This window comes from Salvelinus fontinalis, chromosome 4 (assembly GCF_029448725.1).
Source record: "Salvelinus fontinalis isolate EN_2023a chromosome 4, ASM2944872v1, whole genome shotgun sequence".
Taxonomy (NCBI): domain Eukaryota; kingdom Metazoa; phylum Chordata; class Actinopteri; order Salmoniformes; family Salmonidae; genus Salvelinus; species Salvelinus fontinalis.
Window position 1 is genome coordinate 54,080,678 of NC_074668.1, and position 288,358 is coordinate 54,369,035.

The window sequence follows — 288,358 nt, forward strand, 5'->3', positions numbered from 1 at the left end:
TAGTATGTATATAGTTAGTATGCCGGATGTCGTACTAAATTCGGCAAAATATGAAGTATACATGCAGAGGACACTATTTCCGTACTTTAGGGCCCACAATGCAATGCTTCGGGAAATGGGCGTGGCATCACTCGTTTCGAGATTTGAAGAAAATGGTCGAACACATGCAGTCGAAGTACAACGACAGCGGATACAAATTCATTGCTTTAATTATGACGAATGTTAAGAACATTTTGAGCAATAGTACTGACTTTTCAAAGAAGTTACCTTACACGTTATATTTGCTGACAATTTGTTAGCTATGCTGTCCTTACGAAGCACATAGCATATCATTACACCAGTATGTACCAGTATGTTGTTAGGTAGCTACCTAACATTAGTTGGCTACTTATACACTGCTCCAAAAAATAAAGGGAACACTTAAACAACACAATGTAACTCCAAGTCAATCACACTTCTGTGAAATCAAACTGTCCACTTAAGAAGCAACACTGATTGACAATAAATTTCACATGCTGTTGTGCAAATGGAATAGACAAAAGGTGGAAATTATAGGCAATTAGCAAGACACCCCCAAAAAAGGAGTGATTCTGCAGGTGGTGACCACAGACCACTTCTCAGTTCCTATGCTTCCTGGCTGATGTTTTGGTCACTTTTGAATGCTGGCGGTGCTCTCACTCTAGTGGTAGCATGAGACGGAGTCTACAACCCACACAAGTGGCTCAGGTAGTGCAGTTCATCCAGGATGGCACATCAATGCGAGCTGTGGCAAAAAGGTTTGCTGTGTCTGTCAGCGTAGTGTCCAGAGCATGGAGGCGCTACCAGGAGACAGGCCAGTACATCAGGAGACGTGGAGGAGGCCGCAGGAGGGCAACAACCCAGCAGCAGGACCGCTACCTCCGCCTTTGTGCAAGGAGGTGCACTGCCAGAGCCCTGCAAAATGACCTCCAGCACGCCACAAATGTTGTGATTTAGTTTCAGTATCAGGCTAACTTTTCTTATGATTTTGTTTGCAGAGCATACAGGCTGGCAGTTTATCGTCAGTTCACCCTATAGGCAATAGGGAGAATTAGACGAGGTGTACTGCGTCTCATCCCTGCATGTGTGTTGTTTCTTCCATAAAGTGCACATACCCAGAAGCAAAGACATTTACATAGGGTTTGAGTTTGAATAAAACAAGTTAATTTTGTAAATCTAGCCTGCTGTTATACATAGACCTAATGCCTGCCCCTTACGTAAAAATAGTATTAGTTAGCTTGTCCACTATAACAACATGTTCAAGCGTAACCAGATAATCTTGCTTTGAAGATAAAACGACTTTCAACGCGCACATTGTGTTTCTATATTGTACTGTATCTGAAAGAGCAGATTCTGCAGGTAAAACATTGTGATTTCTATATAGTAATGTATCTGAAAGAGCAGATTCCTGTGTCCCTGTCGCTAGACCAGTGACTTCACCTAGCTTTGGCTGCCATCTATTGGAAGGAATGGTAATTACACTGGACAGCTAGTTGGCAGAGTCAAAGTAGACTTTAATAATAATTGCCATTTATCAGACACCTTTATCCAAAGCGAACTGGGTAAATGGTAGTGGAAACAGATCCTAGAAACAGGATTACAATTGTTATATCATGGATGGTCAGCCCTTACATCTATAGCCCAGTCTATGAATTTGAGAGTGGTCACATTTTTCCAGCCCCATCCCTCAGCTTTTTAACGAAAGAGGAGCAGGGAGACACTTTGTTATTGTTTCTACTGATGATTGCCACTTTAAGAAGTTAAGATGCAGATTAAATACACTATATAAATGTCCCATCACTCAGACAGTTATTGAATACACAGCATCCAGCACAGCAAACAATCAACTAATCAGTCAAATGTATTTTACAAAAGCCCTTTTTACATCAAAATAATAACCACAGTGGTTATAGGGGGTGCAACAGTTCAACACCTCAGGGGCAAATGTCAGTTGGCTTTTCATAGCTGAGCATTCATAGGTTGAGAGAGAGTTGAAAAAGCAGGACCGGGACAAGGTAGCACATCCGTTGAAACGGGTAAAAAAATCAGTGGAAATACAATTCCACTCTGATTCCCTTTATGGATGGGTGTATCTTTGAATTTGCTGTTGAATGGCCTGCTCCTTCTCCGTTTTCGGAACACAAGCCCGCGCCCCCAAAGTGATCGATAATATGTATATCTTGGCTCGCACTGTTCATACAGCGGGTTATGGTCATCCCTGATCTCACTCTCCATCAGCTCCATCTGTGGCGTATAGGGGCAGGACTCGGTTGTATACTGATGGTCGTGAGTGCTTTAGTGATGGACCTCTTTTCCACCACAGCACAGGAACACTGGCACCCAGGGGTCAGTTTGGCATGCTGTACTAACCGTTCTTTCCTATTGGTAAAAAAACACTTAAGATGCAATTAGCTAGTTCCCTTCAACTAGAGTTGTAACAACGTTGTCCAGTGTCTAATGCTACCCTAGTCAACAACAGTCATGACCGGTTAACGTTACTTCAGGCTCCATTGCATTGAATCATGTTGCCTCCTCCGTTCAGTCGCTTTGACTCCGAAGTCAGCGATGTTGATGATGGTCAATCGGTAACTCCTACACCATAACCCTCAACATTTTAAATGGAGGCGCAAGCAGAAAGAAGGCTTCAACGTAGGCCTATGCCTCCTTTCCTTTCGGAAACTCCCGGTTGCCACATCGAAGGTGCCCTTCATCGCGAAGTCTGCCTCTGCAAAGTGCTGTCTGCAGATCCTGCTAGCTCGAGCTGGCACGTTCTTCTTCTTCAGAACATGGAGCGACTTCCTCAAAAATTGTGGGTTCTCGGGCACCCGATGGTAGCTTCCCAAGGGATTTTTTGGGAGCCAATTCATACAGCCTGATGCAATACAGTTCATGTTTGAATTACTACTTGTTGTTGCCATCTTCGTCATCTTCACCTGACCTCACTTTCTTCAATTCGCTCTCATACTAACATACTGTATACTACATACTTAATGCTTAATGAGTATATACTATATACTATTAGTTCATTTTAGTATACTGTAAACGAATGGTATCCTTTCAGTTGAGTGTACTAGTGCTTTGCCTGTCTACCGGAAGTTGATGCTGTTGCTGTGTAACTTCTTGCTAGCTTGTTAGTATAGCATTACTAGCTAGACATCTTACGACTTCATTAACAATGTCCCTTGAGAACGCACAACGACCATATCACTTAGCTAAGCTAAGAATGACGTGAATAATCTAGTCTATAAATGTTGTGTAGTTAGATAGCATATAGTTCTTATACTGGCAAGTTCGATGTACTATTAGCCAACTAACATTAGGTAGCTAGCTAGCATACCAGTACATACAAGAAAATGCTGTAATGATATGCTATTTGGTTCATAAGGCTAGCGTAGCTATCAAATTGTCAGTCAACATAACGTGTAACGTAACTTATTTGAAAAGAAAATCACTTTATTACATTTTCTTAACATTAGTTAAAGCAATGAATTTGTATCCACTCTCGTCGGACTTATGCTGCATATTTTCCACCATTTTCTGACAATCTTCACAGGTCACTCACAGATGATATGTAGGCTGGTTGATGGAACCAGCAGGCCTGTTTGAGGGACAACTGGACAGAACATATCAATCAATCAAGTTTATTTTATATAGCCCTTCGTACATCAGCTAATATCTCGAAGTGCTGTACGGAAACCCAGCCTAAAACCCCGAACAGCAAGCAATGCAGGTGTAGAAGCACGGTGGCTAGGAAAAACTCCCTAGAAAGGCCAAAACCTAGGAAGAAACCTAGAGAGGAACCAGGCTATGAGGGGTGGCCAGTCCTCTTCTGGCTGTGCCGGGTGGAGAATATAACAGAACATGGCCAAGATGTTCAAAATGTTCATAAATGACAAGCATGGTCAAATAATAATCAGGAATAAAAGTCAGTTGGCTTTTCATAGCCGATCATTAAGAGTTGAAAACAGCAGGTCTGGGACAGGTAGGGGTTCCATAACTGCAGGCAGAACAGTTGAAACTGGAACAGCAGCAAGGCCAGGTGGACTGGGGACAGCAAGGAGTCATCATGGCCAGTAGTCCTGACGTATGGTCCTAGGGCTCAGGTCCTCCGAGAGAGAGAAAGAAAGAGAGAAGGAGAGAATTAGAGAGACCATACTTTCACACAGGACACTGGATAAGACAGGAGAAGTACTCCAGATATAACCAACTGGCCCTAGCCCCCCGTTACAAACTACTGCAGCAAAAATACTGGAGGCTGAGACAGGAGGGGTCAGGAGACACTGTGGCCCCATCCGATGATACCCTCGGACAGGGCCAAACAGGAAGGATATAACCCCACCCACTATGCCAAAGCACAGCCCCCGCACCACTAGAGGGATATCTTCAGACACCAACTTACAATCCTGAGACAAGGCCGAGTATAGCCCACAAAGATCTCCACCACAGCACAAACCAAGGGGGGGCGCCAACCCAGACAGGAAGATCACGTCAGTAACTCAACCCACTCAAGTGACGCACCCCTCCTAGGGACATATAAGGACTGAGACTTTAGCTACCACCCACCCACCCTTTTCACTTCCTGTTAGGCATGATGCTTTCAAAGTGTGTCTTTTAATTTTTCAAATTTTGTGTGGTATTATTGCTCTCTCTCTCTTTCTCTCCAGTATACATTAGGGGAAGTTGTTTTGCTGTTGCCACCAATCCCAAGCTGCCAAGTAAATTACTTTATCTCCCTCATACTAAACTTTGCTCGCTCTTCGTCAACTGCCCTTTGATTAAATCAGTTTAATTCAATGTCCAAAAAAAATTCAAGTGTGTTTTTCAACTGAAAGTTGACAGCTAGCACTTGTATGGAGGGATGTGGGTGTGGGGGGAGAGAATGGATAGATGGGTTTGGTTGAAGAAACTCCCTAACCCCTACTTCCCGTCCTTCTCTTGATAAGTAATACAAGTGTTGGTAATCGCTGCATTTTACCTGTGATCAAAAATCAAATCAATTTGAATAATTTTTTTATAAGTTACATAGCTGAGACAAAATTAGATTTCATGATATTACTTTGTCTTTACACATCTATTCACTACTGGCCAAATGCAGTCACCATTCACTTCATATAGCATTTACTATTTTTAGGCCTGTTTGAAAAATGTAAGATAAAAGGTGGCTGTATTATGCTTATGTATGTGTTGGTACTGTATTTACAATAAAGTATAGAATATTCTTAAATCTGACATGGGTTGAAGTTACCATTATTTATCCTATGTCAAGTATGGCCACTAGATGGCAGTAATATGCTACCACCTTCAAAGAGAATGGAGTTAGTAGGTTGCTTCTGGATGACTTGGTTCTTCCGATTCTTGACCCTACCAACCATCCATGGAGGCATGTCACTCGCCGTGGAAGTCGAAAGCAGCGGCCTTTGGCAATAGGAGCCTCATTGGAGATGGTAAGCCCGGACCGGATACAGACTTCAAACAGCTTTGCCGCACTGGATCCAGAGGTTCTGGTGCCTTCATCTTCTGTTCTGTCTCCATCTCCTTGTGTTCAGCTCTTCAGAGCTCCCCCCCATTGGAACATTAGCCACAATGGATTCTTCGACTGGCTCGGGTGCATCGGGCCTCACCTCCCATCGGTCCTCGAGGGGTCTTGTAAACCACTCAAGACGAAAGAACGGCCGCACCTCCTCAGCCATTTCATCAGCTGTCGTCATCGGCAGCTCTATGGTGGGAAACATCTTGGTTCCCAGAGGGTAAAACCCTGTGCTATTTTAAAACACAAGTACAGGACATTACAAGGCTGATTCCTACAATTCTACAACAGCTGCCAGGGGCTGATGCTGTCGTAGTCCATGTGGGGTGAAACGACATTAGGAGGGCTAGCTCAGAACTGCTGAAAATTGATTTTAAAAATCTGATTCTAGCTCTGAAAGATTCCAAAAAGCGGACAATTATCTCAGGTCTGCTACCATTGCTGAGCGGTGGCTGTGAAAGATTCAGTGACCCAAGCCCTGCTCAGATAATCTCTACCAATGTGTTGCTGAGTTGTCCTAGTGCTGCTGCAAATGTAAATTGTCCCAGGGGCATTGGCAGTCATAATGTAAGTAACCTATTTTATGTCCCTCTAAATCCCATGTAAAGCTTTGTCATTCCTACAGCTATTGTATGCAGTAACTATGCGCCTATGAACCTGAGTTATACTGTTAGCAATGAGGCGGTTTGCCCTCTCTGAAACTCACTTACATAATACAGTGGTAGGAATACATGGTTTCAACATCTTTAGAAGAGACAGGAATGCCAATGGTGGAGGTGTTGCCTAGTATGTTCAGTCATTTTCCTGTAAAGTTCAAAGAGGAGCTCATATCAAATGCTGTTGAAGTAATATGGCTACAGGTTAACCTGCCTCACATAAAGCCCATTCTTGTGGGAAGCTGCTATAGACCACCAAGTGCGAACAGTCAGTATCTGGATAATATGTGTGATATGTGCTTGATAATGTATGTGATATCAACAGAGAGGTATATTTTCTGGATGATCTAAATATTGACTGGCTTTCATCAAGCTGCACACTCAAGGAAAAGCTTAAACTGTAACCAGTACCTGCAACCTAGTTCAGGTTATCAGCCAACCTACCTGTTTACAAAAAGCACAGGAATGACATCATCAACATGTATTGATCTTATCTTTACTAATGCTGCAGAAATTTGTTTTGAAAGCAGTATCCAAATCCATCGGATGTAGTGATCACAATATAGTAGCCATATCTAGGAAAACCAAAGTTCCAAAGGCTGGGCCTAATATAGTGTATAAGAGGTCATAAAATACGTTTTGTAGTGATTCCTATGTTGTTGATGTAAAGAATATGTGTTGGTCCATGGTGTGTAATGATGAGCAATCAGATGATGCACTTGGCACATTCATGAAATTGCTTATCCCAGTTACTATTAGGCATGCACCCATTAAGAAAATGATTGAATGTATGGTTGAGAGGGATGAGTTGAGAGGGATGAGGCAAAAGAGATGGTAAGTAGGTCTGGCTATACAACCGATTGACAAACGTACTGCAACTTGAAAAACCATGTGACTAAACTGAATAAAAAGAAGAAACTACACTATGAAACAAAGATAAATGACATAAAGAATGATTGTAAAAAGCTTTGGAGCAACTTCAATTACATTTTGGGTAAAAAGGCAAACTCTGCTCCATCATTCATTGGATCAGATGGCTCATTCATCACAAAACGAACTGATATTGCCAACTACTTTATTATATTTTCATTGCCAGCAACAAACATTGACACTACACATCCAAGTATATTTGACAAAATTATGAAAGACAAGCATTGTAATTTTGAACTCCGTAAAGGAAGTGTGGAAGAGGTGAAAAAACTATTGTTGTCCATCATCAATGACAAGCCACCGGGGTCTGACAACTTGGATGGAAAATTACTGAGGATTGCCACATCATCAATTTAAGCCCACTAGAAAGTGTGTGCCCTCAGCCCTGGAGGGAAGCAAAAGTTATTCCCTTACCTAAGAATAGTAAAGTCCCCTTTACTGGCCTAAATAGCCGACCATTCAGCCTGTTATCAACCCTTAAAAAACTTTTGGAAAAAATGGTGTTTGACTATATACAATGCTATTTTACACTTCACAAATTGACAACAGACTTCAGTACGCTTATAGAGAAGGACATTCAACAAGCACAGCACTTACACAAATGACTGATGATTGGATGAGAGAAATTATAATAAAAATATTGTGGGGGTTATTTTGTTAGACCTCAGTGTGGCTTTTGACATTATCGATCATAGTCTGCTGCTGGAAAATGTATGTGTTATGGCTTTACACCCCCTGCTATATTATATTATATTATTACCTGTCTAACAGAACACAGAGGGTGTTCTTTAATGGAAGCCTCTCAAACATAATCCAGGTAGAAGCAGGAATTCCCCAGGGCAGCTGTCTAGGCCCCTTACTTTTTAAAATCTTTACTAACGATATGCCACTGGTTTTGAGTAAAGCCTGTGTGTCTATGTATGCGGATGACTCAACACTATACACGTCAGCTACCACAGCGACTGAAATGACAGCAACACTTAACAAAGAGCTGCAGTTAGTTTCAGAATGGGTGGCAAGGAATAAGTTAGTCCTAAATATTTCTAAAACTAAAAGCATTGTATTTGGGACAAATCATTTACTAAACCCTAAACCTCAACTAAATCTTGTAATGAATAATGTGGAAATTGAGCAAGTTGAGGAGATAAACTGCTTGGAGTAAACCTGGATTTTAAACTGTCATGATCAAAACATATTGATACAACAGTAGCTAGGATGGGGATAAGTCTGTCTGTAATAAAGCGCTGCTCTGCATTCTTAACAGCACTATCAACAAGGCAGGTTCAAGGCGGAGGAGAGATTGACTTCACTACTTGTGTTTGTGAGAGGTAATGACATGTTGAATTCACCGAGCTGTCTGTTTGAACTCCTGGCACATAGCTTTTACACCCATGCATACCTCACAAGACATGACACCAGAGGTCTCTTCACAGCCCCCTAGTCGAGAACAAACTATGGGAGGCACACAGTACTAAATAGAGCCATGACTACATGGAACTCCATTCCACACCAAGTAACTCATGCAAGCAGATAAAATTAGATTTAAAAAACAGATAAAAATAGACCTGATGGAACAACGGGGACTGTGAAGCAACACAAACATTAATTAATGAATTTTGCTGGACACCAGGAAGAGTAGCTTCTGCCTTTGCAGCAGCTATTGGGGATCTATAATAAATACAAATACAAATATTTAGTATCCATCAAAGCAACATTCACAATGCAATTTCAGGGAATTTCACTAATATTGGCATTTGCACAGTACTTGAATTGTAGTGGCCACTAGTGAATAGATTTGTAGAGACTAGATGTGTAAAGTAATCATGAAGTCTCATTTTGTCTTAGCTTGTAACTTATAAAATATTCAATTTGATTTATTTTGGATCACAGGTAAAATGCAGTAATTACAGGAATCATTTAAATTCTGTTGGAGAGATGCAGTATTTAAACACACAGGTAACAAGTATATAGCTTGATGATGTGGACAACCATTCACAGGCAAACAATTTGAAAATGTCTAGGAGTCATCTATAAGTAATACCACACGACGTGAGCAAAATGTAGAGACACACCTTGAGAGTGTCAAGCCTAACAGGAAGTGTAAAGAAGGGGCTTTCCTTGAAGGACGGGGAAGGAGAGGAGGGTGGTAGCTTAGTCTTAAAGTCTTAGAGTCCTTATATGTTATGTCCAGTTGTCCCTCAAACAGGCCTGCAGGTGCCATCAACCAGCCTACATACCATCTGTGAGTGAACTGTGAGGATTGTCAAGAGAGAGACAGACAGAGAGAGAGAAAGTTAACTATTGATTTGTGATTGTTTATTCCACTTGCCTTGGAAATGTTAATATATGTTTCCCATGCCAATAAGGCCCTTTGTGTGTGTAATTGTTTAACTATTCTTGTGGGGACCAGCAGTCCCCACAAGAATATTAAACAAAAAAAAAGTTGACCAACTGAGGACATTTTGTTTGTCCCCACAAGGTTAAATGCTATTTCTAGGGGGTTTAGGGTTAAGGTTAGAATTAGCGTTAGAATTAGGTTTATTGTTAGGAGCTAGGGTTAGGTTTAGTGTTAAGGTTAGGTTTTGGGGTTAGGTTTAGGGAAAATAGTATATTGCTGCTATTGGACCAGGTCTCTCTTGGAAAAGAGATGTTATCTCAATGAGAAAAAAACTGTATAAATGTGTGTGTGTGTGTGTGTGTGTTCATATAAGGATTTGTACATTGCTAGTGTACTGGCGATTCCCTATGGACTGCCACTGGCACAGAAGAGAGCTGTCCATAACACATCCCCAAATATCAGCTTTCCAAACGTTACTCTTTTGGGGTGAAGTTCCCATTCATAAAAAGCTCCAAAACTCATGTTCCGATACAAAAGGTGCAGAGAGATGCATTCTATAAGCTATATCTGTGATATGGTAAGAACTGTATGTGCTCTCCTCTCACCTGTGCTAACCCTTCCTGGTCACCTGTGCTACCTCTATACACACGTGACCAGTGACCCATGACCCCAACATATAGTGCCATCTAGTGTATAAAACAAGTAAAAATAACCCTTGACAGACAGCATGTACACAACTCATAAACAGGCCAAAATGGCTCATACAGCTAGACATGACCGCCTTGTTGACCTGATAGCCAACAACACTCATGCATAAACACATAAGGGGAATCTGGTTTGATATTGATGATGATGTGTTTTCCTGTGTGTCAAAATACGCCAGATGTTGTTGTGGGGGAGGCCAGGGGGGTGCTCATTTTGGAAGTGAGCTGCTCATTTGACAGCTACATGGAGCAGGCCTTTGCCGAGAAGCTGCTTAAATTCCAGCCCATCTTGGCACTCTTGGACAGCTTCGGGTGTAGGAAGCAAGCTGGTGTAGCTGATATTTGGCGGTCTCGGTGCACAGGCTTGCAGTGCGTGGCCTCCAGATTGCGGACAAAAACATTTGGCTAGGTAAGGCTGTTTCAGCTGTCGTGGGCAGGCTAGCTGTTTGAAGAAGGTGCTTTCTGTACCCTTGAGTTCCATACATACAGGGAGGGACCTTTGAAATGTTTGGATCCATTAAAAAATGGATTGGTTGATTCAAATAAAGTATTTAAAATGTGTGCATGTGAGAGAGAGCAAGAGAGGTAAGGGAGAGAGGAGAAAGAGAAAGTGTGTGTTTGTGTGGTGGAAAGAGGAAAATGCAGCAACAGGAAATGTGAATTATTGTGTGGATTACAATCGTTTTACATTTTTGTAAGGGTTGATACAGTTTTAGTTAGGGAAAATCAAGTCTGACATTTTAACACGTTTCAGGAAAAGACCCAGATGCAGACAGTGTCGAAGTAACAAAAGTTTATTACTAGAACAGGAGCAGAACTGAAAAAGCGTGTGCGAGCAAGGAGGCCTACAAACCTGACTCAGTTACACCAGCTCTGTCAGGAGTAATGTGCCAAAATTCACCCAACTTATTGTCGGAAGCTTGTGGAAGGCTACCCGAATTGTTTGACCCAAGTTAAACAATTTAAAGGCAATGCTACCAAATACCAATTGAGTGTATATAAGCTTCTGACCCACTGGTAATGTGGTTAAAGAAATAAAAGCTGAAATATATCATTCTCCCTAAAATTATTCTGACATTTCACATTCTTAAAATAAAGTGGTGATCCTAACTGACCTAAAACAGGGCATTTTTACTCAGATCAAATGTCAGGAATTGTGAAAAATGGAGCTTAAATGTATTTCGCTGAGATGTATGTAAACTTCAGATTTCAACTGTATATAGTCTTAATTCATTCCTACTTAGATTTGTGTGTATTCGATACATGTTGTGTAATTTGTTAGATATTACTGCACTGTCGGAGCTAGAAGCATTTCGCTACACCCGCAATAACATAGCTTATCACATGTATGTGACCAATTAAATTTGATTTGATTTGAAAGAGCAGGTGTTCCTAATGTTTTGTACACTCAGTGTACATACTACGTTGTGTGTAATGTACCGTGTTTATTTGTTACATAGGATACAGCAGTACTGTGTGTCTTTAGATAATTTCCTTCTCTGGGACATTAAAGCTTAAGCATATGATAAATGAAAGACAAAATGAAAGGTTAATGGAATGTATACACTGTAGGGTAGCACCATGGTGTAGCCGGAGGACAGCTAGCTTCCGTCCTCCTCTTGGTACATTGACTTCAATACAAAACCTAGGACGCTCTTGGTTCTCACACCCTTCCATAGACTTCCATAGTAATTATGACAACTTCCGGAGGATGTGCTCCAACCTATCAGAGCTCTTGCAGCATGAACTGACATGTTGTTCACCCAATCAAAGGATCAGAGAATTAATCTAGCACTGAAGTGCAGAAAATGTGGTGAGTAGTTGATTCAAAGAGAGAGGAAGACAATATTTGATCAGTTTTGATAAAATTAATTTATTCTAAAAATGAAGGAGAAGCAAGAGCGAGAGAGACTTAGCTAGTGAATGCAGCTAGCTAGTTTAGCCTACTCAAAACACCCAGCTCAAACAGAGGGATGCTATGTTAGCTAGCTGGCTATGACTATCCAACACAACACTGGAACTCTTTCAAGTCAAGGTAAGCTTTTGGTTTTAATAATTTATTTCCACCGGGGCCGCCGGTGTAACCGCTATACTGCTTAGTGACTAACATTACTGCATGATTGTAGGGGGTTTTCTAACACATTAGTTCTATTAGCTATGTTGACTAGGACGTTACTTTAGCTAATATGGTGACAACGATGTAGGCTGTGTGTAGCGTTTAGGATATGGTTTGGCTTGGAAAGTTTTTTTCGCCTCGTTACATACTGCTGATGCAAGTCCACAAATTAAGGGAAAACGAGTGAACTGTTTACGTGTCATCAGGGGTGTATTCATTCCGCCGACTCTGTTGAAAAACGTTTCTTAAGCGGAAGCAAACGTAAATGAAACGGGGATAAACATATCTGAATTTGTCCAATAGAAACTCTTGTTTGCAACTGTTGGACTAATGATTACACCGTAGATCAGCTAGATGCAGGCAAGAGTGTGCAAGGCGGTGTTAAATGTGTTGCTGTCTGTCCATGTGTCACTGTCTGTCACCTCAACATTCATAGGTGACAGACAATTCATAGGCTAGGTTGTAGCAACTTCATGATGGTGTCGTGACGTGACTATAATTAATGCGATGACTGTCATCTTATCAAATCAATGAACTATGTTTAATTGATTATGTGATTAAAATAATCATGTAATAATTAACTCAGTAACTTGGGACACCACGGGAAAACTTATTTAACGAGTTACTATCTCCCAAATGTAGCTCTTATAAGATATATTCATGTCTATAGATAACAGTCACTTATTAATGTATTTTTTTTACCTCATATCAGTCTCATTCTGAATGTCATAATATTCTATAAATCTGCACGAACCCTAGTCTACATGATGACTCAGCATACGCAATTTGGCTTAATTATTTACTAACTTATTAAATAATTACACAGAAATACATAAACACACACAGTATAGGTTAAATTGATTACGAACATAATGCAATGAAAAGTCCCTAGTGAACTAACCCGATATGACGGCTGGTTACACAATGAAAGGGGTGGGGAAGAAAGAGCAGGAGAAGGAGAGACAAAGGAATTCCACCAAATTTCACAGTGGGTGTGAGACCTGGAGAGGCCTACAAGCCACTGTGTCTCGCACACACTGTGAAATTTGGTGGAGGATCGGTGATGATCTGGGGGTGCTTCAGCAAGGCTGGAATCGGGAAGATTTGTTTTTGTGAAGGACACATGAATCAAGACACGTACACGGTTGTCCTGGAAGAAAACGTGCTTCCTTCTTCTCTGACAATGTTCCCCAACTCTGAGGATTGGTTTTTCCAGCAGGACAATGCTCCATGCCACACAGCCAGGTCAATCAACGTGTGGATGGGGGACCACCAGATCAAGACTCTGTCATGGCAGCCCAATCTCCAGACCTGAACCCCATTGAAAACTCTGTGAGTTTTGGTGGGCAGCCCTCTCTTGGCAGGTTTGTTGTGGTGCCATATTCTTTCCATTTTTAATAATGGATTTAATGGTTGTCTGTGAGATATACAAGGTTTCAGATATTTTTTTATCTCAACCGTGATCTGTACTTCTCCACAACTTTGTTCCTGATCTGTTTAGAGAGCTCCTTGGTCTTCATGGTACCACTTGCTTGGTGGTGCCACTTGCTTGGTGGTGTTGCAGACTCTGGGGCCTTTCAGAACAGGGGTATATATACTGAGATCATGTGACACTTAGATTGCACACAGGTGGACTTTATTTAACTAATTATGTGACTTCTGAAGGTAATTGGTTGCACCAGATCATATTTAGGGGCTTCATAGCAAAGGGGGTGAATACATATGCACGCACCACTTTTCAGTTTAAAATATATATATATATTTTTTGAAACAAGTAATTTTTTTCATTTCACTTCATCAATTTGGACTGTTTTGTCTATGTCCATTACATGAAATACAAATCCATTTAAATTACAGGTTGTAATGCAACAAAATAGGAAAAAGACCAAGGGGGATGAATACTTTTACAAGGCACTGTATCAGTACACTCATAACAACCTAATCAGTACGAAAATTATATTTGATCAAATAAGCCACAAGAAGCAAATAAGTCATTACATTTTGTTCTAACCAAATTTGACATTCTGTCGAAGACGCTTGGAGCTTTTTAAAAAATATTTTCAGTGGTATCATTGACAAATACACGGCCATAAAGAAAATTTGAATTAAAAACAGGTTCAGCCCCTGGTTCGACCGTGATCTGGCAGCGTTACTCCATCTCAAGAATTCATTTACATTTCCATTTGGCAAAGCGCTTGGCACACACATACTCAGGCTGAGTTCAGGCAAATTTGAAATAAGTGCACTCAAGCTATCTGGAAGGCCAAAGCTAGTTAATTTATGGAGCAGTTCTCTCTCTGTGGGCCTAACCCCAAGAAGATCTGGAAATGGATAAAGACCTGGAGAATAAACCCTCCTCACAGCTGCCCATGTCCCTTAATGCTGATGATGTGGTTGTTACTGACAACGAGCACATGGCTGAGCTCTTCGATCACCACTTCATTAAGTCAGGATTCCTATTTGACTCGGTCATGCCTCCTTACTCTCCCAACATTTCCTCATCTCCCACCCCTTCTAATGAGACTATCCCCGATACTCCTCCCTCTTTCCCCCTGCCCCGCTTTCCCCCTCCCTGCAGTCGGTCACCGAGTCCAAGGTGCTAAAGGAGATACTTAAACTTGACCCCAAAAAAACATCTGAGTCATATGGTTTAGACCCTTTCTATCTCTTACTTTTTTTACCTGTCTCTCCTCTCTGGGGAGGTTCCCATTTCTTGGAAGGCAACCACAGTGCATCCTTTATTTAAAGGGGGAGATCAAGCTGATCCTAACTGTTATAGGACCATTTATATTTTTGCCCTGTTTATCAAAAGTCTTGGGAAAACTTGTCAATAATCAACTGACTGGCTTTCTTGACGTGTCTAGTATTCTCTCGGGTACGCAATCTGGTTTGCGCTCAGGTTATGGATGTGTCACTGCAACCTTAAAGGTCCAAAATGATGTCATCATTGCCCTTGATTCTAAGCAATATTGTGCTGCTATTTTTATTGACTTGGTCAAAGCTTTTGATACGGTAGACCGTTCCATTCTTTTGGGCCGGCTAAGGAGTATTGGTGTCTCTGAGCAGTCTTTGGCCTGGTTTGCTAACTACTTCTCTCAAAGAGTGCAGTGTATAAAGTCAGAACATCTGCTGTCTAAGCCACTGCCTGTCACCAAGGGAGTACCCAAAGGCTCGATTCTAGGTCCCAAGCTCTTCTCAATTTACATCAACAACATAGCTCAAGCAGTAGGAATCTCTTTCATCCATTTATATGCATATGATATAGTCTTATTCTCAGCTGGCCCCTACCCGCATTTTCTGTTAAAGCTTTCTTCGTGTCCAACAAGCTTTCTCTGCCCTTAACCTTGTTCTGAACACCTCCAAAACAATGGTCATGTGGTTTGGTAAGAAGAATGCCCCTATCCCCACCGGTGTGATAACTACCTCTGAGGGTTTTATAGCTTGAGATAGTCACCTCATACAAGTACTTGGGAGTATGGCTAGATGGTACACTGTCCTTCTGTCAGCACATATCAAAGCTGCAGGCTAAGGTTACATCTAGACTTGGTTTCCTCTATCGTAATTACTCCTCTTTCACCCCAGCTCCCAAACTAACCCCGATTCAGATAACCATCCTACCCATGCTAGACTACGGAGACGTAATTTATTGATCGGCAGGTAAGGGTGGTCTCAAGCAGCTAGATGTTCTCTACCATTCGGCCATCAGATTTGCCTCCAATGCTCCTTATAGGTGTCACAGTCGTCTGTTGAAGAAGGTGTTGACCAAAGCGCAGCGTGGTAAGTGTTCATGCTTTTTAAATTAAAACTGAACACTGAGACAAAATAACAAAAATAGAATAACCCTCACTGGAGGCTTCGTGCCATGGATCATCACTGGAGGCTTCGTGCCATGGATCACCACTGGAGGCTTCGTGCCTTGGATCACCACTGGAGGCTTCGTGCCTTGGATCACCACTGGAGGCTTCGTGCCATGGATCACCACTGGAGGCTTCGTGCCATGGATCACCACTGGAGGCTTCGTGCCATGGATCACCACTGGAGGCTTCGTGCCATGGATCACCACTGGAGGCTTCGTGCCATGGATCACCACTGGAGGCTTCGTGCCATGGATCATCACTGGAGGCTTCTTGCCATGGATCATCACTGGAGTGGAGAGACACACAGGAGGCCTGGCTCTGGGAGCAGGCACAGGACTCACCAGGCTGGGGAGACATGCAGGAGGATTAGTTCTTAGCACAGGCACAGGACTCACCAGGCTGGGGAGACATGCAGGAGGCCTCTTCCTTGGCCGAGGCACCGGATACACTGGGCCGTGGAGGCGCACTGGCGGTCTCGAGCGCAGAGCTAGCACAACTCGTCCTGGCTGGATACCCCTTGTAGCCCGGCAAGTGTGGGGAGCTGGAACAGGCCGCACTGGGCTGTGCTGGCGAACCGGGGACACCGTGCGTAGGGCTGGCGCAGGATAACCCGAGCCGAGGAGACGCACTGGAGACCAGATGCGCTGAGCCGGCACCATCCCTCCTGGCTCGATGCTCACTCTAGCCCGGCCGATGCGAGGAGCTGCGATGTAGCATACCGGGCTGTGAACGTGCACCGGAGACACCGTGCGCTCCACCGCATAACACGGTACCAATACGACGCCCCACCCGGTAAGCATGGTGAGTTGGCTCAGGTCTACAATCTGACTGAGCCAATCTCCTCGTGTACCCCCCCTCCCCCAAACATTAATTTGGGGCTGTCTCTCGTGCCTGCTCCGCTGTGCCACCTCCTCAGAACGGCGATGTTCTCTCGTCTGTCCCCAGGGTCCCTTGCCTTCCAGGATTTCCTCCCATGTCCAACTCTCCAGGTAACCACGCTGCTTGGTCCTCTTTTGGTGGGTAGTTCTGTCACGGTCATCTGTTGAAGAAGGTGTGGACCAAAGCGCAGCGTGGTAAGTGTTCATGCTTTTTTTAATTAAAACTGAACACTGAGACAAAATAACAAAAATAGAACAACATGAAACAGTTCTGTCTGGTGCAGACACAAAACAGAAAACAACTACCCACAAAAACCAACCTAAGTATGGTTCTCAATCAGAGACAACGATAGACAGCTGCCTCTGATTGAGAACCACACCCGGCCAAACAACAAAGAAATACAAAACATAGAAAATGAACATAGAATGCCCACCCAAATCACACCCTGACCAAACCAAAATCGAGACATAAAAAGCTCTCTACGGTCAGGGTGTGACAATAGGGCACATCACTGGACTCTATACTACTCTGTAAACTGGTCATCTCTGTATACCCGTCGCAAGACGCACTGGTTGATGCTTCTTTATAAAACCCTCTTAGGTCTCACTACCCTATCTGAGAGACCTGGGTCAAAATCACAAAAATTCTACTTTTTTTCCCTCAAGGTAAATCATTCAAATTTGTGTGTATATATATATATTTATATATATATATATTTTTTTTACATTGGATCAAATTTCAAAAGGATCCTTATGTGTGTATGCCTTCATGATAATAAAAGCATAATGACATAGACTTCAAAGTTTAAAAAAATTGATTTTAGACTATTTTATTTCAGTGGAAGGAGGCAATTTTTCAATGTCCCAAGTGCTGCTCAATCAACTCCAACGAGAATAATTATTATTAAAATAATACATAAAAAAATATATTTCCTACTTTTCTTCATTAAATGTTATCTTATGTATAGTCTTTTTATGTTAAATGCTGCACTTTTTCTAAGAATATTGACTATTTTCTGTACATCCTCAAAGTCGTTGTCCACCCTGTTACATTGTGGTTACTGGCACTTTCAGAAAATATATGTTTTCTACAATGACATCACAAATAGGAAAGTATGTCACTTCCTTGGCGGGAAAACAACTGTGGTGAACCTGGTGAGTATCTAGATTTCATACTATTACATTTTCATCATTATTTGTTGGTGATATGATGTGGGAAAGCATAAGCAAAAGTACTAAAGACGCTAATCGAATTTCATAATTTCAAAATATTTTTGTCAAACAATGCAAATTCCTTTTCAAGTGGCAGCCATTATGCTAACTTCATCACGATCACTTTGGGCATAGTTGCTGATTTTAGCTCAAAATGTCCACCCTGTTATTGTCCACCCTGTTATCTATGTACATGTAACAGGGTGGACATGCACTCAACAGGGTGGACAAATGGATATCTTGTAGTAATGTGTTGCAAAATATGTGTTTTTATTCATAAATTGTATTACATAATTACAGTGTGTATATATAGCATGTATAGTATTTTAATAATAAATAAATATCAATTGAATCAGGTTTCTCTGAAGGAATGGCACCTCTTAGTGCAGCAGAAAGACAGCGGCAATACAGAGAACGACGTAATGCTGACCCAGAAAGAAGGAGAGAGTATCTGGATGAAAGATAAAGAGACAGGGAAGAAGAAGACAATAGCTGAACTCAGTGACAGAGTTTAGCGTGCAGAAAGGAAGCAATGGAGAGATTCCTTTCTAGGGAGTTTTTCCTAGCCACCGTGCTTCTACACCTGCATTGCTTGCTGTTTGGGGTTTTAGGTTGAGTTTCTGTACAGCACTTTGAGATATCAGCTGATGTAAGAAGGGCTTTATAAATACATTTGATTTGATTTGATGATTCAAAAAGGATACTCAGAGCCAGGGCCAAGGATAGTGCATTGTTGCAGTCCCAAACACCCCCTTCTACTCCTAAAAATCAGCCTGGGCCTTCAAGGTTAGAATACGTGAAACCTCTGAAACCTCCTGGGAATGTAGAAGTTCCTCTGACACAATGGACCTTGGGAGAAGATACAAAAAGATGAAGAGAAGTGCTCCATGATAACCGTGAAGAGGGAGGTCACAATAACAGAAACTGAACTGGTCAGTCAGTTTCAAGATAGGCTTGCCAAATTTAGGCATTTTTAATATCAAGTGGCAATACAGGGCCTATAGGGCGCTTAGTGAGAGTCTGAAGAACAATGAATGCTTGCTGCACATTGACTTCAGCGAGAACTATTCATGTAAATACAGTCAAGAGATCCAGTCTGTGCATTTTGGAGGATCTCACCAGCAAGCCACCATCCACACTGCAGTGCTCTACACTGCTGCAGACCAATCACCAATTGCTTTTTGCTCCATTTCACCATCACGCAGACATGATTCACCCGCCATTTGGGCCCACCTTGATCCCGTTCTTCCTATGTTGAAGCAGAAGTACCCTGAAGACTGAAGGCTTCATTTCTTTAGTGATGGACTGGCTACACAATACAAGCAAAAATGGAACTTCTACCTACTTGCCACAGACCCACACAAACAAGGCTTTCAAGAGGTCAACTGGAATTTCTTTGAGTCCAGCCACGGCAAGGCGACACACGATGGTGTTGGAGGGGCCCTCAAGAGATCTGCAGATAGAGCAGTGCACCATGGAAAAGATATCCCAGATGCACAGGCCCTGTACAATGTCCTAAAGGGTCTCCTCTGTGGAGATGTTCTTCATTACTGAGAGTGATGTTGAGGCAAGAGCAGAGGTAACCCTCCTTCCTCCCCATGCACACATACATACATTTTTATTGTACAGTAGCTGGTTGAGTATCGAAATGAATAAGGTGTTTGTTACTCTTTATATCTTATCATATGCTATCTCTTCTCACCTCAGATGCCTGCTTTAGATGCCATTAAAGGAACAATTAAGTTTCATCAGGTTATCAGTGTCTAACCAGGCCAGATAAAATACAGGGACATTATTTATCTGTGCAAGAAGAATAGTGGCATGTTGGACTGTCCTTGTATTCAGCTCAAAGAGGCAACTCTGGGTGACCCTGCAGCATCTAACCAGCTCCCTGCATCTCATGACAAGGCTGACACCACATGGGGACCTGGCACCATTGAACTTAATCACGCAGGGGAGCGGTGTGTTGTCAATTATGATCATGAAGGATACCCTGGCATCATCATGGATGTAGAGGAACATCACATTAAGGTGAAGTGCATGCACCGGAATGGCATCAACAAATTCTTCTGGCCAAGTCCAAAGGAAGATATTTGTTGGTACTCTGATGGACGGATAATTTGTCTGATGCCAGAGCCACAGGCTGTTAATAAACACTCTGTGCAGATGGAAAAATTCACCTGGAAGTATGTGGAAGAGCATTCGGGGTGAAAGGGGGGAGATATGGAAAGAGGGGGAGAGGGACAGGAATGTGTTTTAATGCTAATTCCAATGATTTTGTACCAGCAATGTATTTTTGTGTTGTTTTTTCACAGTGAATATGTAACTAAATAGCAGTTCCAGTGTTGTTACTACATGTATTACTATGTAGATGTCTAGTCAGTGTTCAGGGTTTAATTTATGTTCTGTCCCGTTATAGCTGTCCACTCTGTTATACCTTGGTCCACCCTGTTATCTTGGCATATTTTTCAAATTAATTCAGTTACATTGTCAAATATCAAGAATTTGTGTACTGTTTCTTAGAGTAAGACACGACCAACACCACACAATTATAAACTTGGATAAAAGAGAATTAATACCTGTTTTAATTTAGAAAGATAAGGTGCAAATTAGATGAAGTTCTGTATAAAACCACACATTGTATACACAATCTGTTATTTCTTTATAATTTGACCAGAACAAATGGACATGGTTGACAAGGGGACACAATGAAAATGTAAATATGATTAAAATAGTCCAATGAAAGTCATTAAAGACAGTTAAGTGCATGTCTGTAACAGGGTGGACATCATATTGCTGTTTATAATTATCTAACTCTAAGTGCTGGAGCTTCGCTGACATATTTTTCTACAAGCCTAATATTACCCTTTTATAGTACAACAAAAAAGGAATACAAATTCTGTTTTTTTTTTTTTTAAATGGTCCAAATGGTACTGTTTTGTGATATTGACCCACTTACTGCAGCGCTCATCCTCCACATACAACACCCGTTCTGCCAGTCACATTCTGTTATAGGTCCCCAAAGTACACACATCCCTGGGTCGCTCTTCTTTTCACTTCGCTGCAGTTAGCGACTGGAATGAGCTGAAAAAAACATTTAAACTGGACTGTTTTATCTCAATCTCTTAATTCAAAGACTCAATCATGGACACTCTTACTGACAGTTGTGGCTGCTTCGTGTGATGTATTGTTGTCTCTACCTTCTTGCCCTTTGTGCTATTGTCTGTGCCCAATAATGTTTGTGCCATGTTGTGTTGCTACCATGTTGTCATGTTGTGCTGCTACCATGCTGTGTTTTCACATGTTGCTGCCATGCTATGTTGTTGTTTTAGGTCTCTCTTTATGTAGTGTTGTGGGGTCTCTCTTGTCATGATGTGTGTTTTGTCCTATATATTTTTATTTTATTTTTAATCCCAACCCTGTCCCTGCAGTAGGCCCTTTGCCTTTTGTAGGCCATCATTGTAAATAATAATTTGTTCTTAACTGACTTGCCTAGTTAAATAAATAAAGGTTAAATAAATACAAGATAAATAAATTATCTCATTGACCTCCGAACAAAAACTCCTCGCTTGGTGAGAGAAATAAACGAATAAACGCCACCTGCTGGAAACCACCGATTTTGTGCTCAGTCCCTCCTGCTTTGTCTCTTCGTCTATGGCAACATACATTGCTGAGGACTGAGGAGGTGTCCGGTCGAGAGAGCAGGGACCAGAGGGCGTAGGGGAGAGGAGAGAGCTCAGGGGGTGGACAGTGGGTACTGTGCTTTACCGATCGACTGGACTTGTCAGGGGGCGTTTGGAGATCAAACAGCGAAAACAACGAAATAACATCTCTCCTGTTTTCATATACCCGACAATTGTTGGACGGACACATTTATCTCTGTCGAACTCTCTATGGCGCTTCCGGACGCCGCTTCAACACGGAGTAGTTTAGGTACTGGCAATGTGCATTAATCTCAAGTGAATGAATTATTTTCCTGCTATGTGTAGTTTCACACTGTTGTGAATGTGACAATGCAGTATTTGCCGTGGAATTTCTTTCGGATGAGCTACGGCGAAGAGGCAGAAACACGCCTATTATAGAGGGCAATCACCGCGCCAAACCAACAGAAACAACGTCCAGAATTTGGTCAGAGAACATTTTCCATCTGCTCACCTGCTGATTTGGTTGACCTACAATAACAATGGGGTAAGTTTGTGTAATAGCCTACAATCACATGAACGAGACTGGCTTTGATTGACTCAGCTATTTGGTATTCATCTGTCCAAATCAAATCAAATTGTATTAGTCACATACACATATTTAGCAGATGTTATTGCAGGTCTAGCGAAATGCTTGTGTTCCTAGCTCCAACAATGCAGTAGTATCTAACAGTTCACAACAATACACACTAATCTAGTAAGTAAAAGAAAGGTATTAAGAAATATTTACATATTAGATCGAGCAATGTCGGTGTGGCATTGACTAAAATACAATAGAATAGAATACACTATATACATATGAGATGAGTAAAGCAGTTAGAGTAAAGCAGTTAGTAAACATTATTTAAACATCATTCATTCTTCTGGATTTAATTTACCATGTAAAGGGATTGTTATTTATCCGAGACTTATATTACAAATCTGACTCGACAAGAAAAGCATCGCCATGCCTTTGACATGCAATGCAGCAACGATGGCCAAGATCATTCAAATTGTAGCCTACCATAATATTATACTGAGAATGTGTTCCAAATTGGTGGAATGCATTTCGTTATCGCTTGTCATGATTAATCTCGATCAGCAGCCAACCTGTTCTATGATAGATATTAGTCACTGTCATAAGTTGTTCCGTAACACACCAGTCAGTGGAGGCTGCTGAAGATGAGGATGGCTCATAATAATGTCTGAAACGGCGTTTATGGAATGGCATCAAACATATAGAAACCATGTGTTTGATATCACTCTACTTATTCTGCTCCAGCCATTACCACGAGCCCGTCCTCCCCAATTAAGTTGCCACTAACCTCCTGTGACACCAGTACATAGCAATACATATAGCAATATAATTATATGAGCTATTTGTTGTTATGTAGGGTGAGGGTTTATGAGAAGGATCATATCTATGGTTAGAAAGTGTCGTCTTCATCCAATAATGTCTATCAAACACATATCCACTTCTGGTCAGTGAGGACACCAAAAACGAATGTGCCAATCTATACCAACCAGGATTATAGTGTTAATGCTCTGTAAAGTAAATAGCTCTGTGGTTATTGGTTGGGATTGAGATATAATGATATGGTACAGGCATCAGCACAACTCTTGTATACACTATTCATATTGGTAAATGACTTGATCTTTCACATTCACACCCTATTCCTAGTCTCCTTCCTTCTCTCCTCATGTTGCCTCACCAGGCATGAGATGTGAATTGAAAGACTAGGGGGAAGCAGAAGGGATAGGGTTAGGCAAGAGAAGGGTAGGGCCTTGGGGTGAAATATCGAGAAATGGGAACGGAACCAGGCTACTCATCCCCCAAAGGAAAGTGAAAGGGGGATACCTAGTCAGTTGTACAACTGAATGCGTCTTCTGCATTTAACCCAACCCCTCTGAATCAGGGTCAGCCACAGTCTGTGACGAAGCACTCTTAATTACACAGAGCAGAAGGGTCCGTTGTGGTATTTAGCCCTACTATTGTTCACCTATGAGTACGGTTAAGACTAGTGTAGACTGAGTGAAGGAATTTGAATGCCAGTCCGTCCCCCCCTACGCACACACAGGACACACCAACTCTGCTGGTGACTATGTTTCCGTTACGCAACTGCATCAATGATTTAATTAATCCACAATGTTCTTGATAATGAGATCCAGTCCACGCACGCCCAGGCCCAAATCAATGACATTTTTCTTTATTTCTCAGGATATTTACATGAATTCACGACAGTCACAATGCACTGCACTTCTCAGGACTTGACTGTACTCCTATATCTGGAGTGTGCTGTATGTGTGTGCGTGTGCATACATGTGTGTGTGTGTGATCCTGCTCTGAACCACAGACCAGCTGTGGTACTTCTAATCTAATGATGCTGTAACTGTAACCACGCTCAGCTGTGTGTGTGTGTGTGTGTGTGTGCCTCTATTATCTGTGTTTGATTGTACCCATGCTCAGCTGTGAGGGTCATGGGAGCTAGAAGAATGTCAAACTCTCCTCTGTAAGTGCAGCAGAAAGAGCTGTCTCTGCCTCTGGCTGTCCTACAGTAATGTTATAATGTAAAGTTCTCTGACAAAGTCATATTTCACCCTAAACATTCTGGCACACAACCAAACAACTTGCAGCTATAATAGTAATGGGAGAGGGAGAGAAGATACATTACTGTTGGACAACAACTGAAAGTGAACATAGACACCTTTCCATAAAAAAAGTGAACATACACAAGTGAACATAAACACTTTTTTTTGTTTTTGTTAGACCCACCCAAACGTGATGAAAGACATGACTGAAACAGGAACCATTTTGCCATGATTTATGTGTACAGTGGATATATACCAATAAATGTGATATTGGAGAATTTCTCACTGATTGATTGCACAATGTGTACACACATAATATTATATTATGATTTCAGTGTGTGAGTGTGTAATATGGGGGTTAGATACATGTTTATTTTGTCGTTATAAAGAACATATTTTATTAACAATGGCGACACTGCCATGTTGGTCTGAGCCTTGCGGTTAGAAAAACACATTAGTGTCAGACTTTAGGCTGTCGCAAATGCAGCTGCCGCGACTTCGCTCCTTGACTTTCGTCTACAGTCAGTTGCTTTAGCATTACCACTCAAACAGGTCCAAGGTCCAATATCCGTGGTGCTGTTCATGGCAATGTCATCTTCCTGAGTCCACCTTTAAATTATAAAGTCAATCTCAATGTGACCCGCCTGAATTAGAAGCTTGAAAATTCAATTCAAATGTTTTTTTCAAAACGACACCCCCCCCCCCCCCCCCTCCGAAAAAAAGTACAACTGAATATAATTCATGATGTTACTATAATTGTTTGTTCGTTTTGGAATCAAAGTTTCTGTATAAGTTTAGTTTTTCAAATGGATTTGTTAATTATTTTATTTCAGTTTTTGTTTATTAAAATACCGTTGGTCATAACACATTACTCCCGACTGACACAAGCAAAAACTCTTACATAAATGTAGCAACCGACACCTACACATTAGCAATCTGACATGCTTTATTGCATGGAAACAAGACAATTTTTTCAGTCTGATTGACTGTAACCTACAAACAGTTGATCAGCCTACTATGCGCCTTGTCCCTCTGGCCAGTGTAAATTAAGCTGTAACATTGTGTATTTTTAGACCATTTGTTTGTGAGAATGTGAATGGGATCAAATTGGGTTTATATTCAAACTTGGGCTGACTAGGCTACCTAGACATTTTCAATCCAAAAGTATTAACTGGATAGTCTGCATAGACTGTGAGTACATTTTTTTATTAGGCCTATAGTTGCGTAGGGCAGGACTACACGATGCAAACCTGCATAAAGCAAACTCAGCTCTGTGAGATGTATTGTCCAATCATGTTGCTTTCTCTGTGTCTGTGTGTAGGAAACTCCCCTATTCCTCCTTTAAAATATAATTCATATCAACAAGTACAAGGTTGCTGCAGTTTGACAGAGTTTTTTCATCCTCCCAAAGGCCAGGAGTTTTTCCAGGATTTTTAAAAAAACCACGTGACCTGATTAGAAAAACTCTGGTTCCATCATAGCCCATATTAAACCTTTTTACAACAGATTAATCATGTCATAGCATATAAAGTCCGGATTTTTACCTGGTTAGATTACAAGATCAGGGAAAACTATGGGCACCAGAATTTTTTTTACACCAAATCACTCTGGTAACTGTGTGAGAGTTAATATTGCTGCAGTATGTTCAGGTCATACTCTGGGTGTTTCACTGTTTTCCCATATCACATATCGTGTCTCAGGTTAATCACCAGTGTAATTTGTCAGAGACAGACAGGCAGTTCACTGGGGGTCTGTGACAATGTTCCCTCTAAGCTGATAGTCGGTTTGGGATGAGTTGGACCGCAGAGTGAAGGAAAAGCAGCCAACAAGTGCTCAGCATATCTGGGAAATTCTTCAAAACTGTTGAAAAAACATTTCAAGTGAAGTTGGTTGAGAGAATGCCATCTTGAAGATGTCTGAAGTGTCTGAAGATACAAACTCTGCCTTCCCGGCGGACCCAGAGAGCAAATCAAGTGCACTATAGGTCTACCGCTGGCCAATCGGATGGCTCAGATTACCATGTCTGCAGTAACGTATCAGGCATAAATGAAAGCTACAGCAAAGTTTATACTGTGAGATTTCAAAATGTTTAAAATCATGACTAGAGAGAGACTGTCAACGAATACAGCAAAGAGCTGCTGTTTAAGTTCTTACTCAGCACTGTCAACACTTTGTATTCAACACTTTTATAAGCCAATCTAATGCGCGTTCTTCTTATTTCCACTCAACGCTATAACAAGCATTACAGCAGTAATGAATGAGTATGAAAGTGTGTCGATAGGCTTGAATTGTTGCTATTATTAGCGGCTTGGGTCATTTTTATTATCGAGGAATATTTCACTTTCTCTGTTCACAATCTGCCAACCTCAACACAATTGAGGTGGTTTGGGATGATTTGGAAGGAAAATCAGCCAAATAGTAATCAGCATATGTGGGAACTCCTTCAAAACTGTTGAAAAAGCATTCCAGGTGAAGTTGGTTGAGAGAATACCAAGAGTGTGTAAAGCTGTCATCAAGGCAAAGGGTGACTAATTTGAAGAATCTCAAATATAAAATTTGTTTAACACTTTTTTGGTTACGAAATGATTCCATATCTGTTATTTCATAGTTTTGATGTCTTCACTATTATCTACAATGTAGAAAATAGTAAAAATAAAGAAACATCTTTGAATTAGTAGGTGTTTCCAAACTTTTGGCTGGTACTGTATGGATCTGTGCCATTTACTTTGAACTGGAATGTGTTTACAGCATAATCGGTCAATAGATGCAGCTTATTTTGAGATCAAAGCGAGAGCTGCATGTAGCCACATGTGCACATTTTGTTAATTTCCTTTCCTAGTTAGTGAGTTATTAGCCCAGTTATAGATTATTTGTAGTCAGCAATAGGGGTGTGATTGCTTTCTACAGGAGCACAAAACATGTACATTTCTAGACATCTTTGAAAAGCGAGTCAGGTAAAGAGCTTTTTTTTGTCTTAAAGGGGCAGTGTTGTGTTTTGAGACAGGCATGAATAAGCTAAGTAGCCAATAGGCAGAGGGTAGCATAATTTGTCTGATTCTCTGTAATAATGTTATGGGAATAATAATGCATTTTATTTTGTAAAGTGTTTTCTTGCATTAAACAACACAGCAACATTTTCAGTCATCTCCTTGTCTGAAGAACAAGTGGATAAACAGGTTAATGTCAAGCCCTGCATGTTTTTTTTTATGTTGTTGACATTATCGATCATAGTCTGCTGGAAAAGCATATGTGTTATGGTTTTACACCCCTTGCTATACTGTGGATAAATAGTTACCTGTCTAACACAACACAGAGGGTGTTCTTTAATAGAAGCCTCTCAAACATAATCCAGGAAGAATCAGGAATTCCCCAGCGCAGCTGCCCCTTACTTTTTTCAATCTTCATTTAACTAGGCAAGTCAGTTAAGAACAAATTCTTATTTACAATGACAGCCTAGGAACAGGGGGTTAATTGCCTTGTTCACGGGCAGAACAACAGATTTTTTACCTTGTCAGCTCAGGGATTTGATCTAGCAACCTTTCAGTTACTGGCCCAACGCTCTAACCACTAGGCTACCTGCCTCACCTTTGACTAAAGCCAGTGTGTCTATGTATGCGGAGGACTCAACACTATACACATCAGCTACTACAGCGACTGAAATGACTGCAACACTTAACAAAGAGCTGCAGTTAGTTTCAGAGTGGTTGGCATGTAATAAGTTAGTCCTAAATATTTCTAAAACTAATAGCATTGTATTTGGGACAAATAGTTCACTAAATCCTAAACCTAAATCTTGTAATGAATACTATGGTAATTGAGTTGAGGTGGCTAAACAGCTTGGAGTAACCCTGGATTGTAAACTGTCATGGTCAAAACATATTGATATAACAGTAGCTAAGATGGGTTGAAGTCTGTCCAAAATAAATCGCTGCTCTGCATTCTTAACAGCACTATAAACAAGGCAGGTCCTACATTCCCTAGTTTTGTCGCACCTGGACTACTGTTCAGTTGTGTGGTCAGGTGCCACACAACGGGACTCAGGAAAATTGCAATTGGCTAAGAAAAGGGCAGCAAGGCTGGCCCTTGGATGTACACAGAGAGCTAACATTGATAATATGCATGTCAATCTCTCCTGGCTCAAAGTGAAGGAGAGAAAGTGAAGGAGAGATTGACTTCATCACTACTTTTATTTTTGAGAGGTATTGACATGTTGAACGAACCGAGCTGTCTGTTTGTACTACTGGCGCAGAGCTCGGACGCCCATGCATACCCCACAAGACATGCCACCAGAGGTCTTTTCACAGTCCCCAAGTCCAGAACAGACTATGGGAGGAGCACAGTACGACATAGAGCCATGCCTACATGGAACTCTATTCCAAATCAAGTAACTAATGCAAGATTTAAAAAACACATGGAATAGATGGAACAGTGGGGACTGTGACACAACACAAACATAGGCACAGACACATACATACACACAATAACATAGGCACTATACACACACATGGATTTTGATTGTAGATACAGTACCAGTCAAAAGTTTGGACACACCTAGTCATTCCAGGGTTTTTCTTTATTTTTACTATTTTCTACATTGTAGAATAATAGTGAAACATCAAAACTATGAAATAACACATATGGAATCATGTAATAACCAAAATAATGTATAACAAATCAAAATCTATTTTATATTTGAGATACTTCAAGTAGCCACTCTTTGCCTTGATGACAGCTTTGGATACTCTTGGCATTCTCTCAACTAGCTTCATGAGGTAGTCACCTGGAATGCATTTCAATTAACAGATGTGCCTTGTTAAAAGTTAATTTGTGGAATATCTTTCCTTCTAAATGTGTTTGAGACAATCAGTTATGTTGTGACAAGGTAGGGGTAGTATACAGAAGATAGGCATATTTGGGAAAAGACCAAGTCCATATTATGGCAAGAACAGCTCAAATAAGCAAAGACAATCCATCATTACTGTCTGACATGAAAGTCAGTCAATCAGGAAAATTTCAGGTGTGCAGTCGCAAAAAACATCAACCACTATGATGAAACTGGCTCTCATGAGGGTCGCCACAGGAAAGGAAGACCGAGAGTTACCTCTGCTGCAGAGGATGAGTTCATTAGAGTCAACTGCACCTCAGATTTCAGCCCAAATAAATGCCTCACAGAGTTCAAGTAACAGACACATCTCAACATCAACTGTTCAGATATGTGTGAATCAGGCCTTCATAGTCGAATTTCTGCAAAGAAACCACTACTAAGGACGCCAATAAGAAGAAGAGACTTGCTTGGGCCAATAAACCCGAGCAACGGACATTAGACCAGTGGAAATCTGTCCTTTGGTCTGATGAGTCCAAATTTGAGATTTTTGGATCAAACCGCCGTGTCTTTGTGAGACGCAGAGTATGTGAACGGATGATCTCCGCATGTGTAGTTTTCACTATGAAGCATGGAGGGGGAGGAGTGATGGTGTGGGGATGCTTTGCTGGTGACACGGTCCGTGATTTATTTAGAATTCATGGCACAATTAACCAGCATGGCTACCACTGCATTCTGCAGCGATATGCCATCCCATCTGGTTTGGGCTTAGTGGGACTATCATTTGTTTTTCAACAGTACATTGACCCAAAACACACATCCAGGCCATGTAAGGGCTATTTGACCAATAAGAAGAGTGATGGAGGGCTGCATCAGATGACTTGGCCTCCACAATCTGCCGACCTCAACCCAGTTGAGGTGGTTTGGGATGAGTTGGACCGCAGAGTGAAGGAAAAGCAGCCAACAAGTGCTCAGCATATTCGGGAACTCCTTCAAGACTTCGTGGTGGCAGGTAGCCTAGTGGTTAGAGTGTTGGGCCTGTAACTGAAAGGTTGCTGGATCGAATCCCCAAGCTGACAAGGTAAAATTATGTCGTTCTGCCCCTGAACAAGGCAGTTAACCCACTGTTCCTCAGGAAGGCCGTTGTTGTAAATAAGAATTTGTTCTTAAGAATAATTTAAGCTTTCTGCACATATCAAATATTTTTTTTTGTTTCTTACTACCTAAGGCTAATCACATTAGCCTACGTTAGCTCAACAGTCCCGCAGACGGGACACCGATCCCGAATAAGTTTTAAAAATAGCTGATTTTGGCACAAGATGGAAGGAATCTTGGAATATAACTAATGAAATTACAAGTAACAAAAATATACTCTTAGTCCAGTATAACCTAATGTACAGAATGTATTATAAAAGAAACCAAATTCACAAATTCTACAGCACAACAACATGAGTCATGTCTACTGTTGAGGCTGGGGGCGCTGTTGTCACTATTTATGGTAATCGTGTAATTTTTGAAACGGCTTCCTACAAAATTCTTGATCGTACAATATGCATATTATTATTATTATTGGATAGAAAACAGTCTATAGTTTCTATAGGAGTTGAAATTTTGTCTCTAAGTGGAACAGAACCCATTCTACAGCAATTTCCCTGACATGGAGTCAGATTTCAGAAATTTTGGCCACTGTTCTGGAGTCAGTTTTAAAGCCAATGTTATTCCTATGAGTATACGGACACTGCTTACGTCTTCCCCTGGATGCCTTTACGGGATGAAGATTTGAATGGGGTCGATTGCGCGTTCACAGACACTATAAATTAAAAAACCCTGTAGCTAGTCACTCTTTTGGAGCTGCGTCATGCGCCTGGAGGACACCGACCCGCACCTGTTCCAAGCATTAGTGTTGGGAGTAATCTTTCTCCGGTCATGTTAAGACTCGTTATAGGAGTTAAAAACATCATAAGGTAGTTAATTTAAAGCGTTTTATAGCAATTTATATCCGTTTAGTGCGATTTTGGGACATTTATTTCTGAAACGCTGTGAATCGCTGGGCACGCTTCCAGTTCATGCTGAACGCAGTTGGCATTTCCACATGGCAAGAGGACAGCTTTCCACCAAAAGACGATTAGACCCAAGAAAGGATCCTTTGCCCAAGATACTGATGGAAGAACAGCTCAAAGTAGGACATTTTTATTATGATAAATCGTGTTTCTGTCGAAAAATGTTAGTGGCTTAGGACGCCATGTTTTTTGACGTAGCTTCGCTTGGCGCAAACTGTATTGAAAAGTAAGGATAATTTAAAAAATTTAATTCCGCGATTGTATTAAGAATTAAATTGTCTATCAATCGCTGTCCACCCTATATTTTTTAGTCACGTTTATGAGTATTTATGTATACGAGTAGATCACTGTCTAATATGGCGCACGGACATTTTCTCACCAGCTGGGCTACTTTCCCCATTGTCTAACCATGATTTTGGTGGCTAAATGTGCACATTTTCGAACAAACTGTATATGCATGTTGTAATGTGATGTTACAGGGGTGTCATCTGAAGAATTCTGAGAAGGTTAGTGAAAAAAATAATATATTTTGGCGATGTTTACGTTATCGCTCACTTTGGCTAGAATTAATGCTGGGGTAATGTTTGCACATGTGCTATGCTAATATAACGATTTATTGTGTTTTCGCTGTAAGACACTTAGAAAATCTGAAATATTGTCTGTATTCACAGGATCTGTGTCTTTCGATTAGTGTATGCTGTGTATTTTTACGAAATGTTTGATGATTAGTAAGTAGGTAAACACGTTGCTCTATGTAGTTATTCTAGTCCATTTGTGACGGTGGGTGCAATTGTAACCTATGCCATCTACCTGAAATATGCACATTTTTCTAACAAAACCTATCCCATACCATAAATATGTTATCAGACTGTCATCTGATGAGTTTTTTTCTTGGTTAGGGGCTATAAATATCTTAGTTTAGCCGAATTGGTGATAGCTACTGGTGTTGGTGGACAAATAAAAGATGGTGGATTATGCTAATGTGTTTTTAGGTAATAGATTTACATCTTTACATATTGTGTCTTCCCTGTAAAACATTTTAAAAATCGGACATGTTGGCTGGATTCACAAGATCTGTGTCTTTCATTAGCTGTATTGGACTTTAATGTGTGAAAGTTAAATATTTAAAAAAATTTTTTTTTTTGAATTTCGCGGCTCTGCCTTTTCAGTGGGGGTGGGGGGGGAGTGCCGCTAGCGGCACGCTCATCCTAGACAGGTTAAGTGTAAAATTAACAATGACTCAATAATCCATGACTTCTGGGAATACTATAAAGTCCAGAAGTTATGGAAGGAGTTAGAAAGTTGTCTTTTAGAAGTATTACAATGGAAATGTACTTTTAATCCATCTGTCTGCATATTTCAAGTCATGGGATATGGGGAGGGGGGGGGGGGGGCAGTGAGATACCCAGTGGGTTGGACGATACCCTTTTTGTCAATTATCTTGAAAAAACATACTTTAAAAACTGGAAATCAACCAATCCTCCATCATTAAGACAATGGAAAAAACATATCCTTTATCATCTAAAATTGAGTGTTGGCGACGGAGAGAAACAAAATTGTGAAATTTGAGGACATGTGGCGGAGAGTAGTGCATAGGGGTTAGAACAGGTGGGTCTGGGCAGGAGTGATGTTGTTGACGTTTGTGTGAGTATGAATGTTGTATTTTGTATGTGTATGTTTTGTTTTAAAAATATATATAAGTAAAATATATTTTTTAATTATAAGCTCTTACATTGGCCACGGACAGCATGATCATACAGTCATCCAGAACAGCTGGTGCTCTCACGCATGGTTCAGTGTTGCTTGCCTCAAAGTGAGCATAGAAGACATTTAGCTTGTCTGGTAGGCTTACGTCACTGGGCAGCTCATGGCTCGGTTTCCCTTTATAATCTGTGATGGTTTGCAAGCCCTGTCACATCCGACAAGCATCAGAGCCGGTCTATTAGGATTCGATCTTAGTCCTGTATTGATGCTTTGACTGTTTGATGGTTAGTCGGAGGGACAGCTCTAGCCTTTAACTCAGGGTGGATGTTGCCTGTAATCTACAGCTTCTGGTTGGGATATGTAAGTATCTATGGTCACTGTGGGGACGACATCATCAATTAACTTTTTAATGAAGCTGGTGGCGGGTGTTGTAAACTCCTCAATGCCATCGGATGAGTCCCGGAACATCTTCCAGTCTGTGCTAGCAAAACAGTCCTGTAGCTTAGCATCCGCTTCATCAGACCACTTCTGTATTGAGCGCGCCACTGGTACTTCCTGTTTGTTTTGTTGTGAGCAGCAATCAAGATAGTTATGGTCAGATTTGTCATATGGGAGAGCTTTTTATGCGTTTCTGTACGTGGAGTAAAGGTGATAGAGTTTTTTCTCGCCCTTTAGTTGCACAGGAGACATGATGGTAGAAATTAGGTAAGACGGATTTCAGTTAAAATCACCGGCCACTAGGAGGACCACCTCTGGATGAGCATTTTCTTGTTTGGTTATGGACCTATACAGCTTGTTGTGTGAGGTCTTATTGCCAGCATAGGTTTGTGGTGGTAAATAGATAGCTACAAAAAATATAGATAAACTCTCTTGGTAAATAGTATGGTCTACAGCTTATCATGAGGTATTCTAAATCAGGTGAGCAGAACCTCCTTAATATTAGCAATCGCACAGCAGCTGTTGCTAACAAATACACACACCACCACCCTTGAGCTTACAAGGGTGGTGGTGTGCAATTCTGCAATTCTGTTCTGCCGATGCATAGAAAACCAGCCAAGTTCTGAAAAACATAAGATAAAACAGTTCTTCAGGTCCCGTTGATAAGATAGTCTTGAACGTCGCTAGCTCAGTTTTTTCTCCAGTGATTGTACACTGAACAAAAATATAAACGCAACATATGAAGTGTTGGTCCCATATTTCATGAGCTGAAATAAAAGATCCCAGAAATTTTACAGACCCGCAAAAAACGTATTTCTCAAATTTTGTGCAGAAATTAAGTTACATCCTTGTTAGTGAGCATTTCTCCTTTACCAATATAAATCAATCCACCTGACAGGTGTAGCATATAAAAAGCTGATTAAACAGCATAATCATAATTGCTGGGTACAATAAAAGGGTCACAGATGTCTCAAGTTGAGGGAGCGTGCAATTGGCATGTTGACTGCAGGAATGTTCACCAGAGCTGTTCCCAGAGAATTGAATGTTCATGTCTCTACCATAAGCCGCCTCCAACGTTATTTTAGAGAATATGGCAGTACATCAAACCGGCCTCATAACCTCAGACCATGTGTATGGTGTCGTGTGGGTGAGCGTTTTGCTGATGTCAACGTGCCCCATGGTGGCGGTGGGATTATGGTACGGGCAGGCATATGATACGGACAATGAACACAATTGCATTTTATCAATTGTAATTTGAATGCACAATTTTTTTTAAACAAAATTGTAGGGGATAGGGTCCCAAAGACCCTCCCCATTATTGATTATGGGAACTTTAAGATTCATATGTTTTGCTGCAGGCCTTATAGATACTGTTGCTATGTGTCTAAAACTCGGCCACTATACGTTGCACAAGCCATCTATATACATCTTTGTGGTTAAGCTACAAGAGTGTGCTTGCAGGTCTGAGTCAGATCAAAACTAGATAAAGAGTTGTAACCATTGTCTGGTTTTGACATTTTGATCTTGTGTGACAGTGGACAATGCTAATGAATTCAGAGAAGCTACTGTACTAGGTTACCTTATAAGGTAACCTCAGTTTATTGCTGTATACATACATTGACGTACTGTATGTATAAAATCACATGTATAAAATCAGCTGCGCCCTTAGCTGGGTTGAAGAACTTACTCTGAAACATACAAGCTGTGTTTCCATTGTCAGTGTCACGCCCTGGCCTTAGTTATCTTTGTTTTCTGTATTATTTTAGTTAGGTCAGGGTGTGACAGGGGGTGATGTTTGTGTGTATTTGTCTCGTCTTGGGTGGTTGTATTGTATAGGGGGTTTTGTTGAGTGTATGGGGTTGTGTTCAGTATAGATGTTTAGGAAAGTCTATGGTTGCCTGGTTTGGTTCTCAATCAGAGACAGCTGTTTATTGTTGTCTCTGATTGGGAGCCATATTTAAGGCAGCCATAGGCATTAGGCTATTGTGGGTAATTGTCTATGTGATGTTGCATGTTTGCACTCAGTATTATAGCGGTCACGTTCGTTTTGTTATTTTGTATTGTTTGTTAAGTGTTCTTCGTTATTAAAAAGGAAGAATGTATTTCTCTCACGCTGCGCCTTGGTCCACTCTTTCACCAGAAGACGATGGTGACAGTCAGCTTCTGTCTGCAATTGCATAAATAAAGGTTTAATTGATTTACTTAAAGAAGATAGTCTGACTGCTGATTTCACCAATAAGCCAATGATTGACAAGGAACAAGGAACAAGGAACCTACCCTGACAAAATCCTGAGGCCTATTGCGAGGCCCATTTTTTAAAGGTATTTGTGACCAACAGATGCATATCTGTATTCCCAGTCATGTGAAATCCATAGATTAGGGCCTAATTTATTTATTTCAATTGACTGATTTCCTCATATGAACTGTAACTCAGTAAAATCTTTGAAATTGTTGCATGTTGCATTTATATTTTGTTCAGTATACATTTGCCAATAGAACAGAGGGTAGAGGCGGATTATTTACTTGTCGCCGTAGTTTCATCAGGGTACAAGCCGGTCGGCCTCTACATTACCGTCTCTTTCTCTTCCGAGTGTCAGGGATTAGGGCCTGGTCCGGGGTGTCCTGTGCTGCCGACTAATTGAAGTAGAAATCTTCAGAGTGGATGAACTGCCTGCTACCGGACACCCCCACTCTTTGACTGGAAGGACAGCGAGTGCGCAAATTTGTTTGAGTGAATTGTTTGTCGTAGACAGTTAAGTTTAACAGGCTAGAGTCTATTTTGTTTAATATAAAAGGATTGGGTGTATTTACAGATATTTTCATTCTCCTCTACACCACAGGCTGGACGCCGCACCAATGTGTCACCGCCATGTCAACACTGCTTGACTTAATGGCCAATGCCTTCCAGGGACCCCTCCCCGAAGAAGTATCCCACTCCCCTGGAAAATAGAGCAAGACTGGGGCTTCTGGTGGATTTAACGTATTGTAGTGTAACCAAATCTGCTGCCCAACAATGGAAGCACGTCACCTGCTGTAGGCCAAATTAAGGGAAGCGGCCTGTGATGAGTTGGGCTTCTTTGGCGTTGTTCAGTTGTTTAACAGCTACGTCACCTATCCGGATTCCTTCCCAGGGGGATTCTGCCTCAGACTCGGATCCTCCACGTTCCCGGGAGGACTATGCCTCAGACTCGGATCTCTTACTGGACCTCGAGGGTGTCTGATGCACCGGCTCCTCCATCAGCCACAATGGGTTTTGTGGCTGGTTCAAGGAGCAAGAACTGCCAGACCTCCTCTGCCATTTCACCAGCCATTATCATCAGCAGCTCTATGGTGAGAATCTCGGTTCCAGGGGGAAAATCCCAGTGCTATCCTGGTGCACGAGTACAGGACATTACTAGGCTGTTTCCTATCGTTCTACTACAGCTGCTGTGGACTGACACTGTCGTCATCCATGTGGGGTCAAATTACATTAGGAGGGCTAGCTCTGACCTGCTGAAACTGGATTTTAAAGAACTGATTCAACCTCTAAAGACTCCAAAAAGCAGCCGATTATTTCAGGCCCTGTGCCATCACTCAGCTGCGGGAGCGAAAGAGTCAGCAGGCTACTGGCATTACACATCTTTCTAAAAGACTATTGTAGCTCTGTTGGCATAACTTAGAAAACATACTTCAACACGTTTTGGAAACTTTTATTGGTCAAACTTTTATTGTTCACATACACCTAATTAGAAGATGTTATTGCAGGTGTAGCGAAATGCTTGTGCTTCCACCCCCAACAGTGCAGTAATATCTAACAAGAAATATCTAAGAAATTACACAACATATACCCAATACACACAAATCTATGTAGAAATGAATAAAGACTGTATACATATATGGACGAGCGTTGTCAGAGCGGAACGGACTAAGATACAGTAGAATTGTATAGAACACAGTATGAAATATGAGATGAGTAATGCATGATATGTAAACATTATTAAAGTGACTAGTGTTCCATTTCTTAAAGTGGCCAGTGATTTCTAGTCTATGCCTATAGGCAGCAGCATCTAATGTGCTAGTGATGGCTGTTTAACAGTCTGATGGCCTTAAGATAGAAGCTGTTTTTCAGTCTCTCGGTCCCAGCTTTGATGAACCTGTACTGACCTCGCCTTCTGGATGATAGCGGGTGAACAGGCAGTGGCTCGGGTGGTTGTTGTCCTTGATGATCTTTTTGGCCTTCCTGTGACATCGGGTGCTGTAGGTGTCTTGGAGGGTGGGTAGTTCTTCCCCTGTAATGCGTTGGGCAGACCGCACCACCCTCTGGAGAGCCTTGCGGTTGCGGGTGGTGCAATTGCGTTACCAGGCAGTAATACAGCCCGACAGGATGCTTTCAATTGTGCATCTGTAAAAGTTTGTGAGGGTTTTAGATGACAAGCCAAATTCATTTAGCATCCTGAGTTTGAAGGGGCTCTGTTTCCGTCTTCTTCACGACACTGTCTGTGTGGGTGGTCCATTTCAGTTTGTCAGTGATGTGTACGCCAAGGAACTTGAAGCTTTCCACCTTCTCCACTGCAGTCCCGTCGATGTAGATATGGGGGTGCACCCTCTGCTGTTTCCTTCAGTCCATGATCATCTCCGTTGTTTTGTTGACGTTGAGTGAGAGGCTGGTTTCCAGGTACAACACTCCCAGAGCCCTCACCGCCTCCCTGTAGGCAGTCTCGTCAACGTTGGTAATCAAGCCTACTTCTGTTGTGTAGTCTGCAAATTTGGGTCATGGGTGAACAGGCAGTACAGGAGGGGGCTGAGCACGCACCCTTGTGGGGCCCCAGTGTTGAGGATCATCGGAGTGGAGGTGTTGTTTCCTACCTTCACCACCTGGGAGTGACTCATCAGGAAGTCCAGGGCCCAGTTGCACACCGTGGGGTTCAGTCCCAGGGCCTCGAGCTTAATGATGAGCTCGGAAGGCACTATGCTGTTGAATGCTGAGCTATAGTCAATAAACAGCATTCTTACATAGGTATTCCTCTTGTCCAGATGGGATAGAGCAGTGTGCAGAGTGATGGCGATTGCATCGTCTGTGGATCTATTGGGGTGGTAAGCAAATTGAAGTAGGTCTAGGGTGGCAGGTAAGGTAGAGGTGATATGATCCTTGACTAGTCTCTCAAAGCACTTCATGATGACAGAGGTGAGTGCTACGGGGCGATTAGTCATTTAGTTCAGTTACCTTTGTCTTCTTATTTACAATGATGGCCTACCCCGGACGACGCTAGGCTAATTGTGCGCCGCCCTATGGGACTCCCAATCACGGCTGGATTTGATACAGCCTGTATTCGAACCAGGGACTGTAACGACACCTTTTGCACTGAGATGCAGTGCCTTAGACCGCTGCATCCATGTGTGTATGTTAACTATACTAAACTCAGCAAAAAAAGAAACGTACCTTTTTCAGGACCCTGTCTTTCAAAGATATTTTGTAAAAACCAAATAACTTCACAGATCTTCATTGTAAAGGGTTTAAACACTTAATGAATATAGCTGCCTAAATATGGTTCCCAATCAGAGACAACGATTGAGAACCAATCTAGGCAACCATAGACATACATACACCTAGACTAGACTAGACACTGCCCCATAAACATACAAAACCCCTAGACAATACAAAACACATACATCCCCCATGTCACACCCTGACCTAACTAAAATAATAAAGAAAACAAAGTTAACTAAGGCCAGGGCTTGACAAAGAGATCGAGGACTCTATATGTTTTCCCTGTTAAAATAAAGGTTAAATTAAAATACACGGTGTTGCTATTGTTTATCTTATATCATGATGCCTAGTCACTTTACCTTAAAACTAGAAAGATGTCAATGACCAACGTTCCCTCTAATTATTTTCTGTACTGAGCAAATTTCAGGTCTGCTGAGTGCAAATGTTGTGAAAATTCTGTGTTTGTATTTGTATTATTTATGCTAAGGTAGCAGCTACTCTTCCTGGTGTCCTTCAAAATTAAGGCAGTTATACAATTTTAAAAACATTATAATACATTCACAGATTTCACAACACACTGTGGGCCCTCAGGCCCCTAACCCACCACTACCACATACAGTACCAGTCAAACGTTTGGACATAGTTGAAGTCGTAAGTTTACATACACCTTAGCCAAATACATTTAAACTCAGTTTTTCACAATTCCTGACATTTAATCCGAGTTATATTTCCCTGTTTTAGGTCAGTTAGGATCACCACTTTATTTTAAGAATGTGAAATGTCAGAATAATAGTAGAGATAATTATTTATTTCACTCCAATACCTTGACTTTGTTTTCTTTAAGCCGTTTTGCCACAACTTTGGAAGTATGCTTGGGGTCATTGTCCATTTGGAAGACCCATTTGCGACCAAGCTGTCACTTCCTGACTGATGTCTTGAGATGTTTCTTCAATATATCCACATCATTTTCTTTCCTCATGATGCCATCTATTTTGTGAAGTGCACCAGTCCCTCCTGCAGGAAAGCACCCCCACAACATGATGCTGCCACCCCTGTGCTTCACGGTTGGGATGTTGTTCTTCAGCTTGCAAGCATCCCCTTTTTCCCTCCAAACACGACAATGGTCATTATGGCCAAACAGTTCTATTTTTGTTTCATCAGACCAGAGGACATTTCTCCAAAAAGTACAATCTTTGTCCCCATTTGCAGTTGCAAACCGTAGTCTGGCTTTTTTATGGCGGTTTTGGATAATTGGCTTCTTCCTTGCTGAAATGCTTTTCAAGTTATGTCGATATAGGACTTGTTTTACTGTGGATATAGATACTTTTGTACCTGTTTCCTCCAGCATCTTCACGAGGTCCTTTGCTGTTGTTGTGGTGAAAGTACATTAATCCTGAGCGGTATGACAGACGCGTGGTCCCATGGTGTTTATACTTGCGAACCATTGTTTGTACAGATGGTTGTGGTACCTTCAGGCATTTGGAAATTGCTCCCAAGGAAGAACCAGACTTGTGGAGGTCTACAATTATTTTTCTGAGGTCTTGGCTGATTTCTTTTGATTTTCCCATGATGTCAAGCAAAGAGGCATTGAGTTTGAAGGTAGGCCTTGAAATACATCCACAGGTACACCTCCAATGGACTCAAATGATGTCAATTAGCCTATCAGAAGCTTCTAAAGCCATGACATAATTTTCTGGAATTGTCCAAGCTGTTTAATGGCACAGTCAACTTAGTGTATGTAAACTTCTGACCCACTGGAATTGTTATACAGTGAATTATAAGTGAAATAATCTGTCTGTAAACAACTGTTTGAAAAATGACTTGTGTCATGCACAAAGCAGATGTCCTAACCAACTTGCCAAAACTATAGTTTGTAACAAGACATTTGTGGAGTGGTTGAAAAAACTGTACCTTTTCATTCAAGAGTTTTCTTTGTTTTACAATTTTCTACATTAATAGTGAGACAACAAAACTATGAAATAAAACATGGAATCAAAAACGTGTTAAACAAATCAAAGTATATTTTATATTTGAGATTGTTCAAAGTAACCACCCTTGATGACGGCTTTGCACACTCTTGGAATTCTTTCAACCAGGAATGAGGAATGCTTTTCCAACAGTCTTTTAACATTTTTATTTAACCTTCACTAACTAGGCAAGTCAGTTAATCTAACTGCGCTGTCCAATTTACAATAGCTATTAGAGTGAAATAATACCACGCTATTGTTTGAGTAGAGTACACAATTATGAACTTGAAAATTAGGCATATTTGGTTTTGATACAACATTTTGTATAGATAAGCAATACTTCACTGGATCACTCTAAAATGTTACAATTTTTTTTCCTTTGTATCATCTTTTACCAGATCTAATGTGTTATATTCTCCTACATTCCTTTCACATTTCTACACATTTCAAAGTGTTTCCTTTCAAATGGTATCAATAATATAATTTGGGTGTCATTTTAGGCAAAAAGGGTCTGATCCTTATTAAGTCATGGCTCCAATAGTTTATATTATTTTCCAAGAGGTAGTCAATTGGATAGGCTCTCTGCAAGGTTTTGTATATTTTACCTATCATATGCATATCATTTTCTGACTCAAATAGGATTCCTTCAAGATTTCAAATCGAAATAACATGATATAAAATTTGAAAATATCTAAATTGGTCAGTCCAAAATTGCTTTTTAATTGTCATGGAAGTACATGTATTTCCTATTACCAAGTGATTTACGGTTTCTATGCCTTTAGTTTTCAATGTAGACCAATGGGGTTGTGTTTTTAGGGAGTGATATTGATTCTTGTAGAATCCGTTTCATTTTCTTCCATATTGTTATAGTGTTCTTAACTAGGGTTGCAAAGGGTTGGAAACTTTCTGATAAAATTCTGGCATTTTGCTAGAAATTTTCCATGGGAAGCACTACGGATCCCGTTCCCGGGATCATTTTCCTAAACAACCACTGAATTGCAGAGCGCCAAATTCAAAAATAATCCCAAAAATATTTATAATCATAGAATCACAAGTGAAATATACCAAAACACAGTTTAGCCTGTTGTTAATCCACCTATCGTGTCAGATTTTGAAAATATGCTTTACAGCGAAAGGAATCCAAGCGTTTGTCAGTGTATCAGTCAATGCTAGAACAGTTAGCCTTAAATTAACTTGGTCACGGAAGTCAGAAAAGCAATACAATTAATTGCTTACCTTTGATAATCTTCGGATGTTTGTACTCACGAGACTCCCAGTTACACAATAAATGTTATTTTTGTTCGATAAATATTAGTTTTATAACAAAAAAACGCCATTTGGGTTGCGCGTTATGTTCAGAAAACCACAGCCTCGTTCCGTTCCTGAAAGGCAGACAAATTCCAAAAAGTATCCGTAATGTTCGTAGAAACATGTCAAACGTTTTTTATAATCAGTCCTCAGGTTGTTTTTAACATACATAATCGATAATATTTCAACCGGACGATAACCTACTCAAAAGAGAGAAAGAAAATGTCGAGCTACCCCTCTCACGCGCAGGAACTAATTAAAAGACACCTGTCTCGTTTTGAAAAATCTCGCTCATTTTTCAAAATAAAAGCCTGCAACTATGTCTAAAGCCTGGTCACAGCCTGAAGAAGCCATTGGAAAAGGAATCTGGTTGATACTCCATTTAAATTGATATTTAAATGGAGGAGAGGCAGGCAACAGAACATGGATAATACAATTTAAAAAAAGCACTTCCGGGTTGGATTTCCTCAGGTTTTTGCCTGCAGAATCAGTTTCGTTATACTCACAGACAATATTTTGACAGTTTTGGAAACTTTGGAGTGTTTTCTATCATAATCTGTAAATTATATGCATATTCTACGATCTGGGCCTGAGAAATAGTCTGTTTACGTTGGGAACGTTATAAAAAAAAATAGCGTCAAGAAGTTAAGCCCCGGAATTTAGGGAATTTGGCTTAAATTCATCAAAAAAAAGTTAGCTTATAACAGTTAACCTTTTTTTGTGGGATACACATAAGGCAATCCTAGGTCTTGTGGCATATTTTGGTTACCTATATTCCAATTCAATGGAATTGCAACCCTCTGCATGCACAGTGCACTCTTCCATCACATGTACAGCTGATTCTCAAGATCTTGCACACCAATGACATGCTATTGAGCCCACACTACTACACTGTCTAAGCCAAGGACTACATGCTTTCTGGTAAGTTTTGATGACAATACGGGGTGGGGTGAATATATTTTATATGACATCCATCATTTTTTGTTAACTAGTAAATAGTAGCCTACAGCAAAGTGTGTTTAAAGCATTTCTAACTTGTTAACAATTTCTGCTAGTTAGTTTTTGATACCATGTACCATTTAGCTTGCTTGAGCCTGTTAACTGAGGTGTGTAAATTCACATGTTTCCTTACACGTTTCATTTTAAAACATGTATCTTACAAAGGAGATATTTCATCTAACTGCTTAACTATTTATCTGTACATGGAATTGTATTTGTTTTTTTTAAACAATTTTTCCCCCGTATTCTTTACAGGAAAATGCCACGGGCACTATCTGATGTGTGGAGACATTTCACTGCAGCTAATTTAGAAGGAAAAGCTTTGTACATTTGCAAATACTGTGCCAAATCATATGTGAAGAATGCAACAAAGATGCAGAATCATCTGGTCAAGTGCATAAAGTTCCCTCAGCGCTCACAACAAGCAACCTCTAACAAAAGTCCCTCTACTTCTATTCGAGGTAAAAAATTATGAATCAGTCACCTTATCGACAGCAACAGCTCATGGTCCTCCTGGAATCATACGTTTTTTTGACTCAATGGAGGAACGTAGTCAGAGAAATGCTGATGAATGTCTTGCTCGAGCTCTGTATGCAACTGGTTCACCTCTGATGCTCACAGGCAATGTGTATTGGAAGACATTTCTGAATGTTCTTCGCCCAGCATACACCCCTCCAACCAGACATGCTTTATCTACTCATTTGTTGGATGCAGAGTTCAACAGCGTTCAAGTGAAGGTCAAGCAAATCATAGAGACAGAAGACTGTATTGCAATCATCTCTGATGGGTGGTCGAATGATCGTAGGCAAGAAATAATTAACTACATCATCTCCACCCCTCAACCAGTATTCTACAAGAGCACAGTCACAAGGGACAACAGACACACTGGCCTCTACATTGCAGATGAGCTGAAGGCAGTCATCAGTGACCTTGAACCACAAGGGGTATTTGAATTGGTGACAGACAATGCTGTGAACATGAAGGCTGCTTGGCCTAAAGTGGAGGCGTCCTACCCTCACATCACACCCATTGGCTGTGCTGCTCATGCATTGAGTCTGCTCCTCAAGGACATCATGGCACTGAAGACAATGGATGCACTCTACAAGAGAGCAAAGGAAATGGTTAGGTATGTGAAGGGTCATCAAGTTATAGCAGCAATCTACCTCACCAAGCAAAGTGAGAAGAATACGAGGACCACATTGAAGCTGCCCAGCAACACCAGTTGGAGTGGTGTTGTCATCATGTTTGACAGTCTCCTGAAGGGGAAGGAGTCTCTCCAAGAAATGGCCATATCACAGTCTGCCGAAATGGACTGCCCCATCAAGAGGATCCTCCTGGATGATGTATTTTGGGAGAGCGTGGTAAGCAGCCTGAAACCCCTGAAACCTACAGCAGTAGCCATTGGACGGATTGAGGGAGGCAATGCCACCCTGTCTGATGTTCAGACTCTGCTTGCAGATGTAAGAGAAGAATGCCGTACTGGCCTGCCCACTTCACTGTTGCTCCAAGCAGAGGAAACTGCAGTTCTGAAATACATCAAAAAGCGTGAAGACTTCTGCCTGAAGCCCATACACGCCGCAGCATACATGTTGGACCCCAAGTATGCTGGAAAGAGCATCCTGTTTGGTGCAGAGATCAACAAGGCCTAGATGAGGGCAAGGTTATTGGCAGTCTGGCGAAGTACACTTGCAAGCAATAGCTTTGGGATGGAGATGCAATATGGCAGTCATGCCAACATATCTCATGGTATCTCACTCATGTCAGCATATCTCAACATACCTGGTGGAAGGGACTTTGTGTATCTGAGGCTCTTTCCCCTGTAGCCTCCATAATCCTCCAAATCCCACCAACATCAGCCGCCTCAGAGCGCAACTGGTCCTTGTTTGGGAACACACACACCAAAGCACACAACAGGCTGACCAACACAAGGGTTTACAAATTGGTGGCCATCCGGGCAAATTTGAAGCTTTTTAGGCCTGACAACGAGCCATCCTCATCATGTTTGGAAAATGACATTGAAGCTGAGGCCTCAGAGTTTGATGTTCAAGAGGTGGACATTGAGGAGGTCCAGGGAGAAGACATGTAAGCCTGAGAGGAAGACAACCAAAGCTTTAGTTTCTAAACTATCATTTTACAGATGTATGTTGAAAACGTTTTTGGGAGATGCGATGGATCATTGGGATCATTCAATATTCCCTTTCTTCTGTTATTCAGGGAAATCATCCCATGTGAAGAGTCAACTCATTTAAAACTTCTTATGGCTGCATCCCGCTACCGGGATCGATATGACAGCAGCCAGTGAAAGTGCAGGGTGCCAAATTCAAAAAGAAATCTCATAATTAAAATTGATCAGACATATATGTGTCTTATATCATTTTAAAGGTCATCTTGTTGTTAATCCCACCAATGTGTCCGATTTCAAATCTGCTTTTCAACGAAAGCACTACAAACGATTATGTTAGGTCACCACCAAACCACAATAAGCACAGCCATTTTTCCAGCGAAAGATAGCTTTCACAAAAAGCAGAAACAGAGATAAATTTAATCACTAACCTTTGATTATCTTCATCAGATGACACTCATAGGACTTCATACTACACAATACATGCATGTTTTGTTTGATAAAGTTCATATTTTTAACAAAAGATTTGAGTTTACATTGGCGCGTTACATTCACTAGTTCCAAAAACATCAAGTGATTTTGCATAGCCACATCGTTTCAACAGAAATACTCATCATAAATGTAGATGATAATACACATGGAATTATAGATATACCTCTCCTTAATGCAACCGCTGTGTCAGATTTCAAAAAAACCTTACGGAAAAAGCAAATCATGCAATAATCTGAGACGGAGCTCAGAACAATAGCCAAATTAGCCGCCATGTTGGGGTCAACAGAAACCAGAAAATACATGATAAATGTTTCCTTTCCTTTGATGAACTTCATCAGAATGCAGTCCTAGGAATCCCAGGTCCACAAAAATAGAACTGTTTGGCCATAATGACCATCGTTATGTTTGAAGGAAAAAGGGGGACGCTTGCAAGCCGAAGAACACCATCCCAACCTTGAAGCACGGGGCTGGCAGCATAATGTTGTGGGTGTGCTTTGCTGCAGTAGGGACTGGTGCACTTCACAAAATAGATGGCATCATGAGGCAGGACAATTATGTGGATATATTGAAGCAACATCTCAAGACATCAGTCAGGAAGTTAAAGCTTGGTCGGAAATGGGTCTTCCAAATGCGCAATGACCCCAAGAATTCTTCCAAAGTTGTGGCTAAATGGCTTTAGGACAACAAAGTCATGATATTGGAGTCACCATCACAAAGCCCTGACCTCAATCCTATCAAATTTGTGGGCAAAACTAAAAAAGCTTGTGTGAGCAAGGAGGCCTACAAACCTGACTCCGTTACACCAGCTCTGTCAGGAGTAAATGGCGCCGGAGGAGATGGCTGCCGTTTTACGGTCTCTTAATTAACCAATTATCTTTTTTTGTTGTTGATATTTGTAAATTATTTTGTACATAATGTTTCTGCAGAAAAGAGCTTCTGGATATCAGGACAGCGATCACTCACCTTGGATTAGATAAATAATTTTTCAACAACAACAAGAAGCAGGACTTACACGATATTCTCCAAACACCCCGCACAGCAGACATCCCAATTATTCGCATAAGGAAGCGATGCAGAGGAAGTAGAGCCGAATGCCTCGTCCGGATCCGCAGAAGGCGAGTAGGAAAGCTGCCGTTACTGTCAATATTACTCGCCAACGTGCAATCATTGGACAATAAACTAGACGAGGTACGATCACGAATATCCTACCAACGGGACATCAAAAACTGTAATATCCTATGTTTCACGGAATCGTGGCTGAATGACGACATGGATATTCAGCTAGCGGGATACAGTCTGCATCGGCAAGATAGAACAGCACACTCCGGTAAGATGAGGGGGGGGGGGGGGGTCTGTGCATATTTGTAAACAAAAGCTGGTGCACGAATCTAAGGAAGTCTCTAGATTTTGCTTGCCTGAAGTAGAGTATATTGTGATAAATTGCAGGCCACTCTACTTGCCTAGAGAGTTCTCAGCTATACTTTTTGTGGCTGTTTATTTACCACCATAATCAGATGCGGGCACTAAGACTGCACTCAGTCAGCTGTATAAGGAAATAAGCAAACATTAAACCACTCACCCAGAGGCGGCACTCCTAGTGGCAAGAGACTTTAATGCAGAGAAACTTAAATCAGTTCTACCAAATCTCTATCAACATGTGCAACCAGAGGGAAAAAAATTCTAGATCAACTGTACTCCATACACAGACGTGTACAAAGCTCTCCCTCGCCCTCCATTTGGTAAATCCGAACACAACTCTATCCTCCTGATTCCTGCTTACAAGCAAAAATTAAAGCAGGAAGCACCAGTGACTCGGTCTATATAAAAATGGTCAGATGAAGCAGATGCTAAACTACAGGACTGTTTTGCTGTCACAGACTGGAACATGTTCCGGGATTCTTCTGATGACATTGAGGGATACACCACATCAGTCACTGGCTTTATCAATAAGTGCATTGCGGACGTCGTCCCCACAGTGACTGTACGCACATACCCCAACCAGAAGCAATGGATTACAGGCAACATTCGTACTGAGCTAAAGAGTAGAGCTGCCACTTTCAAGGTGCGGGACTCTAACCCGGAAGCTTACAAGAAATCCCGCTATGCCCCGCTACGAACCATCAAACAGGCAAAGCGTCAAAACAGGACTAAGATTGAATTGTCCTAAAACCGTCTCTGACACTAATCGGATGTGGCTGTTCTCTCTGCTACCGCACGGCAAGTGGCAACGGAGCGCCAAGTCTAGGTCCAAGAGGCTTCTAAACAGCTTCTACCCCCAAGCCATAAGACTCCTGAACATCTAATCAAATGACTACCCAGACTATTTGCATTCCCTGCCCCCTCTTTTACACCACTCATACTTTCTGTCGTTATCATCTATGCATAGTCCCTTTAATAACTCTACCTACATGTACATATTACCTCAATTACCTCGACTAACCGGTGCCCCACATTGACTCTGTACCGGTACCCCCCTGTATATAGTCTCGATATTGTTATTTTACTGCTGCTCCTTAAATACTTGTTAATTTTATCTCTTATTCATATTTTTTTCCAACTGCATTGTTGGACCACTGCACCACCCGGGAGGCCCATGAACAGCATTCTCACATAGGTTTTCCTCTTATCTACGAGGGGGAGGGTAGTGTGGAGTGGCCACTCCTGGGAAGGTTCACCACTGTTCCAAATGTTCTCCATTTGTGGATAATGGCTCTCACCGCGGTTCGCTGGAGTCCCAAAGCTTTAGAAATGGCTTTGTAACTCTTTCCAGACTTATAGATGTCAATTACTTTGTTTCTCATCTGTTCCTGAATTTCTTTGGATTGTGTCATGATGTCTTGCTTTTTGAGTTATTTTGGCCCACTTCACTTTGTCAGGCAGGTTGTATTTAAGTGATTTCCTGATTCAACAGGTCTGGCAGTAATCAGGCCTGGGTGGAGCTAGTGAAATTGAACTCAGCTTTCCAAAAAATGTGATTTACCACAGTAAATTCATGATTTAACAAAGGGGGACAATTACTTTGTCACATAGGGCCATGAAGGTTCGGATAGCTTTTTAAATTTGTTTGATGATCTGAAACATTTAAGTGTGACAAATGAGCAAAAAAATAAGAAATCAGGAAGGGGCAAATACTTTTTCACAGCACTGTAGTTAAAGAGCAGCAGTAAAATAACAATAGCGAGGCTATATACAGGGGGTACCGGTACAGAGTCAATGTGCGGAGGCACCGGTTAGTTGAGGTAATATGTACATGTAGGTAGAATTATTAAAGTGACTATGCATCGATAATAACAGAGTAGCATGGGGGGAGGGGGTGCAAATAGTCTGGTATGTAAGTGAGGGCAATGCAAATAGTCTGGGTAGCCATTTGATTAGATGTCAGATTTTCGTTCGTAAATTCAGAGCCTTTCGCTCTTGGAGCATTCAGAGCGCACACTGGACGCTCTGGTTGATCCGAGTGTTCTGACCTCACAACAGCAGTCAAGCACCCAAACTAACTGGCTAGCTACTTCCAGACACAAATGAGAGAACAGCTCACTCTGACCGTTTTACTCGCCCTAGCAGAGCTGGTTAGGCTGATTTTCTGTTATCCAGAGCTTTGGTGACTGCAACTGTGCTGCTGGCAAAATTGATTTACGCTTTTTTGCCAACGTTTACTGACACTGGCCATATTCAACGGTGTTGAGGTTTTGTAAATTCATCAGTTATTCTGCGCTCTAGCACACTCAGACAAGACTGCTCTGAAATTGAAGTACATAGCCAGAGCGAATTTACCAGCTACGTCTATCGGCAGTTGTTGCAGTGACATCATGAACATTCTATTGAAATGTTTACTTGCATAGTGGAGTCTTTTGTTTAGACATGTAGCTAGCTAGCTAAACAATCCCAACTCACAGCATTACTACCCTGTGAGTAGGGATAGCTAACCAACCAGGTTCAATGTTAGTTAGCTAATAGTAGGCCATAACTAGCAATGCAAATAGATCTGAGATACAAATGATATTACTACACAGATCATACACATAACGTTAGCGAGCCAGCCAGCTAACGTTAGCTAGATACCTAACGGTAGGTACGCTTTAATTTGAAATGAAAACGACTTTCTGACTGTAGTTGAAATGTTTATTATCTGAAAATGTAGCTAGCTAGACTATCTTACCATATACATGGATGGACGCTTCTCCCTTTCTGTCACGGATGCCATGGTTCCCCTTAGCTTGAAGATATAATCCAGAGACAGGTGTTTTATACAATAGCCTTCTGTGTGTTCCTTTTTCTGACTCCTTCTTCATATTTGCAATCAAATGCCAAAATATTCTCCATCGCCCTGGCTATCATACTCTTAATTCCACTGGGCATTCCACTGATTTCAAAACTCAGTCCTCCAGAAAGTGGAGAGCAACACTTTTGCAGTTCTACAAAGTGATATCTTAAAAAAAAAATGCGTTAGAAAGGACTACCTACACTTACTGACCAGCTCATATTATAGACAGAAGCGGGCTACATGGCAGACCAATCCGATTTCTCAGTCAATCATAGCTAGCGGGAAGGTACCTGTCTTTTTCTGTGGCTAAATCAACTAGGCTCGAAATGTAACAATTTTATTCGTATTTACAGATGCAATCTACTTTTGTTATAAAGGCACATGAAAATTCATATGTTCCAGAAGGCATTTCCGCCAAAAAAATACATTTTGATGAAAAAAAGTTTACGTTCAAATGGCTCTCTTGTGAAGTAGTGATGCACGACATACGACTAGTTTCCTGAAACGAGTCACATTTCGTGCAAAAAGATATACCCACAAAATAGCAAAGTTGGGCCGGAGCTCGTAACACAGCAGCCATCTCCTCATCTCTCTCACTGTGTTTGTGTGCGTGTGTGTGTTTATTTACCTTAATTTTATTAAGGTATAAGAAAGTTTATTTACCTTCTAAGAAGTCTCTTTTATAACTTTTAGTTTACCATTATTGTAACGGCTTGTGCTCTCCTCATCCTCGGATGAGGTGAGGAGAGAAGGATCTTCAGACCAAAACGCAGCAGTTGGGAAATAAGCCATCTTTATTAAAAATACGATGGCCACACGAAACGAAACAAAACACTTTAACAAGCTTACAAAATAACAAAACGACGTTGACGCAACCTGAACATAAACTTACATAACTAAACATAAACTTACGTACAGGAAAACAGACGACATCGAAACGAAACAAACAAACAAACGCTACAGTCCTATGTGGTACGAACATACATACAGACACAGGAGACAATCACCCACAAACAAACAGTGAGAATGCCCTACCTAAATATGACTCTTAATTAGAGGCAAACGCAAACCACCTGCCTCTAATCAAGAGCCATACCAGGCAAACCAAAACCAACATAGAAACAGATAACATAGAATGCCCACCCAACCTCACGTCCTGACCAACTAACACACAAAAACTAACATAAATAGGTCAGGAACGTGACAGTACCCCCCCCACAAGGTGCGAACTCCGGACGCACCAGCACAAAGTCTAGGGGAGGGTCTGGGTGGGCATCTAACCACGGTGGTGGCTCAGGCTCCGGGCGCGGTTCCCACCCCACCATAATCCATCCTAGCCTCCTCCCTCCAAGAATGTCCACCCTCTTTCCTCCCCCACAAAATCCTCTTAATAACATATCTAAGAATAACAATACCGGGACAGAGAGATAAACCAAGACAGAGGGATAGATAAGAATATAGAGGTAGATGAAGATAGAGAGGGAGATCAGGATAGAGGGGCAACTCCGGACTGAAAGGCAGCTCCGGACAGAGAGACAGCTCTGGACTGATGGGCAGTTCTGGGTATCTAGCCTTTTCAGGCTGAAGGGCAGCTCATGGCTGACTGACGACTCTCGACGCTCATGGCAGGCTGACGGCTCTCGACGCTCATGGCAGGCTGACGGCTCTCGACGCTCATGGCAGGCTGACGGCTCTCGACGCTCATGGCAGGCTGACGGCTCTCGACGCTCATGGCAGGCTGACGGCTCTCGACGCTCATGGCGCTCTGACGGCTCTCGACGCTCATGGCGCTCTGACGGCTCTCGACGCTCATGGCGCTCTGACGGCTCTCGACGCTCATGGCGCTCTGACGGCTCTGGCTGCTCATGGCGCTCTGACGGCTCTGGCTGCTCATGGCGTTCTGACGGCTCTGGCTGCTCATGGCTCGCTGGCGGCTCTGGCAGATCCTGTCTGGTTTGCGGCTCTGGCAGATCCTGTCTGGTTGGCGGCTCTGGCAGATCCTGTCTGGTTGGCGGCTCTGGCAGATCCTGTCTGGTTGGCGGCTCTGGCAGATCCTGTCTGGTTGGCGGCTCTGGCAGATCCTGTCTGGTTGGCGGCTCTGGCAGATCCTGACTGGCTGACGGCTCTAGCGGCTCCTGTCTGGCTGACGGCTCTAGCGGCTCATGGCAGACGGGCGGCTTTGCAGGCTCATGGCAGACGGGCGGCTTTGCAGGCTCATGGCAGACGGGCGGCTTTGCAGGCTCCTGGCAGACGGATGGCTCAGATGGCGCTGGGGAGACGGATGGCTCAGATGGCGCTGGGGAGACGGATGGCTCAGATGGCGCTGGGGAGACGGATGGCTCAGATGGCGCTGGGGAGACGGATGGCTCAGATGGCGCTGGGGAGACGGATGGCTCTGGCCGGATACGGTGCACTGTAGACCTGGTGCGTGGTGCCGGAACTGGAGGCACCGTGCTAATGACAAGCACCTTCCTACTAGTGCGGAGAGCAGGGACAGGGCACACTGTATTCTCAAAGCCTACTCTATCCCTGATGCGTGGTACCGGCACTGGTGACGCCGGGCTGAGGACAAGCACATCAGGATTAGTAGGGGGAGAAGATACAGTGTGTTCAGGGCTCTGGAGACGCACAGGTGGCTTAGTGCGTGGTGCCGGAACTGGAGGCACCGGGCTAGATACACGCACTACAGGGAGAGTGCGTGGAGGAGGAACAGGGCTCAGGATACGCACTGGTAGCCTAGTGCGTAGTGTAGACACTGTAGGTACTAGGCTGGGGCGGGGAGGTGGTGCCGGAAATACCGGACCGTGGAGACGTACTGGCACTCTTGAGCATTGAGCCTGCCCAACCTTACCTGGTTGAATGCTCCCGGTTGCCCGACCAGTGCGGGGAGGTGGAATAACCCGCACCGGCCTATGTAGGCGAACCGGGGAAACCATGCGTAAGGCAGGTGCCATGTATGCCGGCCCGAGGAGACGCACTGGAGACCAGACGCGTTGAGCCGGCCTCATGACACCTGGCTCAATACTCAATCTAGCCCTACCAGTGCGGGTAGGTGGAATAACCCGCACTGGGCTATGCACTCGTACAGGAGACACCGTGCGCTCTACTGCGTAACACGGCGCCTGCCCGTACTCCCGCTCTCCACGGTAAGCCTGGGAAGTGGGCGCAGGTCTCCTACCTGCCCTTGGCCCACTACCTCTTAGCCCCCCCCCAAGAAATTTTTGGGAATTACTTACGGGCTTTTTCGGCTTCCGTGCCAGACGCGTTCCCTCATAGCTCCGGTTCCTCTCCCCGGTAGCCTCTGCTCTCCTCAGTGCCTCCACCTGTTCCCATGGGAGGCGATCCCTCCCAGCCAGGATCTCCTCCCAAGTGTAGCAACCCTTTCCGTCCAAAACATCATCCCATGTCCATTGCTCCTTTCTCTCCTGTCCCTTACTCCGTTTAATTTTCCCTTGCCGCTTGGTCTTAGCGTGGTGGGTGATTCTGTAACGGCTTGTGCTCTCCTCATCCTCGGATGAGGTGAGGAGAGAAGGATCTTCAGACCAAAACGCAGCAGTTGGGAAATAAGCCATCTTTATTAAAAATACGATGGCCACACGAAACGAAACAAAACACTTTAACAAGCTTACAAAATAACAAAACGACGTTGACGCAACCTGAACATAAACTTACATAACTAAACATAAACTTACGTACAGGAAAACAGACGACATCGAAACGAAACAAACAAACAAACGCTACAGTCCTATGTGGTACGAACATACATACAGACACAGGAGACAATCACCCACAAACAAACAGTGAGAATGCCCTACCTAAATATGACTCTTAATTAGAGGCAAACGCAAACCACCTGCCTCTAATCAAGAGCCATACCAGGCAAACCAAAACCAACATAGAAACAGATAACATAGAATGCCCACCCAACCTCACGTCCTGACCAACTAACACACAAAAACTAACATAAATAGGTCAGGAACGTGACAATTATTTAACTTGCCCTGCTCAATAAAAAAAACAAGCACAAACAACAGGCAAGTATAGATACACGTAAATATAGACAATATACACATTAAGATACAAAACACAGTTAATTAAAACAAACACATTCTTGATGTGATTGAGTGCTATAAAATCAGAGAGAGAGAGATGGATAGAGTTAGCTCCCTTAGCTCCACAAATCCCTAGCTCTGTATCTGGTGGTGGTCCCCTCATGAATACATATGAGCAAGCTTTGCTAGCTGCTACAGGGGTACAGGTATTCTCCGCTGTAACTACTGATGAGGGATGGAATGGAAACCTGTAGTACACTTAAACAGAGTTAACACTTCTACAAAGCCCACTTATCAGGAGTCCAGCACTGCTTGACTTTGAGCCTGCTCTGTCTATGTCCTCCCCATCTTACATTTGATTGATGGATTGATTGCTTGCTTGCTAGCTTGATTGTTATCATTAACAGTATCATTAAATGGATATGAATATGCAACCTTTTCCCCAAACCCTCTTCAGTCATCAAACACACTAGAGTGTCTCCACCAAAGATAAATACAGTGGGATTGTAACGGGAATGAAGTTCCAATCAATCAGTTGCAAATATAGGAACAACTGATTATGGGTTAATATGTATCAGGGATGTTAACCGTGTTGAAATCAACACATCCGGCAAGCTAGTTCCCTTTGCAGACATTGCCATTGGATGTTGAAACCACACCTGTCCTTAATATACAGTGTCATGATTATTATTTAACCCGTAGTGCAGTTTTCCTGTGAGTAATCCAATGATGTGATGGACTCCTGAGGACACTGTGTATTTGACAGTGTGTGTGTGTGTGTGTGTGTGTGTGAGGCGGACCCATCTCTCTTATTAATGACCCCTCTCTCTGGTTAAAATAAGAGCCTCTGAGCTCTAAGCTCTACTCTGTTAAATGAATAAACAGCTCAGGGGGGAGGAACAACTCCCATACAGGGATGAGTGAGGGAAGGAGGGAGATGGGGAAGGTGTACAGGGAGAAAGGGAGAGCTCTCTGGTGAATTGCCTTTTCACTAGCCCCATCTCTTTCTATGATAGAGTGAGTGTCAAAGAGTTATCACTTTAGATTGTGTGTAAAAAAAATAAGTGTATACAGGCAAAAGTGGAGTTTGCAGAGTACTGTAGAGCTGGGGACGGCTAATGTCACCACTAACTAAACACAACAGATAAGGGGAATATGTTAGACAGATCGTTTGTCACAAGAATAGTTTCCCAGACAGCAGATGACACTTCTCTATTTGCCTCTGATGCAAATGGCTGTTCAAATGTTTAATACATAATAATAGATCTTATTTGGCAGACACCATTCGGGGCTCTCAAGGTCATCTTACATCAAAAGTAGGCCTACATAAAATCAAGTGTATCAATTGAAATAAAATTGAAATTAAAGGAATGGATTGAACAGCACAGATAAAAGGAGGATGGAGGGGTTGGGTAGAGGATACACATGTGGTTTATGGTAAGGGGTTTAGGTTTAAGGGGTAGGGTTGGGAATAGGATACGGAGCCGGCTTAAGGTAAGGGTATGTGGTGCAGGGACACATAGGGATACTGGGAAGGAACAGAAGGGTGGTTTGGACAGAGTAAATCATGGACCATAGGCTATAGATTATAGGCATCCTTGAAGAAGTGTGTTTTTAGGAGTTTTTTGGGGGGGAGGGGGGCAAGGAGAACAGCAGAGGGAGCGGAGTAAGTGGGACAGGGTATAGACTGGGAGAAGGTCAGAGAGGGACTGTAAGTGGGTGACTGGTTGTAATTCAAATGAAGTGTGTGTGTATTTATGAAGGAAAGAGGCCCAAATAGGTGACACTTTTTTCCCCCACTGAAACATGCAAAAAAAATCCCTGCTAGGGGGAAATGCAGGTTTTAACTAATTAAACAACAAAGAATATGATCTACATGATCAGTCTCTGTGTGTCAGATAAATAGTGGTTAATGTGAACCTAACTCACAGCTAAAACAATTTAAGAAAGCAATCCAATGTTATTTGTTGCCTTGACTTTACTGCAAATGAGACAGAACAATACACTAAGATTAGGGATGCACCGATATTACATTTTTGACCGATAGCGATATGCAATATTTTCCTTGCCTAAAAAACGATACCGATACCAATAACGATATTTAAAATTGTAGCACCCTTTTAAGCATTCTGGTAGAGTTAAATAGTTAACACACACACACACATCTCAGTGCAAGAGGCGTCACTACGGTTCGAATGCAGGCTGTATCACATCCGGCCATGATTTGGAGTCCCATAGGGCGGCGCACAACTGGCTCACTGTCGCCCGGGTTTGGCCGGGGTAGGCAGTCATTGTAAATAAGAATTAGTTCTTAACTGACTTGCCTAGTTAAATACAGGATACACACACACCACGCTGACCAAAAAGTTATTTTTTTGGCATTTATGTATGTTCCCATTTACCAGTAAAACATAATCAAAACCTGTTTCTTTCACTTACTTGCTGTGATGTTTCATTCATTTGTTCAGTCGTTTCATTCTCAACTAGGATTTCATCATACATGTCAAGCCGAGAAGTTTCAGCTCTGTCCGTGGCCTCTTCTGTCGTGGGTCCTCTTCCTCTGTGCGCACTGTCACTGTGTGTCCGTTTTCATCTTGTCCAGCTGTGTATGTAACATTTCACGTAAACCCTGTTTCTTGTCTGCATCGAAGTAGCGGTCCTTGTACCTAGCATCGAGCATGGTGGCGATACAGTAAAGAGGCTCAGAGAGAATACCACCGAATCGCCTCGAGTACTTTTGTAAGTTAACCCCACGGTCTGTGTCGGCAGTTTTGTTGAGCAGGCGTTTCAATGCCATGACAGAGGGTATCACGTCTGCTGCAGATGCAGTTGATGAGCTTATTTCTCTGAGACAGTTGTTCGAATGGCGCTAGGAGTGTGTTCATGTTTCCACGTTTCAAACATGTTCTCAAATGTCATTGAAATGGCAGCAGTGATATGAGAACCAGCCCATTCTTGAGCATGCAATACAGCTTTCCTCAGTACGAAATTCTCGCCGACCCACTGTGCTGTCAGAATCAGCATGCTCATGTGGCCGACATCGCTGGTCCAAATGTCAGTCGTGACGCCCATAGCAAGCATAATGAATTCCATTATCTTGGCATTAATGGATTTCGCCTTTCAGTTGTTTCACTGAAATTTTCTTACACTTTCAAATGACTGCTCAATTTCAACTTGTTTGGAAGTGTGCGCTTAGTATTTTTCTGCTTTTGTTCTGTATAGCGCTGTATTTTTCGTGGTGTCACTCAGTCATCTCCTTACGTTAAATACAGTTGAAGTCGGAAGTTTACATACACCTTTGCTAAATACATTTAAGCTCAGTTTTCACAATCCCTTACATTTAATCATTGTAAAAAATACCTGTCTTAGATCAGTTAGGATCGCCACTTTATTATTATTATTTTTTTTAAATGTCAGAATAATAGTAGAGAGTGATTTATTTCAGCTTTTATTTCTTTCATCACATTCCCAGTGGGTCAGAAGTTTACATACACTCAATTAGTATTTGGTATCATTGCTTTTAAATTGTTTAACTTGGGTCAAACGTTTTGGGTAGCCTTCCACAAGCTTCCCACAATAAGTTGGGTGAGTTTTGGCCCATTTCTCCTGACAGAGCTGGTGTAACTGAGTTAGGTTTGTAGGCCTCCTTGCTCACACACGCTTTTTCAGTTCTGCCCACAAATTTTCGATAGGATTGAGGTCAGGGCTTTGTGATGGCCACTCCAATACCTTGACTTTGTTGTCCTTAAGACATTTTGCCACAACTTTGGAAGTATGCTTGGGGTCATTGTCCATTTGGAAGACCCATTTGCGACCAAGCTTCAACTTCCTGACAGATGTCTTGAGATGTTGCTTCAATATATCCACACCATTTTCTTTCCTCATGATGCCATCTATTTTGTGAAGTGCACCAGTCCATCCTGCAGCAAAGGACCCCGAAAACATGATGCTGCCACCCCTGTGCTTCACGGGGGTGTTCTTCGGCTTGCAAGCACCTTTTCCTCCAATCATAATGATGGCCATTATTGCTAAACAATTCTATTTTTGTTTCATCAGACCAGAGGACATTTCTCCAAAAAGTACGATCTTTGTCCCCATGTGCAGTTGCAAACCGTAGTGTGGCTTTTTTTATGGCGGTTTTGGAGTAGTGGTTCCTTCCTTGCTGAGCGGCCGTTCAGGTTATGTCGATATAGAACTTCCTGACAGATGTCTTGAGATGTTGCTTCAATATATCCACATAATTTTCTTGCCTCATGATGCCATCTATTTTGTGAAGTGCAGCAGTCCCTCCTGCAGCAAAGCACCCCCACAACATGCTGCTGCCACACCTGTGCTTCATGGTTGGGATGGTGTTCTTCAGCTTGCAAGCGTTCCCCTTTTTCCTCCAAACATAACGACGGTCATTATGGCCAAAAAGTTATATTTTGTTTCATCAGACCAGAGGACATTTCTCCAAAACGTTCAATCTTTGTCCCCATGTGCAGTTGCAAACCGTAGTCTGGATTTTTATGGCAGTTTTGGAGCAGTGGCTTCTTCCTTGCTGAGCAGCCTTTCAGGTTGTCGATATAGGACTCGTTTTACTGTGGATATAGATACTTTTGTACCTGTTTCCTCCAACATCTTCACATGGTCCTTTGCTGTTGTTTTGGGATTGATATGCTCTTTTCGCACCAAAGTATGTTCATCTCTAGGAGACAGAACGCGTCTCCTTCCTGAGCGGTATGACGGCTGCGTGGTCCCGTGGTGTTTATACTTGCGTGCTATTGTTTGTACAGATGAACGTTGTACCTTCAGGCATTTGGAAATTGCTCCCAAGGATAAACCAGACTTGAGGAGGTCTACAATTTTTAGGTCTTGGCTAATTTCTTTTGATTTTCCCATGTTTTCAAGCAAAGAGGCACTGAGTTTGAAGGTAGGTCTTGCAATACATCCACAGGTACACCTCCAATTGACTCAAATGATGTCAATTAGCCTATCAGAAGCTTCTAAATCCATGTCATACTTTTCTGGAATTTTCCAAGTTGTTTAAAGACACAGTCAACTTAGTGTATGTACACTTCTGACTCACTGGAATTGTGATACAGTGAATTATAAGTGAAATAATCTGTCTGTAAACAAGTGTTGGATAAATTACTTGTGTCATGCACTAAGTAGATGTCCTAACTGACTTGCAAAAACTATAGTTTGTTAACAAGACATTTGTGGAGTGGTTGAAAAACAAGTTTTAATGACTCCAACCTAAGTGTATGTAAACTTCCGACTTCAACTGTGCATATGCACATCAGCTTTGACATCGGTTTTACACATCAGCGTTAAACTAGACATTGGGCCGATGCGGATGTTGGCATTGTTTATCTAATATCGTCCGATTCCGATATGCTCACCGATGTATTGTGCATCCCTAACTAATATTGCAGTTAGCCATGACAGCCTTTATAATATAATGCTTGTGACCACACACATCTAAATATTGCACTTGGGAAAAAAACATCTTAAACCATGAAACAAACAGGCATTCTATTTTTGCTCTATTATAGTGGCCACTATAGACATCGATCAAGTGCACAAGGCTACGTGTGTGCAAAAATAACGTTCACCGAGTAAAAAATTGAATAATCCCACCTCACTCACACGCAGGTGTTACTGTCAAGTTCAACACAACAAAGCAATATCTTTGGGCTACTCTGCACATTATTACATTGTACACTATCTGCCTGTGGACATCTGTTCTACAATTTGCCAGCAGAGCATGATACCCTTTGTTGGCATAATTTATCTTTTTCAAGCAGAGAGTACACCTGGTATACACCTTTTTATCTACCGTACTGACAAAGTGAGAAAGGGGGAAAGTGTGTGGTGTTCCTTTCACCTCTATAGTGACATCCAGCTTAAGCCAGGCCCAGCTCCAGCTACACTTGTTTAACAAGCAACGCCTTATTTTCACCTAATTCTCTCATTCTGAAAATTAACCACATACTGTAGAGGGAAAACAATAGTTCACAGATAGTATTTGGTTCGTTAGCTAACTATAACTAGTTAACATTTCACACAGATTGCCAGGGTCCAGTAAGCAACTAACGCGTTATAAGTTGATGAACGGCAAGGAGTCGTAAAACGTTACCGGTTAATACTATAGCGAATTGGTTAGGTTACTAACATTAGCTCATCTGATGTTGTAACATTAGTTGTCTGACTTTATTAGCCAGCCAATTTTCACACCGTAAACTAAATTGTTTGATCAGTTAAGTTGGCTAATGCTCAACATTTCTCTGGCTAGCTAACAGATAATTTGATCCAGCTAGCAAGATACTTAACAATGCTAACAATACTTGGTCCACCACACTTTCTCCCTCAATCAATCAATCAAATGTATTTATAAAGCCCTTCTTACATCAGCTGATGTCACAAATTGCTGTACAGAAACCCAGCCTAAAACCCCATACAGCAAGCAATGCAGGTGTAGAAGCACGGTGGCTAGGAAAAACTCCCTAGAAAGGCCAAAACCCAGGAAGAAATCTAGAGACAGGGACAGGAAAATCACATCATTGACTCAACCCAGTCAAGTGACGCACCCCTCCTAGGGACGGCATGGAAGAGCACCAGTAAGACAGTGACTCAGCCCCTGTATTAGGGTTAGAGGCAGAGAATCCCAGTGGAAAGAGGGGAACCGGCCAGGCAGAGACAGCAAGGGCAGTTCGTTGCTCCAGTGCCTTTCCGTTCACCTTCACACTCCTGGGCCAGACTACACTCAATCATAGGACCTACTGAAGAGATGAGTCTTCAATAAAGACTTATAGGTCGAGACGAGTCTGGAGCTCTATAGGAGAATGCCCTGCCTCCAGCTGTTTGCTTAGAAATTCTAGGGACAGTAAGGAGGCCTGCGTCTTGTGACCGTAGCACAAGACGTAAAGGTTAAAGGTCCCTCACCTCAAACTTTCCAAATGCCAGTTGTTTTTCGGTTACAGCTCATGAAGTATGCTTCATCACCTTCTCACCCCCGTCTCCGTGGTAAGGCTTCTTACCTACCTCTTCGTTATCGTTCAGGGGACGCGCTGCTGCAAGTTAACTTACAAACTGCCTTTCAAATCTCCCGCTGTCTTTCCAGAGCGCACGCTGATGCTGTAACTAGCAAATTGGTTGTCTCTTCTCTCTTCAGTCGCGTGCTGCATTCTGTTATGTGAACGCTTTGGCTGAGCCTAGGCTGGCGCCAGTATTAATCCAAACGCGTCTCACTCATTCGCATACAGCCAGTAGTCATCCAAAGCCCCCCCCGCCCTCGCCCAAACGTTTTTCGTAGGATCTACACGAATCACGTAGGTCACCTTTTTTGGATTCAAAATGGTGAATTTCACTGAAAGGTGACTAGTTTGCATCCCTGAATAAAGACAGGAGGCAAGGTGCGTCTGTGCTCCAGTGTGTGTGCTTCAGTGCATGTGCTCCAGTGGGCCAGGCCTCTGAGCTGCACCTAATGTTTTAGTGTAGAGGATACCTACAATCAGCAGCTACACACACAAACATACACACACACCTGTACCAAACCTGGGCTCGACACACGCCAGGTTAAGCATGAAGGAGAGGTGCTAAAGCACATAAACACAAACATCAACATACATACTGTACATCCACACACACACACACACACACACACACACACACACACACACACACACACACACACACACACACACACACACACACACACACACACACACACACACACACACACACACACACACACACACACACACACATTTGGGAAAGATCACACTCCACAAGCGATTGGTAGTTTAACCCTGGTGTGTGTGTGTGTGTGTGTGTGTGTGTGTGTGTGTGTGTGTGTGTGTGTGTGTGTGTGTGTGTGTGTGTGTGTGTGTGTGTGTGTGTGTGTGTGTGTGCGTGTGTGTGTGTGTGTGCGCTCAGGGCCAGCTCTAGCCTTTTGGGGGCCCTCAGCAAGATTTAGTTTTGGGGCCCCTCACCTCAAACATTTTGTGGCCTCCATTCTGACAGCAGAGAGAAACATTTACATTTTAATGTTCATTTCCTGCAATCTACACATTTTTCCATGGGGCGGAGTGAAATGTTAGAAATGTTATTTAAAAAATTCTATAAAATCTGTCATGGGGGAAAGAGAAAGAATGTGCAGTTTTTCTTTCCTACAATTCTACCCATTTTGCCATGGGGTGGAGAGAACTGTTGGCCGTTTTAAACCGAATTTCCTACAATTCTATACATTTTGCCATACATTATGGCATGTTAATATGATATCTGAGTGAGATTGAGTAACAAAATGGATTCGCTCGGAATACCCGGTCGGTATTCGGCCATGATTACTACAAGTTTAGAAAGCTGGCTAGACTAACTACCAATCTAAAAATGACATGGCTAATTGAGTCACTGACATAACAAGAGTATGCACAACGCAGTTTCACTCGTATACTGATGTGTGTATACTCGTACACTTGTATACACTGATGTATACTGATGCACAACCACATTTTGAAATGTGGTGTATTCTACTATTCTTACTCTACTCAACTGAAGCGCATGCCTGTGTGACTGGCGCACCTTGTCTCTCTTTCCAGGCACAGGCTGCAGTGTGCATTGTGTTGCCCGGGGTGATGAAGCTACTATTTAATTACAGTAATTAACTAGTTTCTTACCTGTTGATCCTCTGACTGAAAAGTAATGTTACCGAATCACTCATTTGTTAATTGTCTCTTTCCTGTCATACTCTTTTCACATGACACATGCATGCACCTGTGACTGACCAATAGGGTAGGGTCTGAATGTATGTACAGTGGGATCCAGAATTATTGGCACCCCTGACTGGCAATGCACAAACAATACTTAAAAAATATAAACAATATAATTATAGAGACAAACTCAAAATACCAACATGTGAGAAATACTGTACTTGATAATGTTTCAATGGAACCCACCAAAATAATTTATTGATTTAATTAAAAATCAGTGTCTTTCAAATCAAGGTTTCACAATTATTGGCACCCTTAAATGTTATTGTAAATAACATCTACCAAAATTAAACAAGGAATTACATTCCACTTATTTAAGTTTATCTAAGTGTTAAGGAACTATATTGAGCCATTACATCACTTCCTTTTTCACTAGGGTATAAAAAAGAGGGAACACGCATGCAATATCCCTTTGTCATCCAACACCATGAAGAAAACAAAAGAACTGGCAGTTCAAAAGAGACAGATGGTCATAGACCTTCATAAATCTGGTCATGGCTACAAGAAGATCCACAAACACTGAGCACTGTCAGGGCAATTATTAAAAAATTCAAAAGATATGGAACAGTCAAAAACCTCACCGGTAGAGGACGCAAATGCATTTTGCCCCCCAGGATAGGGAGGAGGATCGTGAGAGAAGCAACAAAATCCCCAAGAATCACTGTGAAATAATTGCAGGCCTTGGTGGCGTCTTGTGGTCACCAGGTTTAAAAAAGCACCATCAGACGCCACCTCCACAACCACAGGCTCTTTGGAAGGGTTGTCAGAAGAAAGTCCTTAATGACCCCAAGACACAGACGCAAGCACTTGGAGTTTGCCAAACGTCATTTAAATTATAATTGGAAGAAGGTGCTCTGGTCAGATGAGACTAAAATTGCCCGTTTTGGTCAGATACAGCATCAGCATGTTTGGCGTCGAAACAGAGATGCATACAAGGAGAGGCACCTCATACCCACAGTGAAATATGGAAGGGGGTCAGTGATGTTTTGGGGCTGTTTTAATTCCAGAGTTCCAGGGGCACTGGTTAAGATTGATGGCATAATGAGTTCTACCAAGTATCAGGCAATTTTGGCTGACAATCTGGTTGCCTCTGCCAGAAGGCTGGGACTTGGCCGTATGTGGACTTTCCAACAAGACAATGACTCAAAACATACCTCAAGATCCACACAGAAATGGTTCTGTGACAACAAAATCAATGTTCTGCCATGGCCATCTCAGTCGCCAGACCTCAATCCAATCGAAAACCTGTGGGCTGAGTGGAAGAGGGCAGTTGATAAGCGCAAACCCAAGAATGTGAAGGATCTTGAAAGGATCTGCATGGAGGAATGGTCCAAAATTCATCCAAATGTGTTCCTTAACCTTGTCAAACATTATAGGAAAAGACTCCATGCTGTTATCCTTGCCAGAGGTGGTGGCACTAAGTACTAAATGAGGAGTGCCAATAATTATGAAACCTTGATTTTGGTGAAATGTATTTTGTATTAAATAATTGTATGATTTGGGTGGGTTCCATTAAAACATTATTCAAATACAGTATTTCTCACATCTTGGTATTTTGAGTTTATCTCCATAATTATATTGTTTATATTTTAAGTATTGTTTGCGCATTGCCAGTCAGGGGTGCCAGTAATTTTGGAGCCCACTGTACATCAATACATTGGTTACAGCATCACTGTTATACCGTTATAATTCACTGTTATACCGTTATAATGCGATGCCAAGGATATTAAAAAGAAATTGCCCAAGAGCTCGGGAGGGAAACGGAAAGTCAGATGGGTGGAAGTCATTTGACTTAGCTATTGAAACAACGGGAGAATCAACTGGCCATGCCAAGTGCAGAAGATGTGAGGCCTTTCTACGTTATGACAAGACATCAGGGACTTCTTCTCTGCAGTGCCATTTTGCACAATGCTGTGGCGTGACAGCCTCCTTCCCAGGCCAAGCATCTATGTCAGCTTTCATCAACATAACATGAACTGTCTCAAAGAAAACAAAACAGGCAGTGTCAGTTTATGTTGCAAAGACGTCAGGCCATTCTATACCGTCGAAGGCCCAGGCTTTGAGGAGATTGCCAGGAGCTTATATATATATATAAATACAGTATATAGGAGCCACTTATGGGAGGGTGGGTGACTCTCACAAAATTGGTATTACTCTTGGTACATTTAGATTTTTTCTTTTTTAAATGGATCAAATAGAATCTCACATTTTGGTGTATGTTAAATTAAACATCTTAACTGTCCAGATGTAATAATTTTTTGAAAAGAACTCCAAGACCATCTCATTACCGTAACACAATGTGAACATTTTGCTATTTTTATTACAACAATTTCTGATATGACATTCTGATTTTAAGTATATTTTAATTTAATCAGTTCTCATTACCATAGTATTACACAGTTTTGGCGATTATGATCTAAAATTAGTAAATGGGGTGTACGAGGACAATTATAATTTTTTTGTGTTTTTTTACCCCCTTTTTCCTGATATCCAGTTGGTAGTTGCAGTCTTGTCCCATCGCTGCAACTCCCCTACGGACTTGGGAGAGGAGCCATGTGTCCTCCGAAACATGACCCTGCCAAGCGACACTGCTTTTTGACACACTGCTCGCTTAACCCAAAGCCACCCGCACCAATGTGTCGGAAGGAAACACCATCCAGCTGGCAATTGAAGTCAGCCAGCCCGCCACAAGGAGTCGCTAGAGCGCGATGGGACAAAGAAATCCCAGCCAAATCCTTCCCTAACCCAGACGACACTGGGCCAATTGTGTGTCACCTCATGGGTCTCCTGGTCACAGCCGGGGTTTGTAGTGACGCCTCAATCACTGCGATGCAGTGCCTTAGACCGCTGCGCCATTCGGGAGACCCCGACAATTATCAAATTTAAACATAATAAAAGACAAAAGACTAGCTTGTCCTTTGTAGCCCTCTTTGATCTTCTTTTCTTAGTGATGCATTATGGGTTGAAAAATATATTTTAAAAACTGTACAAAGAACTTGAAGAAATGTTACAGTAATGAAAAACACGTGCTCGGACAAACGTTTTTTTATCTAAAATATGACTAGTTTGTAACATGAATACCCAGAAATGATAACTGTAATTGAATATATACCACTTTAAAACAATATTTAATTGGTTTATGCTAGTTGTTTTTTATAAATTAAATGCATATAAAGTCCTACAAAATTGACCCGGACACATTACAGTAACGAGAGTTTTTAAAATAAAATGTTTACTTACAAAAATAAGATTTAAGCCCCAACAAGTTAAAGAGCCAGAAACCAAGCATAATGAGATTTAATAAGATAGTATATTATGAAATGTTTTTAGAGGCTATTTAACTGAATTCATCACAGACATGGTCTCTTGGTTTCTTGAGCCAGCTCTGTTCTACTGTGCCACAACACCGTCTCTGCCAGGTACAAGAGCATTGCGGAGGACAAAAGAGGGCATAGTGGGGATGACTATCAGAAGCTTAGTTATCTGACAACAACATTTAATTCCTGAAGTTCCAGTTAATTGGAAGAAACTTGAGCATTTCTAAAGCTGAAGACTCAAAAACTGAGGAGAAAATAAAGTGAGTGTTGGTGAAGCTGCTCATGACAGAATTTGGCCTCGACGCTATGTCACTGAGCAGAATTGTTTGGGTGACTGACCAGGGCTCCAACATCTTTCTTGCCCTTCGGCCATATCAGAGGCTATCAGGATCACGTTTTCAACACGGTGCACATTCTAAACAAGGCCTTGACATTGCTAAAACCCTCACCGCAGCAAAGTCCCTGGTGAGGTAGGCGACGTGCTTTCGGAATGTATTCAGACCCCTTGACTTTTTCCACATTTTGTTACGTTACATCCTTAGTCTAAAATGTATTAAGTAATTTAATTCCCTCTTCAATCTACACACAATACCCCATAATGACAAAGAAAAATAGTTTTTGAGAAATGTTTGCAAATTTATAAAAAATTACAGCCTCGAGTCTTCTTGGGTATGACGCTACAAGCTTGGCACACTTGTATTTGGGGAGTTTCTCCCATTCTTCTCTGCAGATCCTCTCAAACTCTGGCAGGTTGGATGAGGAGCGTCGCTGCACAGCTATTTTCAGGTCTCTTCACAGATGTTCAATCTGGTTCAAGTCCTGGCTCTGGCTAGGCAACTCAAGGACATTCAGAGACTTATCCCGAAGCCACTCCTGTCTTGGCTGTGTGCTTAGGGTTGTTGTCATGTTGGAAGGTGAATGCTACAATGGCGCCGGATGAGATGGCTGACGTTTTACGGGCTCTAAAAACAATTCTACTATTGTGTGTGTTTTTTGCCTTATTTGTAACTTATTTTGTACATAATGTTTCTTCCACCGTCTCCTATGACCAAAAAGAGCTTCTGGATATCAGGACAGCGATTACTCACCTCGTACTGGACAAATAATTTTCTTTAAAGAGTCGAACGCAAAGGTTTTACTAAAGACACCAGACAAGGCCCAAATCCCCGTCATTCGCATGAAGAAGAGACAAAGATATCGGGGAAGTAGGTCTGGGTGCCTTGTAAGGATCCGGTGAGTGAGTGATCCGCATTTACCATCAGTCCTATTAGCCAATATGCAATCATTGCATAATAAAATGGATGAGCTCCGATCAAGAATATCCTACCAACGGGACATTAACCTCTAACGAGCCTCTACCCCGGATCCGGAAGCACCCCCCCCCCCCCCCCCCCCCCCCCCACACTGATTAGCATCGCTAGCATAGCGTCACAATTAAATAGTAGCATCTGAATATCATTAAATCACAAGTCCAAGACACCTAATGAAAGATACAGATCTTGTGAATAAAGCCACCATTTCAGATTTTTAAAATGTTTTACAGGGAAGACACAATATGTAAATCTATTAGCTAAACACGTTAGCAAAAATCACAATTTTTCTTTGTCCACCATTTTCTCTCAACACCAGTAGCTATCACCAATTCGGCTAAACTAAGATATTTATAGCCACTAACCAAGAAAAAACCTCATCAGATGACAGTCTGATAACATATTTATGGTATAGGATAGGTTTTGTTAGAAAAATGTGCATATTTCAGGTATAAATCATAGTTTGCCATTGCAGCCAGCATCACAAATCTCACCAAAGCTCCTAGAATTACTAGAGACAGCAACTTGTATTACCAATTTACTCATCATAAAACATTTCTTAAAAATACACAGCACATAGCAATGGACAGACACAGATCTTGTGAATTCAGACAACATTTCAGATTTTCTAAGTGTTTTACGGCGAAAACACAATAAATCGTTATATTAGCATACCACATACGCAAACGTTACCCGAGCACTGATTCTAGCCAAAGAGAGCGATATCGTATCATCGCCAAAATATATTACTTTTTTCACTAACCTTCTCAGAATTCTTCAGATGACACTCCTGTAACATCATATTACAACATACATATACAGTTTGTTCGAAAATGTGCATATTTAGCCACCAAAATCATGGTTAGACAATGACAAAAGTAGCTCAGCTGGTCAGAAAATGTCGTGCACCATATTAGACAGTGATCTAGTCTTATACATAAATACTCATAAACTTGACTAAAAAATACAGGGTGGACAGCGATTGATAGACAATTTAATTCTTAATACAATCGCGGAATTACATTTTTTAAATTATCCTTACTTTTCAATACAGGTTGCGCCAAGTAAAGCTATAGCAAACAAGATGGCGGCATAAACGTTTAACATTTATCGACAGAAACACGATTTATCATCATAAATTGTTCTTACTATGAGCTGTTCTCCCATCAGAATCTTGGACAATGAATCCTTTCTTGGGTCTAATCTTCTTTTGGTCGAAAGATGTCCACTTGTCCGTCGAAATGCCCACTAACGTACGACCGGGACCCCGAAACGTGCCCGGAGCTTCAAAGTCTATTACAAAGCAATGCCTCAAAATCGCACTAAACGGATATAAATTGCTATAAAACGGTTTAAATTAACTACATTATGATGTTTCTAACACCTATAACAAGTAAAAAGATGACCGACGCTATATTACTGGCTAAACCAATGCTTGGAAAAAGGCCAGTCAGATATCCTTCTCGCGTTGAGCGCAGTGTCCAAAGGAAGGCTTACTTCTGGTATTTTGTCATTTATAGAGCCAATGATTGCGCAATCGACTCCATTCAAATTGTCACCACTTACTGACATCTAGAGGAAGGCGTGGGCAGTGTTTGTATCTCATAGGATTAACAGAGACTTTAAAAACTGATCTGGAACCAGAGGCCAAGATGTCTAAATCTCACACACTGGGAGGAAAAGTGCTGTAGAATGAGTTCTGTTTCACTCAGAGACATAATTCAAACGACTATAGAAACTAGAGAGTGTTTTCTATCCAATAATAACAATAATATGCATATTGTACAAGCAAGAATTGAGTACTAGGCAGTTTAATCTGTAGAGACAATTATGCTAATTTGAAACAGCACCCCCTATAGTTGCAAGAAGTTAAAAACTGTAATATCTTATGTTTCGCCGAATCGTGGCTAAACGACGACATAGATAACATAAAGCTGGCTGGGTTTTCAGGCCATCGGCAAGATAGAACAGCTGCCTCCGGTAAGAAAAGGGGTGGCGGTCTGTGTCTATTTGTAAATAACATCTGGTGCACAAAATCTAATATTAAGGAAGTCTCGAGGTTTTGCTCGCCTGAGGTAGAGTATCTCATGGTAAGCTGTAGACCACACTATTTACCAAGAGAGTTTATCATCTATATTTTTCGTAGCACCACAAACAGATGCTGGCACTAAACAAGCTGTATAAGGCCATAAGCAAACAAGAAAATCATCCAGAGGCTTTAATGCAGGGACACTTACATCCATTTTACCTAATTTCTACCAGCATGTTACATGTGCAATTAAAGGGGGAAAAAACTCTATACCACCTTTACTCCACACACAGAGACACGTACAAAGCTCTCCCTCGACCTCCATTTGACAAATCTGAACATAACTCTATCCTCCTGACTCCTGATGCTTACAAGCAAAAACTAAAGCAGGAAGTACCAGCAACTCGCTCAGTAAGGAAGTGGTCAGATGACACAGATGCTAAACTACAGGACTGTTTTGCTAGCACAGATTGAAATATGTTTTGGGATTATTCTGATAGCATTGAGGAGTACACCACATCCGTCACTGCTTTCATCAGTAAGTGCATTGATGGCGTCGTCCCCACAGTGACCGTACGTACATACCCCAACCAGAAGCCATGGATTATAGGCAACATCCGCACTGAGTTAAAGGCTAGAGCTGCCGCTTTCAAGGAGAAGGACCCTAACCCGGACGCTTATAAGAAATCCTGCTACGCCCTCCGACAAACTATCAAACAAGCAAATCGTCAATACAGGACTAAGAATGAATCGTACTACTCCGGCTCCGACAGTCGTCGGATGTGGCAGGTCTTGCAAACTATTACGGACTACAAAGGGAAGCACAGCCGCGAGCTGCCCAGTGACACGAGCCAACCAGATGAGCTAAATAACTTCTATGTTCGCTTCGAGGCAAGCAACACTGAAGTATGCATGAAAGCATCAGCTGCTCCGGACGACTGTGATCATGCTCTCCGTAGTCAAATGTGTGTAAGATCTTTAAACAGGTCCACATTCACAAGGCCGCAGCGCCAGACAGATTACCAAGACGTGTACTGCGAGCATGCGCTGACCAACTGGCAAGTGTCTTCACTGACATTTTCAACCTGTCCCTGACCAAGTCTGTACCAACATGTTTCAAGCAGACCACCATAGTCCCTGTGCCCAAAAACACCATGGTAACCTGCCCAAATGACTACCGACCTGTAGCATTCACATCTGTAGCCATGAATTGCTTTGAAAGGCTGGTCATGGCTCACATCAACACCATTATCCCAGAAACCCTATACCCAGTCCAATTTGTATACCGCCCCAACAGATCCACAGATGATGCAATCTCTATTGCACTCCACACGACCTTTTCCCACCTGGACAAAAGGAACACCTACGTCAGAACGCTATTCATTGACTACAGCTCAGCGTTCAACACCATATTGCCCTCAAAGCTCATCACTAAGCTAAGGACCCTGCAATTAAATACTTCCCTCTGCAACTGGATCCTGGACTTCCTGACGGGCCGCTCCCAGGTGGTAAGGGTAGGTAGCAACACATCTACCATGCTGATCATCTACACGGGGGCCCCTGAGGGGTGCGTGCTCAGTCCCCTCCCGTACTCCTTGTTCACCCATGAATGGATGTCCAAACACGACTCCAACACCATCATTAAGTTTGCTGACGACACAACAGCGGTAGGCATGATCACCGATAACGATGAGACAGCTTATATGGAGGAGGTCAGAGACACTGCCAGGATAACAACCTCTCTCTCAACGTGATCAAGACAAAGGAAATGATTGTGGACTACAGGAAAATGAGCACTGAGCACGCCCCCATTCTCATTGACTGGGCTGTAGTGGGACAGGTTGAGAGCTTCATGTTCCTTGGTGTCCACATCACCAACAAACAATCATGGTCCAACCCACCAAGACAGTCGTGAAGAGGGCATGACAAAGCCTATTCCTCCTCAGTTGACTTGATTTGGCATTGATCCTCAGATCTTCAAAAAGTTCTACAGCTGCACCATCGAGAGCATCTTGACTGGTTGCATCACCGCCTGGCATGGAAACTGCTCGGCCTCCGACCGCAAGGCACTACACAGAGGGTAGTGAGTACGGCCAGTACATCACTGGGGCCCAAGCTTCCCGCGACCCAGGACCTCTGGCAATTGTGTGACCTTATATAGACAGGTGTGTCCAATCAATTGAATTCACCACACGTGTACTCCAAGTTGTAGAAAGATCTCAACGTTGATCAATGGAAATTGGTTGCACCTGAGCTCAATTTAGAGTCTCCTAGCAAAGGGTCTGAATACTTATGTAAGGTATGTTTTTTTTAAATAAATTGCAAACATTTCTAAAAACCTGTTTTCGCTTTGTCATTATGGAGCATTGTGTGTAGATTGATGAGGAAAAAATGTAATTTCATAAATTTTAAAATAAAGCTGTAACGTATCAAAATATGGAAAAAGTCAAGGGGTCTGTATACTTTCCGAATACACTCTATATGATATATGTAAAAAAAAGAAAAAAGAGAAATAAAGAAAATGCATCATGTTATTCTAATTGTTGTGCTAGGGATATTTTTTATTTCACTTTTATGTAGTCAGGCGAAACCCATTGAGATCAGGGTCTCATTTTCAAAGGTGCCCTAAGCACAGTAATACAATTGTACAAAATGATCACTCTAACAAAGATAGAAAATATTTAAAAAATTCAAGGTACAACTCATAATCTCTTCATTCAATCAAAACATCTGCAACTCTCATTCAACACACTAATACTAGAGTCTTAAACTGCCCTGGCGGCACCAGGGAATCAAGACGCAAGGAGATCTGCAGGCTATTTCAAGAATGGGGGGCATTAGAACTGAAAGTGGATCTACCTAGATCGGTATGGACTATTTTAACCTCGAGAGTTAACCATCCCTGTGAACGGGTTTGGTGTATCATATTTGTTTATTTTAAACAGTGAAATTAGGTAGGTTGAAAGCTTTTTCAGAATAGCTTTGTAAACAAACAGGGAGTATTGAAGTTATGTACGGGACTTTAATGAGGTCCAGCCGACCCTTTGATACAGGATGCAGTGATGAATATTAAACATGTCACCTGTGATGAAGGGAAGTGCGCTATGGAGACTGCAGCCAAAGGTTTTAGAGTGGCGTCTGCTGCATTTTGCTAAAATGGTGTCACCATAGTCCAAAACTAGCAGGAAAGTTTTCAAGATCTATTTCTAAAAAGGAGCCCACTTTAAATCATAGCTATTTAACTAGCTCTTCCGTGTGTTTTTTAAACATTAGATCTGTATCGATCCAAACACCCAAATAATGTATTGTGAAATCTGTTGTAAAATGTATTTTAATATTTACATGTTTTATTATCATGTATATAACTGCCAATTTTTTTGCTGGACCCCAGGAAGAGTACAGCAGCTACTGGGGATTCATAATAAATACAAATACAAACAATGGAAAAATCAAATAATTTATTATTGAAATAGTATGGGTGACCGAGAAAAAGTAATTGGTACAATAATGCAGGCACTATGGTGTTGTGAGCATGCGGGTCTGGGCAGATGAGATCTAGTTGTTGTCGTATGTGTATGTTTGTATCTGGTGTAAAAAAAAAGGTAAAATTAAAAATGTGAAAAAATAACTACGTAGAATAGGTTAGAATCTAGACCTACTGATAGCTAGCTGTAGTTCTAACTAATAACCTATCTCTAGACTAACAGTGATCACTGAAAAGTACATGTTCTGAAGAAAATGTGGTGTGCTTGCTTGCTTGTTTTAAAGTATGTATGGTTATGAAATAAGTTATAGTAGTGTTAGTGTCTGCATTAGCAATGGTGGTGACTGGTTATAGTTGAAAAAGTAGGTAGATGAAAAGATTGATTGGTTGGTTTATAGCTAACAGTATGCTTTAATTTGAAATGAAACACTTTTTGACAAAATTAGAGACATATATCTGAAAATGTTGCTAGACTCTTACCCCTATACATGGATGAACTCTACTCCCTCTGTCATGGATGCCATGGTTGCCCTTAGTTTGAGGATGTAATCCGGAGATAGGTGTTTTATACAACTGCCATCTGTGGTCTCTTTTCAACTCCCTCTGTATTTGCAATCATACTCTGCTTCCTTGAAATTAAATCGCCGTTTGGGTCTTTGTCCCCAATACTTAGGTAAGGTTGTACAGTGCAATATGAATGTCAATACACACAATAGGCTGACTGGTGAGGTAACAATGGCGCCGGAGAAGAAGGCTGACGTTTCACGTGTCCCCAACAGATTGTGTTTTTTGTTTGTTTCTTTGCGTTGTTTGTAACTTATTTTGTACATAATGTTGCCGCTATCGTCTCTTGTGACCGAAAATAACTTCTGGACATCAGGACTGCGATTACTCACCACGGACTGGCAGAATCCTTTTTTTCCTTTAACGAGTCTGACGAGCCCGACACGAATGATATACTGCTTTCTCGGGATCAGGCCCAGATCCCTGTGAAGAGGAGGTGGAGAAAAAGGGGCCAGAGGGTGGCCTGCCTTCTGAGAATTCGTAGGCAATCGAATAAACCCCCACTTCCTTCCATTCTGCTGGCAAACGTGCAATCTTTGGAGAATAAAATCGATGACCTACGCGGAAGATTAAACTACCAACGGGACATTCAAATCTGTAATATCTTATGCTTCACGGAGTCGTGGCTGAACGACGACACTATCAACATACAGCTGGCTGGTTATACGCCATACCGGCAGGATAGAACAATGGCGTCTGGTAAGACAAGAGGCGGCGGAATATGTGTTTTTGTAAATAACAGCTGGTTCATGATATCTAAGGAAGTCTCGAGCTATTGCACATTGACTCTGTACCGGTATCCCCCTATATATAGTCTTGCTATTGTTATTTTACTGCTGCTCTTTAATTACTTGTTACTTTTATTTCTTATTCTTATCTGTATTTCTGTTGGTTAGGGGCTCGTAAGTAAGCATTTCACTGTAAGGTCTACACCTGTATTCGGTGCATGTGACTAATAAAATTTGATTTGATTTCCCACAGTCAAAGTCCCGCAATAAGAGCTACGACGCTAATATTTGCGTAAACTCTTCACAGTTGTGTTCTGTGGGTGTCACCGAGTAGACTGACAGCCCATTTCATTGCTCCACATTCCAACACTGCAATCTTGTTTAACATGATCTAGTCTAAATATGGCATGATTCCACCAATTGTAAGCTTCTTCATCACTTTCAAATGGGGACTTTTATCTTAAAGGTGAAATGCAAATTCCACTATTGTGTCTAACCCTTATTGTGACTAGCTTCACAACACATAACCCAGTCCGGTCAAGCCATACTAGTCAGATGAAGCTAGCTGGCTGCTTATAACATTAGTTTTGGGCAACAGGGTTAAGTACCTGGCTGGCTAGTTATTTCAATAGGATAACAACAAGTGGCTACCTAGCTAATACTTACTCACATGGATTCATAAATCATTGCTAAGAATATTGAAAATGTCTGCAGATTCCACTGGTCATTGTTTTCTGGCTGGTTGCATTGATGCTAGCTAGGTACCAAGCTAAAGCTAGCTAGCTAGCTAGCTACCCCAGAAGTTACTAATAACATCTGTATCAAAGATATTTGCAAACATTGTTGATCCTGCTCGTTTGATCTTGATCTAATTTCAAATGCTCACACAGACGTATTCCCATTCGGTCGAACAAATAATTCCTTATTATCAACACAGTATTGTAGAGCTTTGACAGTGATCATAATGGTGGGCCTTGGTTTGTACGTGCAAATTCAGCAAAAACAACATTCTATAATAGAATTGTGTGGGGATGAGGTTGTTGGATGGACTATTTACAGATTGGCTATGTACAGGTGCAGTGATCTGTGATCTGCTCTGACAGCTGGTGCTTAAAATTAGTTAGGGAGATCTCTGGCTTCAGTGATTTTTGCAATTCATTCCAGTCATTGGCAGAAGAGAACTGGAAGGAAAGGCAGCCAAATGAGGAATTGGCTTTGGGGGTGACCAGTGAAATATACCTGCTGGAGCGCCTGCTTTGGGTGGGTGCTGCTATACTGACCAGTGAGCTGAGATAAGGCAGGGCTTTACCTAGCAAAGACTTATAGATGACCTGGAGCCAGTGGGTTTGGCGACGAATAAGAAGCGAGGTCCAGCCAATGAGAGCATAAAGGTCGCAGTGGTGGGTGGTATATGGGGCTTTGGTGACAAAATGGATGGCACTGTGATAGACTGCATCCAATTTGCTGAGTAGAGTGTTGGAGGCTATTTTGTAAATGACATCGCCGAAGTCAAAAATCGGCAGGATAGTCAGTTTTACGAGGGTATGTTTGGCAGCATGAGTGAAGGATGCTTTGTTGCGAAACAGGAAGCCGATTCTAGATTTACTTTTGGATTGGAGATGCTTAATGTGAGTCTGGAAGGAGAGTTTACAGTCTAACCAGACACCTAGGTATTTGTAGTTGTCCACATATTCTAAGTCAGAACGGTCCAGAGTAGTGATACTGGACGGGCGGGCAGGTGCGGGCAGTGATTGGTTGAAGAGCATGCATTTAGTTTTATTTGCATTTAAGAGCAGTTGGAGGCCACGGACGGAGAGTTGTATGGCATTAAAGCCCGTCTGGAGGTTAGTTAACACAGTGTCCAAAGAAGGGCCAGAAGTATACAGAATGGTGTCGTCTGCGTAGAGGTGGATCAGAGAATCACCAGCAGCAAGAGGGACATCATTGATGAAAACAGAGAAAAGAGTCAGCCCGAGAATTGAACCCTGTGACACCCCCATAGACTTCCAGAGGTCCGGATAACAGGCCCTCCGATTTGACACACTGAACTTTGTCTGAGAAGTAGTTGGTGAACCAGGCGAGGCAGTCATTTGAGAAACCAAGGCTGTTGAGTCTGCCGATAAGAATGTGGTGATTGACAGAGTCGAAAGCCTTGACAGGTTGATGAATACAGCTGCACAGTATTTATTGTCTCTTAGTATTGTATCTTATCGATGGCGGTTATGATATCGTTTAGGACCTTCAGCGTGGCTGAGGTGCACCCATGACCAGCTCGGAAACCAGATTGCATAGCGGAGAATGGTTTGACTTACCTGTAATAAGGCACATACAGTATATTTAGCAATAACAAATATAAACATTTATTATCTGCTATAACAACAGTTACTAAAATGAGATTCAAATGGCTACAACTTAGCTAGACAGGCAAAATGTGGCTAACAGTAGTTTCTTAGCTGGCATAACAATTTGTGCATAAAATGCTGCTCAATGATGAAAAATTTACTAAAACATTGACAACTTCGTCAGCGAACATAAGGAAATAAATGCTGTACTCAGTTATTGCATTCATGCACAGTGAAGGATAAAAGAGTTAGAATGATAATGTTAGAAAACCAGAGATTCTATGCGAAGCCACAGGCGGCGAGCTGAACTCATTATTTAACACTGCAAGTGTAATGGATGGGAAATGGCTAGCTAGTTAGCGGTGGTGCTCGCTAATATCGTTTCAATCGGTTACGTTACTCGCTTTGAGACCTTGAAGTGGTGGTTCCCCTTGCTCTGCAAGGTCTGCGGCTTTTGTGGATTGATGGGTAACGATGCTTCGTGGGTGACTGTTGTAGATGTGTGCAGAGGGTCCCTGGTTCGCGCCCGGGTCGGGGCGAGGGGAAGGACTAAAGTTATACTGTTACATTGATGGTGTTGACCCGGATCACTGGTTGCTGCGGAAAAGGAGGAGATTGAAAGGGGGGTGAGTGTAACGGATGTGAAATGGCTAGCTAGTTAGCGGTGGTGCACGCTAATAGCGTTTCAATCGGTTACGTCACTCGCTTTGAGACCTTGAATTAGTGGTTCCCCTTGCTCTGCAAGGGCCGCGGCTTTTGTGGAGCGATGGGTAACGATGCTTCGTGGGTGACTGTTGTTGATGTGTGCAGAGGGTCCCTGGTTCGCGCCCGGGTCGGGGCGAGGGGGCGGACTAAAGTTATACTGTTACAAAAGCCTGTGCTAGCTGTGACGTCATCAGTCACTCAGGTTTTCTTATTAAAGATGAATAAAACAGAAATTAATATATAACTGTTGTTTTCCGATCAATTAAAATGTTGTAATTAATGTTGTTGTATTGTACTGGAACTTATGACAACAAATTGTAATCTATTGGGTTCAATTAAGAAAAATAGGATTCTGATTAGGGTGACAAAATCCTACAAGACTTATAGGATCCAATCAGATTACTTTTTATTTCCAATAGGAAAAAAGTCGTCCAAAAGGATTTTGATATAGGATTCCAGTAGAAAAGTCATAAATCCTATAGAATATTTTGACACATTTGGCCCTCCCAACAACTGGAATAGGCACATTCAAACAGAAGTGGAGATTGAAAATGTCCAAAATGTCAATTTTCTAAAATATTGCATGCTAGTGATGCTAGCACAGTAAATTAGCTTACTCGCTTCTGAAGAGGGATAGGAATGGTGGATGTTTTTGAAAAATCTACTCACAGCCAATAAAATGCTTTCACTGGCAGCCGCTGGCAATCTGCACTCCATTCATATGTATTAGAAAAGTTTCCAATATGAACTTCCCATTTACAACCACTGCTTTCCCTCTCTCCCTTATCTCCTTCTCCCCCCCTCTTTGTTGATTCTGTACAGCAGTGGTCATCACAGTGGTTAACAATTTCTTTTAAATTCAAGTGTATTGCTGGCCATTCGGATAGCTCAAATCACTGTGCCTGCAGCTTCTACGACCCCACAGCCACGTTCGATACTATGTGAGATTTCATAACTTTTCTCTATATTTAGCCGGTTCTCTATATTTAGCCTGTAGCCCCTCTCTCACCATACCACTGGCATTCACAAATCAGAGCAGGGAGAGACAGCACTGCCATTCAGAAGAGAGACTGCCTGGATGTGCACTTGTATAGCCTACACGTATAGGAAGTGCCATTTAGCAGACACTTATCCAGAGAGAGGAGCTATTAGGTTTAAGTGCCTTGCTCAGGAGCACATTGACAGATTTTTTTACCTCGTCGGCTCGGGGATTCAAAACAGCGAACTTTCGATTACTGGCCCAACGCTCTTAACCACTACGCTACCTGCGGCATGTATTAGTATGTGCAGCATGATTGGTGTGTATGTGGCCTGTATGTGGGTGTAGTAGGTCTGTGTATGTTTATAGGAGGTTTGTGTGTATAAGAAGATAGTGTGTGTGGAGAAGGTGGTGTGTAGGCAGTAAGTAAGTGCGTGTGTGTGTGTGCGCACATGTGTGCAGGAAGTTAGTCTTCACTCCGTCCTGTCAGTCAGTCAGTTGGTGAACTTTAACCACACGCTGCCCTCCCTGTGGTTGTCATGGAAGGCGGTGGCGAGTTGGTGATTCGGTTACCGGGACGATCCCGTTCCCCGGACAACAACGGCAACAGTAACTTTGGGTTAGGCGAGTTTGGCCAGACAATGGTGTTAAGGCACAAAGAGGTTCACCACTTCTTCTTGACCCCCTTCAGGGAGCAGCCGATCTACAGCACGCGGGCCCATGCGTTCCAGATTGACCCCAACACCAAGAAGAACTGGGTGCCCACCAGTAAACACGCTGTCGCCGTGTCCTACTTCTATGACAGCACCCGCAACGTTTACCGCATCATCAGCCTCGACGGCACCAAGGTAAAGGCTACTTATAGTGCTTATAACACGTATAACTCTCCTGAGATACTGAAACTCCTGTTATGCCTATATGCTATGTCCACTTGCAGGTATTTGTTTCTAACACTGTGCAGGTCTTTATGGACGTTGTTAGAAGTTCCTTTTGGTTGGTTGAGTACAACATAGGAGCTGCACTGTGATATTGCAAAAGCAGTAGGTTTTTCACCTGCTACGCTGGAAGCATAACTTTTGTCCAGCATGGGCAGTGTGAGCTACTTCAAGTGTTCTCAATTGTGAGCTGCATGTCGAAATCTAGAAAATTGAACCAGAGTGTACGTTTACGCTGAGCAGCACGAGCATCTTGCAGAGCCGCACTGCTTACGCCCAGGTTTCATTGAATTGGAGCGTCTCGCACTGCAAAAGTTACGTGTCTAGTGTAGCAGGCCAGTAAGTTACATGTGAGACAAGCATAGTAGAAGGGTCATTACTTTTTGTAGGCTGTAGCTCGAAAAATTATTTGGTTCATTGGAAAGCTCTAAAAACATTCTAAAGACATTAAACACAAGGTGACTGCACCATCATCCATTGCCAAGGGAAAGATAACTAGCACAATTTTAACACATCCAGTTTAGTGGGTTTGTCTAGTGTTAATGGACAATCTAATGTACAAACATGTCAGTGGGTGGACAGCATAGCTAATACGGGCATGATTCAGCCGAGTGCCAGAATCTAGAATGTGTTTTATTCAGCTCATGTGTCAGACAGAGCCAGGAGTGCCCTAATAGGTGTGTGTGAATGTCTTACTGTGTGATAGGGACAGGGTCCATTTTAGGTCTGGACTTGAGTCCACTCTCCTCTCTGGGTATTTTAGTCTTGTGGGTTTGATTTGTTGTAATTTGATCTAATGTGTGTGTTTGCTCCTGTAGGCGATAATCAACAGCACCATCAGCCCCAACATGACCTTCACCAAGACGTCTCAGAAGTTTGGACAGTGGGCCGACAGCAGAGCTAACACTGTTTATGGCTTGGGCTTCTCTACTGAACACCACCTGACCAAGGTACACACACACGCATCCCTTAAAAGTGGTTCCCTCTGCGCTTTCTCTCTCTCTCTTCTTTACTGTTCTTTCTTTCTTCTCGCCGGGTAGCTCTTCCACTTTTAGCTCTAATGAGGCACTATGTGTGTGTGTCAGTGTGTGTGTATGTGGGCGGGTGGTTCCTTCCTCTGCAGTATGATTAAGTTATGTCGTGAGCCGGGGGAGGCACACAGCAGCCCTACTCTCAGACATTACGCATATGCATACATGCAGCCACACACGCACACACACACACACACACGCACCAGTTGTAAATGAGAACTTGTTCTCAAATGGCCTACCTGGTTAAATAAAGGTGAAATAAAAAAAAAAACACGCACCCACACACAGACACGCCCACACACGCACGCACACACATACGCACACACGCACCCACACATACACACGCACCCACACACACGCACGCACACACACACACACACACACACTCGCACCCACGCACTCACACATATACACACCCACACACACAGAGAGAATAAGCAGAATAATTATGTTCTTAATCTTATAATCATTAACGTCTTAATTTCATGATTAGGGATATTAACATTGGGTATAGATTCTCAATCAATATTCCACTAGTAATCCAGTAATAATGAACCCTCTGAGCACACACTCGTTGAATCAACGTTTTTTCCATGTAATTTCTATGAAATTAAATTGAGCCAACATTGAATAGACGTCTGTTCACCCCAGGTGGCAAGGGTAGGTAACAACACATCTATCACGCTGATCTTCAACACAGGGGCCCCTCAGGGGTGCGTGCTCAGTTCCCTTCTGTACTACCTGTTCACTCATGACTGCATGGCCAGGCACGACTCCAGCACAATCATTACGTTTACAGATTACACAACAGTGTAGGCCTGATCACCGACAACGACGAGACAGCCTATAGGGAGGCGGTCAGAGACCTGGCTGTGTGGTGCCAGGACAACAACCTCTCCCTCAACGTGATCAACACAAAGGAGATGATTGTGGACTACAGGAAACGGAGGACCGAGCACGCCCCCATTCTCATCGACCGGGCTGTAGTGGAGCAGGTTGAGAGCTTCAAGTTCCTTGGTGTGCACATCACCAGCAAATGAACATGGTCCAAGCACACCAAGACAGTCGTGAAGAGGGCTCGACAAAACCTATTCCCCCTCAGGAGACAGTATTTGGCATGGGTCCTCAGATCCTCAAATGGTTATACAGCTGCACCATCAAGAGCATCCTGACGGGTTGCATCACTGCCTGGTATGGCAACTGCTCGGCCTCCGACCGCAAGGAACTACAGAGGGTATTACGTACGGTCCAGTACATCACTGGGGCCAAGCTTCCTGCCATCCAGAACCTCTATACCAGGCGGTGTCAGAGGAAGGCCCAGAAAATTGTCAAAGACTCCAGCCACCTAGTCATAGACTGTTCTCTCTGCTACTGGACGGCACGCGGTACCGGAGCAGCAAGTCTAGGTCCAAGAGGCTTCTAAACAGCTTCTACCCCCAAGCCATAAGACTCCTGAACATCTAATCAAATGGCTACCCAGACTATTAGCACCCCCCCCCCCCCCCGTTTACACTGCCACTACGCTCTGTTATAATCCATGCATAATCACTTTAATAACTCTACCTACAGTACATGTACATATTACCTCAATTACCTTGACTAACCGGTGCCCCCGCACGTTGACTCTCTACTGGTACCGCCTGTATATAGCCTCGCTATTGTTATTTTACTGCTGCGCTTTAATTATTTGTTACTTTTATTACTTTTTTTGTGGTATTTTTCTTAACTGCATTGTTGGTTAAGGGCTTGTAAGTAAGCATTTCACTGTAAGGCCTACACCTGTTGTATTCGGCGCATGTGACAAATACAATTGATTTGATTTGTTCCCAGTGGGAAGACATAGGTGTCCCTCAAGACTACACTAAAACTAGTGAATCCAGTTGGTTGGAGTAGCATGGTGGCACCAGATTTGTGGCATGGGAGCCAGATGCATGGGAGTCAAATGCATACTGTATGCATACTGTATTACTGAATATAAACTTACTCAATTGTCGTGACATGACTATCATTAATGTGATGACTGCTATTCATCAAATAATTGCCTCCTACGTTTAATTAATACTTGATTAAATTAATAATGTAACAGTTAACTTAGGAACCTGGGGCACCATGGGAAAAGTTTATTTAATGAGTTACCGTTTCTAAAATTAACTCAAGAATACAGTTGATGTCGGAAGGTTACATACACCTCAACCAAATACATTTAAACTCAGTTTTTCACAATTCCTGACATTTAATCCTAGTTATAAATCCCTGTTTTAGGTCAGTTAGGGTCACCACTTTTTTTTAAGAATGTGAAATGTCAGAATAATAGTAGAGAGAATGATTTATTTCAGCCTTTATTTATTTCATCACATTCCCAGTTGGTCAGAAGTTTACATACACTCAATTAGTATTTGATAGCATTGCCTTTAAATGGTTTAACTTGGGTCAAACATTTCTGGTAGCCTTCCACAAGTTTCCCACAATAAGTTGGGTGAATTTTGTCCCATTCATCTTGACAGAGCTGGTGTAACTGAGTCAGGTTTGTAGGCCTCCTTGCTCACACACACTTTTTCAGTTCGGCCCACAACTTTTCTATAGGATTGAGGTCAGGGCTTTGTGATGGCCACTCCAATACCTTGACTTTGTTGTCCTTAAGCCATTTTGAAACAACTTTGGAAGTATGCTTGGGGTCATTGTCTGTTTGGAAGACCCATTTGCGACCAAGCTTTAACTTCCTGACAGATGTCTTGAGATGTTGCTTCAATATATCCACATCATTTTCTTTCCTCATGATGCCATCTATTTTGTGAAGTGCACCAGTCCATCCTGCAGCAAAGGACCCCGAAAACATGATGCTGCCACCCCTGTGCTTCACGGGGGTGTTCTTCGGCTTGCAAGCACCTTTTCCTCCAATCATAATGATGGCCATTATTGCTAAACAATTCTATTTTTGTTTCATCAGACCAGAGGACATTTCTCCAAAAAGTACGATCTTTGTCCCCATGTGCAGTTGCAAACCGTAGTGTGGCTTTTTTTATGGCGGTTTTGGAGTAGTGGTTCCTTCCTTGCTGAGCGGCCGTTCAGGTTATGTCGATATAGAACTCGTTTTACTGTGGATATAGATACTTTTGTACCTGTTTCCTCCAGCATCTTCAAAAGGTCCTTTGCTGTTGTTCTGGGATTGATTTGCACTTTTCACACCAAAGTACGTTCATCTCTAGGAGACAGAACGCGTCTCCTTCCTGAGCGGTATGGCGGATGCGTGTTCCCGTGGTGTGTATACTGGTGCGTACTATTGTTTGTACAGATGAACTTGGTACCTTCAGGTGTTTGGAAATTGCTCCCATGGATGAACCAGACCTGTGGAGGTCTAAAATACTTTTTCTGAGGTCTTGGCTGATTTCTTTTGATTTTCCCATGCTGTCAAGCAAAGAGGCACTGAGTTTGAAGGAAGGCCTTGAAATACATCCACAGGTACACCTTCAATTGACTGAAATTATGTCAATTAGCCTATCAGAAGCTTCTAAAGCCATGACATAATTTTCTGGAATTTTCCAAGCTGTTTAAAATAAACTTCTGACCCACTGGAATTGTGATACAGTGAATTATAAGTGAAATAATCTGTCAATTGTTGGAAAATTGACTTGTGTTATGCAAAAGTGGATGTCCTAACCGACTTGCCAAAACTGTAGTTTGTAACAAGAAACTTGTGGAGTGGTTGAAAAACGAGTTTTAATGACTCCAACCTAAGTGTATGTAAACTTCTGACTTCAACTGTATATACATATCATACCAGTCATCAATTAATCATTTCCTCATATCAGTCGTAGACTCCGTAAATCTGCACAAACCCGGGTCTCACTGATCATTCCGTAACACACAAATGGATTTTATTATTTATTTACTAAGAAGGTAAATGATAACATAAGATACACATACACACACACACGGTATAGGTTATTGATTAGAAACTTAATGCGATGACAACAGGTCCCTAGCGGAGCAACACAATATAATGTGTTACACAAGATGGAGATTTAAAGAGAGAGAGCGAGAGTGAGGGAGAAAGAGAAACAACACTTGGATACATTTGTAAACTGCACTTACTTTAGCCCAGATACCTTGCCCCCAACTGCCGATCTTATGGGTAAGAAGTGTAATGCATGTATTTACATGTTGAAGGTCTTTATTGGGTATCTCTGTGGGGTTTCTCTGTTGGGCCCAGGCCTTCGTGGGCCGAGTTCCACTTAGTGAGAGAGGTTCGGCCTTGTTCTTTGGATGGCCATCTCCTTCGTTCTCTGGTGTAAATCTCTGATTAGATACAGTATTTAAAACAGCTACTCAACCGTGGCATTGATTGTTAAGAGGTTCCTTTTGTCTTCTTCAACCTCGTGTTGCGTTTCGGTGTCACGACTAATCGTAGACCTTCTCGTCTGATATGTTAATTCTTAACTCAAGTGCTTTATAACCTTGAGTAGAAAGTGGGCATTTCCGTCTTGCTGACACGCTCCCTGTGTTCCCTGGGGCGTAGCTAGTTACGATGCAATGTATCAGAATTTACTATGATCTTGTTAGATAACTAAAATCACAGTCTTATCGTCACAAAAACATTCTCTGTAATTTGGATATTTTCTGCACAATGTAAAGTATGTCAACATGAGATACACATTATGAAATCCCTTCAAGTTACATTGTTTTCGTTATAACGTCTTCATTTAACTTTTAATGACATCACAAAATAGACATTAATCTTCCACATTCCATCTCTTATCATTACCAAAATTCGGAGGATGAAATAATTGTCCATGTGTCCATTGTTGAATGTTGTAGTTTTGAGCAGTAAACTCTTCATAAGGCAGACAGACATTCCAATCACCCATACTAGAGACCAGAAAGGAGTCTGCTGACAATTTACGATTAATGTAAGGTGTCATAAAACCCCCACATCAATCCCTCTTCCCCCTGCGGGAGAGAGAGAGCTCTGTAGAGCTGATCCACTGTAACCTGATCCTTTGGATCCTCACAATATAGTCATGACACAATGTATGACAAAGCTGTAAGTCACTTTGAATCAAAGTGTGACAGAGAACAGCTGGTGACATAGTATAAATGAAGCCCCTCCCACAAGGGAGAGAGAGGGAGAGTGAAACGAGAAAGAGGAGTTTACCCAGTTTGTCTGTGTTTATTTATGTTTCTAATGTTCCTATGATGTTACTATGTCTCTATGCACATGCCTGTGTCCGCACACTCGCATGGGTTTTACTGTAAGGGTTACTGTGCCATTCTCTGGTTGACATACATCGCTCACGTTTCTACTGAGGCATTATGGGTAGGGGCATCCATTCCATAGCCCAAATGTTGGACGTCAAATCAGATGCCTCCCATTTGGTCGCTAATGACAACCTCCTCTACCCTCTTAATACTAACATACTAGTGTGTTTTTTTGTGTGTGCACAGGTGTACTCTAAAGTGACAAATATTTTGTATTAGAACTAGAAATTGACGTTCTATCTCTCTGAGTATGTGACCAGTCTCTGTCTCGCTCTCCAGTTTGCAGATAAGTTTGCAGAGTATAAGGAGGCAGCTCGTCAGGCCAAGGGAAAAAGTCAAGATGGAAAGATGGAACTAGCCACCTCTCCCTCTCAGGTATTCACCACTAAAAACACAGCCACTGCTCCCTCTTAGGTACTCACACTAAAAACTCAGCCACTGCTCTCTCTTACATTAGGCACTCACACTAAAAACACAACCAATGTTCCCTCTTAGGCACTCACACTAAAAACACAGCCACTGCTCCCTCTTAGGTACTCACACTAAAAACACAGCCACTGCTCCCTCTTAGGTACTCACACTAAAAAATCCACAACACTCTCCTGTGGTACTTCATAAATTTACAGCTGGGAAAAAAGAGAACCATGCAACAAACATATGAACTTGGGAATCCCTGCATTTATTAGATTATTGCGTTTTCGTTGCATATTTATTTGTCCTCCTTTGAACAGAAATGGAAGAAATTAGGTTGTTTTTAAGATTCAAACCCCAGAGTCCCACCACTTCAAAAACCAGCTAAACACCCTCTCTAGTCCAGGGAAACCCTGCTAGTTTACTACACATTGCATCAGTTTACATCACATCATTACATACACAGAAAACAGGATGCTGATGAACGGTTCCTTCATCCCGTTCCTCCATCCAAAAATGATTTGGTGCTGCACTAAATATGTCGGCACAATGGAAATTGACATTGTTGCACCTGTAGAAGTCTGAGAACAGCATTGAGATGATGACGAGCATAAATTAACCCAACCTTCTTCAATAAGGCCACTTATAAATGTAAATTGTGAAATTATACTTTCAATGGGAATGTCCTGAAAGTAATTTCCTACAATGAATAAGTCTCAGTTATCCCTGTCCATCAGGCCTAAGTGGTGCATGGTTTGAGTGTGTACAATGGCCAGTTTATAACCCCTTAATTGTTTTGTAATTAAAGTGTGTAAATGTTTAGTTTGGTCACATAGGCTTAATTGTTTGCAGATAAACTTTTATATTTATTTCCCAATTTCTCTGAGCTACAATAAGCTTTGGCAGGCAGAACAGCTCAGTAATGTCATCTTGGTAATACAGAGCTAGGAGCTTATCACCAGATTCTCCTATCCGTCTCTCTCTATTTGTTTTCTCTTTTTTTCTTTCCAATTCTCTCGATCTTTCTCTCACGCCGAACAGAGGAAGAAGATGATTGCTGAATCTCCTCATGAAAAAATGACTTGGTTCATTTGAACTAATTTCATTCTCATACAATGCTTGCTCTTTGCTAGATAAATCCAGAATCACTGTTCAGCACTTTCAGACTAATGGGTTTATAAGAAGCACTGTAAACAATTCTATAATTATATGTTGATTGATGGATTGATTGCTTGTCCTGTATGTAGGAGTCGCCAGCAGGTGAACTCTCTTCACCTTTGACTCCTGTGACTCCTCCCGCCATGGACAACATCAACGGGACAGATGACCCCTGTGACATCACACCCGAGCCCCGTCCTGAACCGTCTCAGAACGCACTGGCCTTCACACACAGGTAACACACACAGGGGTGTTAATAGGGGGTTGTGTTGTGCGTGTGTGTTTGTGTGTGTGGGTGTAAACACTGAGTTTACGAAACACTTGCAATGTCAAAATCAAATCAAATGGTATTTGTCACATGCCGAAATACAAGACCTTAGAGTGAAATGCTTACTTAAATGCCCTTAACCAACAATGCAGTTTTAAGAAAAATTAGAGTTAAGAAAATAAATAATATATAAAAAAAAGAAAATAAGACAAATCGAAAAATAACAAATAATTAAGAAGCAACAATAACAGTAAAAAAATAACAGTAGTGAGGCTATATTCAGGGGGTAATGGTTAGTCGAGGTAATTGAGGTAATATGTACATGTAGGTAGAGGTAACGTGACTGCATGGATGTAAATGTGCCAGGATCCCTGTGGAACGCGTTTGACACCTCGTTGAGTCCATGCCCCAATGAATCGAGGCTGTTTTGAGGGATGCAATTCAATATTATGCATAAAGGGTAGATGCTTCCAGTTTGCAGAATAAGACAGGAGTGCGCAAGGCTGAATAAGATAAGGTTTGAGTTTGGGCACTGGGCAGTAGTTGTATATAGTTGGAAGGACAGAAAGACTGTCACTCAGTGTCCGTGTGTATGATGGGGTAAGTGTGTGTGTGTGCCAAATGTATAATTTCAAATCTTGGTTTTGTTTAAACTTTATTGTATGAAGACTCCCATTTTTCTAAATCACCCTCTATTTGTATCTTTTCTTTCCAGCGAGCAGTATAAAGCCCGTCGGGTCTGCTCTTTCTGATAGCTTGCTATACAGGTTCTGAAATAGGAGCCCTTTCCACTACCTACCCTACCAACACCAACCTCTATAGCTACTAGACCACTAACATCTTGACTATAGCACCTCTCTTTACTATAGCACACTGATGGAATCAATCACATTCTCAACATCTGTACTTAACTTGAGTTAAGAGAAATCACACTCTCAACATCTGTACTATGACTTGAGTTAAGAGGAATCACACTCTTGTTATCACCTTTATTATTATATCTCCCTCATTAAATGCAGAGGTCACTAAAAAACTCCTCAAATGTGACTGACCCCTTGAGTGAAAAATACTGATGCCTTGTTTGGTTCTCTTACTATACTGAACAAAAACATAAACAGAACATGCAACAATTTCTAAGATTACAGTTCATATGAGGAAATCAGTCAATTTAAATAAATTCATTAGGCCCTAATCTATGGATTTCACATGACTGGGGAATACATATATGCATCTGTTGGTCACAGATACCTTGAGAAAAAAAAGGCCTCACAATGGGCCTCATGGATCTCAACACAGTATGTTTGTGCATTCAAATTGCAAATGATAAAATGCAATTGCGTTCATTGTCTGTAGCTTATGCCTGCCCATACAATGACCACACCGCGACCATGGGGCACTCTGTTCACAATGTTGACATCAGCAAACCGCTCGCTCACACAACACCATACACGTACACTGCGGTTGTGAGGCCGCAGAGACGTTGGAGTTGGCTTATGGTATAAAAATTAACATTAAATTATTTGGCAACAGCTCTGGTGGACATTCCTGCAGTCAGCATGCCAATTGTACGATCCCTAAAATCTAGAGACATATGTGTTACATTGTGTTGTGTGACAAAACTGCACATTTAGAGTGACCTTTTATTGTCCCCAGCACAAGGTGCACCTGTGTAATGACCATGCTGTTTATTCAGGTTCTTGATATGCCACACCTGTCAGCTGGATGGATTATCTTGGCAAAGGGGAAATGTGCACATGGAACATTTCGGGGATCTTTTATTTCAGCTCATGAAACATGGGACCAACACTTTACATGTTGCGTTTATATTTTTGTTTAGTGTAAATGTTATAGTAATAGATTACATTATTATATCAAAATGTATTATTATAATGCTATTATAGCTCCATCTTTATGGCAAAAATAGCTTTTCTAAATAGATTTTAATAAATTATTATTAGTACAGTTGGCACTTTCCACAATTTTTCCATTGATCTCTATGCATTACTTGTAAGAATTATGTTGTTTAGAAATTGAACTTGGTTAGCTGGCCCTCAGAGACTTGTTGTTAATCTGTGTATATTCTTGTGATTTTGTGTCATCTCTTAAAGGACAAATTGTCTTACCTCTCTTGTATTCACAGTTTTTTAAATGGCATGTTGTTTTTGTGATGTCATACAGTAGTTTACATTATGTCAAGATGTGGGGCAAAGAATGCTGCCGTCTATACATTTCTGGGTCTATGATTAGATACTACATATTGATTATGTTCATAGATATTGAATAATGATGACTGAATATTTAATTAAATAGCCGAAGACCTACCATGCAGGGACTCGTTTGAAGTTTATTCTCCTGAAGGGGTTGATGGAGGATTTATGTAACTCTTGTATAACATATGCAGTGGGGGGTGGGGTAGAGGGAGGGAGAGAAGGAGAGAGGGAGAGCGAGAGAGAGAGAGGTGCAGTGTCTAAGGGCCTGTGTGTGTGTCACTGCAACCTAAACATGAGCTTACTGCAGATGCGCACACGCACACACACACACACACACACACGTATGCACGTACACAGACAAACACCGTGCACTACACTACACCAAAATACTGCACCAATAACCAGAATTGATTTGTAGTTTTTTATTGCACAATAAAGACAAATACAACTTTTCCAACATAAATAATCAAGAACAATTTTAATGACCACACTAATACAGATTTCAAATACTGTATGTGTAGTCAAGCATCCCAGTAGGGCATTCATAATATTTTCGAGTACCCACTGGAGACTATTGACATTTCACTGTGTAGAATGAATAAGACCTTACTGATATTCAAAAAGTATGTATTGCCTGGCCATAAAAAATCACTATGATTGTGGTTCATATTGATTAAAGTCATCAATCAATTTATCAATGTTTTGTTGATTTTTTCGATTTATCAGTTTGTCTATTACTTAGCTGATATTCAGCAACTGTATTTAACCCCCTCTGTAGTGCAGTCAGTTTTGTGAGAATTTGCAGAGGTGCTCTTTAAACACACACACACAAGCACAAACACTTTGGTGCAGATCTGCTGATGCTGCTACTATTGCTGCATGTGTGGGAGTCAGGACTGATTTTTTTCACTCATGCTAACACCTGCACATACACACACGTGATGTCGTGTTACTTTGTGAACACCAGCTGTTGTTGCTTATTAAGCTGTTGTTAAAAAATACTGTTGTTCAATCAGGGTGTTAAATTGGCCAGTGTTGATTTTTCTGTTTTACATTTCTAGTGTCGATTCAGGTGTTTAATTAACACTCATTGGTGTAAAAAAACTATGTTGGTGTTAATAACAAGTGTTAAACCAAAACTACGCCCATCATTATCATATTTCCCAGCATGCTCTTTTGCAGGTTGCTTTTTAGATTTTTATTTTATTTTCCAATATCTGTGTCTATCAAAGACAATATCAAAACATTATATAATTAGTATAATAAGAAAAATCCCCATCAAAGTTCGTCAGTTTAAGCTAGAGACATCAGTTTACATTGGATGTGTCTCAGTCCACCTCATCCGCCGATGTTGCACTTCCACATCTGCAGGGGCAGAGCTAGAGCAGTGTTTGTCAGACCTTGAAACATTGGTCTTCTCTGAACGGTTTGACCTACAAACTAGTATGACACCTCTATGGAAAGATGAGACTGTGTTCTCTGTTTTGCACAAGCGTCTTGGGACTTGTCTGAAGTTGGTACAGCCGATCTGACAACTTCTGTCTGTAGCACCTGAACAGTTTGGACTACACACTAATATGACTCCTTTTTGGGGACTATCTATTGTTCCACGTTGTGAATCTGTTATTCATTGCATTTGTATGGGCTAATAGCAGTAAGGCCACATTTAAATAAATAATTCAAATAGCTAAATGATCCTTGGTATGACCTTCTTAAAACAATTCCATATAGCTTAGTAGAACCCTCCCAATCTGTTACGCACCCGTTACTGAAATGGTTGTTCCAGTTTAGATCCTTTAGGTAGTCTCATATTTTAGTCTTCCCAGCCTGGCAGCAGTGGTTTAAAATATTTAAGTTAAAATACTTCAAAGTAGTACCTAAGTAGATTTTGTGGTATCTCTACTTTACTTACTAATTATATTTTTGACAACTGTTACTTGCAGACTGCAATGGAGACATATTGTAAAAAATATTTTGATTTGTTTAACACTTTTTTGGTTACTACATGATTCCATATGTGTTATTCATAGTTGTGATGTCTTCACTATTATTAAAAAATAGTAAAAATAAAGAAAAACACGTGAATGAGTAGGTGGGACCAAACTTTTGACATGGTACTGTATATGCTGGGGAATTCAAAATGTATTTACATGTACAATGTTTGTCCAAAATATATTCATAAAATATATAACTTAAGCACATCATATATGTAAATATATCTTAAAATATACAAGAAGTGTTAAACAATTCAAAATATATTTTATATTTCGAGATTCTTCAAAGTAGCCACCCTTTGTCTTGATGACAGCTTTGCACACTCTTGGCATTCTCTCAACTAGCTTCATGAGGAATGCTTTTCCAACAGTCTTGAAGAAGTTCCCAGATATGTGACCGACCTCTGTGATTCAGTCTTATATAGCATAAGTAGCCATTTGAAATTGTGTTTTTTACATTGAAAAAAAGCGGAGACACAGAGCTACAAAATTGTATGTCATACACTGCTTTGAGGAACAATGGGAAAGTAATTCTTCTTTGAAAGTTGTAACTTGTAACTTCACTTTTGAGAAAATGGCCTTTGAATGTTTTGGTACCTACTGGAGAGCTGTTCTTTATCTACACCCATTCAGCATCGTTCACACCCTCTTAAGCTTTAGCCCCTGCCATCTCTTTAATGGTTGATCCGAGCATTCTGTCCTAACAACAACAGTCAAGCACTCAAGCTAACATGAGAACCATTCACTGATCATTTTACTCACCCTAGCAGAGCTGGTGAGGCTTGTTTTATGTTATCCAGAGCGTTGGTGACTGAAACTGTGCTGCTGGCAACAATTTAGGCTTTTTTTGCCAGCGTTTACTGACACCGGCCATATTCAATGTTGTTGGGCGTTCATAAATTCATCAGTTATTCTGCGCTCTGGCACACTCAGACGAGAGTGCTCTGAAATCAGAGTAGATAGCCAGAGCGAATTTACCAGCTACGTCTATCAACAGTTGTCGTAGTGACATTCTATTGAAACGGTTACTTGCATATGGGGAGTCTTTTGTTAAGACATGTAGCTAGCTAGCTAGGTAAACAATTAACCATAATCCCAACTCATGACATTACTACCCTGCATGAATCTGCAGATAGCTAAAAAAAACTGGTTCAATGTTATCTAGCTACATTAGGCAATAACTAGCAATGCAAATGGCTCTGAGATACAAATAGTAAGATCATAAACGTAACGTAACGTTAGCTAGCGAGCCAGCTCATGTTAGCTAGCTAACAGTACACTTTAACTTGAAATGATGATGCCATGGTTGCCATTAGTTTTAAGATGTAATCCGCAGACAGGTGTTTTCTCCATCTCTTAAACTATCATACTCTAATTCCACTGATTTCAAAACTCGGTCCTCCAGAAAGTGGAGAGCAACACATGCAGTTCTACTACGTCATTCATTTAAAAAAAGCCATGTTAATCAGAATTACCAACACATACTGACCAGCTCAAATCGACAGAAACAACCTATATGGCAGACCAATCCGAACTCATCTCTCGGCATGTCCAGCCCACTCATTATCTTAGCCAATCATGGCTAGTGGGAAGGTTGGTGACTTTTTCTGTGGCTCGTGATTTAACATTTTTATTCGTATTTATAGATGGCATGCAAGTCTGTTATTAAGGCACATGAATGTTCACATGTTCCAGAAGACATTTCTGCCAAAAAATGCATTTTGATTTGAAAAAGGTTTGTTCAAATGGCTCTCCTGTGTAGTAGTGACCCACAAAATATGCCTAGTTTCCTGAAACGAGTCACATATGCTAAGCACTTGTTGGCTGATTTTCCTTAACTCTGCAGTCCAACTCATCCCAAACCATGTCAATTGGGTTGAGGTCGAGTGATTGTGGAGGCCAGGTAATCTGATGCAGCACTCCGTCACTCTCTTTCTTGGTCAAATATCCCTTACACAGCCCGGAGGTGTATTTTGGGTCATTGTCCTGCTGAAAAACAAATGATAGTCTCACTAAGCTTAAACCAGATGGGATGTCGTATCGCCATGCTGTGGTAGCCACGCTGGTTAAGTGTGCCTTGAATTCTAAATAAATCACTGACAGTGTCACCAGCAAAGCACCTCCACACAATCACACCTCCTCCATGCTTCACGGTAGGAACCACACATGCGGAGATCATCAGTTCTCCGACTCTGCATCTCACAAAGACATGGCGGTTTTGACTCATCAGACCAAAGGACAGATTTCCACCGGTCTAATGTCCATTGCTCATATTTCTTGGCCCAAGCAAGTTTCTTCTTCTTATTGGTGCCCTTCAGTAGCAGTTTCTTTGCAGCAATTCGACCACGAAGGCCCGATTCACGCAGTGTCTACTGAACAGTTGATGTTCAATCTGAGGTGCTGGTAACTCTAATAAACTTATCTTCTGCAACAGAGGTAACTCTGGGTCTTCCTTTCCTGTGGCGTTCCTCATGGTGAAACCGTTTCATCGTAGCGCTTGATGGTTTTTGCAACTGCACTTGAAGAAACTTTCAAAGATCATGACATTTTCCTGATTGACTTACCATGTCTTTGCTTATTTGAGCTGTTCTTGCCGTAATATGGACTTGGTCTTTTACCAAATAGGGCTATCTTCTGTATACCACCCCTACCTTGTCACAGCACAACTGATTGGCTCAAACACATTAAGAAGGAATGAAATTCTACAAATTAACTTTTAATAAGGCACACCTGTTAATTGAAATGCGTTCCAGGTAACTACCTTATTAAGCTGGTTGAGAGAATGCCAAGAGTGTGCAAAGCTGTCATCAAGGCAAAGGGTGGCTACTTTGAAGATTCTCAAATATAAAATATATTTTGATTTGTTTAACACCTTTTTGGGTAAAACATGATTCCTTATGTGTTATATCATGTAGAAAATAGTACAGAAAATCCCTTGAATGAATAGGTGTGTCCAAGCTTTTGACTGGTACTGTATTTATTTAAAATATTAATTTGTCTGTCAATATATTAGGCTTTGGCATTGGAAAGTGTCGGTGTTAAAAGGGCAACACTTTGAAAAGTGTAAATTCAACACTTTCTGGTGTTTCTCATATCAACACTTCAAAAGTGTTTAGTTGAACAAGCACAGTGTTCTATTTGCCGATCAAAAGTTGCTGCGTGTGCTGCTTGTTTTCAGACTGTCTTATGGGCCGGTGAAACTCCTGGCATTAACTGCAGTATAGCGGACAGGATTCACACTAGTGTGTAGCTGATGGTCTCTCTGTGTTATTTGCATCTGTGATTTATTATTTATTTAACCTTTGTTTATTGAATTGATCCAGATTAGGCTCATTGAAATGCACTCTTTTTCAAGAGTTATGATTTCAAGAACAGCTCCTCATGTACAGCGCAGCTTCTTGACATCTGTGATGGGATGCTATTTCCAGTCTGTGGAAGTCCAGTAGGTATGTCTGGGTCTGTGTTTTACCTGTATTTACCTGTTTGCTCTGCTCAGAATGTGTGTTTACCTGTGCAATCTTCTTTATGCTCACAGTCTGATGATCTTCCCTCTCCGGTGTGGTTTCCGTAGCGATGTTGTCATAGACCTAGTTTTGCTTACCACCATTGCTGACATATGTAGGGGGTTGTGTGTGTGTCGGTGTGTGGGTAAATGAAGACATTGATGATGTTAATGTGTATGGCCAGGATTCTAACCAAGCCGCGCTATAGCGCAGCCGCGCTAGACAGACTGCAATGGGGGTGTTAAAGGGATTTTACGCTTGAGCCGCATCCACAGCCTTAACCATGAATGTAGACTCCGCAAACGGGGAGTTTTTTTTAAAGTAATTGTCAGCTTTCTAGCACAGCTGCGCTTTAGCGTGGTTCAGATTGAATCCAGGCCTAGGTTTTGTGTTATAACGGGTGTAGCTGTGTGTGTGCAAAACGTGTGTGTCAGCAGAGATTTAAATCATAAATCAGGATGCCATTGGCCAGTTGAACATCTGGATGTCCTTCTGGTGTTATCATGGTGATGTATTACCTGGGTCCAGCAGAGGAAGGTCCATAAAAGGAGAACTTACCTGACCAACTCTCCTGGTAAAAAACAACACACTTAAAGAACCACTTTAAAACAGTTACAACTGTCACATTAAACTACACAATTGACGCTCATCTTCTCCACATTACTGGACATCCTTTCTTCTTTGTTGTCAGCGAAAGTAATTGTAACGGCGGTCCTCCTCCTCTTCTACCGAAAAGGAGGAGTAGTGATCGAACCAAGGCGCAGTGGAGTTTGAACACATAATTTATTAAAGAAAACACGAACTTGACTAAACTAACAAAACAACAAAACGGTGTAGACAGACCTAGACGACGAACTTACATAAAACAAGAAGAACGCACGAATAGGAAACATAGGCTACACAAACCGAACAAACCGTAAACAGTCCTGCGTGGTGTACAGACACAGACACTGAAGACAATCACCCACAACGAACACTGTGACAACGCCTACCTAAATATGACTCTTAATTAGAGGAACGCAAAACACCTGCCTCTAATTAAGAGCCATACCAGGCAACCCAAAAACCAACACAGAAACAGAAAACATAGAATGCCCACCCAACCTCACGTCCTGACCAACTAACACACATAAACTAACAGAAATAGGTCAGGAACGTGACAGTAATGGTGTTTTTTCAGCAAGATATTTTATTTTTACACATCTATGTTTTACAATGGTGTTCTTTATTTAGTTATACAGAAAGAGAAAGAAACCCGATCCGTCCCAATTATCTGCCTGTGAGGTGAAAAAAGAATAGTACTTTTCTTATTCCTTCAAACAAGAATGCCCTTAATCTCGCCAAGCTAAACGCTGTATAGTGTCTGACATTCGGTCTGTAGCGTGGAAATCGAGGCTAGAATAGTCTTAACATCTTTGTAAAGTAAGCTTTGATCGCACTCCATGTACAGTCGTGGCCAAAAGTTTTGAGAATGACACAAATATTAATTTTCACAAAGTCTGCTGCTTCAGTTTGTATGATGGCAATTTGCAAATACTCCAGAATGTTTTGAAGAGTGATCAGATGAATTGCAATTAATTGCAAAGTCCCTCTTTGCCATGCAAATGAACTGAATCCCCCAAAAACATTTCCACTGCATTTCAGCCCTGCCACAAAAGCACCAGCTGACATCATGTCAGTGATTCTCTCATTAACTAACACAGGTGTGAGTATTGACGAGGACAAGGCTGGAGATCACTCTGTCATGCTAATTGAGTTTGAATAACAGACTGGAAGCTTCAAAAGGAGGGTGGTGCTTGGAATCATTGTTCTTCCTCTGTCAATCATGGTTACCTGCGAGGAAACACGTGCCGTCATCATTGCTTTGCACAAAAAGGGCTTCACAGGCAAGGATATTGCTGCCAGTAAGATTGCACCTAAATCAACCATTTATCGGATCATCAAGAACTTCAAGGAGAGCGGTTCAATTGTTGTGAAGAAGGCTTCAGGGCGCCCAAGAAAGTCCAGCAAGCGCCAGGACCGTCTCCTAAAGTTGATTCAGCTGCGGGATTAGGGCATCACCAGTACAGAGCTTGCTCAGGAATGGCAGCAGGCAGGTGTGAGTGCATCTGCACACACAGTCAGGCGAAGACTTTTGGAGGATGGCCTGGTGTCAAGAAGGGCAGCAAAGAAGCCACCTCTCCAGGAAAAACATTAGGAACAGACTGATATTCTGCAAAAGGTACAGGGATTGGACTGCGGTAAAGTCATTTTCTCTGATGAATCCCCTTTCCGATTGTTTGGGGCATCTGGAAAAAAGCTTGTCCGGAGAAGACAAGGTGAGCGCTACCATCAGTCCTGTGTCATGCCAACAGTAAAGCATCCTGAGACCATTCATGTGTGGGGTTGCTTCTCAGTCAAGGGAGTGGGCTCACTCACAACTTTGCCTAAGAACACAGCCATGAATAAAGAATGGTACCAACACATCCTCCGAGAGCAACTTCTCCTAACCATCCAGGAACAGTTTGGTGACGAACATTGTATTTTCCAGCATGATGGAGCACCTTGCCATAAGACAAAAGTGATAACTAAGTGGCTCGGGAAACAAAACATCGATTTTTTGAGTCCATGGCCAGGAAACTCCCCAGACCTTAATCCCATTGAGAACTTGTTGTCAATCCGCAAGAGGCGGATGGACAAACAAAAACCCACAAACTCCAAGCACTGATTATGCAAGAATGGGCTGCCATCAGTCAGGATGTGGACCAGAAGTTAATTGACAGCATGCCAGGATGGATTGCAGAGGTCTTGAAAAAGAAGGGTCAACACTGCAAATATTGACTCTGCATCAACTTCATGTAATTGCCAATAAAAGCCTTTGACACTTATGAAATGCTTGTAATTATACTTCAGTATTCCATAGTAACATCTGACAAAAATATCTAAAGACACTGAAGCAGCAAACTGTGGAAATTAATATTTGTGTCATTCTCAAAACTTTTGGCCACGACTGTAGTTAGTTTTCTCTCAATGGTCTCCTAAATTAGCCCGTTGGGCTGAACGGAGTGATTCCTATAACACTGTAGTGTAGATATTCACGGAGCTCTTTTGCAGTCATCATGGCATTATAAAGGGATAATGATTCTATCATAACTGTGATGCTCAGATGCAAGTGTCAAATAAAGCGTTACAATGGAACTTTATTAATTTCAAACTTCATTGACAAACGAAAGATGTTTTCAACAGTGAAGAGGTCGGACCCGATTACCCAGAAAGAATCACAAAACACTTCAGAAGTTCGACTGAGGGACCTTACAGATAATTGTATATATGAGGTACAGAGATGAGGTAGTCATTCAAAAATCATATTAACACTATTAATGCACACAGAGTGAGTCCATGCACCTTATTATGTGACTTGTTAAGCAAATTGTTACTCCTGAACTTATTTAGGCTTTTCATGACAAAGGGGTTGAATACTTTTGGCTCATGACATTTCAGCTTTTTATTTGTAATTCATTTCTGAAAATGTCAACGACAACAACAAAAAAATCTACTTTGACAGTATGGGATATTGTGTGTAGGCAAACAGTTGTAAGAGCTGTACATACTTTCTGAATGCACTGTGTGTGTGCGTTGTATGGTTATTGTTGTAATTTAGAACTGATTGTGTTCTGGGACATACATTATTGATATATTTGTATTTAAAGTGAGTTGAATGGTAACCAGTTGTTCCCATTGGCTTCGGCGGTCTAACTGTTAGTGCCACCGCCTGCAGCACATGCATGTTTGCACACATGGTGTCGGCGTGGGTTTAAATCATTCACCACTGCCTTTCTGACACATTCTCTGTCTATCTTCCCCACTATCTCTCCTGTGTCCAATAAAATAAAACATGTATACAGTATATAAAACAACTAGATGTCCTATTTTTTTATTCATATAATTTGGCAGACCAGAAACATTATACCTTACCACATAACAGGCTCCACTGTCACAGAATAGCTGTATCTTTAGATTGAAACCTCTAGTAGGGATACAGTCACACCAAGAAGAATTAAATACAATAAAACTTGATTGCCCAACATGGGGATATTTGCTTTACATTTGCATTCAAATAGCAACACAGGCGGAGAGCATGTTTCAGGTGATGCTATTCATATGTGAAGGCTAATGTTCTCAGATGTAGGAACAGCTCACTTACCACGCTGAGGTCTCTCGATGTGTGTTGCTCGCTCTCTGTGTGTGTGTCGCTGTCTGCAGAGTAGATGGACCCAGTTCACAAGCAAGTGGGTTTAAGTAACATAACAGAAGTCTTCTTTATCTTAAAACTGTCAGGTCCTTATGTTGTGAAAGCTCTCCCTTTCTCTCCTGGTCTCTCCATCTCTTCTGCCTCTCTCGCTCACTTTCTCTCTCTCGTCCTCTCTTTCTTCACCTCTCACATGTGCTCTCTCTCTCTGAGTCTGGTTGAGGCGTGTGAGAGGTTTTTACATTTGTGTGGCTGTGTGTGGAGGTGACAGCCTCACAGTGGGTGTGTGTGGGACGAGGTGTTGTCTCTCTCATCTGCATCATGCGGTACGCACACACACACACTGAGGGGGTGGCTGTGTTGTGTAAGAGCCCAAGGCATTGTGAGAGTTTGCCATTATGTAATACTACATTGTGTGTGTGTGTGTGTGTGTGTGTGTGTGTGTGTGTGTGTGTGTGTGTGTGTGTGTGTGTGTGTGTGTGTGTGTGTGTGTGTGTGTGTGTGTGTGTGTGTGTGAGAAAGATAATGTGATTGTGTGTGTGCGTGCATGCATGCCACTAAGGGGACTATGTGTCTCAGAGGAGATACTGCAGAGTGTGTGGGAGAAATTACTCCGATTCAAAAGGACCCTCAGCGTTAAGGTCTTTATATTCCACTCTAACAGCTGCATATCCATATGTGCTGAGATACGGGCTGAATGAGTATTACCTCAAACAGGTGAATCGGGTAAGGAAGATGGACTGTAAAGTTATGTTTGATGTTTTTTCATGTATTATTTCTTACATTGTTAGCCCAGAAAATCTTAAATGTTATTACATACAGCCGGGAAGAACTATTGGATATCAGAGCGACGTCAACTTACCAGCACTACAACCAGGAATACGACTTTCCCAAAGTGGATCCTTTGTCCGGGCTACCGAGGGCATTTGAACTGATTCCAGAGGCTGACACACAACAACGCCGCCGGAGAAGAGGCAGACGGAGTCGTCTTCTGGTCAGACTTCGGAGGCGCACACACCACCCACCGTTTCCGAGTATATTATTAGCTAATGTCCAGTCTCTAGATAACAAGGTAGACGAAATTAGGGCAAGGGTTGCTTTCCAGAGACATCAGGGAATGTAACATACTCTGTTTCACGGAAACATGGCTCTCTCGGGATATGCTGTCGGAGTCGGTACAGTCACCTGTACGTTGCACCGTTGCACCGACAGGAATAAACATCTCTCCGGGAAGAAGAAGGAAGGGGGTGTATGTTTCATGATTAACAACTCATGGTGTAATTGTAACAACATACAGGAACTCACTCCTTTTGTTCACCTGACCTAGAATTCCTCACAATAAAGGGCTGACCATATTATCTCCCAAGGGAATTCTCCTCGGTTATTGTCACAGCCGTGCACCTCCCCTCAAGCCGATACCATGACGGCCCTCAAGGAACTTCACCCGACTTTATGCAAACTGGAAACAATATATCCTGAGGCTGCATTTATTGTGGCTGTGGATTAACAAAGCAAATTTGAGAACAAGGCTACCAAAATTCTATCAGCATTTTGACTGTAGCACTCGCACTGGTAAAACACTGGATCACTGCTACTCTAACTTTTGCTCCTCCCTTCCTAAAGACAGAAACTCAAACAGGATGTACCAGTGCTAAGGACTATTGAACGCTGGTCTGACCAATCGGATTGTTTTGATCACGCAGACTGGGACATGTTCCGGGTAGCCTCAGTCAATAATATCGACGTATACGCTGATTCGGTGAGGTAAGTTTATAAGGAAGTGTATTGGAGATGTTTTACCTACTGTGACTATTAAATCCTACCCTAACCAGAAACCGTGGATAGATGGCAGCATTCGCACAAAACTGAAAGCGCAAACCACCACATTTAACCATGGAAAGGTGACTGGGAATATGGCCGAATACAAACAGTGTAGTTATTCCCTCCGCAAGGCAATCAAACAAGCAAAATGTCAGAATAGAGACAAAGTGGAATCGCAATTCAACAGCTCCGACACGAGATGTATGTGGCAGGGTCTACAGACAATCACGGACTACAAAAAGAAAACCAGCCACGTCACGAACACCGACCTCTTGCTTCCAGACAAACTTAACACCTTCTTTTCCTGCTTTGTGTATAATACAGTGCCACCGATGTGGACTGTGGGCTCTCCTTCTCCGTCGCCAACGTGAGTAAGACATTTCAACTTGTTAACGCTCGCAAGGCTGCCAGCCCAGACGGCATCCCTAGCCGCGTCCTCAGAGCATGCGCAGACCAGCTGGCTGGTGTGTTAATGGACATATTCAATCTCTCTCTAACCCAGTCTGCTGTCCCCACATGCCTCAAGATGGCCACCATTGTTCCTGTACCCAAGAAGGCAAAGGTAACTGAACTAAATGACTATCGCACCGTAGCATTTACTTCTGTCATCATGAAGTGCTTTGAGAGACTAGTTAAGGATCATAACACCTCCACCTTACCTGTCACCCTAGACCCACTTCAATTTGCTTACCGCCCCAATAAGTCCACAGACGATGCAATCGCCATCACACTGCACATTGCCCTATCCCATCTGGACAAGAGGAATACCTATGTAAGAATGTTGTTCATTGACTATAGCTCACCATTCAACACTGTAGGTCCCTCCAAGCTCATCATTAGACTTGAGACCCTGGGTCTGAACCCCGCCCTGTGCAATTGGGTCCTGGACTTCCTGATGGGCCACCCCCAGGTGGTGAAGGTTGGAAACAACATCTCCACTTCGCTGATACTCAACACTGGGGCCCCACACGGGTGCATGCTCAGCCACCTCCTGTACTCCCTGTTCACCCATGACTGTGTGGCCATGCACGCCTCCAACTCAATCATCAAGTTGCAGAAAATACAAAAGTAATGGGCTTGATTACCAACAATGACGAAACAGGGATGCCTACAGGGATGAGCCTACAGGGATGTTGTGAGGGCACTCAGAGTTTGGTTCAGGAAAACAACCTCTCACTCAACGTCAACAAAACAAAGGAGATGATCGTGGAATTCAGGAAACAGCAGAGGGAGCACCCCCCTATCCACATCGACGGGACAGCAGTGGAGAAGGTGGAAAGGTTTCAGTTATTCAGTGTACACATCACAGACAAACTGAAATGATCCACCCACACAGACAGTGTGGTGAAGAAGGCGCAAGAGCGCTTCTTCAACCTCAGGAGGCTGAAGAAATTTGGCTTGTCACCTAAAACCCTCACAAACTTTTACAGATGCACAACTGAGAGCATCCTGTCAGGCTGTATCACCGCCTGGTACGGCAACTGCACCGCCCGCAACCGCAAGACTCTCCAGAGGGTGGTGTTGTCGGCACAACGCATCACCAGGGGAAAACTACCTGCCCTCTAGGACATCTACAGCACCCGATGTCACAGGAAGGCCTAAAAGATCATCAAGGACAATGCATCAGTCATCTCATATGTATATACTGTATGTTATACCATCTATTGCATCTTGCCTATCATCTTTCATTGCTCATCCATATATTTGAATTCTTATTCCATTCCTTTACTTAGATTTGTGTGTGTTAGGTAGATGTTGTGGAATTTTTAGATTACATGTTAGATATTGCTGTGCTGTCGGGAAACTAGGAGCACAAGCATTTCGCTACACTCACAATAACATCTGCTAACCATGTTTATGTGACAATACAATTTAAAAAGACAATACTGTAACGGTCGTCTTGTGGTGAATGAGCGGACCAAGGCGCAGCGGGTGCTGAATACATAATGATGTTTATTAAAGTAAAGACGAAAGACGAAAACACTTCAACAAACTACAAAACAAATAAACGATGTAGACAGACCTGGACTTGAGAACTTACAAATGACGAAGAACGCACGAACAGACTACATACACGAACGACAAAACGAAAAAGTCCCATGTGGCGCAACACACAGACACGGAAGACAACCACCCACAACAAACAATGTGAAACAACCTACCTATATATGGTTCTCAATCAGAGGAAAACGTAAAACATCTGCCTCTGATTGAGAGCCATACAAGGTCAATTAAACCTGACACTTAACATAGAACAAACAACACAGACTGCCCACCCAGCTCACGTCCTGACCCACTAAGCACAACTATACAAAATGAAAACAAGGTCAGGAACGTGACATCACCGGACTGAGGGGCGGCAGCTCCGGACTGAGGGACGGCAGCTCCGGACTGAGGGACGGCAGCTCCGGACTGGCTGACAGCTCTGGCTGGTCATGGCTGGCTGACGGCTCTGGCTGGTCATGGCTGGCTGACGGCTCTAGCGGCTCCTGTCTGGCGGACGGCTCTGAAGGCTCATGGCAGACGGGCGGCTTTGCAGGCTCAGTACAGATGGGCGGCTTTGAAGGCTCAGTACAGACGGGCAGTTCATGCGGCGCTTGGCAGACGGACAGTTCAGACGGCGTTGGGCAGACGGGCAGTTCAGGCGCCGTTGGGCAGATGGGCAGTTCAGACGGCGTTGGGCTGACGGGCAGTTCAGGCGCCGCTGGGCAGACGGGCAGTTCAGGCGCCGCTGGGCAGACGGCAGACTCTGGCCGGCTGAGACGCACTGTAGGCCTGGTGTGTGGTACCGGAACTGGAGGTACCGGGCTAAGGACACGCACCATCAGGCTAGTGCGGGGAACAACAACAGGGCACACTGGACTCTCAAGGCGTACTATAGGCCTGGTGCGTGGTACCGGCACTGGTGGTACCGGGCTGAGGGCACGCACATCAGGGCGAGTACGGGGAGAAGGAACAGTGCGTACAGGGCTCTGGAGACGCACAGGAGGCTTGATGCGTGGTGCCGGAACTGGAGGTACCGGGCTAGAGACACGCACCACAGGGAGAGTGCGTGGAGGAGGAACAAGGCTCTGGAGACGCACTGGAAGCCTGGTGCGTGGTGTAGGCACTGGTGGTACTGGCCTGGAGCGGGGAGGTGGCGCCGGAAATACCGGACCGTGCAGGCGTACTGACTCCCTTGAGCACTGAGCCTGCCCAACCTGACCTGGTTGTATGCTCCCCGTCGCCCGACCAGTGCGGGGAGGTGTAATAACCCGCACTGGGCTATGTAGGCGAACCGGGGACACCATGCGTAAGGCTGGTGCCATGTAAGCCCGAGGAGACCCACTGGTGGCCAGATGCGTTGGGCCGGCTTCATGGCACTCGGCTCAATCCTCAATCTGTCCCGGCCGATACGAGGAGCTGGTATGTACCGCACGGTGTCTGCCCGTACTCTCGCTCTCCACAGTAAGTACAGGGAATAGGCGCAGGTCTCCTACCTGACTTCGCCACACTCCCTTTTAGCCCCCCCCCAAGAAATTTTTGGGGTTTCTTTTCGGGTTTCCAGCCACGTCTCCTTGCTGCCTCCTCATACCACCGCTCCTGGGCTTTAGCTGCCTCCCTCTCTTCAAAAGAGCGGCGATATTCCCCTGTCTGAGCCCAGGGTCCTTTTCCGTCCAATATTTCCTCCCAAGTCCACGAGTCCTGTTTTTTTGGCCGCTGCTGCTGGTTCCTCTCACGCTTGATCCTTGTTAGGTGGATGGTTCTGTAACGGTCGTCTTGTGGTGAATGAGCGGACCAAGGCGCAGCGGGTGCTGAATACATAATGATGTTTATTAAAGTAAAGACGAAAGACGAAAACACTTCAACAAACTACAAAACAAATAAACGATGTAGACAGACCTGGACTTGAGAACTTACAAATGACGAAGAACGCACGAACAGGAACAGACTACATACACGAACAACAAAACGAAACAGTCCCGTGTGGCGCAACATACACAGACACGGAAGACAACCACCCACAACAAACAATGTGAAACAACCTACCTATATATGGTTCTCAATCAAAGGAAAACGTAAAACACCTGCCTCTGATTGAGGTCAATTAAACCTGACACTTAACATAGAACAAACAACACAGACTGCCCACCCAGCTCACGTCCTGACCCACTAAACACAACTATACAAAAGGAAAACAAGGTCAGGAACGTGACAAATACAATCTAAAAATACATCCTTGTGACTGTTATAAAATTAAAATATGGTATATTTGTGATGCCAGCTGTCTTTATTTGTTACCTAAACCTCCAACCCTCCTTCCTAACAAGGAATTTAGGAATCCTTTGAGCTGAAGCTCGTCTAGCCCAAAATAGAGTTGTGGAGAGCAGAATTAAAGTTTTTCTGTTCAGTCTTCGTTCTCCACCCTCCCTCTCACTCAGATTAAATAAACAAAGTAAAGTATGATGGGGAGTAAGGGGGAGAATGGGTGAGTTGATGAGCGAGGGGAAGCGAACGATGCATTATGTAATCACAAGGGGCGCTGGTGAGCAGCAATGTTATGCTGAAGAAGGAGGACCCAAAAGCGACGAAATAGAAACAGAGTCTTTATTCCAGTCTAAGACAAAAACGATACTCCTGATATATCTAAGGTGAAAACAAAACAGGAAAACTGAAATCCTCTCGTCAGTAGAGATGAACGACTGGAGACGCGACCACTAGACACCTGCTCACACGCAGCATCTGATGAAGGCAAAAACACGATAGGGCGGAACAAGGACACAGAACAGCAAACATCAAACAAGAATCCGACAAAGACAGAAGCAGAAAACAGAGGGAGAAATAGGGACTCAAATCAGAGGGCAAAATAGGGGACAGGTGTGACAGAGTAAATGAGGTCGTTAGGAGAAAGAGAAACAGCTGGGAGCAGGAACGGAACGATAGAGAGAGAGAGCGGGGGAGGGAGAGAGGGAGGAGGAGAGAGAGGAATAGAAAGAGGGAAAGAACCTAATAAGACCAGCAGAGGGAAGCACAGGGACAAGACATGAAGATCAAAGACAAAACATGACAGTACCCCCCCACTCACCAAGCGCCTCCTGGCGCACTCGAGGAGGAACCCTGGCGGCGACGAAGGAAATCATCAATCAACGAACGGTCCAGCACGTCCCGAGATGGAACCCAACTCCTCTCCTCAGGACCGAAAACCCTCCCCATCCACTAAGTACTGTTGACCACGTCCCTGAGAACGCATGTCCATGATCCTCCGTTCCTTGTAAATAGGTGCGCCCTCGACAAGGACGGGAGGGGGGGAGGGAAGACGAACGGGGGCGCGAAGAAAAGGCTTGACACAAGAGACATGGAAGACAGGGTGGACGCGACGAAGATGTCGCGGAAGAAGCAGTCGCACAGCGACAGGATTAACGACCTGAGAGACACGAAACGGACCAATGAACCGCGGAGTCAACTTGCGAGAAGCTGTCGTAAGGGAAAGGTTACGAGTGGAAAGCCACACTCTCTGACCGCGACAATACCTAGGACTCTTAATCCTACGTTTATTGGCGGCTCTCACAGTCCTCCCCGCAGACGAAGGCAGACCGGTACTAAAGTCTAAGGCGATCTGAGACCATGGTCGAGAAGGAATGGGAAGCGGTCTAAGACGACCAGCATGAGGAGAGTTACCTGACTTAGTCTGCGCGCAGTCCGGACAAGCAGCCACGAAACGGCGCGTGTCCCGCTCCTGAGTAGGCCACCAAAACCGCTGGCGAATAGAAGCAAGCGTACCCCGAACGCCGGGGTGACCAGCTAACTTGGCAGAATGAGCCCACTGAAGAACAGCCAGACGAATAGAGACAGGAACGAACAGAAGGTTACTAGGACAAGCGCGCGGCGACGCAGTGTGAGTGAGTGCTTGCTTTACCTGTCTCTCAATTCCCCAGACAGTCAACCCGACAACACGCCCTTCAGGGAGAATCCCCTCGGGTTCCGATGGCGACAATCGATGAGAAAAGTAAGCGCAAGGATGGACCTTATCGTCAGACTGGAAGCGCTGGGACAGAATGGCTCCCACGCCCACCTCTGAAGCGTCAACCTCGACAATGAATTGTTTAGTGACGTCAGGAGTAACAAGGATAGGGGCGGATGTAACACGCTTCTTGAGGAGATCAAAAGCTCCCTGGGCGGAACCAGACCACTTAAAGCAAGACTTGACAGAAGTCAGAGCTGTGAGAGGGGCAGCCACTTGACCGAAATTACGAATGAAACGCCGATAGAAATTAGCGAAACCGAGAAAGCGCTGTAACTCGACACGTGACTTAGGAACAGGCCAATCGCTGACATCCTGGACCTTAGCGGAATCCATCTGAATGCCTTCAGCAGACAGATAATCATCGAGAGCCTTACGTTCGGGAGCCGACAGAGAGAATAATCTACCCCGAGGAGAAGTGGTCCCCGGATGGAGATCAATACAACAATCATACGACCGGTGAGGAGGAAGAGAGTTGGCTCTGGACCGACTGAAGACCGTGCGTAGATCATGATGTTCCTCCGGCACTCCTGTCACATCACCAGGCTCCTCCTGAGTAGAGGGGACAGAAGAAACAGGAGGAATAGCAGACATTAAACACTTCACATGACAAGAAACGTTCCAGGATAGGATAGAATTACTAGACCAATTAATAGAAGGATTATGACATACTAGCCAGGGATGACCCAAAACAACAGGTGTAACAGGTGAACAAAAAATCAAAAAAGAAATGGTCTCACTGTGGTTACCAGATACTGTGAGGGTTAAAGGTAGTGTCTCATATCTGATACTGGGGAGAGAACTACCATCTAAGGCGAACATGGGTGTGATCCTCCCTAACTCTCTGAGAGGAATGTCATGTTTCCGAGCCCATGCTTCGTCCATAAAACAACCCTCAGCCCCAGAGTCTATCAAGGCACTGCAGGAAGCAGCCGACCCGGTCCAGCGTAGATGGACCGACAAGGTAGTACAGGATCTTGATGGAGAGACCTGAGTAGTAGCGCTCACCAGTAGCCCTCCGCTTACTGATGATCTCTGACCTTTAACTGGACATGACATGACAAAATGTCCAGCAGAACCGCAATAGAAGCAAAGGCGGTTGGTGATTCTCCGTTCCCTCTCCTTAGTCGAGATGTGAACACCTCCCAGCTGCATGGGCTCAGTCTCTGAGCCGATGGAAGGAGATGGTCGAGATGCGGAGAAGGGAATCCCCGCTAACGCGAGCTCTCTTCCCCGAGCTCGGTGACGAAGATCTACCCGTCGTTCTATGCGGATGGCGAGTGCAATCAACGAGTCCACGCTGGAAGGAACCTCCCGGGAGAGAATCTCATCCTTAACCTCAGCGTGGAGTCCCTCCAGAAAACGAGCGAGCAACGCCGGCTCGTTCCAGTCACTGGATGCAGCAAGAGTACGAAACTCTATAGAGTAATCCGTTATGGATCGATCACCTTGACATAGGGAAGCCAGACCCCTGGAAGCCTCCTTCCCAAAAACTGAACGATCAAAGACCCGTATCATCTCCTCCTTAAAGTTCTGATAAACGTCAGAACACTCAGCCCTTGCCTCCCAGATAGCTGTGCCCCACTCCCGAGCCCGCCCAGTAAGGAGTGATATGACGTAAGCGATCCGAGCTCTCTCTCCAGAGTATGTGTTGGGCTGGAGAGAGAACACAATATCACACTGGGTGAGAAAGGGGCGACACTCAGTGGGCTGTCCAGAGTAACATGGTGGATTATTAACCCTGGGTTCCGGAGACTCGGAAGACCAGGAAGTAGCTTGTGGTACGAGACGAAGACTCTGAAACTGTCCTGAGAGATCGGAAACCTGAGCGGCCAGGGTCTCAACGGCATGACGAGCAGCAGACAATTCCTGCTCGTGTCTGCCGAGCATTGCTCCCTGGAACTTGACGGTAGTGTAGAGAGAATCCGTAGTCGCTGGGTCCATTCTTGGTCGGATTCTTCTGTTATGCTGAAGAAGGAGGACCCAAAAGCGACGAAATAGAAACAGAGTCTTTATTCCAGTCTAAGACAAAAACGATACTCCTGATATATCTAAGGTGAAAACAAAACAGGAAAACTGAAATCCTCTCGTCAGTAGAGATGAACGACTGGAGACGCGACCACTAGACACCTGCTCACACGCAGCATCTGATGAAGGCAAAAACACGATAGGGCGGAACAAGGACACAGAACAGCAAACATCAAACAAGAATCCGACAAAGACAGAAGCAGAAAACAGAGGGAGAAATAGGGACTCAAATCAGAGGGCAAAATAGGGGACAGGTGTGACAGAGTAAATGAGGTCGTTAGGAGAAAGAGAAACAGCTGGGAGCAGGAACGGAACGATAGAGAGAGAGAGCGGGGGAGGGAGAGAGGGAGGAGGAGAGAGAGGAATAGAAAGAGGGAAAGAACCTAATAAGACCAGCAGAGGGAAGCACAGGGACAAGACATGAAGATCAAAGACAAAACATGACAAGCAACATGTGAATACGTGTTATCTCGGTGCTCCTATTTAGGGACAACTATTTACTAGTAATACTTCACCAACACCTCCCCTACCATATTCTTTTTGTAACCTTTAATTAGGAATCAAACCCAATTCACTCATTTGGCAATTGTTCCTGACATTTTTGGCCTTTTCATCGTAAAATGTTGAAACAACAACGGCCACGAGTCACAAAAGAACAGGACTCTGCTAAAGCCTCAGGCTCACCGGACACTGACATGGACTAAGGTGGAGTCATTATCCACTGACCTATCCGCACAAATAGCAACTCTCGCCAACGAGGTCAACACAAAGATCAACTCCATTACAGAAGATTTTGCAAAACAGGACACATGCCTTTATAGCCTGGAGGGTGGCGCAAATGCTTACTCCTACAAAATGGTGACAATGGAAGATTAAGTTACACGGCTATCATCAGATGTTGTCAAACTTTCTTCCAAGGTCAAGGACCTCGAGAACAGACAGCACCGGAGGAACGGTCGCCTTTTCGGCGTGAGAGAGGGACTCAAGACCGTTGGCGGATTGCGGCCTAGCCTGTTCGCACCGAAGAATGGGGAGTCGCCCAGACCCATCATAGTCAAATTCCACTACTTTCAGGAGAAGGATGGTGTCTTTCTTAAGGCATCACGAACGGCTCCCATCACCCACAAAGAGGTCAGCCTTCAACGAGGTGAGGGGGCTCCAAGATCGCTGCCGGGAGTCCAAGTTCGGCATTCTCTACCCGGCAGTGCTAAAGATCACTACTCCCTCCGGCGAGCAGAGGACATTCGTGGACCCAACCAGGGCCAAAGAATACATCGTTGTGCACCTACATCCATCCAGAGGACAGACGGAATATGACTAGCTAGCCTCTGTAGGCCCATACTTTGCCCCTGGCCCTAATACACTAGGCATTCTAACGCGACTAAGGACCACCTAACTAGTGAACTCATCTCTTGATGAGAGACGTGCCTCCACCCTGCCAAAAAAGACAATTATTCTTCCAGTAACTTAACGTTATAAACAAGGATGGTATGTATATGGTGGCATGTTTTCACAAGGACAATATAGTATTTTATTGACATGGCAAAATTAGCTTTTACCAACTAGCTGCGGCTGGACAGCCTAGATGGCGCAGTACTAATTAGTCTAGTCGCTACCTAAGACTAGCCACTGAGCTTTATATTTCCATGCCTTAATAGGATACCCTTAAAAATAAAGGAGAGCCGCACACTCTAGGAGCTCAGATGCAAAAATGTAATTACAACGTTTCGACAGCCAAGCTGTCTTCATCAGGGTATAAATAGGATGCCCTACCAGTATACTGTGGGCATGTTTAATGCCTGCAAGTTTGTATTACCAAAGGACCACGTGTATTATTCTTTACTATTTGACTGGTTGGCCCGCTTTTATGCTTAGTGGCTGCTGGCACAGGACCGCAGGTTGAACCGATATTAATTACCAAACGTTTGCCAGTAATATTTCTGTGTTCTGCCTTGTGTAACAGTATAACTTTAAACCGTCCCCTCGCCCCGACACGGGCGCGAACCAGGGACCCTCTGCACACATCAACGACTGTCGCCCACGAAGCATCGTTACCCATCGCTCCACAAAGGCCACGGCCCTTGCAGAGCAAGGGGCAACACTACATCTAGGTTTCAGAGCAAGTGACGTAACTGATTGAAACGCTACTAGCGCGTACCCGCTAACTAGCTAGCCATTTCACATCCGTTACACTCACCCCCCTTTCAACCTCCTCCTTTTCCGCAGCAACCAGTGATCCGGGTCACGGCACCAATGTAACTTTAAACCATCCCCTCGCCCCAACACGGGCGCGAACCAGGGACCCTCTGCACACATCAACGACGGTCGCCCACGAAGCATCGTTACCCATCGCTCCACAAAGGCCACGGCCCTTGCAGAGCAAGGGGCAACACTACATCTAGGTTTCAGAGCAAGTGACGTAACTGATTGAAACGCTAATAGCGCGTACCCGCTAACTAGCTAGCCATTTCACATCCGTTACACTTGTTAGGCTGTTCCATCGATGGTTACATTTATATATTTGTTGAATTATACTGCTTTTTCAATTGGATTTGTTTTCCTTTTTTTTATAACATGTCATCCCAAGTGGATGGGGTTAGTCACAAGGAGGGTTGGGGATAGGAACGTATTCCTCTTATTTATTTTTTTAATGATCCTTTCAATATGCATATTGCATAAGATACATTAGAGAACTGTCACCTTAGAGATCCTTTTTATGTCTCTATTTTGGTTGGTTAGTGAGTTGGGGTGGACATTCTATGTTGTGTTCTATGTTGTCTCTGATTGAGAACCATACTTAGGTAGCCTTTTCCCACTGGTCCCGTGTGGCTCAGTTGGTAGAGCATGGCGCTTGCAACGCCAGGGTTGTGGGTTATATTCCCACAGGGGGACCAGGGTTCAATTCCCACGGGGGGACCAGGATGAATATGTATGAACTTTCCAATTTGTAAGTCGCTCTGGATAAGAGCGTCTGCTAAATGACTTAACCTGTCTAGGATCAGCGTGGCGCTAGCGGCACACCCCCCCCCCCCCACTGAAAAACCAGTGCCGCGAAATTCAAAAAAAATATTTTTTTTAAATATTTAACTTTCACACATTAAAGTCCAATACAGCTAATGAAAGACACAGATCTTGTGAATCCAGTCAACATTTCCGATTTTTAAAATGTTTTACAGGGAAGACACAATATGTAAAGATGTACATCTATTACCTAAAAACACATTAGCATAATCCACCATCTTTTATTTGTCCACCAACACCAGTAGCCATCACCAATTCGGCTAAACTAAGATATTTATAGCCCCTAACCAACAAAAAAACTCATTAGATGACAGTCTGATAACATATTTATGGTATGGGATAGGTTTTGTTAGAAAAAAGTGCATATTTCAGGTATATGGCATAGTTTACAATTGCACCCACCGTCACAAATGGACTAGAATAATTACAATGAGCAACGTGTTTACCTAACTACTAATCATCAAACATTTCGTAAAAATACACAGCATACACGAATCGAAAGACACAGATCCTGTGAATACAGACAATATTTCAGATTTTCTAAGTGTCTTACAGCGAAAACACAATAAATCGTTATATTAGCTTAGCACATAGCAATTAGCAGCCCAGCATTGATTCTAGCCAAAGTGAGCGATAAAAGTCAACATCGCCAAAAGATATTAATTTTTTCACTAACCTTCTCAGAATTCTTCCGATGACACTCCTGTAACATCACATTACAACATGCATATACAGTTTGATCGAAAATGTTTATATTTAGCCACCAAAATCATGGTTAGACAATGTGAAATGTAGCTCAGTTGGTCAGAAAATTTCCTTGCGCCACTTAGACAGTGATCTACTCTTATACATAAATACTCATAAACGTGACTAAAAAATATAGGGTGGACAGGGATTGATAGACAATTTAATTCTTAATACAATTGCGTTATTACATTTTTTAATTTATCCTTACTTTTCAATACAGTTTGCGCCAAGCGAAGCTACGTCAAAAAACATGGCGTCCTAAGCCACTAAAATGTTTCGACAGAAACACGATTTATCATAATAAAAATGTCCTACCTTGAGCTGTTCTTCCATCAGTATCTTGGGCAAAGGATCCTTTCTTGGGAGAAATCGTCTTTTGGTGGAAAGCTGTCCTCTTGCCATGTGGAAATGTCAACTGCGTTCGGGATGAACTGAAAAGCGTGCCCAACTTTTCACATCGTTGCAAAAATAAATGTCCCAAAATCGCACTAAACGGATATAAATTGCTATAAAACGCTTTAAATTAACTACCTTATGATGTTTTTAACTCCTATAACGAGTGAAAAGATGACCGGAGAAATATAACAGGCTAAACTAACGCTTGGAACAGGTGCGCGCCGGTGTCCACTTGGCTCATGACGCAGCTCCCAAAGAATGACTAGCTTCAGGGTTTTTTCATTTGTAGGGCCTGTGAACGCGCAATCGACCCCGTTGGAATCGTCATCACGTAAAGGCATCCAGGGGAAGACGTAAGAAGTGTCCGTATAGTCATAGCAACGACAGTGCCCTTTTAAATGACTTCAGAAGAGTGGCCAACATTTCTCAAATCTGACTCCATGTCAGGGAAATTGCTGTAGAATGGGCTCTGTTCCACTTAGAGACAAAATTTCAACTCCTATAGAAACTATAGACTGTTTTCTATCCAATAATAATAATAATATGCATATTGTACGATCAAGGATTTTGTGGGAAGCCGTTTAAAAAATTAGCCAAATTAGCATAAGTAGTCTAAACAGCGCCCCCATCCCCAACAGGTTAAATGTAATGTAAATGTGTTTGTGGGTAGTTCAATCAATCAAGTTTATTTTATATAGCCCTTCGTACATCAGCTAATATCTCGAAGTGCTGTACAGAAACCCAGCCTAAAACCCCAAACAGCTAGTAATGCAGGTGTAGAAGCACGGTGGCTAGGAAAAACTCCCTAGAAAGGCCAAAACCTAGGAAGAAACCTAGAGAGGAACCAGGCTATGAGGGGTGGCCAGTCCTCTTCTGGCTGTGCCGGGTGGAGATTATAACAGAACTATGCCAAGATGTTCAAAAATGTTCATAAGTGACAAGCATGGTCAAATAATAATCATGAATAATTTTCAGTTGGCTTTTCATAGCCGATCATTAAGAGTTGAAAAACAACAGGTCTGGGACAGGTGGCGGTTCCATAACTGCAGGCAGAACAGCTGAAACCGGAACAGCAGCAAGGCCAGGCGGACTGGGGACAGCAAGGAGCCACCACGCCCGGCAGTCCCGACGTATGGTCCCAGGGCTCAGGTCCTCCGAGAGAAAGAAAGAGAGAAGGAGAAAATTAGAGAGAGCCAAGATTTTCAAAATGTTCATAAATGACAAGCATGGTCAAATAATAATCAGGAATAAATCTCAGTTAGCTTTTCATAGCCGATCATTAAGAGTTGAAAACAGCAGGTCTGGGACAGGTAGGGGTTCCGTAACCGCAGGCAGAACAGTTGAAACTGGAATAGCAGCAAGGCCAGGCGGACTGGGGACAGCAAGGAGTCATCATGCCCGGTAGTCCTGACGTATGGTCCTAGGGCTCAGGTTCTCAGAGAGAGAGAGAAAGAAAGAGAGAACGAGAGAATTAGAGAGAGCATACTTAAATTCACACAGGACACTGGATAAGACAGGAGAAGTACTCCAGGTATAACCAACTGACCCTAGCCCCCCGACACAAACTACTGCAGCATAAATACTGGAGGCTGAGACAGGAGCGGTCAGGAGACACTGTTGCCCCATCCGAAGATACCCCCGGACAGGGCCAAATAGGAAGGATATAACCCCACCCACTTTGCCAAAGCACAGCCCCCGCACCACTAGAGGGATATCTTCAACCACCAACTTATAATCCTGAGACAAGGCCGAGTATAGCCAACAAAGATCTCCACCACAGCACAAACCAAGGGGGGGCGCCAACCCAGACAGGAAGATCACGTCAGTAACTCAACCCACTCAAGTGACGCACCCCTCCCAGGGACGGCATGAAAGAGCACCAGTAAGCCAGTGACTCAGCCCCTGTAATAGGGTTAGAGGCAGAGAATCCCAGTGGAGAGAGGGGAACCGGCCAGGCAGAGACAGCAAGGGCGGTTCGTTGCTCCAGAGCCTTTCCGTTCACCTTCACACTCCTGGGCCAGACTACACTCAATCATATGACCTACTGAAGAGATAAGTCTTCAGTAAAGACTTAAAGGTTGAGACCGAGTCTCCGTCTCTCACATGGGTAGGCAGACTGTTCCATAAAAGTGGAGATCTATTGGAGAAAGCCCTGCCTCCCGCTGTTTGCTTAGAAATTCTAGGGACAATTAGGAGGCCTGCGTCTTGTGACCGTAGCGTACGTATTGGTATGTACGGCAGGACCAACTCGGAAAGATAGGTAGGAGCAAGCCCATGTAACGCTTTATAGGTTAACAGTAAAACCTTGAAATCAGCCCTCGAGGGTAGTTGTTTTCTCTTTTGTGTTGCTGCACCTTACAGGACTGTTTCGTTTCGTTCACTCTCTTTGTTTTGTTTTTTTGTTGTTTCAGTGTTCAGTTTATTTATTATATTAAAATGAACACTTACAACGCTGTGTTTTGGTCCGATCCTTCCTCCTCATCCGACGAAGACGAATGTCGTTACAAGAACTGAGGTTGTTCCTTCCAGAATCCCTTCCCTATGTGTAAACTTGATTATGTTCGCCCTGGATAGAGCTCTTATGACTTTCGTTTAACATGGTAGTATCTTGCTCTAGCCTAGGAGAGGAAGATGGAGGCTTCCAACAGGGGGAAGGCCAGCATAGGGGTCAAATGTTTACTTCTGGGTATTTTGTTGTTTTTAGCTGTTTTTATTTTCTTTATATTTCATTACCTTTCAGCCCACTGGCCATGTGATTGTACTAACATTCATTTCTAATTACTATGACTATGCCTAATTCACATACACCTAGGCTCCACTAGCTTTATCAGCTGGAACTTAAAATGAATTAACCATGTGGTCAAGTGTAGCCGAGTGTATGCTCATCTTAAGTCTTTAAATCCGGACATTGCTTTTCTCCAAGAGACCCATCTCTGGTCCAGTGACCATGATAAACTAAAGAGAGGATGGGTTTACCAAATATTTCATTCCAGCTTTGGTGCTAGGGCCAGAGCGGCAGCCATCCTTAACAGAAAAGGCAACCTGTTTGTCTCCTTCAAAGTAATTTCAGATACTAATGGCAGATATGTTATAGTGATAGGCAAGTTTTTTAACACACAGGTTGTTCTGGCTAACCTCTATGGTCCTAATTGGATGACGCTCAATTTTTCTCTGACCTCATTGCAACACTTACCTACCTCAACTCAACTCTCATCATTTGATATTGGGCGGCGATTTCAATTGTGTATTACATTGTCGTGTCTTTGACTATGCCAGATTTATTGCTATGACATGCTATTCTATAAAATAATTTCTCCGTAATTAATATTACCTGATTGAACTAATCCTGTAAATATGAATTAACTAGAGGGACACCACGAAAGAATATTTATAGAGCTGTTATCTTTCGAATAAACTCTTAAAGATTTAGTAATATTTTACTAAATAGCCGTCACATTAATCGTCATTTTATTCAGTCTCATCTGAAAGTTGTAAGTCCTTGATTATCTGCAAGAATCCTGGCTAACAAAGTGAATCAGCAATACAAAATTGGGTTTAATTATTTATTTACTAAATACCTAACTAATCACACAGAATCACACATATACAATTAAATCATAACTTGATCCCAAATTACGTCATACAGAAAACGTCCCTAGCGGGCAGAGTAGATATGGCAGCTTGTTACACAAAGAAAAGGGGCTGAGTCTTAGTGAAAGCGCGGGAGACTTGAGCATAGGAGAGCTGTGCTATCGTAAATCTTATCTTATGCATTCTAAATTACCGCCCATTTGAAGAAGAAAATGCAATACATATTTACTCTGAGCTGCGCTTCAGTAGGTTGGTGGTAGATGGAAGGCCGTATCGCCAACCCGAGTCCTCTGCCCTTTGGAGATAGTCTCTGGTAGTCACGGGAACACGTGTGTATTAGACGGGATACTTGGACTGTCCTTCCGAACCTGCGTTTAGCTGTTGCTAACTCAAAGGCTAGGAGATATCACTTCTGTAGTGAATACGAGTTCAAAGTTCATACCATTCACAATCAAAGTCCATGCTGATGTTGGCTTCATCTATAGTGATTATCTGAACCATTCTGACCCTGGATCGTCATCCTAGAGTACCCGGAACAGAAAGTTATTTTCTGGGAAAATGGCTTTTATAGTGGAGGGAGAGGGGTGTGTCTGAAAGGTTTATAACCCATTCCTTTTCACAGGCGCGGACCGCTGTGAGCAGAGAAACTTATGAAAGCACAGATCTCTCATTTGGAAGCTAAAATTACATTTAATCTCTTCACAAATAATGTCATATTCAAACATTTGAAATAAACAACAATTCCATGTGAATCCGATACCTCTGACGTTTAGACTTTTCACAGTAGAGTTTATGTCATTCTATCATTGATGAGAATGTGTCAGAGGGCAACCGAACTGACATAATATACCTTAAGTACCACCGCATATGTACAGTTGGTTGGATTACCAGAATATAGTTCATTTCCCCCAACTTCTAATGTTACCCAGAATCTCTATGTTAACCCATGGGTTTCCTTATGTCACATCAGTTATAGTGGGGAGAGAGAAAAAGGGGGAAAGAGGTATTTATGACTGTCGTAAACCTACCCCCAACCCAACGTCATGACAACATCCAAGTCTAGACAGATCCAGACCAAAGCCCAACAATGTATTTTCCAAATCAGGCGCAGTAATCAATTCATTTCTAGAATCCTATAATTTGTCTGATCCATGGAGGAGGAGCAATCCCACTGCTAAACAGTACTCCTTTTTTTCACTCCAGTCTACCGCTCATACACTAGGATTTCCTTTTTCCTGCTGGACAATAGAATTCTTCCTTTTGTAACTAAAAGCCAATATCTCAACATCATTATCTCAGACCACAATCCTGACCAGCTGGATATCCACTTTCCGGACAGTGCATCACAACGCGCGTGGTAACTTGACCCACTACTACTATACTGTAGTTCCTTTCATTAATGTATTTTTACATATAAACTACATCCCTGTCATGTCTCGTTCTACTGTGTGGGAGTTGTTAAAAGCATATCTAAGGGGCCAAATTATTTCATGCACAGCGTATGACAAAAAACAGTCCACAAAACGCTTATAGGAGCTATTTTAACTCATTCCAGATGTGGACAACAGATATGCTTCTTCTCCGACTCCTGAACTCTACAATGAGACTGCTACACCAATCGGAATTTGACAATCTTTCCACTAAACAAACGGAGCAGCTTCTGTTTAAGTCGAGGCAGACATTTTATGAACAGTTGTTCATAACTGGTTGTTATCTCATCAGCGTCGACAATCCACTGCTGAAGTCTGTGTTGCAGCTGATTTAACTTCTACCAATCCCAAAGAAAACAACAATCAATTTAAGCAATTCTACTCTACTCTTTACTCGCCTGACACATCTCGTATGCATGCATATCTAAACAATCTGGACATTCCCCGTCTCAATTCAGATGAACAAACTAACATGGATGCCTCAGTAACTGATGAGGAAGCTACTTGGGGAATACAGTCCATGCAGAGCCATATCAAATAAGCTCCTGGGCCTGATGGCTTCCCTATTGAATTTTATAAAGCATTCCCCTCCAAACTATTCCCTATCCTCATCTCAATGTACAATGAAATCGTTTCTAATCAGAAACTGCCCCAGACACTTAACCCAGGCGACTATTTTGGTTTTGCTATAAGCCTCCTGTGCTGCGATTTAAAAAAGTCTCACTAAGGTACTCTCGTGCCGTTTAGAGACAGTGATACCTAATATAATTAACTCTGACCAAACCAGCTTTGTCTCAGGTAGGCAATCTTTCTATAATATGCGCCGGCTATTTAATGTTCTTTATTCTGCCCACTCAACTCGACAGCCAGAGGTTGTCATCTTTCTTGATGCTGAGAAGGCTTTTGAATGGGTTGAGTGGGAATATCTATTTACAGTACTAGAGAGATTTGGGTTTGGCCCGTCATTCCTTTCCTGGATTAAGATTTTGTACCGCTCCCCAGTGGCTTCTGTTCACACCAACAATGTTACATCCAGCTACTTCCCTCTCCACAGGGGGGCCAGGCAAGGTTGTTGTTTATCCCCTTTCCTATTTGATTTGACTATAGAGCCCTGCAAGCGGAGGAGAGGACTAAGGGCATACGAAGGGCAACATAACCCACAAGGTGCCCTTATATGCAGACAATCTTCTTTCATACATCTCTAACCCTGTGGAGTCTATACCTTATCTCTTGGACATGCTACAAGGTTTTGGGGCTTTCTCTGGTTATAAGTTAAACCTTACGAAAAGTGTGATCCTCCCCATTAACCAGTTAGCAGAAGGTATTGGGTATGCCAATTTCCTGTTTAAGGTGGAGCATCAGGTCTTTACTTATTTGGGGATGAAATTCACACGCTCAGTTAAGGCTCTGTTTAAGCATAACTTCTAAACACTCCTTTAGCGCACTAAGCAGGATTTAATATGGTGGTCGTTTCTATCCATTTCATTAGCAGGTCGCATGAATTATGTCAAGACTGTACTACCTAGATCTTTGTACTTATTCCTAATGATTCCAATTTTTCTGCCAAAGTTTATGTTCAAGCAACTGGACAGCTGCATTTCCAACTTCATTTGTAAAAAGTAAAATCTACAAATGAGAAACCTATATCTAGAGAGACCTAAGTCTGCAGGCTGGCTTGGGCCTTCCCAATTTGTTACACTACTATTGGTCAGCAACTATATCTAAATGTGTTTAGATTGGGTTTCTACATTTTAAAACAAGGATGGTCCAACTTGGGCTATCATGGAGTTGCAATCAAGCCTTCCAACTTATCCTGTCTTGTTCCTGTGCTCCCCACTGCCCATGAACCTTGGCACCCATGTTTTGAATCCCATTGTCAAGAACTCCCTTAAAATCTGGTCCCAATTCCGAAATCCCTTTCGCCTTAAAAAAGCAAGCTGCTTCTCCCCATTACCATCTGATCATCTCCTCCCAGTGTCGCAGATTGACATAGCATTCCAGTTCTGGTATAGGAATGGAATCGTGTTTTTTTATTACCTATTTGTTGATAACACATTAGTCTCATTTGATACTCTGAGGGTTGACCATAGTATTCCCACTTTTTTAGGTACCTGCAAACTCGCAGCTTTGCTAAAAAACATTTTCCTTCATTTCCACTCAAGCCAGCTCAGTGTCCAGTCGAGAGGTGCTTAGAGCTTAAGTCGCATCTGAAGGGCTCATTCTCCAGGAAAATACGACATAATTCTGAATATTAATCCGCCTTCCTGGGCAAATACAACATTTGCATGGGAGCAAGACATGGGTGGCGAGCTACCCGATGATACATGGCAACACAGTATTAAGCGTATCCACACGTTCAAAGTTTTTCACCCCCTCCATTACTAAAATGACAGATTTGCAAAAATATATCCAAATATTGACCCCAGGTGTTTTGCAATGCCCTCATAGTCCAGCGACTGTGGGACACATGTTTTGCTCATGCCAATCCTTGAGTGGCTTCTGGGACCCCATTTTTGAGACATTCTCACATATTTGTAGTACAACTATTAGCCCCAACCCGTTCACCACACATCTGCCTCGCTGCTACCTCACCACACATTTGCCTCGCTGCTAGCTCACCGCCTTGTCCTCTTTCATTGGAAGTCTGAAAAGCCGCCTTCCTTTATGAAATGGGTTAAGGAGGTTATGTCATCTCTGCTTCTGGAAAAGGTTAAGTACACTGTGCATGGGTCCTGATAAAAGTTCTAGTACTGTTTATATTTTTGTTCTATTTACTTTTCTGTGTTATCCTTGTATGATGCCTTGGGTGGTGTGGATGGATTGGAGGGAGGATGGGTGGGTGGATGGATCGAGGAATGAGGGGTTGGGGTTGTTCTGAAAATATCTGAAAATCTATAAATAAAGTTAAAAAAATAAAAATGTAATCACCAATTGTGGATGAAGAACAGGGCAGGCCATTCACAGTAATGATCTACAATAAAATGTCCCTACATTTCAAGCAAAAAACAACATCAGCAAAGCACTCACCATGTAAGCACAAGCTGACAATTATTCACTATTTTTGACTCCTGTCATTTGTGACCGACCGCCTTGATTCGGTCTTATGGAGCAAAATTTTAAATTGTGTTTTTTACATTGGATAAAAGTAGCGACTTAGAGCTAGAACATGGTGTAGCATACACTACAGTTGAGGAACAATGGGCAAGTAATTATGCTTTGAAAGTTGATAAACTTGTAACCCAACTTTTGATAAAATGGCCCTTGAATTTTTTGGTACACCTACTGGAGAGCTTTTCTTGGTCTACACCCATTCAGCATCGTTCACACCCTCTTAAACCTTAGCCCCACCCACCTCTTTAAGAATTGACATGTGAGGCCATGTGCTAAACAGAGCGAGTAAGGTGGTGTAGTTTAGTAGTAGTAAACAACCAAAGATTTCAAGATTAAAAGTGTTAAAAGTAGTAGCCTACAATATCTCCCGGTATAAATACACTTTATCTAGTCCTTGGCCTATATCCTAATATGACTTTGGTGCAGGTCATGTTGTTCTTCACATTACCGTCTCTGGTACACACACACTTTATCACATAAAGTCAAAGTTTATTTGTCACATGCACAGGATACACAAGGTGTAAACGATACAGTGAAATGGTTACTTGCATAGTAGCAATATCAAAAACAGAGTGTCCAGATAAAAATATTTTATGAATATTTGATCATTATTAGCTGACGCTTATGTGACACACTTTAAATGGATTGGTCATATGAATGAAATGCTATAACCACCACCCAGCCACATCTAGCTAAGTGGATGGGTCACTATTGTCTAGACATGTACACATGTTCATGGAATACAATAGATGGCCATAATCACCCCCAGACACACCTGGCTAACTTGATGGGTCATGTAATCATCTGGCGAGGTGGAGTTTTTTGTTTAGACATGTAGCTAGCTAAATAATAAATCGGCGTAACCCCAACTCATACTACTACCAATACAAACATTGTCATAGCTGTAGTATGAATCTGCATGTAGCTAAAGCTAACCAATCAGGTTCAATGTTAGCTAGCTAACATTAGGCTATAACTAGCAATGCAAATGGATTCTGATTCAAAAAATAATACTACACAGATCATAGAACTAACTTTAGCTAGCAAGCCAGCAAGCTAACATTCGCTAGCTAGCGAACTGTATGCTTTAACTTCCAATAAAAATGATTTTCTGACAAAATTAGAAACGTATAGTATCTGAAAATGTAGCTAGACGCTTACCTGTATACATGGATGAATGTTTTATGGCAGACTGGAACCATTCAACTCCGTTTTGTATGTAGCTACATCTTGTTTGGGAAGCATTGTGTCAAGTCACTCCGGTTCACACTGACTGTGGTGTGTACAGAAAGTAGCCCATCACTTTTTCCAACCGATCTGTTTAATGCGCCTGCTAAATTCAGGGCATCAATGTTGTTGAGAAAAGTATTAAAACTTTTGTAGTTCTCGATGGCTAACATTATATCTTTCAAAAACGGCGTGGAGAAAGGGCTATCAACAGAAACTGAGCAGCTCACGTTATAAACAGAAGAATCCTACATGATAGACCAATCCAAACTCATCTCCCGGCATGTCCAGGCCATCCATTATCTCAGCCAGTCATGGCTAGCAGGAAGGTGCCTGTCTTTTTATGTGGCTAAACCAACTAGGCTCATAATTTAACATTTTCATTTGTACTTGCGGAAGGAATACAAATGTGTAATTAAGGCACATGTTCTAGAAGACATTTCTGCCCAAAAAACACATTTTGATAAAATGCCTCTCCTGTGAAGTAGTGACGTGCGACATACACCTAGTTTCCTGAAACGAGTCACATATCACACTTACAGTGCATTCGGAAAGTTCTCAGGCCCCTTCCCTTTTTCCATATTTTGTCATGGTAGAGCCTTATTCTAAGATTAATTAATTTAATCGTTTTCCTCATCAATCTATCCACAATACCACATAATGACAAAGCGAAAACAGGTTTTTAGAAATGTTTGTACATTTATTCAAAATAAAAAACAGAAATACCTTACTTACATAAGTATTCAGACCCTTTGCTATGAGACTTGAAATTGAGCTCAGGTGCATCCTGTTTCCATTGATCATCCTTGAGATGCTTCTACAACTTGATTTGCCCCAAATGACTGAGCCCCAGCTGAGGGAAGAAATGCAACTGCCAACACTAGAGTCTATTAGAAAAACATTATAATAAAAAGTATATCACATAAGAATATTATGCAGATATGACATCGTAATTACTTATGTTACCCAACTAATTCTGATTCATCCACCACAGTGTTCAGAGAAAATGAAAACAATCCTGAAAAAGCACTGCCATATTCTGCATTCTTGGAATTCTTGGATCCACTCTAAGGTGGCTTAGCAGTTCAGACGTCTTTTCCGTATTGTCGTGTCGTGTCCTGTATATATATATATATTTACACCTTTTCTTCACATATCTTTTATTTATTTTATTATCCAAGAACTCAACTACAAAAGCTTTCCTGCAAAAGCTTTCCTGCAACCCGCTTCACCAATTACTAAAAGTATTATTTACCTCAATCTGAAAATCCATCGTGGAAGCTAGCTAGGGGCTAATTCAGAAGCTAGCCTGAAAGCTAACCAGAAGCTACTCCGATAGCTAGCCAGAAGCTAATCTGTAGCTGCCCCGAAATTAGCCGGTTTGCTGGCTAGCGTTGGTGTTTCAGCTGCCCACGTTTTGCGGTCATCAGCTATTCCTTTAGCTCGATAATCTACCGGCACTTTTGTGCAACGCGACTCGGACCGGAGCATTCCGGGACTTTTTTCTCTCAGTTTCCCCGGATTCCAACCGCAGGCTCTGGACACTTGCACCTTGATTTCGCAGCTAGCTAGCTGCATACCGTGTGACTATTGGCTTACGTCGACCCCGGAGCAAACTCAAATCATGCTGGAGCTAGCCAGCTGAGGAGTCCCATCACCATCCGGACCCGTTTCTTTTGTTGCTGCCGCAGATACGGAACCCCACCGGGCCTTCACGACTGACTGCCGCGACTGACTGCCGACGTTATCTGCCCGAGGGATTTATCCAACCGGCACCACCGTCCCGACGTTACCTGAATGCTCATCTGAGGCCCGCTAATCGTTAGCTGTCTTATCGGCTGCTACCTGAACAAAACCCCACTACACGGAACCTACCGACGGAAACGCACGAGGTATCTACAAACAGACCTCCATCCTATGCTGCTACCGATAGCCATATACCTGGCCAGCTGTCTGGATCGCCACGACCCCAACCAACCTCTACTCACTGGACCCTTATTGATCACTCGATTAAGCATGCCTCTCCTTAATGTAAATATGCCTTGTCCATTGCTGTTCTGGTTAGTGTTTATTGGCTTATTTCACTGTAGAGATTCTAGCCCTGCTCTCTATACCATATCCAACCTCTCAGTTCCACCACCCACATATGCGATGACATCACCTGGTTTCAATGATGTTTCTAGAGACAAGATCTCTCTCATCATCACTCAATACCTAGGTTTACCTCCACTGTATTCACATCCTACCATACCTTTGTCTGTACATTATTCCTTTAAACTATTTTATCGCCCCCAGAAACTTCCTTTTACTCTCTGCTCTAGTAGCTCTAGGCGACCAATTCTCATAGCTTTTAGCCGTACCATTATCCTACTCCTCCTCTGTTCCTCTGGTGATGTAGAGGTGAATCCAGGCCCTGCAGTACCTGGCTCCACTCCTATTCCCCAGGCGCTCTCTTTTGATGACTTCTGTAACCGTAATAGCCTTGGCTTCATGCATGTTAACATTAGAAGCCTCCTCCCTAAGTTTGTTTTGTTCACTGCTTTAGCACACTCTACCAACCCGGATGTTTTAGCCGTGTCTGAATCCTGGCTTAGAAAGACCACCAAAAATTCAGACATTTTTATCCCCAATTACAAGATTTTCAGACAAGATAGAATGGCCAAAGGGGGCGGTGTTGCAATCTACTGCAAAGACTGCCTGCAGAGTTCTGTTATACTATCCAGGTCTGTTCCCAAACAATTTGAACTTCTACTTTTAAAAATCCACCTCTCTAAAAACAAGTCTCTCACCGTTGCCGCCTGCTATAGACCACCCTCTGCCCCCAGCTGTGCTCTGGACACTATATGTGAACTGATTGCCCCCCATCTATCTTCAGAGCTCGTGCTGCTAGGCGACCTAAATTTGAACATGCTCAACACCCCAGCCACCCTACAATCTAAGCTTGATGCCCTCAATCTCACACAAATTATCAATGAACCTACCAGGTACCACCCCAATTCCGTAAACACGGGTACCCTCATAGATATCATCCTAACAAACTTGCCCTCCAAATACACCTCTGCTGTTTTCAACCAAGATCTCAGCGATCACTGCCTCATTGCCTGCATCCGTAATGGGTCAGCGGTCAAACGACCTCCACTCATCACTGTCAAACGCTCCCTGAAACACTTCAGCGAGCAGGCCTTCCTAATCGACCTGGCCGGGGTATCCTGGAAGGATATTGATCTCATCCCGTCAGTAGAGGATGCCTGGTCATTTTTAAAAAAATGCCTTCCTCACCATCTTGAATAAGCATGCCCCATTCAAGAAATTTAGAACCAGGAACAGATATAGCCCTTGGTTCTCTCCTGACCTGACTGCCCTTAACCAACAGAAAAACATCCTATGGCGTTCTGCATTAGCATCGAACAGCCCCCGTGATATGCAACTTTTCAGGGAAGCCAGAAACCAATATACACAGGCAGTTAGAACAGCCAAGGCTAGCTTTTTCAAGCTGAAATTTGCTTCCTGCAACACAAATTCAAAAAAGTTCTGGGACACCGTAAAGTCCATGGAGAATAAGAACACCTCCTCCCAGCTTCCAACCGCTCTGAAGATAGGAAACACTGTCACCACCGACAAATCCACTATATTTGAGAATTTCAATAAGCATTTTTCTACGGCTGGCCACCTGGCTACCCCTACCCCGGACAACAGCACTGCCCTCCCCTCTGCTACTCGCCCAAGCCTTCCCCATTTCTCTTTCTCCCAAATACAGTCAGCTGATGTTCTTAATGAGCTGCAAAATCTGGACCCTTACAAATCAGCCGGGCTAGATAATCTGGACCCTTTCTTTCTAAAACTATCTGCTGAAATTGTTGCCACCCCTATTACTAGCCTCTTCAACCTCTCTTTCGTGTCGTCTGAGATCCCCAAAGATTGGAAAGCAGCTGCGGTTATCCCCCTCTTCAAAGGGGGGGACACCCTTGACCCTAACTGCTACAGACCTATATCTATCCTACCCTGCCTTTCTAAGGTCTTCGAAAGCCAAGTCAACAAACAGATTACCGACCATTTCGAATCACACCACACCTTCTCCTCTATGCAATCTGGTTTCAGAGCTGGTCATGGGTGCACCTCAGCCACGCTCAAGGTCATAAACGATATCGTAACCGCCATCGATAGGAAACAATACTGTGCAGCCGTATTCATTGACCTGGCCAAGGCTTTTGACTCTGTCAATCACCACATCCTAATTGGCAGACTCGACAGCCTTGGTTTCTCTAATGATTGCCCCGCCTGGTTCACCAACTACTTCTCTGATAGAGTTCAGTGTGTCAAATCGGAGGGTCTGTTGTCCGGGCCTCTGGCAGTCTCTATGGGGGTGCCACAGGGTTCAATTCTTGGACCGACTCTCTTCTCTGTGTACATCAATGATGTCGCTCTTGCTGCTGGTGATTCTCTGATCCACCTCTACGCAGACGACACTATTCTGTATACTTCTGGCCCTTCTTTTGACACTGTGTTAACAACCCTCCAGGCGAGCTTCAATGCCATACAACTCTCCTTCCGTGGCCTCCAACTGCTCTTAAATACAAGTAAAACCAAATGCATGCTCTTCAACCGATCGCTGCCTGCTCCTGCCCGCCTGTCCAACATCACTACTTTGGACGGCTCTGACTTAGAATATGTGGACAACTACAAATACCTAGGTGTCTGGTTAGACTGTAAACTCTCCTTCCAGACCCACATCAAACATCTCCAATCCAAAGTCAAATCTAGAATTGGCTTCCTATTCCGCAACAAAGCATCCTTTACTCATGCTGCCAAACATACCCTTGTAAAACTGACCATCCTACCAATCCTCGACTTCGGTGATGTCATTTACAAAATAGCCTCCAAAACCCTACTCAATAAATTGGATGCAGTCTATCACAGTGCCATCCGTTTTGTCACCAAAGCCCCATATACTACCCACCACTGCGACCTGTACACTCTCGTTGGCTGGCCCTCGCTTCATACTCGTCGCCAAACCCACTGGTTCCAGGTCATCTACAAGACCCTGCTAGGTAAAGTCCCCCCTTATCTCAGCTCGCTGGTCACCATAGCAGCACCTACCTGTAGCACGCGCTCCAGCAGGTATATCTCTCTAGTCACCCCCAAAACCAATTCTTCCTTTGGACGCCTCTCCTTCCAGTTCTCTGCTGCCAATGACTGGAACGAACTACAAAAATCTCTGAAACTGGAAACACCTATCTCCCTCACTAGCTTTAAGCACCAGCTGTCAGAGCAGCTCATAGATTACTGCACCTGTACATAACCCATCTACAATTTAGCCCAAACAACTACCTCTTTACCTACTGTATTTATTTATTAATTTATTTTGCTCCTTTGCACCCCATTATTTCTGTCTCTACTTTGCACTTTCTTCCACTGCAAACCAACCATTCCAGTGTTTTTTTAGTTTTTATTTTTACTTGCTGTGTTGTACTCACTTCACCTCCATGGCCTTTTTATATTTTTATTTATCTATACATATATCTGTTTGCCTTCACCTCCCTTATCTCACCTCACTTGCTCACATTGTATATAGACTTATTTATTTTTTTCTCACTGTATTATTGACTATATGTTTGTTTTACTCCATGTGTAACTATGTGTTGTTGTATGTGTCGAACTGCTTTGCTTTATCTTGGCCAGGTCGCAATTGTAAATGAGAACGTGTTCTCAATTTGCCTACCTGGTTAAAAAAAAAAAAAAAAAAAAAAAAAAAAAAAATGACAAAAAACCTCCTCAAATAACCCCCACTGGTGGTCTATAAGTCTTGTCGTAATATTGGGGATAGCTTAGTGAGATTTGACCTGCCCCCTGAGCTCACTCAGACTCGCTTGACACCCATTCCAAATGGGAACTACAAATGTGGCTTATGCGTACAGTGCAATAGCACTACAGAAACATCCTTCTTCAGACACCCACATACAGGTTGAAAAATCCCTGTCAGGGGTATCATCTCATGCAAGACCAAAGGGAGTAATCTATCTCATCACCTTTTCATGTGGAAAATCCTACGTAGGACAAACAAAAATAGAATTAAAACAATGCATAGCTGAACACCGCAGCTCAATCAGGTGTAAGAACATTGCCTATCCAGTAGCAGATCACTTTGTTGAAGCTAACCATCCCATCTCCTCCCTCAAATACACAGGCATTGAGCATGTTGCTCCACCAAGGAGTGGAGGTAACATCGAGATCCTACTACTACAGAGGGAGGCCTACTGGATATCCTATTTAAAAACATTGACCCCTAGTGATCTGAATATTGACCTTGATCTCAGACCCTTCTTATGAACAATTTGATTTTCTATGAACAAGTTATATAAGTGAATATATTCTTTCTACAGCTTATCTGCGTACACCCAATATGTTCCCCCTGTTGATGACTTGCCTAGTTAAATAAAGATTTTTTTTAAAACGATGTTTATTATGGATTATGGTTGAACCAAAAGATTCCATGTAACAAAAAAATATGAAATTAGAAACAATTAAATATATATGTGAAATGTAATTAAACAATAATGCATGTTGTTGCTAATCTTATGCTAATGCTAATGATAACAATAGCCTAATATATTCAATTTGCTGTAAACTATTGTCTTTTAACAGTTCCACTCAATTTATTGTAATCAACCTAATAATTATGACACACTCCTCACTATTGTCATTGGTTGCACTAATTGCATTGTTTTGTCTACATAACCAGGTTCAAGCATTTATGAAATTACCCTGAAGAAGGCACATTGATGCCGAGACGTTGGTGGTTTACCCAATAAATTACTGGGAGTTTATACATAGAGTGTGCGACTCTCTTTGTTTTTATAGCTTAAAGTTTATCAACCCAAAAAACAGGCTACATGAGAAAAAGAGATACCATTGAATATGTGCAATGTCGTAACCCAAAGTCCCTTTGCACATAATGTTGATGTCAGGCTTGCACGTCAGTGTCAATCATTTTAGCCCAAGGATATGATCGAAACTTAAGTCTTCATATAAAGTCGTCCGGATGCTACTCGGTGGTGCAGGATGAATGAATAAGGCCACGCTATCTTAAGGGTAGCTCACTGGCTAAATAAGTGAGGTAACGTTAGCCATTTCGAGTCCGTTGACATGGAGCTAAACATCTTTGCTGGCATTTTACAGTGTTTTATGTAATCCAATGGAAGAGAATTATCAGCATAACAAAAATAAACTTAAACATGACATCAACGTTCAATGAACAGCCACCTCGCCTGTCATATAGAAGAAACTGAGCTAACTGATGAGCACATACAGGCTACAAATAATATAAGGAAACTTTGAGTGGGCTAGCTCACCATATTATTCACTTTACTGTTATGCTAGCTACAGTACTACAGTAGCAGCTAATAAATTAGCTAATGTTCATTAGCTTGCCAACAGTCACATAATCCAAGGTGGGTTAATTCTCCGTACTCCAGAGTGGTGGTAAACTTCACAGCGGAAACATGACTAGGAAGAAGATTCACGTTGTATGCCACGGATGAATGCCTCGGCTTGAGAGTGAGATTCAATCTTGTGTGACCGTCCATTGTAAGTCAGACATAGTTTAGCTGGGAAGGCTATTCCATAGGCAATGTTGAGGGACATGAGCTGGCATTTGACCCCGTCATAGCCTTTTCTTTTTTGGTGCAGGTCTGCTGTAAGGTCAGGGAAGAACATTAACTCTTGGTCCCCGTACATTACCTTGCCCTTAGCCCTGGCTTTCCACATCACTGACTTTGTTTTGAGAGTTGAGAAACTTCATGATAAGGACTCGAGGAGAGGGGTGGTTTCTCTGGCCTCTAGGAGCCGGAAGCCGATGGGCTCTTTCAAAGTACAGGGGGTCCGGGACGTTGTCCGGCCCCAATGCCTCGGGAAGCCATCTCTCGAGTAGCCTTGGTCACATTTAACCTCACTAATCCTTGTTAGGACACCTTTGACTTTGGTGGAAAAGTCCACCCTAATGGCAGAGATTCCAAAGCCCCTTGGTTCTGGTTCTGGTTTAAGCCGTCAACATCGTTGGTAGTCATGTCGGACTTGTGGTTTCAGGAGCATGCAGGGCTAACTGGGTTAGTAAACCTGGCTGAATTAGGGCTAACTGGCCTAGCCTGGACCACGTTGTTGATACGAGATGTTCTTCTTGTTTTAGGAGAACTATGTTTAAGTCAAATCATAATGGATGTAGATGCACCTGAAATTGTCCAAGAACATGCTGTTTGTGTTACAAGGATTTAAAATAAGAGATTAAAATAATTTAAAAGAAGTTTAGCCCGAAATGATCAAGAGAGCACTAAAACCACATCCGCTCAGTTCAACGCCATAACCACCCACTTGGCACTTTTAATGATGTTTGGACTACTGATGTTTTCAACATCTGATTATCATCTGGGTATTTTTTTTAAAAATGTAATAAAAATAACCTGTTACTGCACTCCACAATGAAACATTTGTTGAACACTTGAATTTTCTTTTTTTACATATCGCTTACGGTAACATAAACTAATAAAAATGCTATTGTGTTATTTAAAATATTTTTTTACGTATTCTAATGTCAAATCAAATTTGATTGGTCACATGCGCCAAATTTTTGTATATTTTTGTATTTATTTAACTTTTATTCAACTAGGCAAGTCAGTTAAGAACAAATTATTATATACATTGATTGCTTACCCCGGACAAACCCTAACCCGGACGACACTGGTCCAATTGTGCACCGCCCTATGGGACTCCCAATCACGTCCGGTTGTTATACAGCCTGCAATTGAACCAGGGTCTGTATTGACGCCTCTAGCACTGAGATGCGGTGCCTTAGACCACTGTGCCACTTACAAGCCCTTAACCAACAATGCAGTTCAAGAAATAGAGTTAAGAAAATATTTTCTAAGTAAAAAAATCAAATCAAATCAAAAAGTAACACATGAAAATGACATAACAATAACGAGGCTATATACATGTTACCTAAAACCTTCATAAACACAACCGAGTGATAACTTTTTTTGCTTTAGCATATATGAAATTAATTAATTACACTGTTAGAATGTTGTGGTCAGGAAGAAGGAGGGTCCCTTGAGTCCCAGCGGTTCTAGTGTTAAACGCCTTGCAGTAAAAATTTGAACAAATCCTTGATTCGTAATAGAACTTTCAGATCTTGTTATGACGATAAATCAGGCCTTGGCAACGGATTGTAGCTGATTGGCAGCTTTTCAGGCAATTGAGAAATACACGGAACAAAAATATAGCTGCAACATGTAAAGTGTTAGTTCCATGTTTCATGAGCTGAAATAAAAGATCCCATAAATGTTCCATACGCACATAAAGCTTATTTCTCTCAAATTTTGTGCACAAATTTGTTTACATCCCTGTTAGTGAGCATTTCTCCTTTGTCAAGATAATCCATCCACCTGACAGGTGTGGCATATCAAGAAACTGAATAAACAGAATGATCGTTACACAGGTGCAACTTGTGCTGTGCACAATAAAAGGCCACTCTAAAATGTGCAGTTTTGTCACAACACAATGCCGCTGATGTCTCAAGTTTTGAGGGAACGTGCAATTGGAATGCTGACTGCAGGAATGTCCACTAGAGCTGTTGCCAGAGTATTGCATGTTCATTTCTCTACCATGAGCCACCTTCAACGTCATTTTAGAGAATTTGGCAGTGCGTCCAACCGGCATCACAACCGCAGACCACGTGTATGACATTGTATGGGCGAGCGGTTTGCTGATTGCAAAGTTGTGAACAGAGTGCCCCATCGTGGTGGTGAGGTTATGGTATGGGCAGGCATAAGCCATGGACAATGAACACAATAGCATTTCATCAATGACAATATGAATGCACAGAGATCCCGTGATTAGATCATGAGGCCCAATGTAGTACCATCCATCCGCTGACATCACCTTATGTTTCAGCATGATAATGCACGGCATTTTTCTGATCCACGTTCCTACTTTTTTTAAAACAGATGCATATTTGTATTCCCACTCATGTGAAATCCACAGATTAGGGCCTAATGAATTGATTTAAATTCACAGATGTCCTTATATGAACTGTAACTCAGTAAAATCTTAAAATTGTTGCGTGTTACGGTTATACACTGCTCAAAAAAATAAAGGGAACACTTAAACAACACAATGTAACTCCAAGTCAATCACACTTCTGTGAAATTAAACTGTCCACTTAGGAAGCAACACTGATTGACAATAAATTTCACATGCTGTTGTGCAAATGGAATAGACAAAAGGTGGAAATTATAGGCAATTAGCAAGACACCCCCCAAAACAGGAGTGATTCTGCAGGTGGTGACCACAGACCACTTCTCAGTTCCTATGCTTCCTGGCTGATGTTTTGGTCACTTTTGAATGCTGGCGGTGCTCTCACTCTAGTGGTAGCATGAGACGGAGTCTACAACCCATTACATTGTGTTGTTTAAGTGTTCCCTTTATTTTTTTGAGCAGTGTATATATGTTTTTAGAAAACAGTTAATGCACTGAAGCGTGGAAATTAATCTCCCTCCCTGCTTTATCAAGTTGTGTCAGAGTTTAGCATCTTTCTTACTGCAGCTTTCTGCTCCCCTAATTGTGGAATCATTGACACATATTTTTAATCTGACAATTATTTTGGGTGCTATCCCTAAGGCCTGGAAGGCCGCCCATGTACTCCCTCTCGACACAGGTGGTGGCCCCTCTGACATTAAGTATCTTGCCTAGCAATTAAAAATAATATTTAATCAACACTCAGCTTAGATCTTTTCAAAATGTATTCTAACTGTCCACCAGTCGGGTTTCAGGCCATATCACAGCATTATATCTGCTGCTTCTTTGGTGATAAATGAGACTGTAAATTGTGTGGACAAAAGGCAGCATTGTGCTGTCATTTTCATAGACCTGTTGAAGGCTTTCGACACTGTTGACCATTTATTATGAATTTGTAGACTGTCTGAAATTGGCCTCAGTCAGGCAGCCTGCATTTGGTTTGAAAACTACCTGACAAACAGGACACAATGTGTTTCTTCTGATGGAACGGGACATGGTAGTAGGTGCCAAGTCGCACTGGTTTGTGTCAAGAACGGCAACGCTGCTGGGATTTTCATGCTAAACAGTTTCCCGTGTGTACCAAGAATGGTCCACCACTCAAAGGACATCCAGCTAACTTGACACAACTGTGGGAAGCATTGGAGTCAACATGGGCCAGCATCCCTGTGGACCGCTTTTGACGCCTTGTAGAGTACATGCCCCAATGAGTTGAGGGGGGGTGAACTCAATATTAGGATGGTGTTCTTAATGTTTGTACACTCAGTGTACAGTACAGTGTACACTTGATGTGTATGTTTGATACAGGGCTCATCTGTAAAAGAGACCTTGGTCTCAGCATGACTGATCTCATCTCCTGATTACAGCGGATCGTCACATATTATGTTACCTTTTGTTCTGTTCTTATAAAGTAATCATGTTAATGTGTCCTCTTTCCCAGCCCCTCCATCAATAAGCACTGGGAGGCAGAGCTATCAGCTCTAAAGGGGAACAATGCTAAGCTAACAGCCGCTCTGCTGGAGTCCACAGCTAACGTCAAACAGTGGAAACAACAACTGGCCGCCTACCAGGAGGAGGCCGAGAGACTACACAAACGGGTGAGGAGGCAGAAGACATGGGAGAGAGACGGGAGATGGGAATGGTGTGTGGAGCATCAATGGTATTTGTTCAGTTTATGTGTGTATCTTGTTTCTGATTTAGTTTGTCTGTGTGTGTGTGTGTGTGTGTGTGTGTGTGTGTGTGTGTGTGTGTGTGTGTGTGTGTGTGTGCGTGCGTGCGTGCGTGCGTGCGTGCGTGCGTGCGTGCGTGTGTGTCTAGGTGACTGAGCTAGAGTGCCAGAGCACACAGACCACTGTGATCAAATCCCAGAAGACGGAGCTAAACCAGACCATTGAGGACCTGGAAAGCACTCTGAAGGATAAAGAAGAGGTACGTGTGTGACATATTTGGAGACACCTATTTTATTTTATCTTTATTTTAGCAGGGAGTCCCATTGGGACCAAGGCTTCTTTTCCAAGGGAGCTCTGCATGAACACAATTTATAACAGTCAAACATAATAAGAACATACAATACTACAAGCAATTTAAGAAGCAAACACATTCGCCTGCATTAAAGCTTGGTGTGCTATAACACACTGGGTCCATTGCCTCCAATACAGTGGTAGCTGCATTCATATAGACTATATCACCATAGTGTAAAGCCGGAATGTCGATTGAACAATTTGTTTTCTACTATTTAATGAAAGGCATGCCCTATTCCTATAAAGGAAGCCCATTTTAAGTCTTAACTTGTAACTAACCCATCAATATTATTTTTGGAAGATAGCTTGTCGACAATCCAGATACCCAGATATTTGTAAGCAGGGAAACGTTCACCAATTTTTCACCAATTTTTTTTTTTTCACCAATTCACCAATTTTTCACATTTGTGTTTTTTCATCAGAAAATATTTACGGGTACTTTCATCAGTGTGTAAAATATGACTGTTCTCAAATTTGTTTATTCATAAATTTTAGTATCAAAATGGGTTTTGTTGCAAAATGCTATATATTTATTGTTTAGCTGGAATGGAATGTTCGTATCCTGTGTATTTGACTGTGATATGTGGTTGTCTAACCTAGCAACCTTAAGATGAATGGACTAAGTCACTCTGGATAAGAGCATCTGCTAAATGACTCAAATGATAAATGTAAATATTTGACATACAGATCTCATGTTACTGTATTGATACGCACACACACACCGACACAACACAGACACATGCACTCAAACACACATACACACACGCTTTTACACTCATCATTTGCCGATGCTACTCTGTTCTTTATTTTACTACAATTATTATCTATCATGATGCCTAGTCACTTTACCCTGCCTTTATGTACATATCTACCTCAAATACCTCGTACCCCTGTACATTAATCTGGTACTCCCTGTAGTGCTTCAGAATGTATGAATACCTCCTGACTTATTCCACATTTTGTTGTCTTACATTCAAAATTGATTGAGTTCATTGTTTTTCTCACCCATCTACACAAAATACCCCTAATGACAAATCAAAAACGTGTTTTAGAAATGTTTGCAAATGTATTGAACATGAAATACATAAATATCTCATTTACGTATGTGTTCACACCCCTTGAGTCAATACTTTTTAGAAGCACCTTTGGCAGCAATAACAGCTGTCAGTCTTCTGGGATAAGTCTCTAAGAGCTTTGCACACCTCGATTGTACAATATTTGCCCATTTTTGTTTTTAAAATCCTTCAAGCTCTGTCACGTTGATTGTTGATAATTGCTAAACAGCAAGACTTGACATATATTTTCAAGACGATTTATGTCAAAACTGTAACTATGCAATCTCAGGAACATTAAATTATGTCTTGGTAAGCAACTCCAGTGTAGATTTGGCCTTGTGTTTTAGGTTATTGTTCTGCTGAAAGGTGAATGTGTCTCCTAGTGTCTGTTGGAAAGCAGACTGAACCAGGTTTTTCTCTGGGATTTTGCCTGTGCTTATATCTGTATTCCTGTCACGCCCTGGCCTTATTATTCTTTGTTTTCTTGATTATTTTAGTTAGGTCAGGGTGTGACATGGGTAATGTTTATGTTTTGTTGGTTTTGGATGTTTATTTGGTAAAGGGGTTATGGGGTGTAAAATATGGTTTTGTGTTTAGTGTAGATGTCTAGCATTGTCTATGGTGGTTAGTTGTCTAGGAGAGTCTATGGTTACCTGAATGAGTTCCCAATTAGAGACAGCTGATTTCGGTTGTCTCTGATTGGGAGCCTTATTTAGGGTAGCCATAGGCTCTCATTGGTTGTGGGTAATTGTCTATGTAAGAACGTTTGTAGCCTGTTTGTATGTGCACAACGTTTGTAGCTTCACGGTCGTTTTGTATAGTTTTGTTAAAGTGTTTCGTGTCGTGTTCATCTTCGTGTTAAAATAAAAGAGAAGATGTATTCATATCCAGCTGCGCCTTGGTCCTCATTCTCTCCAGTACACGATCGTGACAGAATTACCCACCATCGGACCAAGCAGCGGAAAACAAGGCAACAGGACCTACCCATAAAGGATTTCTGGACATGGGAGGAGATACTGGATGGTAAGGGGCCGTGGGATCAACCTGGAGAATATCGCCTCCCTCGTGAAGAGCTGGAGGCAGCGAAAGCCGAGAGGAGGCGATATGAGGAGGCAGCACGGAGACAAGGCTGGAAGCCCGTGAGTACAACCCAAAAATTTCTTGGGGGGGGCCTTAAAGGGAGTGTGGCGAAGTCAGGTAGGAAACCTGCGCCTACTCCCTGTACTTACCGTGGAGAGCGAGAGTACGGGCAGACACCGTGTTACGCAGTAGAGCGCACGGTGTCTCCTGTACGCGTGCATAGCCCGGTTCGGTACATTGCAGCTCCACGTATCGGCCGGGCTAGACTGAGCGTTGAGCCATATGTCATGAAGCCGGCCCAACGCATCTGGTCACCAGTGCGTCTCCTCGGGCCGGCGTACATGGCACCAGCCTTACGCATGGTGTCCCCGGTTCGCCTACATAGGCCGGTGCGGGTTATTCTACCTCCCCGCACTGGTCAGGCGACGGGGAGCATAGAACCAGGTAAGGTTGGGCAGGCTCGGCGTTCAAGGGAGCCAGTACGCCTGCACGGTCCGGTATTACCGGCGCCACCTCCCCGCCCCAACCCAGTACCACCAGTGCCTCCTCCACGCACTAGCTATATGGTGCGTGTCTCCAGCCCTTTACCACCAGTGTCTAAACCACGCACCAAGCCTCCTGTGTGTCCCCAGAGTCCTGTGCGTCCTGTTGCTGCTCCCCGCACTAGCCCTGAGATGCGTGTCCCCAGCCCGGTGCCACCAGTCCCGGCACCACGCACCAGGCCTACAGTGCGCCTCAGCCGGCAGGAGTCTGCCGTCTGCACAGCATTGACTGAACTGCTCGTCTCCCCAGCGCCATCTGAGCCATCCGTCTCCCCAGCGCCATCTGAGCCATCCGTCTCCCCAGCGCCATCTGAGCCATCCGTCTGCAATGAGCCTGCAAAGCCGCCCGTCTGCCATGAGCCTGCAAAGCCGCCCGTCTGCCATGAGCCCACTGAGCCGTCCGCCAGACAGGAGCCGCTAGAGTCGCCAGCCAGACAGGAGCCGCTAGAGCCGTCCGTCAGACAGGATCTGCCAGAGCCGCCAACCAGACAGGATCTGCCAGAGCCGCCAACCAGACAGGATCTGCCAGAGCCGCCAACCAGACAGGATCTGCCAGAGCCGCCAACCAGACAGGAGCAGCCAGATCAGTCAGCCAGCCATGAGCAGCCAGATCCGTCAGCCAGCCATGAGCAGCCAGATCCGTCAGCCAGCCATGAGCAGCCAGATCCGTCAGCTAGCCATGAGCAGCCAGATCCGTCAGCTAGCCATGAGCAGCCAGATCCGTCAGCTAGCCATGAGCAGCCAGATCCGTCAGCTAGCCATGAGCAGCCAGATCCGTCAGCTAGCCATGAGCAGCCAGATCCGTCAGCTAGCCATGAGCAGCCAGATCCGTCAGCTAGCCATGAGCAGCCAGATCCGTCAGCTAGCCATGAGCAGCCAGATCCGTCAGCTAGCCATGAGCAGCCAGATCCGTCAGCTAGCCATGAGCAGCCAGATCCGTCAGCTAGCCATGAGCAGCCAGATCCGTTAGCCAGCCATGAGCAGCCAGATCCGTTAGCCAGCCATGAGCAGCCAGATCTGTCAGCCAGCCATGGGCTGTCCCTCAGTCCGGAGCTGCAGTCCCTCAGTCCGGAGCTGCAGTCCCTCAGTCCGGAGCTGCAGTCCCTCAGTCCGGAGCTGCAGTCCCTCAGTCCGGAGCTGCAGTCCCTCAGTCCGGAGCTGCAGTCCCTCAGTCCGGAGCTGCAGTCCCTCAGTCCGGAGCTGCAGTCCCTCAGTCCGGAGCTGCCCCCTACCCTGGAGCTGCCCCTTACCCTGGAGCTGACCCTGGTACTGCCCCTGACCCTGGTACTGCCCCTGACCCTGGTACTGTCCCTGACCCTAGTACTGCCCCTGACCCTGGTACTGCCTCTTACCCTGGTACTGCCCCTTAGTCCGGAACTGCCCCTGAATGCAATGGGGTTAATGTGGAGGGGGGTCGTTTGGAGGAGGCCTAGGAGGTGGTTAGGTACTGTGGTAACGTGGGGACTACGACCAGAGCCAGAGCCGCCACCGTGGAGGGGAGCCCACCCAGACCCTCCCCTAGACTGTGTATGGTGCGCCCGGAGTTCGCGCCTCAAGGGGGGGGTTATGTCACGCCCTGGCCTTATTATTCTTTGTTTTCTTGATTATTTTAGTTAGGTCAGGGTGTGACATGGGTAATGTTTGTTTTGTTGGTTTTGGATGTTTATTTGGTAAAGGGGTTATGGGGTGTAAAATATGGTTTTGTGTTTAGTGTAGATGTCTAGCATTGTCTATGGTGGTTAGTTGTCTAGGAGAGTCTATGGTTACCTGAATGAGTTCCCAATTAGAGACAGCTGATTTCGGTTGTCTCTGATTGGGAGCCTTATTTAGGGTAGCCATAGGCTCTCATTGGTTGTGGGTAATTGTCTATGTAAGAACGTTTGTAGCCTGTTTGTATGTGCACAACGTTTGTAGCTTCACGGTCGTTTTGTATAGTTTTGTTAAAGTGTTTCGTGTCGTGTTCATCTTCGTGTTAAAATAAAAGAGAAGATGTATTCATATCCAGCTGCGCCTTGGTCCTCATTCTCTCCAGTACACGATCGTGACAATTCCGTTTCTTTTTATCCGAAAAAACTCCCTTGTCCTTGCCAATGACAAGCATAACCATAACATGATGCAGCCACCACCATGCTTGAAAATATGAAGAGTGGTAATCAGTGATGTGTTGGATTTGCCCCAAACATAATGCTTTGTATTCAGGACAAAAAGTACATTCCTTTTTCACATGTTTTGCAGTATTACTTAACCTGTCTAGGATCAGCGTGGCGCTAGCGGCACACCCCCCCCCCCCCCCCACTGAAAAACCAGTGCCGCGAAATTCAAAAAAAATATTTTTTTTAAATATTTAACTTTCACACATTAAAGTCCAATACAGCTAATGAAAGACACAGATCTTGTGAATCCAGTCAACATTTCCGATTTTTAAAATGTTTTACAGGGAAGACACAATATGTAAAGATGTACATCTATTACCTAAAAACACATTAGCATAATCCACCATCTTTTATTTGTCCACCAACACCAGTAGCCATCACCAATTCGGCTAAACTAAGATATTTATAGCCCCTAACCAACAAAAAAACTCATTAGATGACAGTCTGATAACATATTTATGGTATGGGATAGGTTTTGTTAGAAAAAAGTGCATATTTCAGGTAGATGGCATAGTTTACAATTGCACCCACCATCACAAATGGACTAGAATAATTACAATGAGCAACGTGTTTACCTAACTACTAATCATCAAACATTTCGTAAAAATACACAGCATACACGAATCGAAAGACACAGATCCTGTGAATACAGACAATATTTCAGATTTTCTAAGTGTCTTACAGCGAAAACACAATAAATCGTTATATTAGCTTAGCACATAGCAATTAGCAGCCCAGCATTGATTCTAGCCAAAGTGAGCGATAAAAGTCAACATCGCCAAAAGATATTAATTTTTTCACTAACCTTCTCAGAATTCTTCCGATGACACTCCTGTAACATCACATTACAACATGCATATACAGTTTGATCGAAAATGTTTATATTTAGCCACCAAAATCATGGTTAGACAATGTGAAATGTAGACAAGCTGGTAAAGAAAAAGTCCTTGCGCCACTTAGACAGTGATCTACTCTTATACATAAATACTCATAAACGTGACTAAAAAATATAGGGTGGACAGGGATTGATAGACAATTTAATTCTTAATACAATTGCGTTATTACATTTTTTAATTTATCCTTACTTTTCAATACAGTTTGCGCCAAGCGAAGCTACGTCAAAAAACATGGCGTCCTAAGCCACTAAAATGTTTCGACAGAAACACGATTTATCATAATAAAAATGTCCTACCTTGAGCTGTTCTTCCATCAGTATCTTGGGCAAAGGATCCTTTCTTGGGAGAAATCGTCTTTTGGTGGAAAGCTGTCCTCTTGCCATGTGGAAATGTCAACTGCGTTCGGGATGAACTGAAAAGCGTGCCCAACTTTTCACATCGTTGCAAAAATAAATGTCCCAAAATCGCACTAAACGGATATAAATTGCTATAAAACGCTTTAAATTAACTACTTTATGATGTTTGTAACTCCTATAACGAGTGAAAAGATGACCGGAGAAATATAACAGGCTAAACTAACGCTTGGAACAGGAGAGGGTCGGTGTCTTCCACGCGCGTTACGCAGCAAGAAAAGACTTGCTAGCTAAAGGTTTTTTTCATTTGTAGTGCCTGTGAACGCGCAATCGACCCCATTGGAATCGTCATCACGTAAAGGCATCCAGGGGAAGACGTAAGAAGTGTCCGTATAGTCATAGCAACGACAGTGCCCTTTTAACTGACTTCAGAAAAGTGGCCAACATTTCTCAAATCTGACTCCATGTCAGGGAAATTGCTGTAGAATGGGCTCTGTTCCACTTAGAGACAAAATTTCAACTCCTATAGAAACTATAGACTGTTTTCTATCCAATAATAATAATAATAATATGCATATTGTACGATCAAGGATTTTGTGGGAAGCCGTTTAAAAAATTAGCCAAATTAGCATAAATAGTCTAAACAGCGCCCCCATCCCCAACAGGTTAAGTGCCTTGTTGCAAACAGGATGCATGTTTTGGAATATGTGTATTCTGTACAGGCTTCCTTCTTTTCACTCTTGCATTAAGGTTAATATTGTGGAGTAACTACCTTAGTATTGTATTGAGTTTTGTGGAGTAACTACCTCTATCCATAGTTTTCTCATATCAAAACAATTGAACTCTGTTGGTTAAAACTCTGAGCAGTTCCCTTCCTCTCCGACAATTGAGTTAGGAAATACAACTATCTCTGTAGTGACTGGGTGACTTGATACCCATTCAAAGTCTAATTAATAACTTCACCATGCTCAAAGGAATATTCAGCGTTTTTTTTTTTTTACACACACATCTACCAATCGTTGCCCTTCTTTGCCAAGCATTGAAAAACCTCCCTGGTCATTGTGGTTGAATCTCTGCTTGAAATTCACTACTCGATTGAAGGACTTCACAGTATGTGTGGGGTACAGAGGGGAGTAATAGTGGTTAACATAATTCAAAAATCATGTTAACAACTATATTTGAACACGGAATACATCCATGCAACTTATTATGCGATTTCGTGAGCACATTTTTACTCCTGAATGTATTTAGGTGTGCCAAAACAAAGGGGTTGAATTGACATTTTAATATATATTTTTTTCAACATTATTACTTTGACATTATAGGGTATTGTGTGTGGATGTGTAACACAATCTCAATTTCTTCTATTTTAAATTCAGTCTGTAACACAATGTGGGAAAAGTAAAGTGGTGTGAATACTTTCTGATGGCACAGTAGGTTCATTCTTGTGTATTTCATTCCTCTTGTGTTATTATTATTATTTTTCACTCAATTTGTATTTGGTAGGATTGCCTTTAAACTGTTTAACTTGGGTCAAACGTTTCGGTTAGCCTTCCACAAGCTTCCCACAATAAATTGGGTGAATTTTGGCCCATTCCTCCTGACAGAGCTGGTGTAACTGAGTCAGGTTTGTAGGCCTCCTTGCTCACACACATTTTTCAGTTCTGCCCACAAATGTTCTATAGGATTGAGGTCAGGGCTTTGTGATGGCCACTCCAATACATTGCCTTTGTTGTCGACAACTTTGGAAGTATGCTTGGGGTCATTGTCCATTTGGAAGACCCATTTGCGACAAAGCTTTAACTTCCTGACTGGTGTCTTGAGATGTTGCTTCAATATATCCTCATAATTTTCTTGCCTCATGATGCCATCTCTTTTGTGAAGTGCACCAGTCCCTCCTGCAGAAAAGCACCCCCACAACATGATCTTGCCACCCCCGTGCTTCGCGGTTGGGATGTTGTTCTTCGGCTTGCAAGCCACCCCCTTTTTCTATTTTTGTTTCATCAGACCAGAGGACATTTCTCCAAAAAGTATGATCTTTGTCCCCATGTGCAGTTGCAAACCGTAGTCTGGCTTTTTTATGGCGGTTTTGGAGCAGTGGCTTCTTCCTTGCAGAGCGGCCTTTCAGGTTATGTCAAGTTAGGAATCGTTTTACTGTGGATATAGATACTTTTGTACCTGTTTCCTCCATCATCTTCACAAGGTCTTTTGCTGTTGTTCTGGGATTGATTTGCACTTTTCGCACCAAAGTACGTTAATCTCTAGGAGATAGAATGCGTCTCCTTCCTGAGCGGTATGACGGATGCGTGGTCCTATGGTATTTATACTTCCATATTATTGTTTGTACAGATGAACCAGACTTGTGGAGGATGAACCAGACTAGTCGAGGTCTACAAACTTTTTTTTGAGGTCTTGGCTGATTTCTTTTGATTTTCTCATGATGTCAAGCAAAGAGGCACTGAGTTTGAAGGTAGGCCTTGAAATACATCCACAGGTACACCTCCAATTGACTCAAATGAATAAATAATTTTCAAACCAGCTACACACAGCCTGCCTGGTGCAGGACAATTGATGAAAGTTTCAGAATATTTACTGAGTGATCCACAGTGTCAAAAGCTTTAGACAGGTTAATAAATAGGGCTGCACAATGTTAATTTTTATCCAAACAATTAAGAACATAATTTAAGACCAAAGAAGTAGCAGAGATGGTGCTATGACCTGGTCTGAAACCTGACTGGTGTACATTTAGAACACATTCCACAGTTAAAAAGGATCTAAGTTGGGTGTTTAACAAGGATTATACACTGCTCAAAAAAATAAAGGGAACACTTAAACAACACAATGTAACTCCAAGTCAATCACACTTCTGTGAAATCAAACTGTCCACTTAGGAAGCAACACTGATTGACAATAAATTTCACATGCTGTTGTGCAAATGGAATAGACAAAAGGTGGAAATTATAGGCAATTAGCAAGACACCCCTCAAAAAAGGAGCGATTCTGCAGGTGGTGACCACAGACCACTTCTCAGTTCCTATGCTTCCTGGCTGATGTTTTGGTCACTTTTGAATGCTGGCGGTGCTCTCACTCTAGTGGTAGCATGAGACGGAGTCTACAACCCACACAAGTGGCTCAGGTAGTGCAGTTCATCCAGGATGGCACATCAATGCGAGCTGTGGCAAAAAGGTTTGCTGTGTCTGTCAGCGTAGTGTCCAGAGCATGGAGGCGCTACCAGGAGACAGGCCAGTACATCAGGAGACGTGGAGGAGGCCGTAGGAGGGCAACAACCGAGCAGCAGGACCGCTACCTCCGCCTTTGTGCAAGGAGGTGCACTGCCAGAGCCCTGCAAAATGACCTCCAGCAGGCCACAAATGTGCATAAAAATCTGTTCATAATTATACGACACAGAATGGCACCTGACCAACTCTGCTATTTTGTGTGTTTTTGTACATAATGTTTCCGCCATCGTTTCCTGTGACCGAAAAAGGCTTCTGGATATGAGAACAGCGATTTGGATGAAGATTTCTCCTTAAATGAGTCAGCGGCGCAGGAAATACTTCTCACCCTGACCAGGCCCTAATTCCAGAGACTCGGAAAAGGAAGAGACGGCGTAAGAGGCCAACGTGCGGTCACTTTGATGAAACTACGTTGACTAATAAATTATCCAGCTCTACCCTACGTTCTATTGGTGAACGTACCACTACTGGAGAACAAACTGGACGAGCTCTATTCGAGACTATCCTATCAACGGGAGCTGAAGACCTGTAATATCTTATGTTTCTCGGCGTCCTGCCTGAACAAGGACATGGATAATCTACATCTAGCTGGTTTTTCTATGCATCAGCGGGATCGAACTGCAGCCTTGTGTAAGCTCAAGGGGGAGGTGTGGGTGTCTTTGTTGACAACAGCTGGTGTGCGATCTCTAATTTTAAGGAACTCTCAAGGTTCTACTCGCCTGAGTTAGAATACCTCATGATAAGCTGTAGACCATGCTATTTACCAAGACCGTTTCCTGTGTTTTTCGTATCTGTCTATTTACCACCACAAACCGATGCTGGCGCTAAGACCACACTCAACGAGCTGTATAGGGTCATCAGCAAACAAGAAAATGCTCATCCAGAGGCGGCGCTCCTAGTGGCTGGGGATTTTAAGGGAGGGAAACTGAAATCTGTTTTAACTCATTTTACCAGCATGTCACCTGTGCAGCTACAGGAGACCAAACTCTAGATCACCTTTACTCCACACACAAAAATGCATACAAAGTTCTCCTTCCATTTATCAATTCTGACCATAATTCTATCCTTCTGATTCCTGCTTACAAGCAAAACTAACATTTTGTTGTGTTACAGCCTGAATGAAACATTTATTACATTGAGATTTACCCCTTAGTGTCAAAGTGGAATTATGATTTTAGGCATTTTTACAAATTAATAAAAAATGAAACGCTGAAATGTCTTGAGTGAATAACTATTCAACCCCTTTATTATGGCAAGCCTAAATAACTTCAGGAGTAAAAATTTGTTTAACAAGCCACATAATAAGTTGTATGTACTCACGCCTGCTCCCCTCGAGCGAGGGTGCCATTCATTACGCTAACCTGTCACCATCATTACGCGCATCAGCGCTCATTGGACTCACCTGGACTCCTTCAGGTTGTTGATTGCCCCCTCTATATCTGTCTGTTCCTCAGTTCTGTTCCCCGTGTCAGCATTATTGTCGTAATGTCGTTTTGTCCCCCCGTCCAGATGCTGTTCTTGTTTTGTTTGATGTCCATTTTTGATTAAATGTCCACTCCCTGAACTTGCTTCTCGTCTCCAGCGTCGGTCCTTAGAGAATGCTGACACCACTATTTGAAGCATCAGGAAGTACTTGTTTTTTGTTTTTGGTGGTGATGTCGGGAAAGGGTGCCGCTGCCGATGGAACCGGGGGTGCCTCAGCTGGCTCGTCGGGCTTCCACGCCTTGGCTGGCTCGAGAGGTTTCCTTGCCTCGGTTGGCTCGACAGGCACCCAGCTCACGTCAAGCCTCAGCCGGCTCGTCGGGCTCCCATGCCTCAGCCTGCCCGTCAAGCTCAGTGGGATCGTCAGGCTTTCACGCCTCAGCCGGCTCGTCGGGCTCCCATGCCTCAGCCTGCCCGTCAGGCTCAGTGGGATCGTCAGGCTTTCACGCCTCAGCCGAATCGTCGGGCTCCCACGCCTCAGCCGGCTCGTCTGGCTTCTATGCCTCAGCCGGCTTGTCCAGCTCCCATGCCTCGGCCAGCCCGCCAGGCTCGCCCAGGTGGGATGGCTGCGCTTCTCATCTCCAGTGTATGTCCTTACACATAGATCAGGTAGGTTTTTCCAATGCCTCGAAAAGAAGGCTCGTAGTTAAGTAAAAAAAAACTAAAACAAAGACATTGAATATCATGTTGAGCATGGTGAGGTCATTAATCACTACAAAGACACAGGCGTCCTTCCTAACTCAGTTGCCGGAGGGGAAGGACACTGCTCAGGGATTTCACCATGTGGCCAATGGTGACTTTAAAATAGTTACAGAGCTTAATGACTGTGATAGGACAAACTGAGGATGGATCAACAACATTGTAGTTGCTCCACAATACTAACCAAGATGCCAGAGTGAAAAGAAGGAAGCTTGTACAGACTAAAAATATTCTAAAACATGCATCCTGTTTGCAATAAGGCACTAAAGTAAAACTGCAAAAAAAATGTGGCAAAGAAATTAACCTTATGTTCTGAATACAAAGTGTTATGTTTGGGGTAAATCCAACACAACACATCACTGAGTAACACACATACTGTATTTTCAAGTATGGTGGTGGCTGCTGGAGTTGCTTACCAAGATGACATTGAATGTTCCTGAGTGGCCGAGTTACAGTGTTGCCATAGATTTTCAAGCTGATTTAAATCAAGACTTGAAAGTGTCTGTCTAGCAATTATCAACAACCAACTTGACAGGTCTAGAAGAATTTAAAAAGAATAATGGGAAAATATTTTACAAACCAGGTGTGCAAAGCTCTTAGAAACTTTCAAAGAAAGTCTCACAGCTGTAATCACTGCCAAAGACAATTCTTACATGTATTGACTCACGGGTGTGAATACTTACGTAAATGATATATTTTTATGTATTTCATTTCCAATAAATGCCCAAAAATATAGATTTTTTATTTCTTCACTTTTTTAGTATGGGATATTGTGTGTACAGTGCATTTGAAAAGTATTCAGACCACTTGACTTTTTACACAAATTGTTACATTACAGCCTTATTCTAAAATTGATTCAATTGTGTTTTCCCCCTCATCAATCTACAGACAATAGCCCATAATGAAAAAGCAAAACAGGTTTTTATCAATAAAAATAAATAAATATAACATTTACATAAGTATTCAGACCCTTTACTCAGTACCTTTGGCAGTGATTACAGCCTGGGGTCTTCTTGGGTATGACGCTACAAGATTGCCACACCTGTATTTGGGGAGTTTCTCCCATTCTTCTCTGCAGATCCGCTCAAGCTCTGTCAGGTTAGATGGGGAGCGTCGCTGCACAGCTATTTTCAGGTCTCTCCACAGAGAATTTAGATCGGGTTCAAGTCCGAGCTCTGGTTGGGCCACTCAAGGACATTCAGAGACTTGTCCCGAAGCCACTCCTGCATTGTCTTGGCTGTGTGCTTAGGGTTGTTGTCCTGTTCGAAGGTGAACCGTCACCCCAGTCTGAGGTCCTGAACACTCTGGAGCAAGTTTTCATCAAGGATCTATCTGTACTCTGCTCTGTTCATCTTTCCCTTTATCCTGACTAGTCTCACAGTCCCTTCCCCTGAAAAACATGGTATTGGCCAGGTGATGAGCAGTGCCTGGTTTCCTCCAGACGTGATGCTTGCCATTCAGGACAAAGAGTTCAACCTTGGTTTCATCAGAGCAGAGAATCTTGTTTCTCATGGTCTGAGAGTTCTTTAGGTGCCTTTTGGGCAAACTCCAAACAGGCTGTCATGTGCCTTTTACGGAGGAGTGGCTTCCGTCTGGCCACTGTACCATAAAGGCCTGATTTTTGGAGTGCTGTGGAGATGGTTATCCTTCTGTAAGGTTCTCCCATCTCCACAGCATAAACTCTGGAGCTCCGTCACAGTGACCATCGGGTTCTTGGTCACCTCCCTGACAAAGGCCCTTCTCCCCCGATTGCTCAGTTTGGATAGGTAGCCATCTCTAGGAAGGGTCTTGGTGGTTCCAAACTTCTTCCATTTAAGAATGATGGAGGCCACTGTGATCTTGGGGAGCTTCAGTGCTGCAGAAATGTTTTGGTACCCTTTCCCAGATCTGTGTTTTGACACAATCCTGTCTCGGCGCTCTAAGGACAATTCTTTCAACCTCATGGCTTGGTTTTTGCTCTGACATGCACTGTCAACTGTGGGACCTTATATATACAGTTGTGTGCCTTCCCAAATCATGTCCAATCAATTGAATTTTCCACAGGTGGACTCCAATCAAGTTGTAGGTACAGCTCAAGGATGTTCAATGGAAGCAGGGTGCACCTGAGCTCAATTTCGAGTCTCATAGCAAAGTGTCTGAATACTTATGTAAATATGGTATTTCTGTTTAGTTTTTTTATAAATATACAAACATTTCTAAAAACCTGTTTTCGCTTTGTCATTATGCGGTATTGTGTGTAGATTGATGAGGATCTTTTATTTATTTAATCCATTTTAGAATAAGGCTGTAACGTAACAAATTGTGGGAAAAGTGAAGGGGTCTGAATACTATCCGAATGTACTGTAGATGTGTGAAAAAAACTATCAATATAATACATTTTGAATTCAGGCTGTATCACTACAAAATGTGGAATAAGTCAAGGGGTGTAGAAGGCACTCTTTCCTCTGGTCCCCAGAAAATATCCCAATGCCGCAGAGCATTGATTGGGGACATTCCCCTGTGTAAGGTGCCGTTATTCAGATGGGACATTAAATGGGTGTCCTGGCTCTCTGTGGTCACAAAAGATCCCATGGCACTTATTGTAAGAGTATGGATGTTAACCCCGGTGTCCTGGCTAAATTCCCAATATGGTACTCATATCATCATGACAACCTAAACATCCCCAGTTTCCAATTGGCTCATTCATCCCCCCTCATCTCCCCTGTAACTAATTCCCCAGGTCATTGCTGTAAATTAGAATGTGTTCTCAGTCAACTTACCTGGTAAAATAAGGGTTAAATATATATTTAAAAAAATATGACTTAATGAAGGCACTGTATCCCAACCAGAAGCCATGGATTACAAGCAACATCTGCACTGAGCTAAGAGCTTGAGCTTCCGCTTTCAAGGCGGAGAACACTAATTCGGACACTTATAAGAAATCCCACTACGACCTCGGAGCCATGAAAACAGGCAACGGCATGTCTTGCAAACTATCACGGATTACAAAAGGAAACCCAGCCGTGAGCTGCCCAGTGACGCGAGCCCACCAGAAGAGCTAAATGCATTCTATGCTCGCTTCGAGGCAACCAACGCTGAACAGTGCATGAGAGCACCAGCTGTTCTGGATGACCTTGGCATCACACTCTCCATAGCCGATGTAAGACCTTTAAATAGGTCAACATTCACGAACTATCAGAACATGTGCTCAGATTTAGTGATGACCAGCTGGCAAGTGTCTTCACTAACATTTTCAACCTCTCCTTTACCCAGTCTCTAATACCTACATGTTTCAAGTAGACTACCATAGTCCCTGTGGTCAAGAATACCAAGGTACTGTAACCTGTCTAAATGATTATAGCCCTGTAGCACTCACATCTGTAGCGATAAAATACTTTGAAAGTCTGGTCATGGCTCACATCAACACAATCATTCCAGACACCCAGTACCCATTCCAATTTGCATACCGTCCAAACAGATCCACAGATTATGCAATCTCTATTTTACTTCACACTGCCCTCTACCACCTGGACAAAAGGAACACCTATGTCAGAATGCTGTTCATTGACTACAGCACAGCATTCAACACCATAGTGTCCTCCAAGCTCATCACTAAGTAAGGACTCTGGGACTGAAAACCTCCCTCTGCAACTGGATCTTGGACTTCCTGACGGGCCGCCCCAAGTGGTGAGGGGTAGGCAAAATATCCTTTCAATACGGGGGCCCCTCAGGGGTGCATTCTTAGTCTCCCCCTCTATTCCCTGGTCACCCACGACTGCAACACTATCATTAAGTTTTCTGAGTACACGATGCTGGTAGGCCTGACAGTGTGATGCCAGGACAACAACGTCTCCCCCAATGTCAGCAAGACCAAGGACTACAGGAAACAGAGAGCCAAGCACGCCCCCTTTCACATTGACATGGCTGTAGTGGAGCGGGTCAAGAGCTTCATGTTCCTTGGTGTCCACATCACTAATGATCTATCATGGTCCACACACACCAACGCAGTCGTGAAGAGGGCGCGGTAACGCCTCTTCCCCATCAGGAGGCTGAAAAGATTTGGCATGGGCTCTCAGATCTTGAGAGCATCTTGACTGGCTGCATCACTGCTTGGAATGGCAACTGCTTGGCATCCGACTACAAGGCGCACCAGAGGGTAGTGCATACGGCCCAGTACATCGCTGGGGCCGAGCTCCCTGCCATCCAGGACCTCTATACAAGGCGGTGTCAGAGGAACTAAAAATTGCCAAAGACTCCAGCCACCCAAGTCATAGACTGTTCTCTCCGCTACCGCACGGCAATCGGCACCGATGCACCAATTCTGGAACCAACAGGACACCTGAACAGCTTCTACACACAAGCCATAAGACTGCTAAATTGTTCAGTTAAATAATTAACAAAATAGCTACCTGGACTATCTGCATTGACCCTTTTTGCACTAACTTTTTGGACTCGTCACATACACTGCTGCTACTGTTTATTATTTATCCTGTTGCCTAGTAATTTTATTCCTAGTTATATGTATATATCTACCTCAATTACCTCGTACCCCTGCACATCGACTCGGTACTGGCACCCCGTGTATATAGCCAAGTCATTGTATATTTTTTATTACGTGTTATTACTGTTATATTATTTTTCTATGTTCTTTCTCTCTGCATTGTTGTGAAGTACGTAAGCATTTTACTGTTAATCTACACTTGTTCACAAAGCATGTGACAAAATAACATCTTATTTTATATGAGGATCAGTGTTAATCTGTTTAGTATCTCTAATATGCACTAGGACAGTGATCACTGAGATCATTAGCAAATGACACCACTGGGCAAGTACTTGTTAAAAATCAAGACAAATAGTCTTCAAATGGTCAGAGGCCGGATAAACAGATACATGTGTATTTTGTCTTATGGCTACATCTATAACCAAAAGCTAAAATTTGGGGGGGATAGTGATATTTCGAGAACATGATGTCACAGAAGTTGACTTCACATATATAGCCACCCCTCCCCTTTTTTCAGTCTGTCACACCTGACTATGTTGTAATCAGCAATGTCAATGTCCTTGTCTGGGATCGAGCCATTTAGTCAAGTCTCTGTGAGAACCAACATATCCGGGCTCGTGTCATGCACCAGATATAAAATCTTTGACTTCAAACACCGTACGTTGATATGTAACAACCCAATCACTGTATGCGATTTGAAAACAGTGGGTGTGTCCATAGTTATATTATTTGATATACTAGCACTGGACAAGCTTACCACAGTGGTCTTCTTAATTGGGCTAACAGTGGAATTCAACTTCATGTTCACAAGATTATTACTGACAATACCCCTGGGAATATGGTTATAATGCTCTGAAATAGTGGGAATATACAGTGCATTTGGAAAGTATTCAGACCCCTTGACTTTTTTCACATTTTGTTACAAGACAGCCTTATTCTAAAATGTATTAAACTGTTTTTTCCCCTCATCAATCTACACAGAATACCCCATAATGACAAAGCAAATACAGGTTTTTAGAAATGCTATTTTCAGGTCTCTCCAGAGATGTTCGATCGGGTTCAAGACCGGGTGTCACGATTGTCGTAATGAGGCAGAGTGGACCAAGGCGCAGCGTGATAGAAATACATCTTCTTTATTATGAAGACCAAACAAACAAACAAAAACAACAAACAGACGACCGTGAAGCTATTCAAACAAATAGTGCTGACACTAAACACTACACATAGACAATTACCCACAATAGCCTAATGCCTATGGCTGCCTTAAATATGGCTCCCAATCAGAGACAATGAATGACAGCTGTCTCTGATTGAGAACCATTCAGGCAACCATAGACATACCTAGACACCTACACTCAAACACAAACCCATATACTCTACCAAAACCCCCTATACCATACAACCACCCAAGACGAGACAAATACAGACAAACATCCCCCCTGTCACACCCTGACCTAACCAAAATATTACAGAAAACAAAGATAACTATGGCCAGGGCGTGACACCGGGCTCCTGCTGGGCCATTTAAGGACATTCAGAGGCTTGTCCCGAAGCCACTCCTGCGTTACCACTCCACCATGAAGGCCTGATTGGTGGAGTGCTGCAGAGATGGCTGTCCTTCTGGAAGGTTCTCCCATCTCCACAGAGGAACTCTAGACCTCTGTCAGAGTGACCATTGGGTTTTTGGTCACCTCCCTGACAGGGCCCTTCTCCCTCGATTGCTCAGTATGGCCGAGCGGCCAACTCTAGGAAGAGTACAAACTCCTTCCATTTAAGAATGATGGAGGCCACTGTGTTCTTGGGGACCTTCAATGCTGCAGACATTTTTTGGTACCCTTCCCCAGATCTGTGCCTCGGCACGATCCTGTCTCGGAGCTCTACGGACAATTCCTTCGACCTCATGGCTTTTTTTTGGTACCCTTCCCCAGATCTGTGCCTCGACACGATCCTGTCTCGGAGCTCTACGGACAATTCCTTCGACCTCATGGCTTGGTTTTGCTCTGACATACACTGTTAACTGTGGTACCTTATATTCAGGGGGCTCCAAAATTACTGCCACCCCTGACTGGCAATGCACAAACAATACTTAAAAAAATATAAACAATGTAATTATAGAGAAACTCAAAATACCAACATGTGAGAAACACTGTACTTTATTAATGTTTCAATGGAACCAACCAAAATCATACAATTATTTAATACAAAATACATTTCACCTAAATCAAGGTTTCATAATTATTGGCACTCCTCATTTAGTACTCAGTGCAACCACCTCTGGCAAGGATAACAGCAGTCTTTTCTAGTAATGTTTGTCAAGGTTAAGGAACACATTTGGAGGGATTTTGGACCATTCCTCTATGCAGATCCTTTCAAGATCCTGGGTTTTGCGCTTATCAACTGCCCTCTTCAACTCAGCCCACAGGTTTTCGATTGGATTGAGGTCCGGCGACTGAGATGGCCATGGCAGAACATTGATTTTGTTGACACAGAACCATTTCCGTGTGGATCTTGAGGTATGTTTTGGGTCATTGTCTTGTTGGAAAGTCCACCTACGACCAAGTCCCAGCCTTCTGGCAGAGACAACCAGATTGTCAGCTAAAATTGCCTGATACTTGGTGGAATTGATTATGCTATCAATCTTAACCAGTGCCCCTGGACCTTTTTTTTTTAACAGTATTTTTATTGGAATTTCTCAATTTTCACCCATATTAAGAGATACAACATCAAAGACAAAGCAAAGAAACAGCACTCACACACACCTGCATACATACATACATACATGTACATACACCATCTTCCACTCCCCGCTCGGCGCTTCTCTCACCCCATCCCCATCATTGTGTCTCTCAATACATACATTTTAAACAAACATACAAACAGAAATTAAACACAAAAGCTCAGTTTAAACCAAGAAGTTAGGTTCAACACATGGAATGTACAGTGTAATTCTGAAACAAATAGATCACCACCATTCTAAGAAAATCCTTGCAGCATAATAGCTGATACCTCAGGTTCTAGATAATTTAGATAAGGTTCCCATACTTTGTAGAACTGATCTGTTTTAGAATGCAATGTACATGTCAGATATTTCAGTGGCACCCATTCAAATATTATCTTTTGCCAATCTTTAATAGAAGGAACCTCATCACTAATCCATTGTAAGAGGATGTTTTTCCTCGCTGCGAAACTAAAGATGTTGTAAAGCCTCCTCTTTCCCACAGAAGTAACATGTCTGCTAGGGAGACCTAACAGTAAAGAAACTGGGTCCAATTCTAGATCGACCCCTAGAATCTTTTCAATTTCTTGCAGAACACCAGACCAGTATCTTTGTACACTGCTCAAAAAATAAAGGGAACACTTAAACAGCACAATGTAACTCCAAGTCAATCACACTTCTGTGAAATCAAACTGTCCACTTAGGAAGCAACACTGATTGACAATACATTTCACATGCTGTTGTGCAAATGGAATAGACAACAGGTGGAAATTATAGGCAATTAGCAAGACACCCCCAATAAAGGAGTGGTTTTGCAGGTGGTGACCACAGACCACTTCTCAGTTCCTATGCTTCCTGGCTAATGTTTTGGTCACGTTTGAATGCTGGCGGTGCTTTCACTCTAGTGGTAGCATGAGACGGAGTCTACAACCCACACAAGTGGCTCAGGTAGTGCAGATCATCCAGGATCGCACATCAATGCGAGCTGTGGCAAGAAGGTTTGCTGTGTCTGTCAGCGTAGTGTCCAGAGCATGCAGGCGCAACCAGGAGACAGGCCAGTACATCAGGAGGCGTGGAGGAGGCCGTAGGAGGGCAACAACCCAGCAGCAGGACCGCTATCTCCGCCTTTGTGCAAGGAGGAGCAGGAGGAGCATTGTCAGAGCCCTGCAAAATGACCTCCAGCAGGCCACAAATGTGCATGTGTCTGCTCAAACGGTCAGAAACAGACTCCATGAGGGTGGTATGAGGGCGGGGGTTGTGCTTACAGCTCAAAACCGTGCAGGACGTTTGGCATTTGCCAGAGAACACCAAGATTGGCAAATTCGCCACTGGCTCCCTGTGCTCTTCACAGATGAAAGCAGGTTCACACTGAGCACATGTGACAGACGTGACAGAGTCTGGAGACGCCGTGGAGAATGTTCTGCTGCCTGCAACATCCTCCAGCATGACTGGTTTGGCGGTGGGTCAGTCATGGTGTGGGGTGGCATTTCTTTGGGGGGCCGCACAGCCCTCTATGTGCTCGCCAGAGGTAGCCTGACTGCCATTAGGTACCGAGATGAGATCCTCAGACCCCTTGTGAGACCATATGCTGGTGCGGTTGGCCCTGGGTTCCTCCCAATGCAAGACAATGCTAGACCTCATGTGGCTGGAGTGTGTCAGCAGTTCCTGTAAGAGGAAGTCATTGATGCTATGGACTGGCCCACCCGTTCCCCAGACCTGAATCCAATTGAGCACATCTGGGACATCATGTCTCGCTCCATCCACCAACGCCACGTTGCACCACAGACTGTCCAGGAGTTGGCGGATGCTTTAGTCCAGGTCTGGGAGGAGATCCCTCAGGAGACCATCCGCCACCTCATCAGGAGCATGCCCAGGCGTTGTAGGGAGGTCATACAGGCACGTGGAGGCCACACACTACTGAGCCTCATTTTGACTTGTTTTAACTTTTACTTGGTACTCATCCCGGATCCGGGAGCACCCTCATCAGTAAAAAAGCTGACTAGCATAGCCTAGCATAGCGCCACAAGTAAATACTAGCATCTAAATATCATGAAATCACAAGTCCAAGACACCAGATGAAAGATACACATCTTGTGCATCCAGCCATCATTTCTGATTTTTAAAATATTTTACAGGGAAGACACTATGTATTTCTATTAGCTAACCACAATAGCAAAAGACCCAACTTTTTTTTCTCCACCATTTTTTTACTGCATAGGTAGCTATCACAAATTCGACCAAATAAAGATATAAATAGTCACTAACCAAGAAACAACTTCATCAGATGACAGTCTGATAACATATTTATTGTATAGCATATGTTTTGTTTGAAAAATTTGCATATTTCAGGTATAAATCATAATTTTACATTGCAGCCACCATCACAAAATCTCACCAAAGCAGCTAGAATAACTACAGAGACCAACGTGAATTACGTAAATACTAATCATAAAACATTTATGAAAAATACACAGCGTACAGCAAATGAAAGACCAACATCTTGTGAATCCAGCAAATATTTCAGATCTTTTAAGTGTTTTACAGCGAAAACACAATATAGCATTATATTAGCTTACTACAATAGCCAACCACACAGCAGCATTGATTCATGCAAGTTACCGATAGTGAATAAACCAGCAAAAGATATTAAATTTTTCACTGACCTTCTCAAAACTTCATCAGATGACAGTCCTATAACATCATATTACACAATACTAATATTGGGCAGATCCAAGCCGCCCATAGAACTTGGCAGCTGCAATATTGCCATCTTAAGTCTTGGCTTGTGTTTACTCCATATAAAGGAAATTAGCCATCCATTTACATCCTTTATTACTTTATTGGGGAATAATAATTGGATCATTTGGATTGGGTAAAGTAGTCTAGGTAAAATGTTAATTTTAAAGAGGGATATTGTACCCAACCATGAAATCGCAACAGAGTTCGAGCACACCAGATCCTGTCTTATTGCATCAAACAAGGGAACAACATTGGCTTTGTACATTTGCTGGACTTTAGGAGTTACAAATATACCCAGATACGTAAAACATGAGGGAGATCATTTAAAAGGAAAGGGGAGAAGTATTAGGTACAGAATGAAGGTTACCAAGTGGCATAGCCTCTGATTTAGTTAAGTTAATCTTGTAGCCTGAGAATTCACTGACTAAGTCAATAATATTAACAAGAGATGTAATTGAAGTCTCAGGACTAGAGATGAATATTAGGACATCATCAGCATACAAGCTTATTTTATGGTGAACGTCACCAATGAGCAGCCCCTGTATAGCAGGCGTTACTCTGATGGCCTCGGCCAGTGCTTCCATAGCGAGTGCAAATAGGAGAGGGGACAAAGAACAGCTTTGTCTGGTACCTCGGTGTATAGAGAAGCTATTTGACCTTAGCCCATTAGTAAGGACAGCAGCCCGAGGATCATCATATACAACTTTAACCCATTTTATAAAGTTGTCCCCTAGACCAAATTTAGTCAGAGCAAAGAATAGGTAAGACCACTCCACACAGTCAAAAGCTTTCTCAGCATCTAGGGAAAGCACAATACCATCCATAGCACTTTGTTGGTAGGCTTGAATAACATTAAGAAGCTGCCTGACATTGTTACATGACTTACGGCCCTTAATGAAGCCAGTTTGGTCTCCTTTCACAATTAGTGGCAGTGAGTCCTCTAATCTTGTGGCTAGAATTTTAGAATTTTCTATCCACATTCAGAAGGGAAATGGGTCTGTACGAGGAGACAGACTCTGGGCATTTTCCCCTTTTTGAGAATAAGGGATATGTTGGCTTCTCTCAGCATTTGAGGGAGATGGCCATTTGAAAATGAGTGGGTAAACATATCAAGCAATGGCTCAAGGATCAGGCAATGGAACTCTTTATAGAACTCACTACAGAACCCGTCTGGTCCTGGGGCCCTACCATTTTGCAGATTCTTAATTGCGAGCATTATCTCTTCCTTGGAAATAGGGGCATTAAGGAGAGCCCTCTGTTCTTAGGAGATAGTAGGGAGCTCAATCTTAGAAATTAAGTCCTCAATTAATTTGCGTGCGTCATTTGTCAGTTCTGAGGCATAAAGATTTGTATAAAATGTCTTAAATTACTAATTTGTCAATTTATTTTCATATAAAAGATTCCCATCAGAGTCAGTAATAGTAGCAGTTGACTGAGTCAGCTCTCTTTTTAGCTAGGTACGCCAAATACTTTCCTGGTTTATCTCCATGTTCATAAAGCTTTTGCCTGACAAATCTCATTTTCTTTTCAGCGTCCTGTGTTAGGAGAGAGTCCAACGTTGATCTAAGGACTGATATTTCCTTTAATAGGGCAGGAGTGGGAGTTTTAGTGGCTGTGTATGACATAATCAGACCCCTGGCGTACGCTTTACAGGTTTCCCAAAGTAGCGAGGGGTTATCTGTTGATTGAGAGTTAATAGAGAAAAATGCTTTAAACTCTGTAATAAAATATGATGTCAATGTATGGTCTTTAAGAATGGTTGTATTCAACCTCCGATGTCTTGACAGATTGGATCCCCCATTGAGTTTTATGTCCAAGATCACCTCTGCATGATCAGATATGACTATGCTAGTGGATAAAACAGACTGCAAAGATGTCCTGGACATGAAAAAGTAATCTATTCTAGTCTGACATCCATGAGGTGCAGAGAAAAACGTGAACTCCCTGTTGGAGGGATGAAAGGTTCTCCAAACATCAGCATACCCCAAATCATCACAAATAGCTTTAAGTGACCTAGCTTGAGGAGAGAGTGACGCTATACCGCTGGGATACTTGTCAATAAGGGAGTTCAACAAACAATTCAAATCTCTTCCAACCACTGACTTTAATTCTGAAAAGTCTAGAAATACCTTAGTGAGGAAATCAGGGAGGTGGGCAGGGGGGAAGTAAATATTCATTATGGAAATGTTCTGCCCTTGTAAAGTACCATTATTAAAATAAAATGACCACATTTATCTTTTACACAATTCAACACCTTAAGTGGTAGGTTATTTTTCACAAGAATTGCTACACCTCTACTTCTGGATGTAAATGATGAGAAAAACACTTGACCAAACCCCCTTGTTGCAATTTTAGATGCTCATTATCATCCAAATGAGTTTCTTGCAACAGAGCAATATCAATATTAATTTTTTTCCAAAAAGACAGTACCTTCTTCCTTTTAATTGGATTATGGCTCCCTCTAATGTTCCATGTACATACACACAGTCTGTTACCTGTCATTGCACTTTGACCAACCAATATCCAGACTGAATCCTACTGTAAAGATGGAGTGGTACCTTTTCCCATGTGTTGAACTCGCCTCAATCTCACCGAGCATAAACAAACGATATGAACCCTGAACCCGAGCTATACTAAACCAAAAAATCTAACATGTAAAGATCCAGAAGGGGGTTTTCCCACTAGCTAACATGCAGGGGATTTCAACTCTCCAATGTAGACTCTTATGTCCGCATAGCCACTCTATAGGCTCATCCTTTATATATATAGAAATTAAAATCAATAAAAGAAGATTGAGGCTCTTCCACCTAAAGCCAAGCCGGGCACCAATATAGATTCACACATATTTCAGTCTGAGCTATAGTGGCAGTTACTTTAGCAAGAAAAATAATAAAGATACGAATATTACTGAACAGGAGCACTTGAGAACTCACATCACTGCTTCATGATCAGATTCAAATAAAAAAGTTATCCAATGCTGCGGAGGTGCAGCTTAAAGTTATTTACCCGAGAGAGTCAATAAACACAGAAGCCTCTCCAGGTGCGTAAAGTTTTTTAGGCGATCCATTGACCATAATCTTCAATGTGGCCGGGTACAGCAGTGCGTAGTCCATCTTCATTCTCTTGAGTAGAGCCTTCACCTCATCAAAGGCCTTGCGTCTTCGTACAACCGCTGTGGAACAATCATTGAAGGATGAGACCCTTGGACCTTGACGTTGACTACCGTCAGAACCGATACATCTGGCCGCATCCATGACGCGTTGCTTGTCGGTGAAGTTGTGGAACTTTATAACCACTGGCCGTGTGCACTTGTTGGGACCGGGTATCGGTGCTTGAGAGCGATGGGCTCTGTCCAGCTTCACAAGACCAGCCTTAGTGTCCATTTGTAGGTAGCCAGAAAGTTTTTACTGAACGTGTCCCTTCAGAATTTTCCGGGAGTCCCACAACACAGATATTGCATCTGCGTCCTCGATTATCCAAGTCGTCAACGTGCTCCGCCATTTCGCGCACCTGTTTCTCAAGTGCCTTTGTCTTGTGTCCATTGGTGTAGTTGAAGTTTCCACAGTAGCAATTCTTCCTTCTGCCTCATCCACACGCGTGACAACCCTCTGTAGTTCAGCTGAATGGCCTGCAATTGCTTCCAAGACCGTTCCTATCTTAACATCGATCACTTTAGTAATGTTATCCGTCATACTTTGAATCACCAGGTCCATTGTGCCTGGATCCGCAATGGTGTTAGCTTCGCTAAAGTTAGCTAGCTCCTCCTGCACATCTACAGAGGTGGTGGTTTTGGTCGAGTTCTTAGTAGTTCTGTTGGTCATGTTGTCGGAATTTTTTTAGAAATAGCCGTCAAGACTCATTGTAGGATAACTTATTTAGCAAATTCTACCACTTTTTCAAGCTAGAAAATGAATATAAAAAGAGAAATTGACAAATGTCACAGGAGCTCGCTGAAACACAGTGTTCTCTCTAAGGCGTCATTTTGTTCCCACTCCAGACATTGATTTTTAATTGAATCAATAAATGATTTTGGTGGGTTCTATTGAAACATTAATAAAGTACAGTATTTCGCACATGTTGGTATTTTGAGTTTATCTCTATAATTATATTGTTTATATATTTTAAGTATTGTTTGTGCATTGCCAGTCATTGCCAGGTGGACTCCAAGTTGTAGAGACATCTCAAGGATGTTCAATGGAAATTTTGAGTTTCAGCAAAGGGTCTAAATACTTATGTAAATAACCTTATTTACATAAGTATTTAGACCCATTTCTATATATATTTTTTAATTAATTTGCAAACATTTTTAAAACCTGTTTTTGCTTTGTCAATATGTATTGTGTGTAGATTAATGAGGAAAATGTTTTATTTAATACATTTTATATAAGGTTGTAACGTAACATAATGTGGAAAAAGGGAAGGGGTCTGAATACTTTCGAATGCTCTGTATAGCAAATAACAATCTGTAACAATGTGAATCTTGTTTCTCTGAAACTCGCTGTCTCACCCACAGGAAATGGAGCGGTTGAAAGAGGAAGTGGAGAACGCTAACGAGCTGCTAGAGCAGAGACACTCCTTAACACAGAAACTACAGGTGAGTACATTGTACTGACACCAGTTGCTTTAGACTTTTGTATTTGTATTTATTATGGATCCCCATTGCCAAGGCAGCAGCTACTCTTCCTGGGGTCCAGCAAAATTAAGGCAGTTATACAATTTTAAAAACATTACAATACATTCACAACAGATTTCACAACACAAGTTGAGGATGATGGATGATAATTATTTGGAAAAATACCAACTATTCAATCGAACTGTTAGGAACACTACAGCACCAATGTGCATTTGTTTATGTTTCACATCAGTAAGCAGCCCATAACGCCCTGGACCAGAGCTAGCGGTAGCTAGTTTAATTAACAAGCTTTGAAAACACATCTTACTTTTTAAAAGTTAATAACACCAATGTGAACTATACTTAATATATCCTTATCACTAGCCTTAAAAAAAATGTAATCTATGCTGATGCCACATAGGGATGAGGTGTGGATGTGGTAGTGTGCTGTCTATCTATGCGCATACACTAAACTACCCCACATATCATAACAATTCTTCTCTCATTAAAACTCTCTACATATCTTTTAATGTTAATTAGGGCTCAGTTCAATCCGTAGCGTGTAAGAGCTGCGTTGTTGCATGATTGCCATGCAAAGGCAATTTTACTGCGTTTGCAGAGACTGCATTCATGGTAAACGCTGCATATGTCAGCTCAATCGAAAAATGACCTTTACATTTCAATCGTATAATGCGGATCTTCAGCGCTACGGATTGAATCGAGCCCTTAACCTATATTGTAACAGGAGTCCCATTGATACCAAGGTCTCAACAATTACACAACAATTACACAATATAGGAGCATAGGAAATACAAAATACAAAACACAATCATGAAATACAGTCACATTCCTAGGTAAAGAGGTCTTCAACCAAAAATCTGAATTGCCCAAAGGGCACCAATGCATCCAACTGTAGAGTATTCTGAAGATTGTTCCATAAGTGAGGTGCGAAGAAACTAAAAGCTGTTTGGGTCATTCCAATTGTCAAGTCAACAAAATAATTAGTGCTTTAACATGGATAAATTTTGTGGTTAAGTGGGTTAAAATCTTCTTATAAGTCACAAATGGGAATTGCACGGAGGGACATATCAAAACTCTTGGCACTAAAAAATCTTGATTTATTGACTCATGTGGTCTATATTAAAAGGCACTTCATTTAATATAACAGGCTTTTAAAAATCTATATTGGTGCATGTCTACTTAAAATATCAAAAGGATGCAAAAGGCACTCTTTTTGTGGAAAGACCCTTTTATCTAAATCTGTAGTAACAGACGGAATCTCGTTCTTCCATAAGTTAGTAGTAACAATGTTAAGTAATGCAGGAGTTTTTGCAAAAAGGCTTTATAAATTAACAGGATGCAAAGTTTTCACCTATGCAACATCAAACAGGACTATCCTACTTTATGATAAAGGAAGCAGTGATTAGTGCAAAACCTTTCACCCATGATAAAAACAAAGTGCACTGTGGTAAACTGCATTTCATTCAAATGTGAGTTCATTCAACCTTTGATTGGATGGGAAAGGTGTAAATTGCTACTGATCTGATTGGTCATCTGTTCATTCTCCCCTGAGCAGCAGCATCATCATAATAGGTTTCTAGGGAGGGTGTTTTTTTCTTCTTCACCATAAGCTGGATGGGTTTGTGTTGAAGTCACTGGGAGATTCTCAATTGGTTTTTCTCAACAGCTCCCATCGTCTCCTCCTTCCTCTTCTCGCCTACTTTTGCAAAAGGTGCTGATTGAGCACCCCCTAATGGCCATTGCAAAACTGTTTTTAAAAAGATATTTCGTAATTTGAATATATTAACAATAGATTTATCTATAAATCGTTTCTATTTTTATGTTTCATAATTTCTGATTTTTCTTGAATTCAGATAGAGGGTGGTCCTCCCCTTCCTCCAATGACCAGCCTCCTCCGAGTGACACAAAGTGACACACTAATACAGCAGTGTAGTGACAGTGAATTTTGTTAGATTCGTTTCGAATTTCAACGCTGCCACCATGTTCCTACCAACATATTCAGGTTAGAGTGTGTCAATACTGCATCTCATTGTCTCTGAACCAAGCAAAAATGAGAAACTACACATTCATGGTTGTAGCCGGTATTATTTCTCACTGTCTCTCTCCCAGAATTGTGGACTCAAGTCACATGACTTGGACTCGCGTTTGATGACTTGAGACTTGAGACTCAACTTGATAGAAAATAAAATAACTTGGACTAGGAGCCTCAAGACTCTACTTTGACTAGAGATTTATGGCTTGAAATAATCTGGCCAGGTTTTGTAACGTTTTGTCACTCATTTTGTGGCACAGAATCTTTGTGGATTACTCTCCACGCAGCCAGAGACAGTAAACATCTGATTGGGCAGTGAAATGCACACTCGGCCCTCTGATTGGACCAGCAAACTGTCAATCAACACAGGTCGGGTGTGCTAGGGCAGTAAGAAGGTTGCGATTGTGAAACTGAATTGGAAAAACTTATGTATTTCATACATATTTTAATAGGCTACATATAGCCTACCATTTTTATTTAATATTTATACCTTTGCTTATTCGATCTGGTCACTAAAATAGGTCTGAGGCATTGCACCAAATTCTTGTTTCAAAAACATCTAATCTGTGTTTAAGAACCAAACATTTGCACGTCTTGACTGTTGACCAATGACCAATCACCAATTGCGCACAAAGGTGGATGCACATATCCAGATTAGTGATCAGAAAGTGCTGTAACGATGATGCTGTGAGTCGAGAAGCAGGTGCAGGTGAAACATTTAATAAAAAAACATGAAACAAGACAGCGTGACAGTGGTGAGATAGCAGGAAAACAGGAAACAATACCAACTGAGGAATGCACATAATGGAGGGACATATAAAGGGAGGTAATGAGGAAGGTAATGATGTCTAGGTGTGAATCATGATGATCTGCAGGTACGCATAATGAAGGATGCCAGGTGTGCATGATGATGAATCCCAGGACCGGTGGTTAGTATTCCGGTGTGTTATCCATATAAGTATTGCGGTATATTATTCATATAAAGTACCGTTTAGCGATCTGTATGAACGCATCTTTGCCACAACAATAGGCTACCTGTTGATTTTGTTGATCATTTTTATATTTCAGGCCTAGTAGTTTGGGTGGGTTATAATGTTATACCTCAGTGGTACTGGCTATATGTCTAAAGATAGCTGTAACATTGAAGTACCTTCAATACTTATGGAATGACGATGTAACATATTCTGGCAAATTAATTATAATATTTGTGAGGAAGAAAAAGGCTAGAGACAGATTGTGCTTTCCATCTGATCCTGCAACCTCCGCTGCATTAAGGTAGGCCATATGTGACCGACTGGCTCGATTTGGTCTTATGTAGCAAAATTAGAAATTGTGTTTTTTACATTGGATAAAGGTAGAGACTCAGAACTAGAAAATTGTATATCATACACTACAGTTGAGGAACAATGGGAAAGTAAAGTCTGCTTTGAAAGTTGATTAATTTGTAACCTCACTTTTGAGAAAATAGCCCTTAAATGTTTTGGTAAATCTACTGGAGAGCTCTTCTTTGTCTACACCCATTCAGCATCGTACACACCCTCTTAAGCCTTAGCCCCACCCATCTCTTTAAGGATTCAAATGTTTTTTATAATTCTTTTTTTATTTCACCTTTATTTAACCTGTCTAGGACTGGGGTGCCGCTAGCGGCACACCCCCCCCCCCCACATTCCACTGAAAAGGCAGAGCGCGAAATTAAAAAAAAAAAATATTTTTTAAATATTTAACTTTCACACATTAAAGTCCAATACAGCTAATGAAAGACACAGATCGTGTGAATCCAGCCAACATGTCCGATTTTTAAAATGTTTTACAGGGAAGAGACAATATGTAAAGATATAAATCTATTAGCTAAAAACACATTAGCATAATCCACCATCTTTTATTTGTCCACCAACACCAGTAGCTATCACCAATTCGGCTAAACTAAGATATTTATAGCCCCTAACCAAGAAAAAAACTCATCAGATGACAGTCTGATAACATATTTATGGTATGGGATAGGTTTTGTTAGAAAAATGTGCATATTTCAGGTAGATGGCATAGGTTACAATTGCACCCACCGTCACAAATGGACTAGAATAACTACATAGAGCAACGTGTTTACCTACTTACTAATCATCAAACATTTCGTAAAAATACACAGCATACACTAATCGAAAGACACAGATCCTGTGAATACAGACAATATTTCAGATTTTCTAAGTGTCTTACAGCGAAAACACAATAAATCGTTATATTAGCATACCACATATGCAAACGTTACCAGAGCATTGATTCTAGCCAAAGAGAGCGATAACGTAAACATCGCCAAAAAATATTAATTTTTTCACTAACCTTCTCAGAATTCTTCAGATGACACTCCTGTAACATCACATTACAACATACATATACAGTTTGTTCGAAAATGTGCATATTTAGCCACCAAAATCATGGTTAGACAATGACAAAAGTTGCCCAGCTGGTCAGACAATGTCGTGCGCCATATTAGACAGTGATCTAGTCGTATACATAAATACTCATAAACGTGACTAAAAAATATAGGGTGGACAGCGATTGATAGACAATTTAATTCTTAATACAATCGCTGATTTACATTTTTTAAATTATCCTTACTTTTCAATACAGTTTGCGCCAAGCGAAGCTACGTCTAGCAAGATGGCGTCATAAGCGATTAACATTTCTCGACAGAAACACGATTTATCATAATAAATTGTTCCTACTTTGAGCTGTTCTTCCATCAGAATCTTGGGCAAAGAATCCTTTCTTGGGTCTAATCATCTTTTGGTCGAAAGCTGTCCTCTTGCCATGTAGAAATGCCCATTGCGTTCGGCATGAACTGGAACCGTGCCCAGAGATTCACAGTGTCTCAGAAATAAATGTCCCAAAATCGCACTAAACGGATATAAATTGCTAAAAACGGTTGAAATTAACTACCTTATGATGTTTTCAACTCCTATAACGAGTAGAAACATGACCGGAGAAATATAACTGGCTACACTAATGCTTGGAAAAAGAGTAGGTCGGTGTCCTCCGCGCGCCTGACGCATCTGGAAAAGAGTTCCTACCTACACGTGTTTTTGTTTTATAGGGGCTGTGATTGCGCAATCGATACCATTCAAATCGTCATCACGTAAAGGCATCCAGGGGAAGACGTAAGCAGTGTCTGTATACTCATAGCAATAACAGTGGCCTTTTAACTGACTCCAGATCAGGGGCCAAAATGTGTGAAATCTGACTCCATGTCAGGGAAATTGCTGTAGAATGAGTTCTGTTCCACTCAGAGACAAAATTTCAACGGCTATAGAAACTAGAGACTGTTTTCTATCCAATAATAATAATAATATGCATATTGTACGATCAAGAATTTAGTAGGAAGCCGTTTCAAAAATTACACGATTTCCATAAATAGTGACAACAGCACCCCCTATTATCAACAGGTTAACCAGGTAGGCTAATTGAGAACAAGTTCTCATTTGCAACTGCGACCTGGCCAAGATAAAGCAAAGCAGTTCGACACATACAACAACAGAGTTACACATGGAATAAACAAGCATACAATCAATAATACAGTAGAAAAATCTATAAAAAAGCATGTGCAAATGAGGTAGGATAAGAGAGGTAAGGCAATAAATAGGCCATGGTGGTGGAAGTAATTACAATATAGCAATTAAACACTGGGATGGTAGGGTGTGCAGAAGATGAATGTGCAAGTAGAGATACTGGGGTGCAAAGGAGCAAGATAAATAAATATATACAGTATGGGGATGAGGTAGATTGGATGGGCTATTTATAGATGCGTTATGTACAGGTGCAGTGATCTATGAGCTGCTCTGACAGCTGGTGCTTAAAGCTAGTGAGGGAGGTAAAAGTCTCCAGCTTCAGAGATTTTTGCAGTTCATTCCAGTCATTGGCAGCAAAGAACTGGAAGGAAAGACGGCCAAAGGAAGAATTGGCTTTGGGGATGACCAGTGAGATATACCTGCTGGAGCGCGAGCTACGGGTGGGTGCTGCTATGGTGACCAGTGAGCTGAGATAAGGCGGGGCTTTACCTAGCAGAGACTTATAGATGACCTGGAGCCAGTGGGATTGGCGACGAGTATGAAGCGAGGGCCAGCCAACGAGAGCATACAGGTCGCAGTGGTGGGTAGTATATGGGGCTTTGGTGACAAAACGGATGGCACTGTGATAGTCTGCATCCAATTTGTTGAGTATAGTGTTGGAGGCTATTTTGTAAATGACATCGCCAAAGTCGAGGATCGATAGGATGGTCAGTTTTACGAGGGTATGTTTGGCGGCATGAAGGATGCTTTGTTGCGAAACAGGAAACCAATTCTAGATTTAATTTTGGATTGGAGATGCTTAATGTAAGTTTGGAAGGAGAGTGCACAGTCTAACCAGACACCTAGGTATTTGTAGTAGTCCACATATTCACATGTTCTAAGTCAGTACAGGTCAGAGGAGTGATGCTGGACGGCTGGGCAGGTGCGGGCAGCGAACGGTTGAAGAGCATGCACTTAGTATTACTTGCATTTAAGAGCAGTTGGAGGCCACTGAAGGAGAGTTGTATGGCATTGAAGCTCATCTGGAGGTTGTTAACACAGTGTGCAAAGAAAGGCCAGAGGTATACAGAATGGTGTCGTCTGCATAGAGGTGGACCAAAGAATCACCAGCAGCAAGAGCGACATCATTGATGTACAGAGAAGAGAGTCGGCCCGAGAATTAAACCCTGTGGCACCCCCATAGAGACTGCCAGAGGTCCGGACAACAGGCCCTCCGATTTGACATACTGAACTCTATCAGAGAAGTATGAAAAACACCAAAATAAAGATGCCCATGTTCCCTGCTCATCTGCGTGAACGTGACTTAGGCATGTTGCAATGAGGCATGTGGACTGCAAGGGCAATAAATTGCAATATCCGTACTGTGAGCCGCCTAAGACAGCGCTACAGGGAGACAGGATGGACAGCTGATCGTCCTTGTAGTGGCAGACCACGTGTAGCAACACCTGCACAGGATCATTACATCCAAACATCACACCTGCGGGACAGGTACAGGATGGCAACAACAACTTCCCAAGTTACACCAGGAACGCACAATCCCTCCATCAGTGCTCAGACTGTCCGCAATAGGCTTAGAGAGGCTGGACTGAGGGCTTGTAGGCCTGTTGTAAGGCAGGTCCTCACCAGACATCACCGGCAACGACGTCACCTACGGGCGTTTATCGTTGAAGGAATGAGCGTTACACCGAGGCCTGTACTCTGGAGAGGGATCGATTTGGAGGTGGAGGTTCCGTCATGGTCTGGGGAAGTGTGTCACAGCATCATTGGACTGAGCTTGTTGTCATTGCAGGCAATCTAAACGCTGTGTGTTACTGGGAAGACATCCTCCTCCCTCATGTGGTACCCTTCCTGCAGGCTCATCCTGACATGACCCTCCAGCATGAAAATGCCACCAGCCATACTGCTCGTTCTGTGAGTGATTTCCTGCAAGACAGGAATGTCAGTGTTCTGCCATGGCCAGCAAAGAGCCCGGATCTCAATCCCATTGAGCACATCTGGGACCTGTTGGATCGGAGGGTGAGGGCTAGGACAATTCCTCTCAGAAATGTCCAGGAACTTGCAGGTGCCTTTGTGGAAGAGTGGGGTAACATCTCACAGCAATAACTGGCAAATCTGGTGCAGTGCATGAGGAGGAGATGCACTACAGTACTTAATGCAGCTGGTGGCCACACCAGATACTGACTGTTACTTTTGATTTTGACCCCCCCCTTTATTCAGGGACACATTACTTGATTTCTGTTAGTCACATGTCTGTGGAACTTGTTCAGTTTATGTCTCAGTTGTTGAATCCTGTTATGTTCATAGAAATATTTACACATGTTAAATTTGCTGAAAATAAAATCAGTTGACAGTGAGAGGACGTTTATTTTTGAACATTCTATTGTCGTCCCCCATCAAACTTGTCGTTGTCGTTATGAAAATGTAGAATCACAAAAAATACAGGCTTCATGACATCAGCAGCCTGGTGGTCCAAAATATCATAACTAGTGTATTTTAACACCAATCAACCCAACCGTTTAAAAATGAATTTAGTATATGTCAATCTAGCAAACAGGCAAATGTAACTTTCTAAACAATGTTTTGGTTCCTTTCTAGCTAGTTAGCTAGAGCTTGCTAGCCAGTTCAAATAATGACCATACATAGCTGACAATGTCTTCACTTTAGCTCATTTGTCTTCATTATTACAGGAAGATAAACTCACAACAAGATCGTTATTTAGTTAATGGCGAGCCATGACAAAATATAAGCAGGACATTCTACTAGAGAATTTTAGAACTTGGACACTGTCTCAATGGCCTAACGTTGGGGTTGTTCGAACATTTGAGAGCGCAGAATAACTGATACATTTGCAAACGCTCAACACCTGTTGAATATGGCCGGTGTCAGTAAACATCGGCAAAAAAATCGCAATTAAATTGTTGCCAGCAGCACAGTTACAGTCACCAAAGCTCTGGATAACATGAAAACAGCCTAACCAGCTCTGCTAGGGCGAGTAAAATGGTCAGTGTGAGGTGTTCTCTCAGTTGTATCTGGAAGTAGCTAGCAAGCTAGCCAACGTTAGCCAGTTAGCTTGGGCGCTTGACTTCCGTTGTGAGGTCAGAACGCTCGGATCTACCCTACTCATTGGCCAGAGCATCCAGTGTGAACTCTGAACGCTCCGGGAGCGAAATGCTCTGAATTTACAAACAGACAATCTGACAACGCTCTGAATTTACGAATGCCCAGAGCACACTCTGAGCGCACTCTGGCACTGCAGTTTGAATTTATGAACACACCCGTTATATCCTAATTTGACTTGTGCAGGTCATGTTCTTCACATTACTGTCTCTGGTAAACACATACTATATCAAATAAAATCTAAGTTTATTTGTCACATACACAGGATACAGAAGGTGTAGTGAAATAGTTACTTGCATAATGGGGTCTTTTGTTTAGACATGTAAGTAGCTAGCTAAACAATGAACCATAATCCCAACTCATAAAGTTACTACCCTGCATGAATCTGCAGGTAGCTATTCAAACAGGTTCAATGTTAGCTAGCTTGCTAACATTAGGTTATAACTAGCAATGCAGTGGCTCTGAGATACGAATAATATTACTACACAGATCATACACGTAATGTTAGTTAGCGAGGCTGCCAGATAATGATAGCTAGCTAGCTAACGGTGCGCTTTAACTTGAAAGGAAAACGACTTTCTTAAATCTATCTGAAAATGTAGCTAGCTAGACTATCTAGACTATACATGGTTGGACACTTCTCCCTCTCTGTCACGGACGCCATGGGTGACCTATACAACAGCCTTCTGTGTGTTCTCTTTTCGACTCCCTCTGCATATTTGCAATCAAATGGCAGAATTGTATCCATCTCCTTAACTATCATACTGTAATTTGACTGGACTGATTTCAAAACTCAGTCCTCCAGAAAGTGAAGAGCAAGTTTTGCAGTTCTACTACGTGATATCTTTCAAAAAAGTGGCATTAAAAAGGATTACCTACACATATTGTCCAGCTCATATTATAGACAGAAGTGCCACATGGCAGACCAATCCAAACTCATCTCTCGGAATGTCCAGCCCAGCCATTATCTCAGCCAATCATGGCTAGCCGGAAGCTTCCAGTCTTTTTCCGTGGCTAAACCAACTAGGCTCGTAATTTAACAATTTTATTTGTATTTACAGATGGCATACAAGTTTGTTATTAAGACACATGAAAGTTCACATGTTCCAGAAGGAATTTCTGCCCAAAAACAAAATCTGATTAAATAAAGAAGTTTACATTCAAAATGCCTCTCCTCTTAGGTAGTGACGCGCAACATACCCCTAGTTTCCCGAAACAAGTCACATATGATCCTGCTTGCTCTGGACTCCAGAGAAGTGATAATGTGACATGATATCCCTAATTGATATTGACTGCTAACATGAATGACTTTCAGCTCAAAATGCAGGTGAAAAACACAGTTTATTTCTAATTCTTGCGTTGTGAAAATCTGTCACCGTTTATGGCTGTAATGACAGCCTATATTCGCGCAGTGATTGTGCACACGTGCATGTGCGTGAGCGGGGTCACAAGCTTTGAACGACTCCTTTTTGGTGGTCACGGGTCAAAAAGTTTGAAAACCACTGAACAAATTGCTCATTTGCTGAATTGCTATAGGATCGGGTGCAGCGCAAAAGTGAAATTGTAGGGAGAGAGGACTGCCATAAATGAATATGCATCTCAGCTCCAAAAAATGTTGTTGATCAAGAATATGAACTGTTTACTTATGAAGCTTGACATTTGGAATTTGTTGTTCAAATCAATTATTACATAATCAAAATGTGAAAAGGGCTGTCTTGTAGCCTCAATAAATAGAAAAATATTTGTTGTTGAACAACATATACTGTATCTCGACCCGTTCTACTTGGGACTCAACTTGAGACTTGCTCTCTCCCCCCTCTCTTCCCTCCCCAGGAGACGGAGTTGCATTGGCGAGTGTTAGAGGAGCAGCTCCTGGGAGCTGAGCAGCGATTGGAAGAAAGTCAGGAAGAGCAGGAGAACTTCAGGAAGAGCCTAAGGACCCTACTGGAGATGCTGGATGGGAAGATATTTGAGCTGACAGAGCTCAGGGACAGCTTGGCCAAGCTCATAGAGGGCAGCTAAATAATCACACACCACCTCCCACTGGCCAACACACAGAATTACACAGACACACTGACCCCTACTGGCAGAGTCAGAGAACTACACACACAGATACACCACAGGATTGAAATGACTCATAGAGGTCCTATAGAGCTCACTGGCTCACAGTGCCCCTTAATGTTAGACATACAGAACAGCACTCTCGCAGGTTAGTGCCCCCTTCTACCAGAGCCATAGAACAATAATATACACTGCTGCCAGACCCACACAACAACATAACCCAGTGCTGATGACATAGAACAGCACCCCTTATTGGCTCCTAGGTGTATTGTATCTGCACCCTCTCCTTCCAAAATAACCTCCTGCAGCTGCTGCCACACTGCCCTGAGCTGTTGAACACACAGAACAGGTGCCCCATGCTGACTCTCTGAACATATGTCTGAGCAACGACATCCTTTGCAGACTGACGGAACAGCAACCCTTGCTGGTAGACTCACAGAAATACAGCTTTACAGTTAATTCATACACAGTATTCAGTATCTGGCCCATGCAGAAATAAAACCTACAAATCTAGTGTTGCCAGCACCATATTACAACACGCTGAGCTATTGAAAACCACAGAACGGCAGGAAAGCCCTAAATCAACCACTGAAACCCACAGAGCAGGAGCAGGAGACATGTCCAACACACAACCACACACCTTGGCCTAGGATTTACAAAGGCTGCTGTAAATTGGAGTACTGTTTACATTGATATTCAAGTCTTCATGAGTATGACTGAACCTTCGCAATATGAAAATAATATAGTATACTATCACAAGAGAATCTTCCAGAAGCATTGGTCATGCTTTATTTAGAACTCCAAGTATCCTAGCGGTTAAGAGCATTAGGCTAGTAACCGAAAGGTCATTGGTTAGAATCCCTGAGCCGGCAAGGTGGAAATATCTGCTGTTCTGTCCTTGAGCAAGCCCCAACAACAACTGCTCCCTGGGCGCAGATGATGCCAATTAAGGCAGCCCCACCACCTCTCTGTTTCAGAGGTTGGGAAACTGACTCTTGACTGGGACATTTCTTTATGGTTTATTCCTCACTTCTTATTCCACCAGCCCAACTGGTTTATTTCTCACTTCTTATTCCACCAGCCCAACCCCAGAGACCTGGGGAATGTTCCCTCTAAACTGCACGCACTTCCTCCAGGACTGCAGCACAGAAGAAATGCCATGCTGTGTTCAGAGATGCAAGAGATTGAAATTCACTGAGTTCGCCCTATATAGATCAACGTCTTTCCTGTGATCGAATCAACATTGTATCAGGCCCTTTTCAATGCAACAAACCAAAACACATCATACTCTGCAAGATTGAGTCTGTGATTGTGTTGTAGGCAAGGCCAGTGCAGAACGGAGTAGAATTATATTGTCGGGGGTAGCCTACAAGCGGTATTTCAATCACTCTTTTCAGATGATTTCAGATCAGAGTGCAGAGCCGTGCAAGTGCATATTTGTTGATATTCTTTGCTAGTTAGTTAGTTATTAGACCAGTTATAGATAAGTATAGGTCAGCAATGGGGAGTTAATGCTTCCTACAAGAGCACAAACCTTGTAGGCTACATTTCAAGCACTTGTTGAAAAGCCAGTCAGGTAAAAAGCTTTTGTCTTCATTAAAGGGGCAATGCATTTTGAGTCAGGCTTGATAAGCCAATAGACAGAGGGGTAGCCTATATTGTCTAATTCTCTGTATGGTAATAATTAATCATTTTATTTTGTGAAATGGTTTCTTCCATCATACAACACAATGCAATCACCTTTTTGGCCCATGGTGTTACAGACCAAGTAAAAAATATTTCATTAATGTCAATGTAAAAACGTTTTTAAAAGTCACATGCAATGTAGGCCTACATTGAATAACACATATAGGCTACTGTAGGCCATAGAAAACAAAAGCTATTTCCATGTGAAAATGTTATGGGATTTGCTCCATTGGTTGTGTTGGTAGGCCTACATTAAGCTCAAATAGCCATAATAGCCTATTGGCTACTTTCTAAAACTGTAAGGGTAACGCCTTAGTGTTCACTGTAAATGCACGCTGGAAGTTGCACAGAATTCTCACGATGTTCAATTTTCCACTCTCAAGATGTAAAATTTGCTCAGTGCCCCCCAAAATTTGAGGAAACATTGGACCTGGGGTTTGGAGAAAAGTTTCAGAACGTTTCAAGCAGTTCAGCGTTAGCCCTGTTCATTTGAAAGATGTTTAAATGTTTTAAAATCTTACACGTTCTAAATCCACCCTTACTTCCTCCTGAACAGAGAACTGACCTTATCTTCCTGCAAAGCTTGGGGCGATGTGTGTGTTACTGAACGGGTCCTGAACTCTACACTGCTTGAGTGTGTTGGAGTGTGTGTATGTGTCTAGAGAGACACATGCACAAAGAGGCCTGTATACACACTGAGTAAAACCAGACATTCTCTGGATGACAGACACTTTAATCTAACAATCAGGTATTCAACTCAACGGTCTGACTCGGACACCAAGACTGCACCTCAAATGACACTCTATTCCTCATATAGTGCTTTACTTATTAAAAGATACATAGACAGACAGATAGGTAGTTAGAAAGATAGATAGTTGTATAGTTTATTTATGTAACTCTTCAATTAAAAAAAAGCATAGTATGACATTTATGCATAGGCACTTTAAAATCCAAGATTATAATATGGCTCAAAGCATAAATGCCGTATGTGCAAAGAAAGAAGAAAAACTGTACCATTCATGTGTCTCTACTGCACTTTAAGGGGAATAAGGGGAAGAGATGCGCCCTAAAACTCTTTGGTCTCAGAAACACTGGGTACACTCACATGAAAAAATACTATGGTTTACTATAGAACTCTACCATACTTACTATATAATTCTGTAGTACACTGTAGTATACGGTAGAATACTATACTACACACTGTACTATCCCTTGATCATGTGTAGTACTTACTACAGAACCGAGGAGGCTGGTGGGAGGGCTATAGGAGGACGGGCTCATTGTAAAGGCTGCAATGGAGTAAATGGAACAGAGTCAAACATGTGGTTTCCGTATGTTTGATACCATTTTATTAATTCCATTCCAGCCATTACAATGAGACGATCCTCTTATAGCTCCTCCCACCAGCCTCCTCTGCTATAGAATGTTGTAGTATACTGTAGAATACTATAGTATTATCTGCAAAAAAACACTGTAGTATATACTATATAGATCAGGGGTGGGCAACTCCTGTCCTCGGGGGCCTGATTGGTGTCACACTTTTTCTCCATCCCTAGCAAACACAGCTGATTAATCAAATTGTATTCTAAACTGAAGATCATGATTAGGTGATTATTGGAGTCAGGTGTGTTAGCTGGGGCTGAGGCAAAATTGTGACACGAAATCAGGCCCTCGAGGACTGGAATTGCTCACCCCTGATATAGATACTACTAATTAAATACTGTAGTATTTAATTAGCATATACCTGCCCATTCCCCACCCCCATATCCCAATTTGTGCTACCCATAAGTGAGAAACCTACATGTCAAGTATGCGTTCACTACAGGGTATAGAAAAGAACAGAAGCGGTGAACTTTCTGTGCAGACCTGCCTGCCTGCCTGCCTGCCTGCCTGCTATGGAACATTTTCTCTTTTAGTATTTCTCCAGTAGGTTTTCTCAAGGAGAAAGGAGAGCCTTTACTTCTATGTCAAAGATAATAAAACAAAAATGCTATAATACATACTACAGTAATGTCTGCAGAAACACTACAATAAATAACAGTATACTACAATTTGCAAAAAACACTACAGTGAATACTATAGTATTGTTATACCGTAGGACACTAGTATTTTTTCATGTGGGCAGTTCTTCACCATGGACCTGGACTGCGATGAATACAAAATAACTGTCCTTAGTTTATATATTTTTTTATATTCAGTATATATTATGTATATTAAATATAAGACATACTGTATAATATAACTTTATACTTGGGCTCGGGTGTAACCAGAAAGTTGGTTAAATCTGCAAAATAATTTTCTGTTGCTTTGCTGTACGTTTTTGGATTATAGAAATCAATATCTTAATTTTGAGGTGAATGATGTTATACTGTAAATGAAAGGCTTTGTTGAGATAATGCGGAGGATATAAGAATTTGTTTTCCTATTTTGTAACTTATGGTACTTAATTTAAGTATGAGTGTATTTAAAGCTGTGAGAAAGCTGGCAATATGTTTGATTATTTAAGTAATTTTGAACAAAAGTGAGTATGCTATTTAATAAGATGTACCTCCGGCTTTGAATAATGATGCTAGGGTGTACGGCTGGTGTGATGACGCAATTGTGATGAAAAATGTGGTTGTGGTGGAGATGAATTTACCAAATTCTATGGAGAATTCAGAGCTTTGAAACTTTCAAAAGTTTTGGAATCGCCATGTCAATGTTGTAATAATATTACTACAGGAAAGAATCACTGTTTAAGTAAAGTTCTTAAAATAGTTTCTAGACTGACCACCTTTGCAATGGGACACATTGGTTGAAATTACATCAGGCTGACATATTCTGGTTGTTGTATACAGGCGGAAAAATGCAGTTTTTTTTACGTGTTTCAGAAAATGTCCAGCCTTTTCCCAGACTTATTCAATTGGTCGTGAAAAAGACATCTTGAGACATTTGGACATCTGATGTAAAAACAGATTTCAACCACAACAATTACATCATTATGACATTGTATGCTCACTGGGTCATGTTCAGAAATATGTTGGGTTTAGATTTCAGGGGTTCCCTGCACTGTCTGTTTCTTCCCTTCACAGAACCATGGACATGAGAATGGACTACTGGGAAATTGTCGAGTTTTATTTTTCAAAACAGCTGATGGACTAAACTGTGTATCTTCTTTTATAAACACATAATAGCTCTCCTTGGTCTGGCTATAACTGCCATGGAGTCAATTTGTATTTCTCTGGTGGAGGTAGTGATACTGTTTGCAGAAGCATACCTTCATTATACATTGACAAAATTGCACAGAATGTCAGGAAATTCAAAACATAAGTAAAATACACAAACACACCATGAATGGAATTTTAAAATACTTAAATTAACTAGGCTAAAATAATGAAACATGTCACAATTTATATTTTTCACAGAAAGAGAGGCAACTTCAGTACTCGATATACCAGGTTTTATTACGCTTTGAATACATATGAAAAATAGAGAAAAGGCAAAAAAGTTATTTTTTGAAGAACTATTGCTAAATAAATGTCTGAGAAACCATTAAATGTTCAAATAAAGACAGAATTTGGCCGTTTTTGTCAATCACATGGATGTATTTCTTGTTGAGATTTGTTTATCATTAATTCTCTAACTGCAATATGTTGCACTTCTGAAGTGACTGACCAATCAAAATCCAGGACCCGTGTGAGAGTCCAGGTGGAGTAGGATGAAGTTGCTCCAAGACACTGATCTATGGTCAGTTTTGTGTTCCCCTCTAATTGTGCATATTCTGATTTGGAAAGGGTAAGCTGATCCAAGATTTGTGCCAATAGTCAACTTTACCCAGAGCTGCGAGTCAAAGGTATACAGTACAGTGTCATGACTTTACTTTCATTAATCTGATGACTGTTGTTTATTTCATCCATTAACTATGTTTTGTTACCCGATTAAATTAATCATGTAACAATTAACTCATTAGGATTTGGGGTACCATGGAAGGTTGTTTAAAGAGTTACCATCTCCCGAATTAAACTATATAAGGTATATATCTATTTCATCGATAAACAGTCAACTTATTAATCATTACTTATCATAATTCTGAACACTCGTAACCTCATGCATCTGCAAAACCCCCAGCCTTACTCATGATTCAGCACTACACCTATTGGTTTAATTATTTATTTACTAGCTAACTAAAATAAGAAAACAGGATAACATACACACTTAATACCTGAGACAAAGGTCCCTGGCGGACTGACACAACATGGTATTGTACCCAACCACATGGAGAGAGAAGGAGAGAGAAAAATACACTTATCTTCGATACATTTCAGAATTATTCTCACATTAATCATATAGTTGGCACACCAACCACCACTTCTTTGGAATAAGAAATCATGAATGTATTTACGTGTGGGTGTCCTTCTCCATCGTGTAGTCCTGACCAGAACTACAGAGTTCACTCTGTTCCATTCGCTCCTGAAGTTGCTTATTTGAAGATAAGCCAGCCGTGCCAATGGTTCCAGTGGGGTGATGAGAGAAGTGTACTATAGCGATTTGACAAGGGTAGTAGGATGGTTTGAAGAGTTCGAGATATTTTACTCAGGACAGCTAATCATCTGTACCAGTGATTGTCTGAGAGGGGAGTTTGTCTTCCTCTCGTGTTGATAGTTAGGATTCAGACCACGATGTACATGAGCTGCAGCTTGCCATCTGTCATGTTGTGTTTCAAAGTTCCAACCATTCCAAACGTTTAGCTCCAGCCTCACGTTTCCTGGTCTAATGTTCATTTTGTTACCAAGTCTTTTTATGCACTCTGGGCGAAGGGGACGGCTCCGTCCGTCTGACATGCTCTCTGACCTTACTTGGGGCATGACTACTTGCTAATGCACAGTTTATAGGTGATAGATTCTCTTATATTCTCAACTCCCGTACGGACTCAGGAGAGGCAAAGGTCGAGAGCTATGCATTCTCTGAAACACGACCCAACCAAGCCACACTGCTTCTTGACACAACGCCCACTTAACCCGGAAGCCAGCCACACCAATGTGTCGGAGGAAAGACCGTACACCGTGTGCATGCGCCATTAAGAAAATTAATTAACATATGATGTGTTTGTAGGGAGGTTTGAAGGGAGGTGATTGATTAGACATTTTCTATTGGAAGGCCACGTTTTACCCACCAAACCTTCTGAGCATGGGGCAGAAGTGTCTGGGAAAGATATTAGTCCTTAATTGAATATGGTGGTCAAGTTTGGGTCAATAACCAGCACATAATTTTTGACAGTGGCTGAGTTGTGTTCCATCTCTGTTGTGTTCCACAAACAGCAGAAAACGGAGAACTAAGGTGTGTTCAATCTCCCAGTGATGTGCAATGTTCCAGGCAATATTAGCATCAGTTTTTGATTCCCGCTCACACGTTTGTCATGAAGCTCTGCTTTGTAACTAGTCACAGTTGACTATCATGTCCATCTCTGTGTGTTTACTGTACAGTATCAGTTCAAGAACTTCTGATTCCCCAACCCACTGTCATTGTTTCAGCTGTACAGTAAGTCATACAGTAACAACTGCGCTGTTTATTTGGATCCCCATTAGCTTATGCAGAAGCATCAGCTACTCTTCCTGGGGTCCACAAAAAAAAACACAAAACATGACAAGTAACAAAACACGGAGACACTGATAGACGAGGAAAGTCACACAAATGTCAAATACTTGTGTGTACATGTGGGTAGGGGTAAAAGTGACTAGGCAATCAGGATATATAATAAATAGAGTAGCAGCAGCGTATGTGAAGTGTGAAAGTGTGTTAGTTTGCGTGTGCCGTCAATATGCATTGTGTGTGTGGGAGTGTCAGTGTAGTATATGTGAGAGTGTGGGTACAGTTTACTGAGTGTACATAGATCGAGTGCAAGGGAGTCAGTGCAAAACAATTAAGATAAATAAAAAAGTGGGTCAATGTAAATTGTCCAGGTAGCCATTTGATTAACTGTTCATCAGTCTTATGGCTTGAGAATAGAAGCTGTTCAGATGCCTTTTGGTCCCAGACTTGGCGCTCCAGTGTCGCTTGTCGTGCAATAGCAGAGAGAACAGTCTATGACTTGGGTGGCTGGAGTCTGACCATTTGTTGGGCCTTCCTCTGACACCAAGCAGTGATGCAGCCAATCAAGATGCTCTCAGTTGTACAGCTGTAGAACCTTTTCAGGATCTGAGGGCCCATGCCAAATCTTTTCAGCCTCCTGAGCGGGAATAGGTGTCACGACTTCCGCCGAAGTCGGTCCCTCTGCGTGTTCGGGCGGCCTTCTGCGGTCGACGTCACTGGCCTTCTAGCCGTCGCGCATCCACTTTTCATTTTCCATTTGTTTCGTCTTTGTTTTACACACCTGGTTTCAATTCCCCAATTACATGTTCATTATTTAACCCTCTGTTTTCCCCATGGTTTTTGTGCGTGAATGTTTTATGTATGTTCGGTCCGTTATTGTGGCCTAGGTATTACGACATGTTATTGGAATATTTGAGTAAAGTTACTTGTGTTACTCATCCCTGCTGTCCTGCGCCTGACTCCTCTGCACCAGCTACACACAGACCATTACAATAGGCATTGCCGTGCCCTCTTCACGACTGTGTTGGTGTGTTTGAACCATGATCGGTCCTTAGTAATGTGGACACCGAGGATCTTGAAGCTCTCTACTTGCTCCACTACAGCCCATCGATGTGAATGGGGACGTGTTTGGCCCTCCGTTTCCTGTAGTTCACGATAAGCTCCTTTGTCTTGCCCATGTTGAGGGACAGGTTGTTGTGCTGGCACCACACTGCCAGGTCTCTGACCTCCTCCCTATAGGCTGTCTCATCGTCGTCGATTAGGCCTACTACCACCCTTGTGTCGTCGGAAAACTTAATGATGGTGTTGGAGTGGTGCACAGCCACACAGTTGTGGGTGAACAGGGAGTACAGGCGGGGACTAATCACGAACACCTAAGGGGCCGCCGTGTTGAGGGTCAGCGTGGCAGATGTGTTGTTGCCTACCCTCACCACCTGGGGGCGGCCCGTCAGGAAGTCCATGATCCAATTGCAGAGGGAGGTGTTCAGTCCCAGGGTCCTTAGCTTAGTAATGAGCTTGGAGGGCACTATGGTGTTGTAAGCTGAGCTGTAGTCAATGAACAGCATTCTCATGTAGGTGTTCCTTTTGTCCAGGTGGGAAAGGACAGTGTGGAGTGCAATAGAGATTGTGTTATCTGTGGATCTGTTGTGGCGGTATGTGAATTAGGAGCGTGTCCAGGGTTTCTGGGATGATGGTGTTGATGTGAGCCATGACCAGATTTGAAAGCATTTCATGGCTCGAGATATAAGTGCTAAGGGGGAGGTAGTCATTTGGACTTGGGGACTGTAAAGGTTACATTGGCGTTCTTAGGCACAGGGAATATTGTGGCTTGCTTGAAACATGTAACCAACAAATCCGGTGGTCCCGGATTTGAGAAAGAACTTACAGTTGGCATGTGGACTGACGATTTTCTAAAATAGAATACTTGTGCCTTACAGCCCATTATACAAACAAAGAGTGTGTGCTCGTGGAGAGGATGCTATCCACCATGGAGTGGAACAGTTCACAGCTCAACTCCAGAGGCCAATTAATGTGATAGAGTACTTATGGATCTTGTTGTTTTTATCTATCGCTTCAAAGAGGCCACACTTGCCATGGAGGCAAGCCAGCAGCCTACTCTTCACCTGGTAATTGTGTGGTTCCAAAGGATAAAGCGTCATCTACAGATGGTGGTGTCAGAGTGAAGCCAGCTGCGAGCCTGCAACCAGGCACGGTGCTTGACATCCTTTTCCTGTACAGCAATTGGAAGAAATCCAAGTGATGAATGGACTGTTTTTGAAGTTGTTTTAGTAGCTTTATTTGTTGGCTAATATTAGAAGGCACTTTCAAAGTGATTTGAGTTCTCAATGTGCCGCATTGTATTGTGAAAATAAAAGTATATCGTTCTTAATTCATGGCATGGTTTCTTTTTAGCCAAATGTTGAATAGACATGCAGACAAATGAACTCATGCAGGAAAAGAGGAATAATAGCCTACTGTCTGTTGTCACAAAAACTATTAGGCTAAATAAATTTATGTTATTTTGTTGGGTAATGGATCGGCTCTCAGAACTCATAAGAGGAGGCTTCTTTCTTCAATATAATCATTCATTCAGAAGGTTAAATCCATAGGTTTTAGGCTCACAGTAAATGAAATTAGATTACAATAATAAATTATTATATCATTCATACTTAAGTGTTGCTTGCCTCGAAGTGAGCATTAAAGGAATTTAGCCCGTCTGATAGGCTTGCATCACTATGCAGCTTGCGGCTGGGTTTCCCTTGGTAGTCCGTAATAGTTTGCAAGGCCTGCCACAGCCGACGAGTGTCAGAGCCGGTGTAGTAGGATTCAATCTTAGTCCTGTATTGACACTTTGCCTGTTTGATGGTTCGTCGGAGGGCATAGTGGGATTTCTTATAAGCTTCCGGGTTAGAGTCCCGCTCCTTGAAAGCAGCAGCTCTACCCTTTAGCTTATTGTGGATGTTGCCTGTTATCCATGGCTTCTGGTTGGGGTATGTACGTACAGTCACTGTGAGGACAACGTCATCGATGCACTTATTGATGAAGCCAGTGACTGATGTGGTATACTCCTCAATGCCATCAGAAGAATCCCGGAACATATTCTAGTCTGTGCTAAAAAAACAGTCCCGTAGCTTAGCATCCGCGTTATCTGACCACTTCCGTATTGAGCAAGTCACTGATACTTCCTGCTTTAGTTTTTGCTTGTAAGCAGGAATCAGGAGGATATAATTATGGTCAGTCTTGTCAAATGGAGGGTGAGGGAGAGCTTTGTACGCGCCTCTCTGTGTGGAGTAAAGTTGGTATAGATACATTTCTCCTCTGGTTGCACATGTGACATGCTGGTAGAAATGTTGCTTGCTTATGGGCTTTTACAGCTTGTTGAGTGTGGTCTTAGTGCCAGCGGCGGTTTGTGGTGGTAAATTGACGGCTACGAAAAATATAGATAAGCTGTAGACCACACTATCTACCAAGAGAGTTTATCATGAGGTACTCTACCTCTGGCGAGTAATACCTCGAGACTACCTTAAAACCTGTTGGGGATGGGGGCGCTGTTTAGACTATTTATGCTAATTGTGTAATTTTTGAAACGGCTTCCCACAAAATCCTTGATCGTACAATATGCATATTATTATTATTATTGGATAGAAAACAGTCTATAGTTTCTATAGGAGTTGAAATTTTGTCTCTAAGTGGAACAGAGCCCATTCTACAGCAATTTCCCTGACATGGAGTCAGATTTGAGAAATGTTGGCCACTGTTCTGAAGTCAGTTAAAAGGGCACTGTCATTGCTATGACTATACGGACACTTCTTACGTCTTCCCCTGGATGCCTTTACGTGATGACGATTCCAATGGGGTCGATTGCGTGTTCACAGGCACTACAAATGAAAAAACCCTGAGGCTAGTCATTCTTTTGGAGCTGCGTCATGCGCCTAGAGGACACCGGCCCGCACCTGTTCCAAGCGTTAGTTTAGCCTGTTATATTTCTCCGGTCATCTTTTCACTCGTTATAGGAGTTAAAAACATCATAAGGTAGTTAATTTAAAGCGTTTTATAGCAATTTATATCCGTTTAGTGCGATTTTGGGACATTTATTTTTGAAACGATGTGAATAGTTGGGCACGCTTTTCAGTTCATCCCGAACGCAGTTGGCATTTCCACATGGCAAGAGGACAGCTTTCCACCAAAAGACGCTTACTCCCAAGAAAGGATCCTTTGCCCAAGATACTGATGGAAGAACAGCTCAAGGTAGGACATTTTTATTATGATAAATCGTGTTTCTGTCGAAACATTTTAGTGGCTTAGGACGCCATGTTTTTTGACGTAGCTTCGCTTGGCGCAAACTGTATTGAAAAGTAAGGATAAATTAAAAAATGTAATTCCGCAATTGTATTAAGAATTAAATTGTCTATCAATCCCTGTCCACCCTATATTTTTTAGTCACGTTTATGAGTATTTATGTATAAGAGTAGATCACTGTCTAAGTGGCGCAAGGACATATTCTGACCAGCTGAGTTACATTTCACATTGTCTAACCATGATTTTGGTGGCTAAATATAAACGTTTTCGATCAAACTCTATATGCATTGTGTAATATGATGTTACAGGAGTGTCATCTGAAGAATTCTGAGAAGGTTAGTGAAAAAATTAATATATTTTTGGCGATGTTGACTTTTATCGCTCACTTTGGCTAGAATCAATGCTGGGCTGCTATGTGCTATGTGCTATGCTAATATAACGATTTATTGTGTTTTCGCTGTAAGACACTTAGAAAATCTGAAATATTGTCTGTATTCACAGGATCTGTGTCTTTCGATTCGTGTATGCTGTGTATTTTTACGAAATGTTTGATGATTAGTAAGTAGGTAAACACGTTGCTCAATGTAGTTTTTCTATTCCATTTGTGACGGTGGGTGCAATTGTAACCTATGCCATCTACCTGAAATATGCACTTTTTTCTAACAAAACCTATCCCATACCATAAATATGTTATCAGACTGTCATCTGATGAGTTTTTTTGTTGGTTAGGGGCTATAAATATCTTAGTTTAGCCGAATTGGTGATGGCTACTGGTGTTGGTGGACAAATAAAAGATGGTGGATTATGCTAATGTACTTTTAGGTAATAGATGTACATCTTTACATATTGTGTCTTCCCTGTAAAACATTTTAAAAATCGGACATGTTGACTGGATTCACAAGATCTGTGTCTTTCATTAGCTGTATTGGACTTTAATGTGTGAAAGTTAAATATTTTAAAAAAATATTTTTTTTGAATTTCGCGGCACTGGTTTTTCAGTGGGGGGGGGGGTGTGCCGCTAGCGCCACGCTGATCCTAGACAGGTTAATATTAGACATTGCTCACCATCTGTTATTGACAAATAGACACACCCCCAACCCCTCGTCTTACCGGACATAGCTGTTCTGTCCTTACGATGCACAGAAAACCCAGCCAACTGTATTATCTTCGTCGTCGTTCAGCCACGACTCTGAAACATAAGATATTGTCCTGTTGGTAGGATAGTCTCAAACAGAGCTCATCCAGTTTATTCTCCAGTAATTGCATGTTGGCTGAAATAATGGATGGTCGAGGCGGGTTACCCACTCGCCGACGAATTCTCACCAGGCACCCTGATCTCCGCCCCCTGTATTTCCGTATTTTCCTCATGAGAATGACAGGGATTTGGGCCTTGTCTGGGAGCAACATTATATCCTTCGCGTCCGACTCATTAAAGAAAAAATCTTCGTCCAGGTTGAGGTGAGTAATCGCTGTTCTGATATCCAGAAGCTCTTTTCAGTCATAAGTGACGGTAGCATCAACATTATGTACAAAATAAGTTAAACAATGCGAAAAAAAACATGCAAAATAGCACAATTGGTCAAGAGCCCTGAAAACGGCAGCCATCCCTTCTGGCGCCATTCTTCTTGGATGCTTGGCTAGCAATAGACAAGAAGAAATTTACAGGGGCCGACCAACTTGATCTTAGTCTGTGCAGCGCCCATTTTTGTTGGCTCAAAAACTCACATTTTCTATTTAACATTATCAGGAAACATTCCAAAAGTATGGAAATCAGCTCTTGTGCTGCCACTCCATGAGGGTGGGGATAGAAGTGATCTTAATAATTATCACCCAATTTCAAGGCTTGTCTAGCTAAGATTTTTGAGTCCTTGGAAAGTGTTCAAGTTTGCTATTTTTTATCTGAGAAATTTATTTTGAATGTAAACCAATCAGGGCTTAGGCCTGGGAATAGCACTATTACAGCAACCACTTTAGTTGTTATTAAACAATACAATGATAATGTGCTGCTTTGTTTGTGGACCTGCGAAAATGATTTTGATACTGTTGATCATGTTATTTTATTGAAGTTGTCCTTGATAGGCCTGAGCTCTGACACCTGTTCATGGTTTCATGATTATCTTAGTGACAGAATTCAGGCTATCATGATTGTCTGAATTTCTTGTATTACATAAAGGTGTACCACGTGGGTCGATTTTGGGACTTGTTCTCTTCACTATTTTTATAAACATCAATGGTCAATCTGTTAAAATTGGTCAAATTCATCCATTTGTGGATGATACTATTATGTATGCTATTGCCCTGACTTTTGTTCTGGCAGTGTCAAAACAACAATCAGATTTTATTGCTATGCAGTTATCCCATTTACATACATTACATTTAAGTCATTTAGCAGACGCTCTTATCCAGAGCGACTTACAAATTGGTGCATTCACCTTATGATATCCAGTGGAACAACCACTTTACAATAGTGCATCTAAATCTTTTAAGGGGGGGGGGTTAGTTAGAAGGATTACTTTATCCTATCCTAGGTATTCCTTAAAGAGGTGGGGTTTCAGGTGTCTCCGGAAGGTGGTGATTGACTCCGCTGACCTGGCGTCGTGAGGGAGTTTGTTCCACCATTGGGGTGCCAGAGCAGCGAACAGTTTTGACTGGGCTGAGCGGGAACTGTACTTCCTCAGAGGTAGGGAGGCGAGCAGGCCAGAGGTGGATGAACGCAGTGCCCTTGTTTGGGTGTAGGGCCTGATCAGAGCCTGAAGGTACGGAGGTGCCGTTCCCCTCACAGCTCCGTAGGCAAGCACCATGGTCTTGTAGCGGATGCGAGCTTCAACTGGAAGCCAGTGGAGAGAGCGGAGGAGCGGGGTGACGTGAGAGAACTTGGGAAGGTTGAACACCAGACGGGCTGCGGCGTTCTGGATGAGTTGTAGGGGTTTAATGACACAGGCAGGGAGCCCAGCCAACAGTGAGTTGCAGTAATCCAGACGGGAGATGACAAGTGCCTGGATTAGGACCTGCGCCGCTTCCTGTGTGAGGCAGGGTCGTACTCTGCGAATGTTGTAGAGCATGAACCTACAGGAACGGGTCACCGCCTTGATGTTAGTTGAGAACGACAGGGTGTTGTCCAGGATCACGCCAAGGTTCTTAGCGCTCTGGGAGGAGGACACAATGGAGTTGTCAACCGTGATGGCGAGATCATGGAACGGGCAGTCCTTCCCCGTGAGGAAGAGCAGCTCCGTCTGCCAGACATGCAGAGATGCGATTCGCCACCTGGTTATCAGAAGGGGGAAAGGATAAGATTAATTGTGTGTCGTCTGCATAGCAATGATAGGAGAGACCATGTGAGGATATGACAGAGCCAAGTGACTTGGTGTATAGCGAGAATAGGAGAGGGCCTAGAACAAAGCCCTGGGGGACACCAGTGGTGAGAGCATGTGGTGCGGAGACAGATTCTCGCCACGCCACCTGGTAGGAGCGACCTGTCAGGTAGGACGCAATCCAAGCTTGGGCCGCGCCGGAGATGCCCAACTCGGAGAGGGTGGAGAGGAGGATCTGATGGTTCACAGTATCAAAGGCAGCCGATAGGTCTAGAAGGATGAGAGCAGAGGAGAGAGAGTTAGCTTTAGCAGTGCGGAGCGCCTCCGTGACACAGAGAAGAGCAGTCTCAGTTGAATGACTAGTCTTGAAATCCCTTTGATGATATAGTGGTAGCAATACAAGATTATAACATTTACAGAAAATACAGAAATACCAGTGATGGAGGTGTTGCTGTTTATAATCAGAACCACATTCGGGTTAAGATTAGAGAAGATCTCATGTTAAATACTGTTGAAGTAATATGGCTACAGGTTCATCTTCCTCACCTAAAGCCCATTCTTGTGGGAAGATGTTAACCTGTCTAGGATCAGCGTGGCGCTAGCGGCACACCCCCCCCCCCCCACTGAAAAACCAGTGCCGCGAAATTCAAAAAAAATATTTTTTTAAAATATTTAACTTTCACACATTAAAGTCCAATACAGCTAATGAAAGACACAGATCTTATGAATCCAGTCAACATTTCCGATTTTTAAAATGTTTTACAGGGAAGACACAATATGTAAAGATGTACATCTATTACCTAAAAACACATTAGCATATTCCACCATCTTTTATTTGTCCACCAACACCAGTAGCCATCACCAATTCGGCTAAACTAAGATATTTATAGCCCCTAACCAACAAAAAAACTCATTAGATGACAGTCTGATAACATATTTATGGTATGGGATAGGTTTTGTTAGAAAAAAGTGCATATTTCAGGTAGACTTCATAGTTTACAATTGCACCCACCATCACAAATGGACTAGAATAATTACAATGAGCAACGTGTTTACCTAACTACTAATCATCAAACATTTCGTAAAAATACACAGCATACACGAATCGAAAGACACAGATCCTGTGAATACAGACAATATTTCAGATTTTCTAAGTGTCTTACAGCGAAAACACAATAAATCGTTATATTAGCTTAGCACATAGCAATTAGCAGCCCAGCATTGATTCTAGCCAAAGTGAGCGATAAAAGTCAACATCGCCAAAAGATATTAATTTTTTCACTAACCTTCTCAGAATTCTTCCGATGACACTCCTGTAACATCACATTACAACATGCATATACAGTTTGATCGAAAATGTTTATATTTAGCCACCAAAATCATGGTTAGACAATGTGAAATGTAGACAAGCTGGTAAAGAAAACGTCCTTGCGCCACTTAGACAGTGATCTACTCTTATACATAAATACTCATAAACGTGACTAAAAAATATAGGGTGGACAGGGATTGATAGACAATTTAATTCTTAATACAATTGCGTTATTACATTTTTTAATTTATCCTTACTTTTCAATACAGTTTGCGCCAAGCGAAGCTACGTCAAAAAACATGGCGTCCTAAGCCACTAAAATGTTTCGACAGAAACACGATTTATCATAATAAAAATGTCCTACCTTGAGCTGTTCTTCCATCAGTATCTTGGGCAAAGGATCCTTTCTTGGGAGAAATCGTCTTTTGGTGGAAAGCTGTCCTCTTGCCATGTGGAAATGTCAACTACGTTCGGGATGAACTGAAAAGCGCACCCAACTTTTCACATCGTTGCAAAAATAAATGTCCCAAAATCGCACTAAACGGATATAAATTGCTATAAAACGCTTTAAATTAACTACTTTGTGATGTTTGTAACTCCTATAACGAGTGAAAAGATGACCGGAGAAATATAACAGGCTAAACTAACGCTTGGAACAGGAGAGGGTCGGTGTCTTCCACGCGCGTTACGCAGCAAGAAAAGACTTGCTAGCTAAAGGTTTTTTTCATTTGTAGGGCCTGTGAACGAGCAATCGAGCCCGTTGGAATCGTCATCACGTAAAGGCATCCAGGGGAAGACGTAAGAAGTGTCCGTATAGTCATAGCAACGACAGAGCCCTTTTAAATGACTTCAGAAAAGTGGCCAACGTTTCTCAAATCTGACTCCATGTCAGGGAAATTGCTGTAGAATGGGCTCTGTTCCACTTAGAGACAAAATTTCAACTCCTATAGAAACTATAGACTGTTTTCTATCCAATAATAATAATAATATGCATATTGTACGATCAAGGATTTTGTGGGAAGCCGTTTAAAAAATTAGCCACATTAGCATAAATAGTCTAAACAGCGCCCCCATCCCCAACAGGTTAACAGTCAGTATCTGGATAACATGTATGAAATGTGATATCAACAGAGAGGAATATTTTCTGCGTGATTTAAATATTGACTGGCTTTCATCAAGCTGCCCACTCAAGAAAAAGCTTCAAACTGTAACCAGTGCCGGCAACCTAGTTTAAGTTATTAGTCAACCTACCAGGGTAGTTACAAACAGCACAGGAATGAAATTATCAACATGTATTGATCACATCTTTGCTAATACTTCAGAAATGTGCTTTAAAGCAGTATCCAGATCCATCAGATGTAGTGATCACAATAGTAGCCATATCTAGGAAAACCAAAGTTCTAAAGGCTGGGCCTAATATAGTGTATAAGTGGTCATACAATATGTTTTGTAGTGATTCCTATGTTGTTGATGTAAAGAATATTTGTTGGTCTGTGGTGTGTTATGAGGAGCAAACAGGTGTTGCACTTGATACCTTTATGAAATTGCTTATTCCAGTTAGTACTAATAAGCATGCACCCATTAAGAAATTGACTGTAAAAACTGTTAACCTTTCAAGGATACACGTTCCGCTAGCGGCACACCCCCCCCACCCCCACTGAAAAGGCAGAGCCGCGAAATTCAAAAAATATATATTTTTTAAATATTTAACTTTCACACATTAAAGTCCAATACAGCTAATGAAAGACACAGATCTTGTGAATCCAGCCAACATGTCCGATTTTTAAAATGTTTTACAGGGAAGACACAATATGTAAAGATGTAAATCTATTAGCTAAAAACACATTAGCATAATCCACCATCTTTTATTTGTCCACCAACACCAGTAGCTATCACCAATTCGGCTAAACTAAGATATTTATAGCCCCTAACCAAGAAAAAAACTCATCAGATGACAGTCTGATAACATATTTATGGTAATGGTTAGGTTTTGTTAGAAAAATGTGCATATTTCAGGTAGATGTCATAGGTTACAATTGCACCCACCGTCACAAATGGACTAGAATAATTACAATGAGCAACGTGTTTACCTAACTACTAATCATCAAACATTTCGTAAAAATACACAGCATACACTAATCGAAAGACACAGATCCTGTGAATACAGACAATATTTCAGATTTTCTAAGTGTCTTACAGCGAAAACACAATAAATTGTTATATTAGCATAGCACATGTGCAAACATTACCCCAGCATTGATTCTAGCCAAAGAGAGCGATAACGTAAACATCGCCAAAATTTATTATTTTTTTCACTAACCTTCTCAGAATTCTTCAGATGACACCCCTGTAACATCACATTACAACATACATATACAGTTTGTTCGAAAATGTGCATATTTAGCCACCAAAATCATGGTTAGACAATGGGAAAAGTAGCCCAGCTGGTGAGAAAATGTCCTGCGCCACATTAGACAGTGATCTAGTCGTATACATAAATACTCATAAACGTGACTAAAAAATATAGGGTGGACAGCGATTGATAGACAATTTAATTCTTAATACAATCGCGGAATTACATTTTTTAAATTATCCTTACTTTTCAATACAGTTTGCGCCAAGCGAAGCTACGTCAAAAAAGATGGCGTCCTAAGCCACTAACATTTTTCGACAGAAACACGATTTATCATAATAAATTGTTCCTACTTTGAGCTGTTCTTCCATCAGTATCTTGGACAAAGGATCCTTTCTTGGGTCTAATCGTCTTTTGGTGGAAAGCTGTCCTCTTGCCATGTGGAAATGTCAACTGCGTTCGGCATGAATTGGAAGCGTGCCCAGCGATTCACAGTGTTTCAGAAATAAATGTCCCAAAATCGCACTAAACGGATATAAATTGCTATAAAACGCTTTAAATTAACTACCTTATGATGTTTTTAACTCCTATAACGAGTAGAAACATGACCTGAGAAAGATTACTCCCGACACTAATGCTTGAAACAAGTGCGGGTCGGTGGCCGCCGCGCGCAAGACGCAGCTGCAAAAGAGTTCCTAGCTACAGGTTTTTTTTATTTATAGTGCCTGTGATTGCGCTATCAACCCCATTCAAATCGTCATCACGTAAAGGCATCCAGGGGAATACGTAAGCAGTGTCCGTATACTCATAGGAATAACATTGGCCTTAAAACTGACTCCAGAACAGTGGCCAAAATTTCTGAAATCTGACTCCATGTCAGGGAAATTGCTGTAGAATGGGTTCTGTTCCACTTAGAGACAAAATTTCAACTCCTATAGAAACTATAGACTGTTTTCTATCCAATAATAATAATAATATGCATATTGTACGATCAAGAATTTTGTAGGAAGCCGTTTCAAAAATTACACGATTACCATAAATAGTGACAACAGCACCCCCTAGCCTTAAGAAGTTTTAACTCCCCGTGGTTTGATGAGCAAATGAAAAATGTTATGGTTGAAAGGGATGAGGCAGAAAGATTGACAAATAAGTCGGGCTGCTCAACCGATTGGCAAACGTACTGCAAATTGAGAAATCATGTGAATAAACTGAATAAAAACAATGTATTTATGGTTGCTTGTTATTTTGTCTTTTAATCATTATCTGTTATTGTTTTTACCAGAGGACCACTTTGGAAACAAGCATTTTAATGAATACTTTCAAGTGATATCCTCTGGGTACACATTGTACATTTTGTTGTATATGTTGGTTACCCAAAATAAATAAACTAAAAAAAGAATAAACTACACTTTGAAACAAAGATAAATGACATAAAGAATGATAGTAAAAAGCTTTGGAGCACCTTAAATGAAATATTTTGGGGAAAAAAGCAAACTCAGCTCCATCATTCATTGAACTGGACGGCTCATTCATCACCAAACCGACTGATATTCCCAACTACTTTCATGAATTTTTTCATTTGCAATATTAGCAAATTTAGGCATGACATGCGAGCAAACAACGCTGACACTACACATCCAAGTATATCTGACCAAATTATGAAAGACAAGATTTGTAATTTGTAATTTAGAAATTGAAAAATAATTGTTGTCTATGCACAATGACAAGCCATCGGGGTCTGACAACTTGGATGGAAAATTACTGAGGATATTAGCAAATTATATCTCCACTCCTAGTAAAATCTTCAATTTTAAGCCTACTAGAAAGTGTTTGCCCTCAGGCCAAGAGGCAAGCTACACAGTAAAATCACCAGTGTTAAATTCACTGTGTCAAAAGTGATCGACTCCCATAGAGTTGTTTTAGCAACTGGCAGTGCCAAATGACCGCTAGCGTCAGTGCTGATAACTGGTGTTAATTGCTAAGGTATAACATTTTACTCTAATAGTGTAGACTTTTAATCAGTAAGTGTAAACATCATCACAACCCCACCCATAAATTCAGGTTCTGCATTCAAAACTCCTCTTTTCTCAACGCCATTGTTGGATCAACAAAATACTAATTTGTTCCATTCAAAAGGTGAGTGTTAAACAATTATTTCACTGATATTATTTAGCTATTTTAATTTAAATACTTGATACCTGGTTGTCAGACTGCTGTGTAACTTAAAACGTCTAACAGTTTTGATTGTGTGTGTGCAGCTAATGTTAGAGTTACTTGCGTTTGACTTTTTGCACGTCTTTGCTAGATAGCTAGCATGTCCTGTGCAGTTAGTCTGCTCCACGTGTTGGTTCCATGGGCATGTGTCTCATTTCAGCACCGAGCTTTTTTAGCCCCATGCTAGTTTGCTCTTTCTATTTCAGCTGCTTACTATATATTAGAATATGTGGACAACTACAAATACCTAGGTGTCTGGTTAGACTGTAAACTCTCCTTCCAGACTCATATTAAGCATCTCCAATCCAAAATTAAATCTAGAACCGGCTCTCTATTCCACAACAAAGCCTTCTTCACTCACGCCGCCAAACATACCCTAGTAAAACTGACTATCCTACCGATCCTCGACTTCGGCGATGTCATTTACAAAATAGCCTCCAACACTCTACTCAGCAAACTAGATGCAGTCTATCACAGTGCCATCCGTTTTGTCACCAAATCCCCATATACCACCCACCACTGCGAACTGTATGCTCTAGTCAGCTGGCCCTCGCTACATATTCGTCGCCAGACACACTGGCTACAGGTCATCTATAAGTCTTTGCTAGGTAAAGCTCCGCCTTATCTCAGCTCACTTGTCACGATAACAACACCCACCCATAGCAGGCACTCCAGCAGGTATATCTCACTGGTCATCCCCAAAGCCTACACCTCCTTTGGCCGCCTTTCCTTCCAGTTCTCTGCTGCCAATGACTGGAACGAATTGCAAAAAACGCTGAAGCTGGAGACTTATATTTCCCTCACTAACTTTAAACATCAGCTCTCCGAGCAGCTAACCGATCGCTGCAGCTGTACATAGCCCATCTGTAAATAGCCCATCCAATCTACCTACACTATCCCCATATTGTTTTTATTTACTTTTCTGCTCTTTTGCACACCAGTATTTCCAACTTGCACATCATCATCTGAACATCTATCACTCGTGTTAATTTGCTAAATTATAATTACTTCGCTACTATGGCCTATTTATTGCCTTACCTCCTCTTGCCATTTGCACACACTGTATATAGACTTTCTTTTTTTAACCTATTGTGTTATTGACTGTACGCTTGTTTATTCCATGTGTAACTCTGTATTGTTGTTTGAGTCACACTGCTTTACTTTATCTTGGCCAAGTCGCAGTTGTAAATGAGAACTTGTTCTCAACTAGCCTACCTGGTTAAATAAAGGTGAAATATATATTTTTTTAAATAGTAAAGACCCCTTTACTGGCTCAAATAGCTAACCAATCAGCCTGTTACCAACCCTTAGTAAAGCTTTGGATTTTTTGTTGTTGACCCGATACAATGCTATTTTACAGTAAACAAATTGACAACAGACTTTCAGGGCGCTTATAGGGAAAGACATTCAACAAGCACAGCACTTACACAAATGACAATCAGTCATTTGTGTAAGCTGAGAGAAATTGATTTGTTAGACTTCAGTGTGACTTTTGACATTATCGATCATAGTCTACTGCTGAAAAAGCATACAGTGGGGCAAAAAAGTATTTAGTCAGCCACCAATTGTGCAAGTTCTCCCACTTAAAAAGATGAGAGAGGCCTGTAATTTTCATCATAAGTACACTTCGACTATGACAGACAAAATGAGAAAAAAAATCCAGAAAATCACATTGTAGGATTTTTAATGAATTTATTTGCAAATTATGGTGGAAAATAAGTATTTGGTCAATAACAAAAGTTTCTCAATACTTTGTTATATACCCTTTGTTGGCAATGACAGAGGTAAAACGTTTTCCATAAGACTTGACAAGGTTTTCACACACTGTTGCTGGTATTGTGGCCCATTCCTCCATGCAGATCTCCTCTAGAGCAGTGATGTTTTGGGGCTGTTGCTGGGCAACACGGACTTTCAACTCCCTCCAAAGATGGGGTTGTGGGGTTGAGATCTGGAGACTGGCTAGGCCACTCCAGGACCTTGAAATGCTTCTTACGAAGCCACTCCTTCGTTGCCCGGGCGGTGTGTTTGGGATCATTGTCATGCTGAAAGACCCAGCCATGTTTCATCTTCAATGCCCTTGCTGATGGAAGGAGGTTTTCACTCAAAATCTCACGATACATGGCCCCATTCATTCTTTCCTTTACACGGATCAGTCGTCCTGGTCCCTTTGCAGAAAAACAGCCCCAAAGCATGATGTTTCCACCTCCATGCTTCACAGTAGGTATGGTGTTCTTTGGATGCAACTCAGCATTCTTTGTCCTCCAAACACGACGAGTTGAGTTTTTACCAAAAAGTTCTATTTTGGTTTCATCTGACCATATGACATTCTCCCAATCTTCTTCTGGATCATCCAAATGCTCTCTAGCAAACTTCAGACGGGCCTGGACATGTACTGGCTTAAGCAGGGGGACACGTCTGGCACTCCAGGATTTGAGTCCCTGGCGGCGTAGTGTGTTACTGATGGTAGGCTTTGTTACTTTGGTCCCAGCTCTCTGCAGGTCATTCACTAGGTCCCTCCGTGTGGTTCTGGGATTTTTGCTCACCGTTCTTGTGATCATTTTGACCCCACGGGGTGAGATCTTGCATGGAGCCCCAGATCGAGGGAGATTATGAGTGGTCTTGTATGTCTTCCATTTCCTAATAATTGCTCCCACAGTTGATTTCTTCAAACCAAGCTGCTTACCTATTGCAGATTCAGTCTTCCCAGCCTGGTGCAGGTCTACCATTTTGTTTCTGGTGTCCTTTGACAGCTCTTTGGTCTTGGCCATAGTGGAGTTTGGAGTGTGACTGTTTGAGGTTGTGGACAGGTGTCTTTTATACTGATAACAAGTTCAAACAGGTGCCATTAATACAGGTAACGAGTGGAGGACAGAGGAGCCTCTTAAAGAAGAAGTTACAGGTCTGTGAGAGCCAGAAATTTTGCTTGTTTGTAGGTGACCAAATATTTATTTTCCACCATCATTTGCAAATAAATTCATAAAAAATCCTACAATGTGATTTTTGGGATTTTTTTTTCTCATTTTGTCTGTCATAGTTGAAGTGTACCTATGATGATAATTACAGGCCTCACTCATCTTTTTAAGTGGGAGAAATGCACAATTGGTGGCTGACTAAATACTTTTTGCCCCACTGTATGTGTTTTGGCTTTACATCCCCTGCTATATTGCGGATAAAGATTTACCTGTCTAACGGAACACAGATGGTGTTCTTTAATGGATGCTCTCTAACATAGAACAGGTAGAATCAGATATTCCCCAGATCATGTGTCTTACCTTTTTCATTCTTTACGAACGACATGCCACTGACTTTGAGTAAAGCCTGTGTGTCTATGTATGCAGATGACTCAACACTATACATATCAGCTACTACAGCGACTGAAATGACTGCAACACTTAACAAATAGCTGCAGTTAGTTTCAGAGTGGGTGGCAAGGAATACGTTTTAGTCCTAAATATTGCAAAAACTAAAAACATTGTATTTGGGACAAATCATTCACTAAACCCTACATCTCAACTAAATCTTGTAATAAATAATGTAGAAAATGAGCCTTTTGAGGCGACTAACTGCTTGGAGTAACCCTGGATTGTAAACTGTCATAGTCAAAACATATTGATACAACAGTAGCTAAGATGGGGAGACGTCTGTCCATAATTAAGCGCTACTCTAACTTATTAACAGCACTATCAACAAGGCAGGTCCTACAGGCCCTAGTTTTGTCACACCTAGACTACTGTTCAGTCGTGTGGTCAGGTGCCACAAAGAGAGACTTAGGAAAATTGCAATTGGCTCAGAACAGGGCAGTACGGCTTGTCCTTGGATGTTCACAGAGAGCAAACATTAATAATATGCATGTCAATCTGTCCTGGCTGAAAGTGGAGGAGAGATTGACTTCATCACTACTTGTATTTGTGAGAGGTATTGACCTGTTGAAAGCACAGTGCTGCCTGTTTAAACGACTAGCACACAGTTCAGACACCCATGCGTACTCCACAAGACATGCCACCAGAAGTCTCTTCACAGTCCCCAAGTCCAGAACAGACTATGGCAGGTGCACAGTACTACATAGAGACATGACTACATGTAACTCTATTCCAAATCAGGTAACTGATGCAAGCAGTAGAATCAGATTTTAAAAAAAATATTTGTGAAGCAACACAAATATTGGCACAGACACATGCATACACACACATGATAACTAACGCACTATACACACAAGTACACATTGATTTTATGTTGTAGATATGTGGTGGTGGAGTAGGGGCCTGAAGGCACACACTTAGTGTGTTGTGAAATCAGTTATGAATATATTGTAATGTTGTCACGCCCTGACCATAGTTTGCTTTGTATGTTTTGTGTTTTGTTTGGTCAGGGTGTGATCTGAGTGGGCATTCTATGTTGTATGTCTGGTTTGTCTATTTCTATGTGTTTGGCCTGATATGGTTCTCAATCAGAGACAGGCGTTTTGCGTTGTCTCTGATTGGGAACCATATTTAGGTATCCTGTTTTGTATTGTGGGTTGTGGGTTATTGTCTATGTGTTAGTTGCCTGTGTCTGCACTGTATTATATAGCGTCACGGTCGTTTTGTATTTAGTTTGGTTAAGTGTTCTTCGTTATAATAAATAGAAGAATGTATTCACTTCACGCTGCGCCTTGGTCCTCCTCTCTCACGACGAACGTGACAAGTGTTTGTATAACTGCCGGAGTAGGGGATAAAGGGGATCCATATAAATACAAATACAAAGTGCAGCTTTTACTACTCTTAAACCTTTGGATGCCATCTAAAATAGTACCCTTCGTTTTGTTACTGGTGACACTTTTGATACTCATCACTGCATCCTGTATCAAAAGGTTGGCTGGACTTCGATAAAGACCCTTAGATCTCTACATTCCTCCCTTTTTGTTTACAAGGCCGTACTTCATAAACTTACGTCTTATCTAACTTTGTTGTTGAAGTACAGACACTTAAGTTGCCTAACAGGATTGGTTAACTCTTGAGTTTCTTAAGGTCTCCACCAAGCTAGGTAAATCTGCTTTTCGTTTTAATGCACTGTATTGCTGGAACAAAATTCAAAATAGATTTCATACTGATATTCTGGTGCTGTTCTATCTTTTTTTAAAGTATTGTTCGGGGACTTATTTGTGGAGGAATGAAACTGTTTTTCTGGGTGATTTGTGATGTGTTATTTGTGCTCACTTTGTGCACGGGGGCATTGTCATGCTCAAATAGGAATGGGCCTTCCCCAACTGTTGCCACAAAGTTGGAAGCACAGATTTGTCTAGAATGTGAATCCCTTCACTTGATCTAAGGAGCCTTGCCTGAACTATGAAAAACAGCCCCAGACCATTATTCCTCCGCCACCAAACTTTACAGTTGGCACTATGCATTGGGGCAGGTTGCGTTCTCCTGGCATCCTCCAAACCCAGATTTATCCGTCGGAGAGCCAGATGGTTAAGCGTGATTCATCACCCCAGAGAACGCGTTTCCATTGCTCCAATTACATCACTCCAGCAGACGCTTGGCATTGCACATGGTGATTGTAGGTTTGTGCGTGGCTGCTCGGCCATGGAAACCCATTTCATGAAGCTCCTGGCGAACAGTTAATGTGCTGATGTTGCTACCAGATGCAGTTTGGAACTGGGTGGTGAGTGTTGCAATAACAGCACTTAAAGTTGACTGGGGCAGCTCTAGCAGGGCAGAAATTTGATGAACTTACTTGTTGGAAAGGTGGCACCCTATGACGGTGCCACGTTGAAAGTCACTGAGCTCCTCAGTAAGGCCAGTATACTGACAATGTTTGTCTATGGAGATTGCATGGCTGTGTGCTCTGTCAGCAAGTGCATTCGGAAAGTATTCAGACCACTTTACTTTTTCCACATTTTGTTACGTTACAGCCTTATTCTAAATGTATTAAAGAGAACATTTTCCCTCCTCAATGTACACACAACACCCCATAATGACAAAGTGAAAGCATAAATACCTTTATTTACATAAGTATTCAGAACCTTTGCTTAGAGACTCAAAATTGAGCTCAGGTGCATCATGTTTCCATTGATCATCCTTGATGTTTCTACAACTTGATTGGAGTCCAACTGTGGTACATTCAATTGATTGGACATGATTTGGAAAGGTACACACCTGTATATATAAGGTCGCACAGTTGACCGTGCATGACAGAGCAAAAACCAAGCAAAAACCGTGCATGTCAGAGCAAAAACCAAGGAATGAGGTCGAAGGAATTGTCCGTAGAGCTCCGAGATAGGATTGTGCCGAGATCTGGGGAAGGGTACAAAAAAAAAATCTGCAGCATTTAATGTCCCCAACAACAAAACGGCCTCCATCATTCTTAAATGGAAGAAGTTTGGAACCACCAAGATTCGGGCTAAAGGGGATCCATATAAATATGGCATTTTCTATTCAAAATTGAGCTCATGTGGAGAAGGGCCTTGGGGGAGAAGGGCCTTGGTCAGGGAGGTGACCAAGAAGCCGATGGTCACTTTGACAGAGCTCCAGATTTCCTCTGTGGAGATTTTTGTCCTTCTGGAAGATCCTCTCATCTCTGCAGCACTCCACCTTCAGGCCTTTATGTTTGAGTGGCCAGACAGAGCTACTCCTCAGTAAAATTAAAACTCCCACTTGGAGTTTGCCAAAATGCACCTAAAGACTCTCAGACAATGAAAAACAAGATTCTCTGCTCTGATGAAACCAATATCGAATACTTTGGCCTGAATACCAAGCGTCACGTCTGGAGAAAACTTGGCACCATCCCTACGGTGAAGCATGGTGGTGGCAGCATCATGCTGTGGGAATGTTGTTCAGCGGCAGGTACTCAGAGACTAGTCAGTATTGAGGGAAAGATGAACAGAGAAAAGTACAGAAATCCTTCATGAAAACCTGCTCAGGACCTCAGACTGGGGCGAAGGTTCACCATCCAACAGGATAAACACCCTAAGCACACAGCCAAGACAACGCAGGAGTGGCTTCGAGACAAGTCCCTGAACGTCCTTGAGTGAACCCGATCGAACATCCAACCAGAAAAAGCTAGAGGATCTGCGGAGAAGAACCTATGGGACCTCAATCCTATAGAAAATTTGCGGGAAGAACTGAAAAAGCGTGTGCGAGCAAGGAGGCCTAAAACCTGACTCAGTTACACCAGCTATGTCAGGAGGAGTGGGCCAAAATTCACCCAACTTATAGTGGGAAGCTTGTGGAAGGCTACCTGAAACGTTTGACCCAAGTTAAACAATTTAAAAGGCAATGCTACCAAATACTAATTGAATGTATGTAAACTTCTGACCCACTGGGATTGTGATGAAATAAATAAAAGCTTAAGAAAATCATTCTCTCTACTATTATTCTGACATTTCACATTCTTAAAATAAAGTGGTGATCCTAACTGACTTAAAACAGGGATTTATACCTAGGATTAAATGTCAGGAATTGTGAAAAACTGAGTTTATGTCACGCGGAACTAGGTTGGCGAAAGAACCAGACGCAGAGAGAGAGAGAGCCGCTTTGGAAAAAAATATTCCTTATATTTTTTCTTCATTCAAAACTGAATAAGCCCGAACATCAAGGGCGCAGAGAGAACACTTGCCAAAACCCAAACATACACACACGTAACAAAAAACAGGTCAGGAGCGTGACAGTTTAAATGTATTTGGCTAAAGTGTATGTAAACTACCGACTTCAACTGTAGATTTTGTTCCACTTGGAACTGACAGGTTGCTCAACCTTATTCATTGTGTGTAAAGGTGGTGGAATTATGAGGAATTAAATCAAGGTCAGAATATGATGTATCTGTAGACACACCTCTGCCACACCTTCATTTAAAAAAAATATCCACCCCAAATGAATAGCAGGCCAATGGCATGCTATTCTCATGCTTAAGTTCAAGGTCAGAATACACGTCGAGAGAAAAATGCATAAAAAGGACTTATGTTACATTTTCCATGCGGTTAACTCGGGTCGGAATTCCCCCCTTACAGATCTGGGACACGTCTACATGTATGCTGCTTCATCATAGAAAACTTCAGTGCCCTTCATCATATTTGGTGAATAATTATATTTGAATGTTGAAGTATAAGTAATAAGGTAGTTATCGATACAGAAACAAGCAAAATAGTTAAATGTCATCGTTGTACTGGTTTAGTAAAGTGAGTAAACTGAACATCTTTGGTAATGGAAATTCTAGAGTGCGTGTGTGTGTGTCTGTGTGCGTGTGGGGAGGGGGGGGGGAGAGAGAGAAATAAAAACGAGGAATGCAGAGCGCCTCACAGCCTACTATGCTATTGCCTACTCATATGTGTGAGGGAGGAACAACTTCCTGCATTTTTACATCATTTCAGTCAGTCGTAACCAGTGTTCCTATAGAGAGGCCCCGGTGTAGGCTGTCCTTGTAAGTGATTTTCCCTATGAGTGGGAGAGCTGTTTACATAATTATGGTAAATTAGGCCAACTTTAAGGTTGGGTGTCATTTTGCTGCCTCAGAGTAGAGAATATGCATTAGTGAAATACTCAAACTGACTGTCTGGCTCACAGTAGTGTGATTTCCAGGAAGATTTGGAGCCCAAGCATAATCAAATGTTTCACTCCAAATCTCCCACCAGCCCAGCCATATGCTGCAATCTGACAGATGGCCAGATACATATCCTCATCACTCTCAAAGGACACACACACACAGAGAGAGATTATTACTCTAATCTCTCTCTTTCTCTGTGTGTGGCGTATGTGTATTGTAGAGTACTCAACCCTATATGGTGTCGACTTCTACTATGTATAATAATGCCATATTTACAGTATGATTATGAAAATAATACATAATTACATACAGAACACCATCAACATGGGTGATGTCATGCAAAACTGAGCTACGCCGCTGGCTACACAATCTTTCTATTTACCTGTATAGTCAGGGGGAAAAAAACATTGAGAACACGTTCTCTATTACAAGTGCGCCCTGTTTACATTATTAAAAATCTCAGCACACAAAACACAACAAAGACATGCAAACACTCCAACACAGGCAAATACAACAACAAGCATATTACTCCTTAAGCAAATCCTACATCAATGCTTTAAAGTCATTTAAAGGCACAAGGAGTTTAAGTCTGAGCTCATTTTGCAGCATATTCCATTTCTGCGGAGCATGAACATTGAAGGCAGTTTATCCTAGTTCTGAAACTACTTTTGGTACAGTTGAAGTCGGAAGTTTACATACACTTACGTTGGAGTCATTAAAACTCGTTTTTCAACCACTCCACACATTTCTTGTTAATTATTAAACTATAGTTTTGGCAAATCTACTGTGTGCATGACACAAGTTATTTTCCAAACAATATTTTACAGACAAATTGTTTCACTTATAATTCACTGTATTACAATTCCAGTGGGTCAGAAGTTTACATACACTAAGTTGACTCTGCCTTTAAACAGCTTGGAAAAATCCAGAAAATGATGTCATGGCTTTAGAAGCTTCTGATAGGCTAATTGACATCATTTGAGTCAATTGGAGGTGTACCTGTGGATGTATTTCAAGGCCTACCTTCAAACTCAGTGCCTCTTTCTTGACATCATGGTAAATCAAAATAAATCCTCAGATTTTTTGAAGGTACCACGTTCATCTGTACAAACAAACAATGCAAGTATAAACACCATGGGACCACGCAGCCGTCATACCGCTTATGAAGGAGACGCGTTCTGTCTCCTAGAGATGAACGTACTTTGGTGCGAAAAGTGATCAATCAATCCCAGAACAGCAAAGGACCTTGTGAAGACGCTGGAGGAAACAGGTACAAAATTATCTATATCCACAGTAAAACGAGTCCAATATTGACATAACCTGAAAGACCGCTCAGCAAGGAAGAAGCCACTGCTCCAAAACCGCCATAAAAAGCCAGACTACGGTTTGCAACTGCACATGGGGAGAAAGATCGTACTTTTTTTTAGAGAAATGTCCTCTTGTCTGATGAAACAAAATTAACTATTTGGCCATAATGACCATCGTTATGTTTGGAGGAAAAAGGGGGAAGCTTGCAAGCCGAAGAACACCATGCCAACCGTGAAGCACGAGGGTGGCAGAGTCATGTTGTGGGGGTGCATTGTTGCATGAGAGACTGGTGCACTACACAAAATGTCTAGAAATGTCTAGAAATCCTGATTTAACGCCGTCAGTAAATACTCACTGTGTTCTGTCTTTTAAATAATTCTCAAACCAGCTACAAGCAGCCAGATCTAAGCCAATCGTAGAGTTTCTGAATAAGTAAGGTGTGATCCACAGTGTTGAAAGCCTTGGACAGGTCAATGAAGTGGGCAGCACAGTGTTTCTTCGTATCTGTAAGGTCCTTCAATCGAGAAGTGAATTTCAATACAGATTCAACCACAAAGACCAGGGAGGTATTTCATTGCCTGTCAAAGAAGAGCGCCAATTGGTAAATTTGTAAAGAAAAAAAAAAATGCATGGTGAAGTAATTAATTACTGTCACTACCCAGTCCTTCCTAACTCAGTTGCTGGAGAGGAAGGAAACTTCTCAGGGATTTCACCGGTGTGCCCCCGGTGATGCATTGGGCAGACCGCACCACCCCTTGGAGAGCCCTGCGGTTACGGGCGGTGCAATTGCCGTACCAGGCGTGATACTGCCCAACAGGATGCTCTCAATTGTGTATCTGTAAAAGTTTGTGAGGGTCTTAGGGGCCAAGACGAATTTCTTCAGACTCCTGAGGCTGAAAGGCCCCGTTGTGCCTTCTTCCACAGACCATTTCAGATTGTCAGTTATGTGTACGCCGAGGAACTTGAAGCTATTCACCTTCTCCACTGCGGTCACGTCGATGTGAATAGGGGCTTGCTCTCTAAGTTTTCACCTGAAGTCCATGATCATCTTCTTCATTTTGTTGACGTTGAGAGAGAGGTTATTTTCATGGCACCACTCCACCAGGGCCCTCACCTCCTTCCTGTAGGCTGATTTCTCATTGTTGATAATCTGTCCTACTACAGTTGTGTCATCTGCAAGCTTGATTATTGAGTTTGAGGCATGCGTGGCCACGCAGTCATGGGTGAACAGGGAGTACAGAAGGGGGCTGAGCACACACCTTGTGAGGCCCCAGTGTTGAGGATCAGCGTAGTGGAGGTGTTGTTTCCTACCTTCACCTCCTGGGGCGGCTCGTCAGGAAGTCCAGGACCCAGTTGCACAGGGCGGGGTTCAGACCCAGGGTCTTGACCTTAACCTCTCTGGTACAAGTGGGGCGGTAGCGTCCCACCTCGACAACAGCCAGTGAAATTGCAAGGCGCCAAATTCAAAACAACAGAAATTCCATAACAAAAATTCCTCAAACATACAAGTATTATACACCATTTTAAAGATAAACTTCTTGTAAATCCAACCACAGTGTCCGATTTCAAAAAGGCTTTACTGCGAAAGCACACCATGCGATTATGTTAGGTCAGCGCCTAGCCACAGAAAACCATACAGCCATTTTCCAGCCAAGGAGAGGGCTCACAAAAGTCAGAAATAGCGATTAAATTAATTACTAGCCTTTGATGATCTTCATCAGATGACACTCCCAGGAACCCATATTTGACAATAAATGTGTGTTTTCTTCGATAAAGTTCATCTTTATGTCCAAAAACCTCATTTGAAATTGGTGCGTTATGTTCAGAAATGCATTGTCTCAAACAAACATTCGGGGGAAAGTGCAGAGAGCCACATCAAATTACAGGAATACTCATCATAAACATTGATCTAAGATACTTGTGTTTAACATACGATTAAAGATAAACTTCTCCTTAATGCAACCTCTGTGTCATATTTCAAAATGGCTTTACGGCGGAAGCACACCATGCGATTATGTTAGGTCAGCGCCTAGCCACAAAAACCATACAGCCATTTTCCAGCCAAGGAGAGGTGTCAGAAAAGTCAGAAATAGCGTTCAAATTAATCACTTACCTTTGATGATCATCATTTGATGGCACTCCCAGGTCTCCATGTTAGATAACAAATGTTTGTTTTGTTACATAGAGTTCATCTTCATGTCCAAATACCTCCTTTTTGTTCTCGCGTTTAGTCCTGTAATCCAAATGCAAAATGCGCGGGCACTAAGTCCATACGAAAAGTCAAAATAGTTACATTACAGTTTGTAGAAACATGTCAAACGATGTATAGAATCAATCTTTAGGATATTTTTTGCATAAATCTTCAATAATATTCCAACCGGACAATTCCTTTAGAAATGAAAGGGAACGGAGCTTGTGCTCACGGCCGCGCGCGTGACTAAACTATAGGCTTTCAACCAGACCACTGGTTCAAACAGCTCTTATTCGCTCCCCTTTCATAGTAGAACCCTGAAACAACGTTCTAAAGACTGTTGACATCTAGTGGAAGCCTTAGCAATCTGACCCCATAGACACAGTATATTGGGCAATCACTTGAAAAACTACAAACCTCAGATTTCCCACTTCCTGGATGGATTTTCCTCAGGTTTTTGCCTGCCATATCAGTTCTGTTATACTCACAGACATTATTTTAACATTTGTGGAAACTTTAGAGTGTATTTTATCCAAATCTACTAATAATATGCATATCCTAGCTTCTGGGCCTGAGTTGCAGGCAGTTTAATTTGGGCACTCTTTTCATCCAAAATTCCGAATGCTGCCCCCTACTCTAGTGAAATTAATGATGAGCTTGGAGGGTACTATGGTGTTGAATGCAGAGCTATAGTCCATAAATAGCATTCTTACATGGGTGTTCCTCTTGTCCAGATGGAATAGGGCAATGGCGATTACATCATCTGTGGATCTATTGGGGCGTTATGGAAATTGAAGTGGGTATTGTGTGTCAGGTAAGGTGGAGGTGATATGATCCTTAACTAGCCTCTCAAAGCAGTTCATGATGACAGAAGTGAGTGTTTCGGGGCGATATTCATTTAAATCCGTTACTTTTGCTTTCTTGGGTACAGGAACAATGGTGGACATCTTGAAGCAAGTGGGGACAGCAGACTGGGATACGGAGAGATTGAATATGTCCGTAAACATCCCAGCCAGTTGGTCTGCGCATGCTCTGAGGATGCTGCTAGGAATACCGTCTGGGCCGGCAGCCTTGTGAGGGGTAACACGCTTAAATGTCTTACTCATGTCGGTCATGGAGAACGAGAGCCCACAGACCACAGACTGCGTCGGTGGCACTGTGTTATCTTCAAAGCGGGCATAGAAGGTGTTTAGCTTATCCGGGGGCAAGATATTGGTGTCCGCGATGTGGCTGGTTATCCCTTTGTAATGCATGATTGGCTGTAGACCCTGCCACATACGTCTCGTGTCTGAGCCGTTGAATTCCGTCTCCACTTTGTCTCTGTACTGATATTCTGCCTGTTTGATTGCCATACGGACGGAAAAGTTACACTGTTTGTAATCACCAATATTCCCAGTCACCTTGCCGTAGTTAGATGCGGTGGTTTGCGCTTTCAGTTTTGCACTGCCATCTATTCACAGTTTTTGGTTTGAGTAAGTTTTCAGAGTCAGTGGGAACAACATCCCCTATACACCTTCTGAGGAATTCAGTCACCTGTGTATACATTTGTGTATACGTCAATGTTATTCTCAGAAGCAACCCGGAAACATATCCCAATCCGCATGTTCAAAACAATCTTGAAGCATGTATTCTGATTGGTCAGACTAATGTTGAAATGACCTTAGCACAGGTACTTCCTGTTTGAGTCACTGCCTATAGGAAGGGAGGAGTAGAATGGAGTTGTGATCTGATTTACAGAAGGGAGGGCAGGTGAGCACCTTGTAGCCATCCCGGAAGGGAGAGTAACAATGGTAGAGAGTTTGTAGTGTGAGTACTACAGGCAATGTGTTGATAGATCTTCAGTAACTTTTTCTTAAAATGTGCTTTGTTAAAATCCTCAGCTACAATAAATGCGGCATCAGGATATGCGGTTTCCAGTTTGCACAAAGTCCAGTGTAGTTCCTTGAGGGATGGTTTGGTATCGGCTTGAGGGGGAATATACACGGCTGGGACTATAATGGAAGATAATTCTCTTGGGAGGTAATACATTCGACATTTGATTGAGATATTCTAGATCGGGTGAACAAAAGGACTTGAGTTCCCGTACGCTTAAAGAATGTAATATGAGAACTGAGGATGGATACACAACATTGTAGTTACTCCACAGTGAAAAGACGGGAGCCTGTACAGAATACAAATATTGCAAAACTTGCATCCTGTTTGCAACAAGACACTTAAGTAATACAGCAAAAAATGTGCCAGAGAAATGAACTTTTTGTCCTGAATACAAAGCGTTATGGTTGGGCCAAATTCAACACAACACATTACTGAGAACCATTCTTCATATTTTCAAACAAGGTGGTGGCTGCATCATATTATGGGTATTCTTATCATCGGCAAGGACTAGGGAGTCAAAGAAACGGAATACAGCTATTAGCACCGGCAAAATCCTAGAGGAAAACCTGGTTCAGTCTGCTTTCCAACAGACATTTAGAGACAAATTCACTTTTCAGCAGGACAATAACCTAAAACACAAGGCCAAATCTAGACACAAGTTGCTTACCAAGACAATATGAATGTTCCTGAGTGGCCTAGTAACAGGTTTGACTAACATCGGTTTGAACATCTATGGCAAGACTTGAAAATGGCTGTCTAGCAATGATCATCTTGTCACGTTCTGACCATAGTTCGTATGTGTTTTGCTTGTTTTAGTGTTGGTCAGGACGTGAGCTGGGTGGGCATTCTATGTTGTGTGTCTTGTTTGTCCGTTTCTATGTTTGGCCTAATGTGGTTCTCAATCAGAGGCAGATGTTTTGTGTTGTCTCTGATTGGGAATCATATATATGTGGCTTGTTTTGTGTTGGGGATTATGGGTGGTTGTTTCCTGTCTTTGTGTTTTCTATGCACCAGCTAGGACTGTATCGGTTTGCCACATTTGCTATTTTATATTTGTTAAGTGTTCACGTTTATCGTTCGTATTAAACATGTTGAGCACTGGCTACGCTGCGTGTTGGTCTGATCCCTGTTCCATCCCCTCTTCTAGTGAAGAGAGGGAAGGCTGCCGTTACACATCTTGACAGAGCTTGAAGAATTTTACAAATAATAATAAGCAAATGTTGTACAATCCAGGTGTGCAAAGCTCTTAAAGACTTACCCAAAAATATTCACAGCTGTAATTGCCGCCAAATATGCTCCTACAAAGTATTGACTCGGGTGTGAATACTTATGTAAATTGAATATTTCTGTATAACATTTTCAATAAGTCAGCAAAAAATATCTAAACATGTTTTCCCTTTGTCATTGAGAGGTATTGTGTGTGTAGATGGGTGAGAGAAAAAAATCGATCTAATACAAATTTAAATTCAGATTGTAACACAAAAAATTTGGATTAAGTCAACTGGTATGAATACTTTCTGATAGAAGTTGCTATGTGTATATAGATTATATCCTGGTAATCTAAAACAGACATAAATGTAGCCTGAACAATACATTTTCTACTTTCAAAAGACAGACAGGTTATAGTTCTGAAAAATAATACCATTTTGATATTTAATTTACTAACTCAGCAACATGTGTTTTAAATGACAGCTTATCATCTAGCCAAATACCAATATATTTTAAAGAGAGAACTCATTAGATTTGTGCTCCATACAGGGTAGTAATTTCAAGGTCATTTAATTCTGAGTTATGGGTCTTACAAAATAGCATTTATTTTGTTTTAATTTAACTTCTGTAGTGCTTGGAAATCAGACTAAATGTGAAAAGGTTTGGCTTACAGATGGTGCTGCGGAGTAAAATACTGTATCATCAGCATAAAAATGTATGCTAAAAATGTTCATAGCAGTTTCAATGTCATTAATATACAGAGTGGATAATGGACCCAAAATCGAACTTTGGGGTTCCCCTTTATGCACTTCAAGAAGTATACCTTTATTTTGACAGCACAATCTGCTTCCTGCTAACTAGAGAGAGACAAGATCTGTTTCTGTACAAAAGCCCACTTTAAGTCTTCGTTTCTTAACAAGCTCAGTCTTCTGTTTTTTTTAATTTTTTATAAATCATTGTAAATCCAAATACCAAAGTATTTGTATGCAGGGACTTGTTTGATTACAGAACCATCTGATGAGTGAAGGTGCAATCCATCTAAGACAACCTTATGAGAACTTGGAAACAACATGTATTTAGTTTTGCCCATATAATGTACACGTTTGAAATCAGTAAGGGCTTCCTGCACAACTGCAATATCGGGCTCTAGCGTTGTCAAAACAAACGTCAGCAGTTGGGGCAATTGCGTACATAATAGTACCATCAGGATATAGATGAAATGTAAACATGTGAGCAGATTGACCAACAGCATTTATATTAACAGTCAAAAGAACAGGTCAAAGTATCGACCCCTTTGGAACACCTTCATGTAATTCGGACTTAACCCCATCAATCACAATGGCCTGAGTTCTGTCACTAAGATAATCATGAAACCATGAACAGGCGTCAGAGCTCAGGCATATTGAGCACAACTTACTCAATAAAATAACAGGTTCAACTGTGTCAAAAGCTTTTGACAGGTCCACAAAGCAGCACATTTCATTTAATCATCCAAAGAGTTGACAATATAATTTACAACCACTGAGGTTGCAGTAACAGTGCTTTACCCTGGTCTAAACCTGATTGATGCACATTTAAAATACAATTCTCAGACAGAAAAGAGCATAGCCAGTGATTCTAGAATCTTAGCTAGGCAAGATAGTTTAGAGATGCAACTGCACATTCCCTAATGAATCTGCCACAGATGAGGTCAGGATCACAAGAGAGTAGTCTCTTGTGCATTTCCCATGATTCAACAGTAGATAATGGCATAGCTGGCAAGAATGCAGGTAGGTCTGACAGGTTTATTGGTGAGGTGACAGAAGAAAACTTGTCATTTATAGCGTTGGCAGTGTGCTCTCCATGTTTGTTACTTCCAACCATTTATGGAGGGAAAGCCACTGACCAAATGCTCTACTGCTTGACTCTTTCATTGGTTGATTTTTTCTTCCTGGTTGCGTTAGTGACAGAATGAGACTTGGGTGTGATAACTACAATATTATGATCACTGAGACCCAAAGGTGACATTGTTGTAGGGGTACTATACAAGTCCTCTAGGTGGGTAATGACAAAGTCAAGGATGGCGTTCTGTCTAGTTGGAATGTTAACCAGTTGTTGTAAAAAGACACAAAGTCCTTTCATCTTTAAACGGATAAAACCAATTATTTATGAATAAAAAAAAGTGACATTCTCTTCTGCTGCCTCATATCCCAAATGCCAAATGCTTTTGTACAACAGCGAAATATATATGTGGCAGCAACAACAAAAAATCAGTAGGAAATGGTGATTTGAGTCCCACAAGTCAACGCACGGGGAGGGAAGGGTATGGGCCGCATTATAATTTTTTTTAACCCCTTTTTTTCTCCCCAATTGGTAGTTACAGTCTTGTCCCATCGCTGCAACTCCACTCTAAACTCAGGAGAGGTGAAGGTCGAGAGCTAAGTGTTCTCTGAAACACAACCCTGCCATTTCTCACTGCTTCTTTACACATTGCTCGCTTAACCCAGAAGCGCCAATGTGTCAGAGGAAACACCGCCCAGCTGGCGACCAAAGTCAGCTTGCAGGTGTTTGGCCCGCCACAAGAAGTTGCTGGAGCGCGATGGAACAAGGAAATCCCTGCCGGCCAAACCCTCCCCTAACCTGGACAACGCTGGGCAAATTGTGTGCCGCCTCATGGGTCTCCCGGTCATGGCCGGCTGTGACAGAGCCTTGGTGTAACGGTCCTGACCTGTTTTCTGTTGTTTTTGTATGTGTTTATGGTCAGGGCGTGTGTTTTGGGTGGGCAGTCTATGTTTTCTGTTTCTATGTTGGTTTTGGGTTGCCTGGTATGGCTCTTAATTAGAGGCAGGTGGTTTGCGTTTTCCTCTAATTAAGAGTCATATTTAGGTAGGGTGTTCTCACTGTTTGTTTGTGGGTGATTGTCTTCCGTATCTGTGTTATGTTTTGCACCATACGGGACTGTTCGGTTGTTCGTTTCGTTTTGATGTAGTCTGTTCCTGTCCGTGAGTTTTACGTTTAGTTGTTAAGTTCATGTTCAGGTTTCGTCTACGTCGTTTTCTTGTTTTGTAATTTTGTAAAAGTGTTTGTTTTCGTGTGCCGTCGTTACGAATAAAGAGATGGCTTATTTCCCTAATGCTGCATTTTGGTCTACTGATCCTTCTCTCCTCTCCGACAGCCCTTACACTTGGATCGAACCCGGGTCTGTAGTGATGCCAGTGCCTTAGACCGCTGCGCCACTCGGGAGGCCGGTATGCACTGTTTGAGAAGATAAAAAATATGTAGTTAGCTACAATTTATAATAGGAATAATTGTGTGGCTTGCGCAGCAAAAGCCCCAGCTTAGATATTCAACCTATTACTACTACTTCTACTACTACTACTACTACTTCTTCCTCTTCTTCAGCACGCTACTCCTCCTACACAGTTTGAGCTAGAAACGTCGTTCAAACTTTAAAACATGGTCTCACTCGAGTTGCTTGTATACAAGATATTGATATACTTTCAACTTTTTTTTCGAAAAACATTCTAAAGCTCCCCATTTTGACATCAGCACTTCCAACTGCCATTCTCTGTATTTGAAATCATGGAACTTTTGACGAAAATCAGCTACTTTGACCACTACCCCAACAAGTTAGACCAAACGTTAGTGTATGGAATATTCGTCTAAGGAGCTTACAGTACAGCTGTTTTAGTAACTGCATTGCCCCATTGTCTTCCAACTTTTTAAACAACTGCCGTTTTGACCACTAACCCAACAAGTTAGACAAAAATATTCATTAAAATATTCCCCTACTTCACTGCTTGTCAAATCTGAAAACGGATTAGAAATCATGTGTACCAATCTCTAGATAGAGCTGTTTTAGTAACCCATCAACTGCTCTCTTTCTAACTGCAGTAAATCATTTCATAAGCTAGCAGATTAGTTATTTACCAACAACAACTGAAAATATAAGTTTACTTTCCTTGCTAGAATCTAGCAAAGACGTTTTGTTGGTCAGAGTGCAGTATTTAGTTATTATTAAAGCACAAACGTACTGTATGTTAGCATGTTTCTCTATTGCTTTAGCCAAAAGGTAGCAGTGTTGCCAAGGCTACTGTTGCCATGCAATGCTAGTTTACCTTTCGCTAAAGAGAAGGATGGGATGTACCCCTCTGATTGGAAAGAGAGGATTAGGAATAGCTTCTACCAATAAAAAGTTAAAGTTGTTTTTGAGTTTAGAGTGACAAGAAGTGGCATGCTGACGGCCAAATGGAGCCATTGCTATGGGTACTCACAGACAGAGGGCAAAAAATGTGAGGGTGAAGATAGTCACCACAATTACTGATCACAACCATACACATTGACCACACAACAGCTAAACCACACAACTACAGACCACAACCACACAACTGCTGACCAAAATAACTGACCACAACCACAAAACAACGGACCACTGCCACACAACTTCTGATCACAACCACACAACTTCGGACCACGACCACACAACTACTGATCACAACCACACAACTTATGATAAAAAACCTACTCACCATTCAACTGCTGACCACAACTACTGACCACAACCACACTTTCTGACCACAACCACACAACGACTGACCACAACCACACTTCTTACCACATCTAGTGACCACAACAATAGAACTGATGACCACACAACTAATGATAAAACACCTACTGACCACACAACTTCTGACCACAACCACACAACTTCTGACCACAACCACACAACTACTGACCACAAACACACTTTCTGACCACAACCACACAACTACTGACCACAACAATACATCGGATGACCACAAGCACACAACTAATGATAAAACACCTACTGACCACACAACTTCTGACCACAACCACACACCTTCTGACCACAACCACACAACTACTGACCACAACTACACAACTTCTTACCACATCTAGTGACCATAACAACTGACAACAACCACACAACTTCTGACCACAACCACACAACTTCGGACCACGACCACACAACTACTAACCACAACCACACAACTTTTGATAAAACACATACTGACCATCAACTACTGACCACAAACACTCTTTCTGACCACAACCACACTTCTAACCACATCTAGTGATCACAACAATACAACTGCTGACCACAACCACACAACTAATGACAACACACCTACTGACCACACAACTTCTGACCACAACCACACAACTTCTGACCACAACCACATACACTTCTGACCACAACCACATAACTACTGACCACAACTACACAACTTCTTATCACATCTAGTGACCACAACAACACAACTACTGTCAACAACCACACTACTTCTGACCACAACCAAACAACTGCTTACAAAATCTAATAACTACAACCAAACAAATACTGACCACAACAAAACTTCTGACCACACATCTACTGACCACAACTGCTGACCACAACCACACAACTTCAGACCACATGTAGTGACCACAACCATACATCTACTGACAACAACCAAACAACTACTGACCATGACCACAACAACTGACCACAACTTCTGACCACAACCACACAACTGCTTACCACAGCTAGTGACCACAAACACACAACTACTGACCACCCATCTATCTACTGACCATATCCAAACGTTTGACCAAACCCACACAACTACTGACCAGAACTACTGAACCACACAACTACTGACCACTACTACTGACCACAACTCGTGACCATCGATAGGAATTTAAAGAGAATTCACTATTCAAATAATATAATTAAAGTACAACTTTTTAAACTTCTTTCACTACCACAAAAATACTTTGAAAGAGCTTTAGAAAGCCCCATAACATTGTGGGTTTGTCAACTTCGGCTCCAATGTATTTCCAAAACAATTTTTACATGTTTCTTCTTATCTTATAATAATGACGTTCATAAAAAATATTTTTAGCACATACAGTATAAAGCTTATTTCACATTGTAAATCATAGGATTTATAGTAGTTTTGAGTGTAGTATTACTTCAACTTAGTTAGCAAATTAGCCAAAACAATTTGGCTTGCTAGCTAATTAGCTCATTATACGCTAACTTACCTGTGAAACTTACAGATTCATCCACCATCAACCAATGGATTCTAGCCCTCCTGAGTTCTGCACCTGTTAATTAAACCGAGCTAGCTTGCTATGTGAAAATGTGTGGTTCATAATAATACAAATACATTACAAAAATCCTTCTATGAATCAAACATTTGTGCTGAAAAATCTAAGGATCAACCGGTTGGTGTAGCTGCGTTGTTGGACTAGTGAGAGTGACCAGATTACATTTTTTTGTTTTAGCCCTAGGACAACTCACCTGATTCAACTCATTGAAGGCTTAATAATTAGTTGACAAGTTGAATCAGGTATGCTTGTCTGGGACTACGACAAAAATGATGTGCTGTTGGGCATACTCAAGGACTATAGTTGGGAAGATGGGAGAAGATGGGTGGGAGACAAGTTTAAAAGGCAGGCATCTTACATCAGTCAGGATGGGAAGAAAGAAGATATGACCATCTTCTGGTAGATGCAGACTGATAGTCAACTTCAAACATTTTCTCAAAAGAGGGTCTGATCAAATACGCTAGTTTCCCATGGAAGGAGCCTTGTGTAAATAAGTAAACGCATGTCTGTGTGCGTGGGGGTGTGTGTGTGTGTGTTTTGGGGAGGGGATGTTAAGCCTGCTTGTTGTAGTACTGTACCTGTCCATGTATGTCTCTCTCTTTATATCCTCCTCCCTCATTCATTTCTCACCTGTTCCTGGATCTGTTATTGTTGCTGCCTTCTACCAGTGTCTGTAGGGAGAGCAGAGCAGTCCAGCTCAGTTGCTATCTACTCGGCTCTTTCAGGCCCCCGGGCATGGTCTGACATGGGCACCACCTCAACACCCACAGCCACTCCTCCACTGCAGGGTTCTCATGCCTCCATCTCTCCGCCTAGACCACCACCACCACCACCTCACAGTGTTAGTATTTAATGTTAGTATTTGAACCATCCAGTCCTATGTGTAATGTATCGACTTGACTCAGACTCACGGGAATCATTGACCTGTTCATTATTCGTCTCAAAACCCATCCAACTGCATAATCCAAGCATAGCCTCCATCCGTCCTCACGTGCTTCATAGTGCCTCCCTGGTATTGCACAACCAGGTGTCGCTAATACACCACACCCCTCCTCTTCTTAGATGTCTGACTAACCATTATTAATAACACATCTCCAAACTGTAGATCTATCCATTATAATGTAACAAAACATTATCTAGTATTCAAAATAAACTCACTCTCGTATACAGTATTTAAATAATTTCCAAAACAACATACTGTAATGTCTACTTTTACTTTCTATAAACTACCAACCATAATACTGGTTACATTTATGGAACTCTTTTGTTGACAATGTTTATTTTGACAAGAATTCTTGCCAGAACTTTTCTGCGATGGCTAGGGGTAGACTGCCCCGCCATTGAGATTCTGCCGGAGATTATTTTGCCCCATTATGGCAACGTCTATCTAACATTGTCCTTCAGATGCATAGCTTGTTGTCTGAGTCTTCAGGATCGAGGCTGTAGTTGAAAGGCATCGTCAGGTGCAGGCACTTGTCTAGGCAGTGTGTCAGGTTCTGCCCGGTCAGTGTCTCTGTAACTTGTAGTCCATTGTCCTGACTGTGGTTGTATCCATAGTTTTACAAAAGAAACATGTCGCATGGCCCTCTTGCTATTCGTTTTCAGGACAACAGAGTTCCCCTTCCTGTCCACGACAGTGTATGGCTCTGGTTCGAAGGTAGTTGACAACTTGTTCTGCTTCGGTTGCTGTAGCAGACCCATGTCACTTTGCGCTGGATTGTGCTTTCAGTTGCTCTCCTAAATCTGTCGGCATTCTGCCGGCCCTTTTCCTTCCTTTCAGCATCAGCAAGCCGAATGGCCTTGTTGTGTGGTTCAGCTCCTGACTGCATGTCGGCTGACAGCTCTGGCAGTGTGGTTCTAATTTGGAGGTTGAATAAAAGTTCAGCTGGGCTGCGACCTGTGACTCCTGTTTGTAGTTCTGTGCTCCAATCCTTCCCTTCTCATTGAGCAGCGCGGATTGCTTTGACAAGCGTCCTGTTCTCTTTCAACTTCGCCATTGGCCTGAGAACCTGGTCCTTTGCTGACATTTATTCCAGCTCTCGTGGGGTGAATGCACATGGCACTGCGTGTTTGGCTACAAACTAGCCAAACATGTAGCCAAACCCGCTTTGAGAAGGCTCTGGAGGTGACCCACTACACCCCTCACTACATTGACCAATCGCAGCAGGAGGAGAGGAAGAGGATCAGCAGTGACCCGCAACTGACGTCACCAATAATGAGAGGTACGCTACACCTCCAGTCAGACTGTTGCTAGAAGGGTGTGTGCAGATGTGCGTGTTCTTTCTTTATCTCATCTCTTACATGCACTGATCTCTCATTACCCCTCTCTCTCCCTCCCCTTTCTATCTTTCTCTCTCCCCCTCTTTCCTTCTCTCTCCCAGTGTGAGTGCCGTGTATAATGATCTTCAAAACACTCTCATGGCCATCAATGAGCAGGACACATTACGCTGGTGGAAGAACACCCACAGACCGGGCATGCACTTACACTGGCCTCAGTTCCATGTGCAACACACACACACACACACACACACACACACACACACACACACACACACACACACACACACACACACACACACACACACACACACACACACACACACACACACACCCGGCTAATAGAAGTTAATGGGGCCTAATGGAGTGTACTGTAAAATGAGATGATGTAGACTTCAGCCATGTGTTATTGTCAGTTAGTCTAATGTAGTGAACAGTGTTACAAGCTAATGTAGCAGACTATATGACAGTAGAGTATGGTCTTACAATGTGTAGAGGCACAGCAAGGCCCAATAGAGAGGTGTTGAGCCATGGCCATGGCCATTTCTCCATCACCCAAATCAAGATAGCTGATGTTCTGAAAGAGCTGCAAAATCTGGACCCCTACAAATCAGCCGGGCTAGACAATCTGGACCCTCTCTTTCTAAAATTATATGCCAAAATTGTTGCAACCCCTATTACTAGCCTGTTCAACCTCTCTTTCGTATCGTCTGAGATTCCCAAAGATTGGAAAGCTGCCGCGGTCATCCCCCTCGTCAAAGGAGGTGACACTCTAGACCCAAACTGCTACAGACCTATATCTATCCTACCCTGTCTTTTCTAAGGTCTTCAAAAGCCAAGTTAACAAACAGATTACCGACCATTTCGAATCCCACCGTACCTTCTCCGCTATGCAATCTGGTTTCAGAGCTGGTCATGGGTGCACCTCAGCCACGCTCAAGGTCCTAAACGACATCGTAACCGCCATCGATAAGAGGCATTACTGCGCAGCCGTATTGATCGACCTGGCCAAGGCTTTCGACTCTGTCAATCACCACAACCTCATCGGCAGACTCGACAGCCTTGGTTTCTCAAATGATTGCCTTGCCTGGTATACCAACTACTTCTCTGATAGAGTTCAGTGTGTCAAATCGGAGGGCCTGTTGTCCGGACCTCTGGCAGTCTCTATGGGGGTCCACACAGGGTTCAATCCTCGGGCCGACTCTCTTCTCTGTATACATCAATGATGTTGCTCTTGATGCTGGTGATTCTCTGATACACCTCAATGCAGACGACACCATTCTGTATACGTCTGGCCCCTCTTTGGACACTGTGTTAACTAACCTCCAGACGAGCTTCAATGCCATACAACTCTCCTTCCGTGGCCTCCAACTGCTCTTAAACGCAAGTAAAACTAAACGCATGCTTTTTAACCGATCACTGCCCGCACCTGCTCGCCCGTCCAGCATCACTACTCTGGACGGCTCTGACTTAGAATACGTGGACAACTACAAATACCTAGGTGTCTGGTTAGACTGTACACTCTCCTTCCAGACTCACATTAAGCATCTCCAATCCAAAATTAAATCTAGAATCGGCTTCCTATATCGCAACAAAGCATCCTTCACTCATGCTGCCAAACATACCCTCGTAAAACTGACCATCCTACCGATCCTTGACTTTGGTGTTGTCATCTATAAATAGCCTCCAACACTCTACTCAACAAACTGGATGCAGTCTATCACAGTGCCATCCGTTTTGTCACCAAAGCCCCATACACTACCCACCATTGCGACCTGTACGGTCTCGTTGGTTGGCCCTCGCTTCACACTCGTCGCCAAAACCACTGTCTACAGGTTATCTACAAGTCTCTGCTAGGTAAAGCTGCTCACTTATCTCTGCTCACTGGTCACCATAGCAGCTCTCACTCGTAGCACACGCTCCAGCAGGTATATCTCTCTGGTCACCCCCAAAGCCAATTCCTCCTTTGGTCATTTTTCCTTCCAGGTCTCTGCTGCCAATGACTGGAACGAACTGCAAAAATCTCTGAAGCTGGAAACACTTATCTCCCTCACTAGCTTTAAGCACCAGCTGTCAGAGCAGCTCACAGATTAATGCACCTGTACATAGCCCATCTATAATTTAGCCCAAACAACTACCTCTTCCCCTACTGTATTTATTTGTTTATTTTGCTCATTTGCACCCCATTATTTATGTTTCTACTTTGCACATTCTTCCACTGCAAATCTACCATTCCAGTGTTTTACTTGCCATATTGTATTTACTTCGCCATCATGGCCTTTTTTGCCTTTACTTCCCTTATCTCACCTCATTTGCTCACATTGTATATAGACTTATTTTTCTACTGCATTATTGACTGTATGTTTTGTTTATTCCATGTGTAACTCTGTGTTGTTGTATATGTCAAATTGCTATGCTATATCTTGGCCAGGTCCTAGTTGAAATGAGAACTAGCCTACCTGGTTAACCTGTCTAGGATGAGGGTGCCGCTAGCGGCACTCCCCCCCCCCCCCCCACTGAAAAGGCAGAGCCGCGAAATTCAAAAAAAATATTTTTTTTAAATATTTAACTTTCACACATTAAAGTCCAATAAAGCTAATGAAAGACACAGATCTTGTGAATCCAGCCAACATGTCCGATTTTTAAAATGTTTTACAGGGAAGACACAATATGTAAAGATGTACATCTATTACCTAAAAACACATTAGCATAATCCACCATCTTTTATTTGTCCACCAACACCAGTAGCTATCACCAATTCGGCTAAACTAAGATATTTATAGCCCCTAACCAAGAAAAAAACTCATCAGATGACAGTCTGATAACATATTTATGGTATGGGATAGGTTTTGTTAGAAAAATGTGCATATTTCAGGTAGATGGCATAGGTTACAATTGCACCCACCGTCACAAATGGACTAGAATAACTACATAGAGCAACGTGTTTACCTACTTACTAATCATCAAACATTTCGTAAAAATACACAGCATACACTAATCGAAAGACACAGATCCTGTGAATACAGACAATATTTCAGATTTTCTAAGTGTCTTACAGCGAAAACACAATAAATCGTTATGATGGCATAGCACATGTGCAAACATTACCCCAGCATTAATTCTAGCCAAAGTGAGCGATAACGTAAACATCGCCAAAATATATAATTTTTTTCACTAACCTTCTCAGAATTCTTCAGATGACACCCCTGTAACATCACATTACAACATGCATATACAGTTTGTTCGAAAATGTGCATATTTAGCCACCAAAATCATGGTTAGACAATGGGGAAAGTAGCCCAGCTGGTGAGAAAATGTCCGTGCGCCATATTAGACAGTGATCTAGTCGTATACATAAATACTCATAAACGTGACTAAAAAATATAGGGTGGACAGCGATTGATAGACAATTTAATTCTTAATACAATCGCGGAATTACATTTTTTAAATTATCCTTACTTTTCAATACAGTTTGCGCCAAGCGAAGCTACGTCAAAAAACATGGCGTCCTAAGCCACTAACATTTTTCGACAGAAACACGATTTATCATAATAAAAATTTCCTACTTTGAGCTGTTCTTCCATCAGTATCTTGGGCAAAAGATCCTTTCTTGGGTCTAATCGTCTTTTGGTGGAAAGCTGTCCTCTTGCCATGTGGAAATGCCAACTGCGTTCAGCATGAACTGGAAGCGTGCCCAGCGATTCACAGCGTTTCAGAAATAAATGTCCCAAAATCGCACTAAACGGATATAAATTGCTATAAAACGCTTTAAATTAACTACCTTATGATGTTTTTAACTCCTATAACGAGTCTTAACATGACCGGAGAAAGATTACTCCCAACACTAATGCTTGGAACAGGTGCGGGTCGGTGTCCTCCAGGCGCATGACGCAGCTCCAAAAGAGTGACTAGCTACAGGGTTTTTTAATTTATAGTGCCTGTGAACGCGCAATCGACCCCATTCAAATCGTCATCACGTAAAGGCATCCAGGGGAAGACGTAAGCAGTGTCCGTATACTCATAGCAATAACAGTGGCCTTTTAACTGACTCCAGATCAGGGGCCAACATTTCTGAAATCTGACTCCATGTCAGGGAAATTGCTGTAGAATGGGTTCTGTTCCACTTAGAGACAAAATTTCAACTCCTATAGAAACTATAGACTGTTTTCTATCCAATAATAATAATAATATGCATATTGTACGATCAAGAATTTTGTAGGAAGCCGTTTCAAAAATTACACGATTACCATAAATAGTGACAACAGCGCCCCCAGCCTCAACAGGTTAAATAAAGGTGAAATAAATCAAATAAAAATAAAAATGTCTGAATAACTGGTACTTGCATTCTAAGTAGTAGGTGTTTCATCCATATCGGGTGAACCATTTAGAAATTACAGCACTTTTTGTACATAGTCGCCCCATTTTAAGGGAGCAAAGGTTTTGGGACAAATTCCCTTACATGTGCATTAAAGTAGTAAAAGGTTAAGTATTTGGTCCCATATTCATAGCACAATCAAGCACTACATCATGCTTGTGACTCTACAAATTTGTAGAATGCATTTGCTGTTTGTTTTGGTTGTATTTTAGATTATTTTGTGCACAATAGAAATTAATGGTAAATAACGTATTGTGTCGTGAATAATAATCAGTGAGAAAGTTATAGACGTAAAAATATCATGAGGAATTTAACAATTTTATGATTGTGAGGGAAATCATGTGACTGAACTAAAGAATAACCTGTTGGGGATGGGGGCGCTGTTTAGACTATTTATGCTAATGTGGCTAATTTTTTAAACGGCTTCCCACAAAATCCTTGATCGTACAATATGCATATTATTATTATTATTGGATAGAAAACAGTCTATAGTTTCTATAGGAGTTGAAATTTTGTCTCTAAGTGGAACAGAGCCCATTCTACAGCAATTTCCCTGACATGGAGTCAGATTTGAGAAATGTTGGCCACTCTTCTGAAGTCATTTAAAAGGGCACTGTCGTTGCTATGACTATACGGACACTTCTTACGTCTTCCCCTGGATGCCTTTACGTGATGACGATTCCAACGGGGTCGATTGCGCGTTCACAGGCCCTACAAATCAAAAAACCCTGAAGCTAGTCATTCTTTGGGAGCTGCGTCATGAGCCTAGAGGACCCCGGCGCGCACCTGTTCCAAGCGTTAGTTTAGCCTGTTATATTTCTCCGGTCATCTTTTCACTCGTTATAGGAGTTAAAAACATCATAAGGTAGTTAATTTAAAGCGTTTTATAGCAATTTATATCCGTTTAGTGCGATTTTGGGACATTTATTTTTGCAACGATGTGAAAAGTTGGGCACGCTTTTCAGTTCATCCCGAACGCAGTTGACATTTCCACATGGCAAGAGGACAGCTTTCCACCAAAAGACGATTTCTCCCAAGAAAGGATCCTTTGCCCAAGATACTGATGGAAGAACAGCTCAAGGTAGGACATTTTTATTATGATAAATCGTGTTTCTGTCGAAACATTTTAGTGGCTTAGGACGCCATGTTTTTTGACGTAGCTTCGCTTGGCGCAAACTGTATTGAAAAGTAAGGATAAATTAAAAAATGTAATAACGCAATTGTATTAAGAATTAAATTGTCTATCAATCCCTGTCCACCCTATATTTTTTAGTCACGTTTATGAGTATTTATGTATAAGAGTAGATCACTGTCTAAGTGGCGCAAGGACATTTTCTGACCAGCCTGTCTACATTTCACATTGTCTAACCATGATTTTGGTGGCTAAATATAAACATTTTCGATCAAACTGTATATGCATGTTGTAATGTGATGTTACAGGAGTGTCATCGGAAGAATTCTGAGAAGGTTAGTGAAAAAATTAATATCTTTTGGCAATGTTGACTTTTATCGCTCACTTTGGCTAGAATCAATGCTGGGCTGCTAATTGCTATGTGCTAAGCTAATATAACGATTTATTGTGTTTTCGCTGTAAGACACTTAGAAAATCTGAAATATTGTCTGTATTCACAGGATCTGTGTCTTTCGATTCGTGTATGCTGTGTATTTTTACGAAATGTTTGATGATTAGTAGTTAGGTAAACACGTTGCTCATTGTAATTATTCTAGTCCATTTGTGATGGTGGGTGCAATTGTAAACTATGCCATCTACCTGAAATATGCACTTTTTTCTAACAAAACCTATCCCATACCATAAATATGTTATCAGACTGTCATCTAATGAGTTTTTTTGTTGGTTAGGGGCTATAAATATCTTAGTTTAGCCGAATTGGTGATGGCTACTGGTGTTGGTGGACAAATAAAAGATGGTGGATTATGCTAATGTATTTTTAGGTAATAGATGTACATCTTTACATATTGTGTCTTCCCTGTAAAACATTTTAAAAATCGGAAATGTTGACTGGATTCACAAGATCTGTGTCTTTCATTAGCTGTATTGGACTTTAATGTGTGAAAGTTAAATATTTTAAAAATATATTTTTTTTGAATTTCGCGGCACTGGTTTTTCAGTGGGGGGGGGGGGGGGTGTGCCGCTAGCGCCACGCTGATCCTAGACAGGTTAAGAAATATAAACTATTCTATGAAACAAAAACAAATGATATAAAGAATGATAGTAAAAAGCTTTGGAGCACCTTAAATGAAATTTTGGGTTAAAAGGCAAACTCCGCTCCATCATTCATTGAATCAGATTGCTCATTCATCACAAAACCCACTGATATTGCCAACTACTTTAATGATTTTTTCATTGGCAAGGTTAGCTTTTTTTTACAAAAGGATGAAAGAACACAATATGTCTGTCAGGGAAGGCTATTGTGATAATTCAGATGAAGAGTTATACCAGAAAGTCAGTGCCATTAAGGCAAGGATGCCCCATGCGGGCTTTAGAATGGTCAGAGGAAGTCTAAGAGCAATGGTACATCATGTACAATGGCAAAGAGTTAGGTAGTCTTTACAGCGTGTAGATGGTGCCGGTATCATTGCATATTTCCCATCACCTAATGAACAACCACAATACCAGTCTGGTGTTAACCTTTCCATGCTGTATTGACGTATCCTGACAATTACATCTGCTGCTTTAGATTGAACGGTCATATCTCAGTTATTGTTTTCATATCTACAAAAAAGAATGTATTTTCTTTACTTTCAGAGAGAAAGCTGATCAAGGGGTCGAAAATGTAAATATTGCCAGATGTTCACTGTCCGAGGAAACAGGTCGTAGAAGCTTATTACTGGCAAAAGTGTCCATAACCAGAGGTAATTAACTTCTTGGAACTATAGGGGGTGCTGTTCCGCATTAGCATATTTGTGTCTCCAAATTAAACTGCCTCGTGCTAAATTCTTGATCGTACAATATGCATATTATTGTTATTATTGGATAGAAAACACCTTCTAGTTTCTATAGAAGTTGAAATTTTGTCTCTGAGTGGTACAGAACAATTTCTACAGCACTTTTCATGACAGGGTTCAGATTTCAAAATTTTTTACCTCTGATCTGGGGTCTGTTTTTAAGGCGACAGTGAATGCTATGAAGAAACCGACACTGCCTACGTCTTCCTCTGGGTGTCTGTACGTCATCACGCTTTCAATGGAATCGATGGGATATTCTCAGCCATTATAAAAGACCAAAATGTATAGAGACCGCCCTTTCTCGTCGTGCGCCTGAAGCGTGAAGGGCATCGGACCTGCCTCGTTCCAAATCGTTTTCTAACCAGCAATATTTCTCCGGTCATGTTTTTACTCGTTTTAGGTGTTAAAAACATCATAATGTAGTTAATTTGAACCGTTTTATAGCAATTTATATCCGTTTAGTGCGATTTTGAGGAATTTATTTGTTGTGCACTCTGAAACTTTGGACACGTTTTGGGGTGTCGGTCGTTGGTGGTGGACATTTCGAAGGACAGAGGACATCTATCGACCAAAAGACGTTTATAACATAGAAAGGATACATTGCCCAAGAATCTGATGGAAGAACAGCTCAAAGTAAGCAATATTTAATATGATAAATCGTGTTTCTGTCGAAATATTTTAAACGCATATTTCGCCATTTTGTTTGGTATAGCTTCACTTGGCGAACCCTGTATTGAAAAGTAAGGATAATTTTAAAAATGTAAATCAGCGGTTGCATTAAGAACTAATTTGTCTTTCGATTCCTGTAAACCCTGTATTTTTTAGTCAAGTATATGATTAGCTATTAATTAAACCAGATCACTCTGAAAGATGGCGACCGACATTTTCAGGCTTGTTTTGCTACTATTTTCATTGTGTAACCACGGTTTTGTATGGCTAAATATGCACCTTTTCGAACAAACTGTATATGTATATTGTAAAATGATGTTACAGGAGTGTCATCGGAAGAATTCTGAGAAGGTTAGTGAAAAAATTAATATCTTTTGGCGATGTTGACTTTTATCGCTCACTTTGGCTAGAATCAATGCTGGGCTGCTATGTGCTATGTGCTACGCTAATATAACGATTTATTGTGTTTTCGCTGTAAGACACTTAGAAAATCTGAAATATTGTCTGTATTCACAGGATCTGTGTCTTTCGATTAGTGTATGCTGTGTATTTTTACGAAATGTTTGATGATTAGTAGTTAGGTAAACACGTTGCTCATTGTAATTATTCTAGTCCATTTGTGACGGTGGGTGCAATTGTAACCTATGCCATCTACCTGAAATATGCACTTTTTTCTAACAAAACCTATCCCATACCATAAATATGTTATCAGACTGTCATCTGATGAGTTTTTTTCTTGGTTAGGGGCTATAAATATCTTAGTTTAGCCGAATTGGTGATAGCTACTGGTGTTGGTGGACAAATAAAAGATGGTGGATTATGCTAATGTGTTTTTAGCTAATAGATTTACATCTTTACATATTTTGTCTTCCCTGTAAAACATTTTAAAAATCTGAAATGGTGGCTTTATTCACAAGATCTGTATCTTTCATCTGGTGTCTTGGACTTGTGATTTAATGATATTTAGATGCTACTATCTACTTGTGAAGCTATGCTAGCTATGCTAATCAGTGTGTGGGGGGGTGGGGGGGATCCCGGATCCGGGTTAGGTACTCTGTAGAGGTTAAACTGTTTTGTGTTCTTTTTCTCGTCTTCCTCACTGCCTGTCTTTTTGTACATGGAACCTGTCTCACATGCATTCATTTAAAAAACCTTAATTTTCAGATTTACACCACATAAACACAGCCATTTTCACTGGACTATCTGTTGCTGCCAAGTCATGATTTCTATGGGGGTTAGCCTTGCAATAACCAAGTGGTGAGACACAGCCCTCTAAATTTAAATGTTTCAGGTATTCTCCGATAGGTGTCTGCGTCACATACTTTATCTTCTATTGTTTGTCCTTATGCGTAAGCATAAAGTACTCTGTAGCCACTTACTGTAGACACCAGGTGAGACCACACACACACAAACAGTCTCTCTCCTTCACTTCATGCCTCTCCCCCTTCTCCCTAAATCCTCTATGTTATATCGGCTGTTTTGGTGAACCCCTCACGCATCTGAACTGGCTGACACAGAGGGAACAGCATGATCATAGGTGAGAGGTCACTTGGTCAGGTCAACGGGAAAGTATTATTAAAGAGATGCTTTACATTGAAATACAGATAGAGATGTAGTAGTCCCAGAGTTAATAATCCAAAATCAGTTTTGCATTTCATCTCCTGATGATTATGATGACTGACCGTGTTAGAATAAAAAAAAACAAGGCTTAATCATGCTCTCTCTCTATCCATCTGTCTCTCGTCTGCAGGTATGTTTTGATGTGAGAGAGGAAGCCAGTAGGAAGCCAGTCCCGTCATCGCCACCTTACCCGCTCCTCTTGGCGCTAGGGGTCAGATTTTTTTATATTTTTGAAATAACGTTCCCAAGGTAAACTGACTATTTCTCAGGTCCAGATCGTAGAATATGCATATAATTTACAGATTATGATAGAAAACATTCCAAAGTTTCCAAAACTGTCAAAATATTGTCTGTGAGTATAACAAAACTGATTCTGCAGGCGAAAACCTGAGAAAATCTAACGCGGAAGTGTTTAAAAAAATAAATAATTATCTGTGTTTCCTGGCCCGTCTTTCTTCCATTTAAAGGGGTATCAACCAGATTCATTTTACAATGGTTCCTCAGGCTGTGACCAGGCTTTAGACATAGTTTCAGGCTTTTATTTTGAAAAATTTGCGCGATTTTTCAAAAGTAGTCAGGTGTCTTCTGATAGTTTCCTGCGCGCGAGAGGGTAGCTCTCCATTTTCTTTTTCTCTCTTATTGAATAGGTTACGGTCTGGTTGAAATATTATTGATTATGTTTGTTAAAAACAACCTGAGGATTGATTATAAAAAACATTTGACATGTTTCTACGACAATTACGGATACTTTTTGGAATTTTCGTCGAACGGATCGAGGCTTTGGTTTTTCTGAACATAATGCACAACCCTAACTAGTATTGATTGATACACTCACAAAAGCTTAGATTGCTTTCGTTGCAAAGCATAATTTCAAAATCTGACACGATAGGTGGATTAACAACAAGCTAAACTGTGTTTTGGTATATTTCACTTGTGATTGCATGATTATACATATTTTTAGTAATATTTTTGAATCTGATACGTTTGGGAATTTTGTTCTTCCTTTCAGCACCGGAACAAGGCTGTAGTTTTCTGAACATAACACGCAACCCAAATGGCGTTTTTTTGGTATAAAAGTAATATTTATCGAACAAAAAGAACATTTGTGTAACTGGGAGTCTCGTGAGTGCAAACATCCGAAGATTTTCAAAGGTAAGCGATTAATTTGATTGCTTTTCTGACTTTCGTGACCATGCTAATTTGGGGCTAGCTGTTCTAGCATTGATTGATACACTCACAAAAGCTTGGATTTCATTTCTCTGTGAAGCATATTTTAAAAATCTGACATGATAGGTGGATTAACAACAAGCTAAGCTGTGTTGTGGTATATTTCACTTGTGATTGCATGATTATAAATATTTGTAGTAATATTTTGCGCCCTGCAATTCAGCGGTTGTTTAGGAAAATGATCCTGTAAAAGGGATCCGTAGCGCAGAGAAGTTAACCTGTTGAGGATGGGGGCGCTGTTGTGACTATTTATGCTAATCAGGTAATTTTTGAAATGGCTTCCCACAAAATCCTTGATCGTACAATATGCATATTATTATTATTATTGGATAGAAAACAGTCTATAGTTTCTATAGGAGTTGAAATTTTGTCTCTAAGTGGAACAGAGCCCATTCTACAGCAATATCCCTGACATGGAGTCAGATTTCAGAAATTTTGGCCCCTGATCTGGAGTCAGTTAAAAGGGCACTGTTATTGCTATGAGTATACGGACACTGCTTACGTCTTCCCCTGGATGCCTTTACGTGATGACGATTTGAATGGGGTCGATTGCGCGTTCACAGGCACTACAAATTAAAAAACCCTGAGGCTAGTCACTCTTTTGGAGCTGCGTCATGCGCCTAGAGGACACCGACCTGCACCTGTTCCAAGCATTAGTGGAGGGAGTAATATTACTCTGGTCATGTTTCTACTCGTTATGGGAGTTAAAAACATCATAAGGTAGTTAATTTAAAGCGTTTTATAGCAATTTATATCCGTTTAGTGCGATTTTGGGACATTTATTTCTGAAACGCTGTGAATTGCTGGGCACGCTTCCAGTTCATCCCGAACGCAGTTGGCATTTCCACATGGCAAGAGGACAGCTTTCCACCAAAAGACGATTGGACCCAAGAAGGGATCCTTTGCCCAAGATACTGATGGAAGAACAGCTCAAAGTAGGACATTTTTATTATGATAAATCGTGTTTCTGTCGAAAAATGTTAGTGGCTTAGGACGCCATGTTTTTTGACGTAGCTTCGCTTGGCGCAAACTGTATTGAAAAGTAAGGATAATTTAAAAAATGTAATTCCGCGATTGTATTAAGAATTAAATTGTCTATCAATCCCTGTCCACCCTATATTTTTTAGTCACGTTTATGAGTATTTATGTATAAGAGTAGATCACTGTCTAATATGGCGCACGGACATTTTCTCACCAGCTTGGCTACATTTCACATTGTCTAACCATGATTTTGGTGGCTAAATATAAACATTTTCGATCAAACTCTATATGGATTGTGTAATATGATGTTACAGGAGTGTCATCTGAAGAATTCTGAGAAGGTTAGTGAAAAAATTAATATATTTTGGCGATGTTGACTTTTATCGCTCACTTTGGCTAGAATCAATGCTGGGCTGCTATGTGCTATGTGCTATGCTAATATAACGATTTATTGTGTTTTCGCTGTAAGACACTTAGAAAATCTGAAATATTGTCTGTATTCACAGGATCTGTGTCTTTCGATTAGTGTATGCTGTGTATTTTTACGAAATGTTTGTTGATTAGTAAGTAGGTAAACACGTTGCTCAATGTAGTTTTTCTAGTCCATTTGTGACGGTGGGTGCAATTGTAACCTATGCCATCTACCTGAAATATGCACTTTTTTCTAACAAAACCTATCCCATACCATAAATATGTTATCAGACTGTCATCTGATGAGTTTTTTTCTTGGTTAGGGGCTATAAATATCTTAGTTTAGCCGAATTGGTGATAGCTACTGGTGTTGGTGGACAAATAAAAGATGGTGGATTATGCTAATGTGTTTTTAGGTAATAGATGTACATCTTTACATATTGTGTCTTCCCTGTAAAACATTTTAAAAATCGGACATGTTGGCTGGATTCACAAGATCTGTGTCTTTCATTAGCTGTATTGGACTTTAATGTGTGAAAGTTAAATATTTAAAAAAAATATTTTTTTTGAATTTCGCGGCTCTGCCTTTTCAGTGGGGGGGGGGGGGGGGGGGGGAGTGCCGCTAGCGGCACCCTCATCCTAGACAGGTTAATGCAACCGCTGTGTCAGATTTAAAAAATCTTTACCGCAAAAGCACAATGTTCAATAATCTGAGAACAGCGTTCAGCCACAAAACTCCCAGGACTCCCACTTCCAAGAAATGTTTGTTTTGTTCGATAATGTTTATCATTCATGTCCAAGTAGCTACTTTTGTTAGCGCGTTGAGTACACAAATTCAAACGCTTGTGCAGGTCCAGCCGAACGTCGGACGAAAACTTTAAAAAGTTATATTACAGGTCCAAGAAACTTGTCAAACTAAGTATAGAATCAATCTTTAGAATGTTGTTATCATAAATATTCAATAACGTTCAAACCGGAGAATTCCTTATTGTCTATAGAAGTAATGGAACGCAAGTCGATATCATGTGGAATGCGCGTGACCAGGACCTGGCTCTCTGCCAGACCACTGACACATTCCCCTCTCATTCAGCCCCACATCACAGTAGAAGCTTCATTCAAGGTTCTACGGACTATTGACATCTAGTGGAAGCCGTAGGAAGTGCAAACAGATCCATATCTACTGTGTTTTCAATAGGCGATGAGTTGAAAATCGATCAAACTCAGATTTCTTGCTTCCTGGTTGGATTTCTTCTCAGGTTTTTGCCTGCCATATGAGTTCTGTTATACTCACAGACATAATTCAAACAGTTTTATTAACTTCAGAGTGTTTTTTATCCAATACGAATAATAAGCATATATTTGCAACTATGACTGAGGAGCAGGCCGTTTACTCTGGGCACCTCTGTGCACCTTTCATCCAAGCTACTCAATTCGACCCCTGCAGCCATAAGAAGTTAAAATGGTGTAAAATACATGTATGTTTGAGGAATTTTAATTATGGGATTTCTGTTGTTTTGAATTTGGCGCACTGCACTTTCACTGGCTGTTGAAGAGGTGGGACGCTAACGTCTCACGTACCCTAGAGAGGTTAACCTGTTTGGCGTGCAAGGCCGACGTCGGTACACTTATGACAACAGCCAGCTCAAAGTGCAGGGCGCGAAATTCAAAAGATTTTTTTTTTTATATTTATATTTTAACACATTAACAAGTCCAAGACACCAGATGAAAGATACACATCTTGTGAATCAAGCCAACATGTCGGATTTTTAAAATGTTTTACAGGGAAGACAAAATATCTAAATCTATTAGCTAACCACGTTAGCAAAAGACACCACTATTTTTATTCCATCAGTTTTTTACTACATCAGTAGCTATCACAAATTCGACCAAATAAAGATATAAATAGCCACTAACCAAGAAACAACTTCATCAGATGACAGTCTGATAACATATTTATTGTATAGCATATGTTTTGTTAGAAAAATGTGCATATTTCAGGTGTAAATCAGAAATTGCACCGAAAGCAGACAGAAAAATTACAGACACCAACTCCAAATAACTAAATACTCATCATAAAACATTTCTGAAAAAGACATAGTGTACAGCAATTGAAAGACAGGCATCTTGTGATTCCAGACAATATTTCCGATTTATCAAGTGTTTTACAGCGAAAACACAATATAGCGTTATATTAGCTTAGCACAATAGCAAACATAACAACAGCATTGATTCAAGGCAAAAATAGCTATACCGTATAAACCACCAAAATATATTAATTGTTTCACTAACCTTCTCAGACTTCTTCAGATGACAGTCCTGTAACATCATATTACACAATGCATATAGAGTTTGTTCGAAATGTGCATATTTAGCGGCACAAATCGTGCTTATACAATGAGAATAGTGTCCAAAACGTCAAACAATCTGTCCGGCGCCATCTTGTAAAGGCACCTTTTCTTATCGAAAACTATTCATAAACTTGACTAGAAAAATACAGGTTGGACAGCAATTGAAAGACAAATTAGTTCTTAATGCAATCGCTGAATTACATTTTTAAAATTAACCTTACTGCGCAATACAGGCTGCGATAACGCAAGGCTACACTGCAGGAAATGGTGTCTTATGCATTTGACATTTTTCAACAGAACATTGAATTATCAGCATAAATAGTTCTTACTTTTCGATGAACTCCCTTCAGAATCTTGGGAAATGTGTCCTTTGTACAAAAGAATTGTTGCTAGGTTGGAGAACGTTGTCTTCAACGTTGCGATTAGCATTAAACAATAGCCATGTGGGCCAGAGATACCCAACTTCCTACAACATCACGAAAATAAATACCCGAAAATCGCAATATACTGACATAAACTGATATAATTCGGTTTAAAATAACAACATTACGATGTCTTCAACACCTATATCGAATAAAAACAGAGCCGGATATATCTAGGAGCTAATACGGGAGCTTCTAAAATGACATGCCAAGACCCTCCCTGCGTCAGAGCGAAGAGTGGAAAGATGGGACACTTCGGTTCCAAGCAATTTATAACCTTTGGGAACTACGTAGAAACTCCATTTCAACTCTCCCTATTCGCTGACACCCAGTGGAAGGCGTATGCAGTGCATCTCAACCAATAGAGGACAGGCAAATTAATACACAGGTCTCAGAACAGCCAGCAAAATTCTGCATTCTGACATAGACATAGGAAAATTGCTCTAAGTCCAGTTCTGTTTCACCCACAGATATAATTCAAACGGTTTTAGAAACTAGAGAGTGTTTTCTATCCAATAGTAATAATAATATGCATATTGTACGAGCAAGAATTGAGTACGAGGCAGTTTAATTTGGGATCGAATTTTTACAAAGTCGAAATGGCGCCCCCCATTGAGAAAAGGTTATTGGTTGCAACACTCACTACCAACTTCCAAACTGCCTCTGGAAGCAATGCCAGCAGAAGAACTGTTCGTCGGGAGGTTCATGAAATGGGTTTCCATTGCCGAGCAGCCACACACAAGCCTAAAATCACCATACGCAGCCACACACAAGCCTAAGATCACCATACGCAATGCCATTTGTCGGCTGGAGTGGTGCAAAGCTCGATGCCATTGGACTCTGGAGCAGTGGAAACGTGTTCTCTGGAGTGATGAATCACACTTCACCATCTGGCAGTCCAATCTGTTTGGCGGATTCCAGGAGAATACTACCTGCCCCAATGACAACTATACAGTTTGGTGGAGGAGGAATAATGGTCTGGTGCTATTTTTCATGGTTTGGGCTAGGCCTCTTATTTCCACTGATGGTCAATCTTAACGCTACAGCATACAATGACATTCTAGACGATTCTGTGCTTCCAACTTTGTAGCAACAGTTTGGGGAAGGCCCTTTCCTGTTTCAGCATAACAATGCCACTGTGCTCAAAGCGAGGTCCAAACAGAAATGGTTTGTCGAGATCGGTGTGGAAGAACTTGACTGGCCGGCAAGGAGCCCTGACTTCAGCCCCATCGAACACCTTTGGGATGAATTGGAACGCTGACTGTGAGCCCAACATCAGTGCCCGACCTCACTAATGCTCTTGTGGCTGAATGGAAGCAAGTCCCAGCAGCAATGTTCCAACATCTAGTGGAAAGCCTTCTCAGAAGAGCAGAGGCTGTTATATCAGCAAAGGGGGGACCAACACCATATTAATGCCCATGCTTTTAGAATAAGATGTTCAATGAGCAGGTGTCAACATCCTTTTGCTCATGTAGTGTGGTCTTCATCAGACAATTGTAACCTTACTGCAATATTGATCATCATGGATCATCCTCGGTTTTTCTTGAATAAAGTTCATTTGCTATGTGCTCTAACATAATCATTAATGTCACTTTTTTTAAAGCAATTTTCAATTTTGCTAGAGTAAGACGTGTTTATCAAAAGTAAATAGGCTAACAGCTCAATTCAATGTTGTTGTTTTGATGTTATCAAAACTTTCCAATGTAATTCATCTCGGTTGGTGTTTTGTGAGGATGTGTGTAGTTATAGCAGTTGTCCTGCTAGGGGGAGCCCAGACCAAGTAGTTTAAATTATACTGTCTACAGTCTCAGTCCACTGTTAATTTTTATCCTCAATTCCCCAAACGAAGGGTGACCATGTGAAGAACATGAAATCAGTTGACAGCCTGGAAATGCATTTGGGTTCCGTTACTTCAGATTATACCATTATTGTACCACATATTCAACAACATAAAGTTAGTTTCAGAAACGGTTTTATGGCCGAAATGTTATGGGCTAAAATGTAGGTTCTGTTTTGTCCTATAGCCATTTTTATATTGTTAATTATTTAAACGAGAAATTACCTTTTTATTTGGCATTTCTATTTCAGTATTCTCAGGTTACAAAGTAGGGCCTGATTTTGAACGATTGACAACACCTGGTGCTCTTTGCTACAGTATGGATAACACATCTCCAGTGATCCTAACGTCAGTGCAGAACTCTCCCAAAGAGCCAGGGTAGGAGGTTTTTAAAACAAGACTGCAAGTGTTTACACCCACACAGTGAGATACATTTGCCATCAGTGCAAGCAGGTGAGTGCATTGCACATTTATTTTTAACACACCTGTCCATTAGGTGTAAATACTACTACCTCTTGCTCAGACGTTAAAGAGGAATATCTGGTGTGGGTGTAATGTACAGTAAAATACTCCTGCTGTTGACTGACTTAATACATTGTGCCTTCATGGGTGATTCTAGAGCAGGCCCCCCTTCAGTCATAGTAAACGAGCATCAGTTCTGCGTCTGTGCATAATCAATGGCAAGTGGACTGGAGCCGCCACATCTGCATTTGCTACATGACACACACACACACACACACACCTCTAGACTCTAACAAGGAGTGACACACCACTGGGGATGAACCTCTGTCACATGGTTTGTTTACTTCAGATTGTGAAAGGTAAACAGACTGTGTGTGTGTAGTAGACACATAAAGGGGGACAGACAGAGAGAGACAGAGAGAGACAGAGAGAGACAGAGAGAGACAGAGAGACAGAGAGACAGAGAGACAGAGAGACAGAGAGAGTTAGAGAGAGAGAGACAGAGACAGAGACAGACAGAGAGAGACAGAGAGAGACAGAGAGAGACAGAGAGAGACAGAGAGAGACAGAGAGAGACAGAGGGAGACAGAGGGAGACAGAGGGAGACAGAGGGAGACAGAGGGAGACAGAGGGAGACAGAGGGAGACAGAGGGAGACAGAGAGAGACAGAGAGAGACAGAGAGAGAGAGAGAGAGAGAGGACCAGCATGGCCTGGTCTCTCCTAGCTCCCTGAGGCAGTGTGAAAACAACCTCTTAGGCTGATGGTTGCTACATTAGTCTCTTAACCAGCCGGTCAATTTACAACTGTTCATTAGGCCGTAGGCCATAGCCGAGAGGTATGATAGTTCACTCCCTCTCTAATTACCTGAGTGGAGTTGACTGTTGTCTTAGAGAGAGAGAAAGAATTAACATTAAGGGCAGGTGTTAAAAGCCACAGCTTTAATTATCCACTTGTCTTGGACCTGAATAAAAAGCTATACTTATTAGGTCACAATAAGGACTCCGAATAGGATTGTGGTGAAGCATGTAGTGAAGCATGATTTCATCACTGTAGCATCGTTATACAGTGTATTCGGAAAAGTTTCAGACCTCTTGACTTTTCGACATTTTGTTACGTTACATCCTTATTCTAAAATTGATTAAATTGTTTCCCCCCCTCATCAATCTACACACAAAACTCTTTAATGACAAAGCAAAAACAGGTTTTTAGAACATTTTGCAAATGTATTACAAATAAAAAACTGAAATATCACATTTACATAAGTGTTTAGACCCTAGTACTTTGTTGAAGCACCTTTGGCAGCAATTACAGCCTCGAGTCGTCTTGGGTATGACGCTACAAGCTTGGCACACCTGTATTTCGTTTTTTTCCCAATTTGTCTCTGCAGATCCTCTCAAGCTGTGTCAGGTTGGATGGGGAGCGTTGCTGCACAGCAATTTTCAGGTCTCTCCAGAGATGTTCGATTGGGTTCAAGTCTGGGCTCTGGCTGGTCCACTCAAGGACATTCAGAGACCTGTCCCGAAGCCACACCTGTGTTGTCTTGGCTGTGTGGTTAGGGTCATTGTCCTGTTGGAAGGTGAACCTCTGGAGCAGGTTTTCAACAAGGATCTTTCTGTACTTTGCTCCATTCATCGTTCCCTCGATCCTGACTAGTCTCCCAGTCCCTGCCGCTGAAAAACATCCCCACAGCATGATGCCAGGTTTCCTCCAGACATGACGCTTGGCATTCAGGCCAAAGAGTTCAATCTTGGTTTCATCAGACCAGAGAATCTTGTTTCTCATGATCTGAGAGTCCTTTCGGTGCCTTTTGGCAAACTCCAAGTGGGCTGTCATGTGCCTTTTACTGAGAAGTGGCTTTAGTCTGGCCACTGTACCACAAAGGCCTGATTGGTGGAGTTCTGCAGAGATGGTTGTCCTTCTGGAAGGTTCTCCCATCTCCACAGAGGAACTCAGGAGCTCTGTCAGAGGAACCATTGGGTTCTAGCAAGAATCTTGGTGGTTCCAATCTTCTTCCATTTATGAATGATGGAGGCCACTGTGTTCTTGGGGACCTTCAATGCTGCAAAAATGTTTTAGTACCCTTCCCCAGATCTCTGGCTCAACACAATCTTGTCTCGGAGCACTACGCACAATTTATTCAACCTCATGGCTTGTTTTTTTGCTTTGACATGCACTGTCAACTGTGGGACCTGATATAGACAGGTGTGTGCCTTTCCAAATCAAGTCTAATCAATCGAATTTACCACAGGTAGTCTCCAATCAAGTTGTAGAAACATCTCAAGGATGATAAATGGAAACAGGATGCACCTGAGCTCAATTTCGAGTCTCATAGCGAAGGGTGTGAATACTTATGTAAATAAAGTATTTCTGTTTTTATTTGTAATACATTTGCAAACATTTCTAAAAACCTGTTTTCGCTTTGTCGTTATGGGGTATTTTGTGTAGATTGATGAGGAAAAACATTTTAGAATAAAAATGTAACGTAACAAAATGTGGAATAAGTCAAAGGGTCTGAATACTTTCTGAAGGCACTGTATATTCTCAATACCCCCAAAAATCTACAGATGTCTCATAATCTTCCATCATTGGACCACAAATATGTGATTTTAGAAGCTATTAACTGGATAATGCATGCATAATGTGTGCATGTGTGAGTATGTGTGTATGTGCTGTGTGTCTATGTGAGTGTGTTGCTCATGTGTGTATGCGTGCTGATGGCCAGTCAGAGCAGATTACACACCAACCACGGATACAAAGCTCTGTTTTAGGAAGAGTGACTGATTTCACATTTCCATATTAATGAGTAGATTTGTTAAGAGGCAGCGGGACAAGGGGGAGAATAGCTCGGTCTTCATAGGGCATGACACATAAAGAAAGCTGATGCAGGGGAAAAATGGAAATTAAACCTTTTAGCTTAATACATTTGAGGCGTCCGCAGCACAGCCGGCGATTCGCATTTCCATTTGTACCTAAATGATGCGGTGGGTCCATGATGAGGCTGGGTGTTTCTTTCTCTACACCTTTTAGACAAGAGGTTTTGCCACCAACTTTATCATGCCTGAAACTTTTTCAGACTTTCCTTTATATAGAAAAGTATCAAAGCAAATGCTCGGCCCACCTGAGGATGTCTTTTTCAGCCATCTTTTTCCTGTGTTTGATGGGTGCAAAATCCACTTGTCTTGCTAGATTGATTGCTTTCATGTGACTCGTTCATACTTTTGCTTGTGCCTGTTGTTTTTTCCCTTACTGTAAACTTATGACTCTGAAAATGTTTGCAATGACTGAAATGGGCTTAAAGGAATACATTGTATTGCATCTACTGTATAAGGCCGCTAAAGCTTCTTCTGGGATTTAACCTGTCTAGGATCAGCGTGGCGCTAGCGGCACACCCCCCCCCCCCCCACTGAAAAACCAGTGCCGCGAAATTCAAAAAAAATATTTTTTTAAAATATTTAACTTTCACACATTAAAGTCCAATACAGCTAATGAAAGACACAGATCTTATGAATCCAGTCAACATTTCCGATTTTTAAAATGTTTTACAGGGAAGACACAATATGTAAAGATGTACATCTATTACCTAAAAACACATTAGCATATTCCACCATCTTTTATTTGTCCACCAACACCAGTAGCCATCACCAATTCGGCTAAACTAAGATATTTATAGCCCCTAACCAACAAAAAAACTCATTAGATGACAGTCTGATAACATATTTATGGTATGGGATAGGTTTTGTTAGAAAAAAGTGCATATTTCAGGTATATGGCATAGTTTACAATTGCACCCACCATCACAAATGGACTAGAATAATTACAATGAGCAACGTGTTTACCTAACTACTAATCATCAAACATTTCGTAAAAATACACAGCATACACGAATCGAAAGACACAGATCCTGTGAATACAGACAATATTTCAGATTTTCTAAGTGTCTTACAGCGAAAACACAATAAATCGTTATATTAGCTTAGCACATAGCAATTAGCAGCCCAGCATTGATTCTAGCCAAAGTGAGCGATAAAAGTCAACATCGCCAAAAGATATTAATTTTTTCACTAACCTTCTCAGAATTCTTCCGATGACACTCCTGTAACATCACATTACAACATGCATATACAGTTTGATCGAAAATGTTTATATTTAGCCACCAAAATCATGGTTAGACAATGTGAAATGTAACTCAGCTGGTCAGAATTTGTCCTTGCGCCACTTAGACAGTGATCTACTCTTATACATAAATACTCATAAACGTGACTAAAAAATATAGGGTGGACAGGGATTGATAGACAATTTAATTCTTAATACAATTGCGTTATTACATTTTTTAATTTATCCTTACTTTTCAATACAGTTTGCGCCAAGCGAAGCTACGTCAAAAAACATGGCGTCCTAAGCCACTAAAATGTTTCGACAGAAACACGATTTATCATAATAAAAATGTCCTACCTTGAGCTGTTCTTCCATCAGTATCTTGGGCAAAGGATCCTTTCTTGGGAGAAATCGTCTTTTGGTGGAAAGCTGTCCTCTTGCCATGTGGAAATGTCAACTACGTTCGGGATGAACTGAAAAGCGTTCCCAACTTTTCACATCGTTGCAAAAATAAATGTCCCAAAATCGCACTAAACGGATATAAATTGCTATAAAACGCTTTAAATTAACTACTTTGTGATGTTTGTAACTCCTATAACGAGTGAAAAGATGACCGGAGAAATATAACAGGCTAAACTAATGCTTGGAACAGGAGAGGGTCGGTGTCTTCCACGCGCGTTACGCAGCAAGAAAAGACTTGCTAGCTAAAGGTTTTTTTCATTTGTAGTGCCTGTGAACGAGCAATCGAGCCCGTTGGAATCGTCATCACGTAAAGGCATCCAGGGGAAGACGTAAGAAGTGTCCGTATAGTCATAGCAACGACAGTGCCCGTTTAAATGACTTCAGAAAAGTGGCCAACGTTTCTCAAATCTGACTCCATGTCAGGGAAATTGCTGTAGAATGGGCTCTGTTCCACTTAGAGACAAAATTTCAACTCCTATAGAAACTATAGACTGTTTTCTATCCAATAATAATAATAATATGCATATTGTACGATCAAGGATTTTGTGGGAAGCCGTTTAAAAAATTAGCCACATTAGCATAAATAGTCTAAACAGCGCCCCCATCCCCAACAGGTTAACACATCATCTCAACACCAGTCAAACGTTTTGACACACCTACTCATTCAAGGGTTTTTCTTTATTTTCACTATTTTCTATGTTGTAGAATAATACTGAAGGCATCAACATGATTAAATAACACATATGGAATAATGTAGTATCCAAAAAAGTGTTAAACAAATCAAAATATATTTAATATTTTAGATACTTCAAAGTAGTCACCCTTTGCCTTGATGACAGCTTTGCACAATCATGGCATTCTCTCAACCAGCTTCACCTGGAATGCTTTTCCAACAGTCTTGAAGGAGTTATCACATATGCTAAGCACTTGTTGGCTGCTTTTCCTTCACTCTGTGGTCCAACTCATCCCAAACCATCTCAATTGGGTTGAGGTTGGGTGATTGTGGAGGCCAGGTCATCTGATGCAGCACTCCATCACTCTTCTTATTGGCCAAATAGCCCTTACACAGCCTGGAGGTGTGTTTTGGTTCATTGTCCTGTTGAAAAACAAATGATAGTTCCACTAAGCGCAAACCAGATGGGATGGCGTATTGCTGCAGAATGCTGCGGTAGCCATGCTGGTTAAGTGTGCCTTGAATTCTAAATAAATCTATGACCGTGTCACCAGCAAAGCATTCCCACACCACCTCCTCCATGCTTCACGGTGGAAACTACACATTCTTATTGGTGTCCTTTAGTACTGGTTTCTTTGCAGCAATTCCACCATGAAGGCCTGTTTCACGAAGTCTCCTCTGAACAGTTGATGTTGAGATGTGTCTGTTACTTGAACTCTGTGAAGAATTTATGTGGGCTGCAATTTCTGAGGCTGGTAACGCTAATTAACTTATCCTCTGCATCAAAGGTAACTCTGGCTCTTCCTGTCCTGTGGCGGTCCTCACGAGGGCCAGTTTCATCATAGCGCTTGATGGTTTTTGCGACTGCACTTGAAGAAACTTTCAAAATACTTGACATTTTCCGGATTGACTGACCTTCATGTTTTAAAGTAATGATGGACTGCCATTTATCTTTGCTTATTTGAGCTGTTCTTGCAATAATAGTAATTACCAAAGAGATATCTTCTGTATACCACCCCTACCCTGTCAATACACAACTGATTTTCTCAAACGCATTAAGGAAAGAAATTCCACAAATGAACACTTAACGAGGCACACTTGTGAATTGAAATGTAGTCCAGGTGACTACATCATGAAGCTGGTTGAGAGAATGCCAAGCATGTACAAAGCTGTCATCAAGGTAAATGGTGGCTACTGTGAATAATCTCAAATTTAAAATATATTTAAAAGATGTTAACACTTTTTTGGTTACTACATGATTCCATATGTGTTTTTTTATAGTTTTGATGTCTTCACTATTATTTTACAATGTAGAAAATAGTAAAAATAAAGAAAAGCCTTGCAATGAGTAGGTGTATCCAAACTTTTGATTGGTACTGTACATATTGTAACCCTCTTACAGATCTTATTCACACTTCACTCAACAAGTTTCACACCATGCGCGCCATGGACATTCTCACCATAAAACCAGGACAGTGTTAATCATTATAAGTTTGAATTAAACAAGCAATCTGTTAGTTTTTTTTCAACAACAACATTAAATGACTGTAAAATGTAATGATATCATAAAATCACCAGACTAAAAAAGACACAACGCATTGCTGTTAAACCAGCCTTCATTGTAGTAGGCTTAGGGTAAGGGTATAGCCTACAGAGGGATTTGGGTTTTAAAAATGTGAAATGGGATACAAGCAATTTTTTAAGGAAAATAACTTCCAAATAATGTAGGCCTGCCTACAACAGATAGATAAAATGGAACGTCAGCTTACTGTTTTGCTCCTCTCAAACTAGATTTTTTGATAAAGTTTTGGTGATTCAAATGTATATCCAACCGGTCTCACGAGCCAAACCCTTTATCGACAGTGTTGACTAGCCTACTTAAATGCATTTGGCAGGACAAACAGATACAGCCTTCATTGAGATGGGGGGGAGGGGGAAGCTATGCTTGGTTTTTAAATTAAATTAAATGGAAAAAAACGTGTGCTTTTTGTGTGTCTAAATACTAAGTATACAGGCACTAAAAGCACACGACTCTTTTTCCATGTGTATACAGTATGTGTGCGTCACGCTGGAAAGACTGCTTTTCCACTGTCAGAATTCATGCCATAACCAACCGCGTTACCGCTAAAACCAGCTTTGGTTGGTCTTAAATGTCCCTACCAGCGCTGCATTAAATTAGCACTTTGTATCATGTTTTTAAGGACACCTCAGATATTTCCACGCCTACCCTCGTAGCGCAAGTGAGCTGATATAAGACAGGTATATTATTTAACAGGTCGAAATTGCAAACGAATGGGCGTTTGACATTAGCGTCGCATTAGCGCCAGCCGGAAATAGAGCCTGGAGTTAATATTGCTCAGTGTTTGATAATTAGTTGTTTATTATATCTTGATGTGTGCCCGACTCTGCCCCTCATCCCAGATTGTCTGCTGGGCGTACAATATCTAGTACGCCTAGTGTGGTCTCAATGAAATGAGCCATTGCCTATACTATAGGCTATAGTCCTAGGATATACGAAGAGCATGCTCCTTCCCGAGTTTTTGCGCTGCTGGGATGGTGTATGTAAAACTAGGCTACACTACTTTACACATTTCAATGGACAGGCTATCCCAATCATAAGCACTGGCCAAAAAAATGTAATATCTAATGTTAATGTTATGTTCAGTTTAAGAGGGAGAGCTTGAAGACGAGGATGACCGGAGGTAAGCTTGCTACTGCTATAATTGATTTGAATAAAAATAATATGTTTTGTTGCCCATAATAAAGCTATTTAGTTATTGACCTCACGATAAGCCATATTCAAGTACTTTACAACCGCAGAGAAAGACAACACATGGGTGCTGAAAGTAGGCTAATTCGAGAAGTCCTAATTGATTTAAACAGTCTTCTTTTTAATTTGATTTTAGGCTACTTACTAAGGCTACTTGCTTTGTGTTGGAGCACCATTTCTTCCTATTCAAGAAATAAGAGGTAGACCTACCTGTTTGACAGACTAAACTATTGTCTGCTATCCATAGATTTTGTCAGCCAATTCCTTCAGTTACCATGCACTCCTTAAATATTTCAGTGTCAGTGAGTGAAGGGCTTGGCGTGTTAAGTTAAAACCAGGGGTCGAATTGAGAGGGTATTGTGGCTTTAAAAAAAAAAGAAAATGGCTAAAAGCAATGGCCTACCTCTTGTTAGCTGAAGATAAAACAAATGATGGACCTGATTATATAAAGCAATCTATAAGAATGCTTTAGTCTGTAATGCTTTATGCTAGAAACAAGCTATAAAATTCCGGGGAAAGACGTGAGCCCAATGCATATGGGATATCTTTGGTTTGTCTCTATGACATTCAGAGGCTGGCCTTCAACCTTCTATAGCCGAGGAGACAAAACATTGACTTTGCTTTGGAAGTGTTGTATGATTCCGTCACTATCAATTGACATTCAAAATAACAGGCTTTTAAACAACATACTAACTCTAATCAGTCAGGAGCAAGCCAGGTAGCCTAAGAAGGAATGAAAATGCATTATTTAGGCTATATTATTATTATTTAAGTCTATAACCTGCCATTTAAGGAATACATTGTGAAGCCTTTGAGATTCGCTACAGGCTGGTAGGAGCACTCAGTATTTAAACAACACATCAACAACAGCACTTCAACAACATGCCTATAAATTATACATTAAGGCTGTATAAAATTAAATAATGAAATGGAAAATGCCTTATTAGGCTACACAGTCATTATACAGTGCCTTTGAATTCACTTTTAGAAACACAAGTTTGGCCAGTCTTTGGTTTGAGGATCATGGAGTGAGCTATGCATGCCTAGTTTGTTAATTTAGCCTATAAGATGCTCTTATATTCCCATGCCCTAATCACAGTCAACACAAATCTATTTTGTAACAATATCATGGAATAAAATGAAAATGTGCATATAGGCCTACCTGATGATATGCTGCTGCTGTGTTAAAAAACAAATGTATTTTTCTCTAATTCAATGAGGATCAGTTGTAACTGGTTCTGCTGCGCAACATTTTTACAGTGGGTAGACAACTTTAGCACTGTTTCAAACTTAGACTATTCTCTTTTTTTAAAATAATCTGTATATAAATACAAACCTATCTGGTGCTGTCCTTGAATGAGTAGGTATGTCCAAACTTTTGACTGCTACTGTATATCTGAACAAATTATGTGAGACAATTATTGTAACTTTTAATTCCTTAAAGTAAGTGTGGAAGTGGTGAAACAACAATGACAAGCCACCGGGGTCAGACAAATTGGATGGAAAATTACTGAGGATAATAGTGGACGATATCTCCCCTCCTACTTGCCATTTCTTAAATTTAAGCCTACCTGGAAGTGTGTGCCCTCAGGCCTGGAGGGAAGCAAAAGTTATTGCCCTACATAAGGATAGTAAAAAAGCCCCCTTTACTGGCTCAAATAGCCCTTTGTAAACTTTTGGAACAAATTGTGTTTGACCAGATACAATGCTATTTTACAGTAAACAAATTGACAAAAGACTTTCAGCACACTTATACGGAAGGATATTCAGCAAGCACAGTACTTACACAATTGACTGATTATTGGCAGAGAGAAATTGATGATGAAAAGATTATGGGGGTCGTTTTGTTCGACTTCAGTGCGGCTTTTGACATTATCGATCATAGTCTGCTGCTGGAAAACATATGTGTTATGGCTTTACACCCCCTGCTATATTGTGGATAATGTGTTCTGTCTAACAGAACACAGAGGGTGTTCTTTAATGGAAGCCTATCCAACATAATCCAGGTAGATTAGGAATTTCCCATTGCAGCTGTCTAGGCCCCTTACTTTTTTCCATCTTTACTAACGACATGCCACTGGCTTTTAGTAAAGCCAGTGCGTCTATATATGCGGATGACTCAACACTATGCACCATGCAGCGCCTTGTGTCAGATTTTAGAGAAACAACAAATGTCGGTACATATAAGTGTCTTATATCAACTATAACTGCACTGTCCAATTTACAGTAGCTGTTACTACGGAAACAATGCCATGCTATTGTTTGAAGAGAGCTCCTAACAACAAAACACTTTTTTCACCGCGATAGGTTTGATAAATTCACCTCTGAAGGTGAAATGTGTACTTACATTCTGAAATATTGCTCTGATTTATCATCCAAAGAGTCCCAAAGATAAAATAAAGTGTTGTTTTGTTAGATAAAATCCTTTTTCATATCCTAAAAAGGTATGCATATAGCATGCACAATCGATTTTGTATTTCAACTCGTTCAATTTGCAAAGAATGGAATCTGTGAAAATCTAACCCTAAACGTTGTTTCAACCAGTCAAATCACGTTTATATTTATTCCTCAGAGATCATAGAACGTAACCAGACTTCACTATATCATTAGGGGTGTAGTATATCCTATAGGACACCATATTTGGTCAGAGAGCGATGCCTCATGGCACGCCGATGACGCGGGCGGTCTTCACTTGAATGACTCTCTCTGTCAAATAAGCAACAATAAGAGTCAAACAAAGCTAGCTAGATACCCGTGATACCCAGCTCATTGGCTATCTGGAAACCCTGTATCTGTCATAAAATGTAGCTACTAACCTTGTGCGACAGCATGCCTTTTCCTTTTGGATAAGAATTCTAAGAATTTTCAGTTATGAAGTTATGAAAACAGGTTGTTTTGCAAATGTTGAACTTATAATATGGCTACTAATACTGGAAAAGCTAATCCAAGTATACAGATTTGACGATATTCTTGCAGAAAAATTTAATATGAATGCAAATGTCTCCTTCACGATTTGCCCAAATGTACCTGGGTGAATTCACACTAAATGTCACATAGTTTGCTCATATTTCAAGTTATCCGTCTGCAACTTTGCACATACACTGCTGCCATCTTATGGACACCATCGGAATTACAAACAGAGTGATGGCTAGGAACTGGGAGCTTTCTGTTGCATTTCAAAGATGGTGGTAGAAAAAAACGTGTTTTTTTTCTTTGAATTTTCTTTTACCAGATCTATTGTGTTATATTCTCCTACATTCAATTCACTTTCCCACAAACTTCAAAGTGTTTCCTTTCAAATGGTATCAAGAATACGCATATCCTTGCTTCAGGGCCTGAGATACAGGCAGTTATATTTGGGTGTCTTTTTAGGTGAACATTTAAAAAAAGGGGGCTATCCCTAAGAAGAATGACAGCAACACTTAACAAAGAGCTGCAGTTAGTTTCAGAATGAATGGCAAGGAATAAGTTAGTCCTAAAACCTAAAAGCATAGTATTGGGACAAATCTTTCAATAATCCCTAAACCTCGACTAAATCTTGTAATGAATAATGTGGTAATTGAGCAAGTTGAGGAGACTAAACTGCATGAAGTAACCCTGGATTGTAAACTGTCATGGTCAAACATATTGATACAACAGTAGCTAAGATGCGGAGAAGTCTGTCCATGATATAGCACTGCTCTGCCTTCTTAACAGCACTATCAACGAGACAGGTCCTACAGGCCCTAGTTTTGTCACACCTGGACAACTGTTCAGTCGTGTCGTCAGGTGCCACAAAGAGGGACCTCGGAAAATTGCAATTGGCTCGGAACAGGGCAGCACGGCTGGCCCTTGGATGTACACAGAGAGCTAACATTAATAATATAGAGTTAATAGTAGAGTAGGGGCCTGAGGGCACACACTTAATATGTTGTGAAATATTTTGTGAATGTATTGTAATGATTTTAACAATGTTTAACTGCCTTAATTCTGCTGGACCACAGGAATAGTAGCTGCTGCCTAGGTAACTTTTTTTAATTGTGTAAAAGTCAGTTGTTTTATTTGGAGCATAGTATACCTGTACCCTCTTACAAAGCTAGATCTATTTTGCGCACACGCACGCACGCACACACATACATGACATGCACACAAACACACACGCAGACAAACACTCCCAGTGCTTTAACGCCTTTCTGATTGGATTTATTAGGGAATGAATGTTGTCTCAGCTACTCCAGAAACCTGGATTGTTTTTGTTCCCAAATTGACAGATGTACAGTAGATGACTGAAAGTGCTTTTTAGGTTGGCTCTCTGCTGTAGATTTAATTTGGCAGGACGGAGTACAGCACTCAGCTCTCAGTACACAAAGACAAGTCACAGATTGATTGACAGAGACAGAGACAGAGAGAGAAAAATATGGTAGACTGGTTAGGGTCTGTGGTGCTGAGGAGAGAGGAAGAGATCAAAAGGAACCTGCAGAGGTTAAGACTGAGTAAAAACGTAAACAAAGTGTCAGTTGAACAATGTGACGTACTCTCTCTGCCATTTTTCAAATAGTGGAATGTTCCCCCTGTTGCACTTGCCAATCCTCTGAAGCGATTAGACTTCACTGTTTCAGCCATGGCTGCCATTCGTTTCCAAATGTTTGACATAAACATGCAAACAGCAGAGGCATGTGCTCGTAAAAACAACCTTCTAGATATTTAATTTAGAGCCGAAAACAGGTCTTTCTTAGCCAATGAGGCGAGGAGGGACTTTAACTTTCACCCAATGGTATGATGATAAAAAATATAAAGCTGCAGTGGGAGAGAGAATAAAAGAGATAAAGAGGCTAAGGATGGAGAAAGGGAACAAGGGAGATAGGATGAGAGAGAATGTCTGATGGAGAGAGGGTTGACTGAAGAAGAGAAAGAGATGGAGAGAGGGAGAGAGGAGGGTGATAAGGTGAGCAGGAGCAAGGGAGAAAGGGGAGAGTGAGAAATAGAGAAGGGGAGACGGGTGCAGTGTTCTGCTACATCTGCAGACTTATCATCCAGCTCTTTAATGTGCTACATCTCATTGGCTGTTTCATGTCACAGTCCATCTCAAACTACAAGAGATATTAAGCCACACAGAACCCATCTTAAAGAAAGGATGAAATTTCAGTTAGATGGAGCCTGTAACTGTTACTGTTACTGTGTTCAGGTGAGCCTCCTAAAACTGTTACACTAGTTTCTAAGATCACATGAACACAGCAATAGCAACCTATTCAATTACAATTATAAACTGGGTGGTTCGAGCCCTGAATGCTGATTGGCTGACAGCCGTGGTATATCAGACAAAACATTTGTTTCTACTGCTCTAATTACATTGGTAACCCGTTTATAAAAGTGATAAGGCACCTCGGGTTTGTAGTATATCGCCAATATACCACGGCTAAGGGCTGTGTCCAGGCACTCCGCTTTGTGTCGTGTTTAAGAACAGCCCTTAGCCGTGGTATATTGGCCATTTACCACACCTCCCCTGGCTTTATTGCTTAATTACAGAACGGATGTTGTGAATGCTCTGCACCTAATGACAGAAACCAAATCAAATCAAATGTATTTGTCACATACACATGGTTAGCAGGTGTTAATGCAAGTGTAGTGAAATGCTTGTGCTTCTAGTTCCGACCATGCAGTAATATCTAACAAGTAATATAACCTAACAATTTCACAACAACTACCTTATACACACACGTGTAAAGGAATAAATACGAATATGTACATAAAAATATATAAATGAGTGATGGCCGAACGGCATAGGCAAGATGCAGTAGATGGTATAAAGTACAGTATATACATATGAGATGAGTAATGTAGGGTATGAAAACATATAAAGCGGCATTGTTTAAAGTGGCTAGTAATACATTACATCAAGATGGCAAGATGCGGTAGATGGTATAGCGTACAGTATATACTGTACATATGAGATGAGTAATGTAGGGTATGAGAACATTATATAAAATGGCATTATTTAAAACTTCTTGCCACTAGGGGGGTGCCATTTTGACATAGCACAAATTCGTCTCCAAATTAAACTGCCTCGTACTCAATTCTTGCTCGTACAATATGCATATTATTATTACTATTGGATAGAAAACACTCTCTAGTTTCTAAAACCGTTTGAATTATGTCTGTAAGTGAAACAGAACTCGACTTAGAGCAATTCTCCTATGAGGATTTGAAAATGGTGAAATCTCCACGCTGTTCCCAGACCTGTAGATAACCCTGACTGTCTTCTATTGGTTGAGATGCACTGCATACGCCTTCCCCTGGTTGTTAGCGAATAGGGAGAATTGAAATGGAGTTTCTACGCAGTTCAGAAAGTTGATAAATTGGTTGGAATCGAGGTGTCCAGGCTTTTGGACCTTCGCGCTAACGCAGAAAGGGTCTTGGAATGTCTTTTTAGAAGCTCTGGTTTTAGAAACTAGAAATATCCGGCTCTGTTTTTATTCAATATAGGCTTTAAAGACATCATAATCTTGTTATTTTAAACCGATTTATATCAGTTTATGTCAGTATATTGCGATTTTCGGGCATTTCATTTTCTGACGTTGTATTGAGTTGGGTATCTCTCTCTCGAATGCCATTGTGTACTGCTAATTGCAGTCGAAGGAAAACGTCGAAGGAAACATTCTCCAACCCAGCAACGATTCTTTTGGCCAACGGACACCTTTCCCAAGATTCTGATGGGAGTTCAGCTAATAGTAAGTACTATTTATGCTGATAATTCGTTGTTCTGTTGAAAAAGTAAAATGCATAAGACGCCATTATTTTCCGTGTAGCCTTGCGCTATCGCACCCTGTATTGCACCCAGTATTGCGCAGTAAGGTTAATTTTAAAAATGTAATTCAGCGATTGCATTAAGAACTAATTTGTCTTTCAATTGCTGTCCACCCTGTATTTTTTAGTCAAGTTTATGATTATTTATTGATTAGACTAGGTGATTCTCCAAGATGGCGCCCAAAATTTTCTGGGGAGCTTGGCAACTTTTCTCATTGTATAAGCACGATTTGTGCCGCTAAATATGGACATTTTCGAACAAACTCTATATGCATTGTGTAATATGATGTTACAGGACTGTCATCTGAAGAATTCTGAGAAGGTTAGTGAAATATTATTATTTTGGTGGTGAATACGTTATCGCTAAGTTTGGCTGGAATCAATGCTGTTGTTTGGTTTGCTACTGTGCTAAGCTAATATAACGTTATATTGTGTTTTCGCTGTAAAACACTTAGAACATCTGAAATATTGTCTGGATTCACAAGATCTGTGTCTTTCAATTGCTGTGCGCTGTGTATTTTTAAGAAATGTTTTATGATGAGTAATTAGCTAATACACGTTGCTCTCTGTAGTTATTCTAGTCGATTTGTGATGGTGGCTGCAATGGTAAACTATGATTTATACCTGAAATATGCAAATTTTTCTAACAAAATATATGCTATACAATAAATATGTTATCAGACTGTCATCTGGTGAGGTTATTTCTTGGTTAGTGGCTATTTATATCTTTATTTGGCCGAATTTGTGATAGCTACTGACGCAGTAAGAAAATGGTGGAGTAAAAAAAAAGTTGTCTTTTGCTAACGTGGTTAGCTAATAGATTTACATATTTTGTTCCCTGTAAAACATTTTAAAAATCAGAAATGATGGCTTTATTCACAAGATGTGTACCTTTCATTTGGTGTCTTGGACTTGTGACTTCATGAACATTTTATTATATGATATCCCTGTGGCTTTAGGCTAGGCTATGCTAGTCAGCTTTTGTGATGGGGGGTCTCCCGGATCCGGGTTTGGTAGGCGTTAGAGGTTAAAGTGGCTAGTGATACATTTAATTACATCAAAATGGCAAGATGCAGTAGATGGAATAGTGTACAGTATATACATATGAGATGAGTAATGTAGGGGATGAGAACATTATATAAAGTGGCATTATTTAAAGTGGCTAGTGATACATTTAATTACATCAAGATGGCAAGATGCAGTAGATGGAATAGTGTACAGTATATACATATGAGATGAGTAATGTAGGGTAAGTAAACATTATATAATATAACCTCTACAGAGTACCTAACCCGGATCCGGGAGCACCCCCCACCCCCCCCACACTGATTAGCATCGCTAGCATAGCGTCACAATTAAATAGTAGCATCTAAATATCATTAAATCACAAGTCCAAGACACCCAATGAAAGACACAGATCTTGTGAATAAAACCACCATTTCAGATTTTTTAAATGTTTTACAGGGAAGACACAATATGTAAATCTATTAGCTAAACACGTTAGCAAAAGACACCATTTTCTTACTCCAACAGTTTCTTACTCCATCAGGTGCTATCACCAATTCGGCTAAACTAAGATATTGATAGCCACTAACCAACAAACAAATTCATAAGATGACAGTCTGATAACATATTTATGGTATAGCATAGTTTTTTTTTTTTAAATGTGCATTTTTCAGGTATAAATCACAGTTCTACATTGCAGCTGCAATCTGATATAGTGCTGATGCAGCTAGAACAATTACAGAGACCAACGTTATATAACTAATTACTTGTCTTAAAACATTTCAGAAAAAATACACAGCGTACAGATATTGAAAGCCCAACATCTGGTGAATCCAAACAATATTTCAGATTTTTTAAATGTTTTACAGGGAAGACACAATATGTAAATCTATTAGCTAAACACGTTAGCAAAAGACACCATTTTCTTACTCCAACAGTTTCTTACTCCATCAGGTGCTATCACCAATTCGGCTAAACTAAGATATTGATAGCCACTAACCAACAAACAAATTCATAAGATGACAGTCTGATAACATATTTATGGTATAGCATAGTTTTTTTTTTTTAAATGTGCATTTTTCAGGTATAAATCACAGTTCTACATTGCAGCTGCAATCTGATATAGTGCTGATGCAGCTAGAACAATTACAGAGACCAACGTTATATAACCTGTTGGGGATGGGGGCGCTGTTTAGACTATTTATGCTAATGTGGCTAATTTTTTAAACGGCTTCCCACAAAATCCTTGATCGTACAATATGCATATTATTATTATTATTGGATAGAAAACAGTCTATAGTTTCTATAGGAGTTGAAATTTTGTCTCTAAGTGGAACAGAGCCCATTCTACAGCAATTTCCCTGACATGGAGTCAGATTTGAGAAATGTTGGGCACTTTTCTGAAGTCAGTTAAAAGGGCACTGTCGTTGCTATGACTATACGGACACTTCTTACGTCTTCCCCTGGATGCCTTTACGTGATGACGATTCCAACGGGCTCGATTGCTCGTTCACAGGCCCTACAAATGAAAAAAACCTTTAGCTAGCAAGTCTTTTCTTGCTGCGTAACGCGCGTGGAAGACACCGACCCTCTCCTGTTCCAAGCGTTAGTTTAGCCTGTTATATTTCTCCGGTCATCTTTTCACTCGTTATAGGAGTTACAAACATCACAAAGTAGTTAATTTAAAGCGTTTTATAGCAATTTATATCCGTTTAGTGCGATTTTGGGACATTTATTTTTGCAACGATGTGAAAAGTTGGGCACGCTTTTCAGTTCATCCCGAACGTAGTTGACATTTCCACATGGCAAGAGGACAGCTTTCCACCAAAAGACGATTTCTCCCAAGAAAGGATCCTTTGCCCAAGATACTGATGGAAGAACAGCTCAAGGTAGGACATTTTTATTATGATAAATCGTGTTTCTGTCGAAACATTTTAGTGGCTTAGGACGCCATGTTTTTTGACGTAGCTTCGCTTGGCGCAAACTGTATTGAAAAGTAAGGATAAATTAAAAAATGTAATAACGCAATTGTATTAAGAATTAAATTGTCTATCAATCCCTGTCCACCCTATATTTTTTAGTCACGTTTATGAGTATTTATGTATAAGAGTAGATCACTGTCTAAGTGGCGCAAGGACAAATTCTGACCAGCCGAGTTACATTTCACATTGTCTAACCATGATTTTGGTGGCTAAATATAAACATTTTCGATCAAACTGTATATGCATGTTGTAATGTGATGTTACAGGAGTGTCATCGGAAGAATTCTGAGAAGGTTAGTGAAAAAATTAATATCTTTTGGCGATGTTGACTTTTATCGCTCACTTTGGCTAGAATCAATGCTGGGCTGCTAATTGCTATGTGCTAAGCTAATATAACGATTTATTGTGTTTTCGCTGTAAGACACTTAGAAAATCTGAAATATTGTCTGTATTCACAGGATCTGTGTCTTTCGATTCGTGTATGCTGTGTATTTTTACGAAATGTTTGATGATTAGTAGTTAGGTAAACACGTTGCTCATTGTAATTATTCTAGTCCATTTGTGATGGTGGGTGCAATTGTAAACTATGCCATATACCTGAAATATGCACTTTTTTCTAACAAAACCTATCCCATACCATAAATATGTTATCAGACTGTCATCTAATGAGTTTTTTTGTTGGTTAGGGGCTATAAATATCTTAGTTTAGCCGAATTGGTGATGGCTACTGGTGTTGGTGGACAAATAAAAGATGGTGGATTATGCTAATGTGTTTTTAGGTAATAGATGTACATCTTTACATATTGTGTCTTCCCTGTAAAACATTTTAAAAATCGGAAATGTTGACTGGATTCATAAGATCTGTGTCTTTCATTAGCTGTATTGGACTTTAATGTGTGAAAGTTAAATATTTTAAAAAAATATTTTTTTTGAATTTCGCGGCACTGGTTTTTCAGTGGGGGGGGGGGGGGGTGTGCCGCTAGCGCCACGCTGATCCTAGACAGGTTAACTAATTACTTGTCTTAAAACATTTCAGAAAAAATACACAGCGTACAGATATTGAAAGCCCAACATCTGGTGAATCCAAACAATATTTCAGATTTATTAAATGTTTTATAGCGAAAACAAAATGTAGCGCTAATTTAGCATAGCCACGCCAGCCAGAACCAGCTGGGCGCGCCCGACCAGTTCACATGCACGACAGATATATGAAATAACATCGTAAATTGGGTCTTACTATTGCTGATCTTTCATCAGAATGTTGATCAAGGTGTCCTTAGTCCTGATGAGTCGTTCAATCCATTCACAATGGCAACTTTTCCTCTTCATTTAGCCTGGGTACTGGTCGACTGGCACGGTCCCTGTCCAAAGTTAAAAAACTCACAGAACGGAACACGGCAAAACTCCCGAAAAAATTCAAATAATCTGATTAAACTATATTGAAAAAACATACATTACGATGATATGGTCACATGTATCAAACAAACTTCGAGACGGAGATAGTTTTCATCCGCAACGTCAGCATAACAAAAGACAATTGCACCTCTAAAACGCGCGTTTCAGAAAACCGGAAGTTGTCGGTCACGCTAAAGAAATAGGTCTTATTTCACGTCAGTACAAGATAAACAAAAAATTTCTCCTCTGACGTCTTCCGGACACCCAGAGGAAGACGAATGAAGTGTGTTTCGGGTCATAGGTGGCGTGACCATATATAGGCAGAGCGTTGAAGCGAGCATACACATCTTGCAATCTTCTTCTGGCTCAGGGAAAGTGCTGTCAAATGACCTGTGTTTCACTCAGAGACAAAATTGAAACGGATTTAGAAACCATAGCTTGTTTTCTATCCAATGGTATATGGTTATATGCATATAGTAACAGCAATAATTGAATAAGAGGCAGTTTAATCTGTAGAGGCAATTATGCTAATGTAAAAACAGCACCCCCTGTATTCTCAAGAAGATAAAGTGGCTAGTGATAAATTGATTACATACATTTTTCCATTATTAAAGTGGATGGAGTTGAGTCAGTATGTTGGCAGCAGCCACTCAATGTTAGTGATGGCTGTTTAACAGTCTGATGGCCTTTTAACAGTCTGATGGCCTTTTCAGTCTCTCGGTCCCCGCTTTGATGCACTTGTACTGACCTCGCCTTCTGGATGATAGCGGGGTGAACAGGCAGTGACTCGGGTGGTTGTTGTCCTTGATGATCTTTTTGGCCTTCCTGTGACATCGGGTGGTGTAGGTGTCCTGGAGGGCAGGTAGTTTGCACCCGGTGATTCGTTTTGCAGACCTCACTACCCTCTGGAGAGCCTTCCGGTTGTGAAGAGAAAGAGAGAGGGAGGGAGGGTTAAAAGAGAAATAGCTTAATACAGTTTTAATAATCCAGAGCAGTCAGACCAGTGATTCATAGAAAATGTATAATGGTTCATATTTAACTTTTGTGTGTGTGTGTGTGTGTGTGTGTGTGTGTGTGTGCACATGCGATGGTATGTGTATGCCCATTCCCCACAGGGTAATGTTTGTCACAGGAAGGCCATAAAGATCATCAAGGACAACAACCACCCAAGCCACTGCCTGTTCACCCCGCTATCATCCAGAAGGCGAGGTCAGTACAGGTGCATCAAAGCAGGGACCGAGAGACTGAAAAACAGCTTCTATCTCAAGGCCATCAGACTGTTAAACAGCCACCACTAACATTTAGCGGCCGCTGCCAACATACTGACTCAACTCCAGCCACTTTAAAAATGGGAATTGATGGAAATTATGTAAAAATGTACCACTAGCCACTTTAAACAATGCCACTTAATATAATGTTTACATACCCTACATTACCCATCTCATATGTATATACTGTACTCTATATCATCTACTGCATCTTGCCATCTTTATGTAATACATGTACCACTAGCCACTTTAAACTATGCCACTTTATGTTTGCATACCCTACAGTACTCATCTCATATGTATATACCGTACTCTATACCATCTACTGCATCTTGCCTATGCCGTTCTGTACCACCACTCATTCATATATCTTTATGTATATATTCTTTATCCCTTTACACTTGTGTGTGTATAAGGTAGTAGTTGTGGAATTGTTAGGTTAGATTACTTGTTGGTTATTACTGCATTGTCGGAACTAGAAGCACATCCATCTATCCAAGACGGCGTAGCAGTGTAGACGTCTTTGTCCTGTCGTGTCCCGTGTCCCTTGTATATATCTTTTTACATCTTTTTCTTCGCATATCTTTTAAAAATACTTTCTTAAACCTCAACTTCTAAATACTCTCCTGCAACCCGCCTCACCCAATGTGGCGTGGATCTGCTTTTTTCTAAAGTATTTCTATTTACTTCTGATCTGGAATCCATCTACTGAAGATAGCCAGCTAACTGCCTACCAGCTATCAGTTAGCAAACCATTGCTAGCGGTCATCAGCTAACCTTTAGCTCGGAAAGCTCTCGCTAGTTCGAACAACGTGACTAAAACCAGAGCATAACGGACCTATTTCTCTCCATATCCCCGGATTCCTACCGCAAACTCTGAACATTTTCATCTGGATCTTCGCAACTAGCTAACCACAATCCCGGGTGACCACTCCTGGCTAGCATTTCCATCCCGGAGCAGGCACCGGAGCAGGCACCAATTAGCCTGAAGCTAATTGGCTAGGGCTCCTGTGCTACCACTGAAGCCCACTCCTGGGCTACAAGACCCGGACCCATTTACTTCCGGTACGGAGCACGGAACCCCGCCTATCCTCTACGACTGGAATACCGACATAATCTGCCCGGGGACTCCAACAGGCCCCTCAGGCGTGACGCCCGCTGAAGGCCCATTCTGCTAACCTACTAGGCCTGTTAGCTACCTAGAGCTACCTGGAACCCTACTAATTCCACGACTGGTCCATCGACGTCACCGCACGAAGAGGCAAAAACAGACTTCCCCCCCATCGCGACGTCCCCCAAAGGCTAACTTGCCTGCCCCGGTCTGCTAACTGCTAGCTTATCTTGCAGCTAGCGCAGCCAGGAAGCTAGCACCAGTTAGCAAACACAATTCTACAATTCACAACCTCTCTTTCGCCATCGCTATCCGGCTTGGATTCTCTGTCGACACGACCACGTCTGGTTTGCAGACGTGCCCTCAACCGGTGCCCTCAACCGGCCTCCGTCTGAGCAGACCCCCTCCGTCTGAGCAGACCACCCCCCCGGGCTACTAACTTTAAACGCGTGCTAGCTTAGTGGAGGCCTCACTACTCCATCTACGGCTGCCCCCTGGACACTATGATCACTTGGCTACATAGCTGATGCCTGCTTGACTGTCCATTAATTCACGGTACTCCATTCTGTTTATTTGTGTTTTATCTGTCGGCTCTGTGCCTTAACTCAGGATCTGTGTGTAGTTAATCCGACCCTCTCTGCCCAGTCGTCGCCATTTTTACCTTCTGTTGCTGTGTTAGCTGACTAGCTGCTGTTATTTCACCTGCTGTTTTAGATAGCTCTCCCAATCATGACCTGAAATCACTTTATGCCTTATTGTATGTCTCTCTCTAATATCAATATGCCTTACATACTGTTGTTCAGGCTAGTTATCATTGTTTTGGTTTGCAATGGACCCCGTAGTTCCACTCTCCGTACCTCTGATACCTCCTTTGTCCCACCCCCCACACATGCGGTGACCTCACCCATTGAGACCAGCATGTCCAGAGATACAACCTCTCTTATCATCACCCAGTGCCTGGGCTTGCCTCCGCTGTACCCGTGCCCCACCATACCCTGGTCTGCACATTATGCCCAGAATCTATTCTACCACGCCCATAAATCTGCTCCTTTTATTCCTTGTCCCCAACGCTCTAAGCGACCAGTTTTGATAGCCTTTAGCCGCACCCTCATCATACTACTCCTCTGTTCCTCGGGTGATGTGGAGGTAAACCCAGGCCCTGCATGTCCCCAGTCACCCTCATTTGTTGACTTCTGTGATCGAAAAAGCCTTGGCCTCATGCATGTCAACATCAGAAGCCTCCTCCCCAAGTTTGCCTTACTCACCGCTTTAGCACACTCTGCCAACCCTGATGTCCTTGCCGTGTCTGAATCCTGGCTTAGGAAGGCCACCAAAAACTCTGAGATTTCCATACCCAACTATAACACTTTCCGTCAAGATAGAACTGCCAAAGGGGGAGGAGTTGCAATCTACTGCAGAGACAGCCTGCAAAGTTCTGTCATACTCTCCAAGTCTATGCCCAAACAGTTCGAACATCTAATTTTAAAAATTAATCTCTCCAGAAATAAGTCTCTCACTGTTGCCGCCTGCTACCGACCCCCCTCAGCTCCCAGCTGTGCCCTGGACACCATCTGTGAATTGATCGCTCCCCATCTAGCTTCAGAGTTTGTTCTGTTAGGTGACCTAAACTGGGATATGCTTAACACCCCGGCAGTCCTACAATCTAAGCTTGATGCCCTCAATCTCACACAAATCATCAAGGAACCCACCAGGTACAACCCTAAATCCGTAAACATGGGCACCCTAATAGACATTATCCTGACCAACTTGCCCTCCAAATACACCTCTGCTGTCTTCAATCAAGATCTCAGCGATCACTGCCTCATTGCCTGTATCCGCCACGGGTCCACGGTCAAACGACCACCCCTCATCACCGTCAAACGCTCCCTGAAACACTTCTGCAAGCAGGCCTTTCTAATCGACCTGGCCCGGGTACCCTGGAAGGATATTGACCTCATCCCGTCAGTTGAGGATGCCTGGTCATTCTTTAAAAGTTACTTCCTCACCATATTAGACAAGCATGCTCCGTTCAAAAAATGCAGAACCAAGAACAGATATAGCCCTTGGTTCACTCCAGACCTGACTGCCCTCGACCAGCACAAAAACATCCTGTGGCGAACTGCAATAGCATCGAAGAGCCCCCGTGATATGCAACTGTTCAGGGAAGTCAGGATCCAATACACGCAGTCAGTCAGGAAAGCAAAGGCCAGCTTTTTCAAGCAGAAATTTGCATCCTGTAGCTCTAACTCCAAAAAGTTCTGGGATACTGTAAAGTCCATGGAAAACAAGAGCACCTCCTCCCAGCTGCCCACTGCACTGAGGCTAGATAACACGGTCACCACTGATAAGTCCGTGATAATCGAAAACTTCAACAAACATTTCTCAATGGCTGGCCATGCCTTCCACCTGGCGACTCCAACCTTGGCCAACAGCCCCGCCCCCCCCGCTGCTACTCGCCCAAGCCTCCCCAGCTTCTCCTTTACCCATATCCAGATAGCAGATGTTCTGAAAGAGCTGGAAAACCTGGACCCATACAAATCAGCTGGGCTTGACAATCTGGGCCCCCTATTTCTGAAACTGTCCGCTGCCATTGTCGCACCCCCTATTACCAGCCTGTTCAACCTCTCCTTCGTATCATCTGAGATCCCCAAGGATTGGAAAGCTGCCGCTGTCATCCCCCTCTTCAAAGGGGGAGACACCCTGGACCCAAACTGTTACAGACCTATATCCATCCTGCCCTGCCTAGCTAAGGTCTTCGAAAGCCAAGTCAACAAACAGATCACTGACCATCTCGAATCCCACCGTACCTTCTCCGCTGTGCAATCCGGTTTCCGAGCCGGTCACGGGTGCACCTCAGCCACGCTCAAGGTAATAAACGATATCATAACCGCCATCGATAAAAGACATTACTGTGCAGCCGTCTTCATTGACCTGGCCAAGGCTTTCGACTCTGTCAATCACCATATTCTTATCGGCAGACTCAATAGCCTCGGTTTTTCTAATGACTGCCTTGCCTGGTTCACCAACTACTTTGTAGACAGAGTTCAGTGTGTCAAATCGGAGGGCATGTTGTCCGGTCCTCTGGCAGTCTCTATGGGGGTACCACAGGGTTCAATTCTCGGGCCGACTCTTTTCTCTGTATACATCAATGATGTTGCTCTTGCTGCGGGCGATTCCCTGATCCACCTCTACGCAGACGACACCATTCTGTATACTTCCGGCCCTTCCCTGGACACTGTGCTATCTAACCTCCAAACGAGCTTCAATGCCATACAACACTCCTTCCGTGGCCTCCAACTGCTCTTAAACGCTAGTAAAACCAAATGCATGCTTTTCAACCGTTCGCTGCCTGCACCCGCACGCCGACTAGCATCACCACCCTGGACGGTTCCGACCTAGAATATGTGGACATCTATAAGTACCTAGGTGTCTGGCTAGACTGCAAACTCTCCTTCCAGACTCATATCAAACATCTCCAATCCAAAATCAAATCTAGTCGGCTTTCTATTCCGGAACAAAGCCTCCTTCACTCACGCCGCCAAACTTACCCTAGTAAAACTGACTATCCTACCGATCCTCGACTTCGGCGATGTCATCTACAAAATAGCTTCCAATACTCTACTCAGCAAACTGGATGCAGTTTATCACAGTGCCATCCGTTTTGTTACTAAAGCACCTTATACGACCCACCACTGCGACCTGTATGCCCTAGTCGGCTGGCCCTCGCTACATGTTCGTCGTCAGACCCACTGGCTCCAGGTCATCTACAAGGCTATGCTAGGCAAAGTGCCGCATTATCTCAGTTCACTGGTCACGATGGCTACACCCACCCGTAGCACGCGCTCCAGCAGGTGTATCTCACTGATCATCCCTAAAGCCAAAACCTCATTTGGACGCCTTTCCTTCCAGTTCTCTGCTGCCTGCGACTGGAACGAATTGCAAAAATCTCTGAAGTTGGAGACTTTTATCTCCCTCAACAACTTTAAAAATCTGCTATCCGAGCAGCTAACCGATCGCTGCAGCTGTACATAGTCCATCTGTAAACTACCCACCCAATTTACCTACCTCACCCCCATACTGCTTTTATTTATTTACTTTTCTGCTCTTTTGCACACCAGTATCTCTTCTTGCACATGATCATCTGATGATTTATCACTCCAGTGTTAATCTGCTAAATTGTAATTATTCGATTTATTGCCTACCTCATGCCTTTTGCACACATTGTATATAGATTCTCTTTTTTCTACCATGTTATTGACTTGTCTATTGTTTACTCCATGTGTAACTCTGTGTTGTTGTCTGTTCACACTGCTATGCTTTATCTTGGCCAGGTCGCAGTTGCAAATGAGAACTTGTTCTCAACTAGCCTACCTGGTTAAATAAAGGTGAAATAAAATAAAAAAATAAAAAAAACAAGCATTTCGCTACACTCGCATTAACATCTGCTAACCATGTGTATGTGACTAATAAAATTTGATTTGATTTGATTTGCCCTGCAACCATCTATTCTTATTACGCCTGTGAAAATGTTTATCCAAGGATATCAATAATCATAACTATTGGTGAATCACAAAACACCCATGCGCCCCTACCAACTTGCTCAGAGGGCCCTCCGTTGTCATGTGTTGCTGATAAAACTCCAAGGGTGACTTCCAGAGTGTGGAAAGGGGATCAATAAACCTATCAACTTCGGTACACACTCCTGACTTGAATGATGCAATTCAAGTTCCACTTTTGAATAATAAAACAAGCATGACATTCAAATGAACAAATCCCCCCTGTTATGTTACAATATTTAAACATCAGTAACACTTAAACATTTCATTTGGGAGGTATTTCATCTGTTACACGTGACACGTCTCGAAGTCAGACAGAAACAAATGCACGTGACATACAATTAGGCATACTTCTCCATTGCTATCATGATGGCGCCAGAGGAGGGTGCTGCAGTTTTACTGGCTCCTAACCAATTGTGCTATTGTGTGTATTTTTTTCGCGTTATTTCTAACTTATTTAGTACATGATGTTTCTGCCACCGTCTCCTATGACCGAAAGAGCTTCTGGATATTAGGACAGTGATCACTCACCTCGTACTGGACGCAAAGGATTTACTTAAGACGAGTTGGACGCAAAGGATTTACTTCAGACACCCTACAAGGCCCAAATCCCCATAATTCGCATGAAGAAGAGACAGAGATATCAGGGACGTATGTCGGGGTGCCTTGTAAGGATCCGACGGCAAGTGAGTAATTCCCCTGTACCATCAGTCCGATGAGCCAACGTGCAATCATTGGATAGTGAAATGGATGAGCTCCAATCAAGACTATCTTACCAATGGGACATTAAAAACTGTAATATCTGACGGCAGCGTAGCCTGGTGGTTAGAGCGTTGGACTAGTAACGGAAAGGTTGCAAGTTCGAATCCCCAAGCTGACAAGGTACAATCTGTTGTTCTGCCCTTGAACAGGCAGTTAACCCACTGCTTCTAGGCTGTCATTGAAAATAAGAATTTGTTCTTAACTGCCTTGCCTAGTTAGAGAGAAAAAAAAAAATGATAACATAGACTTTGCTGGGTTTACGGTCTATCGGCAAGATAGAACAGCTGCCTCCAGTAAGACAAGGGGTGGTGGTCTGTGTCTATTGATAAATAACAGTTGATGTACGAAATCGAATGTTAAGGAAGTCTCAAGGTTTTGCTCACCTGAGGTAGAGTATCTCATGATAAGCTGTAAACCACACTATTTACCAAGAGAGTTTTCATCTATATTTTTCGTAGCTTTCTATATACCACCACACAACGATGCTGGCACTAAGACGGCATTCAATGAGCTGTATAAGGCCATAAGCAAACAAGAAAATGCTCATCCAGAGGTGGCGCTCCTAGTGGCCAGGGACCTTAATGCAGGGAAACATAAATCCGTTTTACCTCATTTCTACTAGCATGTTAAATTTCCACCCAAGTAAAAAAAACTCTAGACCACCTTCACTCCACACACAGAGAAGCGTACAAAGCCCTCCCTCGCCTTCCATTTGTCAAATCTGACCATAACTCTATCCTCCTGATTCCTGCTTACAAGCAAAAACTACAGCAGGAAGTACTAGTGACTCGCTCATTAAGGAAGTGGTCAGATGACGCAGATGCAAAGCTACAGGACTGTTTAGCTAGCAGAGACTGGACTATGTTCCGGGATTCTTCCGATGGCATTGAGGAGTACACCACATCAGTCACTGGCTTCATCAACAAGTGCATTGATGACGTCGTCCTCACAGTGACTGTACGTACATACCCCAACCAGAAGCCATGGATTACAGGCAACATTCGAACTGAGCGAAAGTGTAGAGCTTCCGCTTTCAAGGAGTGGGACTCTAACCCGGACCCTTATAAGAAATCCCGCTATGCCCTCCAACGAAACATCAAACAGGCAAATCGGCAAAGACTGAATCGTACTACACCAGCTACGGCGCTCGTCGGATGTGGCAGGGCTTGCAAACTATTACGGACTACAAAGGGAAGCACAGCCGTGAGCTGCCCAGTGACACAAGCCTACCAAACAAGCTAAATAACTTATATACTTGCTTCGAGGCAAACAACACTGAAGCATGCATGAGAGCCTCAGCTGTTCCGGACAACGGTGTAGTCACACACTCCGTAGCCGATGTGAGTAAGATCTTTAAACAGGTCCACATTCACAAGGCCGTAGGGCCAGGCAGATTACCAGGACGTGTAATCTGATCATGCACTGATCAACATTTTCAACCTGTCCCTGACCGAGTCTGTAATACCAACATGTTTAACCTGTTTGGGATGCAAGCCCGACCTCGGACCAATATCCGGTGGAATTTCATAATTTTCATAATTCATAACTTAAATACAACGTCGTAACATGAAACATTCTTCAAAATGCAAGTGTCTTACATGCTTCAAAAGATTAGAATCTTGGTAATCAAACTACGTTTTCCGATTGAAAATAGCTATTACAGAGAACAAATGCCATGCTTTTGTTTGAGAAGAGCGATCAACAACAACAAACATTTTCCACCATGACACGTTTGACAAATTCACTTCTGAAGGTAAAATTATGACTTACATTCTGATATCTTGCTCTTATTTCTCTTCCCAAAGGTCCCAGTGATCAAACAAAGTGCCGTTTTCTTTGATAAAATCCATTTTTGTAGCCTAAAACGAAACATTTAGGATAACGTTTGCCTCGCGATTCCCATCTCTATCAACTTTTTACGACACATTCGTTGCAATTACATACAGTAAACAGTCACGTAACTACTCATCGTTGGTTTCATTGTTATCCTCTAGGTGTTAGCAACCCAGCCAGACGTAACTGTTTCTTTTCCGGTGAGTATTGACCGAGGTGAGCTGATTTTACGACAACAAGGAATGACGTGTTTGCGCACCTGTAATACTGGCGAAGCGTCGTTGATTGACTGTATTTCTGCCCAATGACCACAGATCTTCTTGAAATCTAGCTGGATCGATAGCCAATGAGTAGAGCTAAATGCCAATATGTGATGTTATGGGTTGGACCATCAGTCTTTGTTCGTGAAGCGATGCGCAACTTGTGTTCTTTCGCTACCGACCTCCATCTTAGATGCATCGAATGTTATTACGCACAGAATTGTTTTGAAAGTTTTAGAAGTTGTTTTTGCACAGAATTGTTGTGAAAGTTTTGGAAGTTGTTTTTGCACCGTGTGATTTGTAAGATTTATTTTTTTGCCATCATGGCCAACAAATCTGGGAAAGTTACAGCAAAAGCTAAATATACAGATTTGCACCAGATTATTGATGAACTTGCTAGAGAAAGTGACACGGAATATATTTTTGAAGAATCTACAAGTGAACACAGTTATGACTCCAACTTCGAGGAGCTTTTTCTGCAAGGACAGGACGCAATTCTCGACCGGTGAGTGCTAATGCCGTTGTTTGAAATATGAATATTATAAATTATTTCGTTATTTTTTGGAGAAAAAAAATATACGTTTTTTTTTTTTTTTGCAATGAAATGGGTAAAGTACACATTGGCTATACATAGTGTCTGTATGTATGTATACACATATATATATATATATATATATATTTTCCATTTTTTATTCAACTGGAATTAAAGAGACACGTGTGCACATAAGCCACGTGTGTGTCTGTTTGTTTGGGCGTGTGTGTGTGTATGTATGTGCGTGTGTGTGTGTATGTATGGATGTATGTATGTATGTATGTATGTATGGATGTGTATATATATATATACATGTATAAATATATATATATATATATATTTTCCATTTTTTATTCAACTGGAATAGAAGAGAGACACGTGTGCACATAAGCCACGTGTGTGTCTGTTTGTTTGGGCCTGTGTGTGTATGTATGTGCGTGTGTGTATGTATGTGCTGTATGTATGTATGTATGTATGGATGTGTATATATATATAGTATGAAATACAAAAGAAAATACATGGCTACTCCTCTCCATTTCCTTATGAAATAGCAATTGGGTGCTGTTGGGAGGAGGGCAGGCCCAAAACAATGGCCGCAGTTGAATGGAACAGCACTTCACCATAGTGAAGTATTCTATACAATACATATCTGTTTATTTCATGTGATGATAAAAGGCTCATACAATACAAATAATTGTTTTATGTTTCCTTTCACAGGGATAGCGGCTCCGACTGGGAGCCTCCGGTGCCAAGGTGCCCATCCCCTGATGAAGCGGGTTCATCCAGCCGGACTCCTGCTCTCTCTGGCTCCACACCTACCCCCGCCCGGCCATCTAGAGGTGGGAAGAGGGTACCAAAGAAGCGGAGGAAGGGAAGTCTGGAACCTGCTGGTAGAGAGGTAGAGGGGCAATGGCACTCTGTGCTGGAGGAAGATGTGCAGCCCCGTGCTCCAATTTTCCGTCCTAAACGGCAACCGGGACCCCAACTGGATATGACTTCAAAATATAGCCCAATGCAACTTTTCCAACTGTTTTTCACCCCGGCAGTTGTTGATTCCCTTGTTTGTAATACGAACAAGTATGGGGCACGAAAGCAAGCAGGAAAGAAACAGGCATGGAAGCCCATTTCCATGTCAGACATTTTCTGCTACCTTTCACTAGTAATTTACATGGGGCTGGTGAAGTTCAAAACCCTAAAGGATTACTGGAAAACATCCGAACTATATCAACTGCCTTTCCCCCCCACTGTCATGTCCTCTACCAGGTTTTTAAATATCTCACGGGCGCTGCACATCAGTGACCCAGAAGTTGATGAGGAGAATGACAGGAGGAGAGGCACCGCACGGTTTGACAGGCTCTGCAAAGTCAAACCTCTCTACCACAGCATGGTTGAGGCTTGCAAGACCCATTTTCAGCCCGCACAGAACTTGTCCATAGATGAAAGGATGGTAGCCTCAAAGGCCAGAATTGGGCTAAAACAATACATGCGTAACAAGCCAACTAAGTGGGGTTACAAGCTGTTTGTTTTGGCCGATTCTGTGTGTGCATACACATGCAATTTTTTTGTCTATGAGGGGAAGAACACTTGTGCGACTGGTAAGGGACTTAGCTATGACTCGGTGATGGCATTATTGGATTTCCAACTGCTGGGGAAGGGCTACAAACTCTTTGTGGACAATTTTTACACAAGCCCTACCCTGTTTGCAGACCTGAGGAAGCGGGAGGTGTGGGCATGTGGCACCATTCGTACCAACAGGCTGGGATTTCCAAAGACCAAGGTGAATGACATGCCTAAGCGGGCTGAGCGGGGTACCATGAGATGGATACGTGAAGATGGCCTGCTGTTTGTGAAGTGGATGGACACTCGCGAAGTCGTGATGTGTTCCACTATTCACAAGTCATTCAATGGCGACCATGTCAGCAGGCGTGTAAAAGACGCCATGGGTGCATGGAACAACAAAAATGTCCCCATTCCTGCAGCCATCAAGGACTACAACCAGAGCATGGGAGGTGTAGACCTATCAGACGCACTGATAGGGTACTACAACGTCCTTCATAAAACCAAAAAGTGGTACAAAACATTATTTTACCACTTCATTGACATTGCTGTGGTGAATTCCTTCATCCTGCAGAAGGAAATGGCGAAGAGCTGTGGACAGCCCCCCCTCACACAGCTAGTCTTCAGGGAGCTGCTCATCAAGGAGCTTGCTGCCTACCGCACAAAGCCCACTACATCACGCTCTGCCCCCTCTACCTCTGCCTCCTCTACTCCTGCCTCCAGTGGTGTTCATCTGCCACAGTTTATTACTGCAGGCATGACTGTGCCTCATGGCCAAAAGGCCACAGCATGGAGGCGTCGTTGTGTTCTGTGTCACATGAAGTCCCCCATCATCTGCACCACGTGTTCAGTTTGTCTCTGCTTCAACTCAGAAAGAGACTGCTATGGGACATGGCACAGGCAGGGAAATATTGTGTAGAGGACTTCTAAAGGCTCTACCCCTGTTTTTCTGTATATATTTTTTTCTAATATTGTTTGAACATTTGTATATTTTTTTTGTGTGTTTAGAATTACTTTTTGAAATGTTGTATATACTTATTTGCACTGTTGTATATAGTTATAGGTCATTTTACCAATTCGGCCACTTGGGCACATTTGGGCACCTTGTGTGGGACACCTGGGGGACATCATGCTAAATGTCATGTAGCTCACCCATTCCTGAAGTTATCAGTCTAAAACTTTGCACAACTACAGTTGCCCTCTTGTGTTGTCCATCTAAATTGTCCCCAGCATCCCATCTAACTGTTTGGCTATTCCAGTACATGTGAAAGATGATGCTACAACAATAAAAACCAAAAACGTATGTTTATTTCCTTGTATTTTCTTCTACCAGATCTATTGTGTTATATTCTCCTACATTCAATTAACATTTCCATAAACTTCAGAATGTTTCCTTTCAAATGATACCAAGAATATACATATCCTTGCTTCTGGAGCTGAGTTACAGGCAGTTAGATTAGGGTATGTCTTCAGGCGGAAATTGAGAACAAGGGTTGCAGCCATAACAGGTTAAAGCAGACCACCATAGTCCCTGTGCCCAGGAACATCAAGGTAACCTGCCTAAATGACTACCGACCCTTAGCACTTATGTCTGTAGCCATGAAATGCTTTGAAAGGCTGATCATGACTCACATCAATATCATATCCCAGAAACCCTAGACCCGTTCTTTTGCATACAGCCCCAACAGATCCACAGATGATGCAATCTCTATTGCACTCCACACTACCCTTTCCCACATGGACCAAAGGAACTGTTACGATAATCCTCCTCCTCTTCATCAGAAGAGGAGGAGCAGGGATTGAACCAAGGTGCAGCGCGTTGAAATGACATGATGAATTTATTTAACAAGACAAAACGAACTATACTTGAAAATGATACAAAATAACAAAACGAAAGTAGACAGTCCTGAACGACGAACTTACATACAACGTGAAGAACGAAATGAACAGGAACAGACTACATGAAACGAACAAACCGTATACAGTCCCGTATGGTGCAAACATTGACACGGACACAGGAGACAACCACCCACAACGAACACTGTGAAAACACCTACCTAAATATGACTCTTAATTAGAGGAACGCCAAACACCTGCCTCTAATTAAGAGCCATACCAGGCAACCCATAAACCAACATAGAAACAGAAAACATAGAATGCCCACCCAACCTCACGTCCTGACCAACTAACACACAAAACTAACATAAATAGGTCAGGAACGTGACAGTACCCCCCCCACAAGGTGCGAACTCCGGACGCACCAGCACAAAGTCTAGGGGAGGGTCTGGGTGGGCATCTAACCACGGTGGTGGCTCAGGCTCCGGGCGCGGTTCCCACCCCACCATAATCCATCCTAACTTCCTCCCTCCAAGAATGTCCACCCTCTTTCTTCCCCCACACAATTCTCTTAATAATATATTAAATAAGGATAACACCAGGACAGAGAGATAAATCAAGATAGAGGGATAGATAAGACTATAGAGATAGATGAAGATAGAGAGGGAGATTAGGATAGAGGGGCAACTCCGGACTGAAAGGCAGCTCCGGACAGAGAGACAGCTCTGGACTGATGGGCAGTTCTGGGTATCCAGCCTTTTCAGGCTGAAGGGCAGCTCATGGCTGACTGACGACTCTCGATGCTCATGGCTGGCTGACGGCTCTCGACGCTCATGGCAGGCTGACAGCTCTCGACGCTCATGGCAGGCTGACGGCTCTCGACGCTCATGGCAGGCTGACGGCTCTCGACGCTCATGGCAGGCTGACGGCTCTCGACGCTCATGGCAGGCTGACGGCTCTCGACGCTCATGGCAGGCTGACGGCTCTCGACGCTCATGGCAGGCTGACGGCTCTCGACGCTCATGGCAGGCTGACGGCTCACGACGCTCATGGCGCTCTGACGGCTCTGGCTGCTCATGGCTCTCTGACGGCTCTGGCTGCTCATGGCTCACTGACGGCTCTGGCTGCTCATGGCTCTTTGACGGCTCTGGCTGCTCATGGCGCTCTGACGGCTCTGGCTGCTCATGGCTCGCTGGCGGCTCTGGCAGATCCTGTCTGGTTGGCGGCTCTGGCAGATCCTGTCTGGTTGGCGGCTCTGGCAGATCCTGTCTGGTTGGCGGCTCTGGCAGATCCTGTCTGGTTAGCGGCTCTGGCAGATCCTGTCTGGTTGGCGGCTCTGGCAGATCCTGTCTGGTTGGCGGCTCTGGCAGATCCTGTCTGGCTGACGGCTCTAGCGGCTCCTGTCTGGCTGATGGCTCTAGCGGCTCCTGTCTGGCTGACGGCTCTGTAGGCTCATGGCAGACGGGCGGCTTTGCAGGCTCATGGCAGACGGGCGGCTTTGCAGGCTCCTGGCAGACGGATGGATCAGATGGCGCTGGGGAGACGGATGGCTCAGATGGCGCTGAGGAGACAGATGGCTCAGATGGCGCTGGGGAGACGGATGGCTCAGATGGCGCTGGGGAGACGGATGGCTCAGATGGCGCTGGGGAGACGGATGGCTCTGGCCGGATATGGCGCACTGTAGACCTGGTGCGTGGTGCCGGAACTGGAGGCACCGTGCTAATGATAAGCACCTTCCTACTAGTGCGGGGAGCAGGGACAGGGCACACTGTATTCTCAAAGCCTACTCTATCCCTGATGCGTGGTACCGGCACTGGTGACACCGGGCTGAGGACAAGCACATCAGGATTAGTAGGGGGAGAAGATACAGTGGGTTCAGGGCTCTGGAGACGCACTGGTAGCTTAGTGCGTGGGACCGGAACTGGAGGCACCGGGCTAGATACACGCACTACAGGGAGAGTGCGTGGAGGAGGAACAGGGCTCAGGATACGCACTGGTAGCCTAGTGCGTAGTGTATACACTGTAGGTACTAGGCTGGGGCGGGGAGGTGGTGCCGGAAATACCGGACCGTGGAGGCGTACTGGCTCTCTTGAGCATTTAGCCTGCCCAACCTTACCTGGTTGAATGCTCCCGGTCGCCCGACCAGTGCGGGGAGGTGGAATAACCCGCACCGGCCTATGTAGGCGAACCGGAGAAACCATGCGTAAGGCCGGTGCCATGTATGCCGGCCCGAGGAGACGCACTGGTGACCAGATGCGTTGAGCCGGCCTCATGACACCTGGCTCAATACCCAATCTAGCCCTCCCAGTGCGGGGAGGTGGAATAACCCGCACCGGGCTATGCACTCGTACAGGAGACACCGTGCGCTCTACTGCGTAACACGGCGCCTGCCCGTACTCCCGCTCTCCACGGTGAGCCTGGGAAGTGGGCGCAGGTCTCCTACCTGCCCTTGGCCCACTACCCTTTAGCCCCCCCCCAAGAAATTTTTGGGAGTTACTCACGGGCTTTTTCGGCTTCCGTGCCAGACGCGTTCCCTCATAGCTCCGGTTCCTCTCTCCGGTAGCCTCCGCTCTCCTCAGTGCCTCCAGCTGTTCCCATGGGAGGCGATCTCTACCAGCTAGGATCTCCTCCCATGTGTAGACACCCTTTCCGTCCAAAACATCGTCCCATGTCCATTGCTCCTTCTTTTCCTGTCCCTTTCTCCTTTGACTCCGCTGCTTGGCTCTGGGTTGGTGGGTGGTTCTGTTACGATAATCCTCCTCCTCTTCATCAGAAGAGGAGGAGCAGGGATTGAACCAAGGTGCAGCGCGTTGAAATGACATGATGAATTTATTTAACAAGACAAAACGAACTATACTTGAAAATGATACAAAATAACAAAACGAAAGTAGACAGTCCTGAACGACGAACTTACATACAACGTGAAGAACGAAATGAACAGGAACAGACTACATGAAACGAACAAACCGTATACAGTCCCGTATGGTGCAAACATTGACACGGACACAGGAGACAACCACCCACAACGAACACTGTGAAAACACCTACCTAAATATGACTCTTAATTAGAGGAACGCCAAACACCTGCCTCTAATTAAGAGCCATACCAGGCAACCCATAAACCAACATAGAAACAGAAAACATAGAATGCCCACCCAACCTCACGTCCTGACCAACTAACACACAAAACTAACATAAATAGGTCAGGAACGTGACAGGAACACGTGCTTGAGAATGCTATTCATTGACTATAGCTCAGCATTCAACACCATTGTGCCCTCAAAACTCATCACTAAGCTAAGGACAATGGCACTTAACAACTCCCTCTGCAACTGCATCCTGGACTTCCTGATGGGCCACCCCCAGGTGGTAAGGGTAGGTAACAACACATCTGCCACACTGATCCTCAAGATCCTCAGGAGTGCATGCTTAGTCCCCTCCTGTACTCCCTGTTCACCCATGACTGCATGGCCAAAATTCCATTACAGTTCGTAGAAACATGTCAAACGATGTATAGAATCAATCTTTAGGATGTTTTTAAAACAATCACAGCAAGGTACTTAATTGTTACCCAGAAATGTTTTCAAATTGAGATAACATTTTAAAAGTGTAATTTATATTTTCTCTTTATTGATATGCATGCAGGTCTGCCTGGGGTAGGAATAGGACAATATCACCTCTCTGTATATTGATATTTAACTCCTGGAAATGCTAGGTTATAGTATTGGGCTTATCATGTTTTATTGTGGTTTCCACACAGAATATATGCTTGTTTCTTTAACCAACCTCCTTATGGTTTTTATTGTTTAACATAGAGAAATAGGGAAATACAGAAAGGGGATGGCCAGTAATAGGGCTGAGGGGGTATGTGTGGTACGGAGTCTGGAGCGTTACCGCTGCGCCAGACCCCGGCAAAGCTCTCTTCTTTTTTAAGATGGTAATAATACACACAGTGGTGGAAAAAGTACCCAATTGTCATACTTGTGTAGAAGTAAAGATACCTTAATCAAACCTGACACAAGTAAAAGTGAAAGTGTCACGACTTCTGCCGAAGTCGATGCCTCTCCTTGTTCGGGTGGTGCTCGGCGGTTGACGTCACCGGTCTTCTAGCCATCATTGATCCATTTTTCATTTTCCATTGGTTTTGTCTTGTCTTCCTACACACCTGGTTTCAATCCCATTTATTACCTGTTGTGTATTTAACCCTCTATTTCCCATCATGTCTTTGTCAGAGATTGTTTTATGTTCAGTTTCGTGTTGTTTGTATTTGGTGCGCGACGGGTCCTCGTACCCAATTTTTTTCATTTGTATTTATGGTTTTGGAGTTATGTTTTGTTGTATTAAATTACTCCATTTTACCAAGTGTAATTCTCCTGCGCCTTACTTCCCTGCCACCTATACACACGAATTGTGACAGAAAGTCACCCAGTAAAATACTACTTTAGTAAAAGTATAAAGCTATTTGGTTTTAAACATCCTCAAGAATATTTGAGCAATTCATTTTTATTTTGATAGTTACGTATCAAAGTAAAAGTATAAATACTTTCTAATTCCTTATATTAAGCAAACCAGATGGCACCATTTTAGTTTTTATTTATTTATGGATAGCAAGGGGCACACTGCAACACGCAGACATAATTTACAAACAAATCATGTGTGTTTAGTGAGCACCAGATCAGAGGCAGTAGAGATGACCAGGGATGTTCTCTTGATAACTGTGTGAATCTGAACATTTTCCTGTCCTGCTAAGCATTCAAAATGTAATGAGTACTTTTGGGTGTCAGGGAAAATCTATGCAGTAAAGTACATTATTTTCTTTAGGAATGTAGTGAAGTAAAAGTTGACAAAAATATAAATATTAAAGTAAAGTACAGATACCCCCCCAAAATTACTTAAGTAGTACTTTAAAGTATTTTCACCTAAGTACTTTACACCCCTGAATACATATTTCTCTATTTCTAACCTTTGATTAACATCATTTTAAAGCCGCTGTTGGGGAGATTCTCAATTTGGCAAGTCTGTCCCCTCTGCGACTACTCCGACCTCCTCTCCTCTGTCAGACGGAAACCGATAAGTGGTTTCCCTATGTTGGAGAGTGTCAATTCGTTAATTGACGAACTGAGAAGTTTGCTCCCCTCCTCCGACAGAGGAGGCTCTGTTGTTTACACCATGGAAGAGTTTTGAAATCTATTTCTCGAAAGAGAAAAGCATGCACACGTTTTAAAATGATATGCTACTTATCATTTTATCTATAAAATATCGAGCACAACTAACACCATTTATTTTTTACACTTTACACATGTATTTTGGAATACCACTTCTGTACATGTCAATTGCTTGATGACATGCTAGAGAAGGAGAGTCACATTTCAAGTTCAAGTTTTATTGTCACATGCACAAGTACAGTGAAATCCTTAACTTGCATGCTCTACCATTAGTGCTGTAATCAATATCAAAATATAATAAATAATACAAAAAATTCTAGAATAACAATAAATAGTATTATCATATTTTTTGTATTATTTATAATATATATTTATTTATTTATTTATTAAAGAAAACACAATAAATAAAAGAGGAAGCTACTCTATATACACGGTCAGTGCAAATACCAAATGTACAATGTGCAGGGATATTGGAGTATTTGAGGTAGATATGTACATGTAGGCGAGGATTAGGAGAAAATTACTGGTAGAAAGATAAATAATAGTAATAGTGAACAGTATAGCAGTAGCATGGGTGGGTGGGTGGGTGGGTGTGTGCGTGGTGGTGAGAGTGTATGTGTGTGGGTGTTAGTGTGTGTGTGCAAGAGTGACAGTGTAGACATAATATGTGGATAAACATGCAAACAGGGCAGAAAATGTAGTGGTAGCAGGAATATATAAATACGTATGGTAATATTCTTGTGGTAATACTGTACATACACATGTAAACAGCACTAATAATGACCAGTAGCAGGATACAATAGATAGGCGCTAATGGTAAAAGCAATCAATAACTTTAACAAAATTCACGTTTCCTCTCCTCGGCTGCTTTCCTCGATTACCTTTAACCTTTTTCTAAAGGAGAAGAGGAGAGGAGTCGAGGAAACCAATTGAGATTCTCCCTAAGTAAAGGAACTCTGTTCTCAACCTCTTTAGCTAGGCTGTTTGAGGTGATCAAGGTATAATTGTGTAGATTTAAATGTATATTGTAAGAGGCAGCTGCTTGCCTATCATGCTCTCTCCCCTTCTTAATCCTTAACCATTGAATTAACCTTCAATTACCGCTGTAGGAATAGAGATGAGGGAGGGACGTCTGGGGTCAGTGGTTGAAAAATGGAATTTCAACAGCTAAATGCATCAGTGGTTGTGTCCTGTGTCGCCTGTCCTTTAGGCTGCTTCCCAAATGGCACCCTATTCCCTGTATAGTGCACTACTTTTGACATTAGCCCTATGGGCCTTGGTCAAACGTAGTGCACTATAAAGGGAATAATATGCCACTTGGGACGCAGGTAAGATTCAGCCTAATTGACTGACCACAGAACTGCCCGACACTACTGTCGTCACCATGACACCATGGCAATGCTAGAGACGACAGAAGCCCATTCCTTTCTAACCACATCTGGCCTTTACTGTCACACAACCCTTAAAATGAACCATATCCCTTGCCCAAATGGCCCATGTAATTGTTCAGCAGATCATGTTATATTGGACATGAACCTTTTGCCTGTTCTATCGTGACCATCCATATATATGTGTGGAACAATACTCAGAACTCCTTGCAATTAACTATTCTGGTGCCTTTCAGGCATTTTAAATGATTGATTGGAGACTTTTATGTTACAGAATGCGATTGCTTTTCAGTGTATCTGGAAAGTATTCAGACCCCTTGACTTTTTCTACATTTTGTTACGTTACACCCTCATCAATCTACACAATACCCCATAATGCAAACATTTATTTTTTTGCAAATGTATTAAAAACAAAAATACCTTATTTACATAAGTATTCAGAGCCTTTGCTATGAGACTTGAAATTGAGCTCAGGTGCATCCTGTTTCCGTGGATCATCCTTGAGATGATTCTACAACTTGATTGGAGTACACCTGTGGTCAATTCAATCGATTGGACATGATTTGAAAAGGAACACACTTGTCTACGTATATAAGGTATATAAGTATTTAAGAGCAAAAACCAAGCCGTGAGGTCGAAGGATTTGTCCGTTAAGCTCAGAGACAGGATTGTGTCGAGGAGGGGTCTGGGGAAGGGAACCAACACATTTCTGCAGCATTGAGTTCCCCAAGAACACAGTGACCTCCATCATTCTTAAATGGAAGACGATTGTAACAACCGAGACTCTGCCTAGAGCCGCCCAGCCAAACTGAGCCATCGGGGAGAAGGGCCTTGCTCAGGGAAGTGATCAAGAACTCGATGGTCAGTCTGACAGCTCCAGAGTTCCTCTGTGGAGATGGGAGAATCTTCCAGAAGGACAACCATCTTCCCAGCACTCCACCAATCAGGCCTTCGTGTTAGAGTGGCCAGACAGAGCTACTCCTCAGTAAAAGGAATATGACAGTCCACTTGGAGTTGGCCCAAAAGGCACCTAAAGGACTCTCAGACCATGAGAAACAAGATTCTCTGGTCTGATGAAACCAAGATTGAACTCTTTGGCCTGAGTGCCAAGCGTCACATCTGGAGGAAACCTGGCATCGAGGGAAAGATGAATGAAGCAAAGTACAGAGAGATCCTTGATGAAAATCTGCTCGAGTGTTCAGGGGGCAAAGTTTCATCTTCCAACAGGATAACGACCCTAAGCACACAGCCAAGACAACCCAGGAGTGGCTTTCGGGAAAAGTCTCTGAATGTCCTTGAGTGGCCCAGCCAGAGCCCGGACTTGAACCCGATCTAACATCTCTGGAGAGACGTGAAAATAGCTGTGCAGCGACACTCCCCATCCTACCTGACAGAGCTTGAGCGGATCTGCAGAGAAGAATGGGAGAAACTCCCCAAATGCAGGTGTGCCAAGCTTGTAGCATCAAATCCAAGAAGACGTAAGGCTGTAATCGCTGCCAAAGGTGCTTCAACAAAGTGCTGAGTAAAGGGTCTGAATACTATGATTTCCGTTTTTTATTTTTAATACATTTGCCAAGTTTTCCAAAAAACTGTTTTAGTTTGTCATTATGGGTTATTGTGTGAAAATTGATGAGGGGAAAAAAACGATTGAATCGATTTTAAAATAAGGATGTAACTTAACCTTTCTCGCCCCGGGGTTCCGCTAGCGGAACACCCACAACATTCCGCTGCCTTCGCAGAGCGCGAAATTCAAAAAATATTTTTTTGAAATATTTAACTTCCACACATTAACAAGTCCAATACAGCAAATGAAAGATAAACATCTTGTGAATCCAGCCAACATGTCCGATTTTTAAAATGTTTTACAGCGAAAACACAATATATATTTATGTTAGCTCACCACAATAGCCAAACACACAACGCTATTTATCCACCGCATAGGTAGCTTTCAAAAAACCGACAAAATATAGATATTGTAAAGGCAGTCAATGTTGTTCTCCCCCTTAGACGAGAAGGAGCATGGATAGGACCAAGATGCGGATTGAGGGAAATAAGCCATCTTTTAATGAAGAACAGCAAACAAGACACTACAAACTACAAAACAACAAACTAACAAACCTTCAACCGTCCTGTGTGGCCCAAACACTGACACAGGAACAAACACCCACAAAACACCAGTGAAACCCTGGCTGCCTTTGTATGACTCTCAATTAGAGACAAACAATACACACCTGTCTCTAATTGAGAATCATACCAGGCCGAACACAAAACCCCACATAGAAATACAAACATAGACAAACCCACCCAACTCACGCCCTGACCAACTAAAATGAATACAAAACAAAGGAAAACAGGTCAGGAACGTGACAGAACCCCCCCCCTTAAGGTGCGAACTCCGGGCGCACCAGCACAAAGTCTAGGGGAGGGTCTGGGTGGGCGTCTGTCCACGGTGGCGGCTCTGGCGGTGGACGAGGTCCCCACCCCACCATAATCAATCCCCGCTTCTTTATCCCCCTCCCAATGACCACCCTTCCACTAACCCCACCTAAATGAAGGGGCAGCACCGGGATAAGGGGCAGCACCGGGATAAGGGGCAGCACCGGGATAAGGGGCAGCACCGGGACAAGGGGCAGCACCGGGACAAGGGGCAGCACCGGGACAAGGGGCAGCACCGGGACAAGGGGCAGCACCGGGACAAGGGGCAACACCGGGACAAGGGGCAACACCGGGACAAGGGGCGGCAGGTCCTGGCTGAGGGACTCCGGCAGGTCCTGGCTGAGGGACTCCGGCAGGTCCTGGCTGAGGGACTCCGGCAGGTCCTGGCTGAGGGACTCCGGCAGGTCCTGGCTGAGGGACTCCGGCAGGTCCTGGCTGAGGGACTCCGGCAGGTCCTGGCTGAGGGACTCCGGCAGGTCCTGGCTGAGGGACTCCGGCAGGTCCTGGCTGAGGGACTCCGGCAGGTCCTGGCTGAGGGACTCCGGCAGGTCCGGGCTGAGGGACTCCGGCAGCTCCGGACTGTAGGGCAGCTCCGGACTGTAGGGCAGCTCCGGACTGTAGGGCAGCTCCGGACTGTAGGGCAGCTCCGGACTGTAGGGCGTCTCTGGCAGCTCCTGACTGGCGGGCGTCTCTGGCAGCTCCTGACTGGCGGGCGTCTCTGGCAGCTCCTGACTGGCGGGCGTCTCTGGCAGCTCCTGACTGGCGGGCGTCTCTGGCAGCTCCTGACTGGCGGGCGTCTCTGGCAGCTCCTGACTGGCGGGCGTCTCTGGCGGCTCCTGACTGGCGGGCGTCTCTGGCGGCTCCTGACTGGCGGGCGTCTCTGGCGGCTCCTGACTGGCGGGCGTCTCTGGCGGCTCCTGACTGGCGGGCGTCTCTGGCGGCTCCTGACTGGCGGGCGTCTCTGGCGGCTCCTGACTGGCGGGCGTCTCTGGCGGCTCCTGACTGACGGACGGCTCTAGCGGCTCCTGACTGACGGACGGCTCTACTGGCTCGTGGCAGACGGACGACTCAGATGGCGCAGGGCAGACAGACGGCTCAGACGGCGCTGGGCAGACAGATGGCTCAGACGGCGCTGGGCAGACAGATGGCTCAGACGGCGCTGGGCAGACAGATGGCTCAGACGGCGCTGGGCAGACAGATGGCTCAGACGGCGCTGGGCAGACAGATGGCTCAGACGGCGCTGGGCAGACAGATGGCTCAGCCGGCGCTGGGCAGACAGATGGCTCAGCCGGCGCTGGGCAGACGGCAGACTCTGGCCGGCTGAGACGCACTATAGGCCTGGTGCGTGGTACCGGAACTGGAGGTACCGGGCTGAGGGCACGCACCTCAGGGCGAGTGCGGGGAACAGGAACAGGGCACACTGGACTCTCGTGGCGCACTCTAGGCCTGGTGCGTGGTACCGGAACTGGAGGTACCGGGCTGAGGGCACGCACCTCAGGGCGAGTGCGGGGAGAAGGAACAGTGCGTCCAGGGCTCTGGAGACGCACAGGAGGCTTGGTGCGTGGTGCCGGAACTGGAGGCACTGGGCTGGAGACACGCACCATAGGGAGAGTGCGTGGAAGAGGAACAGGGCTCTGGAGATGCACTGGAAGCCTGGTGCGTGGTGTAGGCACTGGTGGTACTGAGCTGGGGTGGGAAGGTGGCGCCGGATATACCGGACCGTGAAGGAGGACACGTGCTCTTGAGCACCGAGCCTCCCCAACCCTACCAGGTTGAATGGTCCCCGTAGCCCTGCCAGTGCGGCGAGGTGGAATAGCCCGCACTGGGCTATGCAGGCGAACCGGGGACACCACCTGTAAGGCTGGTGCCATGTACGCCGGCCCGAGGAGACGTACTGGAGGCCAGATACGTTGGGCCGGCTTCATGGCATCCGGCTCGATGCCCAACCTAGCCCTCCCAGTGCGGCAAGGTGGAATAGCCCGCACTGGGCTAAGCACGCGTACTGGGGACACCGTGCGCTTTACCGCATAACACGGTGTCTGACCAGTACGACGCCCTCTTACTCCACGGCAAGCCCGGGGAGTTGGCTCAGGTATCCAACCCGGCTTCGCCACACTCCCCTTTAGCCCCCCCCCAAGAAATTCTTGGGTGAGCCTCTCGGGCTTCCAGCCTCTCATCCGTGCTGCCTCCTCAATCCACCGCTCCTGGGCTGTGGCTGCCTTCTTCACCTCCCGAGAGCGGCGATTCTCTCCAACCCTTCCCCAGGGTCCTTTTCCGTCCATGATCTCCCAAGACCATTCCTCCTGTGTCCAGTGCCTTAGTTCTTTCTCTCTCTCCTCAATCCGCTTGGTCCTGTTGTGGTGGGTGTTTCTGTAAAGGCAGTCAATGTTGTTCTCCCCCTTAGACGAGAAGGAGCATGGATAGGACCAAGATGCGGATTGAGGGAAATAAGCCATCTTTTAATGAAGAACAGCAAACAAGACACTACAAACTACAAAACAACAAACTAACAAACCTTCAACCGTCCTGTGTGGCCCAAACACTGACACAGGAACAAACACCCACAAAACACCAGTGAAACCCTGGCTGCCTTTGTATGACTCTCAATTAGAGACAAACAATACACACCTGTCTCTAATTGAGAATCATACCAGGCCGAACACAAAACCCCACATAGAAATACAAACATAGACAAACCCACCCAACTCACGCCCTGACCAACTAAAATGAATACAAAACAAAGGAAAACAGGTCAGGAACGTGACAGATATAATTAGTCACTAACCAAGAAACAACTTCATCAGATGACAGTCTTATAACATGTTACACAATACATTAATGTTTTGTTCAAAAAATGTGCATATTTGAGATATAAATCATAGTTTTACATTGCAGCTACAATCACAAATAGCACCGAAGCAGCCAGAATAATTACAGAGAGCAACATGAAATACATAAATACTCATCATAAAACATTTATGAAAAAATACATGGTGTACAGCAAATGAAAGATAAACATCTTGTGATGTTTAATGTTGTGTATTTATTTTATTTGTAATGTATGGCTATTGTGGTTTTTTTATGAATTGGGTTTGATTTGTGAACGAATACAGAGCTCTCTTGTAAAAATGTTTCCCTCAATGTGACTCCATGTTTAAATAAAGGTACAAAAATACAAAATATTTACTTGAATTTAGTAACTTTGTGATGCTGTGGCTACAACGTGGTTTTTTTTTTACTGGAAATGACATGCCTCAGCTTTCCTCTGCTGTGAGACTTTGCACTGTAGTACATCTAACTCACAGAGCTATCTGGAATAACAACTCAGTCTACCCACAGATTGTCAAGAACATTTAATTAAATGTGTGTTTCAGATTTTTCAGCCAGAAAGTGTCATGTTTTTCTGCACATTTAAACAGTATATTTATATACAACACTAAGCTGTATATATATTGTATTGCGTCTCTGGACTGAAAGACACAGGTTTTACGGTCCATATGTTTGAGTGACAGCTGACCTGCTTTAGTCCAGTGCTTCAATCAGCCCCAGCCTCAGTCAATACAGCATCTGTATGCACTTTATTACCAGACACACAGTTACACACACACACACACACACAGACACACACCCTGACCCTGTCTCTCGCCGCAAGCATTGACAGACAGCCAAACCAGTCTGTAGGACAGAAAGAAGGTAGGGAGAGAAACAGATAGGGAGGGAGAGTGAGTCTACAGAAACACCCAAACTCAATCCCAATACCCCCCCCCCCCCCCAGCCCTCCCCTTGTTTTCGAGTGTCCCTTGGTGGGGGAGTTACCCTCGAAAACAAAGCAACTACACTGTAAAAACATTGTGCTAGTTCTACTTTTAAAAAATTAAGAAAGATTTAAATCAGCTTTTTAAGTATTTCCAACATAACGTATTCATATTACCTATTGGTGTTTTACAAACACGTATCGTGCCTTCAGAAAGTATTCACACCCCTTGACTTTTTCCACATTTTGTTGTGTTACAGAATGAATTCAAATTGATTAAATTTAGATGTTTCATTACTGGCCTACACAAAACAACAATTCAATTGGCAAGATTAGCAAATTTAGGCATGACATGTCAGCAACAAATGCTAATACTACACATCCAAGTATAACTGATCAAATTATAAAAGACAAGCATTTTGAATTTTGAATTCCGTAAAGTGAAATTTGGAAGAGGTGAAAAAATGATGGCTGTCTATCGACAATAACAAGCCACTGGGGTCTGACAACTTGGATAGAAAATTACTGAGAAAATTACAGACGATATTGCTAGTCCTATTTAGCATATTTTCAATCTAAGCCTACAAGAAAGTATGTGCCTGGAGGGAAGCAGAATTAAACCCGCTACCCAAGAATAGTAAAGCCCCCTTTACTGGCTCAAATAGCCGACCAATCAGCCTGTTACCAACCTTTAGTAAACTTTTGAAAATAAATGTTTTTGACCATATACAATGCTATTTTACTGTAAACAAATTGACAACAGACTTTCAGCATGCTTATAGGGAAGGACATTCAACAAGCACGGCACTTACACAAATGACTGATGATTGGTTGAGAGAAATTGATGATAAAAAGATCGTGGGAGCTGTGCGGCTTTTGACATTATTGATTATAGTCTGTTGATGGAAAAACATATGTGTTATGGCTTTACACCCCCTGCTATATTGTGGATAAAGAGTTCTGTCTAACAGAACACAGAGGGTGTTCTTTAATGGAAGCGTGTCCAACATAATCCAGGATGGATCAGGAATTCCCCAGGGCAGCTGTCTAGAACCCTTATTTTTTTCAATCTTTACTAATGACCTGCTTTGAGTAAAGCCAGTGTGTCTACTGTATGTACGCGGATGACTCAACACTATACAAGTCAGCTACTACAGCGAGTGAAATCACTGCAACACTTAACAAAGAGCTGCAGTTAGTTTCAGAATGGGTGGCAAGGAATAAGTTAGTCCTAAATACTAAGAAAACTAAAAGCATTGTATTTGGGACAAATCATTCACTAAATGCTAAACCTCAACTAAATCTTGCAATAAAAAATGTGGAAATTGAGCAAGTTGAGGTGACTAAACTGCTTAACCCTGGATTGTAATTTTGTAGAGTAAGCCTGGATTGTAATTTTTCATCGCCAAAACTTGTTGATACAACAGTAGCTAAAATGAGAAGTCTGTCCATAATAAAGCGCTGCTCTTCCTTTTCAACAACCCTATCGACAAAGGCAGATACTACAGGCTCTAGTTGTCGCACTTGGACTACTTTTATGTCATGTGGTCAGAGGGACTTATTGGCTCAGAACAGGGCAGCATGACTGGCCCTTAAATTTACACTGAGAGCTAATATTAATAACATGCATGTAATTCTCTCATGGCTCAAAGTGGAGGAGAGATTGATTTCATTACTTCTTGTTTTTGTAAGATGAGTTGACATGCTGAATGAACCGAGGTGTCTGTTTAAACTACTAGCACACAGCTCGGACACCCATGCATACAACACAAGACATGCCACCAAAGGTCTCTTCACAATCCCCAAGTCAAGAACGGACTATGTGAGCCACACAGTACTACATAGCGCCATGGCTATATGGAACTCTATTCCATATCAGGTAAGTAATGCAAGCAGTAGAATCGGATTAAAAAAATAGATACAATAGATACAAATACACCTTATACAAATACACCTTTTGGAACAGCGGGGACTGTGAAGAGACTCACATTCAGGCACAGGCACACATACATACGTATACATGGATTTTGTATTATAGATATATGATAGTAGAGTAGTTGCCTGAGGGAACACACTTAATGTTTTAGTTGCCTGAGGGAACACACGTAATGTGTTGTGAAAAGTGTAATGGCATATAATATCATGTAATAGTTAAAATGGTATACAACTACCTTAATGTTGCAGAACCCCAGGAAGAGTGAGATCCTTAATACATACAAATACCCAATAATGTCAAAGTGGAATTTTGTTTTTCAAAATTTGTACAAATTAATGTAAAATTAAATGCTGAAATGTCTTGCGACAATACGTACTCAACCACATTGTTATGACAATAACAGTAAAAATGTGCTTAACAAATAACATGATGAGTTGCATGGACTCACTGTGCAATAATAGTGTTTTTGAATGACTATCTTATCTCTGTACCCCACACTTACAAATATCTGTAAGGTCTCTCAGTCGGGCAATGCATTTCAAACACAGATTCAACCACAACACTAGGGTGATTTCCCAATGCCTCATAAAGTAGGGCATCTATTGGTAGATGGTTAAAACAAATACAAAAGTAGACATTGAATATCGCTTGAGAATGGTGAAGTTATTAATTACATTTTGGATGGTGTATAAATACACCCAGTCACTACATATATACAGGTGTCCTTCCTAACTCAGTTGCCGGAGAGGAAGGAAACTGCTTAGGGATTTCACCATGAGGCCAGTTACAGAGTTTAATGGCTGTGATAGGAAAACACTGAGTATGGATCAACAACATTGTAGATACTCCACAATACTAACCTATATGTCAGAGTGAAAGAAGGAAATCTGTACAGAATAAAAATACTGCAATACACACATCCTGTTTGCAAAAAGGCTGTAACACAACACAATTTTTTTTTTTTTAATAAGTCAAAGGTGTATGAATACTTTCTGATGGCACTGTACTTTAGCGCAAAAAAGGGGAGTTAAACATGGGTCCAAAACATTTAAAATGAACAAGTTCTTTAGCTTTCTTATATATCTCAAATATAGGACAGACACAAAACATATTTATTTTTTAAGTACAGTACCAGTCAAAAGTTGGCACACCTAATTACAGTTTTTTTTAAAATTATTATTATTATTTTTTTTTTTACTGTTTTCTACATTGCATAATAATAGTGAAGACATCAAAACTATGAAATAACACATGGAATCATGTGCTAACCATAAAAGTGTTAAACAAATCAAAGTGACAAAGAGAGCTAGCTATATTTCCTTGTTTTTGTCATTCACTTTCACTTACTTAGCTAGGGAATGCAGCTAGCTAGTTTATCCTACTCGAATAGATAGGGATGCTATGTTAGCTAGATGGATATGGCTATCCAACATAACATATCTCAAGTCAAGGTAAGCTTTTGGTTTTATTAATTTACTGCAATCGTTGACCGCCGGTGTAAATGCTTGCTAACTGTACACTGTCCTGCATGATTTTAGCGGGTTTACTGACACATTAGTTCTATAAGCTACTGTAACAGGCAAACTTTTTGACACAGTTACTCATTCCAGGGTTTTTATTTTTTTACAGTTTTCTACATTGTAGATAATAGTGAAGACATCAAAACTATGACATAACACATATGGAATCATGTAGTAAGCAAAAAGTGTAAACAAATCGAAATATATTATATATTTGAGATTCTTCAAAGTAGCCCTTTGCCTTGATGAAAGCTTTGCACACTCTTGGCATTCTCTCAACCAGCTTCATTGGGTAATCACCTGTAACGCATTTCCATTAACAGGTGTGCCTTGTTAAGTTAATTCGTGGAATTTCTTTGCTTCTTAATGCATTTGAGCCAATCAGTTGTGTTGTGACAAGGTACGGGTTGTATACTGAAGATAGTTGAGGTAATTGTGGTAATACAGTGAGCTCCAAAAGCATTCGGACAGTGACACATTTTTGTTGTTTAGAGTCTATACTCCAGCATTTTGGATTTGAAATGTTACAATGACTATGAGGTTAAAGTCCACATTAATGAACCGTGGATAATGATTACAATAATCTAAAACGTGAGGCCAAATCTACACTGGAGTTGCTTACCAAGGAGACAGTGAATGTTCCTGAGTGGCCGAGTTACAGTTTTGACTTAAATCTGCTTGAAAATCTATGGCAAGACCTGAAAATGGTAGTCTAGTAATGATCAACAACCAATTTGACAGAGCTTGAAGAATTCTGAAAGAATAATGGGCAAATGTTGCACAATCCAGGTGTGGAAAGGCCTTAATAAAGACTTACTGTAATCTGTAATCGCTACCAAAAGTCATTCTAACATGTATTGATTGAATACGTATCTATTCAAGATATGTGTTTTCTTTTTCATTCTTTTTTTCTTTTTTTACAAATGTTAAATTTTTCTTCCACTTTGACATGAATATTTCATGTAGATCTTTGATAAAAAAATATAATTAAATCAACTTTAATCCCACTTTGTAACACAACAAAACGTGTAAAAAGTCAAGGGGTGAGAATATTTTCTGAAGTCACTGTACATGTAGGTAGGGGTAAAAGTGAGTTGGCAATCAGGAAACCCTGGTACGGCAACTGCACCGCCCATAGCTGCAGGACTCTCCAGAGGGTGGTGCGGTCTGCCCAACGCATCACCGGGGGGAAAACTACCTGCCCTCCAGGACACCTACAGTACCCAATGTCACAGGAAGGCCAAAAAGATTATCAAGGACAACAACCACCCAAGCCACTGCCTGTTCACCCCACTATCACCCAGAAGGCGAGGTCAGTACAGGTGCATCAAAGCTGGGACCGAGAGACTGAAAAACAGCTTCTATCTCAAGGCCATCAGACTGTTAAACAGCCATCACTAGCATATTAGAGGCTGTTGCCCTATATACTAGAGGTCGACCGATTAATCGGGGCCGATTTCAAGTTTTCATAACAATCGGAAATCGGTATTTTTGGGCGCCGATTTGCCATTTAAAAAAAAAAAAAATGTACACCTTTATTTAATCTTTATTTAACTAGGTAAGTCAGTTAAGAACACATTCTTATTTTCAATGACGGCCTCGGAACGTTCTGCCTCGTTCTGGAACGTTCAGATTTTTTGTTTGAGCGTATGTAGTGTATGTGTGTTTGTATATGTCTGTTGAATTGTCAGTGTAGTATGTGTGAGTGTGTGGGTAGTGTCCATTGAATATACATAGAGCGAGTGCAAGAGAGTCAATGAAAAAAAAAGGGGATCAATGTAAATAGTCCAGGTAGCCATTTGATAAATTAGTCAGCAGGCTTATGGCTTGGGTTTATTCACTCACTCTTGTCAGATATCCTGCACGCGGCCTCTATAACCCCGCCTCTTCCTTTTTTGAGTGTCAGGGACTTGTGCTTGATCTGGGATGTGCAGTATGCCGCCGACTCATTGAAGTAGAAATCCTCATCCAAATTGAGGTTAGTGATTGCACTGCTTACATTGGCTTGCGAAAGTACTCACCTGCCCTAGGCATTTTTCCTATTTTATTGCCTTACAACCTGGAATTAAAATAGATTTTGGGGGGGTTTGTATCATTTGATTGACACAACATGCCTACCACTTTGAAGATCCAAATATTTTTTATCGTGAAACAAACAAGAAATAAGACCAAAAAATGAAACATTTGAGCGTGCATAACTATTCACCCCCCCAAAGTCAATACTTTGTAGAGCCATCTTTTGCAGCTGCAAGACTCTTGGGGTATGTCTCTATAAGCTTGGCACATCTAGCCACTGGGATTTTTGCCCATTCTTCATGGGTTCCACTGGTGTACTGGGCTTTGACTAGGCCATTCCAAGACATTTAAATATTTCCCCTTAAACCACTTGAGTGTCGCTTTCGCAGTATGTTTCGGGTCATTGTCCTGCTGGAAGGTGAACCTCTGTCCCAGTCTCAAATCTCTGGAAGACTGAAACAGGTTTCCCTGAAGAATTTCCCTGTATTTAGTGCCATGCTTCAATTCTGACCACTTTCCCAGTCCCTGCCGATGAAAAAAAATCCCCACAGCATGATGCTGTCATCACCATGCTTCACTGTGGGGATGGTGTTCTCGGGGTGATGAGAGGTGTTGGGTTTGCGCCAGACATAGCGTTTTCTTTGACGGTCAAAAACCTACATTTTAGTCTCATCTAACCAGAGTACCTTCTTCCAAATGTTTGGGGAGTCTCCCACATGCCTTTTGGCAAACACCAAACGTGTTTGCTTACTTTTTTCTTTAAGCAATGGCTTTTTCTGGCCACTCTTCCGTAAAGCCTAGCTCTGTGGAGTGTACAGCTTAAAGTGGTCCTATGGACAGATACTCCAATCTCCGCTGTGGAGCTTTGCAGCTCCTTCAGGGTTATCTTTGGTCTCTTTGTTGCCTCTGATTAATGACTTCCTTGGCTGGTCCGTGAGTTTTGGTGGGCGGCCCTCTCTTGGCAGGTATGTTGTGGTGCCATATTCTTTCCATTTTTTTAATAATGGATTTAATGGTGTTCCGTGGGATGTTCAAAATTTCTGATATTTTTTTTATAACCCAACCATGATCTGTACTTCTCCACAACTTTGTCCCTGAGAGCTCCTTCGTCTTCATGGTGCCGCTTGCTTGGTGGTGCCCCTTGCTTAATGGTGTTGCACTACTCTGCGGCCTTTCAGAACCAGTGTATATATACCGAGATCATGTGACAGATCATGTGACACTGAGATTGCACACAGGTGGACTTTATTTAACTAATTATGTGACTTCTGAAGGTAATTGGTTGCACCACATCTTATTTAGGGGCTTCATAGCAAAGGGGGTGAATATATATGCACGCACCACTTTTCCGTAATTTTTTTTTTTGTTTCACTTCACCAATTTGGACTATTGTGTGTATGTCCATTACATGAAATCCAAATTAAAATATATTTAAATAACAGGTTGTAATGCAACAAAATAGGAAAAATGCCAAGGGGGTGAATACTTGCAAGGCACTGTATGTCCAGAAGCTCTTTTTGGTCATAGGAAACGATGCCGTAACATGATGCGCAAAAATGTTATGATCAGCGCAAGAAAATTCCCTCCAGCTCCATTCTTGGACAACTTCTAAATATTATGCAGTGAAAACAGCCACATATATCCAAATCGTATTTTAAGTAACCACATTGTGGGCCTGTTAAAACACAAATCATGACGGATTTGACAAATATCCACTTTGTTAGATCAGCGGCGTCCTTGTGCTTTCACCCATGGTCTGCATTCCATTGACCTCTTTACTGGATGTATTGAACTGTTTTAGTAGCATCTGCAGCATTAGATTTGTATCTTAGGCCTGCTAGCTTGTTAGTTACATGGTAACACACCACTAGTTTCCGTCTAGATTGCATTGTACTCTAACGCTTTATATCGTCTTCCGGAGGAGAACTTCTCCAGGCTTTCAAAAGTTATGTGCCATTTTACCATACTGGGACTGGGGCATTTTCCCCCATCTGTCATATTAAAACTTTGGCATAAATGGAGCATTTCTGGGTTGTCAAATCATTGCATGTTAGAACAAATTGTCTGTTTTCTCTCTCTCTCTCTCTCTCTCTGAGATTATGATATGGTTGTGGCTGTGTGTGTATTCAGATTAACCAGTGGTCTCATTGTGTCTGACCCTGTCTCTCTAGCTGCCTGCTTTTTCTAATAACATTTTGACATTCCAGTCTCCTCCCAGACTCTGAGACGTGGCAGGGCTGGGTGGACAGGGGGGACCACTGATAAGGCTTCAGTCATAATTAGCAAGCAGAAGCTGCGAGGCGAGAGGGGGAAATTGAACTGTCAGGGAGAGGAAAAGGGGAGAAGAGGAGATGGGGTTGACCCCATCTTGCAAAACGGAGGCAGTCATAACTTGTTCATTTGGTGGCCATCAGGGTTTGCTGCACCTCTCTACCTCTACACCGCTGACCTTCTTCCCTCCATCTCACCCACTCACCCTCTCTCTCAAACTCCCCTCTATCATACCCTCTCCATCCCTCTTTACACTTACTCGTTCTAACGCTTACCGTATGCTTCCAAGTCAAAACAGTTTGCACATACATTATGATATTTTTGTTTGTTTCATTGTTCGGCAGCAGTCGGCAGGTTTTTGTTATGGCAGTTCAAGTCTACACCCCTTTGTCGGTGATTGGTAAACAGTATGGATTCTTCAATTAAGCGTTTTTTGTCATTCAACGAGGGACAACTAGTTTTCATGCACACTGTTTCACTTGAGAAATACGGCACCTAACATCTTAGTTAGATGTAAAATTGTGCGACTATGACAGATTTCTCGAATTGTCTTAATTCAGACAATTTGTTGTTACGGCATCTCAAGAGAGACAAACCGTAATATTTTCAACTTAACTTAACTTTTAAGTGAGTATGCGAGGCACAGAAGTTCGCTTCACCTAGCCGAGTTCTGGTAGGAGCAAACCGAACCTAGTATGCAGACGCCTTTGCCCTGTCTCTCATCCCTCTCTCCCAGGGCCGTGCACAGACCATTTGCGCGGCATGTGCTCAAACAATGAAGCCCCCTCCCAAAGAAACGAAGCCCCCTCTCATTGAGCAATTATGATGAGTAAAGTATATTGCAAAACTATTTTGAACTGGAATAAATGCTGCACTTATTTGTATTTGTATTTATTATGGATCCCCATTAGTCGCCGATGGACACAATTTTTTCTCGAGGCTAGTCGAAGTTCGGTAGTCAAAGTCTACATTTTAAGAGCCTACCATTACTATTCCAGCCCAATTCCATTTGTTGCCACTATCATGTATCCCAGTGCTTTTCAAACTTTTTAACCCTTCGATCCCCAACTATTTATTTATTTATCACATGCACTGAATACAACTGGTGTAGACTTTACAGTGAAATGATTGCTTACAAACCTTTCTCAATGATGCAGAGTTTAAAAACAATAATACAAAATAAAATAATAACTAACATGAGAAATAAAATAAAAAAATACAAGAATGGAGTTACAGTATATACAGGGAGTAGCAGTAGCAGATCAGTGTGCAGTGGTGCGAGGTAGTTGAGGTAGATAAGTATATGAAGGCAGGGTAAAGTGGCTAGGCATCCAGATAAATAATAATAAGAGTAAAATAAAGTAGCAGCAGGAAATTATGAGTGTAAAAATGTGTGTTTGTATTGTGTCGGAATGCATGTGTGTGTTATGTGTGTGTGTGTGTGCGTATATAGTGTTTGTGAATGTGCAATGGTTTTGTGCGGGAGTGACAGTTTAGTGTGTGTGAGTGTGTATATAATGTGTGTATATATAGTCTAGTGAGTGTGCGTAGGGTCAGCGCAAGATCAAGTCAGTGCAGATAGTTCATGTACCATTAACGGACTATTTAGCAGTTTGGCTATTTAGCAGTCTTATGGCTTGGAGGTAGAAGCTGTCGATGCATCGGTACCGTTTGGTGGATGGAAACTGCGTGAGCAGTCTATGGCTTGGGTGGCTGGAGTCTTTGGCAATATTTCGGGCCTTCCTCTAACACCGCCTGATATAG

At 42.2% G+C, this 288,358-nt stretch overlaps 1 protein-coding gene and 1 pseudogene across 4 annotated transcripts; both read left to right on the forward strand.

Annotated features, from left to right (window-relative positions):
- Positions 1-21,840: 21,840 nt before the first annotated feature.
- On the forward strand, positions 21,841-176,957 carry homer1b (homer scaffold protein 1b). 4 transcript variants are annotated; one of them, XM_055920602.1, is made up of 10 exons: positions 21,845-22,424; positions 36,370-36,859; positions 79,103-79,259; positions 80,165-80,296; positions 85,913-86,008; positions 87,292-87,437; positions 134,282-134,438; positions 134,659-134,769; positions 160,806-160,886; positions 171,468-176,957. In XM_055920602.1, the coding sequence occupies exons 2-10, from the start codon at positions 36,750-36,752 to the stop codon at positions 171,654-171,656; spliced, it is 1,179 nt and encodes a 392-aa protein (XP_055776577.1). In that variant the 5' UTR covers positions 21,845-22,424; positions 36,370-36,749; the 3' UTR covers positions 171,657-176,957. The 4 variants fall into 4 exon arrangements, with proteins under 4 accessions (XP_055776579.1, XP_055776577.1, XP_055776578.1 ...); XM_055920604.1 differs by lacking the exons at positions 160,806-160,886; positions 171,468-176,957 and adding an exon at positions 136,835-138,247 and having other exon boundaries at positions 21,841-22,424; XM_055920603.1 differs by lacking the exon at positions 36,370-36,859 and having other exon boundaries at positions 21,851-22,424.
- LOC129854641 (U7 small nuclear RNA) lies at positions 175,280-175,339 on the forward strand (annotated as a pseudogene).
- Positions 176,958-288,358: the final 111,401 nt, after the last annotated feature.

Coding starts and splice junctions, on each gene's coding strand:
- homer1b (XM_055920601.1), top strand. CDS start 78,951: ATGGAAGGCGGTGGCGAGTTGGTGATTCGGTTACCGGGACGATCCCGT. Junction 80,297..85,912: donor CTGAACACCACCTGACCAAG/GTACACACACAC, acceptor CTCGCTCTCCAG/TTTGCAGATAAGTTTGCAGA. Junction 134,770..160,805: donor CTCTGAAGGATAAAGAAGAG/GTACGTGTGTGA, acceptor TCTCACCCACAG/GAAATGGAGCGGTTGAAAGA.